The 288,358-nt window shown below is 42.9% G+C and overlaps 1 protein-coding gene and 1 long non-coding RNA gene across 6 annotated transcripts; one reads left to right on the top strand and one right to left on the bottom strand.

The window, feature by feature from the left end:
* Positions 1-46,220: 46,220 nt before the first annotated feature.
* On the bottom strand, positions 46,221-49,698 carry LOC132869216 (uncharacterized). Its single transcript, XR_009650923.1, has 2 exons — positions 49,349-49,698; positions 46,221-48,085 (listed from the first exon to the last, which is right to left on the bottom strand). It is a non-coding gene; the product is annotated as an uncharacterized LOC132869216 (long non-coding RNA).
* Positions 49,699-74,293: 24,595 nt separating this feature from the next.
* Positions 74,294-255,290, top strand: trap1 (TNF receptor-associated protein 1). Of its 5 annotated transcripts, none has more exons than XM_060901426.1 (19): positions 74,294-74,462; positions 76,137-76,277; positions 142,897-142,979; positions 157,424-157,564; positions 157,669-157,740; positions 163,280-163,440; positions 176,561-176,670; positions 176,779-176,852; positions 177,409-177,564; positions 177,677-177,797; positions 181,734-181,803; positions 181,984-182,131; positions 192,041-192,226; positions 192,427-192,565; positions 203,755-203,840; positions 203,935-204,080; positions 231,917-231,989; positions 232,116-232,231; positions 254,662-255,290. In XM_060901426.1, the coding sequence occupies exons 1-18, from the start codon at positions 74,357-74,359 to the stop codon at positions 232,215-232,217; spliced, it is 2,115 nt and encodes a 704-aa protein (XP_060757409.1). In that variant the 5' UTR covers positions 74,294-74,356; the 3' UTR covers positions 232,218-232,231; positions 254,662-255,290. The 5 variants fall into 5 exon arrangements, with proteins under 5 accessions (XP_060757409.1, XP_060757408.1, XP_060757407.1 ...); XM_060901425.1 differs by lacking the exon at positions 254,662-255,290 and adding an exon at positions 232,538-232,989; XM_060901424.1 differs by lacking the exon at positions 254,662-255,290 and having other exon boundaries at positions 232,116-232,989.
* The last annotated feature ends 33,068 nt before the right edge of the window (positions 255,291-288,358 follow it).

The raw sequence follows: 288,358 nt of genomic DNA, 5'->3' as shown, positions 1-288,358 counted from the left end.
GGTAGCTCCTCGGGGGGGTTCTGTCAGTAAACCCGCTTGAAATGAGCAAACTACAAATATGGACAGCTTGGACTACAACTCCCAGCATGCACAGCACCCTCTATCTCCGGCCTTCTGATTCACAGCTGACTCACATTTCCACAATCACCTGTCTCCCTATATAAATCCCAGTCACACTCTCACCCATTGCAAAGTATCTCCCTGATTCCTTTTTGACCCTTGCCAGCACTTCCTAATTTTTTCACTCTCTGTCTTGCCCTCGTAACTGTTTGCCAATCACCCGACCCTCGCTAGCTTCTGACTACGTTTTCTGTCTCTCGATTTGGCTTGGTTTGCTCTTCTAAAGCTGTCTTCCACTGCACATACATCCGTAAATGCCTGCGTCCTCACAGTCCTCTGTACCTGGATATTAAAGTGATTGATTTCCAGACACACTTTTTGTAAGGCGTAAGCTGATTTATTTGTTTGTTTGTTTATTACAAATGCTTGAAGGAAATCCTTTTTCCTGTCCCAATCTCAGCAATCTTGCACGAGCTGTTCACTTGTCAAATAATATATTCACATTTAATTAAATTTGCTGCCCTGTCCCAGGTACCCAGAGAAAGATTTGTTCTTAAAAGGGACAAACTGTTGAAATACATGTTTAATTCTTCATATTCCCATGCATTCACACTGTTAATTGCATGTGAAAAAATTCTTATGCTATGAATAGTGCATTAGTATCTTATCCTATGACTTGTGCATTATGCTATGCTATTGAGGTATTTCACTCACGTGACCAAGTCATGTGACGCTGCCATTTTGGACGGCACGGCTCGAATCAGTTTGAATGCGAGGAAGGCGACAAACGAAAAACATAAAAGAAAAAGGAGCGAGATGCAGAAAACACCTTCACTATCCAGCGACGTAGGGCATTTACAGGGCGAGCAGAGGGAGAGGTATTTGCAAAAATTGAGGTTAGCAGGCTTAGAGAACGACGTTTACCTGCTTCCACCAGGATTGTTCACTGACAGCTAAGGTTTGTTCACATTTTCATTTACTTTCGGTCCTCAGGATAAACAAAATGTTATTAAATGTCATTGAAATAACTTCTTAATCTGTTGAGACATGGCCCGTTATAAGTTTTTCCTTTACTGTATTTACTAGTTTACTGAGCACGCTCCGGGGCTGGCTGGCGCTAGCTAGCTAGCGCTCCGGGGCTGGCTGGCTGGCGCTAGCTAGCTAGCGCTCCGGGGCTGGCTGGCTAGCTAGCGCGCTCCGGGGCTGGCTGGCTGGCTGGCTAGCGCTCCGGGGCTGGCTGGCTGGCTGGCTAGCGCTCTGGGGCTAGCTAGCGCTCCGGGGCTAGCTAGCGCTCTGGGGCTAGCTAGCGCTCCGGGGCTGGCTGGCTGGCTGGCTAGCTAGCGCACTCCGGGGCTGGCTGGCTGGCTGGCTAGATAGTGCTCCGGGGCGGGCTGGCTGGCTGGCTGGCTAGCTAGCGCTCCAGGGCTGGCTGGCTGGCTGGCGCTCCGGGGCTGGCTGGCTGGCTGGCTGGCTAGCTAGCGCTCTGGGGCTAGCTAGTGCTCCAGGGCTGGCTGGCTGGCTGGCTAGCTAGCGCGCTCCAGGGCTGGCTGGCTGGCTGGTGCTCCGGGGCTGGCTGGCTGGCTAGCTAGTGCTCTGGGGCTGGCTGGCTGGCTGGCTAGCTAGTGCTCCGGGGCTAGCTAGCGCTCCGGGGCGGGCTGGCTGGCTGGCTGGCGCTCCGGGGCTGGCTGGCTAATGCTCTGGGGCTGGCCAGCTGGCTGGCTGGCTGGCTGGCTAGCGCTCCAGGGCCGGCTGGCTGGCAGGCGCTCCGGGGCCGGCTGGCTGGCTGGTGCTCCAGGGCCGGCTGGCTGGCTGGCGCTCCAGGGCCGGCTGGCTGGCTGGCGCTCCAGGGCCAGCTGGCTGGCTAGCGCTCCAGGGCCGGCTGGCTGGCTGGCTGGCTAGCGCTCCGGGGCCGGCTGGCTCAGTAAACTAGTAAATCCAGTAAAGGAAAAACTTGAGACTGAAAGGTTTTAACAGTCATCCAAATGACTGAATGTAAACATTGCTACAGTAACATACCAGCTACTGTTGTTGACATTAGCTAGCTTGCCATCCAAAATGGCGGACACTGGGGCGTCACGTGACGCTGTGACGTCAGGTGAAATACCTCAATACTATGTTGACCTCAATTCTCAAGTTCCTGAATTTAATTTTATTCAAAACACCACCTCAGATGAAGTCCGATTGGAACAATTACTAGAAGATGCAAGTAATGCTATGAGTAAGTATATCCTATTTGGTGAGCAATTGGAGTGAATGTAGTTGTGTCAACTTAAATGCTTATCCTTGTCTTTTCTCATCTTTCACAGGTGATGGCAATGGTAGTTCAGTTTCCCCTGTCACCTAAAGGAATCTCAAAACTATTTGGTGAGTGTCGCAGCAAAGGGAAAGGCATAATCAACCAACATGCTGCATAGACAAGCACAAAGACAACAGTCAGAGCACAGCTGCCTCTTCACATTTATCATTTTTCTGTGAAGCTTCATTGCCCAAAAATGACAATCTTCACTGTGGAGTTTTGTATAGTTTTTCAAACTTGACTGACAGATCTACACCAACTCATTCATAGCAAATTCATGACAGGAAAGGCCAAAAGTATCAAAAAGAAACCTAATTCATGGTAAGTGTACCAGAATCTGATTGTGTTTGGGATTATTTATCTGATTTTGTCTTGGCTTCACTGTCTTTTGCAAACTGTCCTCCTTTTTGGTGTTATGGAAATGGCCATACTATGACTAACATATGGGCTACATCAAACATGGCAAAATACAATTGCAACTTCCACAAAAAAAAAATCCATCAAACATCTTTAAACATGATCAATAGGTATTTAAAATAAAGATTAAATGTTCTTTGTGATGGGGTGGCATGGTGGTGTAGTGGTTAGCACTGTTGCCTCACAGCAAGAAGGTCCTGGGTTCAAGCCCAGCAGCTGACAAGGGCCTTTCTTTGTGGAGTTTGTATGTTCTCCCCCTTGTCTGTGTGGGTTTCCTCTGGGTGTTCCGGTTTCTCCCAAAGACATGGAGATTAGGTTAATTGGTGGCTCTAAATTGAGTGTGAATGGTTGTTTTGTCTCTGTGTCAGCCCTGCAATAACCTGGTGACTTGTCCAGGGTGTACCCCGCCTCTTGCCTATAGTCAGCTGGGATAAGCTCCAGCTTGCCTGCAACCCTGTAGAACAGGATAAGCAGCTATAGATAATGGATGGATGGATGTTCTTTGTGATGGTGTCTATTGATAAAAGTACTGTTTAAATAAAAGTTAAATTGAATTAGACTTGAGGAGGCACTCATGCAAAGCCCTTCTGAATTTAGATTTAAAAAGAAAAAAATACAAAATTGGCTCTGTGATTATGCCACCAAGTCATCACCTTTTCTCCCCGCTGTGAAGACACTAATGCCAGAGTAGGGGCATTGCTAACTGCTCTAGCATCCAGACTTTCCCCTATGGAAACTACACTGTTCTCATTCTCACTAACCCTCTTTAGAGTCTGGATGTGAACCTCTAAAGCTGCAGTCTTTTCCATCAGAGAGGTAACTTATATACACTTATCACAAATAAACCTGCTACTAATTATGAATGAAGAATGACTAAACATCCTGCACTCAACATACTGAACAAGCTGAATGTTTGTCATGATGAGTGTTAAACGTACCTTAGTCAGATGATATTTTTTTGATATTTTCAGCAGATCCGTCATCATGGATGACCTCCACTTGCTGTCTTTAGATGGAAAAAAGCATCTTTGGGAAAATGAAAATGCGGTAGAAGGGGAAAGTGAAAAATACACCAAAATAATCTATAGGGCAAAAATATTGATGAAAAAGGGTGTCGTTTACATGCCCACACCAACAAGACACTCCTGGCAAATGATTTGAAAACAGGCTCCAACTTGATAAGACAGCAGCAATCACAGCCTGCCTGAGACGAAAAAGGGGTGAGGCAGTTCCTGGAGCTGGTGGATACCAATATTCATATCACTCACTGGTATCTGGCACTTGAGCCATTTAAATTTAATGTGGTTCACAGGTTGTCATTGCGGCTTATTTCCCCTGCCGGGGGGAGTCAGCTGCAGAGGTGGCTCCCCAACCTGAGTCAGGCAGTAGGATTATGTGGCAGTGGGGGTCAAGGGTCACTGGTGGACGGAGAGGAGGTGGGTTGGACTGGCAAGTGAAGTGTAATAATTTTCACTTGTGTCTGATTACTGCCAGGGCATTTATGTGTGTCTTGTGTGCTTTCAGGCTTGTAACCAGAGAAAGAGAGCTGAGCAGCACAAAGCCACGCGTGCACGCGTGTGTGTGTGTGTGTGTGTGTGTGTGTGTGTGTGTGTGTTGTGGCAGCAGCAGCTCAAGAAATCTCCTGTTCTCTGTACGTCGCCTCTCACACTACTACTCCAATGGTGCTGAAGGGACAGTGCCACTTCAACACCTCTGTTTTGGACCGCAATATCCAGCATGGCCATGGGGCAGAGCCAGACAAACACACACACAGACACACACACATGCCTGACTCCACTGAATTGGCCAGTGGCATAAAAATAGGCACCTCCAACAGTCCAGGTCAGTTCACTTATTCGGAGTTTTAAGAGTTTAGCTGGTTGTGTTTCTGTGTTGAAAACATTGGACATGGTTTAGAGAGTGTTGCAGATAGTGATTGTAAAAATTGCTTTCCATATTTTGACACTTGTATATAATGAATGAAAAATGTCTAGTCTAGCTTCTCTCCTCCTGTGTAAAGACCACAAGCGGAGGCCATCCACATCGGATCTGCCTTAATATCAACAGATCCTCGATTAAGGGTACGTGAATCTTTTCAACATGGCACACCTTCAGCCTGTTCAGTGTGCTGAGTGCAGGATGTTTAGTCATTCTTCCTCTGTCACTAGCGATAGCTTTATTAGCTTTATTTGTGATAAGGGCAGATTAGTTAGCTCTCTGACAGAGAAGATTACAGTGCTAGAAGCGCATGTCCAGGCTTTAGAGAAGGTCAGTGAGCGTGAGAACAGTGTAGTTTCTGTAGGGGAAAGTCTGGATGCCCTAGGAGGAGTTAGTAATCCCCCAACTCTGGCATTAGAGCACTTACTGCGGGGCGAATGAATGACGACTCGGCAGCATAAGCGTAGGGCCAAAGCTACCGCTGAGGCTCGCCCATGGGAGCACCACTCCTCTCCGTGTCACGTGTCGAACAGGTTTGCTCTCCTTAGTGATGCACCCACTGAGAAACCTGAAAGAGCTCTGGTTATAGGAGACTCTATCATACGGCACATGAAATTAGCTCAGCCTTTAGGGGCACCAGCAGCTTTAGTCAGGTGTATACTGGGAGCCAGGGCGCCAGACATAGCAGGTAATCTTAGGGTCCTAGGCAAGCACAGGTTCTCAAAGATAGTTATCCATGCAGGAGCTAATGATATATGCCTTTGTCAGTCTGAGGTTACTAAGAGTAACTTTGTAGAGGTGTTTAAATTAGCGAAGGCAATGTGCGATGCTGTAGTATGCTCTGGCCCCATCCCAATGCGGTGTGGCGATATAGCTTACAGCAGGTTATGGTCACTGAACTGCTGGTTGTCCAGGTGGTGCTCTGAAAACAGTGTGGGCTTTATAGATAATTGGGCTAATTTTGAGGGCACTACTGGCCTGTTAGGGCGGGACGGTATCCATCCCACTCGGGAAGGTGCTACTCTCATTTCCTGCAGCATAGCTCATAGTCTCAGAACAGGCCTAGTTAATTCCTGACAATCCAGAGCCAAGGCCAGGGAGCAGACAAACAGGCTAAACCAACTGTCTGCTAGCTGCACAGAGTCGTCACTCAGGGTCCACTACATCGAGACTGTGTCTGTTACCCGAGCTCAACAAAAAGGTAGAAATATTCAGAGAGTTTGTTCCAGTAACCTAATCAATATAAAATTAGATCATACTGACTGTACAGCTGCTGCCAGCACCTTTGAGCTAAAGGTGGGGCTATTAAATATTAGATCTCTTACATCTAAAGTGCTAATGGTTAATGAACTCATTACTGATCAGAAATTTAATGTACTTTGTTTAACAGAAACATGGATTAAGCCAAATGAATATATACAGTGGTGCTTGAAAGTTTGTGAACCCTTTAGAATTTTCTATATTTCTGCATAGATATGACCTAAAACAACATCAGATTTTCACACAAGTCCTAAAAGTAGATAAAGAGAACCCTATTAAACAAATGAGACAAAAATATTATACTTGGTCATTTATTTATTGAGGAAAACAATCCAATATTGCATATCTGTGAGTGGCAAAAGTATGTGAACCTTTGCTTTCAGTATCTGGTGTGACCCCCTTGTGCAGTAATAACTGCAACTAAATGTTTCTGATAACTGTTGATCAGTCCTGCACACCGGCTTGGAGAAATTTCAGCCCATTCCTCTGTACAGAACAGCTTCAACTCTGGGATGTTGGTGGGTTTCCTCACATGAACTGCTCGCTTCAGGTCCTTCCACAACATTTCCATTGGATTAAGGTCAGGACTTTGACTTGGCCATTCCAAAACATTAACTTTATTCTTCTTTAACCATTCTTTGGTAGAATGACTTGTGTGCTCAGGGTCGTTGTCTTGCTGCATGACCCACCTTCTCTTGAGATTCAGTTCATGGACAGATGTCCTGACATTTTCCTTTAGAATTCGCTGGTATAATTCAAAATTCATTGTTCCACCAATGATGGCAAGACGTTCTGGCCCAGATACAGCAAAACAGGCCCAAACCATGATACTACCACCACCATGTCTCACAGATGGGATAAGGTTCTTATGCTAGAATGCAGTGTTTTCCTTTCTCCAAACATAACGCTTCTCATTTAAACCAAAATGTTCTATTTTAGTCTCATCCGTCCACAAAACATTTTTCCAATAGCCTTCTGGCTTGTCCACATGATCTTTAGCAAACTGCAGATGAGCAGCAACATTCTTTTTGGAGAGCAGTCTCTTTCTCCTTGCAACCCTGCCATGCACACCATTATTGTTCAGTGTTCTCTGGATGGTGGACTCATGAACATTCACATTAGCCAGTATGAGACAGGCCTTCAGTTGCTTAGAAGTTACCCTGGGGTCTTTTGTGACCTTGTCGACTATTACACGTCTTGCTCTTGGAGTGATCTTTGTTGGTCGACCACTCCTAGGGAGGGTAACAATGGTCTTGAATTTCCTCCATTTGTACACAATCTGTCTGACTGTGGATTGGTGGAGTCCAAACTCTTTAGAGATGGTTTTGTAACCTTTTCCAGCCTGATGAGCATCAACAACGCTTTTTCTGAGGTCCTCAGAAATCTCCTTTGTTCGTGCCATGATACACTTCCAGAAACATGTGCTGTGAAGATCAGACTTTGATAGATCCCTGTTCTTTAAATAAAACAGGGTGCCCACTCACACCTGATTGTCATCCCATTGATTGAAAAAACACCTGACTCTAATTTCACCTTCAAATTAACGGCTAATCCTAGAGGTTCACATACTTTTGCCACTCACAGATATGTAATATTGGATAATTTTCCTCAATAAATAAATGACCAAGTATAATATTTTTGTCTCATTTGTTTAACTGGGTTCTCTTTTTATACTTTTAAGACTTGTGTGAAAATCTGATGATGTTTTAGGTCATATTTATGCAGAAATATAGAAAATTCTCAAGGGTTCACAAACTTTCAAGCACCACTGTAGCATGAAATGAAACGTGTCCTCCTGGATACAGTTATACACCAGTCTCGTCAAACTGGCAGAGGAGGTGGCATTGCGGTTATTTATAATGATTATCTAGGTATAACACAAAAACCTGGTTATAAATTTAATACATTTGAAGTTCTTCATACTCATATTTTTTGAGGCTACATACATAAGTCTACCCAGTTAATTCCATTGCTTATTATTTACAGGCCCCTGGGGCCATATTCTGAGTTTCTTTCTGAATTTGCAGATTTTATCTTAGATCTGGTTATTTCCTTAGAAAAAGCTTTAGTTGTCAGAGATTTTAATATTCACTTCAATAACCCAGGAGACCCTTTAAAAACAGTGTTTGTGTCCATTTTAGATTCAGTAGGGATTAATCAGAATGTCATAGGACCGATCCATAATGGTGGTCACACCCTCGATCTAATACTAACACTCGGGTTAAACGTAGACAATATAGTCATACTTCCACAGTCTGAAGTTATCTCAGATCATTATCTCATCTCATTCAAACTATGTCTGAGTAATAATATATGCACCTCACCACGCTACTGTATTAAACATACATTCACGTCAACTACTGCACCGAGCTTTATAAATGATCTCCCAGAGTAATCAACTTTGATTGGGTCACTGTCAGCCCCTGCAGAACTTGATCAGGCAACTGAATGCTTAGAGTCAACATTCCGCCATACCTTAGATAATGTAGCTCCTCTAAAAAGGAAAATGGTCAGAGACAAAAAATTAGCACCCTGGTATAATGATGACACTCACACATTAAAACAGACCACTCGAAAATTGGAACGTAAATGGCATCTAACAAAATTGGTATGGTTCAAATTAGCATGGAAGGAGAGCTTCCTGAAGTACAGAAAAGCTTTTAGTGTGGCAAGATCAACATATCTCTCCTCCCTAATAGAAGATAACAAAAATAATCCTAGATTCCTATTTAATACTGTAGCAAAATTAACCAGGAATAAGTCCACTTGCACACCTGTAGTATGTAATAGTAATGATTTCATGAATCTTTTGAATGACAAAATTGAGAATATATGACAAAAAATTCAAACTACTGATTTAAGGTCAGACAATGTAAGTGACCTTGTAGTTAACCATATAACTGTATCAGAGCATCAATTAGAATGTTTTACTCCCCTTAAAGAAACTGAATTACTTTCATTAATCTCAGCATCAAAAGCCTCAGCTTGCATACTAGATCCCTTACCTACATGTCTATTCAAACAGATAATACCTGAAGTAATTGAACTGCTTCTAAAAATAATAAATTCTTCTCTCACGATTGGCTATGTACCCAAATCCTTTTAAACTAGCAGTTATCAAACCCCTGATTAAAAAACCTGACCTCGATCCCTGTCAGCTGTCCAATATAGGCCAATATCAAACCTCCCCTTTACCTCCAAGATCCTTGAAAAAGCTGTGGCACAGCAGTTATGCTCATATTTACATAGGAATAACATCCATGAAATGTATCAGTCAGGATTTAGACCTAATCATAGCACAGAAACAGCTTTGATTAAAGTAGTAAACGACCTACTGTTGGCATCTGATCAGGGCTATGTCTCGCTACTTGTGTTGCTTGACCTTAGTGCAACATTTGATACTATTGATCATTCCATTCTTCTGGATAGACTAGAAAATGTTGTGGGAGTTAAGGGAATGGACCTCTCCTGGCTCAGCTCTTATTTAACTGATCATGATCAGTATGTTGATATAAATGGTGATATTTCTAGACGTACTGAGGTAAAGTTTGGTGTTCCACATGGTTTTGTTTTGTCTTGGGTCCACTGCTTTTTTTTCTTTATATATATTACCTCTGGGTGACATTATTCGTAAACATTGTATTAGTTTCCACTGTTATGCTGATGACACAGTTGTATGTTTCTGCAAAACCTGATGAGACACCAGCTTAATAGAATTGAGGAATGTGTTAAGGACATTAGACACTGGATGCTTATTAATTTCCTTCTGCTTAACTCTGACACGACTGAAATACTTGTAATAGGACCACATACAGCTAGAAGTAAGTTTTCTGATTACACAGTAACTCTGGATGGCCTTTCTGTTTCTTCACGTGCAGCAGTAAAAGACCTCGGGGTGATTATTGACCCCAGTCTTTCATTCGAAACTCACATTGATAACATTACCCGGATAGCTTTCTTTCATCTCAGAAATATTGCTAAGATAAGAAATTTAATGTCACTACGTGATGCGGAAAAACTAGTTCATGCTTTCATTACCTCCAGGTTGTAATGCCTTACTGTAATGTCTTACTGTCTGGATGTTCCAATAAGTGCATAAACAAGCTCCAGTTAGTTCAAAATGCAGCAGCAAGAGTCCTTACTAGAACTAGAAAATATGACCAAATGTCTTATCCACACTGCATTGGTTCCCAATCAAATTTCATATTGATTATAAAATACTACTATTGACCTTTAATGCACTAAATGGTCTCGCACCACAGTACCTGAGTGAACTTCTGCCCCTCTATGACCCACCACACCTACTTAGATCAAAAGGTGCAGGCTATCTGCTGGTACCTCGTATAGTGAAGGCTACATCAGGGGGCAGAGCCTTTTCTTACAAAGCCCCACAGTTATGGAACAGCCTTCCAAGTAATGTTTGGGAATCAGACACAGTCTCAGCGTTTAAGTCTAGGCTGGAAACGTATCTGTTTAATCAAGCCTTTTGTTAATGGTGTTTTATGAGGTAAAGGTGTCGATCTGGAGGGTCCTCAGACATAATGTTTTGGTAAACTGGGATGTATGGATGCTGTCAGTCCCCACTCGCTTGCTCACTCGAGTTTGTTGACGGTGTAGTGGCTGGATGCTTTATGTCCTGGGGTTCCCTCATGCCTGTGCTACCTTCTGGCTCTCCCCTTTTAGTTATGCTGTCATAGTTAGTTGCCGGAGTCCCTGCTTGTACTCAGTGCAATATCTATACTGTTCCTACTTATTCAGGTGACATTGGGCATACCCAACAACCTGTATTTTTTCTCTCTCTCTCTCTCTCTCTCCCCCCCCAAATCTGTCCCTCTGAGTTACATGGAGTCAACAGGAAATCTTTTGGTGGAGAGGGCGGAGATCTCGACTGGCTCTCATAGCCTGCAGGGAATCGGCCGTCAGACATTCTGTCGCATGTCCCAGACCCGGTGAAATGTAACTGAATTGTCTTGGCCAGCTCTAAGGGTCCCATCTGCATCCCATCATTGCTGAGGAGTGTACTCCCATCACCCAATCAAGCATCCAGCCAGAGCAGGTCATGATATTCTTTAACCATATTAACATGCCATTGTTGTGTATTATTCCTGATGTCAGGACTCTCATCTCTGCGAGCCTACCACATAGACTTAATACTTGTCATTTTTGGGGCATACCTAATAACCTGTGTTTTCTCCCCCCCCCCCAAAAAAAAAATCTGTCCCTCTGGGTTACATGTTGGTCCTGGGACCGAGATGCTGACCTCTTCTGCTCCTTGGACCTGCTCCTGGTGCCCTGTGTCTGGTAGGAGTCTCGTCGCATCGCTCCTGTGGAGGATGACCCCATGAGGACAGTTGAAAGTCACACCTGGAGGACGCTCTGGACTCTTACAGTAATGCTTTTATGGCTGAGGACTACAGTTGACTTGCTAACTTAGGACTGCAGTTGTCATGAACAGTTTTGCATTCAGGTTTCCATCAATGAAGAGTTACATCAACGAAACTGTCTTCATGTTAAAACTGTTAATATTATAGTCATGCTGTCTGTTGTTGCCCAAATGAGGACGGGTTCCCTTTTGAGTCTGGTTCCTCTCGAGGTTTCTTCCTCATGTTGCCTGAGGGAGTTTTTCCTTGCCACCGTCACCACAGGCTTGCTCATTGGGGATAGATTAGGAATACATTAGCTCATGTTTTAAGTCGTTCAAATTCTGTAAAGCTGCATTATTACAATGTTTATTGTTAAAAGCGCTATACAAATAAACTTGACTTGACTATTTTGATCAATTATGAAGGGTCCAGGTTGTTGTCTTAACTGTTTTGAGAAGAGAAAAAGTAGTGTACTTTGGAAAAATCCATCACCATGGGAAAGACAAGTGAACACACCAACCAAATTAGGAAGAAGTGTGTTGACCTTCATACATCAGGGAATGATTAGGGCAATAATAAAAAAAAAGTGGACAACAACTGGAACTGTTAAAAACTTGCCTCTCAGAGGACTCAAGTTTATTTTGCCCCCACATACAGTGAGGAGGAGGATGAGAGGCAAAAAAAATCCCCAGGGATCACTATTGGTGAATCAGGGTACATGGCGTCATGGACTCCATGAAATACCAGGAAATTTTAAATCAAAATCTGGCTGCCTTTGCCATGTGTTAGGGTTTTGCTGGGATTCAAACCCAGGTCGTTGGTGTGATAATCCACCAAACCCCCACTAGGCCACCAGGGGGATGACTCAAGTGCAGAGGCGTGAGGCGAAAGTAGAGTATCAAAAAACAGTTTATTTACACTATTTACAATCCAATGGAAAAAAAACAAAAAGAAAATCCAAAAGCTCAGAAGATAAACCAAAAATAAAAATATCCAAAGGTTAAATGTCCAAAAACAAAAGGAAAGGCAAAATGCTGAACGCTCAGAAGATCAAAAAGGTACAAAGTCCAAAGAAAGCAAAAATATCAAAAACACAAGGGCACAGGCAAGATACATGGGAAAGAGGAAACTAGCACTAGACAGCATAGCATAAAGACTCCGTGACAAGGGAACAAACAGAGGGGTATTTATACACAAACTAATTAAGGAACAGGGTGGGGCAGGAAACAGGCAATCAAGACAAACACAAAACACAGTGGCGGCCTCTAGAGGCCAAAACAAACATGACAAGATAAACATAACAGCGGCCTCTAGAGGCCAAAACAGTCCCAGTCCTAACAGGACCCCCCCCAGGAGCATCTCCTGACGTTCCCAGGGTGATCCGGATGGGCCGAATGGAAGTCCCAACAAAGCCCTTTATCTAAAATGTCCCAGGCGGGGACCCAACAGCGTTCCTCAGGGCCATAGCCCTCCCAGTCTACCAGATATTGAAGCCCGCCGCGGACCCGGCGGGAGTCAAGCAGGCGATGCACAGTGAACACAGTCTGACCCTGGAAGATGCGGGGGGGTGGGGGATTCCTAGGGGCAGGGGCATACGTGGATGTCAGTATGGGCCACAACAGGGAAACATGGAATGTGGGGTTGATCCTCAGAGTCCGGGGCAACTGGAGCTGGTAGGCGACAGGGTTCACCCTGCGCACCACCTTGAAGGGGCCAATGTAGCGAGGAGCAAGCTTGCGGTTCTCCACCCACAGCGGAAGGTCCTTGGTGGACAGCCAAACCCGCTGCCCAGGGCGGAAAGCGTGGGCAGGTCTTCTATGGCGGTTGGCCTGAGTCTGGTTGGTTCTGGAGGTCTGGATGAGGGTCCTCCTGACCTTGCTCCAGGTCTTGCGACACCGTCTCACATATTGGTTGACCGAGGGCACCCCCGCATCCTCCTCCTGGTCCGGGAACAGAGGTGGCTGGAACCCGAATTGGCACTGGAATGGCGACAGCTTGGTGGCTGATGACTGCAGGGTGTTGTGGGCGTACTCTGCCCATGGCAGCCAGGTGCTCCACGATGTCAGGTTATCCATAGCCAGGCCTCGCAGGGTGGTTTCCAGGTCCTGGTTGAGCCTCTCCGTCTGGCCATTGGACTGTGGGTAGAACCCAGAGGAGAGGCTGGTAGTGGCTCCGATGAGCTTGCAAAACCCGTGCCACACTCGGGAGGAGAACTGGGGCCCCCAGTCAGAGACGATGTCCTGTGGGAGACCAAAGACTCGGAAGACATGATTAAACAATAGTTTAGCTGTTTCAAGAGCAGAAGGGAGCTTGCACAGTGGTATAAAGTGGCAGGCCTTGGAGAATCTGTCAACTATGACAAAAATGACACTGTTACCTTGTGACTCAGGGAGACCCGTGATGAAGTCGACTGCCATGTGGGACCAGGGACGCCGGGGAATGGTCAGAGGATGTGGGAGGCCCTGGGGATGCTGTCGTGGGTTCTTGCTTCTGGTGCACACCTCGCAGGAAAGGACAAATGACCTCACTTCCTTCTCCATGCTTGGCCACCAGAAGCGTCTTCTCAAAAAGTCCAGGGTCCTTCGAGCTCCCAGGTGAGAGGGGACGAGTGACCCCACTGGAGAACCTTGGCCCGGGCTTGATGTGAGATGTACAAGAGGCCCGGTGGCCCCGTCCCAGGACCGGGGTCCTGGCGTTAGGCTCGTCGGATGGCCTCCTCAATACCCCAGCAGACAGGGGCCACAATCCAGGCCACAGGGATAATAGGCCCAACTTCACTCTCCCTGTTGGTGGGAGCGAACAGCCTGGAAAGGGCGTCAGGCTTGGTGTTTTTGGAGCTGGGGCGGTATGATAGGGTAAAGTCGAACTGACTGAAAAACAAGGCCCACCTAGCCTGTCGTGGATTGAGTCTCTTTGCTTGCTGGAGGTACTCCAGGTTCTTGTGGTCCATCCAGACCAAAAATGGATGTTGCGCTCCCTCCAGCCAGTGCCTCCACTCCTCAAGGGCCAGTTTAACTGCTAGCAGTTCTCGATCCCCCATGTCATACCGGGACTCGGCAGAACTCAGGCGGTGGGAGAAGTATGCGCAGGGGTGCAGCCTTTCTTCCGAGCGTTGAGAGAGGACCGCGCCGTCGTCGCTGTCCGAGGCGTCCACCTCGACGATGAAGGGTTGCGAAGGGTCCGGGAGGACCAGAATGGGTGCCGTGCAGAAGCGGTGCTTGAGGTCTTTGAATGCCTTTTCCTCCTGAGGAGACCAGATATACGATCCACCTGTCCCTTTGGTGAGGTCCGATATGGGCACTGCTACAGAACTAAAGTTCCTGATAAACTTGCGGTAGAAGTTAGCAAATCCTAAGAACCGCTGAACCTCTTTGACGGACTTGGGGGTGGGCCAGTCCCAGACGGCCAGGGTCTTGGCTGGATCCATCTGGAGTTGGCCTGTCCATATAATAAAACCCAGAAAGGAGACCTTGGGAACATGAAATTCGCATTTCTGGGCCTTACCGAACAGATTGTTCTGTAGCAGCCTCTGGAGAACCTGGCGGACATGGTGGCGGTGCTCCTGCACGGTCTTGGAAAAGATTAGGATGTCGTTAAGGTAGACAAAAACGTACTGGTTAATCATGTCCCTCAAGACGTCGTTGATTAGGGCCGGAAAAACAGCTGGTGCATTGGTGAGTCCGAAGGGCATCACCTGGTACTCGTAGTGCCCAGACGGGGTGTTAAAGGCAGTCTTCCACTCGTCTCCCTGACAGATACGGATGAGGTGGTATGCGTTCCGTAAGTCCAATTTGGTGAAGACAGTGGCACCTTGGAGCAGATCGAACGCTGTGGACATCAGTGGAAGGGGATAGCGGTTGCATGCAGTGATCTTGTTCAGACCCCTGTAATCAATACATGGCCGGAGCCCCCCATCCTTCTTGCCAACAAAGAAGAAGCCGGCACCAGCGGGTGAGGTGGAGGGTCGAATGAACCCAGAGGCCAAGGCTTCCTTGATGTAATCCTCCATGGCCTTGCGTTCTGGCTGAGAGAGGGAAAACAGTCTGCCACGAGGAGGGGTAGTCCCAGGGAGCAAGTCGATGGCACAGTCGTAGGCACGGTGCGGAGGAAGAACGGTGGCCCTGCTCTTGCTGAAAACTTCCTTGAGATTCCAGTACTCTGTGGGAACTTGAGATAACTCGGTGAGATCAGGAGGCTCGGCAGGAGACACAGGAGAGCTAGAGAGCAGACAAGAGGCATAGCAAGCAGGACCCCACTCCACAACCTGGCTAGTGACCCAATCTATATGAGGGTTGTGGCGGGTAAGCCAAGGAAGACCTAGAATAACTGGGGACTCTGGTGAAGGAATCAGGTGCAGGGATATTTCTTCCTTGTGACCTTGAGACTGGAGAAGTTACTTGGGTGACTCTTCCGTCACCTAAGGCTTGGCCATCCAGGGCAGACACAGACAGTGGGACTTCAAGAGGTGCAGTCGGGACATTGATACTTTGGGCAAAGTGAACATCCATAAAGTTTCCAGCCGCCCCGGAGTCTAACAAGGCCTGACAAGAGTGGACAGACTCACCCCAGGAGATGGAGACTGGAATGTAGACTCCTTGGCCAGGGAGTTCAGGAGAGAGGGTAGGCCCTGTCACAACCCTCCCTCAGCTGGACGGGGCGGTCCTTTTCCCGAGAGCTTGGGACAAGATGCTCAGAAATGGCCAGGCTTGCCACAGTAGATGCAGCACTTGTCCCTCCTTCTGTGCTCCCTTTCAGCTGCAGAGAGATGAGTAGGGCCAACTTGCATGGGCTCTGGACAGTCACTGGAGGAGGCAGACGGGCTCCAGGTCGAGGCAGTGAGGCCGGGGAAGCTCAGGACTCGGCGGCGCTCTCTAATCCTGTTGTCAAGACAAGTAGAATGTGAGATCAGAGTTTCGAGGTCACTTGGGCATCCAATAGAGGCGAGGCCATCTTTGATGGGGTCAGACAAACCATGGTGAAAGGCTGAAACCAGGGCTGCTTCGTTCCATCCGCTGACTGCTGGGAGCGTCCAGAACGCGATGGCGTAGTCCGCGATGCTTCCTTCTTGCCGGATGGACATGAGCTTCCTGGCTGCGTCTTTACTGGTGTCTGCCTGATCGAGGACACGAAGCATCTCCTCCATAAACAGCTTGAAATCAGAGCACTCGGGTCCCTGTCTCTGCCAAATGGCTGTTGCCCAAGCTCGTGCCTTACCAGCTAACAAGGTTATCACAAAGGCAATCTTGCAGTGATCCATAGTGTAAGTGGTAGGCTGAAGCTCAAAGGTGAGTTGGCACTGGGTAAGGAACTCCTGGCACTCACCGTCATACCTCTGTGGTGCAGGAAGGCTGGGTTCATGAGGTGAAGGAGACAGAGTGGCAGGAGGCACTGGAGCAGGAGCTGGATCAGGACAGAGGAGTCAGCTGAAGCAGTACCTCGTGCGAGCAAGGGCCTCACGTTGGCTTGTAAGTGTTCGTCCATGGTAACTCCGAAGTGTGTTAAAGAAGCCATAATTCCCGGGTAGACCGTTGAAGATGCCTCTGCTGAGTCGGTCATGACGGAGTCTTTCTGTTAGGGTTTTGCTGGGATTCGAACCCAGGTCGTTGGTGTGATAATCCAGCAAACCCCCACTAGGCTACCAGGGGGATGACTCAAGTGCAGAGGCGTGAGGCGAAAGTAGAGTATCAAAAAACAGTTTATTTACACTATTTACAATCCAATGGAAAAAAACAAAAAGAAAATCCAAAAGCTCAGAAGATAAACCAAAAATAAAAATATCCAAAGGTTAAATGTCCAAAAACAAAAGGAAAGGCAAAATGCTGAACGCTCAGAAGATCAAAAAGGTACAAAGTCCAAAGAAAGCAAAAATATCAAAAACACAAGGGCACAGGCAAGATACATGGGACAGAGGAAACTAGCACTAGACAGCATAGCATAAAGACTCCGTGACAAGGGAACAAACAGAGGGGTATTTATACACAAACTAATTAAGGAACAGGGCGGGGCAGGAGACAGGCAATCAAGACAAACACAAAACACAGTGGCGGCCTCTAGAGGCCAAAACAAACATGACAAGATAAACATAACAGCGGCCTCTAGAGGCCAAAACAGTCCCAGTCCTAACACCATGGCCATCTCAGTCCCCTGACCTGAACCCCACTGAAAGCATGTGGGGTGAGCTGAAGAGGAGAGAGTGATTGTGTAAGGAGCAATGGTCTCCGATGCCCTGCTCTGTATTCTCCAACCTCATAAAATGTTGTAGGAGAGACTCAGTGCTGTTTTACTGGCAAAAGGGTTGTACAAAGTGTTAAATGCAGGGGTGCCAATAATACTGGCACATGTTTTTCTTGAAAATAATTACTTCTTGATGAGGTATTTTTTGTCTGAATAAATTTGTTTCAATAAATGAGATGAAGCGACTTCACTCAAAGGTGGATATTTTTTTCCTAACTCTTTTTACTAATCTTTACAAGGGGTGCCAATAATTGTGGAGGGCACTGTGCATGGGCTGTGCTTATTGGAGCTCTGTTGTTCAAACAGTGCAATTGCATTATATTACCACATTGTGAATCACTCAGTTCCTTGATGCACATTGTAACATGTTTGGGTGACATTTTTAAAGTTAGCTAGCTTTCTAACACTTGTGGTGTTCAAATGTTCCTACTAGTACAGCATATGAGTATATGTGCACCATTTTCCCAGTGTCCAGATGTTAAGTGAATTCATTTTAAAAAACTGATTAAAAAAACAAAAAAAAAAACCTACTGTTGGGGGAATAAAGGTTATTTTACATCTGATACTGGTAATGTAATGAGGGTTACCAAGTCTTTGGAACAAAAGCAGTAAGTCAAACACAAACCCATGTCACAACAATCTGCTCTTTTAAAACCCAATGCACCACTTTTAAAGTTTAAAATCATGTCGAGCGCAGTTACATGTATTTTAATATTTAAAAGTAATGCCATAATATATACAGGTCCATCTCAATAAAATTAGAACATTGTGAAAGGTTTTTTTTTTGTAATTTAATTAAAAATGTAAACTTTCATATATTCTGCATTCATTATACGTGCAGTGAAACATTTCAAGCCCTTTTGTTTTAATTTTGATTATTGTAGCTTAGAGGTTATGAAAATCAGAAATGCAGTATCTCAAATTATTAGAATATTTCCTAAGCTCAATCAAAAGAAGGATTAACAATAAGGAAATGTCCAACTTCTGAAAAATATGTTCATTTATACACTTACTTGGTTGGGTGTGTAAAAGAGATGAAAATGCATATTTAATTGCTTTTAACTGGAATGGAAAAATAAGTTAATTTCTCTGTTTATCCCGAACCATATAGCAGCAGTATTATTTTTTTTTAAATCTGAATAAACAATGAATACATTAAATCAGCAAATGAGTTACAGAGGCCACACCACCTTCACTGAAAATGACAGGTACGGTACAGAGGCCACACCTCCTTCACTGAAAATGACAGGTACAGAGGCCACACCTCCTTCATTGGAAGCTGACTGGTGGAGTTTCTTTTTAAGGTTTGACAGAAAAACGTTTTGGTCTGCAGAGGAGTAAAGAGAAAGTTTCAAACAATAAAATTTAAAAATGTCTGAAATATTAACAATACTTTGTAAAAGTAAAGAAATACAAATTAATCTGTGTGAAAACAAACATGATAATGACACATTCCTCCACACACACACTGTGCAGCAGCAGTATGAACACATGTACAGTTGTTTATATGGACAGTAATATCACAAATGGCATAATTTGTGCAGCAATGGAAGTGGTCCATTTTGTTCAAGAAATTAATAGTGCAAATGACAAGTTAAAGTAGAATACAGTGCAGGATGAGTATAGTGATGCTAGCAGAAAGATTAGTGTTACAGTAGAAGCGAGTATCCAGGCTTTAGAGAAGGCTAGTGAGAAAGAGAACAGTGTAGTTTCTGTAGGGGAAACTCTCGATGCCCTAGGTGGAGTTAGTAATCCCCCAACTCCGGCATTAGAGCCCTTACAGCGGGGCGAATGGGTGACGGCTTGGCGGCATAAGCATAGAGCCAAAGCTACCGCTGAGGCTCACCCACAGGAGCACCACTCCTCTCTGCATCATGTGTCAAACAGGTTTGCTCTCCTTAGTGATGCACCCACTGAGAAACCTGAAAAAGCTCTGGTTATAGGGACTCTATTATACAGCATGTGAAATTAGCTCAGCCTTTAGGGGCACCAGCAGCTTTAGTCAGGTGTATACCAGGAGCCAGGGTGCTGGACATAGCAGGTAATCTTAGGGTCCTAGGCAAGCACAGGTTCTCAAAGATAGTTATCCATGCAGGAGCTAATGATATACACCTTTGTCAGTCTGAGGTTACTAAGAGTAACTTTGTAGAGGTGTTTAAATTAGCGAAGGTGATGATCGATGCTGTAGTATGCTCTGGCCCCATCCCAATGCGGTGTGGTGATGTAGCTTACAGCAGGTTATGGTCACTGAACTGCTGGTTGTCCAGGTGGTGCTTTGAAAATAGTGTGGGCTTTATAAATAATTGGGCTAATTTTGAGGGCACTGCTGGCCTGTTAGGGCCAGATGGTATCCATCCCACTCAGGAAAATGCTGCTCTCATTTCCTGCAGCATAGGTCATAGTCTCAGAACAGGCCTAGTTAATTTCTGACAATCCAGAGCCAAGGCCAGGAAGCAGACGAACAGGCTAAACCGACTGTCTGCTAGCTGCACAGAGTCGTCACTCAGGGTACACTACATCGAGACTGTGTCTGTTCCCCGAGCTCAACAAAAAAGTAGAAATACTCAATTTGTTCCAGTAACCTAATCAATGTAAAATTAGATCATACTGACTGTACAACTTCGTGCTGTTGCCTACGTCGAGCTCCAAATTGATCGCCAAGTGGCAAGGACCCTTTGAGGTCACACGGCGAGTAGGGGACGTTGACTATGAGGTGAGGCAAATGGACAGGGGTGGGGCGCTACAGATTTACCATCTCAATCTGCTCAAACTTTGGAACGAGGAGGTCCCCGTGGCGTTGGTGTTGTTGGTTCCGGAGAAGGCGGAGCTGGGGCTGGAGGTTCAAAAGGGAACATTGACATCGCTTACCTCTCCGGTCTTCTGTGGAGACCACCTCTCCCCGACCCAACTCACAGAGGTTGCCCAGTTGCAGACTGAATATTCGGATGTGTTCTCGCCCCTGCCCAGCCGCACCCGCCTCATAGAACACCACATTGAGATGCCCCCAGGGGTGGTAGTGTGCAGCCATCCTTACAGGCTGCCCGAACACAAGAAAAAGGTGGTTCGGGAAGAACTCGAGGCCATGCTGAATATGGGCATCGTTGAGGAGTCCCACAGTGACTGGAGCAGCCCAGTGGTCTTGGTTCCCAAGGCCGACGGGTCGGCCCGGTTCTGTGTGGACTATAGAAAAGTCAACGTGGTGTCTAAATTTGATGCATACCCAATGCCTCGTATTGATGAGTTGCTGGATCAACTAGGCACGGCTCGCTTTTATTCGACACTGGATTTGACAAAGGGTTATTGGCAGATCCCCTTGACTCCATTATCCTGAGAAAAAATGGCCTTTTCCACACCGTTTGGCTAACACCAAATTGTCACACTTCCTTTTGGGTTGTTTGGGGTGCCCGCTACGTTCCAGCGGCTTATGGACAGGGTCCTCCACCCCCATGCCACCTATGCGGCCGCATACTTAGACGACATTATAATCTATAATAATGACTGGTCACGGCATCTGCAACACCTGAAGGCCATTCTTGGGTTGCTGAGGCGAGCGGGTCTCACAGCCAACCCGAAGAAGTGTGCGATTGGGCAGGTGGAAGTATGGTATCTGGGCTTCCACTTGGGCAATGGGCAGGTGTGTCCCCAAATTAATAAGACAGCAGTGATTGCGGCCTGCCCGAGGCCCAAGACCAAAAAGGGGGTGAGACAGTTCCTGGGGCTGGCTGGCTACTATAGTAGGTTTATACCTAATTATTCGGATGTCACCAGCCCGCTGACTGATCTCACTAAAAAGGGGGCACCAGATCCGGTCCAGTGGACAGAGCAATGCCAGCGGGCTTTCTCTGAGGTGAAGGCTGCACTGTGTGGGGGGCCACTGTTACACTCCCCTGACGTTTCTCTCCCCTTTATGTTGTAGACGGACGTATCGGACAGAGGGTTGGGGGCTGTTCTGTCCCAGGAGGTGGAGGGGGAGGATCGCCCAGTGCTGTACATCAGCAGAAAGCTGTCGGTGCATGAGGGACGCTACAGCATGACAGAGAAGGAGTGCCTAGCCATCAAGTGGACAGTCCTCGCCCTCCGCTACTACCTGCTGGGACGCCCTTTCACCCTCTGTTCAGACCACGTGCCCCTCCAGTGGCTCCACTGCATGAAGGATGCCAACGCACGGCTCACCTGTTGGTATCTGGCACTCCAGCCCTTTAACTTCAAGGTGGTCCACAGGCCGGGGGCGCAGATGGTCGTGGCGGACTTCCTCTCCCGTCGGGGGGGGGGGGAGTCGGCTGCAGGCCGGACGGTGGGGGTATGTGGCAGCGGGGGCGTGGTCAAGTGTTGGTCTGTGAATGGAGGGCGGAGTCAGGGAAGGTAAGTAGCAGAATCACTGCACCTGATGTCAGTTAACCTGTGTTTGTGTGTCTTCCCCAGTGACTGCACCCTATAAAAGGAGAGAGAGAGCAGAGGAAGGGAGCTCTCTCCCCAACCAGATGACTTGTGTGTGTGTGTGTGTGTGTGTGTGTGTGTGTGTGTGTGTGTGTGTGTGTGTGTGGCTGGGAGATTGTGAAATCACTGAAAAGTGCAAAAATAAAGAGTTTTTGGAAACTCAGTTCTGGCCTGCCATACTTCTGTGCTCCACCCACCCACTCGAAGTTCTACAGTGACGTAATGCCAGAAAGTCTGAGTGAAAAGTTTGAACCAGATGCTTTACAAGACGAAATGGACCAGTGTTTTGTGCCACTACCAGAAACTCTGAAACCACGACCAGCCAAAAAGTCAAAGACAAGTGCCAGTGACGAGGATGATGAAGAGGCTGTGCCCATCTCGTGTTTGATAATAATAATGGAAAGAATTGAAAAGATGCAAGAAGAATCCCTCAAACGGCTGCAGTCACTTGAGGCAATGGTTAAAGATAATATAAATTCCATTAAAAGTGTCACTGACGTCCTTGACTCTATGGGGAAACAGGTAGAAGTGTCGCATAAAGTCGACGCCTTACAAAGTAAAGTCCACATCTTGGAAAAAGAGAATGATGTCCTCCGAGACAAATACAGTGACCTGGATGCCCATAAAAGAAGATGGAATCTGAGTGTCTGGCATTCAAGTGAAGAATATCATCGTCAACATGTTTTCAAACAGGTCTCCCCGGACATTGTGGATCAGCTGGCTTACTCAGTGAACATCACTCACAGATTAGGTCCCTGCTCTGCAGAGGTATGCTCCAGGCATCGCATTCCTGTTACGAGCACACAGGGACAAAGTTTGCAGGGACGCCAGAACATCAGCCATACTCAAGGAAAGAAAGATTAAAGTTTTCGAGGACCTGACTCAGAGATCAAGGATGCAAGAAACAAACTGTGGCCATTGGTTGAACAGGCTAGGAAAGAGGGCAAGAAAGCAGGCTTCAAAGGTCCCTCTGCATACATTGATGATAAAAAAGGCACAGTAAATAATACGTGAATGAAAAAATTTTTCTATTTGCTGCCATTCCTGTGTAGTTCTGCCTTATATGGGGTTAAACTACTAAAAAAAAGTGTGTAATATGGTTTATTTAGCAATATTATTCTCTCATTTAAAGCTTTGAACCTTAGGTTTGCGGGCAGCACAGTGGTGTAGTGGTTAGCACTGTCGCCTCACAGCAAGAAGGTTCTGGGTTCGAGCCCAGCAGCCAACGAGAGCTTTTCTGTGTGGAGTTTGCATGTTCTCCCCGTGTCCGCGTGGGTTTCCTCCAGGTGCTCCAGTTTCCCCCACAGTCGAAAGACCTGCAGGTTAGGCTAATTGGTGGCTCTAAATTGACCATAGGTGTGAATGTGAGTGTGAATGGTTATTTGTCTCTGTGTCAGCCCTGCGATAACCTGGTGACTTGCCCTGCCTCTCGCTCATAGTCAGCTGGGATAGGCTTCAGCTTGCCTGCAACCCTATACAGGATAAGCGGCTACAGATGATGGATGGATGGATCTTAGGTTTGCATGCTATACCGTTAGTCACCAGGTGGTGGTGCCTTCCTTTCATGATTTGGTGTCACTTAAAGCATATACACAGAGCCATGGCCTCACTTTTGTTTATAAATGCCTTGAGACCTCAAGAATGGAATAGGAATAGTTTTAAGTGTTAACAATGACTCTAATATAGTACATTTTACGATTAAAGTGATTTATATACGTAGGTAGTGGTCTGAGTGAAAGACCTTGATGTCCGTAACATCACAGCAGGAAGTCTATTGGTCTCATCACTATTTCCGCTATACTAAAACACAGAGCTGACTGCAACTCTGATCCTCCATTTTGAGCTAATTTATCGCCATGCCATGTAGATGTGTTGCTGGCAGGTGCAGCAACACAACAGAAGGTGGGTTTACATTGCATTCATGGCCCAAGAATGTTCAAACTGCAAAGATTTGGACGCGTTTTGCAAGAAGTTCACAGGCACATTGGGCGCCTACGAAGTGGTCTCTGCTCTGTTCTGCACACTTTACTGAAGACTCGTACGAAACCTCTGATTTGGTGAGGAGCGTTGGCTATAAGCCTGTACTGAAAGAGGGTGCAGTATCAACAATTAAATAAAACTACAAGAAAAGGAAAGTATTTATTTTATTTTTTAAAGGAAAGTGAGTTTAGTTGCACCAGTCCTCCCGGAGCGTGAGCCGAGGGTTGTTGGTAAAACCCGGGACAGAACGGGATGTGACATATTGCTTGGGCAGTGACCTCCCTGCAGTTGTTGCTAAAACCAGTGACATCTCATTCCGTCCCGGCTTTTAGTAATTGCCTGAGCCGAGCAGTAATGGCGGAGTACTCAGCAATGGAGAGAATGGAGAATGAGTGGACCAGCCATCTTATTTCTAAACTGGATATTGCTGCCATCTCACCCTTACATGGAAGAAGAGAATAAACGGAGAACTGAACATGTCTATGAAGATTCTCAGTCATCCAGGTCATAGTAAACTGTGGGTGGTGAAAAGAGCAACTGGACTTGCTTTGAAGATTAAGCAAGTCCAGTTGCTCTTTTTAACCACCCATGGAGAACTGAATGAACAACTCAAAGTCATATTGTTTCAAAACAATTGGCCACAAAATTGGCCTTCAAGAAGCGAGAACACAGACGGGTAAGCTCTGATTCTCATTTGGATAAAAAACAACAACACGGTGTTTACCTGCATTTAGATTAATACATGTAACTTGTATTGTGTGTTTAAGTTACCGGTATAAGATTATTTAATTTGCTTCAAAATGTGATTATCTCAGTTCATCTGATTATTTAATTAGCCATTTACGTTTCATCAGTGAAAATGCATGCATGTACATGTATGTTGCATAAGTTATAACACCTATCCTGTTTTAATGAGAGTCAACCCACAATCAATGAAGTCAAATCAGTCTTAGTTGAGCAAGTCGGTAACGGTATTTCTTACTTTCACCATAAATTTGTTTATATGACTTTGGTCTATAGCTGTAAAAGACCTCGGCCTTAAAGCCGGTTACCGCTGTGAGATCATGCATTCAGGCATGGCTGACTCAGCGGGGCAGCTCAAATACCAACTTTGCGGTTGATTTTAACTCTCAAAAAAATATTTTTTAAATTCCCATTTATGCAGCATACAAGAGTCAAGGATGGAGTATCCACTCAGAAATTTGGTTAAAAATAAAAGGTTCTGCCTATATCCTTTAAAATGAAAGAAAAATAAGTGTTGCCAGGCAAAACAAACCTTGCCCGACAACACTTATTTTATACCTATATGTTGATAATGGTAATATTTCTCAATCATCAGCTGTCAGGTTATAGTCCTATGAAAATACATGACCTTGAGTTTGACATTTCAAAGTCATTCAAGGTCAAAGGTCATGGTGCCAAATGAAAGCCCATATGGCACTTCCTATAAGTTGATAATGGTAAATATCTGTCTACTGCCAACCCTTTTCAAGTTACAGCCCTCTGAAAATCCGTGACCTTGAGTTTGACCTTTCAAGGTCACGTTTCAAGATCATGATGCCAAATGAAAGGCCATATGGGAGTTCCTATATGCTCATAATAGTAAACATCTGTCTATCAGCAACCATTTTTGACTTATAATGCAAAATGTTATTTTGACCAAAAGGTTGACCTTTCCAGTGACCTTAACCTTCACCTTGACCTGATTACCCCCAAAATTTAATTAAGTAATCTGCAGCCAATGTACCCTGAAAATTTAGTCAATTGGTGCAACCATCTAGACGCTAGATTGTTAACAAACACACAAACAAACAAGAAAATGAAAGTTTGAAAGAAAACTATGATAAATACCCCATCATGTAGCATATCAATGGAAGTAGAATTGAAAGATGAACATTTTGGAATTGGTCTGAAGTAAATATGATGAATATGAAGGAAGATATCATGAAAAAAACAATTTTGACCTTTTTGGTGACCTTGACCTGGACCGGATGACCTTCAAAATGTTGGAGGTTCTATTTGAGACCAATGCCCATCTATCCTGAAAGTTTCATGAAGATTGGTCCAGCTGTTTTCCTGTAATGTTGCTCACAAAAAAAACAAAGAAACCCCACCGAAAACAATACCTCACCCCCTGGTGGACTCCATCCCCAGCGAGGTAAAAAAAAAAAAGAAGGAAAAAGGGGAACATTTGTGTTTGAAAGCTCTAGCAATGTGTTGCTTTTGTGTTCAAGTTGGATGATGTTTTCCTTTTTTTTCTGGGAAGGTTGGGGTAGTGTTTGGATTTCTACCTAATGGTTGAATTTGTGCTTGTTGAGGATGGGTTGGCTTGTGTTGACCTACTTGCCCTTGCTGCTCAGGCTGTGGGTTCATTGATCTGTTGTGGAGTTCATTTGCATCAAGTGTTGTGAGAAAAAAGTTGAAATTCTCTAGTTTTCAGAATTTTTTTCATAGTATTATTTCATGTCTTTGTTTATTAATGCTATGGGTCTTAAAGATAATATGAAATGCAAGGCATTATTTTTGTTTGCAAAGAAGTACAAGGCAGATTTTTATTTATTTCAAGAATGTCACTGTAGCGAGATTCAGGTGTGGGTGGAACACAGAAGCACGGCAGGTGGCTGTTTACATTGAAGAGGGGTTTTTATTTGATAGCTTTTCAGCATAGGGCTCCAAAAAACTCACACTCGCACGCACACACACATACATGCTGTCAATGAGCCCTCGGTGCCAACCTCCCCTTCTCACTCTCCTTTTATAGGGCGCAGTCACTGGAGGAGACACACAAACATGTTAATTGACAACAGGTGTAGTGACACGATCACTCACCTTCCCTAACTCCACTCTCCATTCACAGACCTACGCTTGGCCACGCCCCCGCTGCCACATGTCCCCACCGCTGCCTGAAGCTGACTCCCCCCCCCCCGATGGAGAGGAAGTCCGACACCACCATCTGCACCCCTGGCCTGTGGACCACCTCGAATTTAAATAGCTGGAGTGCAAGATACCAACGGGTGATCTGTGCGTTGGCATCCTTCATGCGGTGGAGCCACTGGAGGGGCTCGTGGTCTGAACAGAAGGTGAAAGGGTGCCCCAGCAGGTAGTACCGGAGGGTGAGAACCACCCACTTGATGGCTAGGCACTCTTTTTTGATCGTGCTGTACCTGCCCTCTCGCATCGACAGCTTTTGGCTAATGTACAGCATGGGACGCTCCTCCCCTTCCACTTTCTGGGACAGAACGGCCCCCAGCCCTCTGTCCGATGTGTCTGTCTGCAAAATAAAGGGGAGAGAAAAGTCAGGGGAGTGTAACAGTGCCCCCCCCCACATAGTGCAGCCTTTACCCTAGAGAAAGCCTGTTGGCATTGCTCCGTCCACTGGACCAGATCTGGTGCTCCCTTTTTAGTGAGATCTGTCAGCGGGCTGGTGATGTCCGAATAATTAGGTATGAACCTCCGATAGTAGCCAGCCCCAGGAACTGTCTCACCCCCTTTTTGGTCTTGGGCCTCGGGCAGGCCGCAATCACTGCTGTCTTATTAATTTGGGGACGCACCTGCCCATGGCCTAAGTGGAAACCCAAATACCATACTTCCACCCGCCCAATCACACATTTCTTTGGTTGGCTGTGAGACCCGCCCGCGTCAGTGACTTTAGGACGGCCCTAAGGTGTTCAAGGTGCCACAGCCAGTCATTACTATAGATGATAATGTCATCCAGATATGTGGCTGCGTAGATGGTGTGGGGGCGGAAGACCATAAGCTGCTGGAACGTAGCGGGTGCCCCAAACAGCCCAAAAGGAAGTGTGACGAATTGATATAAACCAAACAGTGTGGAAAAGGTCATTTTCTCTCGGGACAGAGGAGTCAAGGGGATCTGCCAATATCCCTTTGTTAAATCCAGTGTCGAATAAAAATGAGCAGCGCCTAATCGATCGAGCAACTCGTCAATGCGAGGCATTGGGTATGCATCAAATTTAGACACCATATTGACTTTCCTATAGTCCACACAGAACCGGACCGACCCATTGGTCTTGGGGACCAGGACCACTGGGCTGCTCCAGTCACTGTGGGACTCCTCGATTATGCCCATTTCGAGCATGGCTTCAAGTTCATCCCAGACCACTTTTTTTTGTGTTCAGGCAGGTGGTAAGGGCAGCTGTGCACTACCACCCCTGGGGGCGTCTCAATGTGGTGTTCTATGAGGTGGGTGCGGCCGGGCAGAGGCGTGAACTCCCTAAGGTGCGTGCCCCTGTCTTACAGTCAGACTTAGGGCTGGGCGATTTTACGATTACGATGTTATTCACGATATAAAATCTCTACAATTAGAAATTAGACACATACGATATGCCTACGATAAGCCTACGCCTTCAATAAAATTACTTCATCCGAAGTTTTGACAGACACGCGAATGGCCAATCATAACTAAACAGTACCGCACGTAACCAATCAGTTGGAAGAGAGCCACGTCAAGTTAGGTTGCGTGCACATACAAACACACACACATGTAGCAGCAACGCACAGCATGGCTGTGGTGAAGTTTGCAGGAGCGCGGCATTTCTCCAACAAAGCGTGAAACAAATCGATTATAAAAATGAGCGAGAAGCCGACTGACCGGAGTTCTGAACAGGAAAGTCAGAGCACTGCCCTGGAGGACATCGTTGAAAAGAAGGGCAAGAGATCTTCGGTTGTGTGGAGGTATTTTGGATATTTAAAATCGGACATGCAACAAAGTGTTACACAAAACCTTAAACACACTGACGTACAGGATTGCACTTTTTTTCTCCTTGCAGCATAAGGTTTACACGTCAATATGTCTTTTATGTTTATTTGAAAGCTGCTAGAATTTGCACAAATGATTAGCAATGGGCGGCACGGTGGTGTAGTGGTTAGCGCTGTCGCCTCACAGCAAGAAGGTCCTGGGTTCGAGCCCCGGGGCCGGCGAGGGCCTTTCTGTGCGGAGTTTGCATGTTCTCCCCGTGTCCGCGTGGGTTTCCTCCGGGTGCTCCGGTTTCCCCCACAGTCCAAAGACATGCAGGTTAGGTTAACTGGTGACTCTAAATTGACCGTAGGTGTGAATGTGAGTGTGAATGGTTGTCTGTGTCTATGTGTCAGCCCTGTGATGACCTGGCGACTTGTCCAGGGTGTACCCTGCCTTTCGCCCGTAGTCAGCTGGGATAGGCTCCAGCTTGCCTGCGACCCTGTAGAAGGATAAAGCGGCTACAGATAATGAGAGATGAGAGATTAGCAATGGTATATAGTTTTTATTTTTCAGTTTCAGTTTATTCATTTGAACAAAAAGAACAAAAGAATGTGCATCCAGTTTGTTTTGGTTCTGTGAAACTTGAAGGCTTGTTAAGCTATTTTTGTTAATTAGGAAGGAACTACTAATTTGTAATGTTCATATTTTGAGCAGAAAATTAAAGAAAATACAAAAATGGTGATTTGATTTATATCGTGATATATATCGTTATCAAAAATTTTGAAAAAATATATCGTGATATAATTTTTTCTCATATCGCCCAGCTCTAGTCGGACTTGACGTTCTTGCGCCCGCCGCAAATTCTCCTGGGTTAAGTGCGTGAGTGTGTGGAGTTTGGCGCGCAGGTCGAGAACGTATTGAATTTCGTTCTTACTGGGTGAAGGTCCCTCCTCCCAATTTTCACATAGCACGTCTAAAATGCCATGCGGCTTATGCCCATATAACAATTCAAATGGTGAAAATCCTGTGGAGGCTTGCGGGACCTCTCGTACTGCAAACAACAGGGGCTCGAGCCACTTATCCCAATTACGTGCATCTTCGCTTACGAACTTCCGAATTATATTTTTGAGGGTTCGATTAAACCGCTATACTAAGCCATCCATTTGTGGGTGATAAACGCTGGTGCGGATAGGCTTAATCCCCAGTAACCTGTACAGTTCGCGCAGTGTGCATGACACAAATGCAGTGGCTTGGTCTGTCAGGATTTCTTTTGGAATCCTGACCCGGGAGATAAAGCAGAAGGGTGCCTTCGCAATACTGTGTGCTGAGATATTGTGGAGAGACACTGAAATGACGAATTTTCCTATTTTAAAATGTCCATTTGTTTTGTCCCTATTGGTGGTTACTGATGATCCTTTTGACTCGTGTTTGTGTGTATGACCCAAAATTCCAAATTCAAAACAAACAACGTTTGAAGTTGAAAAAGAATGTTTTGCGTCACGTGACTGAGAAGATGGCGTGCTGAACGCTCCTGTACGTCGCTCTCCTCGAAAAGTCTGTATCTTAAATTTAATGGTCATTTAAAAGGAGAAAAAAAAAAACTTTGAGATTAGCAGCATTTTAAACTGAAACTTCAGATCTATTTGTAGGCCTATGTCTACTCATGAAACAAGATCTACATCGAAAACAAACCAACGCCGTGCCGCAATCAGTGGAGTCATGGCCGACAAAGAGACACCTGCGTGGGCGCAACACCTGTTGACTGAGTTTACAAACTTTAGAACTACATTTGATACTAAAATGACAGAAGTAACAAATTCAGTCAAAGATCTGAAGAAAGAAACACGTGCTATGAACAACAGAATCTCAACTGGAATCTAGAACCGGAACAATCGAAGATGAAGTGAACTCCAACAATGAAAGAGTGAAGGCCCTGATCAAAGAAGTGGGCGCTCTACAAAGGAAAGTGGATAATATGGTAGCGGAGCAGCGGAAGGAAAATCTAATCTTCATGGGCCTATCAGAAGGCCTTGAAAAAACACCAGGTGAACTGGATAACATTCTGCAGTATGTTTTGGATCTTACGGAAGACGAACCAACCCCTGAGGTCGGGGGACAGCGGCGCGCCTGGAGGCCTGTCCCCGGGTTCGGTCAACCACCTCAGCCATACATTGTACATATCCGGAGATGGGAGGACAGGCAGCGGATTCTTCGGGCAGCGGCAAAGAAGCAGTCGCTGTCTTGGCAAGAGAAAGCTTTCTGGATACAACAGGACTTATCGGTGGACCTGAGGAAAAAACGCGCGCAATATGATAACATCAAGAAGGTGCTCCAAAAGGATAAATCGGTGCGTTACGGAGTCCTGTACCCTGCTCGCTTCATTGTCACTATTAAGGAGGAGACGACTGTGTATAAGAACGCAGCGAAAGCTGCTGAAGATTTGAAAAAGAAACTTCCTGAAATCTTCGAGAACTGGCCATAAGTCTACCAAGATATGACCAGTGTGATCATCCATCTGCACCAGCACCAGTAAGCCCAAACACTTCTTAATATGACTATCCTAATCTCCATATTGGGAGAGTGGGATATGAGATGGATGGTGTTTAACAACAATGTCTATAAGAACTGTGTTATGGGCCATGGCCTAATTTAGCCACGAACAATGAACACAACTTCTAGTGTGCTGATGCTCTATTATAGACAGACTAACTATTTTGGGGATTGAGCGGCGTTGGCTGTGATGCAGCGATGCCCTCTTGTCACGTTCACGGTCTGGTGATGGACCTTTCATCCATTGCCTTTTTTCTTTTTTACCTTATGGTAATCATGATGTCTGTATGTATTTAGTGTTGTTTGTTTTAGTTTTTCCCTCATGTATTCCTTCTCTTTCATGTAGCTGCAGTCGGGACAACTTTGAGCTGATTGCTTATAATGAGTTCCAATCGTGTTCAATTAGTTAGTTGGAATGTAAATGGCATCTCTAACAAAATTAAAAGATGTGGTATTGTGTCCCATTTGAAATTCCTGTCTTGTGATGTAGCGATGATCCAGGAGACACACACAGCCGTGGCTGGGTCTGCTAAATTGAGACAAGGATGGGTAGGCCAGATGTATTCAGCACCTGGTAACGGTGCGTCTAGAGGTGTGTCTACCTTGATCTCTAAGAGAATACAATTTCAACTGATTAAACAGATATGTGATAAAGATGGTAGATATGTAATACTTTTTGGTATATTGCAAAATGTGAAATGTGTTTTGGTAAACATCTATGCTCCAAACACCGGGCAAAACACATTCTTGTCTAAATTAAATCTGTTACTTGCTGAATTTGCTGAATATCCTATTTTAATGGGTGGTGACTTTAACTTAGTTAGCAATGCTGTTGTGGATAGATCAGGACACCCACTTCCTGTTGACAGAACCCTCTCTAGTGCCTTGAAAGAACTGCAAGAATCATTTGCACTAGCAGATGTCTGGCGCACAGTTAACCCCGACACACGTCAATATACCTTTTATTCATCTGCACATCTTTCCTATTCAAGGATCGATTATATCCTATTCTCACAGTGTTTGGTTGGTAATGTAATTGAATGCGAGATCCACCCTATTATTATATCTGATCATGCACCCCTGTCTGTGTGCTTTGTGCCAAATGTAACGCATAATAAAACGAAACAGTGGAGATTTAACAACTCTCTCCTCAAAGAACAAGACTTTGTGTCTATGATAGAGGATAGAACGCGTGAATTTTTCAACATTAATCTGACACCGGACATCTCTATTCAGACGGTCTGGGAGGCATACAAAGCAACTTGCAGGGGCTGGATCATAGGTTACGCTTCGGCCAAGAAAAAAGAGAAAATGGCCAGGAAACAAGGCTTGTTTAACAAGCTCAAAGAGCTGGAATCTCAACATATGAAGGACCCCACTAATATACAAATTAGAAAAGCTGTTGACACCATTAGGACAGAACTGAAGGCCATTTTACACGAAGAAAACGCATTTGCATTATTCCAGTTGCGCCGTAAAAATTATGAATTTGGTGAAAAGTCAGGTAAAATGCTGGCACTCAGACTAAAACAACAAGAAAATCGGCAGGCAATTTCGAGTATACATGATGTAAATGGCACACTGGTTAGTGATCAACTTAAGATTAATGAAGCGTTTACTGACTACTATAGTGCATTATATCAATCTGAATGCCGTGGGAGGGACGAGGAAATGGAGACCTTTTTTAAAGACATTGAGCTTCCATCTATTTCAGCGTGCGAAAAAGATTTGTTAGATACCCCAATCTCTGATAATGAAATCCAGCACGCTATAAAATTATTAGCTACTGGGAAAAGTAGTGGTGATGATGGCTATAGTAGTGAATTTTTTAAGTGTTTCCAAGGTGTCTTAACTCAGTTTTTGAAATTACTGTTTACGGATATTGTCTCAAATCAGTCTATGCCATGTTCAATCCGCCAGGCATCTATATCTCTAATCCCTAAACCGGGCAAAGACCATCTTCAAATGGGCAATTACAGACCCTTGAGCATTTTAAATACAGATTATAAAATATTTGATAAAGTGCTTGCATTGAGAATTGAAAAGGTCATCCCCTCTCTTATCCATGTGGACCAAACGGGGTTTATAAAAGGTCGCCAAGCAGCAAACAATATGCGCAGACTGTTCCAGGTTATGTACTCTGCGGAGACGACTCCTCACCCAGCTGTTGCAGTGTCACTAGACGCGATGAAGACGTACGACTACTTAGAATGGAAATATTTATTTTATGTCTTGCCCAAATATGGATTTGGCCCAATGATGATGAACTGGATAAGAGCACTATACTTTAAGCCAACCGCCACGGTTAAAACGAATGGCATTAAGTCTAAATCTTTTGAGCTTCATCGCTCAACTCGACAAGGCTGCACTGTGAGCCCTCTTATTTTTATTTTAGCACTGGAACCACTAGCGTGCGTAATACGAACTAGAAAGGACATATGCGGCATTACCGTTGGGGACCATGAGTTTAAAGCCAATCTTTTTGCTGATGATATCTTATTAACACTAACTAAACCACGCCAATCAATTCCACAAATATTAAATATTATAGATAAGTTTGGCATACTGTCGGGTTATAAAGTTAATTATACTAAAAGTGAAGCCATCCCCCTTAACAACTATACTTTTCAATCGCACCTGGGCACTGCCCCCTTTAGTTGGAAGCTGGAAGGAATGAAATACCTGGGAATCAGGATACAGGCCCCTATTGAGAAAGTGGTTGAATTAAATGTGTCAGAACTACTTAAGACTATGAAGGACGACACTAAGAGATGGACCGTGTTGCCTTAATCACTCTGGGGCAGAGCTGAAATTATTAAAATGAATCTTTTACCAAGACTGACTTTTATAATCTCCTCTATCCCACTTAAATTCCCCTCTAGTTGGTTTAAGGAGGTCAATAAAATACTGTATGGATTCCTATGGAATTACAAAAAACCCAGAATTAGCCAGAAAAAACTCAGTGAACCACGGTTTAGGGGTGGAATAGCTCTACCAGACATCTATCAGTACTATATGGCATTCAATTCACGATATCCATTGCAATGGGCATATAGCACTGAGAGAAAGATTGGAAGCTGGGATTGGTTGGAAGAAAAGATATCAAATTATAATAAAGAGTTGACATTAACACGATTATGGTATAATCCAACAAAGTTCCGAATGAATAATCCAATAATTAAGTTTTCATGTGAAATAGTGACAGCATTACAAAAGCGTCTGTCATTTAATGGCTACTCACTGCCTTCTTGCCCATTGTGGCGAAACTTTTTTTTCGAAGCTGGTGGTGAAACGCTTAAAGATAGACAGTGGCAAATACATGGTTTAAATCAGGTGGGACAAATAATATATAATGGGAAAATGGTTGGTTTTAATGACTTGAAAACACAGTTTGGATTGACAGATTTAAATTTTCTAACCTATAGTAGATTACATTCCATAGTTAAAACACTGATGTCAAAGGGTGTGCAACTGGGAACACATACAGACCTGGAGAATAAACTAATTACAGCCATAAGAGGAAAGGGCACTGTGTCTATTATGTACAAGCTACTGTCTTCAGTGAATCCATGTGCAAATTTACAAATAAGAGGTCAATGGGAGCGTGACATGGGAATGTCCATATCCGAGTCACAATGGAATGCAGCACTTAGAAAGAGCACAACTATCTCAAAATGTGTTAGATACAAGTTAATTCAATTAAAAATAGTCCATACAGCTCACATGACCCCTGAAACGTTGAATAAAATCGACCCTTCAGTGTCTAATAAGTGCTGGCATGGTTGTGGCTCGGTTGGGACACTAACACATATGTTATGGAATTGCCCTGCTGTTAAACAGTTTTGGCAGGATATTGTTAACATCTTGAATTCTGTATTTAACACATGCATTACCCCTTGCCCAATTGTGTGCTTATTTGGAAGTGGGATAGATGGTATACATGCAAGGAATATGCAACATGCTTTCTCACTCGCATTCCTGGTGGCAAAGAGGACTATTCTCATGAACTGGAAAGAGCGTAAGAACAACTGTTTTAGTATGGATCAGTGGAGAAATGATTTTATGGACATCCTTGCTATGGAACAGGCTGCCTTATCTCTCAATCCAACAGAGAGGCCTAGTAGCACACAAGGACCCTTGGACTTTATGAGAACTCTAATGACTTAAACCTATAACACTGCAGCAACCCCCCCTTCTGTTTCTTGTTTGGTGAGATTGTTTGTCTGTGTTTTTGTTATTTTATTATTGTGGGAAAAAGTAATAAAAATTTCAATGCAAAAAAAAAAAGAAAGTTTTGCGTTTACTTTCTTGTTTCTGTTTCTTTCAAAAATACAAATCAAACAAGGCTCCTTTAGCCCTTTTGAACATAAAGACAGGCTGGGTAAATTAAAGGCACAATGTTCAAAGTAGTGAGTCACAGCAAGCAAACAGGTACGGTCAAAAGCTCTGTGCTCCCAGTCAGCCACACCTTCTCCAGGTAGCCTCCCAATTTATAGCCACCTTTGACCTGTAGGGGGCACAGACTCACCAAATACAAAAATGCAGGCATTAAAACATAGTAAGTAAATAAACTAAGGGAATGGCTCCTACATAACCGGCCCCTAATTGTTTAGCACGGACTTAAACAATTACAAATTATACACAAATTAGGAGCCCAATAGTTCATCATGCAATACAATTTCTCATAAATATGATTTAACAAACAAACAAAAAAAAATTCAATTTACACAACCTTTGTTTTCTGGTCCATTTTCTATGTTTCTTCACCCTCCAACATTAGACATAGTTTGGTGATTGGCCTTTGTATTATGTTGGTTTGAGTCTTAATTTTTGCTGTTCTCACCATTCCTCTTTTGTCAGGGTAGACTTCTGTTATTCTTCCTAGAATCCAGGAACTTCTTGGAGCTGTTGGATCCACCACTAATACTACATCACCGCACTGAAAGTTCCTTTTCTTCACGTTCCATTTTTGGCGTTCTTGCAGTAAGGGTAGATACTCTAACATCCAGCATCTCCAAAAGATGTTTGCCAGGTATTGTGCTTGTCTCCAGCGGCGTCTGGTGTATTGGTCGCTCTTCTCGAATGTCCCAGGAGGGAGAACGGGCCTGGCTTTAAGGAGCAGAAGGTCATTGGGTGTTAATGGGGTTAAATCCTGTGGGTGGTGGGTGACTGTAGTGAGAGGATGGCTATTTAGGATCGCTTCAACTTCACACAATACAGTTTGTAACCCCTCATCATCTAACGTTTGTTGTTTCAGAACAGAGCAGAGCACTTGTCTTATGGATCTTATGAGCCTTTCCCATATACCTCCATGATGGGATGCGCCTGGTGGATTGAATGTCCATTCTATGCCCATTGTTCTTAGTGTGCTATGCACCTTGTCCGTGTCAATTGTTGAGAAGGCCTTTTGTAGTTCTGCCTTTGCACCAACAAAATTGGTTCCATTATCTGAACGAAGGTACTTTACTTGGCCTCTCCTACAAATAAAGCGTCTTAAAGCGTTGATGCATGAACTAGTGTCTAATGAGTTGGCTACCTCAATGTGAATGGCTCTGCTCGTCATGCAGGTGAATAGTATGCCATACCTTTTCACCAGTGATCTTCCTCTCTTTACCTCAAAGGGACCAAAATAGTCCACGCCAGTGTTGGTGAATGGCGGCAGATCGGGTTGGAGTCTCTCTTGAGGTAAGTCGGACATCTTCTGTTCTCCAGCTCATGCCCTGTATCGTCTGCAAACAACACACTTGGATAGAATTTTTCTGGCTGTTGAGTTTGCATTACTGATCCAATATTTCCTGCGAAGTTCAGACAACATATGGCTTCTTCCACCATGCCCTGTTATCCTGTGCACATGCTCTAAGATCAGTGTGGAAACATGTGAATTCGTAGGGATTATGATGGGAAACTTTCTGTCTTCTCCTATTGCCATCCTTTTCAGCTGGCCACCTACTCTGATTATGCCACCCATTAGAGTTGGATCAAGTCTGTACAGCGTGCTCTCTCTTTTCACTTCAGGACCTTTTGTGGCAAGGCTTTTGAGTTCATCTGGGTAATGTTGTGATTGGACAAAGCGAGCAATGGCAATTTCAGCTGCCTTTAGATCTTGCACATTCACTTGTTGGCCACCAAGTTTGTAGTCTGGTTTGTTCATCATGTTCCTTGTTATCATTTTGCCTTGTTTTCTTATTTGAGCCAATTTTCTCAAAGTTTCTTTTAGTTTTAGGAACCAAGAAACAGCAACTCTCAGTTTTGTCCAGTCAGAGAAATGTGTGATGAGTGTATGTGTTGCGTTTTCTCCTGTGTGGTGTAATGTCGTACTCACTATGTGTGTTCTTTTTACTTCAGGGTCATCTGATGCAAGTGGTGAAGTTGGCTTGGTGTCAACTGGCCATTTCTGCTCCTCCTCCCACAGAAAGTCTGGTCCCTGAAGCCATCTTTTGTTGCTCAGGAACTTTTCTGCACTTTGGCCCCTTGTCACATCATCAGCAGGGTTAGATTTGGAGTCGATGTAATTCCATTGAAATAGTGCACTTGCATCTCTAATTGCTGCAACTCTGTTGGCGACGAAGGTTTTAAATCTGGAGTGTTCATTGCATATGTACTTGATCACAGACTGGCTGTCAGTCCAGAATACAGAACTATCCAGATGTAGCTGTAAGCTAGATGTGAGCATCTTATCCACCTTTGTAGCCAGTACAGCAGCAGCAAGTTCCATCCTTGGAATTGTCATCCTCTTAAGTGGTGCCACGTGTCCTTTTCCCATCACCAGAGTGACGTGGATGTTCTTCTGACCATTCTGAAGCCTCAGGTAGGATGTCGTTCCGTAGCCTTGGTCGCTTGCATCCGTGAAAGGGTGTAGCTGTGCGTGTGTCACTGACCCGAATCCAGCCGTCTTAAAGCACCGTTGCACTTTGAAGTTGGACATCAGGGTGAATCCAGCCGACCACTTTGACCACTGCCCTCGGATGTGCGGTGGTACCTCTTCGTCCCAGCCCAGGTTCATCTTACACAGCTCCTGCAACAACAACTTTCCTGTTAATGTAAAGGGTGTTAGGAAGCCAAGGGGGTCATAGATTGAACAGACCATTGATAACATCCCCCTTCTAGTAAGCGGCTGTGATTTTGGCTGTACATTGAAGGTAAAGTGGTCACTGTCTATGCATCATTGTAGGCCAAGGGCCCTTTCAGTTGGGAGTTTATCTTTGTCAAGATTGAGCTCCTTCATTTCCTTGACTCTGTCCCCTACAGGAATAGAAGCCAGTACCTCTCTGTACTTTGTGGCCCATTTGGACAGGTGGAAACCTCCTCTCTGACAGAGTGCTGTGACTTCTTTGATGAGCTGAGTTGCGCCATCTGCTGTCGACTCTGATTTTAACAGGTCATCGACATAAAAATTGTTCAGAATTGTGTCTATTACCTCGGGTCTGAAGTGCTCTTTGTTGTCTGTGGCTGTTTTTCTAAGTGCATAACTTGCACAGCTGGGGGATGATGTTGCCCCAAAGAGATGGATAGTCATTCTGTACTCCACAGGCGGTTGTGTCACGTCCCTCTCTGGCCACCACAGGAACCTGAGGAAATCAACATCACTCTCTGCAACTTTCATCTGGTGGAACATGGCGGTGATATCTGCCATCAGTCCAACTGGTTCCTGTCGAAATCTGTTGAGCACACTCACAAGATTGTTAGTTAAGTCAGGCCCTTTAAGCAATTCTGCATTCAATGCTTTGCCACAGAAAGATGCACCACAATCAAAAACAACTCTCAAGTTTCCTTTTCTTGGGTGATAGACCCCATGGTGAGGCAAATACCACACTGTTCCTTCTGTTTTTGTTTGCTGTCCTTCTGGCACCATTTCTGCATATCCTTTGTTAATCATATTGGACATGAATGTCACATATTCCTCTTTGAATGCTTTGTTTTTATTGAATTTCCTTTTCAGGTTCTCCAGTCGTTGACCTGCAACACAGTGGTTATTGGGTAATAGAGATTCGTCACTTTTAAAGGGTAACTTCAGACTGTAATGTCCGTCCACAATTTTGGCAGAGTCATTAGCAATTTTCAGAAAGCGTTTATCCTCAATTAAAGTTTTTTCACCTCATCACAGGCATTTTCACTGAAATCAGTGTTGTATTGTGCAATTAACATTTCATGCAGGTTGTGTACTGAAATTCTGTTGACTGTGTGAAATGGAGTGTTTTGAGTTTGCTCTCTGAGTGGACCGTTCACAATCCAACCTAACAATGTTTTGACGGCATATGGGCCGTCTTCCTGGCTATTTATAATTTTCCAGGGCTCCATCGCCTTGGAGACGTTTGTGCCTATGAGCAGCCCTATGTCTGCATTGGTGGTGGATATCTTCACTTCCTTAAGGTAAGGCCATTTTGACACATCATTTTGGTTTGGAATGTTTACTTTTGTCACAGGAATTCTATGTTGTGTATAAGTTTCTGGTAGAGTTATGAATGTATTGTCATCAAGTCCACTCACCTCCAGTCCAGTAATCACATTTGTTGACATACTCCTTTCCTGTCCCAGTGTGCGTAACAGAATGTTAATTTTCTTTCCTTGCATGTTAAGTTGTTGTATTAATGCATTTGTACAAAAGGTGGCAGTGCTGCCAGGGTCAAGGAATGCATACGTTTTGACTATGGTGTTGCTTTTGTTTGATTTTACCTTTACAGGTACGATGGACATGACACACCGCTCGTCGCCGGCCCCAATACGACCACATGCGGAGAGGGGAGCTGGCTTGGTGTTCTGCATACTTGGCACCTCCACTGCGTCCTGTTTTCCAGTTCCTTTGTTTGGTTCAGTTTTTCCTATGTGCAGTGCTGTATGGTGCAGCTTCCCACAAACCGTGCATGACTGGCATTGGGTACAGTCTTTGCTCATGTGGCCTATAACAAAGCAAGCAAAACAAATTCCTCTGTCCTTTAAAAATGAGATTCTCAGTATGCATTTTCCTTTTGAATCAAGAGCAGGTGCCTAGTAGATGGTCACCTGAGCAAAATATACAGAAAGGCTTAGTGTGGATTGCTGAGGGGCTGTTTTGTTGTTTTGTAGAGGAAGACTTAACATCAATGGTTGAAACATTGGTGAACTTTGCTTTTGACACAGATCTTGCATCTGTAGGCCTTGTACTCCTACTGGGACTGCTGCTGAGAGGAGAGGTCTGTATGTCACCAAATACAGGGTCTGTAATGATTTTCACTTGTTTTTCAATAAATTCAACTAAATTCTTGAATGTGGCTCTCCACCTGGTTGATTCTTGAAGAGTGCATGCTTCGACTCTCCATCTTTCTCTTAATCTGTAGGGTAATTTGCTGACCAGCATCTTGAGATTAGAGGACAGGATTACATTCATCCATGTAAGCTATGGTCATTCATGCCATTCAAACATCCTCTGAGATAGAGCGCATATGATTTCAGGTTTTGGGACTCTTCCACCTTGATGGGGTTCCACGACAATGCTTTAGTAATGTATGCACATGAGATTTGATATTCATTTCCAAAATTTTCCTGGAGCAGTTCTTTTGCCTTTGCAAACCCTATGTCTGGATCTAAAAATAGGCATGTTCTAACCAGCTCCTTGGACTGACCTGAAGTGTACTGTACTGTTCAAGATAGTACAGTTTATCCTTGGCATGTTCAATTTTACTTTCTATCACATGTTCAAATGAACTGATGAATGACATGTACTCAACTGGATCATCATTGAATACCTTTATCTCCTTTTGTGGTAGATTTGACTGGTCCTATTGTTTTATCAGCGAAGTGGTGATGTCATTTTGTCTTTGCAAAATATTATACAGCTGAACATCACTTTGAGGAGGCCCTAATGGCGCACCATCTGCTGGGGCGGCAGGTTGAAGGTGCTGCCTTGGTTGGGAGAGCTGTGCAGGGCGTGATAGTGCACGGGGCTGTGCACGTGGATGGGGCTGATTACTTACAGTTTGTAGCTGTGAAGGAGTTTGCCTTGCTGGGGCTAGGGGCAAATGGCTGGGTTGTCCCCTTTGTGCATCAGGCTGCAAAGATGGAGGTAAAGGTTGTTGTTCTATTGCATTAGGGGAAAGAAAAGGAAGGTAAGTAGCGTGAGCTTTTGGTTTAGCACCACCATTTGTTGTTTCTTTTGCAGGTTGCAACACACCAAGTTCCTTTTCAATGGTTTCCTTAGTTTCCTGTAATTTCAATTAATTTCCTGTATACTCATTCATTGCGTCTGCTGCAGCTTCACTTTTAGTGCCAGATAATACAGCAACTTTTGCATTAGCTGCATCCAATTCACACGACAAACTTAACATTTCCTTTTGTTTCCTCAAATTTTCTTGCCTTTACTTTAATTCTTCTTCTTCTCGTTCAATGTAATGTTTTTCTTTAAGCGCAGCCAATTTAACCTCAAGCGCAGCTTTCTCCGCTGCAGCGCGCCTCAAAGCTGAAGAGGTGCATGAAACCTTTGATCCTGCAGGGGATTTAGACGCTCTGTCCCTCGGGTCTATGTCGTCCACTTCATGTTTACCGAGCCACTTATCCACATAATTTACGAATGCATGATGGTTCTCTCTTTTTGGTGCGTACCACATCTCGTGATCTGTTTCATGCTCGTCTTCATTAAGCGCATATTGATATTCGCCTTGAATAATCTCAAATTCTTCCAGCAACTCTCTGTACTTCTGCATAATAATTTTAACTTCAACGCTTGATCCATCCTTTATTAATTTCTTTATAACAACATTCATCCGACGTGTAAGCTGCCCCAATTTTTTCTTCTGTTGCATAAAGTACCCTCTGTTTGAGAAGCATTCTCTATCTCTGCAAGTTCATCCACATCAGTTTGCGAAGCTGCATCAGCGTCTGAATCAGCCATGTTCTTACAACTTAAATGTCTTTATGCAATTCTTGTCTTTATATTTTCAAAAAATGTTGTTTTTCCGTTCAAAAAATCATTGCAAAAACAGATGTGTCATGAAATAAATATACGCGTAATAACTTCGCGTTTTCTAACTTCGTTTCTTCAAACTTAAAAGTCCATTCAATTTGTCTCAAAAAATAGGCCAGAAAATCAAAAGGTTTTCCTCCAACTAATTCATTCAATCCTTGCCTTTTCCATGAATGCATTCCAGTTCAAACAACTCAATTAGATGCGGCCTACCGGCATTTTCAGGTGCGCATGTCGTTGGAGTTCCAATCCTTTGTTCTTCTCGGCGTTCCAGAGTCCAATACTCTGCGTAATCCACAAGTTCCAATATCCAAAGGAGAGCTTTTGACTAATGAAATGACGAATTTTCCTATTTAAAAATGTCCATTTGTTTTGTCCCTATTGGTGGTGACTGATGATCCTTTTGACTCGTGTTTGTGCGTATGACCCAAAATTCCAAATTCAAAACAACATTTGAAGTTGAAAAAGAATGTTTTGCGTTTACTTTCTTGTTTCTGTTTCTTTCAAAAATACAAATCAAACAAGGCTCCTTTAGCCCTTTTGAACATAAAGACAGGCTGGGTAAATTAAAGGCACAATGTTCAAAGTAGTGAGTCACAGCAAGCAAACAGGTACAGTCAAAAGCTCTGTGCTCCCAGTCAGCCACACCTTCTCCAGGTAGCCTCCCAATTTATAGCCACCTTTAACCTGTAGGGGGCACAGACTCACCAAATACAAAAATGCAGGCATTAAAACATAGTAAGTAAATAAACTAATGAAATGGCTCCTACAGACACTGTTTCCAGATATTGCGTTGCATAGTCCACCAGAACTAAAATAACACAATATCCCCATGCTGACCAATCTAATGGCCCGACAAGATCCATCCCAATTCTTTCGAACGGAGTCTCGATTAAAGGGAGAGGGCGCAAAGGCACTTTTGGAGTGGCCACAGGATTTACTAATTGGCCTTTGCGGCACGCTGCAAACCACCATCGGACATCCCTGCGAATCCCTGGCCAATAGAACCGGGCCATTATTCGAGCTAGTGTCTTATCCTGCCCCAAGTGTCCGGCCATGGGATTAAAGTGAGCCGCCTGGAATATGAATTCCTGGCGGCTCTTTGGAACTAACAGCTGTGTTTGAGTGTCCTGCATCACTCGGTATAGCCTATCCTTAATAATAGCAAAGTAGGGGAAGGCCGGCATCGCATTTGGCTGGAGAATTTGACCATCGATTACTCTCACTTGGTCAAATGCATGCCGCAGAGTCCCGTCTCGCAACTGCTCTAACGGGAAATCCCCAAGGGAATCCCCAAGAGGGGGAGGAGGGGCGGGGCGCTCCTCACTCCGCGAATCACCCTGAAGCTGTGTTGACATAGACGGCTCTGTGACAGCTTCTCCCGCCAATGCTACTCCGGGGCTTCCCCTAGCTGAATTACAGCAGGACCCACTCTTCACTATGTACGTCAATAATTCCTTAAACCCCGGCCAATCAGTCCCCAAAATTAGCGACTGGGTGAGACGAGGGTTAACTGCCACCTTTACACTATGTTTTTCCCCTTGAAATAGAATGTGGACGGACACCAAAGGGTAGTTGTGAACATCCCCGTGCACACACAACACCTTCACCATTCGTGCTCTCCCCAATGCCTCACCTTGCACCAGGCTTTGGTGGATTGAGGTCTGGTTACAGCCGGAATCCACCAAAGCCTGATATGTATCACCTTGGACACTTACCGGTATTCGATACACTCCGGCCCGATCGAGGGCAGTTTCTGGTGCGTTGGGGACCCGGACCACCGCGCCCACCTCCATCATGGAGCACTGATGTTGGAGATGTCCTGGCTCCCCGCAGCGCCAGCACACTGGCCCAGGCTTTCCCTCTGCACCAGTGTTATGGACATCACTCACCTGAGGGGGAGGAGACACAGACAAGGAAGGGGGAAACGGGAGGACACCGCGGGTGCACCAGGCAGGCTGGGGGGGAGCCGGCCCCCGCCTCTGCGGTGGGGGAATGGGGCGAGGACGGGAAGCAGAGGGAGAGGGTGGGAGAGAGAAGAGAGAGGAGAAGAGGAGGCACACCTTCCTGCCATCGGAACTGCCGCCATGTGGTCCTCTGCCAGCTCAATCACTTGGTCCAGCGATGCTGGGTGATGATACTGGACCCACTCCGCTGTTCCTTCCGGAAGTCACATGACGAATTGTTCCAATGTCACCAGGTCGCTCACTCCCTCGGCATCGCGGTCGTCTGCCCTCAGCCACTGCCGGCAGGCGTCCCAGAGTTGCTGCCCGTATGCGAACAGCCGGCCAACCTCCTCCAAGCGCAGTGAGTGGAAGTGCTGCCGCTGTTGCTCTGGGGAGCGCCCGATATGCTGGAGGATGGCTCTCTGTAGGTCGGCATACACGAGCCGGCTGTCAGCGGGGAGCTGCTGCACGGCCAGCTGCACCTCGCCCGTCAGCAAGGGGAGGAGGCGTGCCATGCGCTGGTCCACCGGCCAACCCCACGCCTCTGCTGCCTGCTCGAAGAACACGAGGAAGGCTTCTGGGTCATCATGCGGACCCATCTTCGTTAGGGTGAGGTGGGGAGGGTCTGCTCCAGTGGAGGTTGTGGGCCTCACCGACGTGAGCAGGTGCCAGAACGCCTGGCGGTCTTCCTGTTGGGCCAGCACCAAGGGCTTCAAACCATTGTTCCTGCTCCTTCTGGAGGGCGACCAGCGCTTGGTGCTGGTTCTGCTGGGCTGTGGCGAGGGCATGGATGAGGTCCTTGAACGGCGAGGACTCCATGGGGCTGTTCTCTTCTGCACCACTGTCGTGAGATTCAGGTGTGGGTGGAGCACAGAAGCACGGCAGGTGGCTGTTTCCGTTGAAGAGGGCTTTTTATTTGATAGCTTTTCAGCATAGGGCTCCAAAAAACACTCACACGCATGCACACATACAGGCTGCCAACGAGCCTTCCGCGCCGACCTCCCCTTCTCGCTCTCCTTTTATCGGGCGCGGTCACTGAAGGAGACACAAACACACGTTAATTGACAACAGGTGTAGTGACACGACCACTCACCTTCCCTGACTCCGCCCTCCATTCACAGACCACCGCTCGGCCACGCCCCCGCTGCCACAGTCACTCAACACCCAATGATTTAAACTTTTGGAGGTCACAGTGGGGAAATGGTATATGGTTAGCTCACGGATATGAGCATTCAGCTGGAATAGGAATTTTTAAATATAACTTTAATGGGAATATTATTGAGACCAATATCGATTCCTCAGGTCACTTTATTATTATGATAATAGCCATAAATAATATTAACATTATTATAATTAATATCTATGGATACCACTCTTATGGAGAATACTACCCTCTTTGATACCTTAGAAGAGAAAATTTCTTACTGGTTAACCTAATGCCTATCCTAATGCCTCTTTAATCTTAGGTGGGGATTTTAACATAGCATTAAACAATATCTTAGGTAGATGGCCTCCTAGGAAATCAGTATCTCTCAACCCCACCTTAAAATGTTTTATGAACAAATTCAATGTAACTGATATTTCGAGGGAATTATTTCCAAATGTTAGGCTGTATACCTGGTCCAATAAGGACTACTCAAGGCAGTCTAGAATTGACTACTGGTTACTTTCTAAGTGTCTGTTAAATTATAACATTTCAGTTGATATTTGTAGTACTCCTCTGACTGATCACACAGCAATCCGTTTATCAGCAGTGTTCGAAATACCCGTCTGCAGTCTGCATTTTGCAGAATGATTTCCAAGATTGCAGAAGAAAAATTAAACAACCTGCAATTTTGCAGAATGAAAAAAATCAGGCTCAGGATACAGTGGTTCTCAATTTAGCAAACTAGCGGCGCTGTAAATAAACTGAAACCTGCGCTGCGCGAACCTGATGGCGTTTTCCAGGTCAAAGTTGAGCAATATTACATAATGGCGACAACAACCAAATAAGGGCATGTTAGGGTTCACCCAGTCGGAAACGGTCAACTTACTTCTCGGGACCCCCGCCCTCGTGCCACCCAGAGCTCTGGGGGGGGTTAGTCGCAAAAAAAGACAGGAACCCCAATGTAGTTCACATCTTTATTCGCAAGTTCCCCCAATTGGACAAGAATACAGAGGGTTATTATATACGAGTGTTATCTGTGTGTAAATGACATCACTGTTTGATATCTATGTGTATGTGTGCATGAATGTGTGTGTCTATGGGGGGCTGTGAGTGAGTGACATCATTTTGATATCTGTGTCTATTTGTGTGTGTGTGTGTGTCACATCTTAATTACATCACTGTTCTAATGGAATGTTTAGATGTATGTGTGTGTGTGTTTGACTTGCGTGCCAGTGAGCAGCTTGATCTTGGGGCAGGTCAAATAATCTCCATCAGTGTGTGTGTGTAAATCATAACATAATGACATATTTCTGATGATATGACATGATAGCAAGGTACAGACAGATTTTAAAGGTCATCGCTTATGTACACCCCTTCAGGTCAGATATAACATAGGGCAATATGTACTTAAGATGGTGATGGAATTTTTAAACACAGATATGTTATAAGAAAGTAAACAAAAAAATAAGAACAAACCTAAACAAAGACAGTCATACGAAACATAAACAAAGAAGTGCTACATCAGGAAGGTCAAACAGGATTCAGGATTAAACTCAAAGTCTTACCATTAGAATCATAAAGTCTTAACAATCCTAAATTATATTCTGTAATTATAAAACTAACTTAAAACTATAAAACTAACTTAAATCACTGAATGCATCTTAGATCTAACAATTAAATCTAAATCACTGCCATAGTATATGCAATAGTCCAAAATAATAAAGGATCTTAAAAAGCTCTCCCATATACAGTCTTAACACTTTGTGCAGCAATAAGGCTAATACAAAACTATAAAACTAACATGAATTATGACTTTAAATTTAACTTTAATCCCAAATACACGTTGGATATGCAGCTGTGGGTGTGTGTGGCGTCATTGCAGACCTTGGCGCCGTTCAGACACATCTCTGATCAAAAATACACATTTCATATCAAAATAAACAAAATGTTCCCAAACAATGTCCAGCCGAGACCTAAGGTTATTTTAACTGAACAGACATTAATCCTTAATTTTGTCACAAATAAATTACTGCCTTCTTGGTCAAGAATTACAATTATTTATAAACCTACATAATAATAAAACCTAACAATCCCCCCCTTTGATAATAGTATCACTATTATCAAATCCTAGGATCATATATGATCATTATCACCTCATGATCATATATGTGATTACATCGAGAATTAATCTTGAGTTAATCTTTGCCCTTCTTGACGTATATTGGTGACGTATATTGGTGCATGCCCAATCAGCCCTCGTCCCACCTCACCGGAGCTTAGAGAAACTCAAAACCTCTTAATTCGTCCCAAATACATGCTACTTCCTTCAGAGTAATTTGTTCTAAAACAGTGAGGGAAAATGAAATTAGAAGGCATATCGACCTATAGTGAAAAAGAGTCCTGTAAGAATACAGAGTTTCAGAGCATAGAGAAGTGTAATAATAGTAGAAAACGGCATCAGATGAAAGACATAACACATTCGTGTGGTGTGCGCTCGTGCAGTCCAGTTAGCAAATTGCCAGAAGATGTTGTCCAGCTCGAGCGGGTAACCCTGCTCCGAGCAATGAAGTGGTCCAGAAGGCTCGGGCGGGTAGCCCTGCCCCGAGCAAAGATGAAGCAGTCACGAAGGCTCGGGCGGGTAGCCCTGCCCAGAGCAACAATGAAGTCACGAAACCCGTGATGAGGACTGTCATGGTTGTAGTGAGGATGATTGGTTCCAAACGGGGCGCACGATCTCTTCCCCTCTTTGTTCACAACGTCTTGAGGATTCTCAGTCGAATCTGTGTAGAGCTCAGAAATAGAGAGACCGAGAGAGAGAACAGAGACTGGAAAGGGACACAGAGAAAACGTTAGTAGCAAACTTGTCATTGTAACACAACTTTGTTATGGAGCCTTCTTCAATCGTTTGGCATGGATCCACTGTGGAAAAAGATCAGTTAAAACAGCAGTAAAAGTAATGGCGACTATGTCTGCAGGCCCACTATATTGTTCTCCCAATTGTCCAAATCGTTCAAAAAGTCACACCAGCACTTGTCTCCCACTTGGAAGGGGTGTGTGGTGTTGAGAATATTGTATTATTGACCTTGGTACAAATTTTATACAACTTAATTATAAGGGCTGCAGAATACTCATCCATATGCATCCAAATGCCAAACCACTGACAGGGCGTCATGTTACCATGACAGGGCGTCATGTTACCATGATGCCATGTTACCATGACGACTGAAAAACATGTGCTCTTAAAGTCTCGCATTTTACTGTCTTCACACCACACCACAGCTCCGATTTCCCAAGCTGAAAAAAAATAAAAGCAGCCCCAGGTCCGACGCTACTAGTACCTAGCCATCGAGCCACCTAACTCATCTCTGTGTGTGCGTGTCACTGACACACATAGACTGACGGACGGGCTGATGCTACCCCCACTGATCACTCTGACAGATCGATCTACCACTACTGTTGTAAACAAAAGAAAAACAAAGTCCTGCACTCAGCGCCTTACCCATTTTGGCCCTTTTTTGGAACATGGCGCCAATATTTTGAGACAAAGTAGCAGCAGATTTCTTGTGTTTTCTGTCTTTATCTTCTTTTTTCCCCATTTTCTCTTCTATCCAGGGCTACCGCGTGATGTCACCGTACCGCGAGATTTTGTTAGGCGCCATATTGGAAGACCAAGTACATGCACTCACAATATAAAACAAAGTACGAGCGAGAGTAAAGTGATACGATGGCTGATAATTCTGGTTATGTGAGTACATTACCAGTTGCAGAAAGGGCACTGTATGTGGAGAAACTGGCTGTGATTGATGGGTTTGACCCATATGATAAGACTCGGGGCAAGGGAGAATGGATTTTTTTATTTCATAATTTATTTTTAATTTACTACTTATCTGTTTTTATTTATATGTATTTGAATTATTTGGACATGGGGAAAAACTATATTTAAAATCCAAAGAGGGATGGAGGGAGGAAAATTAAAACAAAAGAAAGAAATGAAATATAGAGTAGAGTATATTTGATAAAATTAAGGATGTTTTTATTCAGTAAACATTTAAAAAAATGTTCTACAACACTCTAGCCTAGTGACTTACCAGTAACAAAATAGACTTGAAGTATTCAGATCCGCTCTGCATAAAGCAGCTAAATACTCTCTCTGCCTCCTGGCAGAAAGCTCCTTAGTTTGCTCCCCTTGTGTCTCAATCACAGCTGGTATTCTGTAGAAAGACTTCTTTTCACCTTTCCCATCAGTTTTGTTAGAACCCTAACACGTAGGTTTTTGATGAACGAAGTGCCTCGTGGGTTCACATACCGCGCGCTGCCGTTATTTCCCCCTAATCACGAGTTTGTTGGTCTTCCAATATGGCACAGGGTTTGTTTACTTCCGGTTTCGGGTGACGTCAGTGAAAGGGGTCTAATGGGGGCATTACCGCCACCCACTGGATTGGGGTGTAAAGCAGTCTGAACAAAACGTGTAAACATAAACATAGAAGAAATGAACCCGTTTTTCTAACTCGTCCTCACTTAGTCTACTTTTCTTTTTTGATTAGTCTGGATTTGATATTGTAAATTTAAATGTGAATCAATGTATATTCATCGGAGATGAACAAATGAATAAATCTTGATGCGTGTGTGTCCGGGGGGGGGATCGAACGAACCCTCCGATCCCCCCTGGCTACGGGCCAGTTAAGAAGCAACCATTCTGTGTTGAGGGAAGAGGATCTTTTCTCTCCTCCCGTAACAGTGATGAGATTCACAAACGATTCGGATCTTTTTCGGGATGAAACATAAAAATGACTCGATCAAGCGAATCGATACAGACGCATGGACTGCATTTGTTTGAGTTCATGCACACGTAATGGTTTGAGGAAAGTTCATACTTTAATTTCATGCAGCATGAAAGTGTGATTATTGTTTACAATTTGAAAACAGGAATACAAATAAGGTTTCCGTAGTTTCTGAGTCAAGAATCAAGTAAATTGATTCACACGCATGCGAGTTTGTTCTAAAGAATCGATTCAGTGAAGCTTTCGTTGAGATCATAGTGAATATACAGAATGTCCGTATTTTATACGGATTTGATTCAATAAACATAGTATACGGGCGTACAAATAAAGTTATACGGATTCTTTTTAACAAAAAAACCTTCAATATTTATTTAGAGCTATAATCAATTCCCACGATGATAAAAGAGCACATAACATTTACACTTTGTGTTGTTGTTGTTTTTTTTGTCAAACATTGAAGCTTTGTATTTATTCAGTTTATTGTTATTAATATTGAATAAAAAGTAACTGGGATATATCATTGTTAATTATCATTCAAATTTTAGGTAAATCATTTTAATTTGCATCTTATAAGGATTTTATAAGGGAAATAAGGATTTTGGAAGTTGGTTATTACAGGTTTGATTGACCAAAGGTTTGACATTTATGCACACCAGGAACACAGTTCTGACTGTTCATGTCCAGAGTACTGATTTGTTTCATTATTTTGTGCATATCCAGTAATGCCTTATATAAATGCTATAACAATTAAAGATACATTACACAGCTCCTAGAGATTGCAAATACCTGAACGAGGATAAATCAAAACTGAGCCGGCCAAATTGTCTAGAATTTGTGTAGAATGCTAAACCACAGCAATTCATCCAATCCCGTGGGTTTTTTCTCGGGGTCCGGGTACCTTAATACAATACAATTTTCCCCCCATGGTGGCACGAAGGAATCACATCACACACATCACATTATCTCTAGCCGCTTTGTCCTTCTACAGGGTCGCAGGCAAGCTGGAGCCTATCCCAGCTGACTACGGGCGAAAGGCGGGGTACACCCTGGACAAGTCGCCAGGTCATCACAGGGCTGACACATAGACACAGACAACCATTCACACTCACATTCACACCTACGGTCAATTTAGAGTCACCAGTTAACCTAACCTGCATGTCTTTGGACTGTGGGGGAAACCGGAGCACCCGGAGGAAACCCACGCGGACATGGGGAGAACATGCAAACTCCACACAGAAAGGCCCTCGCCGGCCCCGGGGCTCGAACCCAGGACCTTCTTGCTGTGAGGCGACAGCGCTAACCACTACACCACCGTGCCGCCCACGAAGGAATCAGTCCTGAGATTAATTAGGGTAATTATTATGGGTTTAACATAAAAAGCGCGCTCTTCCCGTGACAGCTCCTTCACTTCACGAGGATCACCTTCCCGTAAACAAATTACGAGGATAGCCTTCCCGTGCTTTTATACGAGGTTTACCAATCTTCCCGTGGCTCTTCCACGAGGATCGCCAAAAAACATCCCGCAAACAAAAGTCTACGAGGATCCCCAAAATAAAAACGTCCCGTGCCTATACACGAGGTTTACCAATAAAAACATCGTCCCGTGCCTATACACGAGGATTATCAATAACATAACCAAAATAATAAACAACTGTTTTTTTTTTCTGATTCTACCAACCAGGCGGAAGTCCCCCCCAACTAATCAATTAAAAGAGACCCCTTACCTGATTGGAAGTATCCCACTTCTGACACCAAATTGTTAGGGTTCACCCAGTCGGAAATGGTCAACTTACTTCTCGGGACCCCCGCCCTCGTGCCACCCAGAGCTCTGGGGGGGGTTAGTCGCAAAAAAAGACAGGAACCCCAATGTAGTTCACATCTTTATTCGCAAGTTCCCCCAATTGGACAAGAATACAGAGGGTTATTATATACGAGTGTTATCTGTGTGTAAATGACATCACTGTTTGATATCTATGTGTATGTGTGCATGAATGTGTGTATGTGTGTGTCTATGGGGGGCTGTGAGTGAGTGACATCATTTTGATATCTGTGTCTATTTGTGTGTGTGTGTGTGTGTCACATCTTAATTACATCACTGTTCTAATGGAATGTTTAGATGTATGTGTGTGTGTTTGACTTGCATGCCAGTGAGCAGCTTGATCTTGGGGCAGGTCAAATAATCTCCATCAGTGTGTGTGTAAATCATAACATAATGACATATTTCTGATGATATGACATGATAGCAAGGTACAGACAGATTTTAAAGGTCATTGCTCACGTACACCCCTTCAGGTCAGATATAACATAGGGCAATATGTACTTAAGATGGTGATGGAATTTTTAAACACAGATATGTTATAAGAAAGTAAACAAAAAATAAGAACAAACCTAAACAAAGACAGTCATACGAAACATAAACAAAGAAGTGCTACATCAGGAAGGTCAAACAGGATTCAGGATTAAACTCATAAAGTCTTACCATTAGAATCATAAAGTCTTAACAATCCTAAATTATATTCTGTAATTATAAAACTAACTTAAAACTATAAAACTAACTTAAATCATTGAATGCATCTTAGATCTAACAATTAAATCTAAATCACTGCCATAGTATATGCAATAGTCCAAAATAATAAAGGATCTTAAAAAGCTCTCCCATATACAGTCTTAACACTTTGTGCAGCAATAAGGCTAATACAAAACTATAAACTATAAAACTAACATGAATCATGGCTTTAAATTTAACTTTAATCCCAAATACACGTTGGATATGCAGCTGTGGGTGTGTGTGGCATCATTGCAGACCGTGGCGCCGTTCAGACACATTTCTGATCAAAAATACACATTTCATATCAAAATAAACAAAATGTTCCCAAACAATGTCCAGCCGAGACATAAGGTCATTTTAACTGAACAGAAATTAATCCTTAATTTTGTCACAAATAAATTACTGCCTTCTTGGTCAAGAATTACAATTATTTATAAACCTACATAATAATAAAACCTAACAGGGCAGTTGGCATTTTCCGATATAAGATTGTCACTTTTAATACCCGCTGGGAGGACCCGACAACTACCTCGGCAGTATTTGGCAGTTTCCGCCATGCATCTCCCAGAATTCAATGCGGCACAACAAACATGGCTCCCAAGAAGAGGATTGTTTCTTCGGGGCAAGAGTCTGACAAAAACACCAAGAAAACAAGGACGATTTTATCGTATCTCGGCAAAACCGGCAGCCAGCGTGACTCCAACAACAACAGTGACAGATCGCACGTCCGCGAGGGTGACAAAAATGAAGACGGGATCTGGTTCAGAAAGCGAAGACTCTGACTAGTTCTTATTTTACATACATATATATTGGTAAATTGTATAGGTTTGTATATATTGTATTCAGTGGCGGCTCCTGAATTTTTTTTCAGGGGGGGTAATTTTCCCCCGTTATGTCTACACGGACCGTAAATGTCCACAGGACTGAAGTAAATTGACCTAGGTAGCAAATCAATTGGCCGAACTTGTTTTTGCCTGGTAAATTCAGATATCAATATAGACCAGTGGTTCTCAAACTTTTTTCACCAAGTACCACCTCAGAAAATACTTGGCTCTCCAAGTACCACCATAATGACCAACATTAAAATACAGTAGCGTAGTAGGCCTAAGTATTCATTAAAAACAAGGCGGAGGTTTTATTTAACAAGTATATTTAATATTGTTGGCCACTATAACATTACACACAGTACTTTGAACAGTAACACTGTGTTTAAATATAGGAAAATAAAACACTGTACTTAAATAATGAATCAAATAAAATTAATTGCACATAAAAGTGAAATAAACATTGTACTAAAATAAATATTAAGAGTTCTTAAATATTAAATGAAAATGTACTTAAAAGTTAAATAACTGTACTGTTCTTAAATGTTAAGTAAAAAAAAAGTACTGTACTTGATGTACTTGAAAAAAATCAAAACAGGCTATGCATAGCTGCAGTTCCCCGATTGTGTGCGGCTTACCGGCTCTGGCGATCAGGAGGCTGGTACGATATGAAGCTTCCTGTGCTTTGGCTACGGGTGTACCATAGGACAGAATGGTGGACTTGGACTGCTTCAGTTCATCACGTTTTTGTAAAAAAAAAAAAATCCATTGGTTTGTCCTTTAGTGCTGTGTTTGGTTGTAAGATGCCGTTTGAGATGCGATGGTTTCATGGACTCATTGCTCAGAACGTCCTCGCATACAACACACTGCGGCCTGGGCAGCTCCTCTGTCCCACTCCAAATGAATCCCAGTTTTATGTATTTTTCGTCATACTTCCTCCTCACTGGTTTCTGCTGTTTGCTAGCAGTTCTGGGGCTGGTTTTGCCACTGTCATTAGCATCTGCGCTCGGCTCACACACGTCCTCTTCAGTTCTCCCTCTCTCCTGATCCACGCTCCCATTCGCGGATTTAAGCCACGACAGTAATTTTGTCATACCCGTCATAATTAGCAAAGCCACCTCCACCTTTTCCCATCACAGCCTGGTCTACCAATGTCGGATAACCGTCTGTCAGCAGAACCGGCGGGAATCCGTACGTACGCTACGTATGGCTACTCAGAAGCATTTGCAAACTTTTTAAAATTATTAACTTAATTTGTATCTCCTTTCATTTTCTTGTCATCGGTAAATAAGATATTTTCATCCATTCGGATATTATGGACAGTATTTCATGTTTTATTTATTTATTTTTTTATTTATATTTAATTAAGTAATTCTTTGGCGTACCACTAGAATGGAGCCCGCGTACCACAGTTTGAGAATCTCTGATATAGACAATCTCTTCTCTCCACTAGGTGGCAACACTGAACAAGTTAAAGGTGGCAAACTAAGGTAGCCTAGTAAACTAGACCCACCCGCCTAGTGGCCAAAAATATTTTTGCCTACGAGTGGCAAATATTCACATTTAGTCTGGCTTGCCAGGCTAAAACTAAGGAAGATTCATTGTGAAGCCTTCAAAGCAAAACATTTGGCATCACAATCAATTAATATTACATTACTCATTTATTTTCTCATATTTTTCCAGTATTCTATAATAAGTAGACACAAATTCTTAATTATAAACATATTCTAATTTCTTCATTCTCATCTCATTATCTCTAGCCGCTTTATCCTTCTACAGGGTCGCAGGCAAGCTGGAGCCTATCCCAGCTGACTACGGGCGAAAGGCGGGGTACACCCTGGACAAGTCGCCAGGTCATCACAGGGCTGACACATAGACACAGACAACCATTCACACCCACATTCATACCTACAGTCAATTTAGAGTCACCAGTTAACCTAACCTGCATGTCTTTGGACTGTGGGGGAAACCGGAGCACCCAGAGGAAACCCACGCGGACACGGGGAGAACATGCAAACTCCACACAGAAAGGCCCTCACCAGCCCTGGGGCTCGAACCCAGGACCTTCTTGCTGTGAGGCGATAGCGCTAACCACTACACCACCGTGCCGCCCTCAAACAAACATGTGCAGCTTAATTATGTGTTTTTTATATGGAATTGCACCATTTTAACAACAAATAATAATTCTAAATAAATTCTGCAGTTTTTTTTTTCCGGGGTGGCACGGTGGTGTAGTGGTTAGCGCTGTCGCCTCACAGCAAGAAGGTCCGGGTTCGAGCCCCGTGGCTGGCGAGGGCCTTTCTGTGTGGAGTTTGCATGTTCTCCCCGTGTCCGCGTGGGTTTCCTCCGGGTGCTCCGGTTTCCCCCACAGTCCAAAGACATGCAGGTTAGGTTAACTGGTGACTCTAAATTGACTGTAGGTGTGAATGTGAGTGTGAATGGTTGTCTGTGTCTCTATGTTAGCCCTGTGATGACCTGGCGACTTGTCCAGGGTGTACCCTGCCTTTCGCCTGTAGTCAGCTGGGATAGGCTCCAGCTTGCCTGCGACCCTGTAGAAGGATAAAGCGGCTAGAGATAATGAGATGAGATGAGGTTTTTTTTCCCAAGAATTCCTCCAGAAAGCCATGCCTTAAAAGGAAATTTAAAGTATTACAAGCATGTCAATGAACACAAAAGGCTTTAGTTATTTAGCTATATACACACAAGGTTACACAAGGTTTTGTAGTCAGTGCAACTTGGCTTAACAAGTTGGAAAAAAGGTAAGGTGCTGCTGGCTCCAATGAACACACATACTGTACAATATATAAAAACTGAAAATATGCTTAATTTACACCAAGTCAGAGAGAACTTAGGCTACTTAAATATTCCAAGCATGGCAATGTTAAACTGCCATTGGTAACACACACACACAAAAACAACTTTTGCCTAGTAAATTCAAATATCAGATATCACTGTACCATCTGCTGTGCTACTTCCAGAGTGGAAGAGAACGCAAGGGTAGCAAAAAAGAGCATTGACTACATCACAGCCAGCTAGCCAAGTTTTCCGGTGGTACCAGTTCTTGTTAAAACCTCTTGAGTAGGTCTTCTCCCCCTTCATAGACACTTGCTTGATGTTTAAATTCGGTCTAGGAGGTCCTAGCTGTTTGATTGCCGTTTTCTCCTCATTGGTACAACGACTAAAGGGAACTTCTTTCAGAGATGCTATCGTATTGTTGCACTCAACACTCGCCATCTTCTTCATAGAATGTTCACACATTTGCTGCGCAAGTTGCGTTTTCCAGCCCAAAATTATGTTCAAAGCCCGCTAAAATGCACTTAAAACCCCCCAATCTGGCAACACTAGCACGGCGCAACAGGTGTATGACGTAAGCACGCTGCTTGTGCGAGCACATAAAACCTAATAGAAAATGCATTGGGAGCATCTCATCTCATTATCTCAAGCCGCTTTATCCTTCTACAGGGTCGCAGGCAAGCTAGAGCCTATCCCAGCTGACTACGGGCGAAAGGCGGGGTACACCCTGGACAAGTCGCCAGGTCATCACAGGGCTGACACATAGACACAGACAACCATTCACACTCACACCTACGGTCACCAGTTAACCTAACCTGCATGTCTTTGGACTGTGGGGGAAACCGGAGCACCCGGAGGAAACCCACGCGGACACGGGGAGAACATGCAAACTCCACACAGAAAGGCCCTTGCCGGCCCCGGGGCTCGAACCCAGGACCTTCTTGCTGTGAGGCGACAGCGCTAACCACTACACCACCGTGCCGCCCGCATTGGGAGCATGATTTTCGAAAAAAATGTACGTACCATTAGTGTCAATGGGAGATTTTGGGGCAAATCTGAACCTGACAGAAATCGCCCCAAAAGGGCGTGGCTACACCAGGCGCGACCTTAGCCTGATTGGACAATGACATTACTGTTGCCGTGGTAGTAGGAGTAGATAAAAAAAAATCTCCCTCTCTGTTTGGGAGTGCGTCGCCCAAATCGCCCCTATTAACGAGCCGCCAGTGATTGTATTGTTGAATCATGCAAAATTATACTGATATTATATGCCTTTTGAAGACAGCAACAGTATTTTACCTTTATTCATAGATACTTTTGAATATTTTGTTTTCTCATACCAAGCTACACTAATACACGTTTTGTGAACGTACATGTTCTATTTTTTTTTTTTTTTTACTAGTGCTGTCTTGCCTGTGGTGCAGACTAGCACAAAGTAAAACAGTTGCCCTGTAAGACAAAGCTCATAGGTTCAGTTCTGTAGCTCTCAGTTCTGCCATGATTAGTTTGTACCCAGTTCTCTGTTGTTAGTTTAGAGAAGTGAAGCCCCTGCAGTAGTTCTCAGTTCAGTTCATGACCTTGCACTTTAGAAGCCAGGCAAACACAATGAACCCAAACGTCTTTCCATTTGCCAGTTGGGTTTTATTCCTTAATGGCATCAATTCTTTGCATCATTGTAAGATGTAACAGAGTGTAGAATTGAAACCTTGCTTTCAATTTAAAACTACAGGTTGCAGATGCAAACACTGTGAATGAAGTACATTCTGGGTAACAATCTATTGTTCAAGCTAGAAACTCAATCTTGACAAAATGTAACATGACGTGCAACATGAAAATTAATGTTTTGTTTCTTGAAGAACAGTTGTGTTCTATTTTTTATGGTGGTGATACCTTTATTAGTATGTTGTGTGGAAGGATAATGTGTGGGTGTGATAACTAGTACATTTACAGTATGAATTAGTTGCTATACTTCTAGTTGTAGTAGCCCGTAGTGTCAGGGCAAGGGGGATGAAAGACCTGTGGAGGTATCATGGAATGATAACTTTGCTGCAGAGAAGGATTTGTGAAGACTGAAATTAAAAATAGTGAGAGAATAAAGAATTGCACTAATGCTACGAGTTGTAAAGCTAGATATGATGAAAATATAGGCATTATTAGGTTGAGAAGGGTGTAGTATGGAGGCTTGTGTATTTGCAGAAAATATTTCCAAATTGCAGAACAAAATTGACATTCTGCAATATTGCAGAACACTGGAAAAAAGTATTTCGACCACTGATCAGTATCATTGTTGGGAGGTCACTCAGCAAGTTCGAAAGCTTCATTTTGGAAATTGAATAGTTCTCTCCTGAACTTAACACAAGTCAAAGAGCATGGCAAAGATTTAATCAAAATTCATTGGACTAATGCGAAAAGACAGAAATCTTATGGGAGGAATTGGGAACTTCTAAAATATGAATTGGGGATGTTTTTCAGGAGGTTTAATGCTAATTTAGCCAAGCAAAAAAGAGCATTTGAAGATGATGTTATTGTGCAGCTAGCTTCTATTTCTCAAAAGGGAAGACCTAACTGATAGGGAAAGATATGAATACATAATATTAAAAAATAAACGAGATGATTTATATAAGGGGGGGCGGTCCCTGTAGGACTGGACAAGCGGCTACAGATAATGGATGGATGGATGGATGGATGGATGGATGGATTTATATAAGAAAGAGCTAAAGGAACATATATTTGATCTAGAACCAAGTGGTTAGAGGAGGGTGAACAAAACTCAGCCTATTTTTTTTAGACTGGAAAGAAATTGGGCTGCACTCGCCACAGTTGATAAACTTAAAAGGGATAGGCAAATATTTGATGATCCTAAGGATATAGCTTCCATTTGCCACAGTTTTTATAGCAACTTATACATATCTAAATATTCTGAAGCAGCTACCAACTCTTTTATAGATTCAATCAGCCAGTGTAAAATTATTCCCTCAGAAGATAGGGATACATGTGACTGTAGCATCTCCCTTGAGGTGATAAAAGCAATTCATAATCTTAAAAAAAAAGTCCAGGATGTGATGATTTAACCTCAAAGGTTTATAAAATGTTTGATGAAGCACTGTCTCCCTTTTTAGTGAAGGTCTTCTCAGAAAGCATTGACAATGAAGCTCTTCCAACAACTATGACTCAAGGTGCCATCACTCTGATCCCAAGACCAAATAAAGAAAATTTAGATAATTGGTATCCAATCACACTCCCAAACAATGACTACAAAGTGTTGGCTACCATATTCACTAATCGGCTGAAGGACGTTTTGGATTTGATCATAGGTGAGTCAGAATCTGGGTTCACGAGGAAGCGACACATTGCTAATAATATCAGATTGGTATTGGATTATAATGACATAATTAAAGACAATAGTTTCATTTTGTTTTTTGATTTCTATAAAGCTTTTGATTCACTTGAACATGGCTTTATTTTTGAAAGTTCTTAACAAATTTGGCTTCTGACATTTCTTTTGTAAAAGTATTAGACCCCTATAATAATGCTTTACAAGGAATTTCAGTTGCTGATAGACAGATTAAAATTGGTCAACTTGCTGATGACACCACAATTTTCCTGAGGGATGCTTCTCAAATTTCTCTCACAATAGAGTTGATTAAAAGTTTCTCTAATGCTTCTGGCCTCCACTTGAACTAAAAAAAAAAAAAGTGAACTCATGGCCATAAAAGATTGTTCTGTGCCCTCTATATATGACATCCCTGTGAAGGATCGGGTTACTTATTAGGGAGTCATCATCTCCAAAGATAAAAATACAAGGTGTTCATTAAATTTCAACTCCATTATCCTTAAAACACAAAAGAAATTAAATTCATGGTTACAAAGAGATTTATCTCTGAGAGGTAGAATCTTACTTTCAAAAGCTGATCATTTATTCAGGATTACTTATAGAGCTCTGTCCTTAGCTGTAGATATCAGTTCATCCAAAACAACAACAAAAAAAATGACAATATGTTGTGCAATTTTATATGGAAAAACAAAATTCACTATATTAGAAAGGCTGTTATAATGAATTCAAATCAATGTGGGGGTTTGAATTTCCTGGACTTTACTACATTAAACAACACAGTTAAAGTAAATTGGTTTAGACAATTTATAAACAACCCTTCATGTTTGTGGAACTTTATCCATAATTACAGTGGTGCTTGAAAGTTTGTGAACCCTTTAGAATTTTCTATATTTCTGCATAAATATGACCTAAAACATCATCGGATTTTCACACAAGTCCTAAAAGTAGACAAAGAGAACCCAGTTAAACAAATGAGACAAAAATATTATACTTGGTCATGTATTTATTGAAGAAAATGATCTAATATTACCGTACATATCTGTGAGTGGCAAAAGTATGTGAACATTTGCTTTCAGTATCTGGTGTGACTCCCTTGTGCAGCAATAACTGCAACTAAACATTTCCAGTAACTGTTGATCAGTCCTGCACACCAGCTTGGAGGAATTTTAGCCCATTCCTCCGTAAAGAACAACTTCAACTCTGGGATATTGGTGGGTTTCCTCACGTGAACTGCTCACTTCAGGTCATTTCACAACATTTAGATTGGATTAAGGTCAGAACTCTGACTTGGCCATTCCAAAACATTAACTTTATTCTTATTTATCCATTCTTTGGTAGAACGACTTGTGTGCTTAGGGTCGTTGTCTTGCTGCATGACCCACCTTCTCTTGAGATTCAGTTCATGGACAGATGTCCTGACATTTTCCTTTAGAATTCGCTGGTATAATTCAGAATTCATGGTTCCATCAATGATAGCAAGCCATCCTGGCCCAGATGCAGCAAAACAGATCCAAACCATGATACTACCACCATCATGTTTCACAGATGGGATAAGGTTCTTATGCTGGAATGCAGTGTTTTCCTTTCTCCAAACATAATGCTTCTCATTTAAACCAAAAAGTTCTATTTTGGTCTCATCCATCCACAAAACATTTTTCCAATAGTTTTCTGGCTTGTCCACGATTCTTAGCAAACTGCAGACGAGCAGCAATGTTCTTTTTGGAGAGCAGTGGCTTTCTCCTTGCAACCCTGCCATGCACACCATTGTTGTTCAGTGTTCTCCTGATGGTGGACTCATGAACATTAACCTTAACCAATGTGAGAGAGGCCTTCAGTTGCTTAGAAGTTACCCTGAGATCCTTCGTGACCTCGCCGACTATTACATGCCTTGCTCTTGGAGTGATCTTTTTTGGTTGACCACTCCTGGGGAGGGTAACAATGGTCTTTAATTTCCTTCATTTGCAGGGATGCAAACAGGGCGCCTTTTGGCGGATGCCGCCTTTTTCACGGCTGAATCACGCAGATCCGATTTTTTTTTTTTAGGGGGGGCTTTGGAGTGTCTGATTATAATTTCATCAAAGTAAATTCTGTATATAAGCAAATGCCGTTACAGTCCATGAAACACAGGAAGTGTGCAGACTAAGCCCCTTTACATAGTCTAGCACTGGTTGCCGATGGGAGATAGCCTAGTTAAGACGTGAGCCCAGTGCGCTCAAAGATACCAAATGGAAGTGTCGGTTAAAATGATCTTCTTGCACATTTATTTTCTTCCCAGTTGCAGTGACAAACATTAACTCATAATAAATGTAACAAAATAACGAAACGAACCATTCACTTACAACATACTTAAAGTGCACACGGGCACAGTCGAAAAACTGTTTGCTTCCCCAGTCAGCAACACCTGCATTCAATTTTTCCCTTCATTATAAAGGCCTAGCGTGAACTGCAGTGACCTGGTATACACAAAATAAATAGACAACCCCCTGGTGGCATGGAGCAAAATTACAGGACATGACAAAGAGTTACATTTCATGACACTCAATGAATTATGGCTCATACACACCCACCCCTAATTGCGTCTCCCAGAGCAATTACACCACATTGAAATGAGACAAATACCAAAAGGAAAAAAAAAGAAAATATAGATAGGGAAAACAGGTGTTCAACTAGTCCTAAGCTTCATTAAGCAAACATATTTTTGTTATGGGTCGTTCAATGACGTTTGTTTTGGTTTTCAAACGAACCACACGTACCAGACCCCTCTTATCAGGGAAGGTTTGCAAAAAACTCTTCCTAGCATCCATGACCCACGTGGTGCTGTGGAGTCAACCAAGACAAGGTCTTCAGGAATAAAACTTCTCTTCTCCTGGTTCCATTTTTGACGCTCCTGTAGCAGAGGTAAGTATTCACGGATCCACCTCTTCCAAAAGAGATCTGAGATGTACTGGGTTTGTTTCCACCTTCTCCTTGCATAAACATCAGTCTTATCGAACAGCCCTGGTGGGAGCACTGGTTTTCCTTTGAGGAGCAGCAGATGGTTGGGCGTCAATGCCTCAAGGTCACTGGGGTCTTCTGAAAGCCTTGTGATGGGGCAATCATTGAGCATGGCTTCAGCTTCGCAGAGCACAGTGTGGAACATAGCTTTTATGTCTGCCATGATGGCTACCTGTTCCTGTCTGAACCTTATTAGAACTCCGACCAATGAGCTGGTGAGGTTCGGTCCTTGCAACAGTTGACTGTTTAGCGAGGCTCCTTTGAATTCTGCACCACAGTCAAACACCACCCGCAGCTTTCCTTTGCGCGGATGGTACACGCCATGGTGCGGGATGTACCACACCTTCCCTGTTGGTGTTTTACACTGATGCTGAGGCACTTCTTCGGCATAGCCATTGTTTATGACATCAGAAAGAAAGTTCTTGTACTCCTCATGAAAGCTTGCATCTTTCTGCAGTCTCCTTTTCAGACCATGAACACGTTGCATAGCAACACTGAGGTTGTTCGGCATCAAAACATCTTTCCCTCTGAAAGGCAGTTGGAAGGAGTAGTGTCCATTCTGAAGCTGGGCAGAGTTTTCCATTATCTCCACAAACTTCTTATCTTCCCTTGACATTTCTTCCTGTTCTGCAGAAGCTCACTCATTGAAGTCATAGTTGTACTGACTTGTTAACAGTTCTTCAATTCTGTCAATGGCAATTCTGTTGGCATTAACTGAAGGGTGGTCACTTTCACAGTCACTACTGCCCTGTAACGGACCATTTATTACCCACCCCAGTAGGGTTCTGATGGCGTAGGGTCCAGCTTCACGACTGTTAATCACCTCCCATGGCTCCATCAACCTGGAGGCGTTTGTGCTGATCAACAAGTCAACACCAGCATTTATGTAGGGGATTTTCACATTCTCTAAATACGGCCATTTTCTCAGCTCCCTTTCGCTGATTATGTTGGCTGTGGAGATGGGCATTTCTTCCTGCGTGCACACTTTGGGAAGTGGATAGAAACACTCCTCAGAAAGTCCTGAAATCTCCAAACTGTCGACAACAGAGCTTTCAACCACATTATCATAGCCCAAGGTGCGGATGTGAAGTTTGAATTTGCATCCCTCCACATTCAATTTTTCAATGAGCTTCCTGGTGCAGAAAGTTCCTGTACTTCCTGGGTCTAGGAAAGCATGGGTTTCAATAATCTTGTTTCCTTTTAAACACTTCACCTTAACAGGCAATATGGGAAGAATTCCATTGCAGTGGCCAGCCCCTGTAAGGCCAAAAGCTGAAGATGTTCAACAGCTGTCAGAGGTCTTCGACTGCTCTATATCCATCTGCTCACCATCCTTCTGATCCTTTTGAGTGACTCTTTCCTTCTCTCCAATATGCTGGGATGCATTCGGTTACACTTTTTGCAAGTGATGCGCCTGTTGCAGTTCTTGCTCAAGTGTCCTGTGCATAAGCAACTGAAACACAGGCCTTTCTCCTTTAGAAAGTCCAATTTCTCCCTATGTGTCTTTCTTCCCAGCTTAAAACACTGTTGCAATGCATGACCACTAATATTGCAATACTGGCAAGAGATTGAATTGTTCTTGGTAGATGTCACTTTGTTCTGTGCCTTCTTCTCATCACCATCTTGTGTACTAGAGCCATCCTCAATGGCCACCTGTGTAGCTAAGCTGTTTCCTCTCATGTGTGGTTTCATGTGTGACTTGGTTGTCTTGATAGCTCCTTTGCTAGCAGGTGCGGTGTCTTGTATGTCACCGAAGACTGGATCTGAAGTGATTCTGACCTGTTGCTCAATGAACTTCACAATGTCTAAAAACTGTGCTCTTCGTTTAGTTTTCTCCAGTATCTCACATGCCTTTGTTCTCCACTTGTCTCTAAGTTTGTATGGAAGCTTCTGACTCAGAATCTTGATATTTGCTGGCATGTTCAGTTCCTCCAAGTACTGAAGATCAGCCATAGCATTGCAACACTCACGGAGGAAAAGCCCATTAAGCGCTTTGGTGTCCTCAGCTTTGATACTTGGCCATCCTATGACTTTATCCATATAGGCAGCAGTTATCTTAAACTCATTCCCAAAGTGCTCTTTCAGCAATGTCTTGGCAACAGCAAATCCAGTGTTGGCAGTCATATGAAGGCAGCTGCGTACAATTTCCCTTGGCTGCCCTCTAGTGAATTGTTCAAGATAGTACAAACAGTCTCCTTTAGAGGTTGTCTTTGCTTCCACACAGTACTCGAACGCCTTCATAATTGTGTTGAACTGCAGAGGATCTCCATCATAAATTGGAATTTCTCTGCATGGCAGCTGTTGCGAAGTTTGCATTTGAACCAGAAGAGCTGTTATGTCATTCTGTTGTTGCAGCAGATTATAGAGATCAGCTGTTTGATTTTGGCCTTGCAGGGGTTGAAATGCTTGCTGACCCAGAGCAGGTTGAAAACCTTGACTGAAGTTGAGGTTAGACTGTAACTGGGGGTGTTGAGAGCCCTGATTGATAATTGGCTTTGGCTGTGCTGCAAGACGAGTGGGTGGTGGCCCCCCTGGTGGCCTTGCAAATGATGTCACATTTTGCTGTGGTAAAAATACATGCTGCTGTAATAACGGAGGCACATATGTTGAGGCCTGTGGATTGAGAGAGGTGAGCTGGAGCTTAGGTTTAATCCCCTTCCTGATGTATGAAGCCTTCCCATTAGATTTCCTTGAGTGGATGCTGCTATTGGCCTGTAGCACTCCTAGCTTAGCTGCAATTTCTGCCATCTCTGTGTCAAGCTCAAGTTGCTCCTTTTTCCTCTTCACAGTGAGCTCCATATCCTCCAGTGCGTATTTATCCTATAACGCAGCAGCTCGAGCCATGAGCGCGGCCTGTTCCGCCTCTGCCTTACGTCTGGCTGAAGAAGTTGAGGATCTGCTACTTGAGCTACTACTTGAGCCATGGTGCCTTGACTGCACATTTGAAATGCTGTCTTCAGGTCGGATCTCATCTTCCTCATCCTTTCCACCAGCAGCTCCAGTTCCATTGCTTACATGAGCCTCCTTTCCAGTTTCATCATTGAGAACAGCAATTTGAATTTGCGCAGCTTGAGTTCCAGTTTGACCCAGCAAATCATCATAACCACCGCTCACTTTCACAGCTGAACTTGTTTTTGCATCAAACAACCATTGATTTACACAAGCAGTGAATTCATTGACACTCAACATTTTTGCTTGATGCCATATTTCATGTTTACTTGCCTCATCAGCAGGCAGTAAACCCAATAAAGATGTTTGCACATAATGTACATTTTCACACAAACCATGAAACTTGTAAAATTCATTCTCAACCTCATTTACATGTTTGTCACACATCAGTTTAGCAATGAATTCTCTTACTTTAGTTAGTTTCCCAAATTCAGATTTTCTTTGCTTTTCTAACATGCTTATTTTGTCTAATAAAGCTTTAGGTGTTAATTTAACCACACGTTTTTCAGTAGCAAAATTTACCTCTGCACCCACACAGAGTTCCTTTCAGACGATTACGAGACAGTCAATTACCAATGCATTGGATTTACGAAAGAATATGTGCGCACAAAATTACCATGGCCATTCAAAACATCAGCGCCGATCAACACATAGCCCCAATCGTGCGTTGGCCGGCTTTGATGAGTAGTGCCACGGTGTGATGACTCTGGTAATGCCACTTCTCCTGTAGCGAGCTTCGGTGCGGATCCAATTAGAAACTATCTTCGGCAACACCAAACATTTGCCCTCCTCACATCCGAATCCACAAACGAACAAATCGGCGTCTTCTTGCTGAACCGTACAATCCAATGGAAGCAGTTTTTCGACGTGAATGTGCAGACTAAGCCCCTTTACATAGTCTAGCACTGGTTGCCGATGGAAGATAGCCTAGTTAAGATGTGCGCCCAGTGCGCTCAAAGATACCAAACGGAAGCGTCGGTTAAAATGATCTTCTTGCACATTTATTTTCTTCCCAGTTGCAGTGACAAATATTAACTCATAATAAACGTAACAAAATAACAAAACGAACCATTCACTTACAACATACGTAAAGCACACATGGGCACAGTCGAAAAACTGTTTGCTTCCCCAGTCAGCAACACCTGCATTCAATTTTTTCCTTCATTATAAAGGCCTAGCGTGAACTGCAGTGACCCGGTATACACAAAATAAATAGACAACCCCCTGGTGGCGTGGAGCAAAATTACAGGACGTGACAAAGAGTTACATTTCATGACACTCAATGAATTATGGCTCATACAGGAAGTATAAGTATGAGAAGAAAACAGTAAATCAGAAAGCTGTGCACATTTGCACAGCTTTCTGATTTACTGTTTTCTTCTCATACTTATACTTCCTATGTTTCATGGACTGTAATGGCATTTGCTTAATTACAGTAGTAATTTTAGTACAGAATTTACTTTGAAATTATAATCAGACACTCCAACGCCCCCCCCCCAAAAAAAATTGGATCTGCGTGATTCAGCCGTGAAAAAGGCGGCATCCGCCAAAAGGCGCGCTGTTTGCATCCCTGATTTGTATATGTAGTGGTTCAGTATTGGTGGGTGGAGCACAGAGGACGGCAGGACAGAGATCAGGTTCAAAATAGCGTTTATTGCTACACTTTTCAGTTTCGCAATTCTGAACTCGAACAGACACACACACGACTGGCGTCTTGTTCAGGGATCCTTTCTGCTCTCGTTCTCCCTCCTTATATAGGGCGCGGTCACTGGGAAGACACACAAACACAGGTTAATTGCTCTCAGGTGTAGTGATTCTGCCACTTACCTTCCCTGACTCCGCCCTCCTGTCACAGACCGGCGCTTGACCACGCCCCCGCTGCCACATACCCCCACCGCCTGACTCAGGCCAGGCGGCCATCCGGCCTGCAGCCAACTCCCCCCCCCCTTGACGGGAGAGGAAGTCCGCCACGACCATCTGCGCCCCCGGCCTGTGGACCACCTTGAAATTAAAGGGTTGGAGTGCCAGATACCAACGGGTGATCCGCGTGTTGGCATCTTTCATGCGGTGGAGCCACTGGAGGGGCGCGTGGTCCGAACAGAGGGTGAAAGGGCGCCCCAGCAGGTAGTACCGGAGGGCGAGGACCACCCACTTGATGGCCAGACACTCTTTCTCTATGGTGCTGTAGCGCCCCTCACGCACCGACAGCTTCCTGCTGATATACAGGACGGGGCGGTCCTCCCCCTCCACCTCCTGGGACAAAACCGTCCCCAGCCCTCTGTCCGACGCATCGGTCTGCAACATAAAGGGGAGAGAAAAGTCAGGGGAGTGTAAAAGTGGCCCCCCACACAGTGCAGCCTTTACCTCAGAAAAAGCCCGCTGGCATTGCTCCGTCCACTGGACCGGATCTGTTGCCCCCTTTTTAGTCAGATCAGTCAGCGGGCTGGTGACATCCGAATAATTAGGTATAAACCTACGGTAATAGCCAGCCAGCCCCAGGAACTGTCTCACCCCCTTTTTGGTCTTGGGCCTCGGGCAGGCCGCAATTGCTGCCGTCTTATTAATTTGGGGACGCACCTGCCCGTTGCCCAAGTGGAAGCCCAGATACCATACTTCCACCCGCCCAATCGCACACTTCTTTGGGTTGGCTGTAAGCCCCGCTCGCCTCAGTGACCTAAGGACGGCCCTTAGATGTTTGAGGTGCCTCGGCCAGTCATTACTATAGATGATGATGTAATCTAGGTAAGCGGCCGCATACGTGGTGTGGGGGCAGAGGACCCTGTCCATCAGCCGCTGAAACGTAGCGGGCGCCCCAAACAGCCCAAAAGGAAGTGTGACGAATTGGTGTAATCCGAACGGTGTGGAAAAGGACGTTTTTTCTCGGGATAGAGGAGTCAAGGGGATCTGCCAGTATCCCTTTGTCAGATCCAGTGCCGAATAAAAGCGAGCCATGCCTAGTCGATCGAGCAACTCATCAGTCCGAGGCATTGGGTACGCATCAAATTTAGACACAGCGTTGACTTTTCTATAGTCCACACAGAACCGGATAGACCCGTCGGCCTTGGATACCAAGACCACCGGGCTGCTCCAGTCACTGTGGGACTCCTCGACGATGCCCATTTCGAGCATGGCCTCGAGTTCTTCCCGAACCACCTTTTTTTTGTGTGTTCGGGTAGCCTGTAAGGGCAGCTACGCACTACCACCCCCGGGGGTGTCTCTATGTGGTGCTCTATGAGGTTAGTGCGACTGGGCAGGGGCGAGAACACATCCGAAAACTCCGTCTGCAACTGGGCGACCTCCGCGAGTTGGGTTGGGGAGAGGTGGTCTCCACAGGGGACCGGAGGGATACCTGATGCCAATGCCCCTTTTTGAACCTCCGGCCCCAGCTCCGCCTTCTCCGGAACCACCGACACCAACGCCAAGGGGACCTCCTCATTTCAGAGTTTAAGCAGATTGAGGTGGTAAATCTGTAGTGCCCCACCCCTGTCCGTTCGCCTCACCTCATAGTCGACGTCCCCAACTCGCCGTGTGACCTCAAAGGGTCCTTGCCACTTGGCGACCAATTTGGAGCTCGATGTGGGCAACAGTCCGAGTACTTTATCTCCCGGTGCGAACTCTCTAAGGCCCGTACCCTTGTTGTACAGGCGGGTTGCCATCCTTGGGCCTGCCACAAATTCTCCTGGGTTAAGTGGGTGAGGGTGTGGAGTTTTGCGCGCAGGTCCATAACGTATTGGATTTCGTTTTTGCTTTGTGAAGGTCCCTCCTCCCAATCTTCCCGCAGCACATCTAGAATGCCGCGCGGCTTACGCCCATATAATAATTCGAACGTGTAGAACCCCGTGGAGGCTTGGGGGACCTCTCGCACTGAAAACAGCAAGAGCTCAAGCCACTTATCCCAATTACGTGCGTCCTCACTTATGAATTTTTTAATTAGATTTTTGAGGGTGCGGTTGAACCGTTCAACTAAGCTGTCCGTTTGTGGGTGATACACGCTGGTGCGGATCGGCTTAATCCCCAATAACCCATACAGTTCGCGCAGTGTCCGTGACATAAACGTGGTGCCTTGGTCAGTCAGAATCTCTTTCAGGATTCCAACTCGGGAGATAACGCGGAAGAGCGCCTCCGCAATACTGCGTGCTGAGATATTGCGCAGAGGCACTGCTTCCGGGTATCGCGTTGCATAGTCCACCAGAACTAATATAAAGCGGTACCCTCGCGCTGACCGATCTAATGGCCCGACGAGATCCATCCCAACTCTTTCAAACGGGGTCTCAATTAAAGGTAGAGGGCGCAAAGGCACTTTTGGAATGGCCACTGGATTTACTAACTGGCATTCGCGGCACGCCGTACACCACCTACGAACATCGCCACGAATGCCCGGCCAATAGAATCGGGCCATTATTTGGGCTAGTGTCTTATCCTGCCCTAAGTGTCCAGCCATGGGATTAAAGTGAGCCACCTGGAATACCAATTCCCGGCGGCTCTTTGGAATTAAAAGTTGCGTGACTTGCTCTTTAGTTTGAGTGTCCTGCGTCACTCGGTATAACCTATCCTTCATAATCAGCTGGAGCGTTTGACTATCGATTACTCTCATTTGGTCAAACACATGTTGCAGAGTCTCGTCTTGCGACTGCTCTAATGGGAAATCTGCGAGGGCTTCCCCAATAGAGAGAGGAGGGGCCGGCGGCTCCTCACTCTGACGCGGAGATGATGTAGACAGCTCTGTGACAGCTGCTCCCGCCAAAGCGACACCGGGACCTCCCCCTGCTAAATGGCAGGACCCACTCTCTACTAAGTGTGGTCATTAAATCCCGGAATCCCGGCCAATCGGTCCCCAAAATTAAAGAGTGGGTAAGGCGAGGATTAACCGCCGCCTTCACTATAAATTTTTCCCCTCGGAAAAAAATGTGGACCGACACCAAAGGGTAGCTGTGAACGTCCCCGTGCACACACAACACCTTCACCCCCTGTGCTCCCCCCAATGCCTCATTTTGCACCAGGCTTTGGTGAATTGAGGTCTGATTACAACCGGAATCCACCAACGCCTGATATGTATCCCCTTGGATACTCACCGGTATGCGATACGCTCCGGCCCGATCGAGAGCGGCTTCTGGCACGTCAGGGATCCGAACCACCGAGCCCACCTCCATTGCCGTACACTGCTGTTGGAGGTGGCCCGGTTCCCCGCAGCGCCAGCAAACCGGCCCGGGCTTCCTCTCTGCACCGGTGTTCTGGGGCTCACTCACCTGAGGGGGGGGGAGAGACAGACACAGAAGGGAGAAACGGGAGGGCACCGCGGGTGCGGCGGTCCGGCTGGGGTGCTGCCGGCCCCCGCCTCCGCGGTGGGGGAATGGGGTGAGGACGGGACCAGGAGGAGGGAGAGAGAGAGAGAAGAGGAGAGAAGAGAAGGTCTGCTGTCCTGCCGCTGGAACAGCCGCCAAATGGTCCTCCGCCAGCTCGATGGCCTGATCTAGGGACGCCGGGCGGTGGCACTGGACCCACTCTGCGGTTCCTGCTGGCAAGCGCGCGACGAACTGCTCCAGCACCACCTGATCGACGATCTCCTCGGCATCGCGGTTGTTGGCCCTCAGCCACTGCCAGCAGGCGTCCCGGAGTTGCTGGCCAAACGCGAACGGCCGGCCGACTTCCTCCAAGTGCAAGGCGCAGAAGCGCTGGCGCTGCTGTTCCGGGGTGCACCCCACGCGCTGGAGGACGGCCTGGTGGAGGTCCGCATAGGCCAGCCGGTGGTCGGCGGGGAGCTGTAGCGCGGCCAGCTGCGCCTCTCCCGTTAGCAGGGGAAGGAGGCGCGCCGCGGGCTGCTCCATCGGCCACCCCGAGGCCTCTGCGACTTGCTCGAACAGCATGATAAAAGCCTCGGGGTCGTTCTGCGGACCCATCTTGGTTATGGTGAGGGGGGATGGGCCTGCGGTGGGAGCACTGGTGGACCCCGCCGATGCGAGGAGGTGCCGGAACGCCTCCTGATCTTCTTGCTGGGCCAGCACCAGGGCCTCGAAGCGCCGTTCTTGTTCCTTTCGGAGGGTGACTAGTGCCTGGTGTTGGCTTTGCTGGGCCGTGGTGAGGGCGTGGACCAGGTCAGCGAACGAGGAGGACTCCATGGGGCTGATTGGCTGCTGTGATCCACAATTCTTCCTCCTGGGTTTCAGCACCACTGTAGCGGTTCAGTATCAGTGGGTGGAGCACAGAGGACGGCAGGACAGAGATCAGGTTCAAAATAGCGTTTATTGCTACACTTTTCAGTTTCGCAATTCTGAACTCGAACAGACACACACACGACTGGCGTCTTGTTCAGGGATCCTTTCTGCTCTCGTTCTCCCTCCTTATATCCCTATATAAGGAGGGAGAACGAGAGCAGAAAGGATCCCTGAACAAGATGCCAGTCGTGTGTGTGTCTGTTCGAGACACACAGTCACTGGGAAGACACACAAACACAGGTTAATTGCTCTCAGGTGTAGTGATTCTGCCACTTACCTTCCCTGACTCCGCCCTCCTGTCACAGACCGGTGCTTGACCACACCCCCGCTGCCACAGTATGCAATCTGTCTGACTGTGGATTGGTGGAGTCCAAACTCTTTAGAGATGGTTTTGTGACCTTTTCCAGCCTGATGAGCATCAACAACGCTTTTTCTGAGGTCCTCAGAAATCTTCTTTGTTCGTGCCATGATACACTTCCACAAACATGTGTTGTGAAGATCAGACTTTAATAGATCCCTGTTCTTTAAATAAAACAGGGTGCCCACTCACACCTGATTTGTCATCCCATTGATTGAAAACACCTGACTCTAATTTCACCTTCTAATTTTAACTGCTAATCCTAGAGGTTCACATACTTTTGCCACTCACAGATATGTAATATTGGATCATTTTCCTCAATAAATAAATGACCAAGTATAATATTTTTGTCTCATTTGTTTAACTGGGTTCTCTTTATCTACTTTTAGGACTTGTGTGAAAATCTGATGATGTTTTAGGTCTTATTTATGCAGAAATATAGAAAATTCTAAAGGGTTCACAAACTTTCAAGCACCACTGTATATTTTTTCCAGTCGGTGGCCTGGAGTTTCTTCTTCTGATGTGCAATTATAATATCAGTAAACTCTCAATCAAACTGTCAAATTTTCATAAACAGATGCTGTTGGCTTGGGTTCTCATAAACATAACTTCTCTCCTCACAGATTTGGAATAACAAGAACATTCTCTATAAAAACAAATCTTTATTTTTTGAAAGTTGGTTTAAAAATATTATACTTGTTAGTCAACTTTTTGATCATTATGAAAGTTGTACAAATATTCAGATTTCTTGAGTAAGTACCAAATTCCCATAACAACCAAGGAATATGCAGTTGTTTTTGATGTTTTGTTTTGAATTATAATGTTATCCCCCACCCCACAGCTACCTATTCAGACTGCCAATTTATTGGATACTCTTGTGGATCGTTTGTGCTTCTCAGCAGAACATCATATTAATAGGAAATTAGAGCTTTATTCCAGGAAGACAACATTACTGTTCCTTATATTATCCCATTTTGGAATGGTATAGTAGAGAATGCACCCTAGAGGAAAGTGTGGTCCTTAACTTTCAAATACTTGGTTACTAATTAAGTGAGAGAAGTTACTTTCAAATTAATCCACAGGTTTTACCCAGTAAAATCCTTCCTTAGGAGATACAAACAAGATATTAATTCTGAGTGCCCATTCTGTCATAGCCCAGATGAAAACGTACAGGCATTTGTTTTGGAACTGTTATACAATGAGATTCTAGTTTGACGTGTTGGACCTTATACAAACTACAGTACCTTAATTGCAGACTTTACCTTCCGTTTCAAGGATGTTTTCTTTGGCATATTTGACTGTGGAGTGACAGATGAAGGTAAATATTTTATATCTTCTATTTCTACTTGCAAAATACCATATCCACAAATGCAAATTCAGTGTTTCTAATTTTCCTCCCTGTTTTCAAGAATGAACTAAGTGAATATACTGATAGTATTAAGCACTCCATGAACGCTAAAGCCGTGAGAACTATTTTGTTATTTTCCTTTGTGACCCCTTAGGAATGCAGTTGAAGTTTTGTTTGTTTGGTTTTTCTTCTTTCCCTCCTATACCCTGGAGCATTGTGATATGTTATATACTATCTTTTTGTCTCTGATATTTTGCCCTGTTCTCTAAAATTTAATACAATTTTTCAAGGAAAAAAAAAAGAGGCGATTGGAGCTCGTTGACTCATCACTTCTCGATTGTTGTAAACAACCCTGAAGATATCCGAGTGTGAAGCGTTTGGTTGTTAAAGAAAAGAAAAGAAAAAAAACCCAGTCATTGATAATTTTATGTGATCATGCTTTTTTTTTAATTCAATGAAAAAAGCGATCTTTTTCGATGGCAAGAATCGTGTTGCTGTGGCAACGGGATTGTTTACTAGTATGTGTGTCATTTCTACGTTATCTAGCCGAGTGAGATTTGATTCATGTAGTTTATTATTATCACATGGTTACAGCTTAAGTTGTAGGAGTGTCCGACGTTTTCTTTGGTTTTTCCTGATCGGAGGTCGGGAATTACGAGTTATGACCTCGAGTCACAAAAATCGAAAAGACGTCCAGTCGCACCTGTATCCTTACCACCTTTGAAAATGCCAATGTCCTATGATGAGACACAAGCTTTTTCTAGGATATGGTTAAACATTTAAGTAAATTTATACTCGAGCATCTGAAATATGACTAGTTGTGTACAGGCACAGTCAAAGCTCCCTAAAACGTCATCAGTAAGCACCACGAAGGTCCTAATTCTCTGGTGTTTCTTTCACGGTGCTTGTCCCGCGTGCTGTTACTTGGAGTAATAGGTCAAATCTTGACACAGGAAAAATGTCTCGGTGTTTGACACTATTTAAGTTTGGTCTGCAGACTTGTGGAAAGGCTAGCCTTTTCTCGCGTGGCCGAAGCCGGTGTCTCATAGCGGCAGTGAGTGGAGGTAATGGTGAAATTGGCAGCTTAGAGAATTCGCATTCATTATTTGACTGTAGGCTGGTAATGAGAGATGCTAAGATCCGCTCAAATAAACAGGCCGGCCTTTAAAATATCAGTCCATCACCTTTATACATAAAATTATAGCTTAATGGAAAAAACATGTATATTGTAGGGTCAGTTTTAAATTTAAGTGTAGGCTATATAAGTCATACTTTGATAGTTATAACCTACACTTAAAATCTGGAAAATTTTAAACATAAGTAACAAGTAATAGAATGGCGGCTACAATTATCGACACCTTAACGATCTTTTGGCCATTGCAAAAGTAGAGAAGACTTTCAGTATGTAAATTGTGCATGAATAATGAGACAACTTTCCACTAGGGGGAAAAAAAAGTTGATTTCCCGATTACTTAGCGCATCAGACCACGTGACACCGGTCCACAGTTATCGTCATCCAGGTTATTTAAAAAATCGGTATGTGGTATTAAAGTATAATTTTTATTTAAAATTTGTTTTACATAGACTTATATTTTGTAGCCTACTAAATATATTTTAGATAAATATATCGATGTCGGTGCTTACGTAAATGAGGAAGTAATTCATTTGTAAGTAATTTGTTTGTAAACAAATGAACTGATTAACTTGTCAGAAAAACTTTTTGTTCCACTTTAAGTATTTTCGTAGATCACATTTTGTTAATCATTCATTGTTTGTATTAATTTCTAGTTTTGTAGTTTACCAATAAATGTCAATAGGCAATTGACGTTGCCAATAATCACATGAAAATCCAGGTCAAAGGTCGCATGTCATTCCTCGAACCAAAACTTTATATTTTTTCATCTAAAAATATAAAATGTCTACTGATCTTGTAATGTGATAGATATTTATAACAAACTGCAAAAAAAAAACAATCTGAATGGGATAGAAAAATCTGAATATTTTAAGCATGTAATTTTTTTTATATGCTAGGAATTTAATTCTGGTCTAATTTTATTTATTGCAATTGGATTCTAAATGCTCTATATAAGCATTCCATTCTGTTATGAATAAAAAATATAAATAACAGTATTTTTATTTTTTAAAAAGTACTTCTACTTCAGCAATGTTACACAAAGATCGATACATAACAGTTGTAAATGTCACTTTATTCCACAGGGTGTCAATAATGGTGGACACCGGTGAAAGTGATCACTATTATTGACACCTCACATGACTTCTCAAATGCACATTTAGAAAATGGCGACTGTCAAATAAAAGCGTACAAAACAAAGTAGGTTTCGACAAAGATATCATGAAATATCTGTTAATTTTATAAGTAAAACATGTCCATGATCTTTCTACCATGCTTACCTGTGATGATAATGTCTGGGTTTTCCTCAAACTGCTGATCATGCTAAAAAAATTCCATCTCTGGTAACGAGCTGTGTCATCAGATGACAAGATCAAAGGGCAGGGGGGTGTCTTCCGGTTGATTAATTAACCAATAATAACTGTTGTAACTGAAACTCACCTTTGTAAAGTGTTTTTTTTAATTGCTAAATCTGAAAAGATGTCAATAATTATGGACTGTCAATAATTGTAGTTGGCACGCTATATTATCTATGTAGGCTTAATATAAATATGAAGAATTCTGTGCATCATAATGTGACAGTTTGCTGACTTTTTTTGTTTTCTAGTGAACGCAAGAACACAGATGGAACAGTATAACCCAAGCCATTTTGGTGTGAAGTTAACCTGCTGTTCTTATAGCAGCCAAGCAGAAACTGCTGAAGGGGAGATTCTCCACAACATTATTAGTGAGACAGAGAATGTTAAAGGTAACAGCTGATTCACTGCTTGTATTAGTCTCTTTATTAAGTTGTTAATTACAGCTACAGAAATGTGTGAATTCCCTGAGGAGGAGAGTGCAACAGCAGGCTTAGTTTTGTTGCAATCTGTAGTCTGGGGGGATTTTTTTTTTATACAACCCCGATTCCAAAAAAGTTGGGACAAAGTACAAATTGTAAATAAAAATGGAATGCAATAATTTACAAATCTCAAAAACTGATATTGTATTCACAATAGAACATAGACAACATATCAAATGTCGGAAGTGAGACATTTTGAAATTTCATGCCAAATATTGGCTCATTTGAAATTTCATGACAGCAACACATCTCAAAGTTGGGACAGGGGCAATAAGAGGCTGGAAAAGTTAAAGGTACAAAAAAGGAACAGCTGGAGGACCAAATTGCAACTCATTAGGTCAATTAGCAATAGGTCATTAACATGACTGGGTATTAAAAGAGCATCTTGGAGTGGCAGTGGCTCTCAGAAGTAAAGATGGGAAGAGTATCACCAGTCCCCCTAATTCTGCGCCGACAAATAGTGGAGCAATATCAGAAAGGAGTTCGACAGTGTAAAATTGCAAAGAGTTTGAACATATCATCATCTACAGTGCATAATATCATCAAAAGATTCAGAGAATCTGGAAGAATCTCTGTGCGTAAGGGTCAAGACCGGAAAACCGTGCCCGTGATCTTCGGGCCCTTAGACGGCACTGCATCACATACAGGCATGCTTCTGTATTGGAAATCACAAAATGGGCTCAGGAATATTTCCAGAGAACATTATTTGTGAACACAATTCACCGTGTCATCCGCTGTTGCCAGCTAAAACTCTATAGTTCAAAGAAGAAGCCGTATCTAAACATGATCCAGAAACGCAGACGTCTTCTCTGGGCCAAGGCTCATTTAAAATGGACTGTGGCAAAGTGAAAAACTGTTCTGTGGTCAGACGAATCAAAATTTGAAGTTCTTTATGGAAATCAGGGATGCCGTGCAGGCCTAGACATTAAGCATTTACCACTGGTGGCCCATTGGGCCAGTGGAATTGAAAAGTTATTGGCCCAAATGGAAAATGTGGTGGCCCGAATGCGCCCGGTACCCGAACCACAGCTGCCGCAGGCAGCCGCTGCAAGCACCATAGGTGCTTGCACAAAGAGGGGGGTCCGGGGGCCCTCCCCTGGAAAATTTTGATTTTTCAATTCATATTCGTGCATTCTGGTGCGTTTTAAGGTGAAATTAATGAAAATAAGTATTCATATTTTGCTAACATTATTATATCTTTATTGTTTGTTCACATTGATATTTTATTGTTTGCATTTCTTGTTCTATCAATTTCTTAGTTACATTTAAAAATTTCCTTTGTTCTTGTTCTCTGTTCGTTTAAGACATGCTGTTGATTACTGTTTTACATTAACAATTGTTTGTATAAGTTTTAGAATAAGCTAAGTTTTGCCTCACCATGCAACTAACTTGTTTATAGAATAAGCTTTGCCTGTAACCCACCCTGTGTGATGTAGACATATTTTCCTTTTTTGTCATGGTTTCAACTTTGGCTCATATATTCTCAACATTGTAGATATTGAATTCTCACCACTGTCGATATTCTAATAGAAATAGAGGTACAATGAACTTTTTATATACACCTTTATATAATAGCCACAAGACACACACAGGCCAGTCCCAAGTCTGGATGAAAGGTGAGGGTGGCATACTAACCCTTATCATGCTGGATTTAAATGGGCATTTTTATTGCCCATGAAGAAGTTTTATTTCTTAATTAATAAAATATCATGAGAATCACTGACAAACCATACATTTCCTGAAAGGGTGGACTTTGGGGAATAATCTGGTGAGATTTTTGCAAAGCCTTACCTGCTCGGGGGTGATTTATAACCCTAATTACCTGTTAATTAGCTAATTAACAGGCATGCTCAGGTGAGCCAAAAAGGGGTGAAATGTTGTTGTTGTTGTTGTTGTTTTTTTTAATAAGACAAGATATAAACACCAAATTTTCAGGATATGTCCTTGGGGGAACTAGTAGTAAATTTTTGCAAATTCAGCTCATTTGCATAAACCATTGCCATGGCAACAGCAGATACCCTAGCAACTGGGGGTATACTGGGTTTAGCATGCTCTGGTTGTACCAGAGAGGGTCAGAATAGTTATTATTTTTGTTGTAATGAACTAATGTAGACCTAGTTTGGCTATTTTGATAGATTTCATCATCTTTGGATATTTGAATAATATATGGGATCAAATCTAATTTACCACATTATTTTATCTGTTCTTCTATTTCAGTCATAGCAACCAACATTTATACTTCATTCTTTAATCACTAAAAGTTGATACACGTGTAGCCATATTTCTTGGCAGTGTATCCTGAAATTTTGATATTAATATGCAAAGTCTGAACGATTTTACACCATCTGAAGCTAAAGCGCGTGTTGCAATGCTGTTTTACGATTTGGCGCCATATTTGGCGAGTTGTAAACCGAGCGTGACGTCGCGCGCTCTGATTGGCTGCCGAGTTCAAAATGAAGCCGTTCGTTAACACCCGATTAGTTAATTTATGCATGATTGTATTTAAACTGTTTACCTAGCTTTTGGCCAGGTTGGGGAGCATGGAGTTTGAACATATTTCTATTTGAATTTCACCATTCTGATGGTCTCCTTGCCGCAACCGTCTTCGTCTACAAGATGCTATTTTCCCGCCAAAATGACGCTTCCGAACATCTCTGAAGATGCACAAAGACGACACACTCCTGCCGCGGAGTGGAGCGTGACGAAAACAAAGATGGCGGACCTCATATCGAAAAGGTGCATTTTACGAACAATTTCTTCACAATTCTGGGTAAAATATGAGTAATAAAATTTGTTAATTTGTATAGAAAACGTACTGGCCCGCCTGGGCCACTGTTTGGCCAAATTTATTGGCCCGAACTGGCCCGAAAGACGTAAAAAACACTGCCGGGCCATCGGGCAAGTGCTAATGTCGAGCCCTGCCGTGTCATTCGGACTAAAGAGGAGAAGGACGACCCAAGTTGTTATGAGCGCTCAGTTCAGAAGCCTGCATCTCTGATGGTATGGGGTTGCATTAGTGCGTGTGGCATGGGCAGCTTACACATCTGGAAAGACACCATCAATGCTGAAAGGTATCCAGGTTCTAGAGCAACATATGCTCCCATCCAGACGACGTCTCTTTCAGAGAAGACCTTGCATTTTCCAACATGACAATGCCAAACCACATACTGCATCAATTACAGCATCATGGCTGTGTAGAAGAAGGGTCCGGGTACTGAACTGATCAGCCTGCAGTCCAGATCTTTCACCCATAGAAAACATTTGGCGCATCATAAAACGGAAGATACGACAAAAAAGACCTAAGACAGTTGAGCAACTAGAATCCTACATTAGACAAGAATGGGTTAACATTCCTATCCCTAAACTTGAGCAACTTGTCTCCTCAGTCCCCAAACATTTACAGACTGTTGTAAAGAGAAAAGGGGATGTCTCCCAGTGGTAAACATGGCCTTGTCCCAACTTTTTTGAGATGTGGTGTTGTCATGAAATTTAAAATTACCTAATTTTTCTCTTTAAATGATACATTTTCTCAGTTTAAACATTTGATATGTCATCTATGTTCTATTCTGAATAAAATATGGAATTTTGAAACTTCCACATCATTGCATTCTGTTTTTATTTACAATTTGTACTTTGTCCCAACTTTTTTGGAATTTTGTGTGTATAAATATATACTAGTGCATCTCAAAAAATTAGAATACCATGAAAAAGTTCCTTTTTTCATAATTTAATTCAAAAAGGTAAACTTTCATATATTCTATATTCATTACATGTAAAGTGAAATGTTTAAAGCCTTTTTGGTTTTAATTTTGATGATTATGGCTTATAGCTCAAAATCAGAAATCCAGTATCTCAAATTATTAGAATATTCCCTCAGATCAATCAAAAAAGGATTTACAATACAGAGATGTCCAACTTCTGAAAAGTATATTCATTTATACACTCAATACTTGGTTGGGGCTCCTTTACCATGAATTACTGTATCAATGCGGTGTGGCATGGAGGTGATCAGTCTGTGGCACTGTTGAGGTGTTATTGAAGCCCAGGTTGCTTTGATAGTGGCCTTCAGTGTATCTGTATTTTTGGGTCGGGTGTTTCTCATCTTCCTCTTGACAATACCCCATAGATTCTCTATGGGGTTCAGGTCAGGCAAGTTGGCTGGCCAATCAAACACAGTAATATCATGGTCAGCAAACCATTTGGTAGTAGTTTTGGCACTATGGGTAGGTGCTAAGTCCTGCTGGAAAAGGAAATCAGCATCTCTAAAAAGCTCATCAGCAGATGGAAGCATGAAGTGCTCTAAAATCTCCTGGTAGATGGCGGTGTTGACTTTGGACTTGATAAAATATGGTGGACCAACACCAGCAGATGACATGGCACCCCAAATCATCACAGACTGTGGAAACTTCACACTGGGCTTCAAACACCTTGGATTATGTGCCTCTCCACTCTTCTTCCAGACTCTAGAACCGTGATTTCCAAATTAAATGCGAAATGTACTTTCATCTGAAAAGAGGACTTTGGACCACTGAGCAACAGTCCATTTCTTTCTCTCCTTAGCCCAGATAAGACACTTCTGACATTGTCTCTGGCTCAGGAGTAGCTTGATATTAGGAATGCGTAAGTTGTATCCCCTTTCTTGAAGATGTCTGTTCGTGATGGGTCTTGATACACTGACACCAGCCTCAGTCCACTCCTTGTGAAGCTCTCCCAAGTTCTTGAATCAACTTTTCTTGACAATCTTCTCAAGACTGCGGCCATCCCTGTTGCTTGTGCACCTTTTCCAGCCACCCTTTTCAGCAATGACCTTTTGTGGCTTACCCTCCTTGTGGAGGGCATCAGTGATCATCTTCTGGACAACTGTCAAGTCAGCAGTCTTCCCCATGATTGTGGTTGTGTGTACTGAACTAGACCGAGAGATACACTGTGTTCATACTGTTTTACTCAAACTCGAAATGAAATATTCTAATATTTTGAGATTTTTTTTGTTTGTTTTTGTACTGTATGCCATACTGATTAAAATTAAAATAGAAAAATGCTTGAAACATTTTAGTTTGTGTAATGAGTCTATAATATATAACATTTTCACTTTCTTAAATAACTGATGGAAAATATTGAACTTTTTCACAATATTCTCATTTTTTGTGATGCGCGTGTGTGTGTGTGTGTGTGCACGTTACCGTGGATATAAGGGTTCAGATAAATGTAACAGTTTAAAGAAGCGTAGAGATGTTGATAATCCTGCACCAAGCGAAACACCAATTAGTTCTCAACTTGGGCATAAAACAACAAAAACACTTGGAAAATATCTGCAGCTGGGGGCAGCCATTTTCTAAATATGTAAATTGTGGGATCACCTGGGCATGTCGTCACTGGTTTTCGTAGATTCATGTCATTCTTTAAAGTTCAGTCACCTACGGTGTATCTGGTGGGCCATGTCACTGTTAAACATGTTTTAGGAACAGAAGAAACAATCACGAGCAAATGAACAACAAAAACTGTATTCAGAAAATAAAATCACGTGCAAATCACGTGAAAATACAACTGGATATTGTCTGGCAAGTGCCTTTACAGGTTGATACTGAATGACTGCAAGTTTCATTCCTCATCACTTGGCTTGCATGGCAAACCATGACACGGACACTAACACTTAGAATGCCTCCTCACTACACGGACGTTGCAGCGGTATATGAGGTGGGTCCAGTGATTACAGCCCTTGTAATCACACTTAAGGGAAAGAGGTGTGTCATATGATCGCAGCCCCAAATGCACTGCAAGCTCTGTAGCCAGGGACACTAGGTCGGACCTGGTATATCCATAACCCATGGATGCCATGTCTTTGACATGAGTTACCAATCTAGCTTCTTGAAGCTCAGTGAACATGGGGGGTGGACCTGACTTGACTGCTTCAGAAGGAAAATGTCCCAGGATACGGTCGAGTGTTTGTTCAGGGACATTGTGCTTGGGGGCTGCTTTGCAAACTGACACTCTGTTATCCATCACATCACAGAATGCATTGGCCAGTGCAGTAGGAGAGTAGGATCTGTACTTGTCTTTTCAAGGCAGGACAGTCCTGCAACGATAAGTAGATAAGGGTTAGGGCTTCTTTGAAAATAAAAATTCAACATGAAAGAAGGACGTTGACAACAAATGGTGTTTAAGTGATTAAAACTGATATAATGGACATGTCCTATCTGGGTATCCGTAGAAAGAAAAAAATGCATGGTCCCTTCCTGTGGACCACGTGCTTTTGTTATGGACTTTCTCAATGGAAGCAGATGACATTTGAGCTGCTCTGTTCGAAGTATTTAAATATTAATAGGATTACATCTTTTTTTGTGAAAAGTTATAACAAATTGAAGCTATAGGCAAAATTATACTAAATAGCATTGTATTTCAATACCTGACTTGACACAATGCGGAACATTTTTCCAAAAATGATGTCTGCTAGACCGCAGCTGTCAAAATGACCCCCGGTGTTGGTTGACTGAACGTGCACGCGCGAGAAAAAAAACGTGAAACGGAATTTCGGAAATTCCACGAAAACTGGTAACGGCACTGTGTGTGTGTGTGTGTGTGTGTGTGATATATATAAATATATATAATTATTGCGCACATTGACAGTGGTTGGCTTGCACATGTTCAACATATGGATAAGGGGTGTAAACAAAACTTCAGACTTGTGTGTGCCTGGGTCTGAGATATAGATGCAGGAAAACAAAACCGAGACACGGTACCCGCGGAGTCTTAAAAGTATTAAAAAAGTATTGAATTTCATTTTCCAGAATTAAGGCCTTAAAAGTATTAAATTTCATCTTGAAAGTCTTAATTTTTTCCACGGAGGTCTTAATTTTCCAAAGAAAGTCTAACATCGTTGCGTAACCTAGATTAAATTCTCTGTGATGAAAATGAAGCAAAATCTAAAATGTTTTTGCGCTGCCCTGGTGTTCACACGCAAACAGCGGGAAATTCACGTCGCGCCGTAAAGGGTTCACACGAAACGAGAGCAGCAGGCGCATAGAGCAGAGAGGGTGAGGGGGAGAGAGCATGGGGAAGTGCAGATTCAACCCGAAGTGGCCGCTCGACCCTAAATACGCCTGGGTTAAGGGGGTTCCAAATAATGACCGTGAGGCATTATCAGGGTTCCCGCGGGGTTTTAAAAGGTAGTTAATTAAAATAGGCTAAATTATGGCCAGTAAAAAGTAGTAAAAGGTAGTAAACGTAATCTGACGTGGTAGTAAATTTTTTTTGACCCCCATCCAACTGGGCCTATGTGTTTTCTAATTCGTTTTATTAACCTGCATGCCATAATGTCCATAAATTACTACATTTGGGCGAATTTATTTTTATGTATCGAGGAGGACCGCAGTGAGGAGTTGGTGGCGCATGCGCATTGAATTCCAGTAACGGTTGAATCCAGTATAAATTTATACTAGAGATTGTTTAGTACGAGACTGACTTTGTTTGTACGGCTCTAGTCGAATCTATCTGTTGACCCGACTGGCGACATCTGCACGAGAATAAAACAATGGGGAAATGCAAATTTTCAGACCTCTGGCTGGAGGAACCTGATTTTAAAGACTGGCTAAAGGCGGTAGATGGCAATCGGCGAGAGGCGTTCATTGAAAAGTTGATCGGGGCACATGTAATGCGTTGTGTGCGCGCGCGCCTGGTGCGTCGTGTGCGCGCGCGCCATTTGAGGCATCCGAAATGTGATGAGCAAATCTGTTGAACTGTTCAAATGATTAAGATTAACCCTCTAAAACACTGATCTCTGGGAGGAAGGTGTTGACTCTGCCCACGGGCCTTCACGACTACAGGACTGGCGCAAATGACTATCTTAAGCAAACTTGGCAATGTGTTGAGAGACTGCCAAAATAGGGCTTGGGTTATGTGTGTTTTGTATCTTTAGGGTGTGTGTCTTGTCTTTGTCATGTGTGTGTGCGCTTTTTGTGTGTGTGTGTGTGTGTGGGTTCGTGTTTGCCATTTGACCTGATCTAAATGTAATGAGTTGATGTACCTAAGCACATAAGATTTTTTGTGCAAATCTGTTCACCTGTTCAAAAGATTATTCCACAAACAAAAGGTTGGCCATCTTGAAAGTGTTGGCCGACAAAATGTAATCAGATCTTGTACCTAATGTGAAGTGTTGACACACAAGGTTTAGTGCAAATCTGTGTACCTGTTAAGAGGTTATGGGCCACAGTTTCACAGTTCAATAAAATTATAACTTGTATGTGGAAGTTTGTTTTCTTTTATGCAAATATGCATTACTCCATGTGTAGCCCTAGCAATGGGAGGTTCTATTATGCTTCCAAAGGGAAAGAGTTACACTACCGGTACGTTCAGATTTTCTTTCTATCTTTGTCTCATCAATCCAACTCTTTGGGTAGAGTTGTCACTAACTTATGTAGCACATTCACTTGGACTAACACATACACTCAGAGATTACCTTGTTAAATTGTGAGAAAATGTCCAAATCCAAATTGTCGCTGTGGTAGTAAAAAAAATTGTGAAGGTAGTAAAAAGGTAGTAAAAAGGTAGTAAATTCAACATAAAATATCTGTAGGAACCCTGATTATGCACTTTGTGTAAAAAAAAAAACTTTCAACTAGGGACAATGGGGCTTACAGCTCTGGATTCTCACATGAAAAGTGGTAAACATATTTCGTTTGCATCCAACACCCAGTAACGTTAGCAGCACAGCCGAAAATGAGACCTCAACTTTGTCTTTTGAATGCTTCTCTGGCGTGTGTGTGTGTGTGTGTATGAATGAGGGGTGATTGTCTGGACTTACATGGGGGTGCTCTCCTCTGCATGGTGTCCAGGGGGTGTGAGTAGAATGAATTCTGATTGATTATTTTAATAAATGTAATTTTGTTATTTCAAACACTCGTAAATAGTAATTATTTGAGGTTTAATCTGGTGCTCAATATGATTTATTCTTCCCTAATGAGTGCGACAAAGGTATTAAATTTCACTTGAAATGGCATTAAAAAAGTCTTAAAAAGTCTTAAATTTTGGTTTAACAATCCTGGGGGTACCCTGCGAGAAACAAACACCGTTTCCCCGTCACGGCAAGTGATTGGCAATGTGCCCCATCCGCAGTTTAAATTAAAAATCAAACTTTATGACAACAGTTTATTCATTTTAAAAGTTATGATATTGCTATAATAGGCTTACTTGGACACAACCATTAATACAGAGCCATCAAATAAAGGCTTCTAATTCTAAAACAAAAAAAATCCCCGGGCCCTGGAGTGCAGTGTTCTCTCTCTCTCTCTCTCTCTCTCTCTCTCTCTCTCTCTCTCTCTCTCTCTCTCGTGTGTGTGTTCACTGCCTCAGATGGAAAAGAAAAAATTTCACTGTGGTGTAATGTATAGCCCCTTTTCAGTCACATGACCTTCGTAAACGCGACCGCCATTTTGGACATGTAGTGGACTTCGGCTCGAATCAGTTTGAATGCGAGGAAGGCGACAAACGAAAAACATAAAAGAAAAAGGAGCGAGATGCAGAAAACACCTTCACTATCCAGCGACGTAGGGCATTTACAGGGCGAGCAGAGAGAGAGATATTTGCAAAAATTGAGGTTAGCAGGCTTAGAGAACGACGTTTACCTGCTTCCACCAGGATTGTTCACTGACGTACAGAAGTACACGAAGCCCTCGTCTTTACCTGACTTCGGCCCACATGATCTGTATACCTATGTCATTAAAAACCCATCGCCATACACGCCAACGTCCGAGGTTCCGGAGCGCGCCCCGGCTTGCTCCAGGAGTGCTCCGGCCGAGGTTACGGAGCGCGCTCCGGCTTGCTCCGGAGCAAGCCGGAGCGCGCTGCTTAATTTGAGGGCAACCTCGGCCGGAGCACTCCGGGAGCAAGCCGGCGCGCGCTGCTTAATTTGAGGGAGAGCAAGCCGGAGCGCGCTCCGGAACCTCGGACGTTGGCTCCGGCAGCTATTTATACTGGATCCGGTGTAAATAGCTGCCGGATCATAATTACAGTAAACTAGTAAATACAGTAAAGGAAAAACTTGAGACTGAAAGGTTTTAACAGTCATCCAAATGACTGAACGTAAACATTGCTACAGTAACATACCAGCTACTTGTTGACATTAGCTAGTCAACAATAGCTACTACAGAAGAACAAAGAGGTTACAATGGGTTATTTTAGCCTATTTGGTTACACACTCGCCGCCACAGAATATTAACAGCAATGTAATGCCTTTTCTGGCTAATTTTATTCGTCTTACCTCCAACAAAGTGGTCACTACACAAGCGTTGGTATGCCGAGGGCTGTCAATCTTTCCTGTTAATGGCCGCTATCCATCTTCTCCGTCGGGATCCGATAAAATGATAACCCTTGCCTTGTTTGTTGATGGTTACTACATCCAGGTGCACAACAATATAGTGACATGATGGAAGTCTTGCTGAAAGTAAAAACTTTCTTTGCTGCCGTTCCTCAATGTTGGCTGTGGTAAACTACTGGTAGTACACGTCCAAAATGGCGGCCGCGTTTGTCGTGACGTCACGTGAAAAGGGTCCATATGTGAAAAATAAAGGCTTCTTATTCTAAAAATGTATTCAGAAATGTTCTGTAATGTGAGTTTTTTACTGGCACCAAAATACGCAAATCAACAGACTTCACGTTTATGAAGTCTGAATTTCACTCTGTGAGATAACGCAAACTTAGGGTAGTACTGACACAGGTACTAGTAAACAATCCCGTTGTCCTAGCAAGGTGGTTCTTACCATCTAAAAAGGTTGCTTTTCTCACTGAATAACAAAAAAGCATGTCACAAAAATAGAAGGAAAGATTTAATTTTTGGGGAAACCCCCCCCCCCCCCCCCCAATTAGTAGCTGGTGATTGAGTTTAAAGGCAGCAAAAGGCTCCCAAGGACTGTATATGGGTCTGCTCACTGTGTGTGTGTGTGTTCACTGCTTCAGTGATTTGGGCTTATTTTTACACCCAAATTCTTGACACTCGGGCATCTTTAGAGTTGTTTACAACAGTTTAGAAGTGATTGTATCCTCTTGATTTTTTTCAGCCTTGGTAAGTCATATAGTGTGTGACATCACAATCTGGGCTTCTCTCCCGTAATTTGTACTCGGAGCGCAATATTTGAACCCTGGAGAGAGTGAGATGGCAGGGTCCAGGGACATTGTTTTTCTTTCAAAAAATCTGTATACAGATGCAAATATGAACAAGTGAACACTCCAGCATGTCTTGTATGGATGTTGTCTGTCAGTAGAAAAGAGTTGGTTTTTTTTTTTGGTGGGGGTTGTTAATCTTTAAAGCTTTTTTATTGTGTAGAAACCAATGCAAGCACGGAGTGTTCTCTAGAATACACTGAAGCTCCTCCAGGAGATGGCAATAATTTTAAACGCTGTGACCCAATACAAAGCACGTCCCTTGAATCACTCCAAAACAAAATGGTGGCTCTTATTAAAATCATTGTAAAGGAACTTTTCTTTGTTTGACCACAGACTTCTGATTGGCTATCCAGTCCAAGCTTCTCACTGGCTAAAGAACATACTGGCTAAGTTTGAAAATACACAGGCCCACTTGTAACTACCACCATATGACATCCAAAGCTTTTTACCACATGATTACAGGTCTGTGTTTCGTAGTTAAATGTTTCCACAATGATGACAATCATAAAGGGGTGTGTGTGAGAAACGTACACAACCCCCCCCCCCCCCCCCCTGCACCATTGTGGTTACACACAAGATCCTCTAAATATTTAATCTCATCTCATTATCTCTAGCCGTGTTATCTACAGGGTTCTACAGGGTCGCAGGCAAGCTGGAGTCTATCCCAGCTGACTACAGGTGAAAGGCGGGGTACACCCTGGACAAGTCGCCAGGTCATCACAGGGCTGACACATAGACACAGACAACCATTCACACTCACACCTAGTACGGTCAATTTAGAGTCACCAGTTAACCTGCATGTCTTTTGGACTGTGGGGGAAACCGGAGCACCCGGAGGAAACCCACGCGGACATGGGGAGAACATGCAAACTCCACACAGAAAGGCCCTCGCCGGCCACAGGGCTTGAACCCAGACCTTCTTGCTGTGAGACGACAGCGCTCACCACCATGCCGCCCTCCTCTAAATATTTGATCTCATAAATTGTTCCCAGGCTCAGCTAATGGCCTAGTGACAGAAAAAACCCTAAGTAAATTATCATAAATTCAGGCTAAGTAAAACTTTTCAATGATCTTAGAAACATATTTGTAGCAGGTTAATGCACTTTTATGGCTAACAAAAACACATTCCACATTTTGACCTGTTGACATATCACAGAGAGCTTGGTACAAAGATAACTGGTCGCAGAAAGAAAACTAAGAAGTTTTGAAGCTCTAAACAGTAATCTTGAGGTATAAAATAATCCAACATTATTTTGTCTCATTCTTTCTGGAAACAGGTATTAAGGTGTGCAACAGTATGGGGTCATTTTCATATTTTTCCATTCAAAATTTGCGCCACATTCTCTGTTGGGGACAGGCACCCTTTTCTGTGCCTTTGTAATGTGTGCAGAATGTGGCTTTGCACTGTCTTGTTGAAATATCCCTGGAAAAGGTAGAATATGTTGCTCTAAAATTTCAATATACTTTTCTGCATTTAATGCTGCTATCACAGAAGTTTAAGTTACCTTCGCCAAGGGCACTGACAAAGCTCCATACCATAATAGACCCTGGCTTTTGGACTTGCAGTTGGTAACAGTTTGGATGTTCCTTTCCTCTTTGGTCCAGAGCACACAGTGTCCATTTCTTTCAAAAAAGACCTGGAATACTGATTCATCTGACCATGGTACATGTTTCCACTATGTGAGGGTCCATCCCAGATGCCTCTGAGCCCAGAGAAGTTGATGACGCTTCTGGACACAGTTAATATAAGGCTTCCTTTTTGCACAGTAAAGTTTTAACTAGTGTTTCTGGATGTAACTCTGTATTGAAGTGCTTGACAAAGTAATCCTGAGCCTCGTCTCATCTCGTCTTCTTCCGCTTATCCGGGACCGGGTCGCGGAGGCAGCAGTCTAAGCATGGAAGCCCAAACTTCCCTTTCCCCAGACACCTCGGCCAGCTCCTCGGGAAGAACACCGAGGCGTTCCCAGGCCACCCGAGAGACATAGTCCCTCCAGCGTGTCCTGGGTCTTCCCCGGGGCCTCCTCCCGGGGGGACATGCCTGGAACACCTCCCCAGGGAGGCGTCCAGGAAGCATCCGAAAAAGATGCCCGAGCCACCTCAGCGGGTTCCTCTCGATGTGGAGGAGCAGCGGCTCTACTCCGAGCTCCTCCCGAGTGACTGTGCTTCTCACCCTATCTCTAAGGGAGCGCCCAGCCACCCTGCGAAGGAAACTCATTTCAGCCGCTTGTATCCGCGATCTTGTTCTTTCTGTCATTACCCAAAGCTCATGACCATAGGTGAGAGTCGGAACGTAGATCGACCGGTAAATTGAGAGCTTCGCCTTTTGGCTCAGCTCCTTCTTCACCACGACGGACCGGTAAAGCGACCGCATCACTGCGGAGGCTGCACCGATCTGCCTGTCGATCTCACGCTCCATCCTTCCCTCACTCGTGAACAAGATCCCGAGATACTTAAACTCCTCCACTTGAGGCAGGACTTCTCCACCAACCTGGAGAGGGCAAGCCACCCTTTTCCGGTCGAGAACCATGGCCTCGGACTTGGAGGTGCTGATTCTCATCCCAGACGCTTCACACTCGACTGCAAACCGCCCCAGTGCATGCTGAAGGTCCTGGTTTGAAGAAGCCAACAGAACAACATCATCCGCAAAAAGCAGAGATGAAATCCTGTGGTTCCCAAACAGGATTCCTTCCGGCCCCTGGCTGCGCCTAGAAATTCTGTCCATAAAAATTATGAACAGAACCGGTGACAAAGGGCAGCCCTGCCGGAGTCCAACATGCACTGGGAACAGGTCTGACTTACTGCCGGCAATGCGAACCAGACTCCTGCTCCGTTCGTACAGGGACCGGACAGCCCTTAGCAAAGAGCCCCGAACCCCATACTCCCGAAGCACCCCCCACAGAATACCACGGGGGACACGGTCGAATGCCTTCTCCAGATCCACAAAGCACATGTGGACTGGTTGAGCAAACTCCCATGAACCCTCGAGCACCCTATGAAGGGTATAGAGCTGGTCCAGTGTTCCGCGACCAGGACGAAAACCGCATTGTTCCTCCTGGATCCGAGGTTCGACTATTGGTCGAATTCTCCTCTCCAGTACCCTGGAGGAAACTTTCCCTGGGAGGCTGAGAAGTGTGATTCCCCTATAATTGGAGCACACTCTCCGGTCCCCTTTCTTAAAAAGAGGGACCACCACCCCAGTCTGCCACTCCAGAGGCACTGTCCCCGACCGCCACGCGATGTTGCAGAGGCGTGTCAACCAAGACAGCCCCACAACATCCAAAGACTTGAGATACTCAGGGCGGATCTCATCCACCCCCGGTGCCTTGCCACCGAGGAGCTTGCAAACCACCTTAGTGACTTCGGCTTGGGTAATGGACGAGTCCACCTCTGAGTCATCAGCCTCAGTCTCCTCAGTGGAAGACATGACGGTGGGATTGAGGAGATCCTCAAAGTATTCCTTCCACCGCCCGACAATGTCCCCAGTCGAGGTCAACAGCTCCCCACCCGCACTGTAAACAGTGTTGGCAGAGTACTGCTTCCCCCTCCTGAGGCGCCGGACGGTTTGCCAGAATTTCTTCGAGGCCGACCGATAGTCCTTCTCCATGGCCTCCCCGAACTCCTCCCAGTTCCGAGTTTTTGCCTCCGCAACTGCCCGAGCTGCAGCACGCCTGGCCTGCCGATACCCGTCGGCTGCCTCAGGAGTCCCGGAGGTCAACATGGCCCGATAGGACTCCTTCTTCAGCTTGACGGCATCCCTTACTTCCGGTGTCCACCACCGGGTTCGGGGATTGCCGCCATGACAGGCACCGGAGACCTTGCGGCCACAGCTCCGAACAGCTGCGTCCACAATGGAGGTAGAGAACATGGTCCACTCAGACTCAATGTCCCCCGCCTCCCTCGGAAGCTGGGAAAAGCTCTCCCGGAGGTGGGAGTTAAAGACCTCCCCAACAGAGTGCTCGGCCAGACGTTCCCAGCAGACCCTCACCATACGTTTAGGCCTGCCAGGTCTGTCCAGCTTCCTCCTCCGCCAGCGGATCCAACTCACCACCAGGTGGTGATCAGTTGACAGCTCAGCCCCTCTCTTCACCCGAGTGTCCAAGACATAGGGCCGGAGATCAGATGAAACGACTACAAAGTCAATCATTGACCTCCGACCTAAGGTGTCCTGGTGCCACGTGCACTTATGGACACCCCTATGCTCGAACATGGTGTTCGTTATGGACAAACCGTGACTAGCACAGAAGTCCAATAACAAAACACCACTCGGGTTCAGATCGGGGAGGCCGTTCCTCCCAACCACGCCCCTCCAGGTGTCACTGTCATCGCCCACGTGAGCATTGAAGTCCCCCAGTAGCACAATGGAGTCCCCAGTCTGAGCACCCCTCAGTACCTCTCCCAGGGACTCCAAGAAGGCCGGATACTCTATACTGCTATTTGGCCCGTAGGCACAAACAACAGCAAGAGCCTTCTCCCCAATCCGAAGGCGTAGAGAGGCGACCCTCTCGTTCACTGGGGTAAACTCCAACACATGGCGGCTGAGCTGGGGAGCTATAAGCAAGCCCACACCAGCCCGCCGCCGCTCACCACGGGCGACTCCAGAGAAGTGGAAAGTCCAGCCCCTCTCGAGGAGCTGGGTTCCAGAGCCCAAGCTATGCGTGGAGGTGAGCCCGACTATCTCTAGCCGGTACCTCTCAACCTCCCGCACAAGCTCAGGCTCCTTCCCCCCCAGCGAAGTGACATTCCATGTCCCAACAGCCAGCCGCTGTGTCCGGGGATCAGGTCGTCGAGGCCCCTGCCTTCGACTGCCACCCAATCCACATTGCACCAAACCCCTACTGCTACCTCTGTGGGTGGTGAACCCACAGGAGGTCGGGCCCACGTCACCTCTTCGGGCTGAGCCCGGCCGGGCCCCATGGGCAAAGGCCCGGCCACCAAGCGCTCGCATACGAGCCCCAACCCTGGGCCTGGCTCCAGGGTGGGGCCCCGGCTGCGTCCTACCGGGCGACGTCACGGTCCTGGATTTTTTCTCCATAGGGGGTTTTTGGTGAACTGCTCTTGGTCTGGCCTGTCACCTAGGACCTGTCTGCCTTGGGAAACCCTACCAGGGGCATAATGCCCCGACAACATAGCTCCTAGGATCATTCAAGCACACAAACCCCTCCACCACAATAAGGTGGCAGTTCTAGGAGGGGCCCTGAGCCCATGTGGTTATATCAGTGATGCATGAATGATGGTTCTTGATGCAGTGCCATCTGAGGGATCAGAGGTCATGTTCAGCTTAGACTTGTGCCCTTGCCCTTTATGAACCGTTTAAAGGAATACTCCAGAGTGAAATGCTTTCTAGGTCTATTTTCGCATTATTGGGAGTGCATACGTTGAGTTGCTACCACAATCACGTCAATCGGGTGTGTTTTGAGAAAATTAGTTTTTTTGCGATTTCAACCGGAAAGCGCTAACACGGCAGTGCGCGGGGCATGTCTTTTTGCCGATACAAAACGCTAGTTTTAAAACGATTGCAAAGCTCAAAACAACATGACAGTTCTGTGGAAGTGAGTAGAGGGTTCCTACAAACAAAACGAAGTGTCCGTGGCTCTGCAAGTGTACGGATAGAGTGTGTAGAAGAGTAAATACAAAGCCTTACCTGAAGTTGGTCTTCTCCAGACGCCATCTTCATGGGACAGTCCGTAAAAGTCGACCTTTTTGTATCGGCAAAAAGACATGCCCCGCGCACTGTCGTGTTGGCGCTTTCCGGTTGAAATCGCAAAAAACTAATTTTCTCAAAACACACCCGATTGACGTGATTGTGGTAGCAACTCAACGTATGCACTCCCAGTAATGCGAAAATAGACCTAGAAAGCATTTCACTCCGGAGTATTCCTTTAATGATATGCACTGTAGAAGGTGAAATATCCAAATCCCTTCCTATCTTTCTTTGAGGAACATTGTTTTTAAAGGGATCCTCTAACACAGGGATTCTCAACCTTTTTCAAGCTGCCCCCCCCCAAAAGCTGGTTCATTGCAGTTGGAGCCCCCCCCCCCCCCCCCCCCCACTACACCACCTTGCATAGATAGATAGACAGACTATTATTTTTAGGCCCACATTATTATTATTATTATTATTATTATTAGCGGTAGGTAGGCCTATCATCATTACTAGGCTACTGTTATAACTGGAAGTAGCATCAGACTTCTAATGTGAGCTTGCAGGCATTATCATTATGACTTATTATTATTATTATTATTATTATTATTATGAGTTGTGGTAGGCCTATTATCTTTCCTAGGCTATAACTATATAATTGAGGTTACATGTTTTGCGATTATTATTATTATTATTATTATTATTATTATTACAACCCTGATTCCAAAAAAGTTTGGACAAAGTACAAATTGTAAATAAAAACGGAATGCAATGATGTGGAAGTTTCAAAATTCCATATTTTATTCAGAATAGAACATAGATGACACATCAAATGTTTAAACTGAGAAAATGTATCATTTAAAGAGGAAAATTAGGTGATTTTAAATTTCATGACACCACCACATCTCAAAAAAGTTGGGACAAGGCCATGTTTACCACTGTGAGACATCCCCTTTTCTCTTTACAACAGTCTGTAAACGTCTGGGGACTGAGGAGACAAGTTGCTCAAGTTTAGGGATAGGAATGTTAACCCATTCTTGTCTAATGTAGGATTCTAGTTGCTCAACTGTCTTAGGTCTTTTTTGTCATATCTTCCGTTTTATGATGCGCCAAATGTTTTCTATGGGTGAAAGATCTGGACTGCAGGCTGGCCAGTTCAGTACCCGGACCCTTCTTCTACACAGTCATGATGCTGTAATTGATGCAGTATGTGGTTTGGCATTGTCATGTTGGAAAATGCAAGGTCTTCCCTGAAAGAGACGTCTTCTGGATGGGAGCATATGTTGCTCTAGAACCTGGATACCTTTCAGCATTGATGGTGTCTTTCCAGATGTGTAAGCTGCCCATGCCACGCGCACTAATGCAACCCCATACCATCAGAGATGCAGGCTTCTGAACTGAGCGCTGATAACAACTTGGGTCGTCCTTCTCCTCTTTAGTCCGAATGACATGGCGTCCCTGATTTTCATAAAGAACTTCAAATTTTGATTTGTCTGACCACAGAACAGTTTTCCACTTTGCCACAGTCATTTTAAATGAGCCTTGGCCCAGAGAAGACGTCTGTGCTTCTGGATCATTTTTAGATACGGCTTCTTCTTTGAACTATAGAGTTTTAGCTGGCAACGGCGGATGGCACGGTGAATTGTGTTCACAGATAATGTTCTCTGGAAATATTCCTGAGCCCATTTTGTGATTTCCGATACAGAAGCTTGCCTGTATGTGATGCAGTGCCGTCTAAGGGCCCGAAGATCACGGGCACCCAGTATGGTTTTTCGGCCTTGACCCTTACGCACAGAGATTCTTCCAGATTCTCTGAATCTTTTGATGATATTATGCACTGTAGATATGTTCAAACTCTTTGCAATTTTACACTGTCAAACTCCTTTCTGATATTGCTCCACTATTTGTCGGCGCAGAATTAGGGGGATTGGTGATCCTCTTCCCATCTTTACTTCCGAGAGCCGCTGCCACTCCAAGATGCTCTTTTTATACCCAGTCATGTTAATGACCTATTGCCAATTGACCTAATGAGTTGCAATTTGGTCCTCCAGCTGTTCCTTTTTTGTACCTTTTAACTTTTCCAGCCTCTTATTGCCCCTGTCCCAACTTTTTTGAGATGTGTTGCTGTCATGAAATTTCAAATGAGCCAATATTTGGCATGAAATTTCAAAATGTCTCACTTTCGACATTTGATATGTTGTCTATGTTCTATTGTGAATACAATATCAGTTTTTGAGATTTGTAAATTATTGCATTCCGTTTTTATTTACAATTTGTACTTTGTCCCAATTTTTTTGGAATCGGGGTTGTATTATCAGTAGGCCTATTATCATTACTAGGCTATTGCTATAACTGGGAATTGGCACTAGACCTCTGATATGAATTTATGCTTTATTATTGTTATTATTACTAGGCCTAATAATAGGCATATTATCTGCATGTTTTACAGAAGCTTGCAGGTAGGCGATGTTAATGTTGCCTCTTTTCCACCAAATCAGTTCCAGGGCTGGTTCGGGGCCAGTGCTGGTGCTGGTTCACAACTCGTTCAACTCGCGAGCCAGCTGAGAACCAGTTTGCTTTTCCATAGCTCGCGGTGCTAAGGGAAGACACGTCATTACGTTGCTGTATTCGTCAGTTATGTCGCTGTATATGTCATTACGTCTCTGTATACGTCAGTTACGTTGCTACGTTTGCATAAACCTTGGCGCGAATATCGAAGCAAAAACAACACGGAAGAAGCAGCAGCAACAACAACAATAATAATAATAATGGATGACTTCGCGTTTGTACAGCTGCTGCTTCTCGTCGCTTAAAAATGGCGATCTTTCGCGGTCTTGTTATTGTTGTTGGTCTTAACAACTCCGCCCCCCGGCTGACGTAAGCGGTTCTTTGCTCTGGCCCAGCAGAGAGTTGGTGCTAGCCTGGAACCGGTTTTTCTGGCCCCAGAGCCAGTTCTTTGTCAGTGGAAACAGAAAACCCGGTTCCAAACTAAGCACTGGCCCCGAACCAGCCCTGGAACTGCTTTGGTGGAAAAGGGGCATGTGAGACCTGAGCCTGCTTTGCCTTGCAAAGATCCTCAATTCTTGGTGCAATGTCTGATAAACATAGCCTCAAATCATCCTCGATTTGTGCACGATTGTGGTATTTCGTTTTGAGTGCAGTCATTTTTGAGAATCCTGCCTCACACAAATATGTGGACGTGAAAGAGAGGAGAATCTTCAAGGCGACATCAGAGTTGAGGGTATTCCTGCATCAGTGCTGCCCAGAATGACGAAAGAGGGCAGGAGGTAAAAAGTTCCTTCAGCCTACTGTCACTCTTCAGCTCAATAAGCTGTTCCTGCATATCAATTGACAGCTCGTTTGCTGTGCACACAAATGGATCTCGAACCCACGCAAAAGAGCGATAATCCTCTTTAAAGTACGTCACAAATTCTTTTCTCATTGCAGACAGGAGCTCAGACGCTGATTGAAATAGAGAGGAAAAATCGTGTGACGTGCCTGCATCAGTGATAAAGTCTGCAAGGCTGGGGAACATGTCGCAGTTCCCTTGACTGATGCGGCCATGACAGAGGTAAATTTTTTGTGTGAAGGCGTCCACTCTGTCTGCGAGGAGCAAACTATGAGTTTCGCGGCCTTGCAGAGACAGGTTGAGGCCATTCAAACGGTCAAATATATCGACCAAATAGGACAGAGACGCATGCCATAGTGTCATCCAGGTGCTTCGCCAGATCTGATTTGATTTCTGTCAAAAAACACTTCACCTCCTCTTGCAGCTCATGCAACCGCTGCAACACCCGCCCCCTGGAGAGCCAGTGAACTTCAGTGTGCAGAAGCAGCTGTTCGTGCCCTGACCCCATCTCCTGGCAGAGGACCCCAAACAAGCGAGAGTTTAGCAGCCATGATTTGATTAGATTTGTCATTTTCACGGATTGGTTCAGCACGGAGTCAAAGAGAACCGGCATTTTTTTAGCAGCTAATGCTTCGCGATGGACCATACAATGTGTCCATTTCACAAGTGGAGCTACTTGCTGAACACGAGCAACTAGGCCACGCTCGCAGCCCGTCATTGCCCGTGCACCATCCGTGCATAGGCCAACGCATTGGTCCCAAGCCAAACCATTTTCACAGATAAAAATATCAAGGACATTGAAGATGGCTTCTCCTGTAGTGTGCGACTGAAGAGGCCGGCAAAACAGGACATCCTCCTCAATCGCCTTGTCACGCAGATACCTGACATAGGCGAGGAGCTGTGCCTGCCCAGCAATATCAGTGGATTCGTCCAGCTGCAGCGCGTAGTAAGGACTCTGTTTTATGAACTCTATGAGTTGTTCTCTGATGTCATTAGACATGTCTGAAATCCTCCTAGTGACTGTGTCATTGGACAGTGGTACTGCACCGAGTTTGGCTGCTGCACTATCTCACTATCTACAATTGCGGTATATACCGCAATTGTATGCGGTTTACCCAGTTTAGCTATTCTTTTGGCCACTACATACGATGCCTCCAAACACTGTTTAGACACAGTGCTGTGCACCGAAATGGCTGCCTGTTGCTGATGGAGGCCATCAAGCTTTCTTTTAAAATATTCTGCCGGTTTATCTTTAATAGCAGCATGTTTTGTTTCAAGGTGCCTTTTAAGTTTGCAGGGCTTCATGCTGTCGTTTGCTAGCGCCTCGGCACACACGACACACTGAGATCTCAGGTCAGCCATGATTGTAAATCCAAACTGCAGGTATGCTTCATCGTACCTTCGAAGCTTTTTTGCAGCTGGTGGTGCGTTGGTTGCCTTGTTTTGTCCTCACTAGAAATCTCTCCATTTTTGTTAATTATAATTTGGATGTGTGGCTATGTTAAGAGACAAGTATCGGGGACTAATCAGACGGGACTTATGCACATTCTTTAATGCAAGTGTTTAACAATTTTGCAGGCAATACCAATTTTATTTGAAGACTTAAGATTGTAGTCCTGAGTGAGTGAGTGTGTGATTGTCTTAGTCGCGTGTGTTGTATGTGTTGCAACATGGTGAAAAAGGCAGAGGCTTACTCTATTAGTTAAGTGCACGCTTAGCAGTTAAAAAATAGCTAGGGCTGAAATTGGGATAGTCTTTAAAAAGACTTTTTGTGGTATTCGTCTTTAAAAAGACTGTTTGGGTTTGAAGTAAAGGCCTAAAGTAGATCGATATCAACACTGATAACAGACTAGCGAGAGCTGGCACAAGTGAACTTGGCAAGAGACTAGACTAGAGTGAATGAAGCTCAACGCGTGTGCAGACGCTTATATAGTAGGCTAGCCTAGCAGTTACGTGACATTGCGTCACAGGCTCAAAATACTACCCCCTGTATTGGTCAATTTGAAATGAAACTGTGTGGTTGATTTTATTTGTTATAGTAGTCCAACCACTTGCATTTTCGACATGGGACTTTTCGTGATTTTTTTTTTTTTCCCCCCTCATCCTAGCCTACTCGTGAGTGGACTATGGTTGCACGTTTCTAAAACTATTTGGGCTTGAGCCTCCGTGCAAGTGTTAAACTCAATATAACATAGCTGACCTTGTCTGAATATGAATAAGAAAAACGAGAAAATCAAACGCAGGTAAACGAAACAACTAAGCCTATTGCTTAGGCTATCGGGTTCTTTGAACAGCTATGGAGAAACAGCAAATTGTTCACTGTTGAGGGCTTCAACATACTGCGCCTTTCCTCCAGTATGCGACCACATATGCTGAACGCGTGCTCGGATGGTGCACTGGAACCTGGAATGGCCAGTACATGCCGTGCCAGTTTGGCAAGTGTGGGAAAGTCATAGCAGTGATTTTTCCACCACAGCAGGATATCTTTAGATTGGTGTGATTCGGATCCAATGAGTTTCACTTTCAGATAATCATCAATCTCGGAGTTTAAAGACTTCGATTCAGCACCCGTAGCACCGACATCCTCCCATTCCTCAAACTCATGAAAAGTGACCTTTTTAGGTGAAGGTGGCTCCGCGCTTTCATCAGTTTGGACATCAAACCCCAACTCCTCGGTCACCTCTTTCACAGCTTCCGTCACGTATTGTCTTTCATTTGCATTGATCATCCTAAGATTTCAGGACTATTGACTTTTTAACGGTAAATGTACCTCTTTTTAAAGCAGCACTTACTTTTGAAGCACTGTGAGATTCAGTAAAGGAGCTCTGCTCTTCTGCCATGATCGGAGATCTCAAACACGGAAGAGGAAAGGAATCGAGAAACGAACGAGAGTTATTTATCCTCTCCTGGATCAGAATCAGAATTCTGATGACCAGCTCATCTAAGGTGTCATTGAGGCATCATGTTAGTGTGGGTCACTGGAGGCTGGGTGTGAATGGCGAGTCATTAGAGTGATCAAAGGATTTCCCGTTAGGGTGATCAATGGCAAATTTAAGATGCCATTCCTCACTCAATCTGGCAATCTGACTCTCTCTGCAAATTTAGGCATCAAATGCCAAATAAAATATCCAGCACAAATTATATATGATAGACATAAATTAATAATTTATAAATTTTATTTCAAACATGTTTTTAGTTAGCGGGACTGCAGCTTATCACTGCTCCCGCCCGCGCCGCATATGTGCACTCCCGCTCCCGCCCGCGCCCGCATATGTGCACTCCCGGTCCCGCTCGTGCCCGCAATGAGCTTTCAAAATTTGTCCCGCGCCGCACTGCTTTGTGGCGGGTCCCGCAGGAGTGCAGGGCTCTACTGCAAATCCTTTCTTTTTTTTTTCTTTCCCCCCCATGGTCTACAGGAAGTTTGTGTGGCTGTGCGCTCTAAAATCTTGGTTTTAAGTGGCTCATTGCGCAGCTGAGTGCTCAAATCTGTTTTAAACCATGTCACACACTCTTGGTTAATCTACTTAGCACCATGCCGATCATGTAAAAAAGATTTTAGACAGTAAAGTGTTATGTTGCACTGCAAGTTGAGCCATTTTAAACCGAGATTTTAAAGTGCGCAGCCACATGCCACACACGCACGCACGCGCGCACACACACACACACACACACACACACACACACACACACTTTGCCACACACAGTTTTTGTAGATCATGTGGGGGGAAAGATTTTGCAGCATGAAGTCTCTTGTCTGATCCAGTTTTTGTCAGTGAAACTGCTACAACTAAGCAAGCACACCTTGCATTTTCTCTGCGGAAATGCAGTCTAGTTCCAGCTTGTGCTTTCTTTTTAGCATCATTGTGGCATTTTATATGCTAGGCATATTATTGTGGCATTTTATATGCTAGGCATATTTTATAGGCATTTTATATGAGGCATACTTATTTAAAAACTGATAAATTCAGTAAAATACTTGGAAAACTAGCAAAACTATGATGTAAACAGAGAATATAAACAGCTGAGTTGCTCTAAGTGACCACTACCTAACATCATTGCATAGATCACCACCGCAGGAAGCCCATCTGGCATTTTAAAGAAAATTCATTTTTCTCGAACACTATTTGGTCTCCAAAAATGAAAATTTGATTTTTGAAATCTGCAACTACTTTTACTGAATAAGTTTGAGAATGAATCCACTGGAGGATCCCTTTAAGCATTTCAATAATTTTTTTCATGCGTTTGCTAACAAACTGGAGATCCAGCTTTGCTCCTCAAAGACTAGGCCTTTCCAGGATACTGATTTTGTACCAAATCAAGATTACAGTCACCTGTTGCTATCACCTGTTTCAAATGACATCTTTTTTTAAATTGATCTACCTCATTACTATTCCTAAATTGCTCCAGTCCCAACTTTTTTTGGAATGGGTTGCAGGCCTAAAATGCAGGAATGGATGTATATTAACAAATGGAATTAAGTTGACCAGGCAAAACATGAAATATGTAGGAGTTATTCAAGCAGTACATCAATAAGGTTTCAACAAAACTAGTTCAATTTCCTTAATCTGACCCTGTTATTGTTTAAGAAATTCCGGGGAAGCCGAGTTCAGCAGGTGCGTTTGTAAAAATAACCACACTGTAATCTATAATTATTAGCTCACGTGGCCATAGGCCATGAGCTATTGCCATCACGCAGTGTCCGTCCATCCATCTGTCAGTCCACAATTCACAAAAATTGCTACTCCTCCCTGAGTTTTCAATGGATTTTGAGTCTGATTGTTTTGTTTGGAAGATCTAATCCATGTCCCCAAAATTTACTCCCCGATTTTGTGATTTCTCTTTAACAAGTTGCTAATTAGGCCGATTAACAAACTTTCAGGAAAATCATTACTCCTCTCTGTTTTCAGTGGATTTTGATTCTGATTGCTCTAATTGTTCTCATGAAGAGCAACTGAGCTAATTATAAACGAGTCTGGTTTCTCATGGTGCGGCCGTATGAACTACTGCATTGCTGACGCACTGGTTAGATATTATTAGACTTTGAATTCTGCGTGTATAAGATGAAATGCGGAAGCTGGGCAAGAAGAAGCCTTTGTCACATGCACACTCAAGCACAGTGAAATCTGTCCTCTGCATTTAACCCATCTGAAGCAGTGAACACAAGCATGCACACACACATACTCGGAGCAGTGGGCAGCTATGCTATAGTGTCCAGGGAACAGTTGGGGGTTAGATGCCTTGCTCAAGGGCACTTCAGCCCAAGGCTGCCCCATGTTAACCTAACTGCATGTCTTTGAACAAACTGTGGGGGAAACCGGAGCACCCATGCAGACACAGGGAGAACATGAAAACTCCACACAGAAAGGCCCCTGTTGGCTGCTGGGCTCGAACCCAGAACCTTCTTGCTGTGAGGCAACAGTGCTAATACACCATCATGCCACCCCTTGCAAGGCAGGGGATTGAAGAAATTTAGCTTCTGCAGAATGTGATCGATATGTCTTTTTGGAGAAGAGTCTGATATTGAATATGAGATTTAGGTCTTTAAAGCAGAACCTTTATTTTTTAAATAAATTTGAGTGGATAGTATATCCATCCTTGACTCTTGTATGCTGCTCGTCTCGTCTCGTCGTCTTCCGCTTATCCGGGACCGGGTCGCAGAGGCAGCAGTCTAAGCATGGAAGCCCAAACTTCCCTTTCCCCAGACACCTCGGCCAGCTCCTCGGGAAGAACACCGAGGCGTTCCCAGGCCAGCCGAGAGACATAGTCCCTCCAGCGTGTCCTGGGTCTTCCCCGGGGCCTCCTCCCGGGGGGACATGCCTGGAACACCTCCCCAGGGAGGCGTCCAGGAGGCATCCGAAAAAGATGCCCGAGCCACCTCAGCTGATTCCTCTCGATGTGGAGGAGCAGCGGCTCTACTCCGAGCTCCTCCCGAGTGACTGTGCTTCTCACCCTATCTCTAAGGGAGCGCCCAGCCACCCTGCGAAGGAAACTCATTTCGGCCGCTTGTATCCGCGATCTTGTTCTTTCTGTCATTACCCAAAGCTCATGACCATAGGTGAGAGTCGGAACGTAGATCGACCGGTAAATTGAGAGCTTCGCCTTTTGGCTCAGCTCCTTCTTCACCACGACGGACCGGTAAAGCGACCGCATCACTGCGGAGGCTGCACCGATCCGCCTGTCGATCTCACGCTCCATCCTTCCCTCACTCGTGAACAAGATCCCGAGATACTTAAACTCCTCCACTTGAGGCAGGACTTCTCCACCAACCTGGAGAGGGCAAGCCACCCTTTTCCGGTCGAGAACCATGGCCTCGGACTTGGAGGTGCTGATTCTCATCCCAGACGCTTCACACTCGACTGCAAACCGCCCCAGTGCATGCTGAAGGTCCTGGTTTGAAGAAGCCAACAGGACGACATCATCCGCAAAAAGCAGAGATGAAATCCTGTGGTTCCCAAACAGGATTCCTTCCGGCCCCTGGCTGCGCCTAGAAATTCTGTCCATAAAAATTATGAATAGAACCGGTGACAAAGGGCAGCCCTGCCGGAGTCCAACATGCACTGGGAACAGGTCTGACTTACTGCCGGCAATGCGAACCAGACTCCTGCTCCGTTCGTACAGGGACCGGACAGCCCTTAGCAAAGAGCCCCGAACCCCATACTCCCGAAGCACCCCCCACAGAATACCACGGGGGACACGGTCGAATGCCTTCTCCAGATCCACAAAGCACATGTGGACTGGTTGGGCAAACTCCCATGAACCCTCGAGCACCCTATGAAGGGTATAGAGCTGGTCCAGTGTTCCACGACCAGGACGAAAACCGCATTGTTCCTCCTGGATCTGAGGTTCGACTATTGGTCGAATTCTCCTCTCCAGTACCCTGGAGTAAACTTTCCCCGGGAGGCTGAGAAGTGTGATTCCCCTATAATTGGAGCACACTCTCCGGTCCCCTTTCTTAAAAAGAGGGACCACTACCCCAGTCTGCCACTCCAGAGGCACTGTCCCCGACCGCCACGCGATGTTGCAGAGGCGTGTCAACCAAGACAGCCCCACAACATCCAGAGACTTGAGATACTCAGGGCGGATCTCATCCACCCCCGGTGCCTTGCCACCGAGGCGCTTGCAAACCACCTCAGTGACTTCAGCTTGGGTAATGGACGAGTCCACCTCTGAGTCATCAGCCTCAGTCTCCTCAGTGGAAGACATGACGGTGGGATTGAGGAGATTCTCAAAGTATTCCTTCCACTGCCCGACAATGTCCCCAGTCGAGGTCAACAGCTCCCCACCCGCACTGTAAACAGTGTTGGCAGAGTACTGCTTCCCCCTCCTGAGGCGCCGGACGGTTTGCCAGAATTTCTTCGAGGCCGACCGATAGTCCTTCTCCATGGCCTCCCCGAACTCCTCCCAGTTCCGAGTTTTTGCCTCCGCAACTGCCCGAGCTGCAGCACGCCTGGCCTGCCGATACCCGTCAGCTGCCTCAGGAGTCCCGGAGGTCAACATGGCCCGATAGGACTCCTTCTTCAGCTTGACGGCATCCCTTACTTCCGGTGTCCACCACCGGGCTCGGGGATTGCCGCCACGACAGACACCGGAGACCTTGCGGCCACAGCTTCGAACAGCTGCGTCCACAATGGAGGTAGAGAACATGGTCCACTCAGACTCAATGTCCCCCGCCTCCCTCGGAAGCTGGGAAAAGCTCTCCCGGAGGTGGGAGTTAAAGACCTCCCCAGCAGAGTGCTCGGCCAGACGTTCCCAGCAGACCCTCACCATACGTTTGGGCCTGCCAGGTCTGTTCAGCTTCCTCCTCTGCCAGCGGATCCAACTCACCACCAGGTGGTGATCAGTTGACAGCTCAGCCCCTCTCTTCACCCGAGTGTCCAAGACATAGGGCCGGAGATCAGATGAAATGACTACAAAGTCGATTATCGACCTCCGACCTAAGGTGTCCTGGTGCCACGTGCACTTATGGACACCCCTATGCTTGAACATGGTGTTCGTTATGGACAAACCGTGACTAGCACAGAAGTCCAATAACAAAACACCACTCGGGTTCAGATCGGGGAGGCCGTTCCTCCCAACCACGCCCCTCCAGGTGTCACTGTCATCGCCCACGTGAGCATTGAAGTCCCCCAGTAGCACAATGGAGTCCCCAGTCTGAGCACCCCTCAGTACCTCTCCCAGGGACTCCAAGAAGGCCGGATACTCTACTGCTATTTGGCCCGTAGGCACAAACAACAGCAAGAGCTCTCTCCCCAATCCGAAGGCGCAGAGAGGCGACCCTCTCGTTCACTGGGGTAAACTCCAACACATGGCGGCTGAGCTGGGGAGCTATAAGCAAGCCCACACCAGCCCGCCGCCGCTCACCACGGGCGACTCCAGAGAAGTGGAAAGTCCAGCCCCTCTCGAGGAGCTGGGTTCTAGAGCCCAAGCTGTGCGTGGAGGTGAGCCCGACTATCTCTAGCCGGTACCTCTCAACCTCCTGCACAAGCTCAGGCTCTTTCCCCCCCAGCGAAGTGACATTCCATGTCCCAACAGCCAGCCGCTGTGTCCGGGGATCAGGTCGTCGAGGCCCCTGCCTTCGACTGCCACCCAATCCACACTGCACCAAACCCCTACTGCTACCTCTGTGGGTGGTGAACCCACAGGAGTCTTGTATGCTGCATAAATGTGAATTTAAAAAAAATATATTTTTGAGAGTTAAAGGTCATAGGCAACGTTCAGAGGTGAAACGTAGAATATCAACTTTATTGTCTAGACGACCCAAATGTGAGACGACTTAAACGACCCAAAAAGCGAATTCAATCTTCCTAGTGTCTAATTTTCACCATAAAATTGAATAAAACGGTTAAACTGTTTTGCCCAATTTCTGAAGGTTTGTTTACATCTCACTTATGCGCACTTTCACCGCCAGGGGATAGTCGTTGTGATGTCATTTAAGCCAAACAGACTGGGAGCAGTTCTGTGTTTACTTGTGAACCGAGCACACGTGTACAGACTTTTTGGTTGTGAGAGGTTGTGTAAAATGTCTTAAAAGCGATAGCGATTTTGAAGTAGGAATTCTCCAAATTGAATATCGAGAGGTGAAACCATATGTGTATGAACCTATGGCTGTTGCGAAGCAATCGGTGAATGTGGCTCCCTGGTTTGACCATGCAGTCTCGGAATTGGACAGCGACTTGGCCGACTCTGATTGCGGTGACCCCGGACCTCAACAAGACTCGTGCCCAAACGATTTATCCTGGTAATTATGATAAATTCTTACTTTCGTCATAATACTAAAGCAGGGGTTCCCAAACTTTTCCATGCCAAGGCCCCCCAAACAGCATTAGCTTCTGGCCGGGGACCCCCTTTGCAAACCCACAGACAATGCTACAAAATATATAAAGAAACATCAACTTTTAGAATGTTTTCTCTTACTTTTATTCAATATTCAATAATTGTTACATTTGTTTAGCATAAGAATATTATTAACTAACGTTTTCAACACAAATATTTTCGCACTGAACAATAAACTGTATAACAACCTGTAGTACCTGATTCAACTCGTTATCCATCCTTTTTGCGACCAGTGCCTCGCGATGGAGCATGCGGTGTGTGGTCACTACATGCAGGGCCTTCTGCTTAACGAGAGCGGTCAGTCCACTGATCTTCCCGGATCTTCTCCAATTGAGTGAGTTTTTTTAGCACGAGCAATGTGGTATGAGGCTAAAAATGATGCCTTCAGGGCCCACTCGGGGACAGTAGCTTGCTGGGTGAATGCAGCAGATTGCCTGACCAAATGCTCTTCGTTGCGTCTGAAGAAATCTACTGTTTTTTCGGCATCTGTCGGATGTTTTGCACCAAGTGACGCTGAAGTTTCGAAGATTTTAAGCACTCGTTTGACAGGGTCTCCAGACAGAGGACGCATTTCGGGCAATCATGGCCATTTTTCTGTATGGCTGTAAAGCCATACTTAATGTATGCTGCCTCATATTTTCGGATTTTAGTTGGCCAGGACTACTTAGTTTTTTTTCGCAGCAGTGTCCTCCACAGCAGGGCTGTTGGTTTGTTCCTTCGGTCTCTTCTTCAAAAACCTGTCCATTTTGCGCTAGCAATACGCTAGCTTGAGGAGCAAAGCAGCTTGATAAATGGCACAAACCGCAACGTCACAGGCAATCGGAGAGATGAGCATGGCAAACAACGTTTCGATATGATGTATTATTATTAATAATTATATTTTATAATAATTATTAAAAAACTAATTACAATATATTTAATAATTATTTTAAAGTATATATTTTTCGCAATTTTTTTATCATCGTCCCTCCAACTTTCTGAGGCCCCCCTGGTGGCCCCCACTTTGAAAACCACTGTACTAAAGAGCCCTTTTGAAGAATAATTAAACCGCCATCCCTAGTGGATATAGGTAACGATTACTTGACAGTGCGCCGGTAGGCCACATTAGCCTGCCATCCGTGGCATTATACTATTTATAGCAGGGGTCAGCAACCCTAGGCACGCGTGCCACAACTGGCACGCCAAGGAATTTCTAGTGGCACACTGACGATGATACACAAACCTAATTATGGCCACACCAATTCGATTAGTTGGTTCTCGGAATCGCCGCTTAAAGAAAATGCAAAATGGAAAAAAAAAATCGAAATCAAACTCCCGCCAACAGAAAAGGTCACGTGACGTGAGGTCATGTGACATCGAAAACCAATCAAATCGCCCCTTTCACTTTCGATAAAGACTTGTGGAAGAAACATTCCTGTGGAGGGGAGTCCTGCAAAGCCTGTGATTGTGATTGTTAGGATATTCAGCGAACAGAAACGTAAAATCTTTGAAAGGTGTGTTGAAATTCTTTTTACTGGTTTGCCTGTATTGTTTGGTCTATTTCCACCGCTAATTTTACCATTAGAGCATTTTTTTTTTTTATTTTGCCCGCTCGCTTCATGTTTTTCCTGAAAAAATCCAAGAACCAACTAATTAAATTGGTGTGGCCTATTCAACACATTAAAAATGTTCAAACGTCATCTTGAACTGTCATTGGCTGTTGCATGGCGAGCCTGCTCTTTTAGCACGACTACACAACAATATAGCCCCCCCCCCATATTTCTCACGAGATGGGCCCACTTGATGCAGCAGTTGCGCTAAGATGGCAAAGAAGCCGACAGTTCGGGCTTTCATCTCCTCGTGGACCAAAGAATATGGGTTAGTTTCTCAGCGGGACTGTGCTGTGTGCACGTTGTGTTTTGAAAGTGTTGTGTGTCGAACATCCAGTGTTAAACGTCATTTCAAGGCAAAGCACGAAAAGACTTTCAAAGATCAGGCAGATGGGAATGAATCAATCTCATGCGCAGGGTGCAGATATGGGAAGCAAGCCCACACTTTAAAAGTCTTTGCCTCAGCTAAAAATAATGCCACTGAAGCTAGCTATATAATTTCTCACTGCATAGCTAAACATGGAAAGCCATTCACAGACGGTGAATACATTAAGGGAGGCCTTTCTCTCCAGCTCGGATAGTCTTTTTGAGGGGCTGCCAAATAAAGAGACAATAAAATCAAGAATAAAAGACATGCCCGTATCAGCCAGAACTGTTGAGCGATGAATTAGTGAAATGGCAGAAAACATAAGGGTGCAGCAAACAACTGGCATAAAAGATGCAGTGGTATTTAGCATTGCACTTGATGAAAGCGTAGATGTGAATGATGTGGCACGTTTGGCAGTGATGGCAAGATATTGTGATGACTGTGAGAGAGGAGCTCTGCTGTTTAAAGCCAATGACCGACACAACTAAAGGAGAGGACATAGCCAAGGTGTTGGTGGAGCATTTTGAAGAGTGAGGTATTGACTTGGGCAGGATTTTTGCAGTGACAACTGATGGTGCCCCCACTATGGTCGGGAAACGGAAGGGAGCAGTCAGATTAATTGAAGATAAAGTCGGTCACCCCATCATGAAACTCCACTGCATAATGCATCAAGAAAATCAATGTGCCAAAATGTCTAATTCTGATCTCAACAGCGTCATGGATACAGTGGTGAAGATCATAAACTTTATCATCAAACGTTCCTCTCTAACACACCAACAGTTTCAGTCTCTGTTAGACAAAATGGACTGCGTGTATAAAGATATCCATCTCCACTCTGCCGTGAGGTGGCTGAGTGGCGGAAAAGTTTTGGAGCGATTTGTTAGCTGTCTGGATGCCATCAAGGCCTTCCTGCTTGAGAGGGCTCAAGACTACCCTGAATTGGAAGACGAGAAGTGGATCATGAAGCTTATGTTCCTCACTGGCATTACAAGACATCTCAACGACCTAAATCTTCTGCAAGGTGCAGGACAAACGGTGTTGGAGATGTACGATGCTTGGGTGGCCTTTGTCAGCAAGCTAGCCGTATTTCAAAGGGATGTTGATACCACCACTTTTCGTTATTTCAGACACGTAAGGGAGTTTGCCTCCAACCACACAATTGACACCGTTGATATCTGCAAATACATGCGCCAGCTGCAGTCAGAGTTCGCAGAGCATTTTGGGGACTTTCAGAAGTATAGCTCAATGTTCTCTTTCTTGATCAAGCCTGACAGCTTTGACGGACATGAACTGGATTTGGCTCTGATAGAATGGTTGGACACACAGGAAATGGAAATGCAGCTGATTGAGTTGAAGAGTTCAACGTTGTGGGTGAGCGAGTTTGCAGAGCTACGTATACAATTACAAAGCACAGCGCAGGGTCAAGGAGACATCATTTACGCCTGCTGGGCATCTTTACCCGAAAAGTTCAACTGTCATCGCAATATCGCACTGGCTTTACTGTCAGTGTTTGGATCAACATATCTGTGTGAACAAATATTTTCGCACATGAAGAATGTACTTTGCCCCTCCCGAAGTCGTCTGACAACGGGCCATTCGGAAGCATGCGTCCAACTCAAGGTGACCAATTACCATCCCCACATTTCGGAGCTAAGTAAGGGGAAGCAGGGCCAGGGATCACATTGACTGATAGGCAAAACATTTATTTTGTAACAAGGCTACTTCAAATTTGCAGTTTATTGTTAAGCCACTTTATGTAGGCTACTTGTCAATGTTCTCTGACACTCATTATTTAATTTTCTTTCTGCAGTTTTATTATTCATCAGTTCCATTTCTGTTAGGCTGCTACGTCTTTATTGTGAATAACTTGGGCCTGCTACCTACTGAAAGATTTTGGATGTTATTTTGTGAATTTGTATAAGCTGCTTGCAATTTTGTTATCCAATGGGGGGGGTGTTCTTAAACCTTGTGTGTGAGGTTAATGGCATAAAACAAGTGCAATGGTGTTTTACATTTGCTCAATGCATTAAATATCCATATCCGTCTAAAATGTGTGGTGTCTAATTACACATAGTTAACAACACCTATTTGAATGGAACAATAACAAGAAAATTTCTAATTGGCACCACATGGCAAAAAGATTGCCGACCCCTGATTTATAGCCTAGTCTAAGCGAGGAAATATCCCTTTGTCTCATTTCCACAATGATTGTACAGGATCCCTCAGGATTCTTGACTTGTCAGTTGCAAGGAAAAGTAAAAATGTTTACCTCCAATCTTCTCCTTTTTGCTTGAGCGTTGCTGGTCCATTTCTTCTTTGACCGCTTGATTTTGTTTCACTCGCACAATCCACTCTCTCCGCCTCTTCTCCTCTTCTGGAAAAAAACAACCATCTGGCTTCACGCGCACAATCCACTCTCTCTGTCTCGTCTCCTCTTTCGGAAAAAGCCAACCCACTCGCTCCGCCTCCTCTCCTTTTTCGGAAAAAGCCAACCCACTCGCTCCGCCTCTTCTCCTTTTTCGGGAAAAAGCCAATCCTCTCGCTCCTCCTCTTCTCCTCTCTCGGAAAAAGGTAAAAACTTCTTCCTGAACTGGTCCCGATGTTACAGTTCAATGCACAACAATAAGGCATGTTTTTTTTTTTATTCCCGAATGCATGTCTGCAATCAAGTCAAACGGCAATGAAAATACATGTAAGTGGACTCAACTCAAGCGGTTTGTTTGTCTTAAATGACGTCATGCGCCGAGTGGTCACGAAAATAGCTGAACAGCAATTCGCCACGATCTGCGCTAACTTATTTTAATTATTACTTATTAACAATACTTCTTGGGGCCAAAAGAAAATTACAGAGGGTTTTTTTAACATATAAAGTTTCAAATGTGCATACAATTAAAACCGTTGCCTATGACCTTTTAAAATCAACCACAAAGTTGGCATTTGAGCTGCCCTGCTGAGATAGTTATGCCTGAGTGCGTGACATCATTGCAGTAACTGGTTTTAAGGTCAAGGCCATTTACAGCTATAGACCAAAGTCATAAAAATTTATGGTGAAAGTAAGAAACACCATTACCGACTTGCTCAACTAAGATTAATTTGATTGTGGGTTGACTCTCATTAAAACAGGATAGGTGTTATAACTTGTGCAACATACGGTACACGTACATGCATGCATTTTCACTGATAAAACGTAAAAGGCTAATTAAATAATCAGATGAACTGAGACGATCACATTCTGAAGCAAATTAAATAATCTTATACCGGTAACTTAAACACACAATACAAATTACATGTATTAATCTAAATGCAGGTAAACACCGTGTTGTGTTTTTATCCAATTGAGAGTCGCTTCTTACCCGTCTGTGTTCTCGCTTTTTGAAGGCCAATCTTGTGGCCGATTGTTTTGAAACAATCTGACTTTCAGTTGTTTGTTCAGTTCTCTGTTCATTCACTTCTTCCACATAAGGGCGAGATGGCGGCAATATCCAGTTTAGAAATAAGACAGCTGGTCCACTCATTCACTGTTTTCTTCATACTGTCAAGTCAAGTTTATTTGTATAGCGCTTTTAACAATAAACATTGTCGCAAAGCAGCTTTACAGAATGTGAACGACTTAAAACATGAGCTAATTTTATCCCTAATCCAGACCTGGGCATTTTACCGCCCACGGGCTGCATCTGGCCCTTTGGTTCATTCTGACCGGCCCGCGTAAGGTTAATTAGAAATTTACAAAATAAACGTATTTTCTAATTTTACCTCATGCATGGACTGAATGTGCATTGCTTTTATTTTGAAGTTGTGTTCAACAAAAACGCAGTGCGCGCGACATGAACATGACATGAAATCCCACGAAACCTAATCCCGCGATAACTACTTCCGTAATTTGTCCAGACCGACCACAAACTTGTACGTCATCCTTCAAATGGTCCAGCCAATCACATATAGTGTGACGTCACCAGCAGGCGCCAGAGCCCGAGCCGATCTGTAGATCTGATACCTACACCGAATCGGCGTTGTTGCCAGCAGGTCACAAGAAGACTTTAGCCCCCAAAACGTCCGCAAAAAGAAGAAAGGTAGATGCCGAATGCAGGGCTTTCAACAGAACATGGACTACTAAGTATTTATTTACTGAAGTCAGAGATGAAGCCGTGTGTTTAGTTTGCGGAGAGCGGATCGCCGTGTTCAAACACCAAATGAGGTGATTAGACTACAAATGTGGGCATCATTATTATAATATGATGTATCTTGCTTGATATTTGGAGTAGAAAGACAATATTGTGATGTCTTTATTGTGTTTTGGGGTGAATGTGACTGGAAAAAAAAGGTACAGACGTTCACATTTTGTTAACCATCGTTTTGGGAAATTTGATTGAATAAATGACATTTTTTTTGTAAGGCAACCTCGTTTTTTCCATACTCTTACCAGTCTTAGCAGCTTGTAAAAACAATGTTATTTACTGCTTTATATAACGAAATACAATTAATATTATGCAGAATTTAGTTCAGCCTTTTGGTCCGGCCCTCCACAAAATTTTCTGTTTCTCATGTGGCCCCATGGAAAAAATAATTGCCCACCCCGCCCTAATCGATCCCCAATGAGCAAGCCTGTGGTGACGGTGGCAAGGAAAAACTCCCTCAGACAACATGAGGAAGAAACCTTGAGAGGAACCAGACTCAAAAGGGAACCCATCCTCATTTGGGCAACAACAGACAACATGACTATAACATTAACATGAAGTCAGTTTTGTTGATGTTATGAACTCTTCATTGATGGAAACTTGAGTGCAAAACTGTTAATGACAACTGCAGTCCTAAAGTTAGCAAGTCAGCCTCAGCCATTAAAGCATTACTGTAAGTGTCCAGAGCGTCCTCCAAGTGTGACTTTCAACTGTCCATATGGGGCCATCCTGCACAGGAGCGATGCGATGAGACTCCAACCAGACACAGGGCACCAGGATGGATCAGGCACATCCGAGGAGCAGAAGAGGTCAGCATCTCGATCCCAGGACCGACATGGAAATCAGAGGGACAGATTGGGGGGGGGGAGAAAACACAGGTTGTTAGGTATGCCCAATGTCACCTGAACAGTATACATATTGCACTGAGTACAAGCAGGGACCCCGGCAAATCTAACTATGACAGCATAACTAAAAGGGGAGAGCCAGAAGGTGTAACGGGCATGAGGGAGCCCCGGGACATAAAGCAGTCAGCCACTACACTGTCAGCAAACTCGAGTGAGCAAGTGGGTGGGGTACTGACAGCATCCCAGTTTACCAAAACACTCTATGTCTGAGGACCCTTCAGATCTACTCCTTTACCTCATAAACACCATTAACAAAAGGCTTGACTAAACAGATATGTTCTCAGCCTAGACTTAAACGCTGAGACTGTGTCTGATTCCCAAACATTACTTGGAAGACTGTTCCATAACTGTGGGGCTTTGTAAGAAAAGGCTCTGCCCCCTGATGTAGCCTTCACTATACGAGGTACCAGCAGATAGCCTGCACCTTTTGATCTAAGTAGATGTGGCGGGTCATAGAGGAGCAGAAGTTCACTCTGGTACTGTGGTGCGAGACTATTCAGTGCTTTAAAGGGCAATAGTAGTACGAAATTTGAAATTTAATTGGGAGCCAATGCAGTGTGGATAAGACAGGGGTGATGTGGTCATATTTTCTAGTTCTAGTAAGGACTCTTGCTGCTGCATTTTGAACTAACTGGAGCTTGTTTATGCAGTTATTGGAATATCCAGACAGTAAGGCATTACAATTATCCAACCTGGAGGTAACGAAAGCATGAACTAGTTTTTCTGCGTCATGTAGTGACATTAAATTTCTTATCTTTGCAATATTTCTGAGATGAAAGAAAGCTATCCAGGTAATGTTATCAATGTGAGTTTCGAATGAAAGACTGGGGTCAATAATCACTTCGAGGTCTTTTACTGCTGCACGTGAAGAAACAGAAAGGCCATCCAGTGTTACTGTGTAATCAGAAAACTTACTTCTAGCTGCATGTGGTCCTAGTAGAAGTATTTCAGTCTTGTCAGAGTTTAGCAGAAGGAAATTAATAAGCATCCAGTGTCTAATGTCCTTCACACATTCCTCAATTCTTTTAAGCTGGTGTCTCTCATCAGGTTTTGCAGAAACATACAACTGTGTGTCATCAGCATAACAGTGGAAACTAATATAGTGTTTTCCCCAGAAAAAAATTAAAGCCCTAAATTCTGGCATGATAATACACAGACAATTGAGCACCAACGGCACGAAGTGAAAATAGGGGGGTCCAGGGGCATGCCCCCCTGGAAAATTTTTTGAAAATAGATGCTCTCAGGTGCATTTTCAGGGTCTCTGAGGGGTTTTATATACATGATTATAGGATAGATTTTACCAGTGTTTCAATGATTTCTGACCTAAATAGTATTAATGTACACACATTTGAAATTTCACCTTAGAGTTCAACATGCAAGTTAAACTGTTTTGTTATAGATTACTTAGTATGTGATAGATTGAAAATCTACAGGGATACCTTAATTATCTATGATCAAGTAGTGTTGTAACAAAAATGTGCACGAAAATATGAACAGTGGTTTGCGCCATCTTATGCAATCCAATGAAGAGAATCGATCATCATGACCTGTTGATCACAAAGGTATCTGAACCTAAGAACTGCCACCTTAAAATAAGTTGCTGTATTTCTATAACTGAAATGATTTAGAATGTTTCTGATGCAATTACCATAATATGTATAACTAAGATACACTGAAAACAAAAGTAAGGCAACTGCATCTTATAAAGTTTAAATTTTGGCACTTTATTAAATGGACTAGATTAAGGTTAAAACATATATTTAAAGGAAAAGAGAACTTAAATGTATGAATTAAGTTTGCAGAAAGATGATGTACTTATAAACACATTCATGAAGAGAATTTGTTAAGTGTCAAATGTAGCATAATTTCAAATAATAATGATAAGCATATTTGGCAGTTTGATGTCACTGTGACCCTTGAACAAAAGAATAATCTGGAGCCTTATTTTGTTAAATGGATCCCAGTGACATCACACTGCCAAAAATGCTTATGATTTATTATTTGAAATTATGCTGTATTTGACACATTTGGACAACTTCACTTTGTTTATGTACATAATCTTTCTGCAAACCCAAACTAATGAATTAAGTTTTCTACTCCTTTTAAAGCAGATTAATTCCCCTTGGCTTTTGCTTGGCCCAATGTTGGGCAACCCTCTCATAGTCCATCTTGCTGTCATCCATGCTGATGTGGATCAAATTATCCAGCGAGTCTTCTCCTAGCTTATTCCTCGCTGGAGTCTTTATTCTTTTTAGGCAGGAGAAGCCTCGTTCACAATCTAAACAGAATAGGAGAAATCAAGAGAGGTAATATTTAATACCTTCACACCCACTAAAACTGATAATTGTTATAGGTAAACCCATTCTTTTCAAACATTAATAATTTCTATAATGAATACACATTTTATTAAAAATAGCATCTAACGTCATTCTAAGTTATAATCATTTATTGTATAACAGAACAAGACTGACACCGTTCTGCGCAAGCGCAACACAATCGCACTAGAAAGCATGTTCAAGCTGCCAATGTAGCTGCAGTCTTTTTAATTGTGAATTACAAGTATTTCCTCTTGTGTTAATAATTCGCCATGTCAAAATAAGCAAAACTTTCCTCCTCCTTTTGACATGAAGAGAGGTAAGCAATTTATTATATATTTTTTTCCATCAAAGTTGCATTTTGTGGCTTTGAAGCTAAGTTTTAGTGTGACGTTTCTAGAACACAACATCAAGAAAACATGGAAGAAACAGCAATAATGGAAGAGCCGGTTTCTAAACTACCTAAAACTAGCAATGGTAATTTATTTTTTGTTACGTAATGCACTCAGGCTGTCAGTCAGTGTGTGACACACACACACACACACACACACCTGAAAAATCCTAGCTACGCCCCTGATTTACATGAGAAATTTGGTATTCATTGGTGTGTTTAAATTTATAGACAATATGAACTAATGTAATTAATGCAATTGGCTTCAACTTGCATAAATATGAATTGGAAATTTTTAGTTCACTTTAGCTTATGCAAATGGACAACTCTACTAAAAGATTGATAAACGAGGCTCAATGTCCCCAACATTGAAACCTGAAAGCTTTAGAAACTCTAACCGACCTTTACTTTTTAACAGTGCTGTTTTGGGATTTTGCTGAGTTTACCTTCAACTGTCTGATTTTTTTTTTCAAAGTAATGAACTGTGTAGCCAGGAAAATCACCGCGTTTTCTAAATGCACTCCTGAAAATTACTCATTAACTAGGGGAATTAAATTCGATATTTTTTGACATGGTAATCATTAATGTACATGAAAGAAAAAGGCTTAAAAGTTATAGCTTGTTTTAGTGAAAATAAGTACTAAAATGCACTAGAATGCAGAGTTTTGCGTGTTGTTATTAACATTTTTTCGGGGGACGTTGCCCCCCCCCCCCCCCCCCCCATCTTAGTTTGACTTTCAAAAGTTCAGGATTTTTTTTTTCTTTGCTCCACTTTCATCTCTAGTTATAAATCTGCAATTTTTTTTTTTTAAACGAAAGCTGAAAGTAGGTATAGAATATATGTTTCTTTCAGAATATGTTACAATGGTAGCTGGTCTTGTATGAATTTCTGAGCTATAAAATGAGTTCTGGTCTATTTTTTAATATAGCGTGTTATTTGTGTGTGAGGAAGGACACACATTAACAATTTGCATGTGTAGAATGGAATTTTCCACTCCAACAGTTGGAAGTTGATTGTGCTTCCATTTGCGGTCTTTGTTACGCGGGTGATCTGTTCGGACATTATCACTGAAAAGGTGAGTTTTGACAGTTTTTTGTTTTAGTCTTGCAGTATAAGGCAATAGAATGTTTCTTTTTCATCTTTCATATTTTGTAGTGTTTGCGTATTTTTGGCCAATATTTTGCAACCATGGTCAATTTAGATTGAACTTTTGACAGAATCTACAGCCAGTCATTTTGCCCTTCCCCCACCTTGCGCTCCATCTGGTGCGGTAGTGATGTCCCGTTGCTCGCGTGCCGCAGCAGAGACCTGCGCGACTTTCAGCCGGTACAGTCGCTGTTCTTTTACCAGCGCCGTTATTCTCATCTTTCCGGTGTTTTCTTAATTTTTCCATTGTGTCCTATTGTCCTATTTCACCATATCAAATACCCAAAATGTATCATATTATTCATATTTAAGTGAATAATCAATTCAGTCATCATAACTTGGCATTTTTAACCCAAGCAATCAAAAAGAGGAAATTTATTTAATATTTTCACTCATCTGTGAAGGAGGGTCTTTAATTCTTCATGATGTCGTTATATGTAAATCAATTTTACAAAAACATTTGAATTGTAATCAAAATATAATTTAACTTTAAGTTGTGAGAATGATTACATTTTAATGCAGTGTGTAAATCTGCAACTTGTTCAGATATGATATAAGTAATGATATCGTCACTGTAAAAAGAAACTAGTAAAAAAAAGTGTTTCCATGTTACGTTAGTGATGAAAAAAGCAAATAATTGAATAAATCAATAGGATATTGTGTGACAGTTTCAAACTTTTGTCTGTGTATTACTATTATGCTAATTGATAGTTTAGTACAAAATAAGGGGTGTATCTACATGACATCCTGCAGGGGCAACAAAGTAAAGTTTAATAAAATGTATGATAACTGATGAACATTCGAAACTAAGGAGTAAAATTTAAAAATAATGATAAATGTTTGTTTTTCTGTCCAATAATTGCATTCAAAGAAACAAATATATGTACAGAAAAAGATATTCCTTGGTTATTAAAAAGGGGTTTTAAATGCATACATGTTTCCATGTTATACAAGTGAACTTCAGAACATCATTAAAATTTTCCACAGTGGAGGCTAGATAAAGCAAAATGCTATCTTTATTCTTATTAAACATGACAAAAGAAATATTGAGTGTTAAGTAAATGCAAAAAAATTGTAAAATTAGAAAATGTATTTTTTGACCAGAATGTCCCAAATGAGAGACTAGTTTCTGAGACGGACCCAAATACCATATTTGCATGTAGGAGCAGGCGTGCAAACGGCGCTCTTTTTGGCGCATTCCGCTTTTTCCCCGGCATTTTGGGCGACTTGTGTAATTCGTGCAGATCCGAAGAGGTTTTTTTTTGGGGGGGGGGTTGCTCTCCGGAAATCCACTCTGGTAGTAATGATAGACCCGAGTACTGTGCAGACCATACAACGTTTGGTTCCCCCGGTGGATATATGGAACCATTGACAGTAAGATTGACAGTGTAGCTGCTGGCTGCTATTATAATTCAACAGCGTTCCGTTACAAACTGCGAGCTGCTACACTGTCAGTGGATGGAACCGATGGCTGGGCAATCTGGTTGCTAAGGAACGTGACTCCCGGGCTTTTCCTCAGATCGGTGTGTTCATTTATCAACTTGCTGAATTTCATCTACTAGTGTGTATTTCTTTGGAGCCTCGGTGACTGGGAGTAAATGATCAGCGTTGAAGTGGAAGTCATTTACTCGTCTACAGTCAAAGCGTAAGTGTTAAAATAATTGTGCATATATTAACTTTGTCTCTCGTAACCTAGCCTCCTTCATCTAACCATATTAGCCATGACCTATCCTTGGGGTAAAAAACGCCTGAAAAACGTAATGTTATTTGAGGAGTTGCATGATGACTGTATATGTTCTCAACGCAGTGTCTACATGGGTTAATGACTTTTTTGTTTTTTGTTCCTAGATAATATTTAAGTGCCGTAATACCGTTCTATACGTGCAAGAATTGGTCTTATTAAAGCTTGTGGCTGTCTGGCTTAGTTAAATGCTAACCGTTAGCACCCGACTAGCTGCTATTTTAGAACATCGAGTGATCAAATGGTAATGTGTAACCCATGTGTGTGTTATGAGTTCGTGGTGCATACATCCATCCGTGGTAGCCTAGGGCTGCACAATTAATCGAATTTAATCGAAAATTGCGATTTTGGCTGCCACGATTAAATGAAAATCGCGATTTATTTCCATTTAAAATGCGAGCTCTGCTGCATCTGATCAAGCACTTTTTGACCAGTACTCCGCCAAACCATTAGGGGGCGAACCGACGCATGTAAGGTTTCATTACTCCGCCTAAATAAGCAAGCAAGCCAAGTCACAGTAATGAAACCTTACATGCGTCGGTTCGCCCCCTAATGGCGTGAGAGTAGGTAACAGATTGAGGTGAGAGAGAAAAGCTAACTATGTCGGAACAACAGACTATTTAGCACTGGAGGCAATGCTGTGACCTGCCTTCGCTCATGTTTAAAGCCAGAGCATGTTGATAGGCTGGTCTTTCTAGCTAAAAACTTGTAGGCCTCAGTATAATGCTATGTAATTGTTGCAATTGAGTTTTCAGTTCCTTCATCCTTTGGTAATTTCTTGGATAAATTTCATTTATTTGTCATTTGGAAATCAGAATTTTTCTTTTAAATTTCATTCTGCACTGAAAGCTGTTCATATTGTTTGTTTGAATATAGTGAAATAAAATTTAAGTGATTTCCCTAACATCAAGAATAATTGTGATTAATAATCGTGATTACGATTTTGATCAAGATAATCGTGATTATCATTTTTTCCATAATCGTGCAGCCCTATGGTAGTCACAACATTACAGTCACTTAGGCTGTCTAAATTAAGCAAAAACATTGGCGAATTTCACCTCCTTTCAAAGTCAATGAGAGCGAAGCGAAATTCATTTGTGTTGGGATGGACCGTAATGAAGTCTGACTGATATTTTGTGTGTGTGTGGTGGTGGTGGGGGGTCCGCGTCGCTGTGCTACCTCACTCTTTTTTGATCATGGTTGTGTTTGCATCCCTGAGGAGGTTACTTGGATGGAAATATGTCACATACTGTTCTCCACTAGCAAAATAATTGAATGATTAGGCCTGTCTCGATATTCAATATACCGACTTATCGTACGGTAAATGAAAATGAACTCGGTAATTTTTTTTTTTTAACCTTGATTTTGGCATTTACGCACTGTACATCTACATAGGGAAGTCGCCAGAGTATTAGGTTGACCCATTGACTGAATAAAACACCGCTCTGTTTTCTGCCGTCTCATGCGGCTCTCTGTCAGAGGCGGGGCCTCCCAGTATGCAACAGTTATCCAGCCAGGGTATCCACTGAATGGGGAAGAGACAACACCACGTTGCTCCGTTGTACAGACCATAGGCGAAGAATTGGGTATGGTCGTGTCCCTACCAATATTTCTGAATCAAGGGGAAAAAAAATCACGCTCTGTGCGTGGTAGACAAATGGTTACTGTAGGTTTCCACTGGGCGAAACACCACGCAAAATTCGCTCATGAATATTCGTTTTGGGGGCGTGGTCATGAAAACAGCAAGCAAGTTCAGCTACCATGTCAATTAGCAAGTGCGGTTGCAGTGCAGTGATCAGCTGCTAGCTAGCAAACTGTCCTTGAGGAATGTAACGTTAGATTAGCTTGTAAAATGAATCAGTTAACAACAGTTCATGGTCAGTGTGTAAAAACGACAACATACGAATATGACCGTTTTCTAAGTTTGTGTGGCATGTAAATAACAATCCGACTTGATGCTGACAACAACTGGTGTTCATTAAGGTCACAAAGACATTATTAAATCATATCAAATTGTGCTAATGTTGACTAATATTGCACCTAGTCTTGCTTGTGAAGTGAAGTGAAGTCAAGAAGTGCCTGCAAACTTTAGCAGCCTGCTAACCCTTAATTTGAAGTGCTTCAGTTAAGACCTGCAGAGTGCCCTGACCAAGTTCGTGTAACACGACACATGTAAACAACAACCCAGTGGTGATGTGGACATTGTTCATGACCCAGACACCTTTTAATCAAATCAAACATTTTCACGTAATAAGCATAACAGCCTCCGCCTTCTTGATCAGAAATTTTGGTTACTCCCGCCTCTCTTTTGAAAACGTCACATACCGAGTACACACATACGCTGAACTGATTGGTTTTCGAGGGGGTTCATTTGAAAGCGATAGGCTAAAAACTTTTCTCTGTCGAACCCTGTCACTCCCTCCCCTCTCTGCTCTGGGCTCAAGAAGACAACAGAAGGGTAATAATATAACAACAACCAATCAGAATTCAGATACATTCTGTTGCCAAGTAAAATTGTAACTTTTCAGTGTGTCAAAGTTCTAGAGACCTCGTCCTGTTTTACCATTAATCAATCACATATCAGTTTAAACTAGCATTCTAAAACTAGTTAAAGATCACACAGAAGCTAGTCTACTCCCCCTGCCAGCCTGATGGAGCGCAGTGTTTAAGGCTCCGTATGTGTTTTACTTCCATTTATGAGGGAAAGGAACATACTCCCTCCCAACAGTCAATGCGTTATTCACTTGTAAAACACATTTGCAAATTGGTAGAATGAGTTAATCATCACATGCAAGATTTGCAATTAATCAAATGAATTGCATATTATTATTCATGAATTACTACAGTTCTGAACTTCAAATTTTAAAAGTCTGGACTTTGGATACTCTTTTGGTGGAACACAACGGAGCAAAATATTGTGACCCTCTAATGTTGACCTGAAGTTGGCATTGGGTTTTTGTCCCCACCAATGTTAATACCAAACCTACACCCTTGCCTACATGTTCTCATTCTAATTGTTGTTACTTTTATCCAAATGGCAGCTGGCAATACATTGTTACTTTGCACTTTTTGTTTATCTGGGTACTAATCTTTGAGAAACTGGATTGGCAAAATGTTGCCTGTGAAGAAAAGAATGTCTTTTTATTCCCCCTCGCCAAGTTAATATTTACTTAAGTATGACTGGAAGTCTTCCGGATTTACCTCGGACTGTGGACATTTAGAACTTTAACCACAAAATGGTTATCTCGGAGCAGCTTTCAGCTTTGCAATGAATATGTTTTTCGGAGATCAATTTGAATAGAATGGACGGAATGGACAGATATGAACGAGTGGTGTGGACGTGCAAAGACTGCGTCTGGAAAGACCAAACAATTTGTATCTTATCGACATTCGGCTCCCTGACACAGCACCGGCCTCGGTTCAGGTCGTTGCTGAGGCAACATTTCCCCCTGAAGGTCACTGCCGAGAGACACTCTCGCATTCCTCGCATTCCTTCTCTAACTTTCCGCGGTCGCCATTTTTACCCCCAGTGTGACAAGCGGGTGCGTGACCAGCGCCTTCATGGCTGCAGGAGCGGACGGCTGCTTGCTTGCGCTGGATTACCTCCTCCCCTCCCCCCCTTACCCCCTACCCCTGATTCCCCCCTCAAGTCCCGTGTTTAAAGTGTACTTGTGTTGTTGTGTGCTTATGTGCAAAGGTTTTTTAAATGTTCCCACACTGTACTCCTGACAGGAGCATAGTGGGGGGGGGGGTGTTCTTTTTTTCCTTATCTCTCCTCATGTTGCGTTTCCTTTTTATCTTCATCCCTGTCTTCCTGTCCTGTCTACCCTATGTCAATTGTATGTTGTATATGTACAGACAGGTTGACTGCTAATTTCGCTGGTACATGTGACTAATGACAATAAAGGGCATCATCATTTACATGAGAAATTTGGTATTCATTGGTGTGTTTAAATTTACAGACAATATGAACTAATGTAAACAATTGGCTTCAACTCGCATAAATATCTCATCGTCTCCAGCCGCTTTATCCTGTTCTACAGGGTCGCAGGCAAGCTGGAGCCTATCCCAGCTGACTGCGGGCAAAAGGCGGGGTACACCCTGGACAAGTCGCCAGGTCATCACAGGGCTGACACACAGAGACAGACAACCATTCACACTCACATTCACACCTACGGTCAATTTAGAGTCACCAGTTAACCTAACCTGCATGTCTTTGGACTGTGGGGGAAACCGGAGCACCCGGAGGAAACCCACACGGACACGGGGAGAACATGCAAACTCTGCACAGAAAGGCCCTCGCCGGCCACGGGGCTTGAACCCGGACCTTCTTGCTGTGAGGCGACAGTGCTAACCACTATACCACCGTGTCGCCCTACGAAAAACATTATGAATATATTTCAATATGTTATGGAATCACATATGGATATCGTAATGTCACATTGATATCGCCACATTTTAATCGAATTTAACGCCATTGGGCGAGTGATAATCACTAATTTAGTGTCCTAAACGAGACACATTTTTGCACCTGCCAATGAAATAGCTAGTGGTTTAAACGGCTGCCATAGTGCAAACAACTAGCAGTAACTTATCAGAGTATGCTCATAATCTAGAAGCTACTGCTTGCTTTAGATGTATTCAGAAGATTGCTATGTGCAATGGAGTAGATCCCTACAATCTGGGAAAGAAGGATTTGTCATCCAATCTCGAAAACTACCCTTCAGTCGAGTTCCCCAACATCAAACTATCTGGTGTTGCAGACATCTTTCTACACTGGATAACAGATGAAAGCGTGGAAGAGTATGGAGGCTTACAACTTTTTTGTATGTAGCTGGGTCAAGGACCTCGGTATCAAGTCGCTGCCGAATGAATCCTGTCTTGTTTTTGCCCGTGTATGCATGTGTTTTTTTTTTTTTTTTAAAAGCTTTTCGTTTGCGTCTTTACAACAAAACATTGCAAGTTGAAGTGTAAACAAACAACAGTTCGCTTGATTCTCACTTGTGCTCGCTCTTACCTCTCAGGTAAATCATTCACAAAGAGTACCAGAAACCCCTTTAAAGACCTGGATCTTAGTTAAACAAGACAGAGAAGTGATCACGGCGCATTGTAACTGTATGGCTGGGTAGGAATTTTGTCACGGCCTTCATGCATATGTGGTGAGGAGGAAACAAAGACACAACTGGGGGCTTGAGCGCTTCATGACTAAAAAAAAAAAGTACCATAAAATAATGACATACGGCAAGAAAAGTACTTGGAAAACACTAACGACATAACTGAGGGGGATATTCAAACCTTCCACGAAGTGATCACTGCAAACTCGAGTATGCTTCAACTCGGCTCCCTTCGATTTCAGTGAGAGGTTCAAAGCCACCTTTCTCGATGCCTTTTTGTGAAATTTTCTGTTTGTTCACCCTTTTTTTTTTAATTAGCTCATGGAGAACCGTGAAGAAACCTTTTATCAGTTTCACAGTTTGATCGATTCAAACAACCTAAAACACAAGTGTAAGGCATTTTTCATGCGAGCAATGCACCTTCTTCGTCCAAACGCTTTGTCAACTGAGCTTTGGTAGACCACCAGCTAAAGTTTTGAATAACTAATGAGGCGGATGTGATGTCACATGAAACCCAGTAATATGTGGAAAACTTCCGGGAGAGTTGGGAATAATTCTACTTGTCCTGTCGGAATAAAAACAGAATGTGATAATTTGCAACTCATGGAAACTCTGTATTTCATTGAAAATGGCATAAAGACAACATATCAAATGTTGACACCTGAGAAATTTTCTTGTTTTTTTTAAAAATATATACTCATTTTGAATTTGATGTCAGCAACACATGTCAAAGCTGGGACAGGGGCATCTTTGCTGTTGTATTGCATCACCTCTACTTTTAACAACACTGTAAATATTTGGGAACTGAGGAGACCAATTTCGAAAGAGAAATATTGTTCCATTCTTGCCTGATATACAGTTTCATTTGCTCAACAGTTCAGGGTCTCCTTTGTCATATTTTGTGTTTCAAATGCACCAAATGTTTTAAATGGGAGATAGGTCTGGACTGCAGGCAGGCCAGTTTATCACCCAGACACTCTTACTACAGAAGCATGCAGTTTTGATATGTGCAGAAAGCAGTTTGGCATTGTCTTTCTGAAAAAAGGAAGGCCTTTTCTGAAAAATATTTTGTTTGAATGGCAGCATATTGCTCTGAAGTAAGTGTGTGTGTGTATCATTCAGCCTTAATGATGCCTTCCCAGATGTACAAGCTACCCATGTCATGTGCACTAATGCACTCTCATACCATCACAGATGCTGTCTATTGAACTGTGCACTGATGACAAGCTGGGTGGTCCCTCTCCTCTTTAGCCTGGAGGATGTGGTGTCCATGATTTCTAAAAAGAATTTCTACTATTGATTTGTCAGACCTTGGGACAATTTTCTGCTTTGCCTCAGTCCATTGTGAAAGAGCTCTGACTCAGAGAAGGTGGCAGTATTTCTGGATGTTGTTTATATATGGTTTTATCTTGCATTTGTCAATGCAGTAATGAACTGTTTTCACAGATAATTGTTTTCTGAAGTGTTCCTGAGCCCGTACAATGATTTTCCACAGTAGATACGTCTGCTTGTAATGCAGTGTCGCCTGAGGGTCTGAAGATCACAGGCATCCAGTGTCAGTTTTCAGCCTTGTCTCTTGCATACAGAGATCTCTCCAGATTCTCTGAATGTTTTAATGATGATATGTACCATAGATGATGTGATCCCCAAATTCTTTGCTATTTTACATTGAGGAGCATTATTTTTAAATTGTTGCATTGTTTGTCTTTCACAGAGCAGTGAACCCCTCCCCATCTTTACTTTTGAGAGTCTCTCTGGGATGCTCTTTTTATACCCAATTATGTTACTGACCTGTTGCCAATTAACCAAATTAGAGGTTTTTTTTGTTTTTTGTTTTTTAGCATTGCACAATTTTTTCAGTCTTTTGTTGCCCTTGTCCCAACTTTTCTGAAATGTGTTGCTGACATCAAATTCAAAATGGGCATACAGGTAGTTGTCGACTTACCACCTATGCAACTTACGACCGATTGACTTTACGACCGTCTGGTTATGCCTGGCAACTGTTTCCCAGCTGAGCTAGCTGAGCATACGACAGTTTCTGCCCCAGCTCCCGGCAGCGCCTCTCGCCGCGTACAACAGTTTCCTCCCCAGCTCCAGGCACATGCGCAGTCTCTCTCGCGCTCCCTCGCGCACTCCGTCATACAGTTTCCGCCCCAGCTCCTGGTTTATGAAACGAGCAAATGCTCCTGCCAGCCCGAGCGCTGCAACAGCTGATGATGATGTAGACGACCCACAGCCAAGCACCAGTGATGCCAGCGGTCACTAAATTTTGTATTTTACTATGTTTTACATTTGTATTTTGGTATGTTTCAAACTAAAATGTTTTCTATTTTTCACACCTGTATTTCGTATTTTTTGTTTTGCACATATTAAACGAATTGTACTGTACGCAGGGTAGTATGCAGTGTTTGATTTAAACCAAATAATGAGCCAAGGTAATGAAATAAGAAAATGTTGATGAAATAAGACTTTAAGATGAGCTCATTACACATCACAATATACTTGCGTTAATTTAACATAGGCCGACTTACGACCAGATAGGTTTATGACCGGTCGGTTGTAACCAAACGCAGTCGTAAGTCGACAACTACCTGTATATTTAAAATTAATAAAATTTATCAGTTTAAACATTTGGTATGTTCTCTTTGTACTATTGTACTATTTTCAATGAAATATAGGGGTTCCATGATTTGCAAATCTTAACGTTCTGTTTTTATTTGTTTCACAGTGTCCCAACTTTTTTGTAATTGGGGTATATATATATATATATATATATATATATATATATATATATATATATATATATATATATATAATTTTTTTTTTTTAAAATGTGTGTATGATGCACACACAGTCCTCGTATATAGTGTCTACAAAGCATAAGAAATGTATAGAAAATTACGTATTTCCAATATCAGGCACAAGAGGGCACTTCATAAAATAAAATGTAAGATGACTAATTAATGTGCAATTTTTAAACTTGATGATTTTATGTGCTTATTTACTATATTTTTATCTGCATTTGTGCAAAAATTTAAGTGGTTACAGATTTCAAAAACTAAGCTCTTTCTTGCTGATTTGCATTTCGGTCCATTTCTTTAAATTTATACTTTCAAGTTTTACTGGCTTAATCAAGATTTAACTTTTCTTCCAGAAGCTTTGGATTTGAGTGAGTCTAACTCTTAAAATTGCATGTCAGGTAATGGGTTAACACATGCACCAGAATGAGGAATTGGATAGTTTTTGTTAATTGTTAGGTTTTTTTATTGAAAAAAATTAAGCATAATGATAACTACAGTTGTAGTCAGAAGTTCACATACAGTGACAAAGTCTTCTTGGATATGAATGTCATGGCAATATTGGGCTTTCAGTAATTTCTTTGAACTGTTCTTTTTCTGTGGCAGAATGGACAGCATACATCTTGAGTTTAAAAAAAACACTCGAATTTGGTGCACAAGTTTTACTTTTCTTTGGGTTTTCTGAAATCAACACAGGGTCAAAATTATACATACAGGGTCAAAAATATACATACACCTAATATTTGGGTAAAATATCTCTTCACAAGATTCACCTTGACCAAACATTTTTGTTTACCATGAACAAGCTTGTGGCAGAATTCTGGTTGGATATTTCACGACTTTTCATGGTAGAATTGGTAGAGTTCAATAAAAAAAAAAAAAAAAAAAAAATATATATATATATATATATATATATATATATATATATATATATATATATATATATTTTTTTTTTTTTTTTTTTTTTTTTTCTTGGCATGGACTCAACTTATGAGCATGATCCATATATACTCAACAAAAATAAAAACTTTACACTCGTTTCAAAGTCAATAATTTGAACATTTTGGAAAATAGGTTTGAAATAACGATTGTATTCAATTATCTTGTCATTAAAGATGCTATAGCATACAGATCATGTTTGTCATGGAATCGGTTCCACCGGAAATGCGACGACAATGTCCATGATCAAAAACTGTGAGTCACAACTTAATGCAGAGCAGAGCGCAGGCGATTTCGAATGGTTTGGGCAGTCACTCGACCTCCAAACAATTCATTCCCAGTGGATGTGGCAGTGACAAACCGATTACGCAAATGACGTAAGACAATCTGTCTGTCTTCTGCGTGTGACATCACACGTGGTCGACCAGGACGGGGGCGGTCGGCTGTGGTGCCAGTTTGATGGAGACGTGTCTGGAGATTATGGATGGTCTGTCAACTGCATCCCATAACCCTCGCAACGTCAGTGACGGATGTTCCTGTATTCAGCATGCTAATGGCACGTTCACGCTGAATGCTTGACAGTCGTGGCATTGCAAATTAACGAATAATTAACCATAAAACCTTGTTTTTCTGAGATGACACTCTACTCTGCTACTGTGAGATCAATTGCACGTGTATCAGTAGATCACGTCACTTGTGTCACGTGGAAACGTGATTTTAGCGTGCAGTGCTCTCGCACGTGCTACGTAGGCCCCACCAGTAGAATGAATGTGTGACGTAATGCCCTTGACAATGCATTTAACCATAATCACAACAAGAACTCTTTCAAGAAAAGTTTCTAAACACTATTTGAAAAATAATGAGTGTCAAGTTTTTATTTTTGCTGAGTATATTTTCAATAGGGTTGAAGTCAGGACTTGTTTTAAGCTTAATGTTAGCCTACTTTATCCTCTATAACCAGCTCTGATGCGTGTTTGGGTTCACTGTCCTGTTGTAAGTCCCAAGTCGTGTTCAAGTTTCTGATGGTTTATGCTGAAGAATTCTGAGGTCATCCTCCTTCATTATTCCATCCACTTTGTGCAATGAACCAGTTCCACTGACAGCAAAACAGTCCCAGAGCATGATGGTCCTACCACCACCACCAGTTGGTACAGCGTCCTTCTGTACATGGTGGTCATTGTGGCCAAACAACTCAATCTTTGTCTCATCTGACCATACAGCTATCCTCCAGAAGGCTTTTTCTTTGTCTGTATGGTCAGCTTCAAACTTTAGTTAAGCTTGAAGGTGTCAATTTCGGAGCAGGGGGTTATTTCCTGGATAGCAGCCTCTTCATCCATGGTGATCTGAACTGCAGACAGTGATCCATCAGCTTCCAGTTCATGGCAGGGCTGTGCCATGGTGGTTCCCAGGTTGTTCCTGGCCATCCAAACCAATTTCCTTTTAGCTGAGGGTGACCGTTTGGGTTTTCTTGAAGCACCTCACAAAAACTTGGATACAGTTGTTTGAACTGATCTTGGAACTTGCAGTTGTTTAGAAATGGTTCCAAGAGACATTCCAGAGTTGTGTATATCTGCGATCCTCTTCCTGCGATCCTCTTTCTCAGATCTGCACTGAGCTCCTTGGACTTTCCCATTTTACTGTGTGCTGGCAGTGTTCGAAATACCCGTCTGCATTTTGCAGAATGATTTTCAAGATTGCAGAAGAAAAATTAAACAACCTGCAATTTTGCAGAATGAAAAAATCAGGCTCGGGATACAGTGGTTCTCAATTTAACAAACTAGCGGCGCTGTAAATACAACCCCGATTCCAAAAAAGTTGGGACCAAGTACAAATTGTAAATAAAAACGGAATGCAATGATGTGGAAGTTTCAAAATTCCATATTTTATTCAGAATAGAACATAGATGACATATCAAATGTTTAAACTGAGAAAATGTATCATTTAAAGATAAAAATTAGGTGATTTTAAATTTCATGACAACAACACATCTCAAAAAAGTTGGGACAAGGCCATGTTTACCACTGTGAGACAGCCCCTTTTCTTTTTACAACAGTCTGTAAACGTCTGGGGACTGAGGAGACAAGTTGCTCAAGTTTAGGGATAGGAATGTTAACCCATTCTTGTCTAATGTAGGATTCTAGTTGCTCAACTGTCTTAGGTCTTTTTTGTCATATCTTCCGTTTTATGATGCGCCAAATGTTTTCTATGGGTGAAAGATCTGGACTGCAGGCTGGTCAGTTCAGTACCCAGATCCTTCTTCTATGCAGCCATGATGCTGTAATTGATGCGGTATGAGGTTTGGCATTGTCATGTTGGAAAATGCAAGGGAGACGTCGTCTGGATGGGAGCATATGTTGCTCTAGAACCTGGATATACCTTTCAGCATTGGTGTCTTTCCAGATGTGTAAGCTGCCCATGCCACACGCATTAATGCAACCCCATACCATCAGAGATGCAGGCTTCTGAACTGAGTGCTGATAACAACTTGGGTCGTCCTTCTCCTCTTTAGTCTGAATGACACGGTGTCCCTGATTTCCATAAAGAACTTCAAATTTTGATTCGTCTGACCACAGAACAGTTTTCCACTTTGCCACAGTCCATTTTAAATGAGCCTTGGCCCAGAGAAGACGTCTGCGCTTCTGGATCATGTTTAGATACGGCTTCTTCTTTGAACTATAGAGTTTTAGCTGGCAATGGCGGATGACACGGTGAATTGTGTTCACAGATAATGTTCTCTGGAAATATTCCTGAGCCCATTTTGTGATTTTCCAATACAGAAGCATGCCTGTATGTGATGTAGTTCCGTCTAAGGGCCCGAAGATCACGGGCACCCAGTATGGTTTTCCGGTCTTGACCCTTACGCACAGAGATTCTTCCAGATTCTCTGAACCTTTTGATATTATGCACTGTAGATGATGATATGTTCAAACTCTTTGCAATTTTACACTGTTGAACTCCTTTCTGATATTACTCCACTATTTGTCGGCGCAGAATTAGAGGGATTGGTGATCCTCTTCCCATCTTTACTTCTGAGAGCCGCTGCCACTCCAAGATGCTCTTTTTATACCCAGTCATGTTAATGACCTATTGCCAGTTGACTAATGAGTTGCAATTTGGTCCTCCAGCTGTTCCTTTTTTGTACCTTTAACTTTTCCAGCCTCTTATTGCCCCTGTCCCAACTTTTTTGAGATGTGTTACTGTCATGAAATTTCAAATGAGCCAATATTTGGCATGAAATTTCAAAATGTCTCACTTTCGACATTTGATATGTTGTCTATGTTCTATTGTGAATACAATATCAGTTTTTGAGATTTGTAAATTATTGCATTCCGTTTTTATTTACAATTTGTACTTTGTCCCATCTTTTTTGGAATCGGGGTTGTAAACTGAAACCTGCGCCGCGCGAACCTGACGGCGTTTTCCAGGTCAAAGTTGAGCAATATTATGTAATGGCGACGACAACCAAATAAGGGCAGTTGCCATTTTCCGATATAAGATTTCGTCACTTTTAATACCCGCCGGGAGGACCCGACAGCTACCTCGGCAGTGTTCGGCGGTTTCCGCCATGCATCTCCCAGAATTCAATGCGGCACAACAAACATGGCTCCCAAGAAGAGGATTGTTTCTTCGGGGCAAGAGTCCGACAAAATCGCCAAGAAAACAAGGACGATTTTATCGTATCTCGGCAAAACCAGCAGCCAGCGTGACTCCAACAACAACAACAGTGACAGATCGCGCGTCCGCGAGGGTGACAAAAATGAAGACGGGATCTGGTTCAGAAAGCGAAGACTCTGACTAGTTCTTATTTTGCATATATATATTGGTAAATTGTATAGGTTTGTATATATTGTATTGTTGAATCATGCAAAATTATACTGACATTATATCCCTTTTGAAGACAGCAACAGTATTTTACCTTTATTCATAGATACTTTTGAATATTTTGTTTTCTCATACCAAGCTACACTAATACATGTTTCGTGTACGTACATGTTCTATTTTTTTTTTTTACTAGTGCTGTCTTGCCTGTGGTGCAGACTAGCACAAAGTAAAACAGTTGCCCTGTAAGACAAAGCTCATAGGTTCAGTTCTGTAGCTCTCAGTTCTGCCATGATTAGTTTGTACCCTGTTCTCTGTTGTTAGTTTAGAGCAGTGAAGCCCCTGCAGTAGTTCTCAGTTCAGTTCATGACCTTGCACTTTAGAAGCGAGGCAAACACAATGAACCCAAACGTCTTTCCATTTGCCAGTTGGGTTTTATTCCTTAATGGCATCAATTCTTTGCATCATCGTAAGATGTAACAGAGTGTAGAATTGAAACCTTGCTTTCAATTTAAAACTACAGGTTGCAGATGCAAACACTGTGAATGAAGTACATTCTGGGTAACGATCTATTGTTCAAGCTAGAAACTTAATCTTGACAAAATGTAACATGACGTGCAACATGAAAATGAATGTTTTGTTTCTTGAAGAACAGCTGTGTTCTATTTTTTATTGTGGTGATACCTTTATTAGTATGTTGGGTGGAAGGATAATGTGTGGGTGTGATAACTAGTACATTTACAGTATGAATTAGTTGCTATACTTCAAGTTGTAGTAGCCCGTAGTGTCAGGGTGAGGGGGATGAAAGACCTGTGGAGGTATCATGGAATGATAACTTTGCTGCAGAGAAGGATCTGTGAAGACTGAAATTAAAAATAGTGAGAGAATAAAGAATTACACTAATGCTACGAGTTGTAAAGCTAGATATGATGTAAATATAGGCATTATTAGGTTGAGAAGGGTGTAGTATGGAGGCTTGTGTATTTGCAGAAAATATTTCCAAATTGCAGAACAAAATTTTGACATTCTGCAATATTGCAGAACACTGGAAAAAACGTATTTCGACCACTAAAGGGTGCTGAAAAATCAGCTTTCTAAGATGGCATTGTGACGAGCTCACTGCTCACCAATACGAAAGCAGCATATTGGTGAGACCACTGCTCACCAATATGCTGCTTTCAATGCAGCGTATCTGTTTTTAGTGTATTATATGATTTCTTGTGTAGACCAAGCATAATCATCTTTGGAGTTTTATGGCAGCTAGCATTACATTACTGCCACCTTCTGGAACTAGTCCATTACTGTTTTGAGGGTAAAAATGAAACCGAAACAAAGCTGATTTTAATTGTTTTGATTTAGTTTGTGTTGTGTTGTTCACTGTAGTTTTATAGTTTTCATTTTTGAACTGTTGTTTTTCAGTTCATTTTTTCAGTGCTAGATTTAGTCTTAGTTCTAGTATGAAAAATTCAAAAGTAATAGACATGAAATTTTGTAACTCTTTCTGTAGCACTCATTTTTACAGACAAATTAGGGCTACACTCCCTTTGGAAAGTCTCTATATCTCAGAAACATACCAACCTGAAATACTGCACACAATTTATTTGGAATAGTGACACTTTTTTTTTTTTTTTCCAGAAAATGGAAAATGATGGACAATGATAATTTAAGAATGACAAGAAACATCAACAATTTATGTACAAGTTTACACTATTTTTTTAAATTAATTAAATCTTTTGAAGACAAAAGATTTAATTAATCTAGCTTACCCTTTTTGTGTCAATATTAAATCAACTTGTGTTGGAATAATTCAGCTTTTATACACAGTTGTGTGTAGTTTTAAAAATAATACAATCTGTGAATTTATTCACAATACTGTGTAGACTCATCTGCTTTACACGTACTCGTGGTTGCAGCCAGCCTGTAGTCTGATGACATTGACTTGCCATTTCATTTTGTTCTATGCTGTCATACATTTAACAATTCCACAAAATCGAGTCATACACAAGTTGATAGCCGACAAGGCACGTAGCGACGTGTAGGCTATAAGCCATGTATGATAAGTTTGAGTGGAATAATTTTATTATATCCATACTCACTAGATTTTGAGAAACATTTTTTTTTTTGAAAATTAAATAAATAAAAACTTTATACAAAACATCAGGCAATATCCTTTCCGATTAACAAACCGGCGAATAGGCAGTAGCAATTTGTGAAAAATGCTGCTATAATTAATGGGGGGGGGAGATGCATTCTTACCATCAAATACTTTTATTACATTTTTTTTTTGTATTGTTTTGGGGTTTTCAAGTAGAGTTTTTATTTTGTCCTCAGTTGGTTCAGCAACATGATCCGCCATTTTGATTTTTCTCTACTCACGGTATATGAGCTGATAGTCTAGTAGTAGATAGTCTAGTAGTAGCCAATTAGATTGCTCATATCCAGTGAATGTGGATAGGGAATAAAATATTTTATATATATTTATCACTTTATCACGATCCGCTGAGTATACTGAGTATATCTTAAATATATTAAAAATTGCTTTAAAAAAAACCCAACCAAACAAAAAAACCCCACACAGCTCAGTAGTCTTTATGGATGGGCGATACCACTGATTTTTCTTTTCGATCTGAAACCAAGTAATACTAAGGCTAGTATCCCGATACCAATATTTCTTGTGTACTCAAAAACAGAATATTTGTGGGGATTTTGTTGTTGTGGGTTTGTTTTTTTAATTGTGAAAATTAGTAAATACAGACATTGAAAGTTGTACTGGAAAGATTTGGCACTAGTATTAAAAAAAACTATAAAAGATCAGACTTTTGTTTTAATTTTTTTCACAACACATTTACATTGGGATCCTTTCCATCCTTTTCAGTATCCATTTCCTTCACATAAATTGAAACTTTGGGTAATCAACTACCCTGAAGAGAACTCAACAATGTGAACAAAATCATCTCTAGAATAGAAAACCCTCCTCAACGGTTAAGTAAAATATCTAATTAATTCCCCATTTGTAGGTTTTTATTTAGAAACAACAGCATGTTAACATTTTTCCCCTTCAGTCTGTTTCTCCTTTGGCTCACTAATTCTCCTGGTTTTGGAAAAAAAATCTTTCTGAGGGGACAGATGAAGCAACAATTCCCAGGTACCGGTATTTTGCTGCAAGGATTCTTAGGGATGGAAATGTTTATGCATGGTCTTTCCACATAAGTAATGAATCCTGGGGTTCCTCTAAATACCAGTGCATTTTGGTGAGTGCATTAGTGTCCACTGAGCTGTGCTGTTGGGCTGACAGAATGTGTACGTCAAATTCTGCCCTAAACCCTCCTTTTGATTTAGCTGTGCTGGAGCTTTGGTTAGTTCCAGTAGTTACTAGTGAGGCAGAGTTTGGCACAGGTACGGAGGCAGAGCTTGGTGTTGGTGACTCTAAAGTGAGCTGGACTTCCGGTATTTCAGTAAGGACAAATTTTTTTTTTTTAAATAGCTTCCACATTGTGTCTGTCATTAAATGCATGGTTTTTAAACCGCATATTTATGAATGTCCTGGCAGTGAGACTTTGAAAGGTTTTAATCCCATGGAATCTGCGTTGACATTGCTGTGCTGGTTCTCTGGTAGGAGAGCTACTTTGATGCTCAGTGGCTGCAGTTAATCTAAGAAGTGACACAAGGGAATCACTTTTGAAATAAATGTATTTTGCAGCATAAATTTCCTGTGTTGCCTCTTCGAAAGGTCTTTAGGCCTCGGTGGTTGGGTGGCTCACTTTTTGTTTATAAATGCCTTGAGACCTCAACAATGGCACAGGAATGGTTTTAAGTGTTAACAATAAATCTAATGTAATTTTTACAATTAAAGTGATTCATATAGGTAGCGGTAGGGCTGCACGATTATGGAAAAAATGATAATCACGATTATCTTGATCAAAATTGTAATCGCGATTATTAATCACGATTATTCTTGATGTTAGGGAAATCACTTAAATTTTATTTCACTATATTCCATCAAACAATATGAACAGCTTTCAGTGCAGAATGAAATTTAAAAGAGAAATTCTGATTTCCAAATGACAAATAAATGAAATTTATCCAAGAAATTACCAAAGGATGAAGGAACTGAAAACTCAATTGCAACAATTACATAGCATTATACTGAGGCCTACAAGTTTTTAGCTAGAAAGACCAGCCTATCAACATGCTCTGGCTTTAAACATGAGCGAAGGCAGGTCACAACATTGCCTCCAGCGCTAAATAGTCTGTTGTTCCGACATAGTTAGCTTTTCTCTCTCACCTCAATCTGCTACTCTCACACTACTCTCTTTCTGCTCTCACGCTATCACCCCTTGAAGAAGATACCGCTGCACTGAAGCTCTGCGCACTTGGCCAGTGTTGCCAGATGCTGCTGACGTTTTCCAGCCCAAAATATGTTCAAAACCCGCCAAAATGCACTTAAAACCACCCAATCTGGCAACACTGCACTTGGCTTGCTTGCTTATTTAGGCGGAATAATGAAACCTTACATGCGTCGGTTCGCCCCCTAACTGGTCAAAAAGTGCTTGATCAGATGTACAGCAGAGCTCGCATTTTAAATGGAAATAAATCGTGATTTTCATTTAATTTAATCGTGGCAGCCAAAATCGCGATTTTCGATTAAATTCGATTAATTGTGCAGCCCTAGGTAGCGGTCTGAGTAAATGACCTTGATGTCCGTGACATCACAGCAGGAAGTCTATCGGTCTCATCACCTTTTCCGCTATACTAAAACACAGAGCTGACTGCAACTCAGATCCTCTGTTTTGAGCTAATTTATCACCATGCCACGTAGGAACACGACAGAAGGTGGATTTACGTTGCATTCATGGCCCAAGAATGTTCAAACTGCAAAGATTTGGACGTGTTTTGCGAGAAGTTCATGGGCACATTGGGCGTCTACGAAGTGGTCTCTCCTCTGCTCTGCACATTTTACTGAAGACTCATACGAGACCTCTGATCTGTTGAGGAGCATTGGCTATAAGCCCGTATTGAAAGAGGGTGCAGTACCAACAATTAAAGGAAAATAAAACTATAAGAAAAGGAAAGTAAGTTCAGTTGCACCAGTTCTCCTGGAGAGTGAGCCGAGTTCTCGAAATGGTTCGTATCTTTTTGGCTAGAGCAGTGATTTCGTCGGTTTGCAGATGTCCTCTCTTTCATCTGTTGGCATCATACATGTGGCATCAGGACTCATGGTCGCACTTGCACCATCATGATCAGATGTGTTGCAAAAGTTTCTGGTTTCTGTAACTGCATAGGTTTTTTCGGGTTAGGGTAGTTAACTGTATGCCCAGCTCTCAACTTGGAGGACCAGGATGCCCATTTCTGTCTGACCACGTGATCTGAACTTGTCTAGCATGGTTGGACCTGCTGGAGGCATGATGCCTCTGTTGTCATAGCTTCAGGGGTTTTTGTGGTACACAAGCTACCACACCACATTAAGGTAAAGGTATTGTAGTGGTAGCTGTACTTGCTGTTCATAGTATAATTTTGTGGACAAGATTGAAGACCCCTGCTTACAACCCCCTGGAAATCAGTGGGATGATAGTATTCAGGTGAAGGATTTCAGTGGGGGAATTTTTAACTAATGGGGTTACTCAATGAAAGGGTTCCCCCAGCTGGAACGGTCAACTTCTCGAGACCAATGCCCTCGTGCCACCTGCAGAATTCTGGGGCGAAAAAACACCGGGAAAAACAGACCAGAAAACCAGAGATTGGCTTCACCACTGTTTATTCACAGCCCTTTTCACCAAAAATAAAGTATTTCACACAGTCTTTTATAATATCCAAAAGCTGTTTATCTTCTGTGTTTATGTGTAATGTGTGTGTGTGTGTGTGTGTGTGTGTGAGAGGGGTGAATGTGTGTGTGGATTGTGGGTGTGACCTCGGAGAGGGGTGGGTGTAGGATGTGTGTGTTGTGTGCGCGTATGTGAGTGTGTGGATATCTTGTGCTAAGTCAGCAAATCACATCTTAATTCCAACGGAATTCCTTAATTCCATTAATATGTATGTGTGTAAGTGAAAATATATCCTGTATACATTTCAGATGTTCTAACAGGTATCAACATTTACGCACAACCTTATGTTCTGATGGAATGTTCCAAAACACGTCTCGAGCAATGTGTCTAGCTTAGACAGAAGGTCACACAGTAACTTACAAGTTACACATGTAGGTGTAATTAATGATTTTGTGTATTTAGGATTGGATAAGTGATCAATCTTTAATAATTACATGAAATCAGTCTCATTAAATTTGAAGGTTAATGATTAAAATGAATCAATCCTATTGAATCGTTTAATTTGACTCATTTGAATTGAATCATACCATAGAATCAGTCTCATTTGAATCGTTTGAAGTGAATCATTCAGTGAATCAAGTGAATCATTTAGTGAATCAAGTGAATCATTTAGTGAATCATTTAAAGTATCAATTGAAGAATCGTTTAAAATTTGATAATTCAAATGTATCACTTACCAAACTGCATCTAATTATTCATACACCTTAAGAGTTCTTTTGTGATGTGGGCGACTTCAAAAGTATTTAGAACAGCAGATAGACACCACACAATTTCAGTAATAATGGAGTTTATTATAAAAAGATAAAAAAAGGAAATTAATAAAAAAAAGGGAAAAATAAGAATTTAATAATTGAATGGCAACAGAATGAAATCTTTATAACAGAGTAGGTCTCTGTGTATGTGTGTGTGGGTGTAGCCGAGTGATTAGCTATATGGCTACACTAGACACCATGTGGTTGTGGCCTAAGGCCACGTGTTTAGCTTTGTGGCTAACAGACAAAGAGGCTAGGCCTAGTGGTGATTAGCTTTGTATGCTAACTAGACAAAGAAAAGCTAGGCCTAGTGAACTATGTGTGTCCAAAAACCAGAAATTAATGATTAAAATACATTCAAACAGTCATCTGTAGTTTATATGGCTTTAAATGTAAACAGGAGAATTACTATCAAGGTTGAATTAAACTTAGGACTTAGGATATTATCTAAAGCTGAAATACCGGCCTCCTGATGAGAACAAAGGAGAGGAGGAGGGGTCGACACGTGTTTCCTTTTGTAGAACAAAGGAATTTAGCTGTCTTGCTAGCTAAAACATGTGTGAAACCCAGATACATGTGAGTAATGAATTAGAATCTTAAGGAAGAGGGAGAGAACGTGCAAGAGCTCATTGATTAACCAATTTAAATCAATAGTACCAAATAATAATCAACAATAATACAGTGTGCACACTTATTCCTGAATATAACTTCACACTTAGTGAATTAATTACTGACTAGACTAATATTATTTTGCCCAGTGCCAGCCTTACTGCAAAAGTCTCGTCTTCTGTCTGAAAGCAGAGTCTCTTCCGTGGAAATGGCAGGCAGGCTGGAGTTTGCGCTTCGGTGAGAGAGGAGAAGTGAGAGAGAGCGGTTGCTCTGAAGTTTTCTTTGAAGATCTTCGTAGCTCGTGAGAAGAAAGTTCTGATCAGACAGGGTTAGGACGGTCCAGCCGCTCCCAACACCAATAAACTGCCTATTTGGTTGCAGTCTAGTACGCACTAAAAGAATGACTGAAAGAACCGGTTTATAACTCACTTGAGTTAGAGCGCGCGCGTTTCCGGAGTCCATCGTGATCAAGGGTGGATAGAAGGAGGAGAACGTTCTAAGACGTGTTTCTTGCACGAAAGAGTCGTGGTTTCGGACGGTCCGATGGTGAGCGTCTCTCTATGGTCTGTCTTCCGCTGAGTTCAGACACCAGAGACACAAAATGGTGTATTCCAAGCACTTTTGAATCTCATGGAGGTGATGTAAGTGATCCCGCCCAGGCATGACGTAGTCAACGCGGAAGTGGGCTGGGAGTTGTAGTTCTTAGACACAAGATGGCGGCATGATACCTACACACAGAATTCAATGCCTTCTAACTGAAATAATAAAATAGAACAGAACAATATTAAGAATAAATCTTTACAATTTTGTCACAAAATAAATTACTGCCTTCTTGGTCAAGAATAAATACTTACAATTATTTATCCTTACAAAGGAATAAAACCTTACAATATGTGTGTGTGAATGAAACCTTCGATCATAAGCAAAATAATATTCATATCAGCGATTCAGCAATTTCAGCATTTATGCACGTCAAAGCGTGCGAGATATTTTCACAACAATTTTAAACAAGACACCATGTCTAGCAAAGAGGAAGGTCAGGTTAGTCTAAAATAATAAAGGATCTTAAAAGCTCTAAAATATTAAAATCATAAAGTCTAACAATCCTAAATCACGTGTAGCTATAAAACTAACTTAAATCATGGCTTTAAATCTAACACTCAAGTAGTGTTACATTAACACTCGCTCTCTCTATCTTCAGCTTGAATAACATTTGATGTCCTCTTGAACCGGATAAAGGTTGGTTTATGTTGTAGTTAAGGTAATAGTTAATTGGTTTTGGTTGGCAAGTGTTTCATGCATAGTGTCAGTGGATTATGTTAACTTCCAGTGATTTTGGCCAGTGTGTATGATAAGCATCATTGTACTTGCATAACATCGAAACCGCCATTTTAATGGAGAGGATTCTTGCTGGTGACAGCTAGCAAAATTCTTGAGGTAAGTTGTTTCTTAATGTATATTTAAATGCAAAAAAAATGACATCTACTGTCATTATACCCCCCACAAACGAAGTTTCCTCCGGAGCATCTGGAGGAAACCCACGGAGAACATGCAAACTCCACACAGAAAGGCCCCCACCAGCCGCTGGACTCGAACCCAGAACCTTCTTACCGTGAGGCGACAGTGCTAACCACTACACCACGACCGTATGTCTTGGACACTTGGGTGAAGAGAGGAGCAGAGCTGTCAACTGATCACTACCTGGTGGCGAGCTGGATCAGATGGCAGGGGAGGAGGCCGGACAGACCTGGTAGGCCCAAACATGTAGTGAAGGTATGCTGGGAACGTCTAGCAGAGGATCCCATCCGTCAGATCTTCAACTGCCACATCCAGCAGAGCTTCAACTGCATATCGGGGGAGGATGGGGACATTGAGTCTGAGTGGACCATGTTCCGCACTTCCATTGCTGAGGCGGCCATTCAGAGCTGCGGCTGCAAGGTTGTTGGTGCCTGTCATGGTGGTAATCCCCGAAGCCGGTGGTGGACACCTGTGGTGAGGGGAACCGTCAAGCTGAAGGAGTTCTATTGGGCTTGGCTAGCCTGTGGGTCTCCAGAGGCAGCTGACGGATACTGACGGGCCAAGTGGAACGCGGCTCTGGCGGTCACTGAAGCAAAAACTCGGGTGTGGGAGGAGTTCGGTGAGGTCATGGAAAGTGACTTTCGGTCAGCCTCGAAGAGATTCTGGCAAACCGTCCGGCGGCTCAGGAAGGGGAAGTAGTGCTCTGTCCCTACTGTTTACAGCAAGGATGGAGTGCTGTTGACCTCAACTGGGGACATCGTCCAACGGTGGAAGGAATACCTTGAGGATCTCCTCAATCCCACCTTCATGTTGTCTGAGGAGGACGCAGAGTCTGAGGGTGCTTGGGAGGACTCACTCATCACAGGGGCTGAGGTTGCTGAGGTGGTTAAAAAGCTCCTCGGTTGATGGGCTCCAGGGGTGGATGAGATTTGTCCTGAGTTCCTGAAGGCCCTGGATGTTGTTGGGCTGGCTTGGCTGACACGCCTCTTCAACATTGCATGGAGGTCAGGGACAGTGCCTCTGGACTGGCAGACTGGGGTGGTGGTCCCCCTTTTTAAAAAGGGGGACTGGAGTGTGTGTTCCAACTGCCCCTTGGCTGTGTATAGGGGGATCACACTTCTCAGCCTCCCTGGGAAAGCCTATGCTGGGGTGCTGGAGAGGAGAGTCCGGTCGATAGTTGAACCTCGGATTCAGGAGGAACAATGCAGTTTTTGTCCTGGTTGTGGAACACTGGACCAGCTCTTTACCCTTGCAAGGGTACTGGAGGGTGCATGGGAGTTTACCCAACCAGTCTACATGTGTTTTGTGGACCTGAAGAAGGCTTACAACTGTGTCCCTTGTGGTGCTCTGTGGGGGGTGCTTCGGGAGTATGGGGTTCAGGGCCCACTACTACAGGCCATTCGGACCCTATATGACCGGAGCAGGAGTTTTGGTTCACATTGCCAGCAGTAAGTCGGACTCCTTCCCGGTGCATGTGGGACTCCGCCACGGCTGCCCTTTGTCACCGGTTCTGTTCATAACTTTTACAGACAGAATTTCTAGGCACCGCCAAGGGGCAGAGGGTGTCCGGTTTGGTGGCAGCAGGATCGAGTTTCTGCTTTTTGCGGATGATGTAGTCCTGTTGGCTTCATCAATCTGTGACATGCATTGGGACAGTTTGCAGCCAAGTGTGAAGCGGCTGGGATGAGGACCAGCGCCTCCAAGTCTGTGGCCATGGTGCTTAGCCGGAAACGGGTGGAGTGCCTACTCCGGGTCAGTGGGGAGTTGCTACCTAAAGTGGAGGGGTTTAAGCATCTCAGGGTTTTGTTCACGAGTGAGGGTAAGGGGGAGCGGGAGTTGGACAGACGGATCAGGGCAGTGTCAGCAGTGATGTGGATGTTAAACCGGTCTGTTGTGGTAAAGAAAGACCTGAGCCAAAAGGCAAAGCTCTCAATTTACTGGTCCATCTACGTTCCCACTCTCTCACCTGTGGTCACGAGCTATGGGTAGTGACCGAAAGAATAAGATTGCGGATACAAGCGGTAGAAATGAGTTTTCTCTGCAGGGTGGCTGGGCTCTCCCTTCGAGACAGGGTGAGAAGCTTGGTCATTCGGGAGAGACTCAAAGTAGAACCGCTGCTCCTCCACATTGAAAGGAGTCAGTTGAGGTAGTACAGGCACCTTGTTAGGATGCCCCTGGACGCCTCCCAAGGGAGGTTTTTGGGGCATGCCCCACCACGAGGAGACCCCAGGCAGACCCAGGACACATTGGAGAGATTACACCTCTTGGCTGGCCTGGGAACGCCTCGGTATTCCCCTGGAAGAGTTGGTGGAGGTGGCCGGGGAGAGGGAAGTCTGGGTTGTGCTGCTTAGGTTGCTACCCCCGCGATCCGGATAAGCGGTAGAAGATGGATGGATGGATGTTAACATTTTATTAATTGATTATGCAGCAGATTGACCAATCTGAAGATGATCCTTGGCCAGTGATTCCTGGGTGCTTAGATCTACATCAGTCCAAGATATAAAGTTGTGAAATGTACAAGGTGTGGTTATGTGTCATGTTGCCTAATGAAATTGGATATGGGAACTGTTTTGTCCTATGTCAGACATTTCCTTTATTACTGCTGAGATTCTGTTCTATGAATTTGTATTGTTCTGCAGTTTGATTTCTGTGATTTCTTATAGTGGGTTATTTTGTGAATCTTATTATTAATACTTCATGATGATAAATGTATTGAAGTCATAGTGTATTATGGTCATTTACTTTTGTCAAATAAAATTCTATTTATTTATTTATTTATATATTTTTTTAAAACACATTGTATAGCCAAGATCAGCACATATTACACATTTACACAATTGTGTTAACCTTCCTGACACATACACCAAATTAAAATCATTTACACAGTGAATGTGTCAAATTAACACAAGGAGCGTTGTTCCAAAACTCACCCATTGATCTGTTAGAATTAACAGTTTGTGTCAATTATAACATATCCTTTCTAAGTGTGTAGCTCTGAATGGTTCCATAAAACAAAATATTTAGTAACCTGATTTTTTTTTTTTTTTAAAGGGTCCTACTCCAAGCATGAGTTCCAAGCAGAAACAAAAAAGTTGCTGGACATTGTGGCCAAATCTTTGTACTCTGAGAAAGAGGTAATGAATTATGAAATCTATTTCACAAAATGTGTCGTATGACATATTGACAATCTTTGGATATTTTAACTTAAAATATTGGGTTAATATTTTTGAATTTAACAGTTGCACTGTAACAATGTCACTTCAGGAAGAGGTGAAAACATTTTTAAAATTGTTTTGGCTTGAATTAGCAAAATTAGTTTTATGAGATGTGAAATGGCTGAGATATATGGTAACAGCCAATATAAAACTAGAATAAACTTGTATATCACCAAATATACATGTTCATTAAAAACAAAACGCACACAAAAATGATGACTTGCAGTACAGTAGTCACAGGTCATAGTGATATTTATTACAATGTTTACATTTAAAATGTAAATGTGTATTACAGTATCACAATAAAGCAGATCTTATAAGCTCAGGTATTCTTATATAAAATGAAATTACTGTACCAAAAGAGGGAAAACATTTGAAAGATGATGGAGCCTGTGGAATTTTAACAGCTGGTTTAATATGTCACTCCTTTAAGATGTTTTAGAAAACTGGTGGAATAATACAATGTAAAGTAACCATTGATTAATTAAACGGTTGCATCAGAAGTCATTAATCTGTTTATTCATGTATTCAATTCAAATTCAGTTCAATTCAAAACACTTTATTTGTCCCCTAGGGGCAATTTAAAGACATGCAGAGAAGTACAGTTAAACACATAATAAAAACAAAGCAAACATTAAACATAAAAATTATGACGGTGTGCAAGGTGATAGTATGTGGATAAATAACTGTCCAGTGGTACAATATGTATAAATATGATAATTAAAAAAACAAAAAACAAAACAGTATATATAAAAATAGTGTGGTGTAATTTGCTTATGAGGTAGAAGGATCAATAGCAGCAGAGTCTGTTTCAAGTGGTATGTGTACAGAGGGGGTGGTTAGTGCACCAGAGTGCATCTGAAGAAGAGGGAAGGGGCTGGTGGGGTGAGTAGAGGAACAAGGATGGCAGAGTAGAGATGCACCGGTCAATCGGCCGCCGATCAAAAAGGCCGGTTTTCTATCCAATCGGCCCAATCGGTGACCGGCCGGTCACTGTCGTCATTTCCGGTTTTTGGCCGGTCACGCTGACACGCATGCGCAGCAGCTCAACGCGGACGGCTCAAAACTGAACCAAAGCAAAACAAAGATGTCGTTGATCTGGACATATTTTACCGTGTGCCAGGACGAACCGAAACAGGCTATGTGTAATGCTTGTAAGTCTAAAGTAAGCCGTGGAGGATCAACGCCTAAGACTTATGGAACAACCAACTTAAGACGCCACTTGGAAAAGAAACACCCATGCTTGTTTAGCAAGTATAAAGAAGACACGGCTGCTAGTGCTAAGACTAAGAGGGATGTACCTGAGTCACAGCAACAACACCCCACCGTCGCCCCTATGTTCGACACGAGTGTTGAGAAGTCTAATGCCACCACTCGAAAAATAATGGAGTACATGGCACTGGACGACCAGCCGTTCAGCGTAGTGCAGGATAAAGGCTTCGTCAACCTGATTAAACACCTGAGTCCACGGTACAAATTACCAAGTAGGCGATACTTTTCTGATACAGCGCTGCCAGAGTTGTTTGAGAAGGTTTCAAGCCATATACGCAAGCTACTCAACGCCACCAAATCTCCGATCAGTTTCACGACGGACATTTGGACTTCTAACGTGAGCTTAATGTCAATGTTGAGTCACAAGAGCATGTGGTGCACTTTATTTTTTTTATCCTAGGCCTATATTAAATCCTGCACTTATTATGTGAAAAGAAATAAAAGGCCTAAAATGTGATTTACTTAGAGAACCAGTTTTCAAGTGTGCATGGTGCACTTTATCTTTTGTTTGTCTTAATATTTTAGTTTTTTTCCTATATTGACCTGTAAACTGGACTGAATGTTATGGTCAGTGTTCTAAATAAATCTGCTCAGGGGGCACTGTTGAAACTCACTATATCTTATTTTTGATGTTTTATTCTCAAGCCAAGTAAACATGGTGTCTATTGTATGATTATAATGATTTCTTAGATGGAAAATCGGTATCGGTAAAACCGGTTTTGGCAGGTCAGACCCCCTCAAAAACCGGAAATCGGTATCGGCCAAGAATTTTGCAATCGGTGCATCTCTATGGCAGAGTGTTGAGGAGCTGAACTGCTCTGGGGACAAAGGTCGCTCTTCTCTGTGTTCGGCAGCTCGGACAACAGAGTTGGCATCCTGAGGGGAGCCACTCAAATGCAGAGAACAGGACATGTGAAGGGTCCTGAAGTAGAGCCCTGCACTCCCGCGGGAGTCCTGTGGGACCCGCCACAAAGCAGTGTGGCGCGGGACAAATTTTGAAAGCTCATTGCGGGCGCGGGCGGGACCGGAAGTGCACATATGCGCGCGGGAGTGCACATATGTGGCGCGGGCGGGAGCGGTGATAAGCTGCAGTCCCGCTAACTAAAAATGTGTTTGAAATAAAATGTATAAATTATTAATTTATGCCTGTCATATATAATTTGTGCCGGATATTTTATTTTGCATTAATAAAAACATTTCAAGATGCCTAAATTTGCAGGGAGAGTCAGATTGCCAGTGGAATAGCATCTTAAGTTTGCCATTGATCACCCTAACGGGAAATCCTTTGATCACTCTAATGACTCGCAGTTCACACCCAGCTAGCAAGAGAACCATGAGTGAAGTGATTTACGGCTTGCGTTAGTCTACAACTTTAGTCAGAGAGACATGTTACACAGTGACGGTAGTCTTGACTCAATGCTATCCCAGAAATCCTTCCTGTAATATGCAAATTTGGCTGTCCAATCAGAGGCGGCCACATTTGCATATTACAGGAAGGATTTCTGGGATAGCATTGAGTCAAGCCTACCGTCACTGTGTAACATGTCTCTCTGACTAAAGTTGTAGACTAACTCAAGCAGTAAATCAATTCACTTCTCTTACTAGCTCTGCTTTGCAATAAAAAAAAAAAACACCATTGCTACAAAGCAAGCCCATTCACTTTTTTATGCTGATCAGAGAATTACAATGGTTTCTCATATGATAAAAATGTGTGATTCGCGATTAAATATTTTAATTGTTTGACAGCACTAATTATTATTATTGTTATTAGAGAGAGTACATGCTGAATTCCAAAACAAGGTAAATAATAACATGAGCTGGAGATATTTATGCTGAAATCCACTCGAAGTAGAGGGCGAGGCACCATCACGCTGTGTCAAGACAAGAACTTTCCTGAGAAATAACGCGAACGTCTGCATCATGTGGGATTTGTGGGCGGGAGCGGGACAAAATATGGCGGGCGGGAGCGGGACTGAAAATCATAATTTTTTTTGTGGGTGCGGGTGGGAGCGGGACTGAAAATCATAATTCTTTGCGGGCGGGAGTGGGACTGCACAATGCGGGCGCGGGCGGGAGCGGGACTGAAAAATCCGACCCGCACAGACCTCTGTCCTGAAGAATCCTGCCTGCTGAGTTTACTGTCTGCTGCTCACAGAGAGTTGAGAGTGACCTGAGGGGGAGTCCAATAATTTTAGAGCACACCTTGACTGTGCTCTGCAGGCAGTTTTTGTTCTGAAGGCTAAGGGAGTGGAACCAGCAGGTTATGGAAAACGACATTATACTTTCAATGAAGGAGTAGTAGAAAGTAGTAAGAATGTCCTTGCTGACCCCAAAGGACTTAAGCTTCCTCAGGAGGTACTGTCGCTGTTGGCACTTTCTGAGGATCTCCTCTGTGTTGGAGGCAAATCTGAGTTTATCATTAAAGATTGTGCCCAAGTACTTGTACTCCTCAACGATCTCCAGTCTTTAGTCTTGCTGGAGTTCAGGTCCAGGCAGGAGTTGTCAAACCACCCCACAAAGTCCTGTGGAGCTGTGAGGGGCCAGAGAGCAGAGACAAGAGCACGGTGTCTTCTGCATATTTAACCAGGTGACAGTTTGGCTGAGTGGACCTGCAGTCGTCAGTGTACAGGATGAAGAGCAAAGGTGAAAGGACACATCCCTGTGGGGAGCTGGTGGAAGTGTGAAAGAAGTCTGAGAAGGTGTTATTGACTAGCACTCTCTGCGACCTGTTGGTGAGAGTCTATTATCCATAGGATTAGCTGGTCATTTAGTCCAAAACAAGCGGTGAGTTTCTCTGCGAGAATGTGAGGCTGCAGGGTGTTAAATGCAGAGGAGAAGTCAGCAAACAGAAGTCTCACTGAAGTGTTTGGGAATTCCAGGTGTTTATGTATGGTATTTGTGATGAAGACTTTTGTATCATCACCGCAACACGATATGAAAACTGGAGGGAGCCCATCTGGGTGTCTGTCACCTTTATGTGATTTTTGACCACCCTTTCCATTGCTTTCATCAAAAGAGAGGTGAGAGCCACAGGCCTGAGGTCATTCAACACCTTGAAGGTTCCTTTCTTGGGGACGGGAATGACTGTGAAGTGTTTCCACATCTGGGGGACTGTGCTGCTGTCCATGGAGCTCTGGAACAGAAACTGGAACATGTCCCCCAGCTGCTCAGCACAGTGCCAAAGAACACAACCGCCAATGTTATCTGGGCCAGGCGCTGTTTTTTCTTTTGTCTTTGAGGGCTCTCACCACCCCCTCTGTTAAAGATGAGTGCTGAGTCTCCAGGTTTAAGTGATGACATAGTAGCCTCTAGCTGGGTAATGTTGTCTGTCTCAAATCTGGTGTAGTTGGAGTTGAGGTTGTTAGGGAGTGATGCTGGGCTGCAGCCTGGAACCTGGACAGTCCGGTGTGTGGTGGAAATAGTATTCACAGCCGCCATGCTCTTGAGACCCTGCCAAGCTGAGCGAAGGTTCCTTCTTGTACATTTTTCCTCCACTTTATTTTTATCTTTCAGTTTGGTCATTTTGATGGCCCGCTTCACCTCTCTGTTAATCTCCTTTTTCTCAGACTTGGAGCCAGTAAAATATACTCTCTTCCTGCTGAGTATTTCTTTGAGTTCTTTTGTTACCCAGGGTTTATTGTTGGGGAAGATGGTGACTTTTTTTGGAGGGAGTGATATTGTCCATGCAGAAGGAGATGTAAGATGAGACCATGTCCACTTGCTCATTGAGGTCACTGGATGGGGCTATGAGGTTGTAGCGCTTGCAAAGTGTGGGTGGAGCACAGAGGATGGCAGGACAACGCTTAGAGGCAGAGAAGGCTATTTATTAAACAACTTTTCAGTTTAATGCCGTGTAAGCCCACATACACACACACACGCACACTCTGCTCTGGTCCTGGGTTGCGCTCCCTCTGCTCTCTCTCTGCCTCCTTAAATAGGGAGCGGTTACTGGGAAAACACACAAAACACAGGTTAACTACCATCAGGTGTAGCGATTCTGCCACTCACCTTCCCTGGCTCCGCCCTCCTGTCACAGACCGGCGCTTGACCACGCCCCCGCTGCCACAGAGGTTATTCCAGTCAGTGAGTTCAGAGCATCCCTGCAGCATAGCTATGCTTTCATTAGTCCACTTCACAATTTTGATGACCTTTTCTGATCTCCTTATGACCGGTATGTAGGCTGGTGCAAGCTGGATGGTGTGGTGATCAGCAGAGCCAAGGGGGGGTGCAACAGATCTATATGCATCAGGGACTGAGCCATAGCATTTGACCAGAATCTTTCCCATACGGGGGTGGCACATGTGACACATTGATAAAAAACCTTTAAGTGTTTTGTCCACTGAACAGTGATTAAAATCACCCAGAATGAATTTGGTAGAGTCAGAGGAAATTTGTTCCAGTCTATTTAAAGTGCTTTTAATGTGCTCTAAAGCTGTGGCTGGATTTGCTCTGGGGTGGATATAAACCAAAATGAAAAAAAGCTGAGGAAATTCCCTGGGGAGGTAGAAAGGGCACAGGGAGACAGCTAGAAGTTCTATGCCAGTATTGCACAGTTTTTTCCTAACAATGACAGTGGATCACCAGTGTGAGTTTACATAGAGACACACGCCACCGCCATGTTTCCCTGTGAGCTTGTTGTCTCAGTCAAGTCTCAGGGGGGAGCCAAATCCATCTATTTGAAAAGTGTCATTGTTGTCATGATCATTCAGCCATGTTTCAGTGAAGGTGAGAATAGATGCTGTTCTGTATTCACATAAGTGGTTAAAGTGCATATCCTGGACCAATTTCATTTTTTTTTTTTTTTTTGAAAGTATGTCCCTTTACATACTCATCCAGAAGGGTAATTTTGCACAAGGCCATCTGTCTACAGCAGAAAAAAATAAAATAACACGCATCTGGAAAAATCCCAAGGGAGTCTGGAGCCAGATTCGTGACGTCACATGCGGAACCGCCAGCAGGCTGCAAGAACTTGCACGGTTTCAGTGCACAGCCTGTGTAGACCAAGTTTAGCAGCTAGCGATTTTGCATTGAAATATGGAATTGTCACCTGAGCGCAATGTTACTTCACCTTTGGATGAAGAATATAATGAGATGTTAGAATTATTTCTTACCCTGGCAACAGTTAACTTGTGAATTGCCGATTGTCTTGATCTTTTTCTCGGCTCTGCTTGGTCCTCGGCTTCAAGGGCCTCAGTGGATGTGGCACTTCGCCTTCTGTCAGGGGAGAAAAACATGGCTGGCTCCTTTGGTGATGCTGAAACAGATGGAGACAGTGTTGCTTTGGGCATTCTGACAGATGGAACTGCATCTTTTTTTCAGATCAAGTTGCCTTGCGAAGCCCATTTCCCGCTGCAAATAGTTCTCAAAGTCGTTGGGCCTTGTGAAGTGAGCACCGCAAATAATGCTGTAGTCTGTAGCATGTAGCCAATTTTTCCGGGTGCCTCCCACGAAGCGCTCCTATTTCTCCCTCATTGTCCGGTCTTTTGGAAAACGATGAGTACTAATCCCATCAAGATTGGTGTTGCTACACCCTCCTACAATACATCTATTAACCATTTTAATAATTACGTGATGTTGAAATTTGCAGAAAACCACCAGGTCGTTTTCTCATAAACAAACCAGCGCTGACATCAAATCAAATCAAGTTTATTTGTACAGCGCTTTTAACAGTAAACATTGTCGCAAAGCAGCTTTACAGAATTTGAACGACTTAAAACATGAGCTAATTTTATCCCTAATCTATCCCCAATGAGCAAGCCTGTGGCGACGGTGGCAAGGAAAAACTCCCTCAGACGACATGAGGAAGAAACCTCGAGAGGAACCAGACTCAAAAGGAAACCCATCCTCATTTGGGCAACAACAGACAGCCTGACTATAATATTAACAGTTTTAACAGGTATAACCCTCAACTGTCCTCATGGGGCCGTCCTTCACAGGAGTGGGGCGATAAAACTCCGACCAGACACAGGGCACCAGGATGGATCAAGCAGGTCCGAGGGGCAGAAGAGGCCAGCATCTCAATCCCAGGATCAACATGTAACTCAGAGGGACAGATGGGGGGGGCGGGGGGGGAGAGAGAGAGAAAGAAAACACGTTGTTAGGTATGCCCTAAAAATGACAAGTATTAAATCTGTGTGGTAGGCTCGCAGAGACGAGAGTCTTTACATCAGGCATAACACACAATGGCATGTTGCTCGCAGAGACGAGAGTCTTTACATCAGGCATAACACACAATGGCATGTTAATATGGTAAAAAATATATCATGACCTGCTCTGGCTGGATGCTTGATTGGGTGATGGGAGCACACTCCTCAGCAATGATGAGATGCAGATGGGACCCTTAGGCCTGGCCAAGACAATTCAGTTACATTTCACCGGGTCTGGGACATGCGACAGAATGTCTGATGGCAGATTCCCTGCAGGCTACGATAGCCAGTCGAGGTCCCCACCGTCTCCACCAAAAGATTTCCTGTTGACTCCATGTAACTCAGAGGGACAGATTTGGGGTGGGGGGGAGAGAAAGAAAACACAGGTGGTTAGGTATGCCCAATGTCACCTGAATAAGTAGGAACAGTATACATATTGCACCGAGTACAAGCAGGGACTCCGGCAACTAACTATGACAGCATAACTAAAAGGAGAGAGCCAGAAGGTAACACAGGCATGAGGGAGCCCCGGGACATAAAGCAGCCAGCCACTACACCGTCAACAAACTCGAGTGAGCAAGCGAGTGGGGACTGACAGCATCCATACATCCCAGTTTACCAAAACACTCTATGTCTGAGGACCCTCCAGATCTACTCCTTTACCTCATAAACACCATTAACAAAAGGCTTGACTAAACAGATATGTTTTCAGCCTAGACTTAAATGCTGAGACTGTGTCTGATTCCCGAACATTACTTGGAAGGCTGTTCCATAACAGTGGGGCTTTGTAAGAAAAGGCTCTGCCCCCTGATGTAGCCTTCACTATACGAGGTACCAGCAGATAGCCTGCACCTTTTGATCTAAGTAGGCGTGGCGTCTTAGGATTCATAGGATTCAGAAGGAGGCATCCCGCACGTGATGTCACGAAAATCAATGTTTCCCGGGAAATCCAAATGGCAAGTTTTTTTCAGAGGTGGACAAATTCGCTTCAAATGGCTTGATTTTCAACTGAATTTTTCTGGTATTGCACAAGGTAAAAAAAAATTTGCACAAAATGTGACAGATATTTGACCAAAGTTTAATATAAAATAGGAGAATTACATTGATCTTGCTCCTAAATTTACCCGTGATATGCACTTGAATGTTGGCTTGAAGCTCGTCTGTTTTATTGCGGAGGGAGCGCGCATTGGCCAAGATGACTGACGGGAGCGGCTGCTGTTTACATTTCTCCTGTTTCAGTCTCGCTCTAATTCCACCCCTTCTCTTTCCCCTTCTTGTTACCTTCTTATTGCTGTAAGATGAATCCTTATAGTTGAGTTTGTCTGGAGAATATCCACTGGGAACGTGTCTGTTGTGATAGCAGGAGGTGGGTGAAGTCTAAACTGCAGCAGAAAGTCTTTGGAGTATGTGAGTTGCCAGCTGATGGGAGTGTTATGTTCTATTGCAGAAATGAGCACCAAAATGTGAAAAAAACTGCAAGAGCATTAGTCCCCACATGAGTCCACAGCTGTCCATGTTGTGGTCAATATTCCCAAAAGATGTGTTTTGATAAATCCAGAGATAAAAGTCGCGGAAGCAAGGGCAAAGGTGCAAACAGAGCTCGACTTTAAAAGGAATACGTTGAGCAGCTAAGTCCCGGTGTTGCGGCATGAGCACCAAACACAAGTCGCATAAAAACCCACTTATGTCCTTTAATAAGGACTGAAAAGAATACAAAGTAAGAAAAGCATTAAAAACATGTCTGTGAAGATTCTCAGTCATCCAGGTCATAGTAAACTGTGGGTGGTAGAAATGGGCAACTGGACTTGCTTGAAGATTCTTGAATATTCAAGAATCTTCAAGCAAGTCCAGTTGCCCATTTCTACCACCCACAAAAGCATTAAAAAGCATTTAAAAAAAAAAAACTTCTCTGTGAGCTGACCGGTCAGCCACACAAGCAGTGACCCGGAAGTCATGTATTCACGAAACCTGTGCCACAGCTCCACATTGCCACGTAGTAAATAAGCAAGCCCATTTCATTATACTTGTCACTACTTGATTTGAACAGGAAACCTAGTTTCATATGGTAGTCATTACTATAGCAACCGATGTGAATAAGACTGAAAATAAGGATTGCCACAGACCCAATCTGATGATCGGATCTGATCACACTTGCTGTACACACAGTATCAGTCAAAAGTTTGGAAACGCCTACTCATTCACAGGTTTTTATGCATTTTGACTATTTCCTCCATTGTAGAACAATCCTGAAGATATCGAAACTATGAAATAACATACAGTGGTACTTGAAAGTTTGTGAACCCTTTAGAATTTTCTGTATTTCTGCATAAATATGACCTAAAACATCAGATTTTCACACAAGTCCTAAAAGCAGATAAAGAGAACCAAGTTAAACAAATGAGACAAAAATATTTTACTTGGTCATTTATTTATTGAGGAAAATTATCCAATATTACACATCTGTGAGTGGCAAAAGTATGTGAACCTTTGCTTTCAGTATCAGGTGTGACCAGGGCTCTACACTAACTTTTTTTTTCAGGAGCACACGTGCTCCTAAGTTAAAAATTTTAGGAGCACAGGGGAAAAAATGGGGGCACAAGCACAAGTAGGTTTTCATTTTAAAGGTTTATTGCAGTGTAAACCTTAGACACACCAACACATAAAACGCAAAATTCAATTGAGAATGAATGAATGAACGAATGAATGAATGAACAAACAAATGAATAACGAACAACTGAATGAATGAACAAACAGTAGCTAAACAGAGAGCAGAGCTCAGCAGAGCTAACAACATCATCAAGGACAGCTCCCACCCTGGCTCTGAGTTCTTTGACTTGCTGCCCGCAAGCAGGCGTTACAGGTGCATCAAAGCAAGGACCAACAGACTCAAAAACAGTTTTTTTCCCACAGGCCATAACCACCTTGAACAATTAGCCTTTTTCACATTACGTCACTTGCAGGGGAACTTGTGTCCATTTTCAGCCTTTTGAATGGAAGAAGAGGTATACGGCAGCAATATATGTTAACAAAACTGTCTCATTCACAGATAAGATTGATAATAATATTGCGCATTGTTTATCATTACATATTGTTAGCGACCATTCCAGTCACCTATCTGCCTTGTTTTGGAAAGGAAGTTTACTGACTTTCTATGGTTGCTACTTGTTAGCCAGCAGATTAGCATGCCGCCTCTTCTTCCATTCAAAAGGCTGAAAACGGATGTGAGGTTCTTCTGCAAGTGACGTAATGTGAAAAAGGCTAATTACATGCACTGACTGATGCCACTTCTGGCAGGTGCAACAATGCACCAACAAGGACCTAAAAGGACAATATTCTCACACTTACCTGATAGAGTGCAATACTTATTACAGTGCAACCTCACAGAGCAACTTTTTATATATACTTTTTAACTTTTTTTTGTTTTTATAACTTTTGTATATTTTATATTTATATACTTTTACATCCATACCCAATACAGTGCAGTACCAAATACAGTGCAATATCCTGAGTTTTGTAGCTGAACTGAGTTTCTATAACTAATGTGCAATTAACATCTGCAACTCAACACGCCCAGTTGTGTATATATATTCTTTGTTTTTCTGCTGTGTTGTGAAATGCACCATTTGTATATACTGTATATTTGTTTTTCTGCTGTTATATGTTCCCATCTAAATGTTTGCACTAGGGTGTGTGCCTTCCATCTCATTATATAATTTTCCCGCACCTTCTCCCGTCGTTCTAGCTTTCTTCACTACACTTTCTTCCTCGTCCGTTCTTTTATTCTTGCTTCCACCATCATTGCTTTAAAAAACGCCGTTATTCTCTGCATAGCGAATATATTTCTCAGCTCAGTCCGAACCAGCTCTCAGTTATCTCTCAGTTGAATGATCTGATGAATCCCTAAAAAGCACTTTTCCCACCTAATGCCACACTCACAACATACAACCGTGGGAAAGAGGGGCAATCACAGAAAGATGAGTAGAAAACGGGAAATGTTACGGGGGATATTTATTGTGATAGTAGGCTATTGTAGCGTCAGCACAAAAGCACCAGACTCAACTTTAACTGAAAGTGTTATTCAGTAGCCTAAACTTATTCAAGCTACAGACCGAGAAGAATAAAAATGCTGCCCCCCCCCCCCCCCCCCCCCCCCCCCCCCCCCCGGCTACCGTGGGAACCACCGCAGTGCAAGACAGAGGCAATGCACGCAACTACAGACAGGGAGCCAGGCGCAGGCAGAACACATGTACACAACACTGAACACACACACTTACAACAATACAGGCCGTTACTCATTACACTGCCATGAGGCTACAAGCCTGTGTCTCTCTGAGAGGGAGCAGACCCTCCCTCCTGTGTGTGTGTGTGTGTGTGTGTGAGAGAGAGCGAGCAGCCCCTCCCCCACCCGTGCGCTGAGCGCAGAGACACAGAGTGTCACACAGAAAGTGAAGGATTTTCTCAGAGTGCTCCCTCCAAACAACGGGGATTTACACGAAAATGGAAGGAGATATTCACAAAATTCTTTCACATTGAGCACTACAAGGCTCTGATGAACACATCGATGTAATTTTCTTGTCTAGTGTAAAAAATATTAGGTAGGCTATCCAGCGCTGGATCTACATACTTTGCAGTTTAATGTTTGATACATTTTAGAATGTTAAACTCGTCGTGTCTGTGCTCAGTGCTTTCCTGAATTGTCAGCTGCAAGAAGCCCTCGCACGAATGCGCATTTGTTTTGTTTTTTTCGTCGTTCGCATGCTGAAAAATTCGCTCGCAAATGCGAGTGAAATGTGCGCATTGTAGAGCCCTGGGTGTGACCCCCTTGTGTAGCAATAACTGCAATTAAACGTTTCCGGTAACTGTTGATCAGTCCTGCACACCGGCTTAGAGGAATTTTAGCCCATTCCTCCATATAGAACAGCTTCAACTCTAGGATGTTGATGGGTTTCCTCACATGAACTGCTTGCTTCAGGTCCTTCCACAACATTTCGATTCAATTAAGGTCAGGACTTTGACTTGGCCATTCCAAAACATTAATTTTATTCTTCTTTAACCATTCTTTGGTAGAATGACTTGTGTGCTTAGAGTTTTTGTCTTGCTGCATGACCCACCTTCTCTTGAGATTCAGTTCATGAATAGATGTCCTGACGTTTTCCTTTAGAATCCGCTGGTATAATTCAGAATTCATTGTTCCATCAATGATGGCAAGCCGGCCTGGCCCAGGTGCAACAAAATGGGCCCAAACCATGATACTACCAACACCATGTTTCACAGATGGGATAAGATTCTTATGCTTGAATGCAGTGTTTTCCTTTCTCCAAACATAGTGCTTCTCATTTAAACCAAAAAGTTCTATTTTGGTCTCATCCATCCACAAAACATTTTTCCAATAGCCTTCTGGCTTGTCCACGTGATCTTTAGCAAACTGCAGACGAGCAGCAATGTTCTTTTTGGAGAGCAGTGGCTTTTTCCTTGCAACCCTGCCATGCACATCACTGTTGTTCAGAGTTCTCCTGATGGTGGACTCATTAACATTAGCCAATGTGAGAGAGGCCTTCAGTTGCTTAGAAGTTACCCTGGGGTCCTATGTGACCTTGCTGACTAGTACATGCCTTGCTCTTGGAGTGATCTTTGTTGGTCAGCCACTCCTGGGAAGGGTAATAATGGTCTTGAATTTTCTCCATTTGTACACAATCTGTCTGACTGTTGATTGGTGGAGTCCAAACTCTTTAGAGATGGTTTTGTAACCTTTTCCAGCCTGATGAGCATCAACAACGCGCTTTCTGAGGTCCTCAGAAATCTCTTTTGTTCGTGTCATGATGCACTTCCACAAACGTGTTGTGAAGATCAGACTTTGATAGATCCCTGTTCTTTAAATAAAACCGGGTGCCCACTCACACCTGATTTGTCATCCCATTGATTGAAAACACCTGACTCTAATTTCACCTTCAAATAAACTGCTAATCCTAGAGGTTTACATACTTTTGCCACTCACAGATATGTAATATTGGATCATTTTCCTCAATAAATAAATGACCAAGTATAATAATTTTGTCTCATTGTTTAACTGGGTTCTCTTTATCTACTTTTCGGACTTGTGTGAATATCTGATGATGTTTGAGGTCATGTTTATGCAGAAATATTGAAATTTCTAAAGGGTTTACAAACTTTCAAGCACCACAGTATGGAAAATATATGGAATTGTGTGTTAAATACAAAAGTGTTAATCAAAGAAAATGGTTAATATTGTAGGTTTTTCAAAGTAGCCACTGCTTGTCTTGATGACAGCTTTACACACTGACATCATCTTAACCAGCTTCATGAAGTAGTTACCTGGAATGCAGTTCAACTAATAGGTGTGTCATGTCAGATGTTAATCAGTTGAATTTCTTGCCTTCTTAATGTGTTTGATACCTTTAAGTAAAGAGAAATGACAGTCCATCATTACTTTAAGAAATTAAGTGTCCTTTCAATTAATTAAAATAAAGAAAAAAAAAACACTGAATTAGGTGTGTCCAAACTTTTGACTGGTATTGTGTAGACAGTCAATCAGGAAGATTGGATTCAGATCAGATGTGCAAAAAACGGATTTGGACTGACAATCTGAACATAGCCTAAGCCGCATACACAGTACAGTATGAGCAGAAAACAAACCTCATGAGGGTGCATGTGGACTCATGAGCACAGGGCGTTGATGAGCGCTTGCTTGACTGTCCTTACATGTTCACGACTTCCAACACTCGCTCAGTTTGAATTTTGAGATTTTGGAGATGGGACAGTGGCTGGTGATTTCTTTCATTAGTCACTTTGGAATTGCTCCAGAGTGAAATTTAAAAAATGTGAGAGTTTTGAAATGTGATATTTTCAGGTCAATGTTCTTTTGCCTTAATTTCATAAGACATCAGATTTATAACATGTCCGAACTTAATGACTGCTTGGTTTCAGGTGTTCATAAGGGAGCTCATCTCAAATGGTAGTGATGCACTAGAGAAGTTGCGACATAAGCTTATTACAGGAGGTGGAGATTCTGAACCTCTGGAAATTCACCTACAGACTGATGCAGCTAGAGGCATTTTAACTATTCAGGTGTGTTCAACTGTGAAGATGTTTTCCTACAGGAAGTATTATTGGAGTGTTTGCTACATTATATACAGATATGATAAACTGAATGTTGAAAAATTTTCATTTAGGACACTGGCATTGGGATGAATCAACAGGAGCTGATTACCAATCTGGGCACGATTGCTTGCTCTGGCTCTAAGGTTTGTTGCATTTCACACTAGGCCTGTCACGATGATAAATTTTGTTGGACGATATATTGTCTCAAAAATTATTGCGATAAACGATATTATTGTTGACGTCTTTTCAAGACAATTTTATGCCACTAGTAAAATAATAATGATCATGCAAATACACCCTTTCAAAGAACAGTAAACTTTTAATTAAATCAACTTATTCAGTTCAACAGTGGAACGTAAAAAATATATAAATATAAATAACCTACAGAAATAAAACAACAGTCAAACAAAACCACTCACAACAAAAACAATAAATAAAATACGATCTGTGGCTCTTAAAAATTGCACTTAAGTAAATATTAACTTGGCACGGGGTAATAAAACAATATTCTTTTCTTCACAGGCAACGTTCTGCCAATCCAGTTTCTCAAAGATTAGTACCCAGATAAACAAAAAGTGCAAAGTAACAATGTATTGTCAGCTGCCATTTGGATAAAAGTAACAACAATTAGAATGAGAACATGTAGGCAAGGGCGTAGGTTTGGTATTAACTTTGGTGGGGACAAAAACCCAATGCCAACTTCAGGTCAACATTAGAGGGTCGCAATATTTTGCTCCGTTGTGTTCCACCAAAAGAGTATCCATCATCTCTCCAAAGTCCAGACTTTTAAAATTTGAAGTTCAGAATTGTAGTAATTCATGAATAATAATATGCAATTCATTTGATTAATTGCAAATCTTGCATGTGATGTTTAACTTATTCTACCAATTTGCAAATGTGTTTCACAAGTGAATAACGCATTGACTGTTGGGAGGGAGTATGTTCCTTTCCCTCATAAATGGAAGTAAAACACATGGAGCCTTAAACACCTGCGCTCCATTAGGCTGGCAGGGGGAGTAGGCTCTCTTCTGCATGATCTTTAACTAGTTTTAGAATGCTAGTTTCAGCTGATATGTGATTGATCTAACGGTAAAACAGGACGAGGTCTCTAGAACTTTTCTGACACATTGAAAGGTTACAATTTTACTTGGCAACAGAATGTATCTAAATTCTGATTCATCATTCACTGGTTTTCTGCATCTACAGTCATGGAAGCGTCCTGCAGCTGCATTCAGTCTTTCTTCATCTTCTTCCACTGCGTCTCACATCCTGCAAGCTCCCTTAGCTTTCGGAGTTTCTTTTCTGTTGTAGGGGGACCTCGTCCTCTGTGCTTGAGGTCTGCCTTCAGCGTGCTGAGCACATTTACACAATGCCTTCCTTTACGGGCCTTGTATCTGCTGGAGCCTAATACTGCAAATTCCAAAGCTTTTTGCACAGGTATGTCTTGTGGCATTCTAAGGATCTGTCCAAACATAGACCACCTGAGTTGATCGACTTTTATGGAGAGAGGTGTTGTGTTGCAGATTCTGTATAAGGTGTCGTTTGTTACCATACTCTTAGGCCACTGATGACCTGTGATAGCACGCAGGAGTTTACGGTGGCAGATGTCAAGCTTCTCTATAACTGCCTTTGGTGTTGCCCAGCTGTTGCAGTTATATAGCATGATGGAGACACAACAAGCATTGTATAGCTGTAGCTTCTTTGCCAAAGGAATCCTAGATCTTCAGATCCAAATCTTCCAGAATGATTGAAATACAATGTTACCCATGATGCAACGTGCCTCTACATCAGCAGAGCTACAGAGGAGGGAACCCAGGATTTTACTTTTCCTCCATTCCTCTTCTCCTCGTAGTGATTTGTCGTTCTCATCCTTGTCTGATGCATCAGCCAGGTAGACATGAGTGAACTCTGTTTTACCTTCGTTCATGAACAGGTTTGAGTCCTTTAGGTTTTTGGCAGCAACAGGTAGAAGTCTTTCTAGTGGATCTTTTTCTTCGTCTAGGAAATCCACATCGTCTGCATACTCCATTTCTAGGGGCATGCCCAGTTTAGAGAAGGGTGGATTAGGTCTCGTGGAAGATCTCCGTACAGTTTCTAGTGCAGCTGCAAGGTAGCAGGTGAACAGCACTGGGGACAGGCTGTCTCCTTGTGGCGAACCGATGGTTGTTTCAAAGTCTGCCGAGTGTGTTGATCTGACTTGTACCTTCAGCTTAGTACCTGACAGCAGTAGCCTTACCAGTCGCACTTCATCGTCGCTGCACCCAGCCTGGTTTAACACTTCTAGGATTTTCGAACGTTTTATAGTGTCAAAGGCACGTGACATGTCTATGCCCATTTTGTGGAAGTCCCAGTGTTTGGACATGACAACAGAGATGAGCATGCGTTGGGCCCACACAATGTCTGCACAACTATGTCCCCTTTTGAATCCACTCTGATATGGCCCGGTGAAGTTGTCAATTTTGTCTCTGATGCGGTGGAGTGCGACAGTGGACAAAATCTTCCGGATACTGTTCAAGAGGGCAATAGGACGCAGGTTTGCAGGTGGACCAGGTGGTTTTTGGGGTTTAGGCAGAGCAATGAGTGTTCCTTCACCGATGGCTTCTACTGGATGGTGGTGTACAAAGGCATAGTTCAAGAAGGATGTGAGACTTGGGGATATAATGTTGCTCTCATATTTGAATAATTCATTGCTGACTCCGTCAGGTCCTGGTGAAAGCCCATTTCTCAAGGATTTTATGGGCTTCTTGACTTTATCCTCTGTAATTGGGGCTACAAGAGGCCTAGGGTTACCTTGGAAAGGTTCTAGTTTTTCTCCGTTTGGGTCAGTGAATTGCTGTAGGAACCAGTCTCTTATTGCATCTGCCTTGCCCTTGTCCGTGGCAATAAAGTGACCTTAAGCATTGTGAACTGAGAGTGATGGAGAAGTTCCAACTCTGAGGGTACGGATTGCCCTGAACATTTTGCTGCAGTCATTTGTGGAAGAAATGTCGTCTACTAAGCCATCTGCTCTTTTTATCTCAAGTTCTTTCAGTTGTTTGTTTATCTGCCAAAGGATGGTGTTACATTCCTTTCTCAGGACACTTTGGTCTTTGCTCTTCCCTGTTTGGTATATGCATAGTCTTAGGGCTTTTTGTTTCTCTGACAGCTCTGCAACTTGGGGGTCTTCAGTATGTTGTCTGTGATTGTTGCTCTTAAGCACTCCTAGGGTGTTGGCAGCAGATATATGCATGCACTTCAATAAGGTATCCAATGCTTTATTTGGGTTGTTGTAATAGTGTGCGTTGGCCACTTGATTTTGTAGGTCTTCCCTATATTGTACTTGGGTGGTGGGGTCAGTTGTGAGCCTTGCGAGGTCATATCTGACCTGGCCTTTCTCTCTCTTCTGTTTATGGACCAGGTAGGCGTTTTCCATTCGGATACGTGTTACTACTGGCTTGTGGTCTGAATTGAGGTCCGTGCCTCCATAAGTGCGGGAGTCTTTCAGGAGTGGTTTGCAGTTCAGTTTGCATAGCACAAAATCTGTCTGGTTGAAGACTGCAGTTGTGGATTTTGAGTCTGCTGTTCTCTTGGGAGTAGCAATATGTCCAACCCAAGATGTACGGTGGCGGGCAGGATGTTTAAATGCTGTGTTGGTGGCGAATAGATCATGGGCACTGATAAAAGATGCTAGTGCTTTGCCATTGTCATTTCTTTTACCCATTCCATATGAGCCTATGCACAGATTTAATCCTGCATCGTGATCTGTCTTGCTTAGTTTCCCAAGTTTGGCGTTGAAATCGCCACATACAAACAACAGCCATCTTGAAGGGATTTTGATAGCATTACTTAGTTCATCATACAGTGATTCCACAAGAAATGGATTTTCTTGGGCTCCTTTTGTTGTTGGGCCATAAACGTTTACAATGCGGCATTTGGCAGTCTTGCCATTTCTTAGTGGAAGGGACAGGTCCATTGTGGCAATGCGGTCACTAATGCGCCCGTAGTTGAGGATGTGGTTTTGTAGCCTTGGTCCTGTTACAAAGCCCAACCCGTGGTGGATGGTCTTTTTCTGTTCCATAAGGATCAGTTTGTGACCTGTTTGAAGTTGTTGTTCAGATTGACTGACTGGTTACTTTTGTCTTTTGGATGCATGCAATATCGATGTTGTAATATTCACAGTCTGTTCCTAGTGTCTGTCTGTCTTCGTGGGAGATGTCAGACCTCGCACATTCCATGTAGCAAAAGCAAATTCCGTGGGGAGTGACGGTGCCCGAGGATGCCAGACACAGCTTCTTGGATGAAAAAAGGTAGACATTATATAGTCCTCCTTATGCAGTTGTCAGCTCGCAATCCTTGACGACGTTAGCTTCCCAGCTGCGTTGGTACTAATGGGGGGGGACCTCGTGAAGGTGTCGTCTTCCTCCCCTGAATTCTGATTGGTGGTTGTTATATTATTGCCCTTCTGTTGTCTTCTTGAGCCCAGAGGGGAGGGAGAGGAGGGAGTGATGGGGTTCTACTGAGAAGTTTTTAGCCTACCGTTTTCAAATGAACCCCCTCGAAAACCAATTAGTTCAGCGTATGTGTGTACTTGGTATGTGACGTTTTCAAAAGAGAGGCGGGAGTAAACAAAAATTTCTGATCAAGAAGGCGGAGGCTGTTTTGCTTATTACGTGAAAAAGTTTGATATGATTGTTCATGGCCCAGAAACCTTTTAATGTCCACATCACCAGTGGGTGGTTGTTTACATGTGTCATGTTACACGAACTTGGTCAGGGCACTCTGCAGGTCTTAACTGAAGCACTTCAAATTAAGGGTTAGCGGGCTGCTAAAGTTTGCAGGCACTTCACAAGCAAGACTAGGTGCAATATTAGCCAACATTAGCACAATTTGATATGATTTAATAATGTCTTTGTGACCTTAATGAACACCAGTTGTTGTCAGTATCAAGTCGGATTGTTATTTACATGCCACACAAACTTAGAAAACAGTCATATTCATATGTTGTCGTTTTTACACACTGAATATGAACTGTTGTTAACTGATTCATTTTACAAGCTAATCTAACGTTACATTCCTCAAGGACCGTTTGCTAGCTAGCAGCTGGTCACTGCACTGCAACCACACTTGCTAATTGACATGGTAGCTGAACTTGCTTGCTGTTTTCACGACCATGCCCCCAAAGCGAATATTCATGAGCAAATTTTGCATGGTGTTTCACCCAGTGGAAACCTACAGTAACCATTTGTGTACCACGCACGGGGTGTGATTCCCCCCCCCCCCCCCCCCAAAATCAGAAATATTGGTTGGGACACGACCGTACCCAGTTCTACGCCTATGGTCTGTACAACAGAGCAATGTGTTGTCTCTTCCCCATTCAGTGGATTCCCTGGCTGGATAACTGTTGCATGCTGGGAGGCCCTGCCTCTGACAGAGAGCCGCGTGAGATGACAAACAGCGCGGTGTTTTATTCAGTTAATGGGTCAAGCTAATATTCTGGCAACTTCCCGATGTAAATGCCAAAATCGCGGTAAAAAAAAAAAATTAGTTAATTTTCATTTACCTTACGATAAGTCGGTATATCGAATATCGCGACAGGCCTATTTCACACTGTTGTCTCTCTCATCAGTGGATTTCTCTCAAAACCCTCTTTACCATATGATGATGATATTGTATTGTATTGCTCATGTACTGTGTGTTCTGTAGGCCTTTTTGGAGGCTCTTCAAAACCAAGCTGAGGCCAAAAGCTCTGTGATCGGGCAGTTTGGTGTTGGCTTTTACTCTGCTTTTATGGTGGCGGACAAACTAGACGTTTACTCTCGGAGTGCAGAACCTGGTGTTCCCGGATACAAGTGGTCCTCAGACGGGTACAATACAGAGCACAGATCTATGGTGTAGGGTAACAGAGAGAAAGCAGAAGGTCCCATAAATATGGTACATGAATGAAACATTTGAATATCTCTTTAATTTTGTTATCCAGTTTCTGAATTTTAGTTAATGAGAACATGTTAATCCAGTTCACTTCAATTTTATTTATATAGCTCTTTTTAACAATTGATATTGTCAGAAAACAGTTTTACATTTAAATTAGTCCTTAATGAGCAAGCCAGAGGCAATGGTGGCAAGAGAAACCTCCAAGGAAGAAACATTGAGAGGAAATCCTCTTCTGAGTGACACAAGATAGTGTGATGAGTCATTACTCGTCCATAACTGTATACTATAGAGTCGCACAGTGCTATGTGTGTTGAAATGATCATGAGTAGGAGCATCAGGGTAATTTTTGATTTCAGTACATTTTTAAGCATTAAAGTTATTCACTGTTTAATGATTGGGACTTCAATGTAAACTATTTTTAGCAAGTGCAGTCTTTAGGACATCCATACCTATCTTTAAGGTATCTCTGTGGTCTTATCTACAGCAGTCTCACAGCAAACATAGGGTTTAAATGATTTTGTAAATCATCACATACTGTTTTTATTTATAACAGGGTTGTACAGCTTTTTCTTGCAGTATCATATACACTGCCTGACCAAAACATTTTTGCCATTTGGATTTAAATAAGCAGGTACTGAAGGACCTTTGATTGGATAATTACTGCAGTGGTTAATGTTTTGGCTGGCAATGGTTCTTTTAACCCAAACTGATGCAGTGAGTTGCTTCTCATTTCTTTAACGACCATGTCAGAAGATGTACTCTGTGGTCATGGAAAAGATGTTACTGTATTTCAGAAAAGTGAAATTATTGGCCTGCATCAAAGCTTCTTTTTTTTTAAATAAATAAAAATGATGCAACTCTGGACAGAAATAAATGTTTTGATGTTGCATACAATTGTAGAAACAATGGCACAGGTGATTGTGCGCCATAATCAAAGCTAAAGGTGGCCCATACAAATATTAGCATGCGTTACTTTAAAAAAAAAAACTTTTTGGCCAGGCAGTGTATTGTGAATTATCTCTAAATATTGTGATTTTGTTCTTGAGAGCTTGTATTTTTATTTTTTTTCAATAGATTCCCTAAAATGCTGTCGTATAAATGAGATGAGGTACCGAGTTGAAAGTTTTTGACTAGGGTAGTCTGTTTTCGATATTTAATGTAAATATCAGTATTAAGTGTGTCCTCCATAATGAGTGGGTCCTATCATGTTCTGATTAACCCCTGTTGAATCTAGGATGGGCACGCAGTTCTCAAAGTCTCTTGTGGATCCAAATAAATATTGAACAATTACTGCTTTGTTTTGATAATCTAGGTGTGCCACAAAAAATAAGTCTACCCATTTGAGTCCATCAATTATTATTTACAGACCCCTGAGGTCATATTCTGAATTTCATTCTGAGTTTGGGGATTTCATCTTGAACCTGGTTGTCTCAAGAAACAAAGCCTTAGTTGTTGGAGACTTTAATATTCACTTTGATAACCCGGAAAACCCTCTGAAAGCAGTGTTCGTGTCCGTTCTAGATTCAGTATGGGTTAAACAGAACGTCATAGAACCCAGTCATAATGGTGGTCACACACTTGGTCTAATATGAACATTCAGATTAAATATTGAACATATAGTCACACTTCCACAGACTGAAGCTACCGTACCTCAGATCATTATCTCGTCTTATTCATAATATGTCTGAGCAACAATATATGCACCTTGCCACACTACTGTGTCAAACTTACATTCACATCAACTACTGCACAAAGTTTTATAAATAGTCTCCCAGAGTTATCAACTTTGATTGGCTCACCATCAGATTCCACAGAACTTGATCAGGCAACTGAATGCTGAGAGTCAGTGTTCTACTATACTATTAAATAACTTGGCACCACTGAAAAGAAAAATAATTAGAGAGAAGAAACTAGCACCCTGGTAAATCTCACACACCTTAAAATTAACCACTTGAAAATTGGAACGTAAATGGCATCAAACAAAAATGGTAGTATTCCAGTTAGCATGGAAGGAGAGCCATCTCAACTATAGAAAAGCTCGGAGTGCTGCTAGATCAATGCATCTCTCCACCTTAATAGAAGATAAAAAGAATAATAGATTCTTATTTAATATTGTCGCAATATTAATGAAGAATAAGACCACCACAGAAACATCAATATGTAATAGCAATGACTTCGTACTTTTTTTTTCAATTGTAAAATTGAAAGTATCTGACAAAATTCAAACTAATGTAAGGCCAGACAATTTAGGTAACCCTGTAGTTAACAATATCACTATATCAAATCAGCAATTTAGAATGTTTTCCCTTAGAGCGACTAACTTCACTAATTTCCTCATCAGTATCTTCAACTTGTGTACTAGATTCCTTACTGATATGACTCTTCAAACAGACAATGCTGGAAGCAATCAAACCTCTTCTAAAAATAATCAATTCTTCCCTTAGCACTGGCTTTGTACCAAAATCATTTAAACTAGCAGTAATCAAACCTCTGATTTAAAAAAAAAAAAAAAAAAACTGACCTCAACCTCTGTCAGCTGTCCAATTATAGACCAATATGAAACCTCCCCTTTATCTCAAAGATGCTCATATGTACATAGGAATAACATCCGTGGAATGTATCAGACAGGATTTAAACCTCATCACAGCTCAGAGACAGTACTGGTTAAAGTAGTAAATGACCTACTATTGGCCTCTGAACAGGATTGTTTCTCAATGCTTCTGTTGCTTGACCTTCGTGCAGCTTTTAACACCATTGATCATACCATTTTCCTTGATAGACTGAAAATTGTCAGCGTTAAGGGAACAGCCCACTCTTGGCTCAGGTCTTATTTAACTGATTATCAGTTTGTTGATGTAAATGAGGAATCTATGTATACTAATGTTACGACCCTGGTGCTAGGGGTCGTGTGGGTGCGTGTGGGTTTTTTTTTTCCTCTCTCTCTCTCAGGTGGACGCCCTTTCCTCTTGTACGCAGCTGTTCCCACTCACCTCGTTGAGGGGCCGTGTTAAAAGTGAGAGGGAGACGCCTTTCGAGGGAGTGTGTGAGCCGGCGGTCTGTGGCGGTGACAGTTAGGAGAGAGAGAGAGTTGTGAGCTGCATCTAGCGAGAGTGGGCTGCTCCTTTAAGGGGAAAGGAGCATGCGTAATCCCGGATCTGTTTGGTTGTGGTTTGTTTGTTGTAGTTTTGGTGAGAAAACTTGACTCTTGTGTTTGTTTTTCCTTTGTTTGGAGACCAGTAACTTTAATTGTTTTTTTTTTTCTATTTTGTGAATAAAAACAGTTTCCGTTTCGGCCCTGAGTCCGCCTCCTTGTCCTCTTTTTCCTCCCGGGTTTGGTTTATCTCTGTTGCTTCCCCTATCCCCTATTTTGCTGCGGGGAACGTAACAAGTGGGGGCTCATCCAGAATATCTCCATCGAAGGAGAGGGTTTTGGTTGTGGATCACCGGCGTGTGTGGTTTTTGACAGTCTCCCTGGTTGAGATAGGTGAGTGTCCAGCTAGGCTGATTTCAGTCTTTCCATCAGGCACTCGTTTATTATTTTGCCTTTTTTGTTTTTGGAGTAATCCTGGGTGGGGATATACTTCCCTGGCGGGGGTAGGCGTTCGGGGCTCTGGCCGCCGAGGGATAGCCTTTAAAGTTGCCTCGAGCCCGGTACGCTCCGAGAAGATTGAGGTAGGTGAAGTTTTGGTTAGGTAGGAACCAGGGGTGAACTGTTAGCGGGTGGGTCTGTTTTGTGTAGTGGGTTAGTTGTGCTTTTTTGTTTTGTGGTTGTAGCGTTACTATTAGCCGTGGGCTAGGTTGGCTGGGGGAGGAACTGGTTAGCCATGGCGACATTTGATGTAGCGACGTTTGCAGCCGGTCCTACGTGGGGTCAGTCGGAGGAGTGTAGGAAACGGGACTTATTTGAAATCGCCAGGCACTATGGTGTCTCCATCCCGTTTTCTCTCCATAAGTGTGACCTGAAGGCTGCGGTTGCGGAGTCTCTAGTGGCTAAAGGGGTGCTTACCCTGGCGCCCGGGCATTTCCCAAGTGGTATCGGGGAGACAAATGTTGCGGTGAGCCACCCCTCTTCTCCTTTGGAGGAGCCGGCTGAGGCCCAGCCAACTGGGTTGACTCCTCGCTCCAGTGTGCTGGGGGAAAAGAAGCCGGTCACTCTGCCGCAATTTGACCCCTTTTCAGTCGAGTCCTCCCCTGGTTCGAAGATTGACGCTCGGCTGAAGATTCACCTCGCTCGCCTCCAGCTGGAGAAGGAGGAGCGTGAGAGGGAATTCCAACTTCGGAGGGAGTTGGAATTGAGGAAACTGGAGGCAGATATGGCGATTAAAATGAGGCAGTTGGAACTGCAGACAGGGTCGGGGGTGGTGACTAAGTCGCCGCCGTCTCTGACCGGAGGGGGCTTCGATGTGAGTAAAAACATTCCCCTGGTCCCTGTTCCGCGAGGCAGAGGTTGAGACCTATTTTAGTGCATTCGAGCGAATCGCTGTAGCATTAAGCTGGCCACAGGAGGTGTGGGCAGTTTTGCTACAGTGCAAGCTAAGTGGTAAAGCCCAAGAAGCTTGCGCGTCGCTCTCGGTTACTGATAGCCTAGAATATGATAAACTTAAAGGAGCTGTCCTGCGGGCATATGAGCTGGTGCCAGAGGCTTACCGCCAACGCTTCAGGGGGCTCAGGAAAAACCATAGCCAAACTTATGCCGACTTTGCCCGGGAAAAGGGCGTGTTGTTTGACAGGTGGTGTGCCGCATGTAAGGTTGGGGATGTAGCCTCCTTGCGGGAACTGGTGCTGGTGGAAGAGTTTAAGAACTGTGTTTCTGACCATATTGTTACATACTTAAATGAGTGAAAGGTGTCAACACTGCAGCAGGCTGCGGTGCTGGCAGATGAGTTTTCGTTGACGCACAAAACCAACTTCGACCGGCATGACCCCTTTTCCACCCGCACCTTTTCCCGCAAGGCTGTTGACTCGCTGGTGGGTCCAGCTCCCCGTGCCAGTCCACCTGCTCAGGGCTCAAGAGGGGGAAAGCCCTGCTTTTATTGCCTCAAGCCGGGCCACCTGGTCGCTGACTGTGAGGCGCTGAAGCGGAGGCAGCGGGGGGCTGCACCGAAACCATCAAAAGGAGTGGGTCTGATTAAAACGATGGCCTCGTCACTGATCAGTCAGTGTCCTGCCATACCTGAGTCAGATGAATGTTTTAAACCATTCATTTCTCGTGGGTTTATGTCACTCATGGGTAGAGTGGAGGATCAGTGTCCAGTTACCATCCTCCGTGACACTGGTGGTTCCCAGTCATTTATACTATCTAGCGTTTTACCTTTGAATAAAGAGTCTGCCTGTGATGTGAGTGCTGTGGTTAGGGGGATTGGGATGAGTTTTGTGCCTGCGCCCCTCCACTGCGTCCATGTGCAATCACAGTTAGTGACTGGTTTCTTTTCGGTGGCTGCTCGTGCCTCTTTCCCTATAGAAGGTGTTGAATTCATTATGGGAAATGACTTGGCGGGTGGGAAAGTTTACCCTTCTCCAGAAGTCGTGAGTGTCCCTATCTCTGTTCATGAGCCTGATGTCTTAGCTGAAAAACACCCAGATGTGTTCGGCATCAGTGTTTTGACCAGAGCTCAGGCCCGTAAGCAAGGTAAGGAAGTGAATCTGTCTGACTCTCTGTTCGGTACCACCCTGTTTGAGGACAAGCTGCCCCCTTCTGTTAAGTTGCCAGGGTTAGTAGAGACGGTTACCACTCCTGATGTCACCCTGCCACTAAATCGGGACGCCCTTATAAAAGCTCAGAAGGCTGACCCCTCTCTGAAAAAGTGTTTTGCTGCTGTTGGTGATGGTAATCACGGAAATAAAAGAAAATCATTGTACTTACTGGATGATGGCTTGTTGGTGCGGAGGTGGGTTCCTCGACCGGGAGGGGTGGATGAGGACTGGGGGTCGGTCCATCAAATAGTGATTCCGGAGGGTTGTAGGCAGCATGTGTTGTCGTTGGCCCATGAACATCTGTGGTCTGGTCACCTGGGGGTGACTAAAACGTATGATTGGGTCCTAAAACATTTCTTTTGGCCCGGAATGAAAGCGGACGTAGCCCATTTTTGCCGAACGTGTCACACATGCCAGATAACTGGTAAACCAAATCAAAAGGTTCCTCCAGCCCCGCTGTGTCCCATTCCCGCTGTCGGCGCGCCGTTCGAGCATGTTATCATAGACTGTGTGGGTCCCCTACCAAAAACTAAATCCGGTAACCAGTTCCTATTGACGGTGATGTGTGTCGCGACTCGTTTTCCTGAAGCCATTCCCCTCCGGAAAATGACTGCATTGGTGGTGAGTAAAGCCCTCCTAAAGTTCTTCACCACTTTTGGCCTTCCACGTATCGTGTAGACGGATCAAGGCATGAATTTTATGTCAAAAGCATTCCGACAAGCCCTGCAGTCCTTGGGAATTTCCCATTCCGTAGGTAGCACTTACCACCCAGACTCACAGGGTGCGTTGGAGCGATGGCACCAAACTCTAAAATCGATGTTGCAGAAATATTGTTACAAGTCCGGGAAAGATTGGGATGAGGGGCTGCCGTTTATGCTCTTTGCTATCCGTGATGCTAAGCAGGAGTCACTTGGGTTTAGTCCGTCGGAGCTGGTGTTTGGCCATGATATATGTGGCCCCTTAAAAGTGTTGCAGGACCAGTTCATGACCAGTTCCCCTCCTAAAACCAATGTTTTAGATTTTGTCACAGTGTAGAGCCCGATTACATAGCGCTACTTCACTGGCAAGGGAAGCCCTCTCCGCTTCCCAGGAGGATATGAAGAAGCGGTATGACCGTAAGGCGGTGGTGCGCCAATTCCACCCTGGTGATCAAGTGCTTGTGTTGCTACCGGTGCCTGGTTCTGCTCTCACCGCCCGGTTTCTAGGTCCGTATGTGATAGACAAAAGGGCATCGGACACGGATTATATCATCCGCACCCCTGAACGTAGACGTAAAACACGACTGTGTCATGTAAACATGTTAAAACCTTATTTTCCCAGAGACCCATCTCAGGTGCGGGGCAGCACTGGGCAGCCGGCTTCCCTGGTGTGTGCTGAGGTACTAGCGGATGATGGACTCAATGTGCCCTCTGGTGGCCAACAGAGTGGTAGATTAACAAATTCTGAGTTTCTGTCAGATGCTGACTCCCGTCTTTCTTACCTCCCTGCCGAACATCGATCTGAAATTCTGAGCTTGTTTCAGTCCTTTCCCACCTTGCTTGGGGATGTGCCGTCTCGTACCAAGGTATTGCAGCATGATATTGACGTGGGGGGTGCTGCTCCTATTAAGCAACATGCCTATCGATGCTCAGTAGATAAGCATCAGCTAATGAAGGCTGAGGTGGAGTACCTGGTGGAAAATGGTTTAGCTAAGTCTAGTCGCAGCCCCTGGAGTTCCCCGTGTTTGTTAGTGCCAAAAGCTGATGGAATGCCCCGTTTTTGTATTGATTTTAGGAGGGTAAATGTGGTCACGGTGTCAGATAGTTTCCCTTTGCCCCGTATTGATGACTGCGTGGACAGTATAGGTCCAGCCACTTACATCACAAAGTTAGATCTCTTAAAAGGATACTGGCAGGTCCCGTTAACACCCCGAGCATGGCATTTTGGTTAAAGAATGCGCCCGCTACTTTCCAGCGCTTAATGCACCAAGTGTTGGGTGATGTTCCACAGTGTAATGTGTATCTCGATGATGTGATAGTGTACTCTAGTAAGTGGTCGAGCCACCTGTCCACCTTGAGGACAGTATTTCAGCGGCTGGCGGATGCGAATCTAACTCTTAATCTTGCCAAGTGTGAATTTTGCAAGGCTACCGTCACCTATCTGGGTAAACAGGTGGGGCAGGGGCAGGTCCGACCGGTGGAGGCTAAAATCACGGCTGTGGTAGCCTACCCAGTTCCCACCACCAGGCGTGAGCTGTGCCGTTTTTTGGGCATGACAGGCTATTATCGGTGCTTCTGTAAAAATTTCTCTGTTGTAGTCGCCCCTCTTACTACTCTGTGTAGCCCGAACGTCCCTTTTGTGTGGACCACCGAGTGTCAGCATGCTTTCGACGCGGCTAAATCTCTCTTGTGTAGTGCCCCTGTACTTGTTGCACCTAACTTCTGTCTTCCCTTCCAGCTAGAAGTCGACTCTAGTGTGTCCGGAGCTGACGCGGTATTGCTCCAGAGTGATGGTAGCGGGGTTCCTCACCCAGTGTGTTTCTTCTCTGCAAAATTCAAACCCTATCAACTGAACTACTCTACCATTGAGAAGGAAACCCTAGCCATGTTACTTGCTTTACAGCACTTCGAGGTCTATGTAGGCTCAAGTACACTCCCAGTGACCGTGTACACTGACCATAATCCCCTCGTGTTTCTGGCCCAGATGTACAACCATAACCAATGGCTGATGCGTTGGTCTTTGTTGGTGCAGGGGTACAACATTGAGATCAAACACAAAAAAGGGGTTGATAATGTGGTAGCTGACGCTCTCTACCGTGGGTGAGGTAAGGAATTGAAAATTGTAAACCGGTATTCCCTACCACTTTCCTAAACAAACTGGGGTTTGTTTTTATGGGTGGGGGTGTTACGACCCTGGTGCTAGGGGTCGTGTGTGTGGGTGCGTGTGGTTTTTTTTTTTTCCCTCCCTCTCTCTCAGGTGGATGCCCTTTCCTCTTGTACGCAGCTGTTCCCACTCACGTCGTTGAGGGGCCGTGTTAAAAGTGAGAGGGAGACGCCTTTCGAGGGAGTGTGTGAGCCGGCGGGCTGTGGCGGTGACAGTTAGGAGAGAGAGAGTTGTGAGCTGCATCTAGCGAGAGTGGGCTGTTCCTTTAAGGGGAAAGGAGCGTGCGTAATCCCGGATCTGTTTGGTTGTGGTTTGTTTGTTGTAGTTTTGGTGAGAGAACTTGACTCTTGTTTGTTTTTCCTTTGTTTGGAGACCAGTAACTTTAATTTTTTTTTTCTATTTTGTGAATAAAAACGGTTTCCATTTCGGCCCTGAGTCCGCCTCCTTGTCCTCTTTTTCCTCCCAGGTCGTTTTGGTTTATCTCTGTTGCTTCCCCTATCCCCTATTTCGCCGCGGGGAACGTAACAACTAAGGTAAAATTTAGTGTTCCACAGGGTTCTGTCTTACATCCACTGCTTTTTCCTTTATATGCGTTACCTCTGGGTAATAACATTCGTAAGCATGGTGTTAACACCCGCTGTTATACTGATGACACACTGTTTCAGCAAAGCCTGATGAGAGACACCAGCTTAATAAAACTGAGGAATGTGTAAAGGACATACACTAGATGCTTGTTAACTCCCTTCTACTTAATTCTGAATAGATAGAAGTGCTTGTTTTAGGAAAACATGCACCCAGAAGTAAGCTTACTGATTATATAGAAACTGCAGCAGACTGCAGTTATAAAAGACCTTGGGGTGATCAGTGACTCCAGCCTCTTTATTTGAAACTTATGTTGATACTATTATGAGGATAGCAGTATTTCTGAGATGAAAGAAGGGTAAGATAAGAAATATAAGGTCATGACACAATGCAGGAAAAACTAGTTCATGCCTGTGTTACCTCCAGGTTATATTATTGTAAAGATCATTGAATAGTCTTGCCAGAATCCCTGCTTGCACTCTGCACACAATGTACATTGTGTACATTACAATGTACATTTGGTGGCGGTGGGTACAGGGGAGAGACTTGGGAAAGTTTGTATTCCCATAAATTCATTTCAACCAGTCAGGTTTTAGATTACACAAGAAGTTAATTGTTGTCCCTTAGAATAACCTACTTCCTTTGGAGCCGCAAAGCTGGACACTGCAGCAAAGTATGTGCAGTTAAATATTTTTATCAACCAAACCTTGTACTTTCTGGGGTGTTCTGGGACATTTTAAATTTAAGTGATTGATCTTAAAAGCTTTCAGAAAATGAAGAGAAGTAAGACCAACATAGTCCTAATAAACCCAGACATTTAAGTGTTAGTCTGAGGGCCTTTAGACACCAGATATGACATGAAATTGTGATGCAAAAATAGAATGTATGCAAAAAAATATGCACACCGCACCCAATGCAGTTTTTTTTTAATACTTTGTGTTCGTTTCATGTTGGTTTCGCACTGCAACTGTCAGAGTCCTGAGTGAATTCGGGAATTGTCTAGCAGTGATGAAGACAATTATAGAGAGAGACTCAAGAAAGAAAAAGATTTGGGTACAAACAACAACAGGAAGTGTTTCATAATCCCATTAAAGAGTTGAAGCTGGGATGTTGGACAACAAGAAATCAAGCAATGCTCACAGTGTTGTGTTCACGGACCCATCTTTAATTTAAACCTATCTTTAATCAAGAGTGTGATCTTTCAATTTGAGAGCATTATTCATTTATTTCACATTCAGATTTTGCAGAGTTTCTCCCACTCTCTCAAAAAGCCCCTACTCATCCTCAGACTGGTTTGTGGGCTCACAAATCTTCTGTTCAAAGATGTAAAATTTGAGTGCAAATTGAATAAATACTGCTCTCAAATTGAAAGACCACACACTTGATAAATGATAGGAATAAAATTCCATAGAAATATAGCCACGCAGCTCCCAGGTGTGAGTGACACCGATGCATAGCAGAGGCTTGCTGTTAAATTCGAGGCTGATTTTGCGTTACCACGTGACGTCTATTTTGTACAATGTGAATGGTTGATGCCTTTATTCACAGTGTGAAAGCTTAGCAAGAATGAACTCTGTGTAGGGGGGGAAAGTTGCTTTTTCACTATAACAATGTTCCATAATATGGGATATTATAATAATCTATAATACGTTGTAGTTCAACTTGTATATCCCTAGTATACAAGTTGATATTATTGAGGAAATTGGTGAAATAAGTTTGGTCTCTCAAAGGAGAGTAAAACATTCTAATCACTGATCTGATATATTGTTATCTACAGGGTTGATTTAAAGCCAGATGATTTTTTTTTTTTTTGGTTTTTTTCAATTTTGCCATTGAAAAAATTCAAGTCGTTGCTAATACATATTGATGTTTCTGTGGTGGTCTTATTTTCCTAGTTAATTTTGCTACAGTATAAAATAAGAATCGAGACTTATTTTTTGTTAGGGTGGAGAGAGAGTTTGATCTAAAGTGGTGCTTGAAAGTTTGTGAACCCTTAAGAATTTTCTATATTTCTGCATAAATATGACCTAAAACATCAGATTTTCACACAAGTCCTAAAAGTAGATAAAGAGAACCAAGTTAAACAAATGAGACAAAAATATTTTACTTGGTCGTTTATTTATTGAGGAAAATGATCCAATATTACATATCTGTGAGTGGCAAAAGTATGTAGTTTTTTAGTATCAGTATCAGATTTTCACACAAGTCCTAAAAGTAGATAAGGAGAACCCAGTTAAACAAATGAGACAAAAAATATTATACTTGGTCATTTCATTATTGAGGAAAATGATCCAATATTACATATCTGTGAGTGGCAAAAGTATGTGAACCTCTAGGATTAGCACTTAATTTGAAGGTGAAATTAGTCAGGTGTTTTCAGTCAGTGGGATGACAATCGGGTGTGAGTGGGCACCCGGTTTTATTTAAAGAACAGGGATCTGTCAAAGTCTGATCTTCACAACACATGCTTGTGGAAGTGTATCATGGCAAGAACTAAAGAGATTTCTGAGGACCTCAGAAAAAGCGTTGTTGATGCTTATCAGGCTGGAAAAAGTTACAAAACCATCTCTAAAGAGTTTGGACTCCACCAATCCACAGTCAGACAGATTGTGTATAAATGGAGGAAATTCAAGGCCATTGTTACCCTTCTCAGGAGTGGTCGACCAACAAAGATCACTCCAGGAGCAAGGAGTGTAAATAGTCAGCGAAGTCACAAAGGACCCCAGGGTAACTTTTAAGCAGCTGAAGGCCTCTCACGTTGACTAATGTTCATGAGTCCACTATTAGGAGAACACTGAACAACAATGGTGTGCATGGCAGGGTTGCAAGGAGAAAGCCACTGCTCTCCAAAAAGAACATTGCTGCTTGTCTGCAGTTTGCTAAACATCACATGGACAAACCAGAAAGCTACTAGAAAAATATTTTGTGGATGGATGAGACCAAAATAGAACTTTTTAGTTTAAATGAGAAGCGTTATGTTTGGAGAAAGGAAAACACTGCATTCCAGCATAAGAACCTTATCCCATCTGTGAAACATGGTGTTGGTAGTATCATGGTTTGGGCCTGTTTTGCTGCATCTGGGCCAGGACGGCTTGCCATCATTGATGGAACAATGAATTCTGAATTATACCAGCGAATTCTAAAGGAAAATGTCAGGACGTCTGTCCATGAACTGAATCTCAAGAGGAGGTGGGTCATGCAGCAAGACAATGACCCTAAGCACACAAGTTGCTCTACCAAAGAATGGTTAAAAAAGAATAAAGTTAATGTTTTGCAATGGCCAAGTCAAAGTCCTGACCTTAATCCAATCGAAATGTTGTGGAAGGACCTGAAGCGAGTAGTTCATTTGAGGAAACCCATCAACATCCCAGAGTTGAAGCTGTTCTGTATGGAGGAATGGGCTAAAATTCCTCCAAGCCAGTATACAGGACTGATCAACAGTTACCGAAAACATTTAGTTGCAGTTATTGCTGCACAAGGGGGTCACACCAGATACTGAAAGCATACTTTTGTTCACATACTTTTGCCACTCACAGATATGTAATATTGGATCATTTTCCTCAATAAATAAATGACCAAGTATAATATTTTTTGTCTCATTTGTTTAACTGGGTTCTCTTTATCTACTTTTAGGACTTGTGTGAAAATCTGATGTTGTTTTAGGTCATATTTATGCAGAAATATAGAAAATTCTAAAGGGTTCACAAACTTTCAAGCACCACTACCTGCACGAAGAGCTTTTTTTTTTTTTTTAATAGTTCAGGAGGCTCTCCATCCATTCTGATTTGTCAAGTTTGTACTTGTTTGGTAGGGGAGCGATGGCTGTTGCCTGGGAATTGGCAGGTGACCAAAGTGAGGAGAAATGGGGGGGAGGAAAGTAGAGTTGAAAGTTTTTGAAGAAAAACTTTTCTGCAGCTCAGGAGTGTTCCAGATTGCTGAGGCCAGTGGGGTGAGACAGGGCACTAAGATTGTCTTACACCTGAAGGACGAATGCAAGGAGTTTTCTTCTGAGGACCGTGTTAAAGGTAGTCTTTATTAATAAAACAGGAGTGGTTATATATGTTGCCTTTTTATCAGCAGATCATTCAATCATGGTTTGTATTTGTCTGTATTTTTAAATTTCTGTCCTGTAGAGGTTGTGAAAAAGTACAGCAACTTTGTCAGTTTCCCCATTTACCTGAATGGCAGACGACTTAACACACTGCAGGTGAGTAAAACTCTGTTTTACCAGATAGGACATTGTTTACATCACTTATTTATTAAATGATTTAGTGACCATTTTATTTTGGCTGGATTACACTGTGGTTTTGAGAGAGATGTAGAGTACATTATTTTTGCTGATGTGTGCGGTGTAGTGCACATTCCATAAATGTTAAACACCTCTGAAAAAAAAAAAACAACAACTTCAAGACATCAATGGTTATAAGAATGATTTTGTTAAACAACCTGTTTTTTAAAATCCATTTTTATTAGTCTTAGATTATGCGGTACGTCTGCTGTACAAATTCCCTGTGTATAAGCTGATACTATAAAACAATAACATATTAACGAATGTGAATTAATGTTCATGTTACACCTGGAACTATCTGTCCTGTTTATATGAAAATGCACACCTTATGACCAGTCAAATCCAAGCATTGTTAACACACACACACACACACACACACACACACACACACACCTGATCAGGTGATGAACAAAATTGCAGTGTAATGTGAGCTTTATAGGTTGCTTCCTTAGAAGCCTATGTATTTCCTCTATAGGCTCTCTGGATGATGGACCCCAAAGAGATCAGTGAGTGGCAGCATGAGGAGTTTTATCGCTATATAGCAAAGGCATATGATAAACCTCGTTACACACTGCACTACCGTGCTGATGCTCCCCTCAACATACGTAGCATTTTCTACGTTCCTGAAATGGTGGGTTGAACATGTGTAGAATTGGCAGCAACATACCGTACCATGTGTCATGTGTTTTGATTTCTCAGTTGCCTGACATTTTTTTTGTTTGTTTTTTTGTGTCTGAACTTAGAAGCCCACCATGTTTGACGTGAGCAGGGAAATGGGCTCCAGAGTGGCACTGTACAGCCGGAAAGTCCTGATCCAGACCAAGGCTACAGACATTTTGCCCAAGTGGCTGCGCTTCTTGCAAGGTTGGCCTAGTGTTCATTTCAACAGCTTTGTAAAATTTTGAATTTAGCCACTTAAGCAATTTACTCAAACAGTTTAATCATTATAATAAGGAATGTTTTAGTACACTACCAGTGATGTTTGGCCATACCACGCATAGGTTTTTCCTTTTCATTTATACTATTTTTATTATCATAATGAAGACATTAACACTATGAAATAACACATTTGGAATTTAACAAGTAATTAAGTAACCAGGAAAACTGTTAAACTCAAACTATTTTAGATTTTAAATGCTTAACAGTATTCCTGATTGTCAGTGTCTTTTCTTCATGAGGGAGCTTCACCCAGGCTAGTGCACACATGACCAGAGGGACCTTGTACTGACCTCATAAAGCCTGCATGCAGAAGTTGCATTGATGAGCATATTAGCAAGTAAAACTCCAGTCGTTCGCTGGAAACTTTTAATTCCCACATCTCAAAACCTGCACTGCTATGCACACTGGTTCAGGCTTCAACCAGAAGTGGGGCCTCAAGATGGATGAGGCAGGTCTGGAGAGCAGGAGGAAACAGGATCACTGATATCTCATGAGCAACATTTGGGGCTTGAGAGAGTGAGACATTATTGTAATCCCTGTCAGTCAGAGTGACGCTAATCAATTGTCGATTCCTGTGTGTGGCAAGAAGGCAGTTTGCGCTTTCCTCCAAATGTTCAGGTACTTTGTGGCACAACATGAGCAGCACTTGAACATTGAACATTCCAGCAGCTTTCCTCCCACCTAAACAACTTTAATGAATGAATGAACCCTTTATTACCACTGTACCAGTGAAATTGACCGTCAGCCTGTCCTTACAGAGGGGGAACAGGACAGGAAGACAGGGATAAAAGAAAAAGAAACACGGTAGTAACATGAGGAAAGATGAGGAAAAAAGGACCCCCCACTATGCACCTATCAGGAGTACAGTGTGGGAGCATTTAAAAAAAACCTCTGCACATAAGCACACAATAACACAAGTACACTTTAAAACACAGGACTTGAGGGGGGGAAAGGAGGGGGCAATCGGGTGGGGGGTAAGGGGGTAAGAGGGGAGGGGAGGAGGTAGAGGTAACCCAGCGCAAGCAAGCAGCCGTCCGCTCCTGCAGCCATGAGGGCGCTGGTCACGCACCTGCTTGTCACACTGGGGGTGAAAAACGGCGACCACAGAAAATTGGGGAAGGAATGTGAAGAATGCGAGAGTGTCTCCCAGCAGTGACGTTCTGGGGGAAATGTTTCCCCAGCAACGGCCTTGATCGAGGCCGGTGCTGTTCAGGGAGCCGAATGTCGATAAGATAGAAATTGTTTGGTCTTTCGAACAGACGCAGACTTTACACGTCCACACCACTCGTCCATATCTGTCCATTTCGTCCATTCTGTCCAGTTCAATTTGGTCTCCGAAATACTTATTCCTTGCAAAGCCGAAAGCGTCTCCAAGATGACAGCCATGTTGTGGTTCAAGTTCTAATAGCCACAGTCTGAGTGCCGACGGCTTTGCCCACCGCTTCAATCATATCAGGCAGCTTTGTGGGGCTTTGAACAGCTGTCACCGTTGTCTGATTTCCTCGATATACCAGGGCAATGCCTAATCCAATCAGCAAAAGTCCGGTAATCATGGTTCTGAATAGGTAGATATCTTCAATGTCCTCCACAAACATTCCAGCAGGACAGGCAGGTTCCCCCGAACCCATCGAGAAAACTGTGTCAATTTCGTTAGGAGACCAGTTTATCAAATCCATGCTTTTTTAGTTTAGAAATTCAATGCAGAGAGAGTCTCTCAAAAAAAAAAGGATAGGCAGACGAGACAAAACAAAGAGCACAAGCAGGAAAAAAAGGAGAGAAGAGCAGAGAAATGCGACCGCCTTCCGTGAGAGCACAGAGAGAAAAACATTTAGGATAAATTTCAGTCAGGTTTTAGAGCCCTTCACAGCACAGAGACTGCCTTACTTAAAGTGCATAATGACATCTTGCTCGCCGTAGACTCTGGTTCATGTGCCGTCCTTCTCCTGCTTGACCTCAGTGCTGCATTTGACACTATAGACCACAATATTCTGTTGGCACGCCTACATGACAAAGTAGGACTGCAAGGCCCAGTCCTGAACTGGTTTAGGTCCTATTTGGAGGATGGAACCTTTTGTGTTAAAGTAGGCAGCCAGTCTTCCTCCACTGCTGCAAGTAAATATGGTGTCCCCCAAGGATCCATTCTAGGCCCCCTGCTTTTCTCCCTTTACATGCTGCCCCCTGGGCTCTATCCTCGAGAAGCATAACATTCAATATCACTGCTATGCCGATGATGCACAGCTCTACCTGCCCTTCACTCCAAATTGCACTTCCACCCTCAACAAACTGTTTTGCTGTCTTAAGGATATTAAATCTTGGATGGCACGCAACTTTTTACAACTTAATGAAAGCAAAACTGAAATCATTCTATTTGGCTCCTCCTCCTCTGTCGCTAGCCTTAGTAATGCACTTGGTCCTCATTCGTCAAACCTACATAGTGTAGTCAGAAATCTGGGTGTTCTACTAGACAGCTCCTTAAATTTCAACAAGCAAGTCAGTAGCGTGGTTAAAGGCAGCTCCTATCAATTAAGTACCATAGCCAAGCTGAAACCCATTCTATCCCCAACAGACCTTGAAACGGTCATCCATGCATTCATTTCCTTCCGTTTAGACAACTGTAATTCCCTGTACATAGGTGTATGTCACAATCAAATCTCAACAAACTCCAGCTTGTACAGAATGCTGCTGCCAGGCTCCTTACCAACACAAAAAGGGAACACATTATGCCGATTTTAGCTCCGCTCCACTGGCTTCCAGTTAAATTCAGAATTGAGTTTAAAATTTTACTTTTTGTTTTTAAAGCCCTTAATGGTTTAGCCCCACCATACATTTCTGAACTTCTGCTCCCACACTCTGCACTCAGGTCACAAAATCAATCCCTCCTTACTGTCCCACATTCACGCCTCAAAACCCATGGTGACCGAGCTTTCTCTGTACGGTAGCTGCTCCAAAGCTTTGGAATACCCTCCCTCCACACATCAAATCCTCTCCTACAATTATCGCTTTTAAGTCCAATCTTAAGATCTATTTTTTGCTTACAATTCAGACTGACATCTGGTTTTATTTTATTTACTTATTTTTGTTGTTGTTGTTGTGCTACCAATAACCACATATAATCTTGTGTAGATGTATGGTCTTATTGCTCATGTTAAGACTTCTTGGCTAACTTTTTTGTGAAGCACTTTGGCTCAACCCCTGTTTTTATATGTCCTATATAAAAAATGACTTGAACAAATAAATAAATACAAATGTGGTGGCTGGACTCAAGTTGTATGGAGGAAGTTTGTTAGCCTAGTTAATGGGTGAAAATTTGCCAAATGAGAAAATTGGTGAAAATGGCGTAAGAATCTATAGAGAATAAATTCTCAATTCATTATCTCTAGCCGCTTTATCCTGTTCTACAGGGTCGCAGGCAAGCTGGAGCCTATCCTAGCTGACTACAGGCGAAAGGCGGTGTACACCCTGGATAAGTCGCCAGGTCATCACAGGGCTGACACATAGACACAGACAACCATTCACACTCACATTCACACCTACAGTCAATTTAGAGTCACCAGTTAACCTAACCTGCATGTCTTTGGACTGTGGCGGAAACCGGAGCACCCGGAGGAAACCCACGCGGACACAGGGAGAACATGCAAACTCCGCACAGAAAGGCTCTCGCCGACCGCGGGGCTCGAACCCAGACCTTCTTGCTGTGAGGCGACAGCACTAACCACTACACCACCGTGCCGCCAGAATAAATTCTATATTGAATAATAATTGTTCAAATATTAACGAAACAAATGACCTATCTTTACACTGTCAAACTCTTAAATATTACAATCTTTAATATGTTTATGTATCCATGTGTGTATTTTGTAGGTGTGGTGGACAGTGAGGATATCCCCTTGAATCTCAGCAGAGAGTTACTACAGGAAAGTGCTCTTATTCGGTAAAACATCATCTAATTTATTGTATTTAATAACAAGCACCTAAAGTTCAGTCAGTGCAAGAAGCTGTGCGGTCATTAAATATTCCTGACCTTTCAAATGTTGCTGTTTTGTAAAAAGTTGAGTAAACAAAGTTTTCAAAAAGTATTAGTTCATTATTTGCTATTTTCTTTCTTCCTCAGGAAATTGCGGGATGTGTTGCAGCAGCGAATCATTCGTTTCCTGTTGGACCAGAGCAAGAAAGAGCCAGAGAAATATGTTCGCTTCTTCGAGGACTATGGGCTTTTTATGAGAGAAGGCATCGTCACCAGCACTGAGCAGGACATTAAGGTTAGAGAGACCATAATTTGAGCATTTCATCTATACAGTATTAGCGGAGCTCCTCTAATTAGAAGATTTAGCAAATCAAACACATAGTTGAAGCAGATCATACATCCTGCAGGCTCACCTCAAAGCCAGTGTTTAGTATGTACTAATAATAACGGAGCGGAGCCCCATACTTAATAGAAATGCATTAACCTGATTTTTAATGGCTTTAATCATATGATGTATTTACGAATGATGAACGTGTATCACCACAGGGAACCCAATAATAAGTGCAACACAACGTATCTCAAACACTTGGCCACTGGACAACAAAATTTGTGTCTTTATGTACATAAGTAGATGTTTGTGTTTGTTTTTTGTTAATCCAGCACTTACTACTTTTAATGGGATATATTTCTGTAATCATTATATAATTTGATGTGATTATTAGGCATGTCAGTTCACATACTGACCGCAGTGTCTCCTCAGCAATGTACAAAACTCAATGTACAAACCACATAGGAATGACACAGACGTGCTTCCACATTTTAGTTTTTATAAGTGAATGTAGTACTTTATTTACAGTGGCGCTTGAAAGTTTGTGAACCCTTTAGAATTTTCTATATTTCTGCATAAATAATGACCTAAAACAAGATCAGATTTTCACACAAGTCCTAAAAGTAGATAAAGAGAACCCAGTTAAACAAATGAGACAAAAATATTATACAACCCCGATTCCAAAAAAGTTGGGACAAAGTACAAATTGTAAATAAAAACAGAATGCAATGATGTGGAAGTTTCAAAATTCCATATTTTATTCAGAATAGAACATAGATGACATCAAATGTTTAAACTGAGAAAATGTATCATTTAAAAAGAAAAATTAGGTGATTTTTAAATTTCATGACAACAACACATCTCAAAAAAGTTGGGACAAGGCCATGTTCATCACTGTGAGACATCCCCTTTTCTCTTTACAACAGTCTGTAAACGTCTGGGGACTGAGGAGACAAGTTGCTCAAGTTTAGGGATAGGAATGTTAACCCATTCTTGTCTAATGTATGGTAGTTGCTCAACTGTCTTCGGTCTTTTTTGTCGTATCTTCCGTTTTATGATGCGCCAAATGTTTTCTATGGGTGAAAGATCTGGACTGCAGGCTGGCCAGTTCAGTACCCGGACCCTTCTTCTACGCAGCCATGATGCTGTAATTGATGCAGTATATGGTTTGGCATTGTCATGTTGGAAAATGCAAAGTCTTCCCTGAAAGAGATGTCGTCTGGATGGGAGCATGTACTGCTCTATAACCTGGATATACCTTTCAGCATTGATGGTGTCTTTCCAGATGTGTAAGCTGCCCATGCCACACGCACTAATGGAACCCCATACCATCAGAGATGCAGGCTTCTGAACTGAGCGCTGATAACAACTTGGGTCATCCTTCTCCTCTTTAGTCCGAATGACATGGTGTCCCTGATTTCCATAAAGAACTTCAAATTTTGATTCGTCTGACCACAGAACAGTTTTCCATTTTGCCACAGTCCATTTTAAATGAGCCTTGACCCAGAGAAGACGTCTGCACTTCCGGATCATGTTTAGATACGGCTTCTTCTTTGAACTATAGAGTTTTAGCTGGCAACGGTGGATGGCACGGTGAATTGTGTTCACAGATAATGTTCTCTGGACATATTCCTGAGCCCATTTTGTGATTTCCAATACAGAAGCATGCCTGTATGTGATGCAGTGCCGTCTAAGGGCCCGAAGATCACGGGTACCCAGTATGGTTTTCCGGCCTTGACCCTTACGCACAGAGATTCTTCCAGATTCTCTGAATCTTTTGATGATATTATGCACTGTAGATGATGATATGTTCAAACTATTTGCAATTTTACACTGTCAAACTCCTTTCTGATGTTGCTCCACTATTTGTCAGCGCAGAATTAGGGGGATTGGTGATCCTCTTCCCATCTTTACTTCTGAGAGCTGCTGCCACTCCAAGATGCTCTTTTTATACCCAGTCATGTTAATGACCTATTGCCAGTTGACCTAATGAGTTGCAATTTGGTCCTCCAGCTGTTCTTTTTTCGTACCTTTTAACTTTTCCAGCCTCTTATTGCCCCTGTCCCAACTTTTTTGAGATGTGTTGCTGTCATGAAATTTCAAATGAGCCAATATTTGGCATGAAATTTCAAAATGTCTCACTTTCGACATTTGATATGTTGTCTATGTTCTATTGTGAATACAATATCAGTTTTTGAGATTTGTAAATTATTGCATTCTGTTTTTATTTACAATTTGTACTTTGTCCCAACTTTTTTGGAATTGGGATTGTACTTGTTCATTTATTTGTTGAGGAAAATGATCCAATATTACATATCTGTGAGTGGCAAAAGTATGTGAACCTTTGCTTTCAGTATCTGGTGTGACCCCCTTGTGCAGCAATAACTGCAGCTAAATGTTTTCTGGTAACTGTTCATTAGTCCTGCACACTGGCTTGGAGGAATTTTGGCCCATTCCTCTGTACAGAACAGCTTCAACTCTGGAATGTTGGTGGGTTTCCTCACATGAACTTCTTGCTTCCGGTCCTTCCATAACATTTCGATTTGATTAAGGTCAGGACTTTGACTTGGCCATTCCAAAACATTAACTTTATTCTTCTTTAAGAGCAATTCCAGCGTTATGGACGTGACACTTGAACTCAAAATGGCAACAAATGACCCAGTGAATGTTTTATTGTCTCCCAGTATTTAAACAGGTGTTGCATATTTTAAGGCTGTACCATACTGGAGAAGTGATAGAACAAGAACAATTCCCATAGTACATCTAGGGCATGCCAGAAAATGCCAATAAAAGATGCGTTATGGATGTGACAGAAAAAGTATCACTTTTCTTGGGTGACTGTACATTTTTATCGAACTCTGTGAAATTGTAAACCTAATATCGAAATGGAGATATCCATTTGATAGAGGGGTCCAAGGTGAATATTAAAAAATCTTCGTTTAAAATATTTTGTATTTCATGCAGAGTTTCGGAAGGAAAAGTCAGCGTTATGGATGTGACGAAATTCCGTTATGGATGTGACGCGTCTGAAATAGACATGGCATATGTTTAGAAAATCAGCAATTTAACCACCATAACCCTTTGAAAAACTCTCTAAATATCAGCTAAAACTATCAAAGTTCTTAAATAATATTTAGGATGGCTATTGTTTTGCTGTCTTGTGGATTTTAGCATACATTTCTGTGGCTTGTGGCAATAATATAGAATTGTACATGATCAAAGTTGATTTTAGCTTGGGGTTTACATTATAAGAAAGAAAGACTGACATATTAAGGCGAAGGGAACAATTATTGTGACAAATTGGTTCAACTTATTCACATCTGTAAAATACAGGCCTAGGTGAGATCTCTGGGAGTGGTTTTGATGTGTTACATGTTGCTTTATTTTTGCATGGTGAGGTTGACATTTACATGGAATTGCCCTTAACCATTCTTTGGTAGAACGACTTGTGTGCTTAGGGTCGTTATCTTGCTGCATGACACACCTTCTCTTGAGATTCAGTTCATGGACAGACGTCCTGACATTTTCCTTTAGAATTTGCTGGTATAATTCAGAGTTCATTGTTCCATCAGTGATGGCAAGCCGTCCTGGCCCAGCTGCAGCAAAACAGGTCCAAACCATGATACTACCATCACCATGTTTCACAGATGGGATAAGGTTCTTATGCTGGAATGCCGTGTTTTCCTTTCTCCAAACATCACGCTTCTCATTTAAACCAAAAAGTTCTATTTTGGTCTCATCCATCCACAAAACATTTTTCCAATAGCTTTTTGGCTTGTCCACGTGATGTTTAGCAAACTGCAGATGAGCAGCAATATTCTTTTTGGAGAGCAGTGGCTTTCTCCTTGCAACCCTGCCATGCACATCATTGTTGTTCAGTGTTCTGATGGTGGACTCCTGAACATTAACATTAACAGCCAATGTGAGAGAGGCCTTCAGTTGCTTAGAAGTTACCCTGGGGTCCTTTGTGACCTCGCTGACTATTACATGCCTTGCTCTTGGAGTGATCTTTGCTGGTCGACCACTCCTGGGGAGGGTAACAATGGTCTTGAATTTCCTCCATTTGTATACAATCTGTCTGACTGTGGATTGGTGGAGTCCAAACTCTTTAGAGATGGTTTTGTAACTTTTTCCAGCCTGATGAGCATCAACAACACTTTTTCTGAGGTCCTCAGAAGTCTCCTTTGTTCGTGCAATGATGCACTTCCACAAACATGTGTTGTGAAGATCAGACTTTGATAGATCTCTGTTCTTTAAAAAAAAAAAAAACAGGGTGCCTAATCACACCTGATTTTATCATCCTATTGATTGAAAACACTTGACTCTAATTTCACCTTCAAATTAACTGCTAATCCTAGAGGTTTACATACTTTTGCCTCTCACAGATATGTAATCTTGGATCATTTTCCTCAATAAATAAATGACCAAGTATAATATTTTTGTCTCATTTGTTTAACTGGGTTCTCTTTATCTACTTTTAGGACTTGTGTGAAAATCTGATGTTGTTTTAGGTCATATTTATGCATAAATATAGAAAATTCTAACGGGTTCACAAACTTTCAAGCACCATTGTATGATGTATTTTGTACATTTCAGCAGAAATTGGCAAAATAAATTAAGAATGTGGTTTGTGCAGTGGTGAACCGTCAGGACCTTCAAGGTATTCAGAGGTGGTCTTGGAATCTTCAGATGGGGAAAAAAAAAGTATGAGTAATTCCATAAATAAAATGAATAAATTTTTTTAAATCTTTGTGTTGTATGTCTATAATATTACATTGTTATTCTGACGTGTTTCTGTTGTTTTCTGTCTATGCACTGCACATTTGTATGGTTTTGTGCTGGGGTAAGAAATGCAACCAATTAGATATGAACACTCTGGGGAGAATATCCTCCATCCATGGTATTCTATTTACTTGATAGAATGTTTTAACCATTAAACTGAATGAGAGCATTCGTTTGCATTGAAAATTTGATCAACCACTCGTATTTGAATTTGTAGCCAACTGGCATATTCTTTCAGATTTTATCACGGGTCCAGGTATTCTGGAAGGCTTGCTTGCTCACTCACTCAAACATAACCCTAGTGCTAACTAGTAATTGCTAGCTCCTGACACAAAAAACACGAAAACACCGTTCTGTTGGGATGGAGAGGAGCCACTGCGTGTGTACACGCTGCCATTTTAGACAATAAAACCAATTTTATTCCGGATGACACAACTGTGGTGGGTCTCATCAACAGTGACGTTACAGTCACCAGAACCATCTCCATTCGGGCCAATCAGAAGCCATGGCTGACAGGGGAAGTCCACATCATGTATAGCATATTTGACAACAAAGTTGACTTGACTAGCTGACATCGAAAATGGCAACAGGTGGAGGTGATATTGTTGTGGAGTTATCAGTCCCCTTTTCAAGATGACCATTCAAAGAAAAGATGGCCATTGGTTAAAAAAAAAAAGCCCCCCCCCCCCCCCCCCCCAACATCTCCAGTTCAAACAACCTGCAAAAGCAGGCTATGTTCACCATTTTCAAGCTAGGAACTGGGAATGATGCACTTGGCTTACAGGCTCAGATCAGCACGAGGCTCTACTGCTGGGAATGCTTGTTAAAAACGTGTGTGGAACATGCAGGGAAGTTGGGGAATGGGGCATGGACTACTTCAGCTGTCACACATTGTAGACTGCTTTACTTCTCTCGCCATTATCGCTTCTTTTGTGGTGCCCCACCCTGGACAACACTATCCAGCACAGCAGTACTGATTATTGAGTCCGACCCAAGGTTTTGAGAAGCATACAGCTCCGAAGAAAACTAGAAAGATTGAGATGTTTACAAAGCATATTTAACATGGACAAAAATTGGTTCATATCTAAGAGGCCTGTCACAAATTAAGGCAATTTTGCCTCAAGTTAGTTTCATAAATCTTCCAGGACAGAGAAGGAGAGAGAGAAAGATGAGCAACACAGAGGTGTGTGTGTGCACCCGCGCATGCTGAATAAAATCTCTGAAAAGCAAAAGTGAAAAAAATAAGTGTGCTTTATTTTCAAAGTCACAACACTGTGTAATCTCTTAAAACAAAACACAGTTTGGGTCTTTGTCCGTTTGTGTGTTCAAACTTTGTGTATCAAAGCAGTTGACGACATAGAAGCTGTGTGTAAATGTGAATAAAAATAATTAAATTAAGTAAAAGTAGCCAGAAGTGTGTATTGTAATGTAACGAAGTACATCTCATCTCATTATCTCTAGCCGCTTTATCCTGTTCTACAGGGTCGCAGGCAAGCTGGAGCCTATCCCAGCTGACTACGGGCGAAAGGCGGGGTACACCCTGGACAAGTCGCCAGGTCATCACAGGGCTGACACACAGACAACCATTCACATTCACACCTACGGTCAATTTAGAGTCACCAGTTAACCTAACCTGCATGTCTTTGGACTGTGTGGGGAAACCAGAGCACCCGGACAAAACCCACGCGGACACGGGGAGAACATGCAAACTCCGCACAGAAAGGCCCTTGCCGGCCACAGGGCTCGAACCCGGACCTTCTTGCTGTGAGGCAACAGCGCTAACCACTACACCACCGTGTCGCCCCGTAACGAAGTACATTTTTTTAAAATTGTACCTGAGTAAAAGTGAAAGGTATTATGCATTAAAACTACTTCTGTAAGTACAATTTCTTGGAAAAAGTTACAGAAGTGCGTGTAAGGGAGTAAACTTAATGCGTTACTACACACCTCTGTTTGACCTCCATCCCTGACACTCACTAAATTAACACCACATTTAACCAAGGAAACAAAATGCAGTCTCTTTCGCCTTACCCTCTGAAGTCACTTTTTCCTATTTTTTTTTTTCTCCGCCTGGTCTCCTTGGGAAATGGTGAATGTGTTTCGGTTCAGAGCTGCCACAACACACATGCCCAGTCAGAAACACCTCCTCGGAGTAGCCAAGTCAGGAGCACAGCCTCTGATTAGATGACAGACTCATCATGGGATGGCTAAAATCTATGTTAACATGCTATGCTAACATGGAAAAATGGATAAATAATCTCAGAAGCCATTCAATAGCTGCATTATTTTCTGTCACACATGACAGCGTGGACCTGTTAGCAAGCTCCATGGCTCACACCTGTAACTAGTCTGGCAGCTAGCACTGATAGCAGTTTTGGTTAATTACTGTTGATATATTTGCCTTCAAAAAAAATTATTGAGTCTGGTAATACCGTGGGAGGTCCCAAGGCCGATACATGACAATTTGTCATGCTAATTGATTTGACTGCCATATTAGACTTTACCAAAAGGTTTAACAAATTTTCAGAGGCCACAGATGTTATCCAGTCCTCACTAAAGTTACCAGAGATGATCTTCAATCAAAGCCTCACCAAGGTTATTTGATGGATTTTTGATTTTTCAAAACTGTTTGTTGGCCTTTATATTATGTCTGGTGATATCTTAAGAGATGCCAAGGATGGGACATAACCTATCATGTCAACCAAATTTATGTGGCTGCCATATTGGATTTAATCAAAGCCCAGTGACCACAAACCTCTCAAGTGTTCCCTGCTAGTGTACTTGGTCCCCTCATCACTGCTTGCAGCTGTGCCACACTATTATAAGTACTGTTTTACTCTCCATGCACTGGGCCTTGCACTGTGCTCCATTTGTTGAATTGCACTGCCTGTTTATGAAGTTAAAGTGTGTGCGAGCGCCAGCTCACACTGTTTTGCATGTACACACAAATACGAGCAAGTGGTGAGCTAAGTGCAGAGAAAGTCTCAAAAGGTTTCATGTCAAAAATGCGCATGCAGTGAGGCAGCACACCTCCCTACTGAATATCCACCATCACATGTGCACATTACATGTCAGCACACAGACTTACCATCCATGAGTGCTGATCTGAAGTAAAATTAAATAAAGAAACCCTAACTTCTTACCCTAACCATCTTATTGGGGTTCCTGTGGCTCCTTAAAAAGTCAAAATAAAATCAGCAAAATTAAGATCATAAATCATCATATTCATAGTAAATTTGTTGTAAGGTATTAAATTTGCAGATGCATTTAAGGCCAATGGGGGAAAAATTGTCATGTACAGTGGCCCACCATAAAACGTTATTGTGTATATTTGTTTGATTAGTATTAGACACAGAGATACTCCGTCTTTAATGTAAGTTTCACATTACGTATACATCCGCTAGCATTGAAGTTCCGTTGCGTGTCTTCTGTAAACAGTAAGTCATTGCTAGTTGCTAAATGCGGCAAGATGGGACGTTGCAAATTTAACGAGAAATTATTAGAGGAAGATAAATTTTGGAGTTGGTTGGAGCTGGCAGGAGCCTATGAGGCAAGGTGCAGTCTATGCCAACAGACCTTCTCCTTGGGGATCATGGAGGTGAAGACCATTGAATCCCACATGAGATCTCAAAGGCACCAGTGGAATGCAGTGGCAGTTAATGTTAGTGGTAGTGGAGCTATGCTAATGTCTGTTGTGTCTGAACATAACACTCCTATAAGTTCATACTCTCAAGCAACTTCTCAACGGTCGACTTTGAGCAGTTTTGTCTCACCGCTGAAGGCTCAAAGACTGAACTGTGCTTGTATGTTGCTTGGGATAAGAGTGTTTGCTAAATGTCTGTAATGTACTGTAGATGTTTGTGAAACACTAGAAAAGGATGCAGAAAGCCTTGCAGAGAAGTCTGAGAATGCAGCTGGGACCAAGCTGGCCAGAGTCCTCACTAAATCCAACTCCATGAGAAAAACCTGCAAGGAAAAGAGTGGAGAGTTGGTCAAACCTAGACTGTGAAATTGAAAAGACAGCAGCAGAGATATCTTGGAGTTTGGGGTGATGTTATGAAACAATGGGTGGTAGTTGAATGGCTTTTGTTTACTTGGTTTATCTTACGTCTGTCTCTTGGCATGTGATCCACTCATAACTTTTGTGTTATTTTTCCGAGTCATATGCAACATTTTTTCAACTTTTTGGCTTGGGACAAGCTGTTTTGAGGTCTTAAATTGTTAAGCTCCTTGATGTTATTAATCTTATTTATGTAGTAGGACTCAAATTGTTTTCTATCAATGAAATAGTCTAAATATTTGTGACGGTTTAAAAAAAGGCATTAAATTTAACTTTTTGAAATGGTGCAAGAATTCTGCTTACTCCAAACCAACCCAACCTACACTACCGTTCAAAAGTTTGGGGTCACCCAGACAATTTTGTGTTTTCCATGAAAAGTCACACTTTTATTTACCATCATAAGTTGTAAAATGAATAGAAAATATAGTCAAGACATTTTTCTGGCCATTTTGAGCATTTAATCGACCCCACAAATGTGATGCTCCAGAAACTCAATCTGCTCAAAGGAAGGTCAGTTTTATAGCTTCTCTAAAGAGCTAAACTGTTTTCAGCTGTGCTAACATGATTGTACAAGGGTTTTCTAATCATCCATTAGCCTTCTGAGGCAATGAGCAAACACATTGTACCATTAGAACACTGGAGTGATAGTTGCTGGAAATGGGCCTCTATACACCTATGTAGATATTGCACCAAAAACCAGACATTTGCCACATTAGCAATGTATAGAGTGTATTTCTGATTAGTTTAAAGTGATCTTCATTGAAAAGAACAGTGCTTTTCTTTCAAAAATAAGGAAATTTCAAAGTGACCCCAAACTTTCGAACGGTAGTGTACGTATGTCTGAAGAATAATGGAGGGTGAAACGTATATCTGTGTCCTGTGGTTCTCGAACCGGAACCACAACTCTGTATCTCACCACTCACGTAGAACCCTTTTAACCAATCCTCTGTCACCTTTGTAATAACCAAAATGAGCATATAAAGTGAATATCATTTGTATCATATTTTTTATTATTTTAATGTGCCATTTAACAGGAGAACATAGCCAAGCTGCTCCGTTTTGAGTCCTCAGCATTGCCTGCTGGGCAGCAAACCAGCCTCATGGGCTATACCTCACGTATGAAGGCAGGCACCAGGAATATCTACTACTTGTGTGCTCCCAGCCGTCAACTGGCTGAACACTCTCCATACTACGAGGCCATGAAAATGAAGGACATGGAGGTGAGCCCAAAATCCACCAGGTCAGAAGATGCTGCAAGATTAAATAAAGTAATATTTGGAAATACGGGGAAAAGTAACAACTTGTGCATCCCAGTCTCATAGTTTTCACAACACCACTATTGTGATCACAGACATTAGGTGATTCTAAATTGTCCAGTGATGCCCTGATTTCATCCTGTCTTTTCTTGCTCACTTTGCAGGTGCTCTTCTGTTATGAGCCATTTGATGAGCTAACACTGCTCCACCTCCGGGAGTTCGACAAGAAGCAGCTCATCTCTGTTGAAACCGACATTGTAGTTGATCACTACAAGGAAGAAAAGTTTGAAGCCAGCAAGCCAGGTAAGATGAGTTCTGTGGGATGACTTGAAGATAAAGCTGTATGAGGCACTGTTCGTTTTTTTTTATCCTGGATCCTTTTGCTCCTATATTTGCAATATGCATCATATGTAAGGCCCTGATCACACTACAGTTTGCGATAGGTTTGCGAATACTTGGTGATGGAAAAATTGGTAGCATCGCCGCCAATCGTGTGATGCATAGCGAATGATGCAGAGCTACGCAAGTTGCTTTTTGGTGTCTCTATCTCGTGAATGGCCAAAAAGGTCACGAAAAATTTCAGTGCATGCATTGAAATTTGGTGGCGATGTTTTTGTCAACAAACTAAGCAGTGAATACTCCAAGATGGGTTTGGGAATACATTCTGAAGCTTGGGGAACCTTCATTGGGCCTCTTGAGATGTATTTGTTTTGAATCCACGTCCTTAATGCTCGCAGGAGCCTTATCAATACAGTGGCTTGGCATAGCCTAACCTTCACCAAGGCTTAAAAAGTTCATTACGTTCGGGGATCGTTTGGAGCATGTTGTGCACGCTCTTGGGATCCAGTCGTTATGGGAAACACCTGATGCTGATTTGAGTGCAATCAGCGCACATGTATAAGGATGCTGTTTTCACAGAGACTTTGAAGTATTCTGTCAGGTATGTGGCGGTAGACGGATGTAAATGCAGGAAGAGTGTTTGTTAGCAGGCGTGATTTAAAAAAAAAAAAGTGAGGCAAGGTCAGAGTAGCAAAACTGAAAGCAGAATCCTTAAGTAGAGTATTTAGATTAGATAAAACTTTATTGATCCCTTTGGGAGGGTTCCCTCATTAATTTAACCAGAATCATAAACATGGCTAGAAACAAATGTGACAGTGATACTTTGCAAAATCTCTGCAAAAATGGCGTTCTTATCTGCCATGTCAACTGGGTCCCAAGAGCACGGCCGCTTGAGCTGCACCAGACTCAAGTGCACAGAGGCATGACAGTCAAGGGTTCACCTACTGTGTGACCACAACTTTTAATTCACCTGTATATTGCCATGCATCGCCACCAAAACGCCTCATTTTTATCGATAACCCATCGCAAAGCATCGTGAGCTGTAGTATGACTGTAGGTTAATATGCAACAGTTCATATTGTACAAAGATGTTCTATTTCCTCCACATACTAACCCTATTTCTAGAAAAGTTGGGATAGTTTCCCAACTTTTGTAATAAAAACAAAAATATATGATTTATTAATTCATGTGAGCCTTTATTTAATTGGAAAAAAGTACAAAGAAAATATTTTCAATAGTTTTACTGACCAACTTAATTATATTTTGTAAATATAAATGAACTTAGAATTTGAGGCCAGCAAAAAACACACCAAAAAAAAAATAGTTGGGACACAGGCACTGTTACCATTGTATTATGTCACCTTTCCTTTTAATAACACTTTAATCATATGGGAACTGAGTTGCAGTTTTGCACTTGGAATTTTTGTCCATTCTTGCTTGATTTAAAAAAAAAAAAAAAATCACCTGCTCAGCAGACCGTGGTCGCTGTTGTTTGGACAACACAAAGCTGTGCTTTATTTCTTCACTCTCACTTTTCATTGGTTTTATTGCACACAACACATGTGTGCACACAAAGGTCTGTGCTGCTCAGCTCTCTCACTGAAAGTATACAGACACGTAAATCTATGCACTGAAATAAACCACATATATGAAAATCATCACTTTTTACCTGCCAGTTCAAACCGTCTCCTCTCTGTGCACAGCTGACGCTCGACCAAACCCCCACCGCCACAATGTGTTTATGGCTGTACTGGATGGGTACTGTTCGGCCCAAATGTTTGCATACACCTAGGCTAAATATGTTCAACCTCATTCTTCATTTATATAAATTTTAAAGCAATCAATTTATTTCAGCTTTAATTTACTGTCAGAATTGAAGTGCATCAAAAATTGACACCAAGTTGACCATCTGTTTAAACAGTTTAGAAGATTCCAGAAATTGATGCATTTGACTTAACTTTTTTTCAAAGTTTCTGGCTGGACAGTTGTCATCATCAGGAGTTAATTGGGACATATGTGGCTGTGTTTAGAGCCAATGCATTTTTTTGGTCTGAAAGGTTTAAACCTTTCAGACCAAAGTTTGTGGTAATTTGTTCTTCCTGAACAGTGCAGTGTCTGTGTGGTCCCAAGATTTTTATATGAACCCCAAGACAACAAATAAAGGAACTCATGAAGGAGTTAGGCATCAGGTACCAAATTATGTACATCCAACATCATTATGAGCTGAAAGACTGCAGTGCAAGGAAGAAGCCCCTACTTTAAGCACTGCAAAAATGCCAGAATGAAAGGTTTGCAAGATCACCATCTTTTTGAATGAGAGTTCTCTGGTCAGATGTAACAAAAGTTGAAAATTTTGGCCGCAGCAATCAATGTTATGTATGGAGAGAAAAGGTGAGGTTTTAATCCAAAGGACACCATTCCAACTGTGAAGAATAGGGGTGGTAGCATCCTGTGGCAGAGTGTTCTGTGAACTGAACTGAAAAAGTATATCTGAGTGAGGGGTCCCACAACCCTGATTGAGTTGCACCAATCCTGTCAGGAGGAAAGGGGAAAATTATATATGCATTAATATATAATGTATTAATGTATATGTAATGTATATTAATCTTTAATTATGTTATTCCACAAAATTGAGTCATACATGAGCTGAGGCCGAGTTGGCTATAAGCCATGTACAACGAGATTGAGTGGAATAACTTTTATTGCACATTCACTGGGTTTTGAGAAACGGAGCATTTTTATTTTTTGCAAATTCAATAAATAAAAATTTTATACAAAACGTCCGACAAAATCATTTCCACAAACCGGCGCGATGACAGTTGCAATTTGTGGAAAATTCTATAATAATAATTTTTGAAAAATAAAAAAAAAGATGTGTTCTTACCAGGAGATCAAATCAAACTGCTGAAGAGGGGGTGGACTCCCTCTCCTTTTCCAGTGTTGCCCAGGGTGAGAGGTACTGGGCAGGTGTGGGGATACTCATGAGCCCCTGACTGAGCACCGCTGTGTTGGAGTTCTCCCTGGAGAATGAGAGGGTCACCTCTATGCTGAGAGGAAGTTGCTGAGAGGAAAACTGACTATTTGTGCTTGTGCACCAAACAGCAGTGCAGAGTATTCAGTCTTCTTGGAGTCACTGGGTGGTGTCCTGGAAGGGGTGCTGCCTGGGGACTCCATAGTTCTCCTAGGGGAGTTCGGCGTTCACGTGGGCAATGATGGAGAAACCTAGAAGGGGATGATTTGGGAGGAATGGCCTGCCCAATCTAAACCCGAGCGGTGTTTTGTTGTTGGATGTTCTCATCATGGATTGGCCATAACATGTTCACCATATCTGAGCATAAGGTGGTTCATAAGTGTACCTGGTACCAGAACCAGATCATCAGATAGATGATCAACTTTGTGGTCGTATCATCAGATCTGTGGCTGTATGTCTGGGACACCCAGGTGAACTCACCTGGAGGTGAGTTGGATCAGATGGCAGGGGAAGCTAAGTGGTAACCTAAGAACCCACTGGTGGACACCAGCAGTGAAGGAAGCCATCAAGCTGAAGAAAGAGGCCTTTCAGAGGTTGGCCCAGGGGTCTTTTGAGGCAGCAGGCAGGTACCGGGAGGCCAGAAGGGCTGCAGCTTTAGCAGTTACTGAAGCAAAAGCCCAGGTATGGGAGGAGTTCGGGGAGACCATGGAGAAGGACTTTTGTTTGGCCTTAAGGAAGTCCTGGCAAACCATTCGGTGACTCAGGAAAGGGAAGCAGGGCTTGCCTCAGGCTGTGCGCAGCCAGGGTGAAGAACTACTGACCTGAACTAGGGATATTGTTGGGTGGTGGAAGCAGCACTTTGAGGAACTCCTGAACCTGTTATATATGTCCTCCATGAAGAAGATGGAGTCTGAGGACTTGGGGGGAGCTTCACCCACATCTCTGGCAAAGGTCACTGAGGCAGTCAAGAAGCTCCTTGGTAGCAAGGTGCCAGAAGTGGATGAGATTCACCCTGAGATGCTGAAGGCTCTGGACATTGTTGGGCTATCTTGGCTGACACACCTCTTCAATGTTGCATGGAGGTCAGGTATAGTGCCTGTGGAGTGGCAGACCAGGGTGGTGGTGGTGGTTCCTCTTTTCAGAAAGTCAAACACGTTTCTGGTGGGTGTTGGACTCTGCCAAAGCTGCCCCCTGTTGCCAATCCTGTTTGTGACATTCATGGATGGGATCTCAAGGTGCAGCCAGGGTGAGGAGGGTGTCCAGTTTGGGAACCTCAGAATTGCATCTCTGCTCTTTGCTGATGATGTGGTTCTGTTGGCTTCTTCAGAGCATGACCTTCAGCAAGCACTGGGACGGTTCGCAGCTGAGAGTGAAGCAGCTAGGATGAGAGTCAGCACCTCCAAGTCTGAAGCCATGGTTCTCTGCCAGAAAATGAAGTACTCCCTCCAGGTTGGGAGTCAGTTGCTGCCCCAAGTGAAGGAGTTCAAGTATCTCGGGATCTTGTTCATGAGTGATGGTAAAATGGAGCGTGAGATGGACAGGCAGATTGGGGTGGCATCAGCAGTAATGCGGGCATTGTACTGGTCTGTCGTGGTGAAGAGGGAGCTGAGCCGGAAGGCAAAGCTTTCGATTTACCAATCAGTCTACATTCCAACCCTCACCAATGGTCATGAGCTTTGGGTGGTGACCGAAAGGATGAGATTGCGGATACAGGCGGCTGAAAGGAGCTTTCTCTGGAGGGTGGCTGGGCTCACCCTCAGAGATAGGGTGAGGAGCTCAGACATTCAGAGGGATCTCGGAGTAGAGTCGCTTGCTCCTTCATGTTGAAAGGAGTCAGCTGAAGTGGTTTGGGCATCTGATTAGGATGCCTCTTGGGCACCTTCCTTTGGAGGTTTTCCTGGCACGTCCAACTGGGAGGAGACCTTGGGGTAGACCTAGAACATGTTGGAGAGATTATACAGTCCTGCTCACCATTAGTGGCACCCATAAAGTTTAAGTACATAATGTGGAATATCTCCTGAAAAAAATTAATCAAGTGAAACAGATTTTTTCTATAGAGAACTCATGTTTGATACAAAAGAGCAAATGATAAACAACAATTTAAAACAAACAATGAGGAGGAAAAATAAAAAAAACTTAAAGCTTGCTGTGTCACTGATCTTGGCACCCTTTGCTGTAAATCAGTATGGAAACACATTATGACTCACCTGTGGTAAATCACAAATGAGAATCACCTGTGATCAATTATGTGCCCATGTGACATGAATTAGCCAATGAATGATGACTTCTGTGTTTTAAAAAGCCACCTGTTATTCCCTGTTCCTTTGTCACAATGGTGAAGACAAAGGAGCTGTCTGAGGACATCAGAAGAGCTATTATTAGCATACACAAGACCTCCAAAGGGTATAAGGCCATCTCCAAAGACCTTGGTATCCCTGTTTCAACAGTGTATAATGTTAAGTTTGCCAAGCATGGAACTGTCAAGAACCTCCCTGGACATGTGGGGGAGAAAAATTGATGAGAGAAGTCTTCGAAGGTTGGTACGAATGGTGGAAAAAACACCACGTCAAACATCCAAAGACCTGAAGGCCAACCTGGAACAGTCTGGGGTCATGATTTCAACAAGTACCATACGCCGCACACTAAACCAAACAGGGCTTTATGGGTGAAGGCCAAGGAAGACACCATTGTTGAGGAAAAGACATAAAAAAGAACAACTGATCTTTGCCAAAGAGTACCTGGACAAACCGCAATTCATCTGGGAAAATGTTCTGTGGACAGATGAAACAAAAATAGAGCTTTTTGGCAATGCACACCAACAGTTTGTTTAGAGACGGCGCAATGAAGCCTACAAGGAAAAGAACACCCTACCAACAGTTAAGCTTGGTGGAGGATCCATAATGCTGTGGGGCTGCTTTGCTGCATCTGGTACTGGAGGCCTTGACTGTATCACAGGAATCATGAAATTGGAGAATTATCAAGAGATTTTAGAGCGAAATGTCCTACCCAGTGTAAGAAAATTTGGTTTGAGTCGAAGATCATGGGTTCTCCAGCAAGTCAAAGACCCAAAGCACACATCCAAAAGCACACAGGAATGGTTGAAAAGGAAAAAATTTACTTTTTTTTTTAAATGGCCAACAATGAGTCCTGATCTCAATCCGATCAAAAATCTTTGGGGTGAGCTGAAATCTGCCATTGGCGAAAAGAACCCTGCAAACGTTCAAGAGCTTGAACAAATTGCAAAGGAAGAGTGGGAGAAAATACCAGCTGAGAAGTGCAAGAAGCTTATAGATGGCTACAAGAAACATTTGGAGGCTGTCATCACTGCCAAAGGGTGTGCAGCCAAATATTAAAGAGGGGTGCCGTTATTGCTGCACATGGTGTTTTTTCTGTTTCTTCTTTGAAATTATAATATGCAAGTTGAAAAAACAATTTTCTTTGTTAAATTACTTTGGACCTCCAATTAAAAGATCCTGATATAAATTTGGTACGTTTCCATTTATTTCTGAAGATATTGTACAGGTTATGCAAAAAATGAAGGGGCGCCAATAATGGTGAGCAGGACTGTATATCTCATCTGGCCTGGGACATACTTGCCAACCCTCCCAATTTCGTCGGGAGGCTCCCGATTTTAACCTCTGTCTCCCGCCTCCTGATCGTATTTGTTAAAAACTGGATAATCTCCCAGTTTTGGGAAATCCCTACCGCCAAGTTAAAAACGCTCCCGATTATGTCCAATCAGAATCGTATGAGAAACACTGCTGATGTCAACTGATTTTTAACAAATCAACGAACAGAACGACAGTCACTTCCGTAATGTAGGATTCACCCAGGCTTTCCGACATTTTTTTTACAAGCAGTCATTCATCATAGCCACTAAACCCAATACCAAACGGCAAAAATATGAATGCAAATACCAGGTTGCATGGGAGAATGAATTTCCATGGGTAAGCAAATGTTCAACCAGCCAGTTACACATTTTAAGGTAAAGATACTTTAAATCAGAATATAATGGACATTTGAGTGTGAAATTAAACTAGTCTTCCATACCATTTCAGAAACAAACTGTACAACTTCTAAAGTGTTTAGTGAAATTTTGCATAACAGAGAATTTCTTTGATAAGTGTGGTAGTGTCTTAGTGCTATTTTGAATTTATGTTTGAAAGTTTTAAGTGAAAGTTTACAAGTGAATTATCTGGAAAGTGATTGATTTTGATAGAGTTTTGAGGTTTTAAGTGAAAGATTACTAGTGAGTGTATTTTGGTAGTACTAAAATTTTGCATTCAAGTGAATTTCTTTGTGGAGTATATTTTGATAGTATGGTAGTATTTATAGTGCCATTTTTGAATTTTGTTTGAAAACTTTCAGTCAAAGTTTGCAAATGAGCAAATTCCTTTGATGCATTCCGATAGGATTTGGATAGTATTTCTAGTGCTTTTTAAAAATTCTGTTGGAAAGTGTTTAGTGAGAGAGATGCATTTTAGTAGTACTAAGACAGTGCAGTATTTATTTAATTGAATTGTTACTATTTTGGTTAAATCTTATTAAAATTTAATTTATATGACATAGTTCTCTGTATTTTTACGAGCTTACAGAAGGAAAACACATTTGATGCAATCCAATAATACTTTCATTCACTGTGACTATTTTAAGAAATTATAAACATTCTTCTAAAGCATCACTTGTGTTATTTTCTGTGGGTCTCTGTATGTATACAATATTCAGGCATGAGATTTTTCAGCTAAAAATCTGATTTAAGACTTCCCTTTCATTGTTATTATATTAAAATTCAAGACGAGTATTATTTCAGATTTTTCACTCTGAGCTATCTCATGCCTGATACATGAATCCCATAACCTATAGTAATTGATAGAGCAATATCAACAATTCAAAAACCCTTTAATTGTATAAATTTCAAATGGTTTGCAATTAATTGGGATCCACTTTTTATCGTTTCAACCGTGCATCATACCCTCGTCCAACTGAAAATGTCATTCATGCACTTTTCTCCCCCATGAGAATTTTGAAAAGTTGGCAAGTATGCTGGGAGCACCTTGGGATCCCCCAGGAGGAACTGGAAAGTGTTGCTGGGAGAGGGATGTCTGGAATACCCTGCTTAGCCTGCTGCCACCATGACCCAATTTCGGATAAGTGGAAGAAAGTGGACAGATGGACATTCTTACCATCAAATACTTTTATTCCACATTTTGTTGCTTTTTTGTGGGGGTGGGGGGTTGTTTTGGAGTAGTTTTTATTTCGTTTGGATGTTTGCTATTATTTTGAAGTTGACCACATGAAAATTAAAGTTGGGTACCCTGATTGATTTAACACACACAACATATAACAGTGTGTGGAGTTGTGAAAAATTGAGTTTGAAGTACCCTAGATCTATGTAAACTTTTGCCCTCAACTATAATATTGCATATTTAGCTACAGAAAGCTGATTTCTGCTATTTCTGTATTGTACAAATAAACTACTGTTTATGCCAGTGGGGGGAAAACATTAAAATAGATTCATACTGTTTAGATGCCTTACATATTGTAAACTTTTCAGGTGTTGAATCGTAGAAACAATTTTCTTCGTTCCGAAACAAAAACACAAGAGAAAGAGGACACTGTCAAATGCTCAGTAGAATATTAAAGGATATATGCAGACCCTTTATTTTAAAATAAATGTGAGTGGATATTATCTCCATCCTTGACTCTTGTATGCTGCATAAATGGGAATTAAAAATATATATATTTTTAAGAGTTAAAATCGACCGCAAAGTTGGCATTTGAGCTGCCCTGCTGAGCTAGCCATCCAAGTGCGTGACATCACAGCGTTAAGTAGTTTTAAGGCCAAGGCCTTTTGAGCAATTCCAGCGTTATGGACGTGACACTTGAACTCAAAATGGCAACAAATGACCCAGTGCATGTTTTATTGTCTCCCAGTATTTAAACAGGTGTTGCATATTTTAAGGCTGTACCATACTGGAGAAGTGATAGAACAAGAACAATTCCCATAGTACATCTAGGGCATGCCAGAAAATGCCAATAAAAGATGCGTTATGGATGTGACAGAAAAAGTATCACTTTTCTTGGGTGACTGTACATTTTTATCAAACTCTGTGAAATTGTAAACCTAATGTCGAAATGGAGATATCCATTTGATAGAGGGGTCCAAGGTGAATATTAAAAAAATCTTTGTTTAAAATATTTTGTATTTCATGCAGAGTTTCGGAAGGAAAAGTCAGCGTTATGGATGTGACGAAATTCCGTTATGGATGTGACGTGTCTGAAATAGACATGGCATATGTTTAGAAAATCAGCAATTTAACCACCATAACCCTTTGAAAAACTCTCTAAATATCAGCTAAAACTATCAAAGTTCTTAAATAATATTTAGGATGGCTATTGTTTTGCTGTTTTGTGGATTTTAGCATACATTTCTGTGGCTTGTGGCAATAATATAGAATTGTACATGATCAAAGTTGATTTTAGCTTGGGTTTTACATTATAAGAAAGACAGACTGACAGTGACATATTAGGTTGGTTACAAATTGGTTCAACTTATTCACATCTGTAAAATACAGGCCTAGGTGATATCTCTGGGAATGGTTTTGATGTATTACATGTTGCTTTATTTTTGCATGGTGAGGTTAACATTTACATGGAATTGCCCTTTTACAGCTATAGACCAAAGTCATATAACTAAAAATTTATGGTTAAAGTAATAAATACCGTTACTGACTTGCTCAACTAAGACTGATTTGACGTCATTGATTGTGGGTTGACTCTCATTAAAACAGGATAGGTGTTATAACTTGTGCAACATACATGTACATGCATGCATTTTCACTGATAAAACGTAAAAGGCTAATTAAATAATCAGATGAACTGAGACAATCACATTCTGAAGTAAATTAAATAATCTTATACTGGTAACTTAAACACACAATACAAGTTACATGCATTAATCTAAATACAGGTAAACAACATGTGTTGTTTTTGTTGGTTTTTTTTATCCAAATGAGAGTCGGAGCTTACCCGTCTGTGTTCTCGCTTCTTGAAGGCCGATCTTGTGGCCGATTGTTTTTGAAACAATCTGACTTTCAGTTGTTTGTTCAATTCTCCATTCATTCGCTTCTTCCACGTAAGGGCGAGATGGCAGTAATATCCAGTGGAGGAAATCAGACGGCTGGTCCACTCATTCTCCATATTGACTGCTCCGCCATTACTGCTCAGTTCAGGCAATTACTAAAACCTGGGACGGAACGGGATGTCACCGGTTTTAGCAACAACCGCAGGGAGGTCACTGTTTGGGTGATATGTCATATCCCGTTCCATCCCGGGGTTTACCAACAACCCTCGGCTCACGCTCCAGGAGGACTCGTGCAACTAAACTCACTTTCCTTTTTAAAAATAAATAAATAAATAAATACTTTTTTTTGTAGTTTTATTTAATTGTTGATACTGCACCCTCTTTCAGTACGGGCTTATAGCCAACACTGCTTAACAGATCAGTGGTTTTGTACGAGTCTTCAGTAAAATGTGCAGAGCAGAGGAGAGACCACTTCGTGGGCGCCCAATATGCCCGTGAACTTCTCGCAAAACGCGTCCAAATCTTTAAAGTTTGAACATTCTTAGACCATGAATGCAACGTAAATCCACCTTCTGTCATGTTGCTGTACCTGCCATCTACATGGCATGGCTATAAATTAGCTCAAAATGGAGGATCAGAGTTGCAGTCAGCTGTGTTTTAGTATAGCGGAAATGGTGATGAGACCGATAGACTTCCTGCTGTGACGTTACGGACGTCAAGGTCTTTCACTCAAATCGCTACCTATATAAATCACTTTAATTGTAAAAATTACTATATTAGATTTCTTGTTCATGCTTAAAACTATTTCTATGCCATTTTTAAGGTCTCAAGGCATTTATAAACAAAAGTGAGGCCATGGCTCTGCGTATATGCTTTAAGTACTAATACACTACTACAGTTGACAGTATAAACCCCTATCAAAATAGAGATCTTGACATGTTTATTATTATTAACACCTCCGTTGTTTCTCAATCACATCTTTATGGCCAAGACAGAAAAAAAATTTAAAGTTAAAACACTATCTGTAGCAATCACCTTAGTCTTTTGTTCTTTTTTCTTCTCATGCTTATTTTCTTTCACTTTTACCACCAATGTTAGCATCAGAACAATTAAGTGAGCAGCAAGCTGAGAATCTAATGGCCTGGATGAGGAACTGTCTTGGTGAGAAAGTCACAAATATCAAGGTAAGACAAACGGTTTATTCAGAAATTGTTGTGAACATTAGAACTGAAATGTAACATTTGAATATTGAAAGCATTTGTCTCTGTGCTTTATCAGGTGACCCCTCGTCTGAACACTCACCCTGCCATGATCACAGTGCTGGAGATGGGAGCAGCGCGACATTTTCTTCGTACTCAGCAGCTGGCACGCAGTGTGGAGGAGAGGGCACAAATCCTGCAGCCCACACTGGAGATCAACCCTGGGTAAGAGAAAATGGAGCTGTGGAGGAGGAAGGGTCATTCATAGCTAATTTTGTGCTATTGTGGCCTGTTCAACAGCTCATGCACCTTTTAATAGATTCTCTTTATCTAGTGCTGGATTAACATATCTTCAAAAAATGCGTGTCTGTTTGGCTAGTAGGTTGGCATTAATTTCTTTTCACAAAAACTATTAAGTAGATCCAGGCAGAACCTTTATCTTCGGGCGTCAGTGACTACGGCAATATGTGTAAATATACTACTGCATCTCAAAAAATTTGAATATCGTGAAAAAGTTCATTTTCTTTCATAATTTAATTCAGAAAGGTAAACTCGCATATTCTATATTAACACGCACAGTGAAATATTTCAGTACTTTTTAAATTTTGATTATGGCTTATAAATCATGAAAATCAGAAATCCAGTATCTCAAATTAAAAGAATATTTCCTAAGAACAATCAGAAAAGGATTTACAATACAAACATGTCCAACTGTTGAAAAGTATGTTCATTTATACACTCAATACTTTACCACATCAATGTGGCATGGCATGGAGGTGGTCAGCCTGTGGCACTGCTGAGGTGGTGTTGAAGCCCAGGTTGCTTCGATATCAGCCTTCAGCTCGTCTGTATTTTTGGGTCGGATGTTTCTCATCTTCCTCTTGACAATTCTCTATGGGGTTTGGGTCAGGCAAGTTAGCTGGCCAGTCAAGCACAGTGATATCATGGTTAGCAAACCATTTGGTCGTAGTTTTGGCACTCTGGGCAGGTACGATGTCCTGCTAGAAAAGGAAATTGACATCTCCATAAAGCTCGTCAGCAAATGGAAGCATGAAGTGCACTAAAATCTCCTGGCAGACGACTACATTGACTTGACTTTGGAGTTGATAAAACACAATGGACGAACACCAGCAGATGACATGGCAGCCCAAGTCATCACAGACTGCAGAAACTTCACAGTGGACTTCAAGCACCATGGATTCTGTGCCTCTCCACTCTTCCTCCAGACTTAAGACCTTGATTTCCAAATGAAATGCAAAATTTACTTTCATCTGAAAAGAGGACTTTGGACCACTGAGCAACAGTCTAGTTCCTTCCTTAGCCCAGGTAAGACACTTCTGATGATGTCTCTGGTTTGGCTTGATATTAGGAATACGACAGTTGTAGCCCCTTTCCTGAAGATGTCTGTGATGCACTGACACCAGCCTCAGTCCACTCCTTGTGAAGCTTTCCCGAGTTCTTGAATCGACTTTCCTTGACAATCCTCTCAAGGCTGTGGTCATCCCTGTTGCATGTGCACCTTTGACAGCCAGCCTTTTCAGCAGTGACCTCCTGTGGCTTACCCTCCTTGTGAAGGGTGTCGATGATTGTCTTTTGGACAACTGTCAAGTCAGCAGTTTTCCCCATCATTGTGTTTGCGTGTACTGTACTAGACTGAGAGATGCACAGTATTTATGCTGTTTTACTCAAAATGAAATATTCTCAAAATTTGAGATTGTAGCAACTTTGTGAGTGGTCAATGAGGAACTGGAAACAGGTGCTGCAATTCGAGGAACACTTTCACTTTACTGACACTGTTCAGTGACTTTCACTAATATGTAGGCATATTATACACACAATGGGGTGTCTCACACACTCTCGTTCCTGGCTGTCTGAAAGACACACAGAGACACACATTTAATAGGCAGCCAGTAATTAGACACAGGTGTACCTCGTCACATTACCTGCTGGTTCCACCTGACTCCTTGCCATTCACAGCCAATGCTTGGCCACACCCCCGCTGCCACAAAAAAAAAAAAAAAAATATATATATATATATATATATATATATATATATATATATACACACACACACAGTGGTGCTTGAAAGTTTGTGAACCCTTTAGAATTTTCTATATTTCTGCATAAATATGACCTAAAACATCATCAGATTTTCACACAAGTCCTAAAAGTAGATAAAGAGAACCCAGTTAAACAAATGAGACAAAAATATTATACTTGGTCATTTATTTATTGAGGAAAATGATCCAATATTACATATCTGTGAGTGGGAAAAGTATGTGAACCTTTGCTTTCAGTATCTGGTGTGACCCCCTTGTGCAGCAATAACTGCAACTAAATGTTTCCGGTAACTGTTGATCAGTCCTGCACACCGGCTTGGAGGAATTTTAGCCCATTCCTCCAGACAGAACAGCTTCAACTCTGGGATGTTGGTGGGTTTCCTCACATGAACTGCTCACTTCAGGTCCTTCCACAACATTTTGATTGGATTAAGGTCATGACTTTGACTTGGCCATTCCAAAACATTAACTTTATTCTTCTTTAACCATTCTTTGGTAGAACGACTTGTGTGCTTAGGGTCATTGTCTTGCTACATGACCCACCTTCTCTTGTGATTCAGTTCATGGACAGATGTCCTGACATTTTCCTTTAGAATTCGCTGGTATATTTCAGAATTCATTGTTCCATCGATGCTGGCAAGCTGTCCTGGCCCAGATGCAGCAAAACAGGCCCAAACCATGATACTACCACCACCATGTTTCAAAGATGGGATAAGGTTCTTATGCTGGAATGCAGTGTTTTCCTTTCTCCAAATGTAACACTTCTCATTGAAACCAAAAAGTTCTATTTTGATCTCATCCGTCCACAAAACATTTTTCCAATAGCCTTCTGGCTTGGCCACATGATCTTTAGCAAACTGCAGATGAGCAGCAATGTTCTTTTTGGAGAGCAGTGGCTTTCTCCTTGCAACCCTGCCATGCACACCATTTGTTGTTTAGTGTTCTCCTGATGGTGGACTCATGAACATTAAAATTAGCCAATGTGAGAGAGGCCTTCAGTTGCTTAGAAGTTACCCTGGGGTCCTTTGTGACCTCGCTGACTATTACATGCCTTGCTCTTGGAGTGATCTTTGTTGGTCAACCACTCCTGGGGAGGGCAACAACGGTCTTGAATTTCCTCCATTTGTACACAATCTGTCTGACTGTGGATTGGTGGAGTCCAAACTCTTTAGAGATGGTTTCGTAACCTTTCCCAGCCTGATGAGCATCAGCAGTGCTTTTTCTGAGGTCCTCATAAATCTCCTTTGTTCGTGCCATGATACACTTCCACAAACGTGTGTTGTGAAGCTCAGGCTTTGATAGATCCCTGTTCTTTAAATAAAACAGGGTGCCCACTCACACCTGATTGTCATCCCATTGATTGAAAACAGCTGACTCTAATTTCACCTTCAAATTAACTGCTAATCTTAGAGGTTCACATACTTTTGCTACTCACAGATATGTAATTTTGGATCATTTTCCTCAATAAATAAGTGACCAAGTATAATATTTTTGTCTCATTTGTTTAACTGGGTTCTCTTTATCTACTTTTAGGACTTGTGTGAAAATCTGATGATGTTTTAGGTCAAATTTATGCAGAAATCTACAAAATTCTAAAGGGTTCACAAACTTTCAAGCACCACTGTGTGTGTGTGTGTGTGTGTGTGTGTGTGTGTGTGTGTGTATGTATGTGTATATATATATATATATATGTGTGTGTGTGTGTGTGTGGCAGATCACAGAATCCAGGGACACATGTCTGCCCGGGGGCATTTTGAGTTATTGACAGATTCAGAAAGTACAGTTTCTAACCTTTCCAATGATGCCTTCCATGTGGAGATCTGACAATATTTGAAGAATGTGTGGCCTTTTGAAAGTGTATACTTCTTAAAACAGAAAAGGGAGAAAATCGCCCTCAAAGTTTTCCATCTCAGCTACTCTGGGTGTAGGGTGGGCACATAATGGTGCTTATTTGCATGACATTAAGGAAAGCCCTACCCCCTACTAGCTAGCGCGATACTACTTTCATGTAAACAAAGATCACCACGTCAATTTTCCTTCCATGCAAAGTATGCCCAACACAATTATGAAGTACAAAAATAAGTCCTAAAGTATACTTTAACGTTTTGTGGTTGAAAAATTACTCACACCGTAAGAAAGATAGATAGCACGATGATGACACAACTAACACAACACTAGTTTCATGTAAAGCCTCAGTCACAACCGGCCGTATGTGCTCCTACAGCCGGTCTACATGCAAGAAACGCACGGAGAGCGCGCATGAAACGCACGAGCGCGCGCGTGTGAAAAGCACGAGAGCGCGCGTGTGATGTGCTGATTTTCGAGCCGCAGACCAGCCGCAGAGGTTCTTTGTCATGTCAAACAAACTCTACGGGCGCTTACGTTTTTTTCAGGTTGCAAGACAAACTTATGGCCAACGCGCGTCTTTCTCCATGAAAAAAAAAAGCAGCGATTTGGGAAACGCCAAAAATCACACGGCCAAAAAATCGTACGTCCGGTTGTGACCTACAGTAGGCTTAACCAAACCACAACACTCTCCGTTACATGCAAAAATAACCACACAGCCTTAGATTAATAAACTTACCCCATCAGAAAGAGAAACAGCGCCTTGCACACACCAATGGCTCCGATGGAATGTAATCCTAGAATGGTCCGTGTATCATCCGATCATTCAAGTATTCCATTCAATCTGGAAAACGAGGTTGCGGGTTTTTTTTGCTAGAAATGGTCATCTCCGATGTAAATACCGTGTGTCTGTTTGCTTCGCGGTGTGTCAGCTCCTCTGCACTCTGTTTAGCTTGCTCATTCCATAGTGAAATCACACGCCTGTATGCATTTAAGTAGCCATGCGCTCAGCCCGTATCATACAGCTGATTCGCGGAAAAAAAAAACAAAAGACTTAAATCATGTGAATGGCCCATATGGTAATTTACCCACACCCCCCAGCAGGCTACAGTCCTGACAAAAACGAGACAATTTGCAACAAAAAATGTATGCTTTTCCAACAAAACAATCTATTATCTGAAATACTGATTGCATTCTTCAAGATCTCAACTTGCACATGATGGAAAAAAACAAAAATCACAAATTTCGAAAAAAAATGCTTGTTTTGCGATTATCTCGGATTCGTTTCGGCCGACATGTGTCCCTGGATTCGGTGAGGGGTCACATATATATATATATATATATATATATATATATATATATATATATATATATATATATATTAGTGCTGTCAAGCGATTAAAATATTTAATCGCGATTAATGTTGCGACTGTCATAGTTAACTTGCGATTAATCGCACATTTTTGTCACATGAAAAACCATTGTAATTCTCTTATCAGCATAAAGTGAATGGGCTTGCTCACCGTTTGAACTACAGGGGTACTCGGGGGATCCGAGATCCCCTGAAACAGACATGAGATCCCTTGAAAACATGATTTGGGAAATGTTGGGGGGTCTCTAAAATATTGGCAAAATGATGTTTATTGACACAGCAATCGTGTGTAACGGGAAGCATTTGTATATCCGAAGTGAACGCGCGATGGAGAGCCGCGCTCTGAGACAAGCGCAAGCACCCCCCCCCCAAGGGAAAAAAAGGGACCCCCCGAAAATATCGGCATAGTTCGAACACTGGTTGTACCAATGTTTTTTTTTTTTTTTATTGCAGAGCATAACACGTCTTGTCACAGCCACTGCAAAGTGGGGCTGGAGCCACTGATGGGAAAACGAAACCTAAGCCGAGCACCGTGGCTCTTCGGGGGAGGGCAGAGGACTCTGGCTGTGTGGGGCGTGGCATTACAGTCTAGCTGCTATCGTTTTTCTGAGCAAAGTCTCTGTTCCAAGTTCCTGGCAGTTTCAAAAGCTTATGAAAAACCTACATCATGTCACAGAGCGTTAATCTCGCGATAAAAAAATTATCGCCATTAAAATTGAGTCAAGTTAACGCATTAATAACGCGACATTTTTGACAGCACTAATATATATATATATATTTTTTTTTTTTAGTTTTTGCACTGTAGGCCATCTCATCTCAGTCAGTGCGTTTACATGCACATCCAAATCGAGCTACTGTCGGTAATCGAGCTAAGGGTCCCAGCAGGGGTGCCAGAGAAATCCAATCCTACATGCACACAAGGAAATCGAGCTATTGTGTGAGGTACATTGTGCACCCGAGCCACAGGTGGCGCTACACGCCCCATCGTGTTGGTACACTTCCGGTTGTCGTCATGAAGAAGAGCTATTCAAGAGTATAAACAAAGTTATCAGTTCCGTGTTCACAAGAAGAACGACTACGAGGACAGCAACATCGAGATATATATATATATATTCTACTCCTTAAGCTGAATGAGCATGAACTCTATCTCCTCATTGCTCCAGAAGTGCACGTTTCTACTACTGTTGTCATGCCGACTGAGGCTGTTGTGTTTCCCGCTTGTGGTCTCGTCACTTCCGGAAGGGGCAGTGATGAAGTAAGTAGCTCGACTACGTAGCCCGATAGGGTTTACATGCACTAAGTAGCTCGGCTACAATCGCATAATCTAGGTCGCGTAGCTTGATACGAGAAATCCAGTTCGGTTCGATTTCAGCTGAGCTAAGGTGTTTCCATGGCATTTAGAACTTCGATTTCAGTCGAGCTACGGCAGAAATTCGATTTTCTCTATGTGCATGTAAACGCACTGATTATCTCTAGCCGCTTTATCCTGTTCTACAGGGTCGCAGGCAAGCTGGAGCCTATCAAAATAGAAAAATGCTTGAAACATTTTAGTTTGTGTAATGAGTCTCTAGAATATATTAAATTTTCACTTTCTTAAATAACTGATGGAAAATTTTCAAGTTTTTCATGATATTCTAATTGTTTGAGATGTACTAGTACAGCAAGAGCGATACACCAGCATGTCTGAGAATTGATGCAAGAGAATCCTAACAGATACTTCATCCATGCCATATCACCTTCAGTTTCTTACAAAAAGTCTCTGTCCTGATGATGACATGGACAACATACTGGCAGTAATAGGACTATTTTGAATTTGAACACTGCCCTGTTTAAAGTTTAACTAATATTTGGTGATTTTTTTTTTTTTAGACACTGCTTAGACTGGCTTAAATCATATACACAGAGCCATGGCCTCACTTTTGTTTATAAATGCCTTGAGACCTCAAGAATGGCACAGGAATAGTTTTGAGCATTAACAATAAATCTAATATAGTAATTTTTATGATTAAAGTGATTTATATAGGTAGCGGTCTGAGTGAATGACCTTGACGTCTGTAACATCACAACAGGAAGTCAGTCTCATCGCCATTTCCGCTATACTAAAACACAGAGCTGACTGCAACTCCGATCCTCCATTTTGAGCTAATTTATCGCCATGCCACGTAGATGTGTTGCTGCACCTGCCAGCAACATGACAGAAGGTGGATTTACGTTGCATTCGTGGTCCAAGAATGTTCAAACTGCAAAAATTTGGATGCGTTTTGCGAGAAGTTCATGTGCACATTGGACGCCTATGAAGTGGTCTTTCCTCTGCTCTGCACGTTTTACTGAGGACTCGTACGAAGCCTCTGATCTGTTGAGGAGTGTTGGCTATAAGCCCGTATTGAAAGAGGGTGCAGTATCAACAATTAAAGAAAACTACAAGAAAAGGAAAGTATTTTTATTTTTTAATTTTTTTTAAAAGCAAAGTTCAGTTGTACCAATCCTCCCAGAGTGAGCCGAGGGTTGTTGCTAAAACCCGGGATGGAACGGGACATGACGTATCACTCGGGCAGTGACCTCCCCACAGTTGTTGCTAAAACCGGTGACGTTCCGTTCCGTCCCAGGTTTTAGTAATTGCCTGAGCCGAGCAGTAATGGCGGAGTACTCCGTATGGACAAAATAGAGAAGGAGTGGACCCGGCTGTCTTTATTTCTACACTGGATATTGCTGCCATCTCGCCCTTATGTAGAAGAAGTGAATGAACAGCGAACTGAACGAACAACTGAAAATCAGATTGTTTCAAAACAATCGGCCACAAGGTCGGCCTTCAAGAAGCGAGAACACAGATGGATAAGCTCTGACACTCATTTGGATAAAAAACCCCAACAAACACGTTGTTTAACTGCATTTAGATTAATTCCTGTAACTTGTATTGTGTATTTAAGTTACCAGTATAAGATTATTTAATTTGGTTTAGAATGTGATTGTCTCAGTTCATCTGATTATTTAATTAATAACTGGGGCTGTGGAAGTTCAGAGAGGGACAAGAAGAAACTTAATAAACTGGTCAGAAGGGCTGGCTCAGTCTTGGACTGTCCTCTGGACTCCATTGAGGTGGTGGGTGAGAGGAGGATGTTAGCCAAGCTGACCTCAATTGTGGATAACCCCTCTCACCCCCTACATGAGGCTGTGGGGGCTTTAAGCAGCTCTTTTAGTAGTAGACTGCTACACCCACGGTGTAAGAAGAAGAGGTACCACAAGTCATTCATACCTGCTGCTGTCAGACTGTATAACACCCACAACTTGTAACATAGCACCAATAACCTGTTTGTCGTTTAATTTGCACTACTTCACCACTACTACCTCTGCCATCTCTCATCGATGCAATTATTATGTGCAATAATATAGGCCCTAAACTATTTTTATTCATACTTATTATTTATATATAAATATTATTTATGTATATGTGTGTGTGTATATATACAGAGTCTACCTGTAATGTGCAATTTTTCCAAGCCTCTCAATAAGGCAATTTTTCTATACTTTTTCACGGTAGATAATGCAAATAGCCCTCTGTATTTAATCCTTCGTTTGTCTAATTTTTATTTCAGTTTTATTTGTTATCTGTTTGACATTTTCTTGCTACTGTAGCACGTGAATTTCCCCGATGTGGGATGAATAAAGTGAATCTAATTTAATCTAATCTAATTAGCCTTTTACGTTTTATCAGTGAAAATGCATGCATGTACATGTATGTTGCATAAGTTATAACACCTATCCTGTTTTAATGAGAGTCAGCCCACAATCAATGAAGTCAAATCAGTCTTAGTTGAGCAAGTCGGTAACGGTATTTCTTACTTTCACCATAAATTTTTATTTATATGACTTTGGTCTATAGCTGTAAAAGGCCTTGGCCTTAAAACTGGTTATTGCAGTGACATCACGCACTCCGGCATGGCTGGCTCAGCGGGGCAGCTCGAATGCCAACTTTGCAGTCAATTTTAACTCTCAAAAATATATATGTATTATTTTTATTCCCATTTATGCAGCATACAAGACTCAAGGATGGATATACTATCCACTCAGAAATGTATTTTAAAATAAAGATTCTGCGTATCTGCTTTAAAGGAACAGTCCACTGTATTTCCATAATGAAATATGCTCTTATCTGAATTGAGACGAGCTGCTCCGTACCTGTCCGAGCTTTGCGCGACCTCCCAGTCAGTCAGACGCAGTCAGACGCGCTGTCACTCCTGTTAGCAATGTAGCTAGGCTCAGTATGGCCAACGGCATTTTTTGGGGCTGTAGTTAGATGCGACCAAACTCTTCCGCGTTTTTCCTGTTTACATAGGTTTATATGACCAGTGATATGAAACAAGTTCAGTTACACAAATTGAAACGTAGCGATTTTTTATGCTATGGAAAGTCCGCACCATAATGACAGGTGTACTAACACCTTCTGCGCGCTTCGGCAGCGCATTGATACGGAGCTCAGATATCAATGCGCTGCCGAAGCGCGCAGAAGGTGTTAGTACTCCTGTCATTATAGTGCGGACTTTCCATAGCATAGAAAATCGCTACGTTTCAATTTGTGTAACTGAACTTGTTTCATATCACTGGTCATATAAACCTATGTAAACAGGAAAAACGCGGAAGAGTTTGGTCGCATCTAACTACAGCCCCAAAAAATACCGTTGGCCATACTGAGCCTAGCTACATTGCTAACAGGAGTGACCGCGCGTCTGACTGCGTCTGACTGACTGGGAGGTCGCGCAAAGCTCGGACAGGTACGGAGCAGCTCGTCTCAATTCAGATAAGAGCATATTTCATTATGGAAATACAGTGGACTGTTCCTTTAATGTACAAGCAACAATGGAGTTAAAAAGAATAGCATTTCTTAAGTCGGTGTTGTGTATGCTTTAATTCAGTTAACTCCAATTTTATCAGTGTAGCACCTTTAACAATGGACATTGTCACAAAGGTTTACAAAATTCTGTGTGTTGATTTTATCTTATCAACTCTGTTACAGCTACAAATTTCAGTTAATATTAAGTTAGTAGAAACAAATTATTTCTATGGTGTATTATCTGGAAGGGGAGGGGTGTATGTGTGTCTCGTGTGTGTGTGTGTGTGGGTGGGTGGTAAAGATTTGCAGGGCTCGAAATTCGCGGTGGTCTGGTCACCCGAGGCGACTTAATTTTTCATTTGGCGGGTAATTCCTGTCAGTAGCCAGCCCGGCTGGCTAGTTGAAAATAAAAAATATATATGAAGCGAAGATTCAGACACACTGTCAACTAAAGCCACCACATATTAAGCGCGTGCCGTGTCTGTGTTAATCGATGTGTTTATCGGCAGGATGGAAAATACCGAAGAATTCTGAATCATATCGCGTATGAGTCGGGCTGTCGTTTTTTTTCACTACTGCGCATGCATACCGTATAACACATCTCATTGAATATCGCGGTAATCACGTGTAGTATTGGACCAGGTGGGTGGAGCACAGAAGCACTGCAGGCCAGAACTGAGTTCTCAATGAACTATTTATTGCTAGCTTTTCAGCCTTTTATCACTTCCCAGCTGCGCACGCACGCACGCGCACGCACATGTGTTCTGGTTGGAGAGAGCTCCCTTTCTCTGCTCTCCTCTCCTTTTAAAGGGTGCGGTCACTGGGGAAGATACATAAAAACAGGTTAATCCCCATCAGGTGCAATGATTCCACCACTTACCTTCCCTGACTCCGCCCTCCATTCACAGACCGACGCTTGACCATGCCCCCGCTGCCACATCACGTTATCAAATTCAATAGATGTGGCCACATTATCGTCCATTTAAACACGTTTTTTTTTTTGTTGTTGTTTACATCTACATCTGCCAAAGCTACGTTGCGATGTGGAATTTTCTGAAAGGTGTACAGAAACCGCCAGAGACGGGGACAAAGCGACCTTGGTCTGAAGAGGAGAAATGACAAAGGACTTATAAGCAAATGTGGGAGCAGGGTAGGCCTTGGCTGCAATACGATTTTTATGGAATAATTCATTTTTTTTCAAGTTGATTCCTAGTCAATATGAAGCTCCTAATGCTTTCTCTCTCATAAATTGTTAAATACAGAAAGCATGTTGGACATATTTTGGGTGCTATAGTCATGATAGTAAGTATATTTGCTTTCAATACTCATACACCAAGTTGCCAAGTTTTCCAATATATTATTATTTGTTGATATTATATTATGGTGCTCTGTGTTGTTCTCATTTATGTATTTAACAACAGTATCAAAATACTCGGGTCTTGAAATAAATGCACATTAGTCATGAACAATGGTAACTACTCTCTTTTGCGTTATTTTTGACAGAAGTCAAATTCATACATGAACAAATTTTGGCTAGTTGATTTTCTGTTTGGCTAGTTACTTTGGAAGGTAACTAACCCGGCTGGCTGGTGAAAAAAAAAAAAAATGAATTTCGAGCCCTGGCTAACGGAACCACAAAGTGGGACACTAGGATTTGAATTTTCATGTAGGAAGATATAAATGATGCTGTTAGTTGGCTAAGACCATCCCTCAACAAGATACACTATATTGCCAAAAGTATTTGCTCACCTGCCTTGACTCACATATGAGCTTAAGTGACATCCCATTCCTAATCCATAGGGTTCAATATGATGTCGGTCCACCCTTTGCAGCTAGAACAGCTTCAACTCTTCTGGGAAGGCTGTCCACAAGGTTTAGGAGTGTGTTTATTGACCATTCTTCCAGAAGCGCAATTGTGAGGTCACACACTGATGTTGGACGAGAAGGCCTGGCTCTCAGTCTCCCCTCTAATTCATCCCAAAGGTGTTCTATCGGGTTGAGGTCAGGACTCTGTGCAGGCCAGTCAAGTTCATCCATGTCTTTATGGACCTTGCTTTGTGCACTGGTGCACAGTCATGTTGGAAGAGGAAGGGGCCAGCTCCAAACTGTAAAAACAGTCTGCATGCCTAGGTGCTTGATTTTATACACCTGTGGCCATAGAAGTGATTGGAACACCTGATTCCGATAATTTGGATGGGTGAGCAAATACTTTTGGCAATATAGTGTATATAAGTTTGGTATCCTCATAGTGCAAACACAATAAAGAAAGGCTGCTTTGAGTTTTTAATATCATGACTGTGACAATGCGATGCGGGACTGAACCGCATCACATCATTTCGAAAGACTGCAGCACACTTTTTTACACTTTTAAAAATGGCAATGAAATGTGTTCAGTGGGCTGTTGGGGGGGGGGGCGTGCGGTGGATTTTTTTTTTTTTTTTGCGCATTAGAGGCACATGTTCCAGGCAGTGCAGTGCAATTTTAAAGGCACGTTCATCAAACACACCCATTAATGAAACACTTTCATTAATTTCAACATTGACAAACAAGAATCTTGCATAAACTTGAGTTCCAAGTATAAGAATAATTATCCATCTAGATTAAAAAATAACTAATTCATTATGTTGGTGTAGCTGTTACCTATCGACACTAATGCCAACAAAGATCTTCACACACAATTTTGTTTCACTTGACCGGTACCAGTAAAAGTGCACATCATCACGTGTACATGGTCTATGAATTACAGTGAAGCATGGTTTTGAGAGTATTGAAGTTATAGCCTCAAATCTTTAGGTCATAGTTGAATGGACATCAAATGACGCACACAATTTTCGTCTCAAAATTACTATTTAAAGCACTTGCAACAAAAAAAATTATAAAGTTGTCATTATTGGCACCAAGTTATGAAAAAAAAACAATTAGCAGCAGTAGTTTATTAATGGATGAAGGGAAAGCATTTTGATAACCACGGAAGCCCAATTTTTTTTTTATAAACTCTCTTTATTGAATTTAAACAAAGGACAATAACAACAAAATACATCACATCCCACCCACCCAGCCGCCCCTTACCCCCCATAGACAACTACACAACGCAGATATTAACAAAAAAATAAGTAGTAGTAATGTCAATAATAGTAATTATAGTACAACCCTGATTCCAAAAAAGTTGGGACAAAGTACAAATTGTAAATAAAAACGGAATGCAATAATTTACAAATCTCAAAAACTGATACTGTATTCACAATAGAACATAGACAACATATCAAATGTTGAAAGTGAGACATTTTGAAATTTCATGCCAAATATTGGCTCATTTGAAATTTCATGACAGCAACACATCTCAAAAAAGTTGGGACAGGGGCAATAAGAGGCTGGAAAAGTTAAAGGTACAAAAAAGGAACAGCTGGAGGACCAAATTGCAACTCATTAGGTCAATTGGCAATAGGTTATTAACATGACTGGGTATAAAAAGAGCATCTTGGAGTGGCAGCGGCTCTCAGAAGTAAAGATGGGAAGAGGATCACCAATCCCCCAAATTCTGTGCCGACAAATAGTGGAGCAATATCAGAAAGGAGTTCGACAGTGTAAAATTGCAAAGAGTTTGAACATATCATCATCTACAGTGCATAATATCATCAAAAGATTTAGAGAATCTGGAAGAATCTTTGTGCGTAAGGGTCAAGGCCGGAAAACCATACTGAGCGCCCGTGATCTTCGGGCCCTTAGACGGCACTGCATCACATACAGGCATGCTTCTGTATTGGAAATCACAAAATGGGCTCAGGAATATTTCCAGAGAACATTATCTGTGAACACAATTCACCGTGCCATCCACCATTGCCAGCTAAAACTCTATAGTTCAAAGAAGAAGCCGTATCTAAACATGATCCAGAAGCACAGACGTCTTCTCTGGGCCAAGGCTCATTTAAAATGGACTGTGGCAAAGTGGAAAACTGTTCTGTGGTCAGATGAATCAAAATTTGAAGTTTTTTATGGAAATCAGGGACGCCGTGTCATTCAGACTAAAGAGGAGAAGGACGACCCAAGTTGTTATCAGCGCTCAGTTCAGAAGCCTGCATCTCTGATGGTATGGGGTTGCATTAGTGCGTGTGGCATGGGCAGCTTACACATCTGGAAAGACACCATCAATGCTGAAAGGTATATCCAGGTTCTAGAGCGACATATGCTCCTATCCAGACGATGTCTCTTTCAGGGAAGACCTTGCATTTTCCAATATGACAATGCCAAACCACATATTGCATCAATTACAGCATCATGGCTGCGTAGAAGAAGGGTCCGGGTACTGAACTGACCAGCCTGCAGTCCAGATCTTTCACCCACAGAAAACAGTTGGCGCATCATAAAATGGAAGATACGACAAAAAAAGACCTAAGACAGTTGAGCAACTAGAATCCTACATTAGACAAGAATGGGTTAACATTCCTATCCCTAAACTTGAGCAACTTGTCTCCTCAGTCCCCAGACGTTTACAGACTGTTGTAAAGAGAAAAGGGGATGTCTCACAGTGGTAAACATGGCCTTGTCCCAACTTTTTTGAGATGTGTTGCTGTCATGAAATTTAAAATCACCCAATTTTTCTCTTTAAATGATACATTTTCTCAGTTTAAACATTTGATATGTCATCTATGTTCTATTCTGAATAAAGTATGGAATTTTGAAACTTCCACATGATTGCATTCTGTTTTTATTTACAATTTGTACTTTGTCCCAACTTTTTTGGAATCGGGGTTGTAATAGGCATACAAGAAATCAGGAAAAAATGAGTAATAGAATAAAAACATAAATAAACAAAAAATACTACTAACAAAATAAAATAAAAGGGAAGATTGGCTCCAAACCATAAGATACAGAAACAAAAAGACATACAGCAGTCTAAATGCATCTGTGAGTCAGTCAGGTTACTCTGTCAATCTAACCTATGTAGGTATAATCTTAACCCTAGGAGGTGGGTTTTTTATTCAGAAAGGTACTAAGTTCACCTCTTCTAAGCAGATGCCCCAAATACTGTGGCAAATAGTTTAGGAAGGGGGAACAGATTTTTAGAAACCGCTCATCCTTTTCCTTAATAATAGCCTGTAATCATTCGCGTGGGAGGAAGTTAAAAATCTCTCTGTACCACTGAGTAATAGTTGGTGGCGACTCTTTAATCCAATTGTGCAAAATGCACTTTCGGGCAATTAAAAGGAGCTTTTCAAGAAGAGCATATCTTGATGCTGAGAGTTGAAGTTCTCTAGAGGGGAGACCTACAAGGAAAACACACGGGTCTTTCTTGATCTTGACCTCAAGTATCTCAGTGATTTATTTTAGCAATGCGAGTCCAGAATCTGGAGATGAGCTTGCATTCCCAGAAGCAATGATAATAGGTCGTCCTTTGTGAGTGACACTTAATGCAAAGAGGAGAGATGGATCTGTCCATTTTGTGCAAAATAACAGGGGTGATGTGGAGCCTATGAAGTATTTTGTATTGAGTCTCTCTAAATCTGTTACATGTAGATACAGAACTAACTATAGTTGCTTTCCAGTCATCATCTATGTATTCATTACCCAAGTCTCCCTCCCATTTAAGGGCAATATTGGGGAGCTCATACACAACTGACGCAGTAAGTTGAGAATAAAAGGCTGACACAAAGTGTTCTATAGTTCTGCGTTCCAAGATAAATCTTTCTGGATCGTTAGGAGATAGTCTAGTAGGGGAAAAATTTGTTAGGGAAGCTATAAAATGCCTAATTTGTAAAAACCAAAAAAATGTGTCTTGGGGACGTCATATAATTCTTGTATCTGCTGGAAAGACATTAGGGTGTTATCTTTGAACAAGTCTGCAAATACATGAATCCCATTTTCTCGCCAAGCAGAGAACATAGAGGACCGAATGTCTACTGGGAAATCAGGGTTATGAGTAATGGGAGATAATAAAGATTTAACATTCTTTCTCCCTAAAAACGTAACTATATCGCGCCACACTCTGACACTATTGTAAATGATAGGATTAAGTTTTATCTCAGATTTAATGTTAACTATGTCACAGGTAACCAGGCTCCATGGACAATGCGGGAAACACGCCCAAGAGTCAACACATGCCTTGTTCCTAATATATGTTTGAAGCCATAACCAAAGATGCCGAGCATGGTAGGCCCAGTTGTAGAAAATCAAATTAGGTACAGAAAGGCCGCCCGTATCTGTAGGCAGTTGTAACAGTTTAAACCTCTGTCTGGGCTTCTTGTCTTGCCAAATAAACTTTGAGACTGCCCTTTCCAAGTCCCTATTGACTTTCTTTGTTAGATATATAGGAAGCATCTGCAAGGGGTATAATAGATGGGGAAGGGCATTCATTTTGATTAGACTAATTTGACCAAACGATGACAATGGTAGATTATGCCATCGCTCAAGATCTCTCTTGACTGCTGCGCACACTGCAAAATTAAGTTTCCACAACTCCCTCAAATCTGGAGAAATCTTAACTCCCAAGTATGTAAAACCAGAAACTGACCATCTAAAAGGGAAATCATCCAAAACATCAGAGTTATTCAAGGGCCCAAGAGGCATGGCTTCTGATTATCAAAATTTAATTTTATATCCAGATATGGTGCTGAATTCATTTAATATGCTCATAATAGCTGGGATGGACGACTTAGGGGATGTCACAAACAAGATGATGTCATCAGCGTACAGGGCAATTTTATGCTCTCTGGTACCCAGCTCAATTCCTCTCACATCAGCATGCAACTGTATAAGCTCTGCTAGTGGTGCCAAAGCAAAAAGTAAAGGACTAAGTGGGCATCCCTGACGAACACTTCTAGCCACTGAGAAACACTCAGACCAAAGGCCATTGGTTATGACCGCAGCTCTAGGAGAGTGATATATAGTTCTAGTCCATTTAAGAAAGTTACCCCCCAAGCCAAATCTCTGCATTATATCAAATAAGGCCTTTTCAGCATCAAGGGAGATGGCCAGAGCTTTCTGCTTCTTCTGAGTTGTAAACTGTACAATATTCAATAGCCTCCTTACATTACTGAGGGAATAGCACCCACGAATAAAACCAGTCTGATCAGGGTTTATAAGTACTGGGAGCAAGTCCTCCAAACGTCTCGCCAGAAGCCTGGAGAGTATCTTACTATCAACTGAAATTAAACTAATAGGTCTATAGGACCCACATTGGTCAGCTGGCTTGCCCTTCTTCAGAATAACAGATATATGGGTGAGATTTAAAGTAGGGGGGAGACAGCCCTTGTCAAAAGAATCCAAAAACATATCAGTTAGGGGGTTAACTAACACCTTACTAAAAGCCTTATAAAAATCAGGACCAAAACCATCTAGGCTGGGAGCCTTGCCCCCTTTGAGGTCATTGATAGTTTCTAGAACAACTTCTTTGCAAATCGGTCTACTTAATTCTGCTTTTTGTTCAACAGACAGAGATGGCAATTCCATTCCATCCAGAAAGTTGGATCTGACTACTGAAGAGGATGTGCAGTCTGAGCTATAAAGTTCCTCATAGAATAACCTCATAACTTTATTTAGATCTGCTGATTTGAAGTGTCTAGACCCATGTTTATCTGTTAGAGATGAAATCAGATTTGGCTCAGTTTTATTGCCTGATTCAAATAACCTGTGTTTCGCAAAGAATATTTGTGTTTTTGCTTTGTGGGTTAACAGCTGATTTAGAGCAGAGCGGGCTGCTCCTAACTGTTTTGCCAAGGAGATACTGTATGAGAGCCTGAGCTGAGCCTCAAGGTCAAGCACAACCCTCTCAAGTTCCAATTGTTTTTCAATGGCATCCTTCTTCTGTGCTGAAGAGTATGATATAATGGCCCCGCGTATATATGCCTTGGCAGATTCCCATAGAGTAGAGGGACTAATGCCAGGTGTTCTATTTTCAGCAAAAAAAAATGTCCAATTTCCCCAGTAATATATTCAATGAAGCACCGTTTTCGTAGCAGAACAGGATTCAGTCGCCAGCATCTACCTGTACAGGTTGGATCCCTATAAGGAGGGGGCATGGTTACAGCAATAGGAGAATGGTCAGAAATAGACTGAATACCAATTTTGCAATCTACTATCCTATTTAGGACCGACCTTGATGAGAAAAAGTAGTCTAATCTAGAAAAAACTTGGTGAGGGATAGAAAAAAAAGTGTAATCTTTATCCAAAGGGTGCAATGTTCTCCAGATATCATACAAGTCTAAATCCTTAATTAATTCAAGCAATTTGGTGCTCTTCCTTGATAGAGCAGAACGAGGAGGTGAAACATCAATGTTAGGGTTAAGTACACAGTTGAAGTCACCTCCCATGACCATGTATGAAGAGGAAAGTGAAGCCAGGTCTGAGAGAAGCTGCGGGAAAAAAAAGATGCTTCATAAGCAGTAGGGGCGTATATACATCCAAAACCAACATGCTTGCCAAATAAATACCCAGACAGAAGCACATAGTGGCCGCCTTTGTCAGTTATCGTTTTATCAAGGGTAAAAGGCAAGCTACAATGTAAAAGAACAGCAACCCCTCTGCTTCTGGAGTTATATGAAGAGTAAAACACCTGCCCTTCCTCATGTTCTGCATGTTCTAAATCAGACAAGTGAGTCTCCTGAAGAAAAGCTGACATTTCTCCCTTTTCAGGAAGGAGAGTATTTTCTGACGTTTGATAACATGATTGATGCCCTTCACAATTTTGATGTCAGTCATTAATTAAATGTGTGTTGAGTACTGTGGAATTGGTATCTGAGTAAGAAGAAACCATAGGTAGATAGGCTGAAGATGAAATCAGATATAGCTTAATGGCAGGAGCATAATTCACAGAATTACTGAAAAATAATACAATAAATAAAGCTGTCTCTAAAGGTCCATCCCCAAACGATGGAACACATCCCAGAAAAGCCAAGCAAACCCCACCCAGAACAGAAAGAAAAAACAGCCATAATATGGCATTCAGTGACTTGGGACAAGTGAAGCTAAGAGGTGTCCCTCCATCAATAAGTGAGAACAAAACATGAGCAGAAGGTAATTCCATTCCTCTAATGCACAATCCCCACATCTCTCCCCCCCCCCCCCCCCCCCCCATCGGCCAATTAGCGCATTGAAAACCCCTTTCAGGATAAAAAAAATAAAATAAAAAAAACCCAAGTAATTAAGCGATGCATGTAGGCTATAAGAAGAAAAATACTGTATGCAGCCCCATAACAAAAATCAGTCAATTTCCTGACTTAATCAGGAATTTCCTTATATCCACAAATGTAGACTAATTGCAATTACTTGCAAACAAAAATGAGGAATCTCCACAGTCTTTGAGCAAGTCCTTATATCCAGTAAATAGGTTAGACTCGGACCAATATGAAAATAACAAACAAATAAACCAAAAAAAAAAAGGTAGCAAGTAGCCTACCAAAAAATGAAACAGGTGTCTTACAGGCAAATTAAATTCACAAACACCATATAGAATGACATTCCTTATGGGCTAGCCTAGATGAGGAATGAAACAAAAGGGTAGCCTAAGTCGGTTCTACAATCAATAGCCTAGTAGTCAATCGGATCCAAACCTGGTCAGAAATTCATCCGCATCTTTAGGAGACTCGAAGGAGTGGGCCTCGCCATTGAGGGTGAAGCATAGAGTGGATGGATAGCGTATTTGGAACCGTATTCCTCTCTGGATAAGTTGTTCGCATGTGGCGTTGAACTGGCACCTAGCCTCCCTCACTCGAGGTGACAAGTCCTGTCGGATGTAAACCTTATTCCCCTGATAGGAGATTTCGTTCTTTTCTCTGACGGCTGTAAGGATCTGTGACAGTTCATGTAGGTGGGTGAAGCACAGAAGGACGGCAGGCCAGAACTGAGTTCACAAAACTCTCTTTTATTCAGCTTTTCAGCTTTTATAAACACTCTCCCACACTCAGACACACGCATCAGCCGTCTGGTTCGGGAGAGAGCTCCCTCTTCTCTCGCTCTCTCTCCTTAAATAGGGCGCGGTCACTGGGAAGACACACAAACACATTAACGACAGGTGTAGTGATTCTGCCACTTACCTTCCCTGACTCCACCCTCCTGTCACAGTCCGATGCTTGACCACGCCCCCGCTGCCACATACCCCGAGTCCGGCCTGCAGCCGACTCCCCCCCCCCCCCTTGACGGGAGAGGAAGTCCTCCACGACCATCTGCGCCCCCGCCCTGTGGATCACCTTGAAGTTAAAGGGTTGGAGTGCCAGATACCAACGGGTGATCCGCGCATTGGCATCCTTCATGCGGTGGAGCCACTGGAGGGGCGCGTGGTCCGAACAGAGGGTGAAAGGGTGTCCCAGCAGGTAGTAACGGAGGGCGAGGACCGCCCACTTGATCGCCAGGCACTCTTTCTCAATGGGGCTGTAGCGCCCCTCACGCACCGACAGCTTGCGACTGATGTATAAGACTGGGCGATCCTCCCCCTCCACCTCTTGGGACAAAACGGCCCCCAGCCCTCTGTCCGACGCATCCGTCTGCAACATAATGGGGAGAGAAAAGTCAGGGGAGTGTAAAAGTGGCCCCCCACACAGTGCAGCCTTGACCTTAGAAAAAGCCCGCTGGCATTGCTCCATCCACTGGACCGGATCTGGTGCCCCCTTTTTAGTCAGATCAGTCAGTGGGCTGGTGACGTCCGAATAATTAGGTATAAACCTACGATAATAGCCAGCCAGCCCCAGGAACTGTCTAACCCCCTTTTTGGTCTTGGGCCTCGGACAGGCCGTAATTGCTGCTGTCTTGTTAATTTGGGGACGCACCTGTCCATTGCCCAAGTGGAAGCCCAGATACCGTACTTCCACCCGCCTAATCACACTTCTTCGGGTTGGCTGTGAGACCCGCTCGCCTCAGCGACCTAAGGACGGCCCTCAGATGTTCGAGGTGCCTCAGCCAGTCATTACTATAGATGATAATGTCATCGAGGTAGGCGGCCGCATAGGTGGCGTGGGGGCGGAGGACCCTATCCCTATCCATCAGCCGCTGAAACGTAGTGGGCACCCCAAACAGCCCAAAAGGAAGTGTGACGAATTGGTGTAAGCTGAACGGTGTTGAAAAGGCCGTTTTTTTCCCGGGATAATGGAGTCAAGGGGATCTGCCAATAACCCTTTGTTAAATCCAGTGTCGAGTAAAAACGAGCCGTGCCTAGCCGATCAAGCAACTCATCAATACAAGGCATTGGGTACGCATCGAATTTAGACACCACGTTGACTTTTCTATAGTCTACACAGAACCGGACCGACCCGTCGGCCTTGGGTACCAAGACCGCTGGGCTGCTCCAGTCACTGTGGGACTCTTCGACGATGCCCATTTCGAGCATGGCCTTGAGTTCTTCCCGAACCACCTTTTTCTTGTGCTTGGGTAACCTGTAAGGGCGGCTACGCACTACCACCCCCGGGGGCGTCTCAATGTGGTGCTCTATGAGGGTGGTGCGGCCGGGCAGGGGCGAGAACACGTCCGAAAACTCGGTCTGCAACTGGGCAACCTCCGTGAGTTGGGTCAGGGAGAGGTGGTCTCCACAGGGGACCGGAGAGGTACGCAATGCCAATGTTCCCTTTTGAACCTCCGGCCCCAGCTCCGCCTTCTCCGGAACCACCGACACCAACGCCACGGGGACCTCCTCGTTCCAGAGTTTGAGCAGATTGAGGTGGTAAATCTGTAGCGCCCCACCCCTATCCACTCGCCTCACTTCATAGTCAACATCCCTGACTCGCCGTGTGACCTCAAAGGGTCCTTGCCACTTGGCGACCAGTTTGGAGCTCGATGTGGGCAACAGTACGAGCACTTTATCTCCCGGTGCGAACTCCCTAAGGCGCATACCCTTGTCGTACAGGCGGGTCTGTCGTTCTTGGGCCTGCTGCAAATTCTCCTGAGTTAGGTGCGTGAGTGTGTGGAGTTTTGCGCGCAGGTCAATAACGTATTGGATTTCGTTTTTACTTGGTGAAGGTCCCTCCTCCCAATTTTCCCGCAGCACATCTAGAATGCCGCGCGGCTTTACGCCCGTATAACAATTCAAATGGGGAGAACCCCGTGGAGGCTTGGGGGACCTCTCGCACTGCAAAGAGCAAGGGTTCGAGCCATTTATCCCAATTACTGTACGTGCGTCCTCACTTACGAATTTTTTAATTATGTTCTTGAGGGTGCGGTTGAACCGTTCAACTAAACCGTCTGTTTGTGGGTGATACATGCTGGTGCGGATCGGCTTAATACCCAACAACCTATACAGTTCGTTCAGTGTACGTGACATAAACGAGGTGCCTTAGTCAGTCAGAATCTCTTTCGGGATTCCAACTCGGGAGATGACGCGGAAGAGTGCCTCCGCAATACTGCGTGCTGAGATATTGCGAAGAGGCACTGCTTCCGGGTATTGCGTTGCATAGTCCACTAGAACTAATATAAAGCGGTACCCTCGTGTTGACCGATCTAATGGCCCGACGAGACCCATCCCAATTCTTTCGAACGGGGTCTCGATTAACAGTAGAGGGCGCAAAGGTGCTTTTGGAATGGCCGCTGGATTTACTAACTGGCATTCGCAGCACGCCGTACAGCACCTACGGACATCGCCGCGGATCCCCGGCCAATAGAATCAGGCCATTATTCAGGCTAGTGTTTTATCCTGCCCTAAGTGTCCAGCCATGGGATTAAAGTGAGCCGCCTGGAATACCAATTCCCGGTGGCTCTTCGGAATCAAAAGCTGCGTGACTCGCTCTTTAGTTTGAGTGTCCTGCGTCACTCGGTATAATCTATCCTTCATAATCGCAAAGTAGGGGAAGGATGGGGTGGCGTTCGGCTGGAGCGTTTGACCATCGATTACTCTCACTTGGTCAAACACATGCCGCAGAGTCTCGTCTCGCGATTGCTCTAATGGGAAATCCGCGAGGGATTCCCCAACAGAGAGAGGAGGGGCCGGCGGCTCCTCACTCTGACGCGGTGATGACGTAGACGGCTCTGTGACAGCTGCTCCCGCCAAAGTGACACAGGGACCTCCCCCTGTTAAATGGCAGGACCCACTCTTCACTAAGTGTGTCATTAAATCCCGAAATCCCGGCCAATCAGTCCCCAAAATTATAGAGTGGGTAAGGCGAGGATTAACCGCCGCCTTCACTATAAATTTTTCCCCTCGGAAAAGAATGTGGACCGACACTAAAGGGTAGTTGTGAACATCCCCATGCACACACAACACCTTCACCAATTGTGCTCCCCCCAATGCCTCGTCTTGCACCAGGCTTTGGTGGATTGAGGTCTGATTACAGCCAGAATCCACCAACGCCTGATATGTATCCCCTTGGATACTCACCGGTATGTGATACGCTCCGGCCCGATCGGGGGCGGCTCCTGGTGCGTCGGGGATCCGAACCACCGCGCCCACCTCCATTACCGAGCACTGCTGTTGGAGGTGGCCCGGCTCCCCGCAGCACCAGCAAACCGGCCCGGGCTTCCTCTCTGCACTAGTGCTCTGGGGCTCACTCACCTGAGGGGGGGGGAGAGACAGACACAGAAGGGAGAAACGGAAGGGCACCGCGGGTGCGGCGGGCCGGCTGGGGTGGTGCCGGCCCCCGCCTCCGCGGTGGGGGAATGGGGCAAGGAGGAGACACAGGAGGAGGAAGAGGGAGAGAGAGAAGAGAGAATAGAAGAGGTCATCTGCTGTCCTGTCGTCGGGACAGCCGCCAAATGGTCCTCCGCCAGCTCGATTGCCTGATCCAGCGATGTCGGGCGGTGGCACTGGACCCACTCTGCGGTTCCTGCTGGTAAACGTGCGATGTACTGTTCCAGTCCCACCTGGTCGATGAGTCCCTTGGCGTCGCAGCTGTCAGCCCTCAACCACTGCCAGCAGGCGTCCCGGAGTTGCTGGCCAAACGCGAACGGCTGGCCGACTTCCTCCAAGCGCAAAGCGCGGAAGCGCTGACACTGCTGCTCGGGGGTGCACCCCACACGCTGGAGGACGGCCCGGCGAAGGTCCGCGTAGGCCAGCCGGCGGTCGGCGGGGAGCTGTAGCGCGGCCAGCTGCGCCTCTCCCATTAGCAGGGGGAGGAGGCGTGCCGCGCGCTGATCCATCGGCCACCCTGAGGTCTCCGCGACTTGCTCAAAGAGCATGATGAATGCCTCGGGGTCGTCCTGCGGGCCTATCTTTGTTAAGGTGGGAGGGGACGGGTCCGCAGTGGGAGCGTTGGTAGACCCTGCCGATGCGAGGAGGTGCCAGAACGCCCGACGATCTTCCTGTTGCACCAGGGCCTCGAACCGTTGTTCTTGCTCCTTACGGAGGGCGAGCAGCGCTTGGTGCTGGCTCTGTTGGGCCGTGGTGAGGGCGTGGATCAGGTCCGCGAAGGGGGAGGACTCCATGGGGCTGTTCTCTTCTGTGCTCATTCCCGGGTTTCGGCACCACTGTGACAGTTCATGTAGGTGGGTGGAGCACAGAAGGACGGCAGGCCAGAACTGAGTTCACAAAACTCTCTTTTATTCAGCTTTTCTAAACACTCTCTCACATGCACACACATCAGCCGTCTGGTTCAGGAGAGAGTGCTCCCTCTTCTCTCGCTCTCTCTCCTTAAATAGGGCGCGGTCACTGGGAAGACACACAAACACATTAATTAACGACAGGTGTAGTGATTCTGCCACTTACCTTCCCTGACTCCGCCCTCCTGTCACAGACTGATGCTTGACCACGCCCCCACTGCCACAGGATCTTCTGCTTGTCGTTGTAGTTATGCAATTTTAGAATAACAGGTCTGACATAGTTTTTCTTTCATGGCCCAAGGGCTCTGTGAGCTCTATCAATCTTTATAGACCCATGCTTTGTTTCCAAGCCCAGTATGTCAGGTAGCCACGATTCAAAAAATTTGACTCCCTGTGTCCTTTCCGTACCTTCTTTGAGGCCGATGATATGTAAATTGTCCCTGCGACTTCGGTTTTCAGTGTCTTCGACTCAGTCGGTTAGGGACTTAACTTTTTGCTCAAGTTCGGCAACTTTACTCTCCAAAGAACTTGTACGATCATCACACTCTGAGATACGACTCTCTGCATCTGTTATCCTATTGGTATTTTCTTTTTTGCGGCCATTCAAACCGTGCAAGGAAGACTGTAACTCGGTGAATTTCAGCTCCATCAAGGCACTAATCTTCTCCGTGACATTTTGAGCAATGGTGTTAGCAACGCTATCCTCAGCGTCGCCATCATCAGCGCCAGAATCAGGATTAGCCGACTGTATTTTCTTGTCAATACGCGTTTTCCTTCTAGTAGTTTCTTGCTGATTTGTGTTCCCTTCAGTTCTAGACATGTTTTCTGGTAAATTACTATAAATGCCTGTGGTTTAATCAGTTATAATTAAACATTTTTGGCCTTCGGAACAGGAGGGCGACAGAAACAAACCTCTCATGCCAAATGCATCACGTGACCACGGAAGCCCAATTTTGAGAGGCTGTCAGTTTAGTTTTATTTGTATAGTGTTTTTAACAATGGACATTGTAGCAAAGCAGACAGGCATTTTTGTTTTTGTTTTGACAGCCATTATTGTTCCATTAACAAATCCCTACTCGCAATGTACAGTCCTGTTTGAAAGTATTGGAATGACAAGGCCAATTCTTTTATTTTTGATAGCATTTGGGTTTGAGATTAAAAGCTGAATATGAGGTGATGGAGCAGAATTTCAGCTTGTATGTCTTTGTTAAACAACTTAGAACATGGCATCTTTTGGAATGAAAAATGCCAAAAAGATCTAAAAAAGAAAGAAACCAACCACTGGCTTCTTTTGGTTCAAAAGAAAGAAACCATTGGTGTACAACAGCAGTTAATAACAGAAACATTGAGAGAGCTGTGAAGAAAAACCCAGAAGCAACAGTCAGTGGCATGGCCAAGAACCACCATAGGGCAGGAGTGATGGTGTTGCAATGCCCAACTTAAAGAAGGCTTTGAGAGCAGAAATATAGGTAGTATACGAACACAATATGCAAAACCTTCGGTCAGCAGTAAGACTCTGAAGGCCATATTGGAATTTGCAAAGAAATGAGCCACAAACCTTCTGGAACCAAGATTAACCTCTCCCAAAGTGTGTGCATAGAAAGGATCTGCTCATGATCCTCTACATATGAGCTCATCAGTCAAGCAGGGTGGAAATAGTCATGGCTTGGGCTTGCATGGCTTCTTCTAGAACGGGCTCACTAATCTTTATTGATGATGTAACTCATGATGGTAGCAGCAGAATGAATTCAGAAGTCTACAGAAATGTCTGCCAGTTTACAGAGAATTGAATCCACTCCCGTTGGGACAAACTTCATCATGTCGCAAGACAATGACCCAAAACACTGCCAGCATAAAAAAAAGAACATCATCAGGATAACAAGTGGTAGGGCAAGTCAATCCCCAGCCCTTAATCTTAAGCATATACATGTCATGTTATTTTCAGTCTTCAGCTGTGAGCTTTAACCAGTTTTGACAGTCCCTTCTGATCTCTCTCAACAAGGCATTTCCAATGCTGAAACTGCTGCTCATTGGATGTTATCTCTTTCACACCATTTTGTGTAAAGCTATAAAGACTGTTGTGTGTGAAAATCCCAGGAGATCAGCAGTTTCTGAAATACTCCAACCAGCCCATCTGGCTCAAGCATTTTACATCAGGGACAAAGTCACCAAGATCAATTTTCCCCATTTTCTGATCTGTAATTTCTGATATTAACTTAAGCTCTTGAGCTCTATCTTGCACATGATTTTGTGCATTGTGCTGATGTCACATGATTGGATAATTGCATGAATATGCAGGTGCTTCTAATAAAATGGATGGTGTGTGGGTGTATATGGTATTGTGTGTTTAAGTTAGCATAAGCAAAATGATTCCTGCCAATTTTCTGATACGAGAGCATTCTTAATAAAAATTTCACTGTCATATAGAACTGTATTTTGAAGGTGGAATATTTAAATAATATTGGCTAGCATATTGGTAGTATATCAGACATGTTCCATTCAGCTAGCATGATGCTGAACGAATCAAAGTCGAGTATCTGATATACAACGAAAAAAAGGCAGTCAATATTATAATACATATACACACACACTTCATATCAGCATTCTTGAAGGCCAACGCTAGCTTGCTTACCTGCGAGTTAGCACTGTCAGCGAGGCAGTGCAGTCACCTACAGCTGGTGTTGCATTCATCAGCGCAACTGAAGTCACCTTCTAGCTGGTGTAGCGTTCATCAGTAGCACAGGCTAACGACTGAGAAACTAAGATTTCTGTCTCCAGACTCTTCTTACATGCACACTCGCCACAGTATTTTTCACTCAGACTTAAGTATTCATTTCTCTGTGTACTTGGTTGCTTTTAAAATCAACATCAACAACTATACACAACGGTGCAACCTGGCAGCCAAAATTCTCTCAAAATCTCTTTTAATGACATTCTCTTTTAATGAAGCAAACCTTGCGGCCATGTTTGTTTACAAATTGTCAGTCGCTCGTTAGTGCGGAAGTTTTACATCTCCAACATGTCTCTTTTCCAGTTTTTCAATGTCTGTTGGTATGTTTTTCTCTTGTAAATATGCATGAAGAATATATAATGAATTTTTGGTAGCTTTTCGGGTGTTCAGCACATCTTTTAGTTTCAGTTTTCAGTTTATTTATTTAGTGCTTAATTATAGCGTACCTAATCCTAGCAGAAGCACTAGATTAGCCTCGTCTTTTCTCATTCCCAGCTAACAAAGAAATGATTCTGTACATGTGCAGTAGAAAAGTTTTGTCATTGGATATTCGCATGACGTGTGATGTCATGTCTTGACAACATGCGATATTTGCAACAATATTGCACGCACATTCATTCTCCATTGGGTAGAGTGGCATAATACATGTAGGTTAAGCGATAACGTTACATGCGATCAAACCAAATGAATGAAACCCACTATAAGGGAATAGAATGCATGTTTTTATTCCTTGGAAAAAGTGTTTTGTATGTATAATAACTTTGCTTTTTTTTGCAGGCATGAACTCATCAAGAAACTTCATGTGCTGAAAGATTCTAATCCTGATCTTGCACAGCTGCTGCTTGAGCAGGTTTGTCAAACTTTAGTCAAACTAGTAATTTGGCTATTAGTTCAACAAGTTGTCACTGTGTATTAACCAATATTCTAACACCCCGTAAATTTATACATCCCATCTCTTCAATGTTTGATGTTTCAGATTTTTGACAACGCTATGATCACAGCTGGTCTGAATGATGACCCTCGCCCAATGATCTCTCGCTTAAATGATCTGCTGACCAAAGCCCTAGAGAAACACTGAGACCAGGACTGCAGGTTAGAGAGACCTGTCCTTTGTTTTGCAACATCACAGCCATCTATAAATGTCGGCAATTTTCTGTCCTACACTTAGCTGTATGTGTCCAGACCAAATCCCCATCAAAGTCTTGTACAGTAAAATTGTATTATAACAGCTCTTTGGTGTCAGATGTTTGTTACAGAAGAATATTTAGTGTAGTGCAGTGTAGTGTTAGAGGCCAAAGATGATATGTTACTTCATGTATCCACTTGCAAATTTTGTTACTAAAGCACTTTTTTCTTCCAGCTTGTAGACATTTCAATGACGTTTCTTTTGCTTTCCAGAATGCACCAGATGCATTAATTTGTGTAAAGCTGGGGTCTGCTGAACTTTTACTGCCACACTGTAAGACAGATTTTCAAGTTATGCAGGGGATGGACTTGGCAGAGCTGAAATGAATACAAAATGATGTAATGAGCTTGATCATGGACACGTAACATTAAAGCTGCAACATGCTTCTGCTGAACTTTTGCCTTTATTAATGATCTTTTGTCCTTACTTGTACATTAAACAGCGGGATTGTAATAGTTAGTGATGGGCAGATGGAGCCTTGTGAAGAACACGACAGTTTCCGCTACCTGTGTTGGGAAAAGTGTTGGCGTATCAATGTCATGTAACAGCGTCATCTAGTGGATTATAGAACGGCATTATGCAATTACTTCTATTATGGATAAAAGAAATGTGATGCATTATCATATTCTAATAAATGTGGTTATTGATTAAAGCACCGAAATAAGGTTGTACGAGTTTTGCTTTTAACCAAACTTGTGAATAATGTGCTGATCTTGTGAATGTTGGAGTGTAAACAAACGTTCATATACACATACTGGTGCAGGAATTTTAGTGTTTTTGTTTTGTTTTTTAATAACTCATTCTTCCTTACCATACTGGACGATATAATTTCCAAATATTCCCAAGTAGGATAACTTTTCTTATTTTCCTGGTAGGTTCTATTTCTTAAAACAAAACAACTGCAGACAACAAAGGCAAATCTCACACTAATCTCTTGGTACTAATGTGCAAAGTCAGTTAAAGCTTTACATACTACAACCCCGATTCCAAAAAAGTTGGGACAAAGTACAAATTGTAAATAAAAACGGAATGCAATAATTTACAAATCTCAAAAACTGAGATTGTATTCACAATAGAACATATCAAATGTCAAAAGTGAGACATTTTGAAATTTCATGCCAAATATTGGCTCATTTGAAATTTCATGACAGCAACACATCTCAAAAAAGTTGGGACAGGGGCAATAAGAGGCTGGAAAAGTTAAAGGTACAAAAAGGAACAGCTGGAGGACCAAATTGCAACTCATTAGGTCAATTGGCAATAGGTCATTAACATGACTGGGTATAAAAAGAGCATCTTGGAGTGGCAGCAGTTCTCAGAAGTAAAGATGGGAAGAGGATCACCAATCCCCCTAATTCTGCGCCGACAAATAGTGGAGCAATATCAGAAAGGAGTTTGACAGTGTAAAATTGCAAAGAGTTTGAACATATCATCTACAGTGCATAATATCATCAAAAGATTCAGAGAATTTGGAAGAATCTCTGTGCGTAAAGGTCAAGGCCGGAAAACCATACTGGGTGCCCGTGATCTTCGGGCCCTTAGATGACACTGCATCACATACAGGCATGCTTCTGTATTGGAAATCACAAAATGGGCTCAGAAATATTTCCAGAGAACATTATCTGTGAACACAATTCACCGTGCAATCCGCCGTTGCCAGCTAAAACTCTATAGTTCAAAGAAGTAGCCATATTTAAACATGATCCAGAAGCGCAGACGTCTTCTCTGGGCCAAGGCTCATTTAAAATGGACTGTGGCAAAGTGGAAAACTGTTCTGTGGTCAGACGAATCAAAATTTGAAGTTCTTTATGGAAATCAGGGATGCCGTGTCATTCGGACTAAAGAGGAGAAGGACGACCCAAGTTATCAGCGCTCAGTTCAGAAGCCTGCATCTCTGATGGTATGGGGTTGCATTAGTGCATGTGGCATGGGCAGCTGACACATCTGGAAAGACACCATCAATGCTGAAAGGTATAATCCAGGTTCTAGAGCAACATATGCTCCCATCCAGACGACGTCTCTTTCAGGGAAGACCTTGCATTTTCCAACATGACAATGCCAAACCCACGGTGGTGTAGTGGTTAGTGCTGTCGCCTCACAGCAAGAAGGTCCGGGTTCGAGCCCCGTGGCCGGCGAGGGCCTTTCTGTGCGGAGTTTGCATGTTCTCCCCATGTCCGCGTGGGTTTCCTCCGGGTGCTCTGGTTTCCCCCACAGTCCAAAGACATGCAGGTTAGGTTAACTGGTGACTCTAAATTGACCATAGGTGTGAATGTGAGTGTGAATGGTTGTCTGTGTCTATGTGTCAGCCCTGTGATGACCTGGCGACTTGTCCAGGGTGTACCCTGCCTTTCGCCCGTAGTCAGCTGGGATAGGCTCCAGCTTGCCTGCGACCCTGTTGAACAGGATAAAGCGGCTAGAGATAATGAGATGAGATGAGACAATGCCAAACCACATACTGCATCAATTACAGCATCATGGCTGCGTAGAAGAAGGGTCTGGGTACTGAACTGGCCAGCCTGCAGTCCAGATCTTTTCCACATAGAAAACATTTGTCGCATCATAAAACGGAAGATACGACAAAAAAGACCTAAGACAGTTGAGCAACTAGAATCCTACATTAGACAAGAATGGGTTAACATTCCTATCCCTAAACTTGAGCAACTTGTCTCCTCAGTCCCCAGACGTTTATAGACTGTTGTAAAGAGAAAAGGGGATGTCTCACAGTGGTAAGCATGGCCTTGTCCCAACTTTTTTGAGATGTGTTATCATGAAATTTAAAATCGCCTAATTTTTCTCTTTAAATGATACATTTTCTCAGTTTAAACATATGATATGTCATCTATGTTCTATTCTGAATAAAATATGGAATTTTGAAACTTCCACATCATTGCATTCCGTTTTTATTTACAATTTGTACTTTGTCCCAACTTTTTTGGAATCGGGGTTGTACAACATAACCTCCATCTTGTGATCAACACGCCAACTGTATTGGACACATGGTTCTTATAGTGATGCACGCTTTGATACGGGGCATTGGTAGACGTGCTCAACACGCATACCAGGGACATCAGTCATACGCATGGTATTTATGTATAAAGTTCAGATCTCAGTTACCTATGACAAGACATTTGTGACAGTAAAACATGCAGTTGCAGAAAAACTATACACGTTTGAACCTGTAAATATATGCTTTTGTGTATTCTCCAAATCGATTAGATATTGTCAGTTTATTTTAGAATATTGTAGGAATGTGTATTACATTACCACTTGCTACATCATTTTTTTTATTCAAAGGTCATAATGTCAATAATTAAAACAAATATTTCTGGTATTTTATTGAAACAAAATTACAAGCAATTAGGTGCAATATTAATAGAACTTGGAGTAAAATTGTCTGTCTTAAACCTTTTTTTTTTTTCATTCCAAGAGCTAGAATTCTAGATTTTTCCAACCTGTTCTGTTTTTCAATTTAAACACTATTACAAAACAGCTCCACAAGCTAAGCACAGCTTAGCGCCACAGTTATGGAATGGCTTTCCAAGTAGTGTTTGGGACTCAGACACAGTCTCAGTGTTTAAGTCTTGGCTGAAAATATCTTTTTCGTCAACCCCCCCCCCCCCCCCCCCCCCCCCCCCCACACACACACACACATGTTCACTCGGGTTTGTTGTTGGTAGAGTGGCAGGCTGCTTTATGTCCCAGGGCTCCCTCATGTCTCTTACCTTCTGGCTCTCCCTTTTAGTTATGCTGTAATAGTTAGTCTTGCTGGAGTCCCAGCTGTCACTCAGCACTCAAGCTGTACTGTTCTTAACTATTAGGTGACACTGGGTATACCGAACAACCTGTTTTTTCTTCCCCTGTCCCTCCGTCTCTCTCTGTCGAGTTATATGTCGATCCTAAGACACTAGTGATGCTGACCTCTTCTGCTCTTCAGACCTGCCTGATCCATCCTTATGTCTGGCTGGAGTCTCATCACATTGCTCCTGTGGAGGATGGCCCCATATGGACAGCTGAAAGACACTATCCATAGAAGATAGCTCTGGAGACTTAGTTTTTCTATGATGGCTGAGGACTACAATTGCCATGATAACTTTAGGACTGCGGTTGTTATGAACAGTTTTGCACTCAAGTCTCCATCAGTGAACAGTTGATTACTTCAACAAAATAGACTTCATGCTAAAACTATAATGAATTTCCTGGTTATCCAGTTGTACTTTGTGACTATATAGGACACCGTTATAGAAGCAAGTTATTTATAATCATGCTATCTGTTGTCACCTAAATGAGGATGGGTACTCTTGAGTCTGGTTCCTCTCAAGGTTTCTTCCTTGTGTCATCTAAGGGAGTTTTTCCTTGCCACTGTCACCACAGGCTTGCTCATCAGGGATAAATAAATTAAGGATAAAATTAACTCTCATATTTAAAGTCTTTAATTTTCTGTAAAGCTACTTTGCAACAATGTCTGTTAAAAGCACTATGCAAATAAACTGACTTGACTAGGCAAAATTGAGTTGCTTTGCTCTAACAATATTCATTCATAGATTAATATTTATATGAATGAATATTGTTAGAGTTGAGTTGGCTCCGCTGGCAGAGGAGGAAGCTGGACAGACCTGGCAGGCCCAAACGTATGGTGAGGGTCTGCTGGGAACGTCTGGCCGAGCACTCTGTTGGGGAGGTCTTTAACTCCCACCTCCAGGAGAGCTTCTCCCAGCTTCCGAGGGAGGCGGGGGACATCGAGTCCGAGTGGACCATGTTCTCTGCCTCCATTGTCGATGCGGCTGTTCGGAGCTGTGGCCGCAAGGTCTCCGGTGCCTGTCGTGGCGGCAATCCCCAAACCTGGTGGTGGACACCGGAAGTAAGGGATGCCGTCAAGCTGAAGAAGGAGTCCTATCGGGCCATGTTGGCCTCCGGGACTCCTGAGGCAGCTGACGGGTATCAGCAGGCCAGGCGTGCCACAGCTCTGGCAGTTGAGGAGGCAAAAACTCGGAACTGGGAGGAGTTCGGTGAGGCCATGGAGGAGGACTATCGGTCGGCCTCGAAGAAATTCTGGCAAACCATCTGGCGCCTCAGGAGGGGGAAACAGTACTCTGCCAACACTGTTTACAGTGCAGGTGGGGAACTGTTGACCTTGACTGGGGACATTGTCGGGCGGTGGAAGGAATACTTTGAGGATCTCCTCAATCCCACCGTCACGTCTTCCATTGAGGAAGCAGAGGCTGATGACTCAGGGGTGGACTCGTCCATTACCCAAGCTGAAGTCACTGAGGTGGTTAGCAAGCTCCTCGGTGGCAAGGCATTGGGGGTGGATGAGATCCGCCCTGAGTATCTCAAGTCTCTGGATGTTGTGGGGCTGTCTTGGCTGACACGCCTCTGCAACATTGTGTGGTGGTCGGGGACAGTGCCTCTGGAGTGGCAGACTGGGGTGATGGTCCCTCTTTTTAAGAAAGGGAACCGGAGAGTGTGCTCCAATTATAGGGGAATCACACTTCGTAGCCTCCCAGGGAAGGTTTACTCCAGGGTACTGGAGAGGAGAATGCGGCCAGTAGTCGAACCTCAGATCCAGGAGGAACAATGCAGTTTTCGTCCTGGTCGCGGAACACCGGACCAGCTCTATACCCTTCATAGGGTGCTCGAGGGTTCATGGGAGTTTGCCCAACCAGTCCACATGTGCTTTGTGGATCTGGAGAAGGCATTCGACCGTGTCCCTCGTGGTATTCTGTGGAGGGTGCTTCGGGAGTATGGGGTTTGGGGCTCTTTGCTAAGGGCTGTCCGGTCCCTGTACGAACGGAGCAGGAGTCTGGTTCGCATTGCCGGCAGTAAGTCAGACCTGTTCTCAGTGCATGTTGGACTCCAGCAGGGCTGCCCTTTGTCACTGGTTCTGTTCATAATTTTTATGGACAGAATTTCTAGGCGCAGCCAGGGGCCGGAAGGAATCCTGTTTGGGAACCACAGGATTTCATCTCTGCTTTTTGCAGATGATGATGTCCTGTTGGCTTCTTCAAACCAGGACCTTCAGCATGCACTGGGGCGGTTTGCAGTCGAGTGTGAAGCTGCTGGGATGAGAATCAGCACCTCCAAGTCTGAGGCCATGGTTCTCGACTGGAAAAGGGTGGCTTGCCCTCTCCAGGTTGATGGAGAAGTCCTGCCTCAAGTGGAGGAGTTTAACTATCTCAGGATCTTGTTCACGAGCGAGGGAAGGATAGAGTGTGAGATCGACAGGCAGATCGGTGCGGCTTCCGCAGTGATGCGGTCGCTTTACCGGTCCGTCGTGGTGACGAAGGAGCTGAGCCAAAAGGCGAAGTTCTCGATTTACCGATCGGTCTACGTTCCGACTCTCACCTATGGTCATGAGCTTTGGGTAATGACCGAAAGAACAAGATCGCGGATACAAGCGGCCGAAATGAGTTTCCTTCGCAGGGTGGCTGGGCGCTCCCTTAGAGATAGGGTGAGAAGCACAGTCACTCAGGAGGAGCTCGGAGTAGAGCCGCTGCTCCTCCACATCAACAGGAATCAGCTGAGGTGGCTCGGGCATCTCTTTCGGATGCCTCCTTGGGGAGGTGTTCCAGGCATGTCCCCCCAGGAGGAGGCCCCGGGGAAGACACGCTGGAGGGACTATGTCTCTCGGCTGGCCTGGGAACGCTTCGATGTTCTTCCCGAGGAGCTGGCTGAGGTGTCTGGGGAAAGGGAAGTTTGGGCTTCCATGCTCAGACTGCTGCCTCCGTGACCTGGCCAAGGATAAGCGGAAGAAGATGAGATGAGATATTAATATTTATTACATGCTTTTTAGATGAAAATTATTTCATTCTTTTATTAAAACTTTTTGAATAGAAGAAAGCAAAAATCTATTTGTTTTCTTCTATTCAAATTCCTGAAGTCAGACACTGAGTCTGATTTAATCATCAAACCTGATCAGTCTCATAACACATGAGGTTTGAGAGCTGTACATAAACATAACATGGAAGCATTTATTTCTGTCCTAGTCACTTCAGATTATCAGGAAAGCATCCCCCCCCAAATTCTGTATAGGAAAGCATTTCCCTTCCCCCCTTCCCCCAAATATTAAATTCTGTATTAGTAGCAATAAAACATGCTGAAAATAATCCATGTTATGAAGCATTGCTGACTTACTCTTACCTCTTGAAGCTTGATGTTCATGAGGTTGTGCTATACCGCTGGCAGCTAGCAGAGGATGGCAGCAGTGAGAGCCAGAGATCTCAGTTACCCAGAATTCTCCAGGCTGATTAACCTGAACTGCTTGCACCTGCCAGCTTTGGACATAGTCCTTTGTTGCACCTTTGTTGAGCGGAGACCAGTATGGTCTCTCAGGGATTTTCCTGAGCTAAGAGGAAAGGAAAAGAGGAACGAAGAATTGGAGAAGAAACTGAAAAGAAAGGTAAAAAGAAAGTGGAGGAAAGAAGGGACTGGATAGATTTAAGGCATGGCCTTGAAAAGAGAAATAATCTAAGGCAAATATATAAGACAGAATTTAAAAGTTTTCCCAAGTGCACAAAACATACCCAAACCCTTCCTATAACCTTCAGCATACCTATTGTGTATATATAAACTGTCTGTTCATTTATAAGCAAGTAGACTGCTGCTGCAGAGAATAAGTGTATTAGAGTTACCAGCCTCAGCCATCAACTCAGATTAGAGTCTACATGAATATTGCATGTGGAGTTTAGTGAGGAGATGTGCCAGACACAGTGAAGCCCATTTTGTACATTTTATATTACTTCGTATTGTATTAAAATATTGCATTATATAAAGTACATTAGAACAGAGAAGACCAGTGTATTTACTCTAAATACATCACCCATTTAAGTCTAGTTCCTCTCAAGGAACATTCCTCATGTCATTCCAGGGAGTTTTTCCTTGTCACCGTCACCTCAGGCTTGCTCATGAGGGATAAATAAATTTATTAGCAATAAAATTCATTCATATGTTTAAAGTCTTTATTTTTCTGTAAAGCTGCTTTGTGACAATGTCTATTGTTAAAAGCATCATACAAATAAACTGACTTGACTTTATCAAATTGATGTCTTTGAATTTCCACTGCAGTTTAGAGAGATCAGAAATGATATAAATACAATTTTCTTATGTTTTCTTACTCCGAGTCTGTTATCTTCTCTGCTACTGACATTGGATTACCTTATAAATCTTTTAGTACAGTTGTGTGTAAATATTTGAGCCAAACCTATGGGGCGCCATTTGTAAAGCATGTCCGTGCTGAAAATTTCAGCAACATTTTGTCACATTTAGCTTAAAGCAGTGTTTTAAAAACGGTGTGAATTTTTCAGACTCTCCTTTGTGCACATTTATAACAATATTTGTCATCTTAGAGATATTTTAAATAGTTATATCAATGTTAAATGTTACAAATAAATGTTAAATATTAAACCTAAATGTAAATATATGTTAAATATAAATATAAAAATTAAATCTAAATGTTAAATCTAAATCTATATTTAAATATTAAATATAAATGTTAAGTCTAAATCTAAATGTTAAATCTAAATGTTAAATCTATATTTAAATATTAAATCTAAATGTTAAATCTAAATCTAAATGTTATATCTAAATGTTAAATCTAAATGTTGAATCTAAATGTTTCTGCTGAAACTAAATATTTAGCTAATATGCAAATAATTTGATATGCATAAATAACTAATGTGCAAATTCCAGATGACCACAACAACCAGCCACAAGGGGGCACACTATTACCGACTTTGACACGCGTTCTTCTCTCTCTCCAGTCCGCTTAAGGATATGGGACATGAAACATAAAAGCACGCTATATCAGTTTCTTTCCATTAAAAATATGAATTAATTGCATCAACAAATACAAAATCATCTATTAAATTCAGCAAAATCGTGATATTCGTGATGATTATATGGCATTTCTGCTCGACTTCCGATATGCATTTTTTTATATATTCTCACTCTCACATACGTACATTCTCCTCTCATATACATATATTCTCCTTTCACATGCATACATTCTCCTCTCACATACATATATTCTCCTCTCACATATGTACATTCTCCTCTCATATATGTATATTCTCCTCTCACATGCATATATTCTCCTCTCACATACATATATTCTCCTCTCACATACGTACATTCTCCTCTCACATACATATATTCTCCTTTCGCATGCATACATTCTCCTCCCACATACACACATTCTCCTCTCACATACATGTATTCTCTTCTTACATACGTATATTCTCCTCTCATCTACATCTATTGTCCTCTACGTAGATTCTGCATACATTCTCCTCAACTGGACTCACTGATGCCAAGCCTTGCACATTTACAGTGGTGCCTCACCCCATGTTCCTTTGTATTGTTTATCACTAGGCATTTGCATTTCTGTTTATTTTGAGACAGTCCACCTGTCTGCATTGGAGACTGAGCAGCTTTTAATCTCAGTCTTAAGTCAGCTGTATTGCTGTATCCCTATTTCTCCTCCCTCCTTTTCCCTTTCCTTCATTTCTTTCAGGCAAAGCGCCTCTTTATCTCTCTCTGTATTGTAGTGTTGCACAGCTATTCTGAACAGGGAAGTCCATGTCAATAAGTTTCACATTGTGCAGTAATGTACAGTATGGTAAGCATGCTAATTATCGGTTAAGCTAGGCTATTTTAATACCAGCCTCACTGTGTGTTTTGCCTAATCAAATGAGAACATCATAAAGCAGCATAGCTATAGCCTTCAGATAAGTTGTTGGAACAGTTTCTAAGGTAGCATTGTAGGCCAATTTAGGCCAGGTTAATAAACAGAGGACTGGCATGACTTTTTGTAATACAACGATGCGGCACCTCTTTCTAGACAACAACAATAATAGAGGGTGACTGACTCCAGGTTGGAGTCTGGCCTGGGACATTTCCCGACCCTACACTATCTCTCTCTCCCTGTCATCTCCCTCTAGGCTACCCTATCTCACTGTCCCTTTTCTGTCCTCCTGTCATGATCTCTGGTGAAAATCTTTAGATTTTTTTCAATAATAGTAATTTAGTCAAAATATAGCCTATTTACATTTTATTTTTATTTATAGTTATTAGGCCTATCAAGTACAAAAATTCAAGCCAAACCAACAATAGGGTTCCCTAAAATTATATAGGCCTATATATCTATATATAGATATATCTATATAGGCCTAGATACCTATATATCGAGGGTTTGGAGCCAGAGGGAAGTAAGTGGCATTTTTGGCGAAAATGAGTTCTCTATATCAAATGAAAGGTCTTGATGAGCTCTATCTAACTGTACCAAAAAGACACATCAGAAATCAACCTATATTGAATAAAACAACAAAGACCTTACTCAGAAGTGGGCATCGGTGTTGGAGCCAAAAGGGCGTATGTCCCATTTACACCTATGGCTTAGATAGGCTTAGAAGGCCTAGCTTAAGTGAAGTCATAACAAGATAACTGAACAAGATAACTGAAATTGAACTGCTTGAAAGTACAATAGATGTTAAACTGTTCAAGTGTTTGAAATGAAAGACATAAATGTGAAGTCATAAATGAGAATGGAGCAAAGGGATGCGAAAAGGGGGATGAGAATTTAATTGTGTACTTGTATAGGAAGGAAATGGCCAGGCTACATTGCAATTAAACTAAACAGAGAAGTGGAGAGACCAACACATCAGAATGTGTTTGTTGTATACAGTATTTGAAATAAAATAAAAAAAAATTACTTGTTAATCACATTGTTTTTAACCAAGGATGAGCAGATACGCCTATTTTCCTTTCAAAACATTAGAAATGTTTGGTGCCCAAAAGGCGTATCCTATCTTTTTTGCCATATTTTTAAGATTTTACAAGATTTTTGAATATGTTCAATATGTTAATATCATATTTTTATTTAATGACTACCTCATTTAAGTATGTTTATGGCTATAATGTTGTGGTTAAAGGTAAATACATTTTGTTGATTAAAGGGTGGTCAAAATTTTGTTTTAGCTCTCTTGTAAAGTTGGTCAAATGTGACTTACGCCCCTCTGGCTCCAAACCCTCTATATAATTATGTAATTTTATATATACGTATGTGACAGGAGAATATGCCTATGTGAGAGGAGAATGTATGTATGTGAGAGGAGAATATGTGAGAGTGAGAATGTATGTATGTGAGAATGTATGTATGTGCAAATAACAATATATGCATGTGAGAGTGAGAATGTATGTATGTGAGAGAGCAAGTATATATGTACGTAAAAGGGCCAGTATGGATAATGTCTTGTATGGCTCCTCATAGTAAATGTGCAAGGCTTGGCTTTAGACATTGGCATCAGTCAGTCCAGTTGAGGAGAATGTATGCAGAATCTACGTAGAGGACAATAGATGTAGATGAGAGGAGAATATACGTATGTAAGAGGAGAATATATGTATGTGAGAGGAGAATTTGTGTATGTGGGAGGAGAATGTATGCATGTGAGAGGAGAATGTATGTATGTGAGAGGAGAATGTACGTATGTGAGAGGAGAATATATGTATGTGAGAGGAGAACGTGTGTATGTGGGAGGAGAATGTACGTATGTGAGAGGAGAATGTACGTATGTGAGAGGAGAATGTACGTATGTGAGAGGAGAATATATGTATGTGAGAGGAGAATGTATGCATGTGAGAGGAGAATGTACGTATGTGAGAGGAGAATATATGTATGTGAGAGGAGAATATATGTATGTGAGAGGAGAATATATGTATGTGAGAGGAGAATGTATGCATGTGAAAGGAGAATATATGTATATGAGAGGAGAATGTACGTATGTGAGAGTGAGAATATATGTATGTGAGAGGAGAATATACATATGTGAGAGTGAGAATGTACATATGTGAGAGGAGAATATATGTATGTGAGAGGAGAATGTACGTATGTGAGAGGACAATGTATGCATGTGAGAGTGAGAATATATGTATGTGAGAGGAGAATATACGTATGTGAGAGTGAGAATATATGCGAGAGGAGAATATATGTATGTGAGAGGAGAATGTATGCATGTGAAAGGAGAATATATGTATATGAGAGGAGAATGTACGTATGTGAGAGTGAGAATATATGCATGTGAGAGGAGAATATACGTATGTGAGAGTGAGAATGTACGTATGTGAGAGGAGAATATATGTATGTGAGAGGAGAATGTATGCATGTGAGAGGAGAATGTACGTATGTGAGAGGAGAATATATGTATGTGAGAGGAGAATATATGTATGTGAGAGGAGAATGTATGCATGTGAGAGGAGAATGTATCCATGTGAAAGGAGAATATATGTATATGAGAGGAGAATGTACGTATGTGAGAGGAGAATATACGTATGTGAGAGGAGAATGTATGCATGTGAAAGGAGAATATATGTATATGAGAGGAGAATGTACGTATGTGAGAGTGAGAATATATGTATGTGAGAGGAGAATATACGTATGTGAGAGTGAGAATGTACGTATGTGAGAGGAGAATATATGTATGTGAGAGGAGAATGTACGTATGTGAGAGGACAATGTATGCATGTGAGAGTGAGAATATATGTATGTGAGAGGAGAATATACGTATGTGAGAGTGAGAATATATGCATGTGAGAGGGTCAGGATAGATAAAGTCTTATGCGGCCCTTCATAGTTGTGGTCACTGCAAGTGCAAAAAAGCAGAATTGAAATGTACTGCCCTTTGTGCATATTCTGGAGACTGCAATGATTAGAATACTCACATTAGGCCTGTATCACTTGTATCACTCATTTGGAAGTCATTTTACAATTACAAAGTATATACTGCTTGGCAATATGCTACAAAATCATAAAAGTTGTTGAAATTGACATAACACATCATATATTTTAGAGTGATCTTCATCTTAACCTTGACTTCTAAGTGTAATATCACTATAAATGGACCCTCATGACCTAGAAAAATGGAAATCCACATGTAATTACAATTTTTGTCACACTTGTATAAAATGCCCCAATTTTTAATCCTGTCCATTGAAATTGCACATAACAAGGGTCGATGACCTCTAAATGACCTTCAAGGTCAAACTGAGAGCGCCTCCAGATCTTAAATTAATTGTTATGCCCTCAAGAACAAACCCTGAAAGTTTCATGCTTTTATCATCTTGTGCACGATTCATCTGCTTATCTGCTCTACTAACGCTACGTTCACACTGCAAGGCTTAATGCTCAATTCCGATTTTTTTGTGAAATCCGATTTTTTTGTGAGGTCGTTCACATTAACAAATATATGCAACTTGTATGTGATCCTCAGTATGAACGAAAAGCGACCTAAAAGTGTTCCGCATGCGCATTGCAGGATACGACGACGTCACACGCAGTGAGCATGGCCAGTGTTTACGGAAGTAAAACCGCCCGGTTGCGGTATGACCCATCCAATCTAGCTTGAATAGCTGTATCCCCCCAAATGGAAATCAGCTCCCTAACCTCTGCGTCCTTCCATTGAGAAGATTCAGAACCTTCACAGCCCGAAGCGTCCCTCGCATTGATGTCATGCGCAGGGGCGCAGATACGTTTTTTGAACTGGGGGGGACAAAAAACTGGGGAGGACAAAGCTGCCAGCAAACCAACCCCAACATGCCTGTCAAACTTGTTGTGGGTTACCATAGCAACCAAGCTCGAGCTCTCAACCTGTGCAGTCTGCGCAGCTCAACCAACCGAATATCAGTCTTTGTTTTGTTTTATGTGAGTTGTTGCAACTATGTATACACTGCTGTGCACCTCAATAAACCGAATGGTAATTAGTCTTTTGATTTTTCCGTGAGGTTTGCCTTATGCAAAGAAAGACAGCATAGACGTTTTTTCCTCCCTATAAGTGGGGGGGACCGAGCGAGGTGAATTTAAATCTGGGTGGGACGAATCCCACCCGTCCACCCCTCTATCTGCGCTCGTGATTATGCGCCATGTTGTTGTAACTTTTTTTGAGAGACCCGCCGCCTACTTCAGCGCAGAATAGTGACGTTTGTGGCTTGTTGATGACGTGTAAGTCGGATGAATGCGACCTGGCGGTTCAGACTGAAGTCGCATATGAAAAGAGCGGATAGGAATCGGAATTAGGACCACATATCCAAACGGCCTGGGTCGGATTTGAAAAAATCGGATCTGTGTCGTTCATATTGTCAATAAAAGATCGGATACAGGTCACATATGGGCGAAAAGATCGGATTTGAGTCACTTCAGCCTGCAGTGGACTGGAGAGAGAGAAGAACTCTGGTGTCAAAGTCGGTAATAGTGTGCCCCCTTGTGGCTGGTTGTTGTGGTCATCTGGTATTTGCACATTAGTTATTTATGCATATCAAATTATTTGCATATTAGCTAAATATTTAGTTTCAGCAGAAACATTTAGATTCAACATTTTAGATTTAACATTTAGATATAACATTTAGATTTAGATTTAACATTTAGATTTAATATTTAAATATAGATTTAACATTTAGATTTAACATTTAGATTTAGATTTAACATTTAGATTTAATATTTAAATATAGATTTAGATTTAACATTTAGATTTAATTTTTATATTTATATTTAAATTTAACATGTATATTTACATTTAGGTTTAACAGTTAACATTTATTTGTAACATTTAACATTTAGATATAACTATTTAAAATATCTCTAAGATGACAAATATTGTTATAAATGTGCAAAAAGGGGAGTCTGAAAAATTCACACCATTTTTAAAACACTGTTTTAAGCTAAATGTGACAAAATGTTGCTGAAATTTTCAGCACGGACATGCTTTACAAACGGCGCCCCATACAAACCAAACTAAAAATTTTAGAAAGATTGACATTTTGTAAATCCTAATTCAATAAGTTGATGAACATCAATCACCCATAAATTACCAGACATGTGCAAAGCACAACAGATTTGCCAAAAGTGATGCCAAGAATCCTAGTGCTGTCAGAAAAGCAAGACACTACACTATAGTGGTGAATGGTATTGCCGCAACTTTAAAGCAAACATACTAAACAGCACTGCAGAATGTGACGTGCATGAAAAAAAAACATGCTCTGTAAATTATGCCTGAATTTCTCCCATTTATGCTAGAAACCTTTGCTTTAAACGTCACACAGCAAAAGAACACAGCAAAGGTTCCAAATTCTTCTAAAAATCCTGCCCAAAAACATGTTGAAATTAAGCGCAAGGGAAATGTGCAGACAACTCTTTATTGAAGAGTTAAAAGATCACCCTTTGTTTATTTCATAGGCAATTAAAAAGAACGAAACCACTCCATAGAGTTTGAGTGGAACGCAGTGACGTCAGATTGGAGCTATTTCCTATCTCTTGATGACTGTTTGTCTATTGCACAGCATGAGGCGTAGTTTTCCAGTGTAAAGCAATACAGGACATACAGTGGTGCTTGAAAGTTTGTGAACCCTTTAGAATTTTCTATATTTCTGCATAAATATGACCTAAAACAACATCAGATTTTTGCACAAGTCCTAAAAGTAAAGAGAACCTAGTTAAACAAATGAGACAAGAATATTATACTTGGTCATTTATTTATTGAGGAAAATGATCCAATATTACATATCTGTGAGTGGCAAAAGTATGTGAACCTTTGCTTTCAGTATCTGGTGTGACCCCCTTGTGCAGCAATAACTGCAGCTAAACATTTCTGGTAACTGTTGATCAGTCCTGCGCACCGGCTTGGAGGAATTTTAACCCATTTCTCTGTACAGAACAGCTTCAACTCTGGGATGTTGGTGGATTTCCTCACATGAACTGCTCGCTTCCGGTCCTTCCACAACATTTCGATTGGATTAAAGTCAGGACTTTGACTTGGCCATTCCAAAACATTATTCTTCTTTAACCATTCTTTGGTAGAACAACTCATGTGCTGAGGGTCATTGTCTTGCTGCATGACCCACCTTCTCTTGAGATTCAGTTCATGGACAGATGTCCCGGCCCAGATGTAGCAAAACAGGCCCAAACCATGATACTACCACCACCTTATTTCACAGATGGGATAAGGTTCTTATGCTGGAATGCAGTGTTTTCCTTTGTCCAAACATAATGCTTCTCATTTAAACCAATAAGTTCTATTTTGGTCTCATCCATCCACAAAACATTTTTCCAATAGCCTTTTGGTTTGTCCATATGATCTTTAGCAAACTGCAGATGAGCAGCAATGTTCTTTTTGGAGAGCAGTGGCTTTCTCCTTGCAACCCTGCCATGCACACCATTGTTGTTCAGTGTTCTCTTGATGGTGGGCTCATGAACATTAACATTAGCCAATGTGAGAGAGGCCTTCAGTTGCGTAGAAGTTACCCTGGGGTCCTTTGTGACCTCGCTGACTATTACACGCCTTGCTCTTGGAGTGATCTTTGTTGGTCAACCACTCCTGGGGAGGGTAACAATGGTTTTGAATTTCCGCAATTTGTACACAATCTGTCTGACTGTGGATTGGTGGAGTCCAAACTCTTTAGAGATGGTTTTATAACCTTTTCCAGCCTGATGAGCATCAACAACACTTTTTCTGAGGTCCTCAGAAATCTCCTTTGTTCGTGCCATGATACACTTCCACAAATGTGTTGTGAAGATCAGACTTTGATAGATCCCTGTTCTTTAAATAAAACAGGGTGCCCACTCACACCTGATTGTCATCCCATTGATTGAAAACACCTGACTCTAATTTCACCTTCAAATTAACTGCTAATCCTAGAGGTTCACATACTTTTGCCACTCACAGATATGTAATATTGGATCATTTTCCTCAATAAATAAATGACCAAGTATAATATTTTTGTCTCATTTGTTTAACTAGGTTCTCTTTATCTACTTTTAGGACTTGTGTGAAAATCTGATGATATTTTAGGTCATATTTATGCAGAAATATAGAAAATTCTAAAGGGTTAACAAACTTTCAAGCACCACTGTACCTTGAATTCCACTACTCGTAAGATAGCTGTGACCCAAAATTTTCACTTTCAATTTTTTTTCCTGATTGCAGCGAAACACAATCCAAAAAATATCAGTGATGTACAGTATATGCACTGATGACCAAATAGATTTCCCTGAGAGCTTCTTATCCAAATAATATGGCTACTTCTCTTCTATTCAACTGGATTCCCTTATGATCATCCTGAAAGCCATCAAGACTTAATTCACTGACATGCCCACAGCAGTCTTGATAGCCAGACCCTCCTGAAAGACACCATGTTGGGCACTTTAATGTTTGGCATTTAGTAGCCTGGAACATGAGCATTTTGGGTCTCTAGGGCATGGCAACATCCATGCCATGATCAGTCACAGAGAGTACACTTTTTCCACTTTCGATGTTTGATGTGAACATGAACTGAAACTCTTGACTTGTAGCTACATGATTTTATGCATTATGCTGTTGCCATATAATTGTGTAACTGCATAAATGTATGGGTATTTCTATTAACATACTAATTCTAATTAAACATTTAGGACAGTACGGTGGTGTAGTGGTTAGCGCTGTCACCTCACAGCAAGAAGGTCCAGGTTCGAGCCCCATGGCTGGCGAGGGCCTTTCTGTGCGGAGTTTGCATGTTCTCCCCGTGTCCGTGTGGGTTTCCTCCGGGCGCTCCGGTTTCCCCCACAGTCCAAAGACATGCAGGTTAGGCTAACTGGTGACTCTAAATTGACCGTAGGTGTGAATGTGACTGTGAATGGTTGTCTGTGTCTATGTGTCAGTCCTGTGATGACCTGGTGATCCAGGGTGTACCCCACCTTTCGCCCGTAGTCAGCTGGGATAGGCTCCAGCTTGCCTGCGACCCTGTAGAACAGGATAAAGCAGCTAGAGATAATGAGATGAGATGCCAACATTTACGAAGATGCGTACAGAAACTTGATAGAATGTACAGAAGTTATGTTTTGTCTTCATGTTTTACATGGTCTCACTTTGGCCCTTCTGCAGCCATTGCATCAATGGAGGATCACAGAAAAGATGTGTGGCACAATTCAGCAGAGACCTTGCCATGCTGTGATGTTGATGATGCTTAGTGGACACTTTTTAGCAGGAATCATGCTGAAGTTCTACCATTAGCCTTATCTGAATCACCTTGTCCAGAGATTGTGAACAAGGAATTTTGGCTTTATGGGCACAATTGCTATCTTTACTTAAGTTCTCCTGCACCTATGTGTTCCCACAGTGGAGACTTTGCTAAGATTCAGTGTACAATTGTTTGATTTTCTGAACTTTATATGTGATGAGGTGGCTCAGGATTCCTGCCTCTCCTCCTTGGTTGCTGATAATCCAAGTGTGGAGTCACAGTGTGTCACACTGATTGCATTTACTGACCCCAAAATACCAAGACTCGTACATACCAGAGTATGAAAATATCAATCTAAATTTTGATCAAAAATCCCCCCCGAATGAAAACATCAAAAAACAAACAGAATACCAGTCACCCTACAGCTGCTTTAATAGTGGGGAAACCAGAAAGAAAAAAAAAACTAACACAGAGATGTACATAACAAAACTGTTAGTTTTTAACAATATAACTTTTATTAATTCAGGAAAGACAATTCATATGAACATTTGAGGAAAACATTGTACTGGCAGGACATACAGTTCCTAAATCAGATATACTAGTGCATCTCAAAAAATTTGAATCTCATAAAAAAGGTGTTTTTATTTATTTTTTGTAATTTAATTCAAAAAGGTAAACTTTCATATATTCTATATTCATTACATGTAAAGTGAAGTATTTAAAGGCTTTTTTGTTTTAATTTTGATGATTATGGCTTATACCTCATGAAAATCAGAAATATTAAAAATCTCAAAATATTAGAATATTTCATTTCGAGTTTGAGTAAAACACTATAAAATACCGTGTATCTCTTGGTTCAGTACACGTAACCACATTCATGGTGAAGGCTCCTGACTTGACAGTTGTCCAGAAGACGATCATCGACACCTTTCACAATGAGGGTAAGCCACAGAAAGTCACTGCTGAAAAGGCTGGCTGGAAAAGGTGCAAAAGCAACAGGGATGACCGCACCGTTGAGAGGATTGTCAAGAAAAGTCGATTAAAGAACTTGGGAGAGTTTCACAAGGAGTGGACTGAGGCTGGTGTCAGTACATCAAGAGCCACCACGCACAGACGTCTTCAGGATAGGGGCTACAACTGTCACGTTCCTAATTATCAAGTCACTCCTAAACTAGACACATCATCAGAAGCGTCTTACCTGACCTAAGGAGAGAAAGAACTGGACTGTGACTCAGCGGTTTGAATTCCTCTTTTCAGATGAAAGTAAATTTTGCATTTAATTTGGAAATAAAGGTCCTAGAGTCTGGAGGAAGAGTGGAGAGGCACAGAATCCAAGATGTTTGAACTCCAGTATGAAGTTTCCACAGTCTGTAATGATTTGGGGTGCCATGTTAGGGTGGGATGGTATTCATCCCACTTGGGAAGGTGCTGCTCTCATTTCTTGCAGCAGAGCTCATAGTCTCAGAACAAGTCTAGTTAACTTCTGACAATCCAGAACCAAACCCAGGGAGCAGACGAACAGGCTAAACCAACCGTCTGCTAGCTGCACAGAGTCGTCACTCAGGATCCACTATATCGAGACTGTTTGTTTCTGTTCCCCGAGCTCAACAAAAAAGCAGAAATACTCAGTTTGTTCGAGTAACCTAATTAATATAAAATTGGATCATACTGACTGTACAGCCAATGCCAGCACCTTTGATCTAAAGGTAGGACTATTAAATATTAGATCTCTTGCATCTAAAGCGCTAATTGTTAATGAACTTATTACTGTTCAGGAGTTTAATGTACTGTGTTCAACAGAAACATGGATTAAGCCAAATGAATATATAGCATTAAATGAAGCTAGTCCTCATGGACACAGTTACCATATATACACTAGCCTCATCTAACTGGCAGAGGAGGCGGTGTCGCAGTTATTTATAATGATTATCTAGGCATAACACAAAAGCCTGGTTATAAATTTAATACATTTGAAGTTCTTCATACTAATATAATGTATGTAGCCTCAAAAAATAAGTGTACCCAGTCAGTTCCATTACTTATTATTTACAGGCCCCCGGGGTCATATTCTGAATTTCCTTCTGAATTTGCGGATTTCATCTCAGACCTGGTCATTTCCTTAGACAAAGCTTTAGTTGTCAGTGATTTTAATATTCACTTTGATAACCCTGAAGATCCTCGGAAAACAGCATTTGTGTCCATTTTAGATTCAGTAGGGGTCAATCAGAACATCATACAACCCACCCACAATAGTGGTTATAATCTCGATCTAATACTAACATTTGGGTTAAATATAGAAAATATAGTCCATACTTCCACAATCTGAAGTTATCTCAAATCACTATCTCATCTTTATTCAAAATATGTCTGAGCAATAATATATGCGTTTCACCACACTACTGTATTAAACATATATTCACGTCAACTACTGCACAGAGTCTTATAATCTCCCAGAGTTACTTTGATTGGACCACTGTCAGCCCCCGCAGAACTTGATCAGGCAACTGAATGCTTAGAGTCAACATTCTGCTATATTTTAGATAATGTAGCTCCATTTAAAAGAAAAATGATGAGAGAAAAAATTAGTACCCTGGTATAACGATTACACTCGCACTTTAACAAGGACCACTCGAAAATTAGAATGTAAATGGCATCAAACAAAATTGGTAGCATTCAAATTAGCATGGAAGGAGAGCTTCCTAAACTTGTCCGGATATGCCCCGCCTCTCGCCCATGGTCAGCTGGGATGGGCTCCAGCTCGCCTGTGACCCTGTAGAACAGGATAAGTGGCTACGGATAATGGATGGAGAGCTTCCTGAAGTATAGAAAAGCTCTTAGTGCTGCTAGAGCAACATATCTCTCCACCCTAATAGAGGATAATAGAGGAGCCCTTACCTATATGACTCTTCAGACAGATAATACCAGAAGCAATTGAACCCCTTCTAAAAAAATAAATTCTTCCCTTAGAATTGGTTATGTACTCAAATCCTTTGAACTAGCAGTTATCAAACCCCTGATTAAAAAACCTGAATGGCCAATATCAAACCTCCCCTTTATCACCAAGATCCTAGAAAAAGCTGCAGTTATGAGCAGTTATGCTCATATTTAAATAGGAATAACATCCATGAAATGTATCAGTCAGGATTTAGACCTCATCATGGCACAGAGACAGCACTGGTTAAAGTACTAAACGACCTACTGTTGGCATCTGATCAGGGCTGTGTCTCCCTGCTTGTATTGCTTGATCTTAGTGCAGCCTTTGACAGATTTGATCATTCCATTCTCTTGGATAGACTAGAAAATGGTGTGGGAGTTAAGGGAACGGCCCTCTCCTGGCTCAGGTCTTATTTAACTGATTGCTATCAGTTTGTTGATGTAAATGGTGATTTTTCTAGGCATACTGAAGTTTGGCGTTCTACAAGGTTTTGTTTTAGGCCCACTGCTTTTTTTCTTTATATATGTTACCTCTGGGTGACATTATTCATTAGCATGGTATTACTTTCCACTGTTATGCTGATGACACACAGTTTCATAAACAGTTTCACAGTTTCTGCAAAGCCAGATGAAAGACACCAGCTGAATAGAATTGAGGAATGTGTAAAGGACAATCGACAGTGGATGCTTATTAACTTCCTTCTGCTTAATTCTGACAAGACAGAAGTACTAGGACCACATGCAGCTAGAAGCGGGTTTTCTGATGACACAGTAACTCTGGATGGCCTTTCTATTTCTTCACATGCAGCAGTAAAAGACCTCGAGTGATCACTGACTCCAGTCTTTCATTTGAAACTCATATCGATAACATTACCCAGATAGCCTTATTTCACCTCAGAAATATTGATAAGTGTCACTGCATGATACAGAAAAACTAGTTCATGCTTTTGTTACCTCTAGGTTGGATTATTGTAATGCCTTACTGTCTGGATGTTCCAGTAAGTGCATAAACAAGCTCCAGTTAGTTCAAAATGCAGCAGCAAGAGTGTTTACTCGAACTAGAAGATATGACCACATCACCCCTGTCTTATCCACACTGCATTGGCTCCCAATCAAATTTCATATTGATTATAAAATACTACTATTGACCTTTAAAGCACTGAATGGTCTTGCGCCACAGTACCGGAGTGAACTTCTGGTCCTTTATTACCCACGACACCTACTTAGATCAAAAGGTTCAGGCTATCTGCTGGTACCTCATATAGTAAAGGCTACATCAGGGGGCAGAGCCTTTTAGTTATGCTGTCATAGTTAGTTTTTCCCAGAGTCCCTGCTTGCACTCAGCGCAAAACGTATACTGTCATTAGGTGACAGTGGGCATACCTAACAACCTATGTTTTCTCTCCCCCAACTCTGTCTGTCCCTCTAGAGTTGCATGTCGATCCTGAGACCGAGATGCTGACCTCTTCTGCTCCTCAGACCAGCCTGATCCATCCTGATGCCCTATGTCTGGCTGGAGTCTCATCACATTGCTCCTGTGAAAGACGGCCCCATATGGACAAAAGTCGCACTTGGAAGATGGCTCTGGACACTTACCGTAATACATTTATGTCTGAGGACTTCAGATGACTTGCTAACTTTAGGACTGCAGTTGTCATGAACAGTGTTGTACTCAAGTTTCCATCAATGAACAGTTTATAACTTTAACAAAGCAGACTTCATATTAAAACTATAATGAATTTCCTAGTTTCACAGTTATACTTTGTGACTATATAGGACACTGTTATAGAAGCAAGTTATTTATTCATAAATAATAACGTTATCTGTTATCACCTAAATTAGGATGGGTTCCCTTTTGAGTCTCGTTCCTCTTGAGGTTTCTTCCTCATGTCGTCTGAGGTAATTTTTCCTTTCCACCGTCGCCACTGGCTTGCTCATTGGGGATAAATTAGGGATAAAATTAGCTCATGTTTAAAGACTTTAATTATCTGTAAAGTTGCTTTGCGACAATGTCTATTGTTAAAAGAATTATAAAAATAAACTTAACTTGACATGCCATATGCTGGTGTTGGTCCACTGTGTTTTTATCAAGTTTGAAGTCAACACAGCCGTCTACCAGGATATTTTAGAGCACTTTGTACTTCCATCTGCTGGACAAGTTTTATGAAGATGCCAATTTCCTTTTCCAGCAGGACTTAGCACCTGCCCACAGTGCCAAAACTACGACCAAATGGTTCGCTAACCATGATATTACTAGGCTTGACTGGCCAACCAACTCACCTGACCTGAAGCCCAGAGAGAATCTCTGGGGTATTGTCAAGAGGAAGATGAGAAACATCCAACCCAAAAATACAGATGAGCTGAAGGCTGCTATTGAAGCAACCTGGGCTTCAATAACACCTCAGCAGTACCACAGGCTGACTACCTCCATGCCATACCGCACTGATGCAGTAATTCATGGTAAAGGAGCCACAACCAAATATTGAGTGTAGAAATGAACATCCTTTTCAGAAGTTGGACATTTCTGTATTGTAAATGCTTTTTTGATTGTTCTTAGGAAATATTTAGTCATTTGAAATTATGGATTTCTGATTTTCATGAGCTGTAAGCCATAATCATCAAAGCGACAACAAAAAAAGGCTTGAAATGTTTCACTTTACATGTAATGAATATAGAACATAAAGTTTACCTTTTTGAATTAAATTATGAAAAATAATTTTTTCAGTATATTCTAATTTTTTGAGATGCACTAGTATTGTTTGTGTACAAAATATATATCAGATATCTTTAAAGACTATTTTTACTAAAATGCCTTTTTTCAAAAATAGTGAATGTATATATGTAACGGTTCAGTATTGGTGGGTGGAGCACAGAGGACGGCAGGACAGAGATCAGGTTCACAATAGCGTTTATTGCTAGACTTTTCAGCTTAACAACGTTCCACACTCAAACAGACACACACAACTGGCATCTTGTTCAGGGCTGAGCTCCTTCCGCTCTCGCTCTCCCTCCTGATATAGGGCGCGGTCACTGGGAAGACACACAAACACAGGTTAATTGCTCTCAGGTGTAGTGATTCTGCCACTTACCTTCCCTGACTCCGCCCTCCTGTCACAGACCAGCGCTTGACCACGCCCCTGCTGCCACATACCCCCACCGCCCGACTCAGGCTGGGCGGCTGTCCAGCCTGTAGCCGACTCCCCCCCCGATGGGAGAGGAAGTCCGCCACGACCATCTGCGCCCCCGGGCTGTGGACCACCTTGAAATTAAAGGGTTGGAGCGCCAGATACCAACGGGTGATCCGCGCGTTGGCATCTTTCATGCGGTGGAGCCACTGGAGGGGCGCGTGGTCCGAACAGAGGGTGAAAGGGCACCCCAGCAGGTAGTACCGGAGGGCGAGAACCACCCACTTGATGGCCAAACACTCTTTCTCTATGGTGCTGTAGCGCCCCTCACGCACCGACAGCTTCCTGCTGATATACAGGACAGGGCGGTCCTCCCCCTCCACCTCCTGGGACAAAACCGCCCCCAGCCCTCTGTCCGACGCATCGGTCTGCAACATAAAGGGGAGAGAAAAGTCAGGGGAGTGTAGAAGTGGCCCCCCACACAGTGCAGCCTTTACCTCTGAGAAAGCCCGCTGGCACTGCTCCGTCCACTGGACCGGATCTGGTGCCCCCTTTTTAGTCAGATCAGTCAGCGGGCTGGTGACGTCCGAATAATTAGGTATAAACCTACGATAATAGCCAGCCAGCCCCAGGAACTGTCTCACCCCCTTTTTGGTCTTGGGCCTCGGGCAGGCCGCAATTGCTGCCGTCTTATTAATTTGGGGACGCACCTGCCCGTTGCCCAAGTGGAAGCCCAGATACCGTACTTCCACCCGCCCAATCGCACACTTCTTTGGGTTGGCTGTGAGCCCCACTCGCCTCAGCGAACTAAGGACAGCCCTCAGATGTTCGAGGTGCCGCTGCCAGTCATTACTATAGATGATGATGTCATCTAAATACGCGGCCACATAAGTGGCGTGAGGGCGGAGGACTCTGTCCATCAGCCGCTGAAATGTAGCGGGCGCCCCAAACAGCCCAAACGGAAGGGTGACGAATTGGTGTAAACCAAACAGTGTGGAAAAGGCCGTTTTTTCTCGGGATAGTGGAGTCAAGGGGATCTGCCAATATCCCTTCGTCAAATCCAGCGTCGAATAAAAGCGAGCAGTGCCGAGTCAATCGAGCAGCTCAATACGAGGCATTGGGTACGCATCGAATTTAGACAGCATGTTGACTTTTCTATAGTCCGCACAGAACCGGACCGACCCATCGGCCTTGGGTACCAAGACCACCGGGCTGCTCCAGTCACTGTGGGACTCCTCGACGATGCCCATTTTGAGCATGGTCTGAAGTTCTTCCCGAACCACCTTTTTTTTGTGTTCGGGTAGCCTGTACGGGCGGCTACGCACTACCACCCCCAGGGGCGTCTCTATGTGGTGCTCTATGAGGTTAGTGCGACTGGGAAGGGGCGAGAACACATCCGAAAACTCGGTCTGCAACTGGGCGACCTCCGTGAGTTGGGTCGGGGAGAGGTGGTCTCCACAGGGGACCGGAGAGGTACGTGATGCCAATGTCCCTTTTTGAACCTCCGGCCCCAGCTCCGCCTTCTCCGGAAACACCGACACCAACGCCACGGGGACCTCCTTGTTCCAGAGTTTAAGCAGGTTGAGGTGGTAAATCCTGTAGCGCCCCACCCCTGTCCGTTCGCCTCACCTCATAGTCGACGTCCCCGACTCGCCGTGTGACCTCAAAGGGTCCTTGCCACTTGGCGATCAATTTGGAGCTCGACGTGGGCAACAGTACGAGTACCTTATCTCCCGGTGTGAACTCTCTAAGGTGCGTACCCTTGTTGTACAGGCGGGCTTGCCGTTCCTGGGCCTGCCGCAAATTCTCCTGAGTTAGGTGGGTGAGCGTGTGGAGTTTTGCGTGCAGGTCCATAACGTACTGAATTTCATTCTTACTTTGTGAAGGTCCCTCCTCCCAATTTCCCCACAGCACGTCCAGGATGCCGCGCGGCTTACGCCCATATAATAATTCGAATGGCGAGAACCCCGTGGAGGCTTGGGGGACCTCTCGCACTGAGAACAGCAAGGGTTCGAGCCACTTATCCCAATTACGTGCGTCCTCACTTACGAATTTCTTAATAATATTTTTGAGGGTGCGGTTGAACCGTTCCACTAAACCGTCCGTTTGTGGGTGATGCACGCTGGTGCGGATCGGCTTAATCCCCAATAACCCATACAGTTCACGCAGTGTTTGTGACATAAACATAGTGCCTTGATCAGTCAGAATCTCTTTCGGGATTCCAACTCGGGAGATGACGCGGAAGAGTGCCTCTGCAATACTGCGTGCTGAGATATTGCGCAGAGGCACTGCTTCCAGGTATCGCATTGCATAGTCCACCAGAACTAATATAAAGCGGTACCCTCGTGCTGACCGATCTAATGGCCCGACGAGATCCATCCCAATTCTCTCAAACGGGGTCTCGATTAATGGTAGAGGGCGCAAAGGCGCTTTTGGAATGGCCGCTGGGTTTACTAACTGGCATTCGCGGCATGCCGTACACCACCTACGGACATCACCGCGAATCCCTGGCCAATAGAATCGGGCCATTATTCGGGCTAGTGTTTTATCCTGCCCCAAGTGTCCAGCCATGGGATTAAAGTGAGCCGCCTGGAATATCAATTCCCGGCGGCTCTTCGGAATTAAAAGCTGCGTGATTCGCTCCTTAGTTTGAGTGTCCTGCGTCACTCAGTATAATCTATCCTTCATAATCGCGAAGGAGGGGAAGGACGGGGTGGCGTTCGGCTGGAGCGTTTGACCATCGATTACTCTCACTTGGTCAAACGCATGCCGCAGAGTCTCGTCTCGCGACTGCTCTAATGGGAAATCCGCGAGGGATTCCCCAAGAGAGAGAGGAGGAGCCGGCGGCTCCTCACTCTGACGCGGAGATGACGTAGACGGCTCTGTGACAGCTGCTCCCGCCAAAGCGACACTGGGACCTCCCCCTGTCAAATGGCAGGACCCACTCTCTACTAGGCGCGTCATTAAACCCCAAAATCCCGGCCAATCAGTCCCCAAAATTAAAGAGTGGGTAAGGCGAGGATTAACCGCCGCCTTCACTATAAATTTTTCCCCTCTGAAAATAATTTGGACCGACACCAAAGGGTAGCGGTGAACATCCCCATGCACACACAACACCTTCACCCCTTGTGCTCCCCCCAATGCCTCGTTTTGAACTAGGCTTTGGTGAATTGAGGTCTGATTACAACCAGAATCCACCAACGCCTGATATGTAGCCCCTTGGATACTCACCAGTATGCGATATGCTCCGGCCCGATCGAGGGCGGCCTCTGGCGCGTCGGGGATCCGAACCACCACGCCCACTTCCATTGCTGTGCACTGCTGTTGAAGGTGGCCCAGCTCCCCGCAGCACCAGCAAACCGGCCCGGGCTTTCCCTCTGCACCGGTGATCTGGGGCTCACTTGGTGATCTTGGGGAATCCCTCGCGGATTTCCCATTAGAGCAGTCACGAGACGAGACTCTGCGGCATGCGTTTGACCAAGTGAGAGTAATCGATGGTCAAACGCTCCAGCCGAACGCCACCCCGTCCTTTCCCTACTGTGCGATTATGGAGGATAGATTATACCGAGTGACGCAGGAGTCGGTATATTGCACAAGAGCCATAGAATTTGTGAATAGATACCCCACCCATTGTGATCTCTTAAAATATTTCTAATACTCTGGATGACTGAGATAAGTCAAACAAATAGCTGGACAAAATGGTCTGTCTCACACCTAAATGACAATAATCTCTATTGAATGTTGCACACTCCTTGCAACTTTGAGGATTTAGAACCACAATTACTTTTGTCAGAGGTGAAGGAGTACACACTATCCAGCCAGTCATATTCATATCTGTTATAGTAAATTGGGCCCACCTATACCCTTTATTTGATAATAACACCTAAATAAGAGCTGGTCCAGCCATAATGTATGGTAGTCATTTCATTCCAGTGTCTGTGCTGTCATTCCAACACAAGCATACTTTATTTTACTTAATGAGGTACTGATTAGGTGATCACCTGAACCAAATCTTATTTAACAAGGAAAAGTATATATATATATAAAAACACTGCTGTGGTCATCACTATCCTCTTGCAATAGGACCAGTTTGTATGGCAAAAACAGTTGTAGTAGTACCTTAAATTTAACTGGAATACAACAATATCTATTCATCATGCCAAAAGAGTTAAAAAGGAAAGTTTTGAGTGAGAAAAAGAAAGGTTCCATTCTGGCTTTACTGGCAGAAAAGATACAGTGAGTGTCAGGTTGCTTCCATCCTCAAAATTTCAAAGACAGCAGTTAATAAGAACAAGGTCAAGCAGCAGACACTGGGGACAACAAAGTTACAGACTGGCAGAGGTTGAAAATGGCGATTGTCAATTCCTTTGAATATCACTCAACAACCGTAGGATGACATCAAGTGACCTACAAAAAGAATGGCAAATGGCAGTTGGAGCAAAAGGGCAGTCCAAAACAGATGCCTCCAGGTCATGTTGAAGTCATGCAAAACTAGAAAAAAAAACCTCATCAATGAGAAACAAAGAAAAGTCAGGCTGAGGTTTGCTAAAGACAATAAGGATTGGACCATAGAGGACTAGATTAATGTCATCTTCTCTGATGAGTCCAATTTTCATCTTTTCCCATCACCTGGTTGTCTAATGGTTAGACAGAGACCTGGAGAGGCATATAAGTCATAGTGTCTCATCCATTTTGAAATTTGGTGGAGGATCAGAGATCATCTGGGGGTGTTTCAGCAAAGCTGGAATAGGACAGATTTTTGTTTTTGAAGGACACATGAATCAAGCCATGTACAAGGTTATCCTGAAATAAAACTTGCTTCCTTTTGCTTTGACAATTTTCCCTAACTCTGAGGATTGGGTTTTCTCATAGAACAATGCTCCATGCCACACAGACAGTTCACTCAAGGTGTAGATTCAGGACCAAAAGATCAAGACCCTGTCATAGCCAGCCCAATCTCTCGACCTGAACCCCACTGAAAACCTCTGGAACATGATCAAGAGGAAGATGGATGGTCAGAAGCCATCAAACAAAGCTGAGCTGATTGAATTTTTGCTCCAGGAGTGGCATAAAATCACCCAACAGCAATGTGAAAGACTGGTGGAGAGCATACCAAGACGCATGAAAGCTGTGATTAAATGTCAGGGTTATTCCACTAAATATTGACTTTTGAACTCATGCTCAGTGCAAACATGAGTATTGTGTTGTTTAAAATTGAAAATTATTTTGATTTCTATGCATTTTTCAGAGTCCAAGCATTTGTGACACCTCACTGAATCCAGGGACACATGTCGGCCGAAACGAATCCAAGATAATCGCAAAACAAGCATTTTTTTTCCGAAATTTGTGATTTTCGTTTTTTTCCATCATGTGCAAGTTGAGATCTTGAAGAATGCAATCAGTATTTCAGATAATAGATTGTTTTGTTGGAAAAGCATACATTTTTTGTTGCAAATTGTCTCGTTTTTGTCAGGACTGTAGCCTGCTGGGGGGTGTGGGTAAATTACCATATGGTCCATTCACATGATGATTTAAGTCTTTTTTTTTTTCGCGAATCAGCTGTATGATATGAGCTGAGCTCGTGGCTACTTAAGCTGCATACAGGCATGTAATTTCACTATGGAATGAGCAAGCTAAACAGAGCGCAGAGGAGCTGAAACACCGCGAAGCAAACAGACACACGGTAGTTACATCGGAGATAACCATTTCTAGCAAAAAAACCCAACCAAAAGGAAGTGTTCTAGGACTACATTCCATTGGAGGCATTGTTGTGTGCAAGGCGACGTTTCTCTTTCTGATGGGGTAAGTTTATTAATCTAAGGCTGTGTGGTTATTTTTGCATGTAACGGAGAGTGTTGTGGTTTGGTTACATGAAACGAGTATTGTGTTAGTTGTGTTATCATTCTGTTATTTTTCTTTCTTACGGTGTGAGTATTTTGTTATTTTTGCATGTAACGGAGAGTGTTGTGGTTTGGTTAAGCCTAGGTCACAACCGGACGTATGATGTTTTGGCCGTGCGATTTTTGGCGTTTCCCAAATCGCTGCGTTTTTTTTTTTTTCATGGAGAAAGACGCACGTTGGCTGTAAGTTTGTCTTGCAACCTGAAAAAAACGTAAGCGCCCGTAGTGTTTGTTTGACATGACAAAGAACCTCTCCGGCTGGTCTACGGCTCGAAAATCAGCACGTCACACGCTCGCTCTCGTGCGTTTCATGCGTGCTCTCCGTGTGTTTCTTGCGTTTTTTGCATGTAGACCGGCCGTAGGAGCACGTACAGCCAGTTGTGACCGAGGCTTTACATGAAACTAGCATTGTGTTAGTTGTGTCATCATCGTGCTATCTTTCTTTCTTACGGTGTGAGTAATTTTTCAACCACAAAACGTTAAAGTATACTTTAGGACTTATTTTTGTACTTCATAATTGTGTTGGGCATACTTTGCATGGAAGGAAAATTGACGTGGTGATCTTTGTTTACATGAAAGTAGCATCATGCTAGCTTGTAGGGGGTAGGGCTTTCCTTAATGTCATGCAAATGAGCACCATTATGTGCCCGTCCTACACCCAGAGTAGCTGAGATGGAAAACTTTGAGGGCGATTTTCTCCCTTTTCTGTTTTAAGAGGTATACACTTTCAAAAGGCCACACATTTTTCAAATATTGTCAGATCTCCACATGGAAGGCATCATTGGAAAGCTTAGAAACTGTAGTTTCTGAATCTGTCAATAACTCAAAATGCCCCCGGGCCAACATGTGTCCCTGGATTCTGGATTTGGGCACATTTACAGATGCAGGCGCAGTGGAGAGCAAGTGCATCGCAAACTGTAGTCCTAATCCAAATTGCAAGGTGGAAGACCTGGTCAGGGTCATGCAAGGGTTGGTTGATTCACAAACAGAATGTCAGAGGGCAGGCAAGTGGTCATTGTCAGGAATAAAAATAAGCTAAAGTCAAAAGCAGTAGTAGTCAGGCAGAATAATAAGAAGGCTCAGTATGATCAGGCACAGGGACACAGAACGATACTTTGCACAGAGGTGAGTGTTTGCAGAGCCTAACTAGAGCAGTAATTAGCCATATGATGCAGAACAGGGGTACTTCTAGAATTCAGGAGACACGGGGCACTGTGGCATTTGTAGTCCAGAGCAACCATGTTTGGATGCTGCTCTGAATATTGATTTTCTGCATTGTTACTGACAGCATTACTGAAGATCTGAAAACACTTAATCTTTTTTGTTATTTTGACCAGTTGTCATTTTCTACAATTAAATGCTCGAAGTGATAATATTTTCTATGGAATTTGGGCGAAAATGTTGTCAGTAGGTTATGGAGTGAAACAAAATGTTCATACTCCTCAAACACATACAGTGTCTTGCAAAAGTATTTATCCCCCTTGGTGTTTATCCCCCATGTCCTGTTTTGTCGCATTACAAGTTGTAATTAAAATGGATTTTTGGGGGGTTAGCACCATTTGATTAACACAACATGCCTACCACTTTAAAGGTGCAAATGTTTTATTTGTTACAAAAGTATTTATTCACATGAAAAAACAGAAATCTGGAGTGTGCATAGGTATTCACCCCCTTTCATATGAAACTCCTAAATAAGAGCTGGTCCAACCAATTCACTTCATAAGTCACATAATTAGTTGATTAAGATCCACCTGTGTGCAAATAAAGTGTCACATGATCTGTCACATGATGTCTCTATAAATCAACCTGTTCTGGAAGGACCTTAAATCAAATCAAGTTTATTTGTACAGCGCTTTTAACAATAAACATTGTCGCAAAGCAGCTTTACAGAATTTGAACGACTTAAAACATGAGCTAATTTTATCCCTAATCTATCCCCAATGAGCAAGCCTGTGGTGATGGTGGCAAGGAAAAACTCCCTCAGACGACATGAGGAAGAAACCTCGAGAGGAACCAGACTCAAAAGGGAACCCATCCTCATTTGGGCAACAACAGACAGCCTGACTATAATATTAACAGTTTTAACAGGTATAACCCTCAACTGTCCTCATGGGGCCGTCCTTCACAGGAGTGGGGCGATAAAACTCCGACCAGACACAGGGCACCAGGATGGATCAAGCAGGTCCGAGGGGCAGAAGAGGCCAGCATCTCAATCCCAGGATCAACATGTAACTCAGAGGGACAGATGGGGGGGGGGGGAGAGAGAGAGAGAGAGAGAGAGAGAGAAAGAAAACACGTTGTTAGGTATGCCCTAAAAATGACAAGTATTAAATCTGTGTGGTAGGCTCGCAGAGACGAGAGTCTTTACATCAGGCATAACACACAATGGCATGTAAATATGGTAAAAAATATATCATGACCTGCTCTGGCTGGATGCTTGATTGGGTGATGGGAGCACACTCCTCAGCAATGATGAGATGCAGATGGGACCCTTAGGCCTGGCCAAGACAATTCAGTTACATTTCACCGGGTCTGGGACATGCGACAGGATGTCTGACGGCCGATTCCCTGCAGGCTACGATAGCCAGTCGAGGTCCCCACCGTCTCCACCAAAAGATTTCCTGTTGACTCCATGTAACTCAGAGGGACAGATTTGGGGTGGGGGGGGAGAGAAAGAAAACACAGGTGGTTAGGTATGCCCAATGTCACCTGAATAAGTAGGAACAGTATACATATTGCACCGAGTACAAGCAGGGACTCCGGCAACTAACTATGACAGCATAACTAAAAGGAGAGAGCCAGAAGGTAACACAGGCATGAGGGAGCCCCGGGACATAAAGCAGCCAGCCACTACACTGTCAACAAACTCGAGTGAGCAAGCGAGTGGGGACTGACAGCATCCATACATCCCAGTTTACCAAAACACTCTATGTCTGAGGACCCTCCAGATCTACTCCTTTACCTCATAAACACCATTAACAAAAGGCTTGACTAAACAGATATGTTTTCAGCCTAGACTTAAATGCTGAGACTGTGTCTGATTCCCAAACATTACTTGGAAGGCTGTTCCATAACAGTGGGGCTTTGTAAGAAAAGGCTCTGCCCCCTGATGTAGCCTTCACTATACGAGGTACCAGCAGATAGCCTGCACCTTTTGATCTAAGTAGGCGTGGCGGGTCATAGAGGAGCAGAAGTTCACTCAGGTACTGTGGTGCGAGACCATTTAGTGCTTTAAAGGTCAATAGTAGTATTTTATAATCAATACGAAATTTGATTGGGAGCCAATGCAGTGTGGATAAGACAGGCGTGATGTGGTCATATTTTCTAGTTCTAGTAAGGACTCTTGCTGCGGCATTTTGAACTAACTGGAGCTTGTTTATGCACTTATTGGAACATCCAATAAGGAACATCCTTAACTCTGCAACATGACTGAGCAAGCAACATGAAAAGCAAGGAGCACTTCAGACAGGTCAGAGACAAAGTTGGGGAGAAGTATAGATCAGGGTTGGGTTATAAAAACTATCTCAAACTTTGAATAGCCTACCACGGTGGTGTAGTGGTTAGCACAGTTGCCTCACAGCAAGAGGATCCTGGGTTCAAGCCCAGTGACCGACAAGGGCCTTTCTGTGTGGAGTTTGCATGTTCTCCCTCTGTCTGCATGGGTTTCCTCCGGGTGCTCTGGTTTCCCCCAAAGACATGCATGTTAGGCTATTTGGTGGCTTTAAATTGACTGTAGGTGTGAATGGTTATTTGTCCCTATGTGTCAGCCCTGTGATAACCTGGCGACTTGTCCAGGGTGTACCCAGCCTCTTGTCCATAGTCAGCTAGGAAAGGCTCCAGCTTGCCTGGAACCCTGTAGAACAGGGTGTGTGTGTGTATACCCCACTTGCCCCTCCTTCAGGTTGTCTTTTTTACCGCAAGCTCAGGTCCTCTACTAGAAGCCTGGGATTTTGAGGGTCTTGCACAGTATCTTAGCTGTTCCTAGGACTGTGCTTTTCTGGACAGAGATCTCGGATGTTGTTCCTGGGATCTGTTGGAACTATTCTCCCAGTTTGGGGGTCACTGGATGAAGGGCTCCTATCACCACAGGAACCACTGTTGTCTTCATCTTCCACATCTTCTCTAGCTCTTGTTTCAGCCTTTGATGCTTCTTGAGCTTCTCAAGTTCTTTTTCCTGATGTTACTGTCACTGGATATCGTCACATGTTATCAACGTGAGTTTTGAATGAAAAACTGGGGTCAATAATCACCCCAAGTTCTTTTACTGCTGCACGTGAAGAAACAGAAAGGCCATCCAGAGTTACTGTATAATCAGAAAACCTACTTCTAGCTGCATGTGGTCCTAGTACAAGTACTTCAGTCTTGTCAGAGTTAAGCAGAAGGAAGTTAATAAGCATCCAGTGTCTAATGTCCTTTACACATTCCTCAATTCTATTAAGCTGGTGTCTCGCATCTGGTTTTGCAGAAACATACAACTGTGTATCATCAGCATAACAGTGGGAACTAATACCATACTTATGAATAATATCACCCAGAGGTAACATATATAAAGAAAAAAGCAGTTACCTGAAACAGAACCTTGTGGAACACCAAACTTTACATCAGTATGTCTAGAAAAATCACCATTTACATCAACATACTGATAAATAAGATGTGAGCCAGGAGAGGGCCGTTCCTTTAATTCCCACAACATTTTCTAGTCTATCCAGAAGAATGGAATGATTAATGGTATCAAATGCTGCACTAAGGTCAAGCAACACAAGCAGCGAGACACAGCCCTGATCAGACGCCAACAGTAGGTCGTTTATTACTTTCACCAGTGCTTGTCTCTATGCTATGATATGGTCTAACTCCTAACTGATACATTTCATGGATGTTATTCCTATGTAAATATGAGCATAACTGCTGTGCCACAGCTTTTGCTAGGATCTTGGAGATAAAGGGGAGGTTTGACATTGGCTGATAATTGGACAGCTGACAGGGATCAAGGTCAGGTTTTTTTAATCAGGGGTTTGATAACTGCTAGTTTAAAGGATTTGGGTACATAACCAATTCTAAGGTGGGGTTTACATTAGACTGTATCAGCGGATCATCAGATTAACGTTTTTAAAACAATTAGCGTGCACACAGCAACGCCAATACACGATTAGTGTGCACACAGCAACGCCAATACACGGATACGCTCGGCTCCACAGGCATCCTGCGCTCCAAATCACTCCGCCCTGAACAGCGAGTGCCCTCTGGAGGGTGTGCACTCCGGCCCTGCGCAGCTCACAGAGCGCGCGAGTGAAGTGCACAAGCAGTGATTCGGGACTGAGCCGCTGTGTGTGCGCTCTCAGTGCATATCGGGTATGTGCGTCACTTACCACTTGCAAGTGGAAGGATGGCAAGCCTAAAGACAATCATAACTACACAATGGGCAGTATTTGCATCAGTATTTGCAGTATTTTCATACTTTTATACTCTTTAATGAAAGGTGATACAAGGCGGAAGTCCGCGCCGTTTTTCAGCAGTCACGTCACATGACCAACGCCAGCGAATCAGGAAGGTGGATGTCACAGTGACGTTGTCCAATGACGACGCCAGCTACAGCTCAGCACAGCGTATCCGTGTATTCTCAATGTTTACACAGCACCGGACCAGACACGATTTGGATTGCATACGTGGACCCTGGCGGATTCCCGTTTCCTGGCGTTTCCAGGCGTTTTAATGTAAACAGACAGTGCATCCGCGAAGAAAACGAGACAGATACGGTCTAATGTAAACTTGGCCTAAGGGAAGAATTTCTTAGTTTTAGAAGTGGTTCAATTGCTTCTGGTATTATCTGTGTGAATAGATGTGTAGGTAAGGGATCTAGTACACAAGTTGAGGATTTTGATGCGGAGATTAAGGAAAGTAATTAGATTTCTCTAAGGGGAGTAAAACATTCTAATTGCTGATCTGATATAGTTATATTGTTAACTACAGGGTCACTTAAAGTGCCTGGCCTTAAATTAGTAGTTTGAATTTTTTGTCAGATATTTTCAATTTTGTCATTGAAAAAATTTCATGAAGTCATTGCTACTACATACTGCAGGTGTGCATGCATCTACAGTGGTGCTTGAAAGTTTGTGAACCCTTTAGAATTTTCCATATTTCTGCATAAATATGACCTAAAACATCAACAGATTTTCACACAAGTCCTAAAAGTAGATAAAGAGAACCCAGTTAAACAAATGAGACAAAAATATTATACTTGGTCATTTATTTATTGAGGAAAATGATCCAATATTTCATAACTGTGAGTGGCAAAAGTATGTGAACCTTTGCTTTCAGTATCTGGTGTGACCCCCTTGTGCAGCAATAACTGCAACAAAACATTTCCAGTAACTGTTTATCAGTCCTGCACACTGGCTTGGTGGAATTTTTTCCTATTCCTCCATACAGAACAGTTTCAACTCTGGGATGTTGGTGGGTTTCCTCACATGAACTGCTCGCTTCAGGTCCTTCCACAACATTTCAATTGGATTAAGGTCAGGACTTTGACTTGGCCATTCCAAAACATTAACTTTATTCTTTTTTAGCCATTCTTTTGTAGAACAACTTGTGTGCTTAGGGTCGTTGTCTTGCTGCATGACCCACCTTGGATTGGTGGAGTCCAAACAATTTACAGATGGTTTTGTAACCTTTTCCAGCCTGACGTGTTAGGACTGGGGGACTGTTTTGGCCTCTAGAGGCCGCTGTTATTGCTTTATCTTGTCATGTTTATTTTGGCCTCTAGAGGCCGCCACCGTTTTCTGTGTTTTGTGTTTGTTTTGACAGCCTTTGTTTTCATGTGCTTTTGCCTCACCTGTTCCTTATTTCCTGCCCCGCCTAGTTCTAATTGCTCTGTGTATAAATACTTCCTCAGTTTGGTCCCTAGTCACGGAGTCTTTGTGCTGTTATCACCTGAGATCTCTGTTCCAAGTTCCTTGTCTTTGTGGTCTTTTGTTTTCTTGTGGACATTTTGGACTTTGTGTTTACCATTTTGGGACCTTCTGAGCATTTGGATTTTTGCCTTTTCTTTTCTTATCTTTGGCTTTTTGTTTTGACTTTGAACTTTTGGATTTTTTATTTTTCTCGTATATCTTCTGAGCATTTGGATTATACTTTTGTTTTTGCCTGGGATTTTGTATATTGTAAATAAACTGTTTTTTCTACTCTACTTTTGCCTCACTCCTCTGCACTTGAGTCATTCCCTTGGTGGCCTAGTGGGGGTTTGCTGGATCACTACACCAGTGACCCAGGTTCAATCCCCAGCAAAACCCTAACATGATGAGCATCAACAATGCTTTTTCTGAGGTCCTCAGAAATCTCCTTTGTTCGTGCCATGATACATTTCCACAAATGTGTGTTGTGAAGCTCAGACTTTGATAAATCCCTGTTTTATTTTTTAAATAAAACAGGGTGCCCACTCACACCTGATTGTACGGCTGGGACGATATGCTTTTGTGCCGATTCAATTCTCCAACGATTTTTGGGTCCCGATTCGATTTAAATTGCGATTCTGATTAAACAAGTATTACGATTCGATTTTACCAAGTATTGCGATTTTATATTTCAATTATTGTGATTTTCTTTCCTTAAACAAGAACAGGTTGAACCAAACACTTGATAATACATCATAAGTCATATTTCCAAAAAACAATACACACATCACATCAATTTGTGAGATTTATTTGTACAATTGTGCACCTGCCCTCACAAAAAACATTCTCATCCGCCAACATCTTACAATAAACTAAACTGCTATATTTAGCTGGCCTTTAGAAAATAAATTAAAAAAGTCAAAAAGTAACCAAAATAGTTACTGAAATCTTCAGAGCACAAATATGGGCCTTTAAATAAATACAAGTTCCAAATGAGTCAACAAAACATACTTAAAAATATTCAGTTCCTACTCACTGAGCTCACTGAGTGTTGAAAGAAAAATGCTTGCCCAAAATGGACAATTACAGTCTATTGCTGAGAACAGCACACAGCTTTAATGTGAGTATTAACAAGTGCACATGAGCTGTCTTTAAAACCATGAACTTGAGGTAGAATCTTCAACATTTAACAAGAATAGAGAAATGTGTAGCCTACTGTGCTTTTGTCTGATATTTAACATGAACATCAACACAAAAAGCTTTGGAATAAAGAAAAGTGTAGAATACAGTGCTTGATCAGTCATCTGCCTGTTCCTACCACTTTGGAGTGATAAGGTTTTTGAGGAGAAACTGGAGCTAGTCAATGTGCTCAGGTGTTAGGCTGCTTCGCTGAGCAGTGACAATGTCCCCTGCTGTTGAAAAGACAAGCTCAGCAGAGACGCTTGTCCCTGGTATACTAGTTACCCTTGACGCCTTGTCTGATCCAGCTGTTTTTGTGGAGTTTGTGGAGAGTTGAATCTAGTGTCTGCTGCACTGCCAAGGGCCACTGTTTAGCTTTCCCCAGATTGTTTTTTTTTCTCAGGGTGGTGGCGAGCAATGTGCGCCGTCATGTTCGTGGTGTTAACGCAGTAAGTGACTTAACCGTGACAAAGTTTACATACGGCTTTCTTCATGTCGAGCTCTCCTGTTCCCTACATTTTATAAAAACCAAATAGACTCCATGTGTTGGATTTTAAGTGGGGCGGTGGGGGAAAGAGTTCAGGTGGCTCTGTGGAAGTACTCGGCTCACTGCGCTCCACCATTTCGTTGTATGCATTTGCTAGCATTAGGGTTACTATGGTGACCCATGTGCTTCTATTTCCGGAAGCGGAATGCAGATGATGAAAATAAAGAGACAGACCAGTGTGAACAAATGAACACAACAGACCGGTTTGACTTTGACTGTTGAGTGTAATGGCACAGAATACATGGTCGTACAATAAAGATTGGTCGTCAAAAAATAAAAATAAATAAATAAATAAATAAATAAAAATCGATTCTCATATGAGAATCGATTTTTAAAAATCACCAGAAAAAAATCACGATTAATATAAAAATAGATGTTTTTGGCCCAGGCTGACCTGATTATCATCCCATTGATTGAAAACACCTGACTCTAATTTCACCTTCAAATTAACTGCTAATCCTAGAGGTCACATACTTTTGCCACTCACAGATATTTAATAATATTGGATCATTTTCCTCAATAACTCGAGTGGGGCAAAAAAGTATTTAGTCAGCCACCAATTGTGCAAGTTCTCCCACTTAAAAAGATGAGAGAGGCCTGTAATTTTCATCATAGGTACACTTCAACTATGAGAGACAGAATGGGGGGAAAGAATCCAGGAAATCACATTGTAGGATTCTTAATGAATTAATTGGTAAATTCCTCTGTAAAATAAGTATTTGGTCACCTACACACAAGCAAGATTTCTGGCTCTCACAGACCTGTAACTTCTTCTTTAAGAGGCTCCTCTGTCCTCCACTCGTTACCTGTATTAATGGCACCTGTTTGAACTCATTATCAGTATAAAAGACACCTGTCCACAACCTCAAACAGTCACACTCCAAACTCCACTATGGCCAAGACCAAAGAGCTGTCAAAGGACACCAGAAACAAAATTGTAGACCTGCACCAAGCTGGGAAGACTGAATCTGCAATAGGTAAGCAGCTTGGTGTGAAGAAATCAACTGTGGGAGCAATTATTAGAAAATGGAAGACATATAAGACCACTGATAATCTCCCTTGATCTGGGGCTCCATGCAAGATCTCACCCTGTGGGGTCAAAATGATCACAAGAACGGTGAGCAAAAATCCCAGAACCACACGGGGGGACCTAGTGAATGACCTGCAGAGAGCTGGGACCAAAGTAACAAAGGCTACCATCAGTAACACACTACGCCACCAGGGACTCAAGTCCTGCAGTGCCAAACGTGTCCCCCTGCTTAAGCAGTACATGTCCAGGCCCATCTGAAGTTTGCTAGAGAGCATTTGGATGATCCAGAAGAGGATTGGGAGAATGTCATATGGTCAGATGAAACCAAAATAGAACTTTTTGGTAAAAACTCAACTTGTCGTGTTTGGAGGAGAAAGAATGCCGAGTTGCATCCAAAGAACACCATACCTACTGTGAAGCATGGGGGTGGAAACATCATGCTTTGGGGCTGTTTTTCTGCAAAGGGACCAGGACGACTGATCCGTGTAAAGGAAAGAATGAATGGGGCCATGTATCGTGAGATTTTGAGTGGAAACCTCCTTCCATCAACAAGGGCATTGAAGATGAAACATGGCTGGGTCTTTCAGCATGACAATGATCCCAAACACACCACCCGGGCAACGAAGGAGTAGCTTCGTAAGAAGCATTTCAAGGTCCTGGAGTGGCCTAGCCAGTCGCCAGATCTCAACCCTATAGAAAATCTTTGGAGGGAGTTGAAAGTCCATGTTGCCCAGCGACAGCCCCAAAACATCACTGCTCTAGAGAAGATCTGCATGGAGGAATGGGCCAAAATACCGGCAACAGTGTGTGAAAACCTTGTGAAGACTAACAGAAAACGTTTGACCTCTGTCATTGCCAACAAAGGGTATATAACAAAGTATTGAGATGAACTTTTGTTATTGACCAAATACTTATTTTCCACCATAATTTGCAAATAAATTCTTTAAAAATCAGACAATGTGATTTTCTTTCTCATTTTGTCTCTCATAGTTGAGGTATACCTACAATGAAAATTACAGGCCTCTCATCTTTTTAAGTGGGAGAACTTGCACAATTGGTGACTGACTAAATACTTTTTTGGCCCACTGTAAATGACTAAGTATAATATTTTTGTCTCATTTGTTTAACTGGTTTCTCTTTATTTACTTTTATGACTTGTGTGAAAATCTGATGTTTTAGGTCATATTTCTGCAGAAATATAGAAAATTTTAAAGGGTTCACTAACTTTCAAGCACCACTGTATCATGGTCTTTTTCCTGGTTAATTTTGCGACAGTATTAAAGAGGAATCTAGGATTAATTTTGTTATCTTCTATTAGGGAGGAGAGATATGTTGATCTAGCAGCACTAAAAGCTTTTCTATACTTCAGGAAACTCTCCTTCCAAGCTAATTTGAACACTACCAATTTTGGCTGATGCCATTGTGGCAGCGGGGGTGTGGTAAAGCATTGGTCTGTGACCGGAGGGCGGAGTCAGGGAAGGTAAGTGGCAGAATCACTACACCTGATGTCAGTTAACGTGTGTTTGTGTATCTTCCCCAGTGACCACACCCTACAATATATAAGGAGAGAGAGAGCGGAGGAAGAGAGCTCTCTCCCCAACCAGACGACCTGTGTGTGTGCATGCGTGTGTGGCTGGGAGAGTGTAAAAATCACTGAAAAGTGACAATAAAGAGGTTTTTTTTTTAAACTCAGTTCTGGCCTGCCGTCCTTCTGGGCTCCACCCACCCGTCCGAATTTCTACAGTGGTGCTGAAACCCGGGAGTCGGAGCAGGGAGAAGAACAGCCCCATGGAGTCCTCCCCCTTTGCGGACCTGGTCCACGCCCTCGCCGTGGCCCAGCAGAGCCAGCACCAGGCGCTAGTCGCCCTCCGGAAGGAGCAGGAGCAAAGGTTCGAGGCCCTGGTGCTGGCACAGCAGGAAGATCATCAGGCGTTCCAGCACCTCCTCGCGTCGGCGGGGTACACCACCTCCACCGCCGCAGGCCCTCCCCACCTCACCCTAACAAAGATGGGCCCACACGACGACCCCGAGGCCTTCCTCGTGCTCTTTGAACAAGCAGCAGAGGCCTCGGGTTGGCCGGTGGAACAGCGCGCGGCACGCCTCCTCCCCCTGCTAATGGGCGAGGCACAGCTGGCCGCGCTACAGCTCCCCACTGACAGCCGGCTCGTCTACGCAGACCTCCGCCGGGCCGTCCTCCAGCGTGTGGGGCGCACCCCAGAACAACATTGACAGCGCTTCCGCACTCTGTGCCTGGAGGAGGTCGGCCGGCCGTTCACGTTTAGCCAGCAACTCCGGGATGCCTGCCAGAGGTGGCTGAGGGCTGACAACCGCGACGCCGAGGGAATCGTCGATCTAGTGGTATTGGAACAGTTCATTGCCCAACTACCCGAAGGGATCGCGGAGTGGCCATCACCTGGCGTCGCTGGATCAGGCCATCGAGCTGGCGGATGACCATTTGGCGGCTGTTCCGACGGCAGGACAGCAGATCTCCTCTTCTCCCCTCTCCTCTCTCTCTCTCTCCCCCTCCCCTTCAGTGTCTCGTCCTTGCCCTGTTCCCCCACCGTGGAGGCGGGGGCCGGCTCCACCCCAGCCGGCCCACCGCACCCGCGGTGCCCTCCCGTTTCCCACTTCCATGTCTGTCTCTTCCCCCCCTCAGGTGAGTGAGCCCCAGAGTGCTGGTGCAGAGAGAAAGCCCGGGCCAGTTTGCTGGCGCTGCGGGGAGCCGGGCCACCTCCAGCAGCAGTGCTCGGCAATGGAAGTGGGCACGGTGGTCCGGATCCCCAGTGCGCCAGGAACCGCCCTCGATCGGGCTGGAGCGTATAGCATACTGGTGAGTGTCCAAAGGGATACGTATCAGGCTCCATTCTTTTTCGAGGGGAAAAATTTAGTGTAAAGGCGGCGGTTAATCCTCGCCTTACCCACTCGCTAATATTGGGGACTGATTGGCTGGGATTTCGGGAATTAATGACTCATTTAGTGAAGAGTGGGTCCTGCCATAGTTCAGCAGGGGGAGGTCCTGGTGTGGCATTGGTGGGAGCAGCTGTCACAGAGCTGTCTACGTCATCACCGTGTCAGAGCGAGGAGCCGCAAGCTCCTCCTCCCTCTCTTGGGGAAACCCTCACGGATTTCCCGTTAGAACAGTCGCGGGACGAGACTCTGCGGCATGCGTTTGACCAATTGAGAGTAATTGATGGTCAAACACTCCAGCCAAATGCCACCCCATCCTTCCCCTAGTTCTCCATTATGAGGGATAGGTTATACTGAGTGACGCAGGACACTCAGAATAAGGAGCCGATTACACAACTTTTGATTCCAAAGAGCCACCGGGAATTGGTATTCCAGGCGGCTCACTTTAATCCCATGGCTGGACACTTGGGGCAGGATAAGACACTAGCCTGAATAATGGCCCGGTTCTGCTGGCCAGGGATTCGCGGCGATGTCCGTAGGTGGTGTATGGCATGCCGCGAATGCCAGTTAGTAAATCCAGTGGCCATTCCAAAAGCACCTTTGTGCCCTCTACCATTAATCGAGACCCCGTTCGAAAGAATTGGGATGGATCTCGTCAGGCCATTAGATCAGTCAACACGAGGGTATTGCTTTATTTTAGTTCTGGTGGACTATGCAATGCGATACCCGGAAGCAGTGCCTCTTCGCAATATCTCAGCATGCAGTATTGCGGAAGCGCTCTTCCGCATCATCTCCCGAGTCGGAATCCCCAAAGAGATTCTGACTGATCAAGGCACCTCGTTTATGTCACGCACACTGAGCGAACTGTATGGGTTATTGGGAATTAAGCCGATCTGCACCAGCGTTTATCACCCACAAATGGACGGTTTAGTCGAACAGTTCAATCGCACACTCAAGAATATAATTCAAAAGTTTGTTCGCGAGGACGCACACAATTGGGATAAATGGCTCGAACCCCTGTTATTTGCAGTGCAAGAGGTCCCACAAGCCTCCACGGGGTTCTCCCCATTCGAATTATTATATGGGCGTAAGCTGCGCGGCATCCTAGATGTACTGCAGGAAAATTGGGAGGAAGGACCTTCACCGAGCAAAAACAAAATCCAATACGTTATTGACCTGCGCGCAAAACTCCACACACTCACACACCTAACCCAGGAGAATTTGCGGCAGGCCCAGGAACGGCAAAACCACCTGTATGACAGGGGTACGCGCCTTCGGGAGTTCGCACCGGGAGATAAAGTACTCGTACTGTTGCCCACGTCGAGCTCCAAATTGGTCGCCAAGTGGCAAGGACCCTTTGAGGTCACACGGCGAGTCGGGGACATCGACTATGAGGTGAGGCGAACAGACAGGGGTGGGGCACTACAGATTTACCACCTCAATCTGCTCAAACTCTGGAACAAGGAGGTCCCAGTGGTGTTGGTGTCATTGGTTCTAATACTAATGCACACCACATTTTTCAGATTTTTATTTGTTTAAAATTTTGAAGACCATTTATCATTTCCATTTCACTTCACAATTATGTGCTACTCTGTGTTGGTCTATCACATAAAATCTCAATAAAAAACTTTTAAGTCCGTGGTTGTAAGGTGGAAAAATGTGAAAAAGTTCAAGGGGTATGAATACTTTTTCAAGGCACTGTAAGTATAGTGGAACGTTGACTGTAAGCATTCAGTTGCCTGATCAAGTTCTGCAGGGGCTGACAGTGACCCAATCAAAGTTGATAACTCTGGGAGATCATTTATAAAACTCTGTGCAGTAGTTGACGTGAATGTATGTTTAATACAGTAGCCTGGTGAGGTGCATATATTATTACTCAGACATTTTGAATGAGATGAGATAATGATCTGAGATAACTTCAGACTGTGGAAGCGTGACTATATTTTCTATATTTAACCCGAATGTTAGTATTAGATCAAGAGTGTGACCACCACTCTCTGATTAACTGCTACTGAATCTAAAATGTACACAAATGCTGTTTTCAAAGGGTCTTCTTTGTTATCAAAGTGAATATTAAAATCTCTGACAACTAAAGCTTTGTCTAAGGAAATAACCAGGTCTGAGATAAAATCTGCAAATTCAGAAAGAAACTCAGAATATGGCCCCGGGGGCCTGTAAATAATAAGTAATGGAATTAACTGGATAGACTTATTTTTTGAGGCTACATACATTACATTAGTATAAAGAAGTTCAAATGTATTAAATTTATAACCAGGTTTTTGTGTTACACCTAGATAATCATTAGAAATAATCGCGTTGCCTCCTCCTGTGCCAGTTAGAAGAGACTGTTGTATATAACTGTACCGAGGAGGACTAGCTTCATTTAATGCTATATATTCATTTGGCTTCATCCATGTTTCAGTTAAACACAGTATATTAAACTCCTGATCAGTAATAAGTTCATTAACCATTCACTCTTTAGATGTAAGAGATCTAATATTTAATAGCCCCACCTTTAGATCAAAGGTGCTGGCAGTGGCTGTACATCTGTATGATCTAATTTTATATTTATTAGGTTCCTGGAACAAACTCTGAGTATTTCTACTTTTTTGTTTAGCTTGGGGAACAGACATAGTCTTGATGTAGTGAACCCTGAGTGACGACTCTGTGCAGCTAACAGACAGTTGGATTAGCCTTTTCATCTGCTCCCTGGGCTTGGCTCTGGATTGTCAGAAGTTGACTAGACCTGTTCTGAGACTATGACCTATGCTGCAAGAAATGAGAGCAGCACCTTCCCAAGTGGGATGGACACCATCCCGCCCTAACAGGCCAGCAGTGCCCTCAAAATTAGTCCAATTATCTAAATAATCCCACACTGTTTTCAGAGTACCACCTGGACAACCAGCAGTTCAGCGACCATAACCTGCTGTAAGTTATATCGCCACACCGCATTGGAATGGGGCCAGAGCATACTACAGCATTGGACATTGCCTTCGCTAATTTAAACACCTCTACAAAGTTACTCTTGGTAATCTCAGACAGACAAAGGCGTATATCATTAGCTCCTACGTGGATAACTATCTTTTGCCGCTTTTCCACTACAAACGCGGCTGAGTCGGGCTGAGCCGTGCCGTGCTGAGTCGAGCTGAGTGGGGCTGTTGGAGTTGCATTTCGACTACAACCGCGCTGAACCATGCTGGCTGGAAGTGGGTGGACACATTGGGTGGAGTTAGCGAAAGTGGGTGGACGTCACGTGATGTCGTTAAGCGGCGCAAACAGTGACATCAGTGATCTTTTAAGCGGTAGTCTCACGACCCGGATAGTAAACAATAAACATGGAGGACATGGAGTCGTTAGTGTTGCTGGTCTTGGTTCTGTGGCTTGTTGTCACCGACAACGCCAACAGATACTGGCAAGAGCGTATAGATGAGGCGAGGCGCATAAGGCTTCAGAAATTCTCGTAATTCTTCTTCTTCCGGGTTTACGGTGTTTACAGATCCCAGCGTGCTCGCGGGGCGTGTGTGGGCATGTGAGGACACTCCTCCTCACCAATCAGTGCACAGGGGAGTGTCTGCTCACGCCCCCAGCCTCACTCAGCTCGGTTTGGCTCGCTTCAGCCCTACTCCAAAACCGTGCGAGTTTTGGGTGCTAAGCAGGGCTGAAGCGAGCTGAGTCGTGCTGTTTTGAGGTAGTTGAAACGCGAGCCGTGTCAGGCTGAAGTGAGCTGAAGCGAGCTGAAAAAGGGTAGTGGAAAAGGGCCATTTGAGAACCTGTGCTTGCCTAGGACCCTAAGATTACCTGCTACGTCCAGCACCCTGGCTCTTGATATACACCTGACTAAAGCTGCTGGTGCACCTAAAGGCCTAGCTAATTTTACTTGCCATATGATAGAGTCCTCTATAACCAGAGCTCTTTCAGGTTTCTCAGCGGGTGCATCACTAAGGAGAGCAAACCTGTCCAACACGCGAAGCAGAGAGGAGTGGTGCGCCCATGGGCGAGCCTCAGCGGTAGCTTTGGCTCTACACTTATGCCGCCAAGTCGTCACCCTTTTGCCCCACTGTAAGGGCTCTAATGCCAGAGTTGGGGGATTACTAACTCCACCTAGGGCATCCAGACTTTCCCCTGCAGAAACTACACTGTTCTCATTCTCACTAGCCTTCTCTAAAGTCTGGATACACACTTCTACAGCTGCAATCTTCTCCATCAAAGAGCTAACTAAGCTGCACTTATAACAAATAAAGTTATCACTAGCGACAGAGGAAGAATGACTAAATATCCTGCACTCAGCACACTGAACAAGCTGACGGTGTGCCATGATGAAAGGATTCACGTACCCTTAATCGAGGATCTGTTGATATTAAAGCAGTTCCGATGTGGATGGCCTCTGCTTGTGACTCTTACTTGGACGTCTTGTGATGGTTACTGGGTCTTGTTCAGGGAGATTGCTGTATTTGGCTTTCAGGTCTATTTAGCCCCCAAGCACTGTCATTATGTGATTTTTCTCCTTCTCCCATATCCCTTTCTAGTATTGTTCAAGTGTCTCTAGGGCCTCAGGTACGGACAGCTTGCTGTATTTCTCAGGTAGCCCTTTCCTTGTCATACCTTTCTGGAGTTCAGACAGTTGGCTAATTTCTCTCTGCGTCACCTTGATCTTAGCCTCCAACCTTCTTTTCCATGGTGGATATTGCACCTAATGGCCAAGCATTTCCAGGATCACTGTTGCTGTGATAGATATCAGCTTGTTGGTCTCAGTGATGGTCGTAGAAGTGATCGTTCATGCTGCTGCATTCACATCTTCTCAGAGGTACCTCACTCAGTCTTGGTAATTGGGCAGGGTGGTTCCAGGTGTTACTATCTTCCCTGGGCAGGCAATGTAAAAGCATGTACAAAACAGTACAATACAGAAAATCCAAAATAACAATTAACCACAACACCTAACAATATTTACAACAATACAGTATCCAGAGGTGGAAAAACTGGATTGACAAAGTAAAAGTCCTGCTTAGGTTTTCCTTCTGCCTGTGCTCTCAACACAGGTGATTTCACCAATTAGCTCATCAACCTGGCTTAGGGGATGTGGTAATTAGAATCAGCTGGTTCATTGAATTGGCTGGAGCAAAAATGTGGCAGGGTTTTTACTTTCTGCACCCGGGTTTTTCCACCTCTGACAGTATCACATATAAACATCATACAAAACATACACTACATGGTCACAGTGATCAGTTCCACACAATGATCAGTGATCACATTATTGATTTGTCTTGAGCCATGTTTTAAGTATTGTTTTAAAAATACTAAAGCTTGTGTAACTTCTGATATGGGTGGGATTAGAGTTCCATTTTTCTGATGCTCTGACTGAAAATGCTGATTGATCAAAGACAGTTTCCTGAATTTGGCCAAACAGTCACTGATGTCCTGGAGACCCTGGCATTGTCTCTGCAAAATGACACACAGTTTTTAAATGGTGGTGGAGCAAGATCATGAATTAATTTAAAAGTTAAGTGCAAATCTGCAACAAAAAAAAGGAAACCAGTGATGTGCGTGAACGAGTTCAAAAGAACGCGTTCACTGAACATGCTCATTTTTTCATGAACTTTGAACTGAACACAACACATGTTTTAATAAAGAACTTGAACGTGAATTTGTTCACATTATGTGTCATAAACGGCAGACATCCCTGTAAATGAACGTTGGAATTTGTTTTCTCTTTTGAAACGCAACGAGAGAAAGTCTCCCCCTCCCGTATTCTCGCAGCCGGTGCCGCTCAAATCATGTATCACACCAGACAGAAATGGCTTTGACATTGTGTGCGCAATGCATTGCGGGGAACGTAGTGTCCGGCCGAGAATAGTTGAATAACATACAGGCTTCCGCACTACGTTACCCATGATGAATTGCAGCAGGGCGGGGTAGGCGTAGCAGGCAACGATGAGAGCGAGGAGGAGAATGGGCTGGAGCGAGAGAAGGAGTGTGTGAGAGACCAATGACGAGAGTGAGAGAAAGCGCTGCAATTAAAAAAAAAAAAATGGCTAGTGGAAGTGATGGCACGGAGAGCACAGACACTGATTATGAACATTTAAGACAATTTTACACACTGTCACACCAAGACCCCGATGGCAAAAACCTTACCTTTCTGTGTAACCATAATATAATAATATAATAATAATATAACCATAATATAATAATATATATCAAATAATTAATATATATCAAATAATTAATATATATGTATATATTAAACTATATATTATTTACTTCTTTAATTAAATGCTGGTATATTTCATTGCATTAAGTATAGAACTGGTCTACCTTGTCTGTACTGTTGCATGTTTCATCACCTGGTAAGAAACCCACAATTGCAGTGTCATGAGCAAATGTCTACAGTGAACAGTTTCAGAGAACGTATAGTGATTTTCTAGCTCGTGGTCTGAAAAATGTTTTTATTTTCATATCTCACCAAAAAGTAAAATGAACTGAACTTTGAACTAGTTCAGAATTAAAATTGTGAACTTTGAATGTGAACTGTTCACTTTGAGCATCAAATCAAGTTTATTTGTACAGCGCTTTTAACAATAAACATTGTCGCAAAGCAGCTTTACAGAATTTGAATGACTTAAAACATGAGCTAATTTTATCCCTAATCTATCCCCAATGAGCAAGCCTGTGGCGACGGTGGCAAGGAAAAACTCCCTCAGACGACATGAGGAAGAAACCTCGAGAGGAACCAGACTCAAAAGGGAACCCATCCTCATTTGGGCAACAACAGACAGCCTGACTATAATATTAACAGTTTTAACAGGTATAACCCTCAACTGTCCTCATGGGGCCGTCCTTCACAGGAGTGGGGCGATAAAACTCCGACCAGACACAGGGCACCAGGATGGATCAAGCAGGTCCGAGGGGCAGAAGAGGCCAGCATCTCAATCCCAGGATCAACATGTAACTCAGAGGGACAGATGGGGGGGGGGGGGGGGAAGAGAGAGAGAGAAAGAAAACACGTTGTTAGGTATGCCCTAAAAATGACAAGTATTAAATCTGTGTGGTAGGCTCGCAGAGACGAGAGTCTTTACATCAGGCATAACACACAACAATGGCATGTTAATATGGTAAAAAATATATCATGACCTGCTCTAGCTGGATGCTTGATTGGGTGATGGGAGCACACTCCTCAGCAATGATGAGATGCAGATGGGACCCTTAGGCCTGGCCAAGACAATTCAGTTACATTTCACCGGGTCTGGGACATGCGACAGAATGTCTGACGGCCGATTCCCTGCAGGCTACGATAGCCAGTCGAGGTCCCCACCGTCTCCACCAAAAGATTTCCTGTTGACTCCATGTAACTCAGAGGGACAGATTTGGGGTGGGGGGGAGAGAAAGAAAACACAGGTGGTTAGGTATGCCCAATGTCACCTGAATAAGTAGGAACAGTATACATATTGCACCGAGTACAAGCAGGGACTCCGGCAACTAACTATGACAGCATAACTAAAAGGAGAGAGCCAGAAGGTAACACAGGCATGAGGGAGCCCCGGGACATAAAGCAGCCAGCCACTACACCGTCAACAAACTCGAGTGAGCAAGCGAGTGGGAACTGACAGCATCCATACATCCCAGTTTACCAAAACACTATGTCTGAGGACCCTCCAGATCTACTCCTTTACCTCATAAACACCATTAACAAAAGGCTTGACTAAACAGATATGTTTACAGCCTAGACTTAAATGCTGAGACTGTGTCTGATTCCCGAACATTACTTGGAAGGCTGTTCCATAACAGTGGGGCTTTGTAAGAAAAGGCTCTGCCCCCTGATGTAGCCTTCACTATACGAGGTACCAGAAGATAGCCTGCACCTTTTGATCTAAGTAGGCGTGGCGGGTCATAGAGGAGCAGAAGTTCACTCAGGTACTGTGGTGCGAGACCATTTAGTGCTTTAAAGGTCAATAGTAGTATTTTATAATCAATACGAAATTTGATTGGGAGCCAATGCAGTGTGGATAAGACAGGCGTGATGTGGTCATATTTTCTAGTTCTAGTAAGGACTCTTGCTGCTGCATTTTGAAACTAACTGGAGCTTGTTTATGCACTTATTGGAACATCCAGACAGTAAGGCATTACAATAATCCAACCTGGAGGTAACGAAAGCATGGACTAGTTTTTCTGCATCATGCAATGACATTAAATTTCTTATCTTTGCAATATTTCTGAGATGAAAGAAAGCTATCCGGGTGATGTTATCAATGTGAGTTTCGAATGAAAGACTGGGGTCAATAATCACTCCAAGGTCTTTTACTGCTGCACGTGAAGAAACAGAAAGGCCATCCAGAGTTACTGTGTAATCAGAAAACTTACTTCTAGCTGTATGTGGTCCTAGCACAAGTACTTCAGTCTTGTCAGAGTTAAGCAGAAGGAAATTTATAAGCATCCAGTGTCTAATGTCCTTAACACATTCCTCAATTCTATTAAGCTGGTGTCTCTCATCAGGTTTTGCAGAGACATACAACTGTGTGTCATCAGCATAACAGTGGAAACTAATACAATGTTTACGAATAATATCGCCCAGAGGTAACATATATAGAGAAAAAAGCAGTGGACCCAAGACAGAACCTTGTGGAACACCAAACTTTACCTCGGTACGTCTAGAAATATCACCATTTATATCAACATACTGATAACGATCAGTTAGATAAGACCTGAGCCAGGAGAGGGCCATTCCCTTAACTCCCACAACATTTTCTAGTCTATCCAGAAGAATGGAATGATCAATGGTATCAAATGCTGCACTAAGGTCAAGCAACACAAGTAGCGAGACACAGCCCTGATCAGACGCCAACAGTAGGTCGTTTACTACTTTAACCAGAGCTGTCTCTGTGCTATGATGAGGTCTAAATCCTGACTGATACATTTCATGGATGTTATTCCTATGTAAATATGAGCATAACTGCTGTGCCACAGCTTTTTCAAGGCTCTTGGAGATAAAGGGGAGGTTTGATATTGGCCGATAATTGGACAGCTGACAGGGATCAAGGTCAGGTTTTTTAATCAGGGGTTTGATAACTGCTAGTTTAAAGGATTTGGGTACATAGCCAATCATAAGAGAAGAATTTATTATTTTTAGAAGCGGTTCAATTACTCCAGGCATTATCTGTTTGAATAGATGTGTCGGTAAGGGATCTAGTACACAAGTTGAGGCTTTTGATGTAGAGATTAATGAAAGTAATTCAGTTTCTTTAAGGGGAGTAAAACATTCTAACTGATGATCTGATACAGTTATATTGTTAACTACAAGGTCACTTTCATTGTCTAACCTTAAATTAGTAGTTTGAATTTTTTGTCGGATATTCTCAATTTTGTCATTAAAAAAATTCATGAAGTCGTTGCTACTACATACTGCAGGTGTGCATGTGTTGATAGTGGACTTTATTCCTGGTTAATTTTGCTACAGTATTAAATAGGAATCTAGGATTATTTTTGTTATCTTCTATTAGGGAGGAGAAATATGTTGATCTCGCAGCACTAAGCGCTTTTCTATACTTCAGGAAGCTCTCCTTCCAAGCTAATTTGAACACTACCAATTTTGTTTGACACCATTTACGTTCCAATTTTCGAGTGGTCTGTTTTAATGTGCGAGTGTCATCATTATACCAGGGTGCTAATTTTTTTGTCTCTGACCATTTTCCTTTTTAGAGGAGCTACATTATCTAAAGTATGGCGGAATGTTGACTCTAAGCATTCAGTTGCCTGATCAAGTTCTGCAGGGGCTGACAGTGACCCAATCAAAGTTGACAGCTCTGGGAGATCATTTATAAAGCTCTGTGCAGTAGTTGACGTGAAAGTACGTTTAATACAGTAGCGTGGTGAGGTGCATATATTATTACTCAGACATATTTTGAATGAGATGAGACAATGATCTGAGATAACTTCAGACTGTGGAAGTATGACTATATTGTCTACGTTTAATCTGAATGTTAGTATTAGATCAAGGGTGTGACCACCATTATGGGTCGGTCCTATGACATTCTGCTTAATCCCGACTGAATCTAAGATGGACACAAACGCTGTTTTTAAAGGGTCTTCTGGGTTATCCAAGTGAATATTAAAATCTCCGACAACTAAAGCTTTGTCTAAGGAAATAACCAAATCTGAGATAAAATCTGCAAATTCAGAAAGAAACTCAGAATATGGCCCCGGGGGCCTGTAAATAATAAGCAATGGAATTAACTGGGTAGACTTATTTTTCAAGGCTACATACATTATATGAGTATGAAGAACTTCAAATGTATTAAATTTATAACCAGGTTTGTGTGTTACACCTAGATAATCGTTATAAATAACCGCGACGCCTCCTCCTCTGCCAGTTAGACGAGGCTGGTGTATATAACTGTATCCAGGAGGACTCGCTTCATTTAATGCTATATATTCATTTGGCTTAATCCATGTTTCTGTTAAACACAGTACATTAAACTCCTGATCAGTAATGAGTTCATTAACCATTAGCGCTTTAGATGTAAGAGATCTAATATTTAATAGCCCCACCTTTAGATCAAAGGTGCTGGCAGCAGCTGTACAGTCAATATGATCTAATTTTATATTGATTAGGTTACTGGAACAAACTCTCTGAAAATTTCTACCTTTTTGTTGAGCTTGGGGAACAGACACAGTCTCGATGTAGTGGGCCCTGAGTGACGACTCTGTGCAGCTAGCAGACAGTCAGTTTAGCCTGTTCGTCTGCTCCCTGGCCTTGGCTCTGGATTGTCAGAAATTAACTAGGCCTGTTCTGAGACTATGACCTATGCTGCAGGAAATGAGAGCAGCACCTTCCCGAGTGGGATGGATACCATCCCGCCCTAACAGGCCAGCAGTGCCCTCAAAATTAGCCCAATTATCTATAAAGCCCACACTGTTTTCAGAGCACCACCTGGACGGCCAGCAGTTCAGCGACCATAACCTGCTGTAAGCTACATCGCCATGCCGCATTGGGATGGGGCCAGAGCATACTACAGCATCGGACATCGCCTTCGCTAATTTAAACACCTCTACAAAGTTACTCTTAGTAACCTCAGACTGACGAAGGCGTATATCATTAGCTCCTGCATGGATAACTATCTTTGAGAACCTGTGCTTGCCTAGGACCCTAAGATTACCTGCTATGTCCGGCGCCCTGGCTCCCGGTATACACCTGACTAAAGCTGCTGGTGCCCCTAAAGGCTGAGCTAATTTCACGTGCCGTATGATAGAGTCCCCTATAACCAGAGCTCTTTCAGGTTTCTCAGTGGGTGCATCACTAAGGAGAGCAAACCTGTTCGACACGTGACGCGGAGAGGAGTGGTGCTCCCGTGGGCGAGCCTCAGCGGTAGCTTTGGCTCTACGCTTATGCCGCCGAGCCGTCACCCATTCGCCCCGCTGTAAGGGCTCTAATGCCGGAGTTGGGGGATTCCTAACTCCACCTAGGGCGTCCAGACTTTCCCTAACAGAAACTACACTGTTCTCACGCTCACTAACCTGCTCTAAAGCCTGGACACGTGCTTCTAGCACTGTAATCTTCTCCGTCAGAGAGCTAACTAATCTGCACTTATCACAAGTAAAGCTAATAGAGCTATCGCTAGTGACAGAGGAAGAATGACTAAACATCCTGCACTCAGCACACTGAACAGGCTGAAGGTGTGCCATGATGAAAAGATTCACGTACCTTAAATGAAGATCTGTTGATATTAAAGCAGATCAGATGGCCTCCGCTTGTGGACTTTACACAGGAGGAGAGAAAAAGAAAGCATGTATGAACTGAACTTGAACTAGTTCAGAAAAGGTGTGAACTGGCACAACACTGAAGGAAACTATCAAGTCTGAAGATTATGTTTTGAATAATGCTACAGTGGTGGTAGTTCCTTTTTTTTTTTGGAATCCAGAATTTTCACAGATTGTTTGTAAAGGGTGCATAATGGTTTCCATGTAATCACACTTGCCTGGGACTGGTAAGATAAGTGTGAAAAAAAAAAATCACTGAGTGCATAAACAGTTTAGTTGCGGGTAGTGGCATTTGGTATCTAATGTGTCTAAAATTCATCAAACTTGCTTATACACTTCTGGAGCCTTTTTAATATGTTGGGTTTTTTTTTTTTTTAGATTAGAATAAATTATTATGCCCAGATACCTAAAGATGTCAACAATTTTTATTACCTCATTTTTGACAAAAATGACAGGTTGATGTGCATCATTTCTTTTAATAGAAAAATACATGCCCACTGTTTTGTTCACATTAAGAGTAAGACAACAATGGCTTAGCCTGTTACCTTATTTAGTGCTGCAGTGCGTTTTGAAGCAGCTGTTTGGAAAATCATTAATTCATTAAAAAAAAATGAAAAAAATCATTAAAAAAAAAATTGGTCCTAAAATAGATCCCTGTGGAACACCAGTGGTACAAGTCAGCAAAAGACGAGCATATATTATTAATTCTTGTGCACTGTTTTCTTGAATTTAGGTATGACTCTAACCATGTTAAAGCATTAGGTGAAAAATTGAAATGTGAAGGTTTGGATCACAGAACTTTAACAGTATCAAAAGCCTTTTTAAAATCCAGGAAAATGACACCAACAGCATGTCCTTTATCAAGACTGGATATCATTTGTTCAGTGAAATAACAATTTGCTGTCTCTGTGGAATGATGAAATCCAAATCGCATAGGATGCAAAGAAAATAGCCATGATTTAAATGTGCTATTAATTGTCACAAACTATTCTTTCAGTTACTTTCGAAATAACTGGGTGGATACTGACAGGTCTGTAATTAAAGACAATTATATATATATATATATATATATATATATATATATATATATATAAAATTGTCTTGGGGCGGCACGGTGGTGTAGTGGTTAGCGCTGTCGCCTCACAGCAAGAAGGTCCGGGTTCGAGCCCCGGGGCCGGCGAGGGCCTTTCTGTGTGGAGTTTGCATGTTCTCCCCGTGTCCGCGTGGGTTTCCTCCGGGTGCTCCGGTTTCCCCCACAGTCCAAAGACATGCAGGTTAGGTTAACTGGTGACTCTAAATTGACCGTAGGTGTGAATGTGAGTGTGAATGGTTGTCTGTGTCTATGCGTCAGCCCTGTGATGACCTGGCGACTTGTCCAGGGTGTACCCCGCCTTTCGCCCGTAGTCAGCTGGGATAGGCTCCAGCTTGCCTGTGACCCTGTAGAAGGATAAAGCGGCTAGAGATAATGAGATGAGATAAAATTGTCTTTAATTACAGACCTGTCAGTATCCACCCAGTTGTTTGGTTGTGACTTGGCATTTATTATATATATATATATATATATATATATTATAAATGCCAAGTCACAACCAAACACTTCTTTGGCCTTGGAATTTTTAAACTGACCTAAGATTTTGGTTATGGATGATTCTGATACTTCAGAGAGGTTAAAGACAAGTAAATTATAATTTGGCAGTATAAAATAACTTTGCTTTTTGGGCTGAAATCTTGTGCCAGATCTTGAACTGAATCTATAAAATAATTGTTAAACACAGCAGAATTCTGATCATTATCTTGGGTTAAAAT

The sequence above is a fragment of the Neoarius graeffei genome, chromosome 20, assembly GCF_027579695.1.
Source record: "Neoarius graeffei isolate fNeoGra1 chromosome 20, fNeoGra1.pri, whole genome shotgun sequence".
NCBI lineage: Eukaryota > Metazoa > Chordata > Actinopteri > Siluriformes > Ariidae > Neoarius > Neoarius graeffei.
Note: the sequence above shows the minus strand (reverse complement) of the source record. Positions and strands in the feature narration are given on the sequence as shown.

Excerpts from the sequence above, each read along its gene's own strand:
- trap1 (XM_060901426.1), top strand. The coding sequence starts at position 74,357 with ATGTCTCGGTGTTTGACACTATTTAAGTTTGGTCTGCAGACTTGTGGA. Across the intron at positions 176,671-176,778 it reads TTCTGAGGACCGTGTTAAAG|AGGTTGTGAAAAAGTACAGC; the intron begins GTAGTCTTTATT and ends TCTGTCCTGTAG. Across the intron at positions 176,853-177,408 it reads GACGACTTAACACACTGCAG|GCTCTCTGGATGATGGACCC; the intron begins GTGAGTAAAACT and ends TTTCCTCTATAG.